General features: G+C 34.9%; 10 protein-coding genes and 1 long non-coding RNA gene across 37 annotated transcripts; 4 read left to right on the top strand and 7 right to left on the bottom strand.

The window, feature by feature from the left end:
* Positions 1 to 7,472: 7,472 nt before the first annotated feature.
* On the top strand, positions 7,473 to 105,973 carry LOC119079969 (potassium voltage-gated channel subfamily H member 8). The gene is made up of 19 exons (XM_037188108.1): positions 7,473 to 7,757; positions 7,828 to 7,938; positions 56,715 to 56,825; positions 66,174 to 66,293; positions 70,831 to 70,968; positions 74,595 to 74,779; positions 74,854 to 75,082; positions 77,131 to 77,285; positions 77,355 to 77,559; positions 88,014 to 88,196; positions 89,358 to 89,476; positions 89,760 to 89,840; positions 91,381 to 91,476; positions 91,566 to 91,719; positions 103,582 to 103,712; positions 103,774 to 103,917; positions 104,150 to 104,310; positions 104,379 to 104,580; positions 104,697 to 105,973. The coding sequence occupies exons 1-19, from the start codon at positions 7,634 to 7,636 to the stop codon at positions 105,780 to 105,782; spliced, it is 3,735 nt and encodes a 1,244-aa protein (XP_037044003.1). The 5' UTR covers positions 7,473 to 7,633; the 3' UTR covers positions 105,783 to 105,973.
* LOC119079971 lies at positions 7,522 to 16,032 on the bottom strand. Its single transcript, XR_005088261.1, has 3 exons — positions 15,698 to 16,032; positions 12,049 to 12,057; positions 7,522 to 7,533 (listed from the first exon to the last, which is right to left on the bottom strand). It is a non-coding gene; the product is annotated as an uncharacterized LOC119079971 (long non-coding RNA).
* On the bottom strand, positions 36,559 to 49,040 carry LOC119079967 (nascent polypeptide-associated complex subunit alpha, muscle-specific form-like). Of its 25 annotated transcripts, none has more exons than XM_037188081.1 (23): positions 48,943 to 49,040; positions 48,150 to 48,879; positions 47,993 to 48,061; positions 47,837 to 47,860; positions 46,619 to 46,930; positions 46,241 to 46,552; positions 45,695 to 45,877; positions 45,497 to 45,625; positions 44,417 to 44,611; positions 44,231 to 44,347; positions 44,003 to 44,158; positions 43,529 to 43,756; positions 42,698 to 43,432; positions 42,179 to 42,571; positions 41,912 to 42,082; positions 41,468 to 41,686; positions 41,114 to 41,305; positions 40,859 to 40,975; positions 39,251 to 39,313; positions 38,534 to 38,878; positions 37,880 to 38,059; positions 37,451 to 37,561; positions 36,559 to 37,264 (listed from the first exon to the last, which is right to left on the bottom strand). In XM_037188081.1, the coding sequence occupies exons 1-23, from the start codon at positions 48,982 to 48,984 to the stop codon at positions 36,621 to 36,623; spliced, it is 5,667 nt and encodes a 1,888-aa protein (XP_037043976.1). In that variant the 5' UTR covers positions 48,985 to 49,040; the 3' UTR covers positions 36,559 to 36,620. The 25 variants fall into 25 exon arrangements, with proteins under 25 accessions (XP_037043976.1, XP_037043978.1, XP_037043981.1 ...); XM_037188083.1 differs by having other exon boundaries at positions 41,138 to 41,305; XM_037188086.1 differs by having other exon boundaries at positions 41,114 to 41,209.
* Positions 61,071 to 63,362, bottom strand: LOC119079970 (putative transporter SVOPL). Its single transcript, XM_037188109.1, has 5 exons — positions 63,204 to 63,362; positions 62,970 to 63,134; positions 62,408 to 62,570; positions 62,066 to 62,351; positions 61,071 to 61,921 (listed from the first exon to the last, which is right to left on the bottom strand). Exons 1-5 carry the CDS (start codon positions 63,295 to 63,297, stop codon positions 61,085 to 61,087), a joined length of 1,545 nt encoding a protein of 514 aa, XP_037044004.1. The 5' UTR covers positions 63,298 to 63,362; the 3' UTR covers positions 61,071 to 61,084.
* A 7,687-nt stretch (positions 105,974 to 113,660) lies between the features above and the next one.
* Positions 113,661 to 121,488, top strand: LOC119081078. Its single transcript, XM_037189821.1, has 8 exons — positions 113,661 to 113,774; positions 113,835 to 113,930; positions 113,988 to 114,158; positions 114,222 to 114,379; positions 117,687 to 118,034; positions 120,227 to 120,462; positions 120,522 to 120,868; positions 120,935 to 121,488. Exons 1-8 carry the CDS (start codon positions 113,662 to 113,664, stop codon positions 121,356 to 121,358), a joined length of 1,893 nt encoding a protein of 630 aa, XP_037045716.1. The 5' UTR covers position 113,661; the 3' UTR covers positions 121,359 to 121,488.
* A 13,267-nt stretch (positions 121,489 to 134,755) lies between these two features.
* LOC119079965 lies at positions 134,756 to 151,130 on the bottom strand. 2 transcript variants are annotated; one of them, XM_037188080.1, is made up of 4 exons: positions 150,858 to 151,130; positions 137,859 to 137,955; positions 136,081 to 136,254; positions 134,756 to 135,961 (listed from the first exon to the last, which is right to left on the bottom strand). In XM_037188080.1, exons 1-4 carry the CDS (start codon positions 150,867 to 150,869, stop codon positions 134,919 to 134,921), a joined length of 1,326 nt encoding a protein of 441 aa, XP_037043975.1. In that variant the 5' UTR covers positions 150,870 to 151,130; the 3' UTR covers positions 134,756 to 134,918. The 2 variants fall into 2 exon arrangements, with proteins under 2 accessions (XP_037043975.1, XP_037043974.1); XM_037188079.1 differs by lacking the exon at positions 150,858 to 151,130 and adding an exon at positions 138,444 to 138,728.
* A 4,458-nt stretch (positions 151,131 to 155,588) lies between these two features.
* On the bottom strand, positions 155,589 to 169,227 carry LOC119079963. Its single transcript, XM_037188077.1, has 4 exons — positions 168,422 to 169,227; positions 157,646 to 157,939; positions 157,200 to 157,575; positions 155,589 to 156,057 (listed from the first exon to the last, which is right to left on the bottom strand). Exons 1-4 carry the CDS (start codon positions 168,563 to 168,565, stop codon positions 155,813 to 155,815), a joined length of 1,059 nt encoding a protein of 352 aa, XP_037043972.1. The 5' UTR covers positions 168,566 to 169,227; the 3' UTR covers positions 155,589 to 155,812.
* Positions 169,228 to 170,678: 1,451 nt separating this feature from the next.
* On the top strand, positions 170,679 to 172,061 carry LOC119079964 (GDP-D-glucose phosphorylase 1). Its single transcript, XM_037188078.1, has 4 exons — positions 170,679 to 170,913; positions 170,975 to 171,364; positions 171,427 to 171,721; positions 171,792 to 172,061. Exons 1-4 carry the CDS (start codon positions 170,746 to 170,748, stop codon positions 171,926 to 171,928), a joined length of 990 nt encoding a protein of 329 aa, XP_037043973.1. The 5' UTR covers positions 170,679 to 170,745; the 3' UTR covers positions 171,929 to 172,061.
* A 3,077-nt stretch (positions 172,062 to 175,138) lies between these two features.
* Positions 175,139 to 223,837, bottom strand: LOC119079962 (inactive serine protease scarface-like). 2 transcript variants are annotated; one of them, XM_037188075.1, is made up of 7 exons: positions 223,330 to 223,837; positions 202,488 to 203,013; positions 195,639 to 195,830; positions 176,222 to 177,403; positions 176,008 to 176,162; positions 175,662 to 175,930; positions 175,139 to 175,593 (listed from the first exon to the last, which is right to left on the bottom strand). In XM_037188075.1, the coding sequence occupies exons 1-7, from the start codon at positions 223,341 to 223,343 to the stop codon at positions 175,172 to 175,174; spliced, it is 2,760 nt and encodes a 919-aa protein (XP_037043970.1). In that variant the 5' UTR covers positions 223,344 to 223,837; the 3' UTR covers positions 175,139 to 175,171. The 2 variants fall into 2 exon arrangements, with proteins under 2 accessions (XP_037043970.1, XP_037043971.1); XM_037188076.1 differs by lacking the exon at positions 223,330 to 223,837 and adding an exon at positions 219,744 to 219,995.
* LOC119079961 (sodium leak channel non-selective protein) lies at positions 204,847 to 211,785 on the top strand. Its single transcript, XM_037188074.1, has 20 exons — positions 204,847 to 205,244; positions 205,394 to 205,579; positions 205,653 to 205,888; positions 205,950 to 206,078; positions 206,139 to 206,396; positions 206,453 to 206,763; positions 206,831 to 207,579; positions 207,632 to 207,840; positions 207,901 to 208,026; positions 208,083 to 208,448; positions 208,509 to 208,997; positions 209,052 to 209,192; positions 209,261 to 209,381; positions 209,442 to 209,575; positions 209,633 to 209,798; positions 209,877 to 209,951; positions 210,037 to 210,598; positions 210,671 to 210,944; positions 211,011 to 211,173; positions 211,249 to 211,785. The coding sequence occupies exons 1-20, from the start codon at positions 205,143 to 205,145 to the stop codon at positions 211,732 to 211,734; spliced, it is 5,283 nt and encodes a 1,760-aa protein (XP_037043969.1). The 5' UTR covers positions 204,847 to 205,142; the 3' UTR covers positions 211,735 to 211,785.
* Positions 223,838 to 231,499: 7,662 nt separating the features above from the next.
* LOC119080653 (integumentary mucin C.1-like) lies at positions 231,500 to 232,337 on the bottom strand. Its single transcript, XM_037189066.1, has 2 exons — positions 232,246 to 232,337; positions 231,500 to 232,172 (listed from the first exon to the last, which is right to left on the bottom strand). Exons 1-2 carry the CDS (start codon positions 232,301 to 232,303, stop codon positions 231,541 to 231,543), a joined length of 690 nt encoding a protein of 229 aa, XP_037044961.1. The 5' UTR covers positions 232,304 to 232,337; the 3' UTR covers positions 231,500 to 231,540.
* Positions 232,338 to 243,793: the final 11,456 nt, after the last annotated feature.

Here is a 243,793-nt window from a genome sequence, read left to right as displayed (position 1 = left end):
TTTCCATGCATCCATTTAATGTCGTTTTGAAGGTATTTATTTCACTGTACACAGTGCGATATCAACGAAGGCTAAATTTTTATAAATAAAAATCTTGCATTGACCAGAAATCGAACCCCCGACACCAAAAGGTTTTTGACCACAAAGCAGCGACTATAGCCATTCGGCTATAGAGTCACAGAATTATGCCGAACGTATTGTTGAAGCGTATATACTAAGCATTGACTACTCGATTTCATTCAACGCGTCTCTTTACATCACATTGCAATGTGTATTATAATGCAGCCTTCTTGATCATTCAAATGAATTTCTGTATACACAAGAATTTTGGAACAAAATGTAGGACATGTTTTGCATTGGAAAGGTGATTATGGCCCGAAATTGCGAAAAACGTTGTATCTACCACGGTAGGTATGCCGGTATTTTTTCGCACACGACGTCTTGTCGACCTCGGCTTCGCCTCGGGTCGACAATCGACATCTAGTGCGAAAAAATACCTTCATAAATAACTATTTCATCAAACGACCATTTAAACAAAAGAAGTAACAGATTTGTCAATTTTGTAATGTCCACCATCGGGTCATAATTCCTCTAGGTAGTCTACCACTATGCGTCCCTCTTACCAAGGTAGAAGGGTGGTAAAGATTGGGAAATATTGTTGAAATTTTCTTAATTTTTCATCTAGGTTGTTAAGTTTCAGAAGGACCTTTTGGTATTTCGATTCAATTTAATGGTTTAATACAAGTAATGAGAAGAAACATCTCTGACTCAAAAAAAAAAAATCCGGAAAAAGAATAGGGAAATGGAGCTTTCATCGAACAAACGACCAGAAAGTGTGTGAATCGAAAAATCGGTTTTTCATTTTTCTCACGGGAAATGAAAATGATTTCGATGTCCGCATAAGTTTGTACTGTTCTACAAATCGAACACATAATATCGTAATTGATGATTTTTGTATATTTTGGTACTCATTTAAAGCAAAAAAAGCAACGGAACGTTAAATAAATAACAATCCAAATCTCATTTATATGACTCGTTTTTCATACATCATTCATCAAAGTAACGTCATTTCACATGTATCAGCCAAATGATTCGATAAACATTTACATATTTTTTGACATGTTTAGCAATTTTCTTGATAATTTTATTTTCACCAGCTGTGAGTTAAATTGGAAAAAAAGAGAACCGATTTTTTATCGTTCCTGCCATTATTATGTACGAAGCGTTATTTTAAGAGTCAATTTTTGTTTACACACTAAATAGCGACGTATACATGTGTTGTGTCTATACGTTTGTACTTAGCGTACATATGTAATAGATGTAATGTGGAAAATTCGATTCAAGAATTTTCCGATCGATAATAGGATTTACGAGGGACTTTTGAGATTTTGGTTTTTTTTTGTGTATTTTTATTTTGTTTCGTGAACACTTCGAGTATCACTTACGCACATAACACGTTAGTTTTTCTGTTTGCGTGAAATGAGTTAGTTTATGTTGTGCTGGCCGGTTTTTGTGTGTGTCCACATTTTTTTCCACAAATTGGCAACGAGTAACGTGCACATTTATTATCACCTAATTATACGAAATTTATTTAAAGCGAAAATGTTCGAAATCAGTGAAATTAGTAAGTTTCTAATTAATGAAAATAAAAGTTTTTTTTTACATTTTGAATGCACAAATCAGTGGAAAATGATAAAGTTTCCATAAAACTTTTGTCGGTGAATATTTTCTACAATAAAAGTTAGTCAGACACAGAATGAAAATGAAAACCAAAAGTTTGTCTCTGTTATTTTTGAAATTTGTTTCAGACTCAATCAACATTTTCCATGATTCATTTCATTTTCTTTTCAAGGAACTTGATTTACCGTTGTTGCTGTGAAAACCAGCAGAGATTTATGTTGTGAATATACCTCCCAATTCCATGTTCTATCGCACGTTTTTTTTCATCTCATCAACTCAATATCCCACTGCTTTCATGGTCTTTTTATGGTTAAAATAAATTATTTTAAATGAGTCCATGATCTGAATATGTACGTAGAAGGTGTGACGGTATTTTGAGCATATATTTTTGCGACTTTAGAGATTCCGTTGACTGTGATGTCTTGTGTTTCAGGAGTGGTTAAAGAGTCATAAAAGCAAGTACTATTTACGTCTGAGGTTGTTTTTGAAGATTATTTTGGTGAACAAACCTGAAAATCGTGTTTTCTCATGGTAACATAATGCTTTGCTGAATTATTTTCCTGAAATTCTATATGCTAAATACTGGAAGGAAAGGGGTTTAAGTCTTACAAAAATGTTCACATAAATTTAAAAAAAACATCATGGCCTTGAAATACTTACCTTGACCCATTCTTGAATTGAGAATCTTTCTAATTAATTATCGCCAGGTATTTACATATTTTGTGATAACTCAACGCACTTCGAAGTGTGTTGAATAACTTGATGCGGATCGTCATCATATTAGGTATTTTATAGCCGTTGTTACAAATCTAATTTAATATTGAATAGAACAAGTACGTAAACGTACAAAGGAAGATACATAAAATTCAGTTTTGTTGTGTAAACAACCAGAAGTGAAATTATTTGCTGCATATCGAACATTTTCCATTTGTTTATGCTTAGCCCAGTTCTTATTTTAAAACAATTTTTTTTTTCTTGAACGGTTGTTTATTTGACTCAGGTATTTGCACTTAATTTGAGAAAAATATTATACTCGATTGGTTATAAGAACAATTTGTATTGATATCCATCATTAGTTGGCCTTTGTGTAAAGATGGAAATAAAACTGTAAACCTGACATCGTTGCTGCCCTATGGCTCAATGCTTTAAAATTACCGACCATATAAACGAAGGCATAAGTTTACCATTTTAGATTCTAGCTCTACTAAACAAGGTCTTAAGTATTTCGCTTGTTAAATAAAAATTTGTTTCACGCTACCTCTTGCTTCAACGATTCTTGCACCGTGATGATCCTTCTCTGAAAGAACTTCGTTCGTAACTCATGATGAAACAGGAGTTTTTTTTAAATTTTTTAGGACAAGTTTTGGTGAAACTATTGTGGTAAACGATCTGTTAGAAAAAAAGTTAGGTCAATTGAAGTAACAGAATCAATATTTGTACTGGTGAAGCTCTTGCTGTGAAAGCTAACTAAGCTTCGAATAATTTTCGATTAATTTTCGTTAGCTAAAATATATTTTGGAAAACCAACATTGTCTTAGCAATTCACGGTGGGGCTGAACCAAATTTAAATAAAAAGGTCGGATAACCTCAACTTTTTTTTTCATGAAATGTTAGCATGGGTTGAGTGTAGATAATATACATAGAAAATAAAAAAAATCACCGAGCCGTTTTTCAGAAAGTACTTTTCAACTGTTTGTAGACTGGCTCATGCATGTGTGGGACGTTTTTTTGATATGCTAAGCTAACGTAAGTATAGCCAGTGCTCTCAGCTTTCGATTGATACCATACTTGCCATATAAGTTTGGAAAAATTAGCAGCTACTGTCCCTTCTGTGTGGTAGAAAAAATGAAGAGTGAGAGACATTTTTATTTTGTACAATTGAAGAAAAACCTTGTTTTGGTTATTCTTTCATCTTATTTCTGTTAAATAATAAAAAAAAACAAAAAAAAAAGCTAAAAAAAAGTTTTGCTCCAAAAATCACTCATTTTTTATACCACACAGTAGGGACAGCAGCTGCTAATCTTTCCAAACTTATATGGTAAGTATGGTATCAATCGAAAGCTGAGAGCACTGGCTAGTGGCTATACTTACGTTAACTTAGCATATCAAAAAAACGTCCCACACATGCATAAGACAGTCTACAAACAGTTGAAAAGTACTTTCTGAACAACGGCTCGGTGAATTTTTTTTATTTTTTATGTATATTATCTACACTCAACCCATGCTAACATTTCATGAAAAAAAAGTTGAGGTTATCCGACCTTTTTATTTAAATTTGGTTCAGCCCCACCGTGAATTGGAACAATCAACAATTAACTCCGTATTTTTGTACCAACACCATCGCTCCATTCTTACATTAAACTTGTATTATTAAATTAAATGTTGACATGCTGATGAAGTTTCACAATTACATCATCGAAAGTGTATAAGAAAAGATATTTCTGACGTGAAGTTACCTATTCGCTTGTCTTCGTCTTACTGAATTCATCATCAATTGGTGATTCAATTGTGTCGTTAACTATCAAAACATAGACAGAAAGCATATGAGCAGTTTTACTTTCGGATTTACAGATCTATTACGTCATTCCACTAAATATTTTCATTTTTCTAGAAGCTGATTTCAAATCTTTTACTTCATTTGTTTGAACATGTTTTTTTTTCTATACCACCAGATTATTCAGAGCTTGTCGCTTATTACTGAAGTCATCATTCCATCGTTGATAAAACAGATGATAGCCGTGCGTAGCAGGTCTTAATTCGTCTTATATCAAGTCCAGCGAGTAATGGCTGAATCACTATGGTCACATAGCCAATTTGTGTGCTATCAAGTGTCGATGCAAATCTCAACTTCAGTAAACTGTACACAAGAATTGGCATTCAGCAGAGGAAGAAATTAAATACTCGTTCAGTATAATTTAGTTTGATGAAGAAAATCATTCTCTCGATACTATCTCAAACATAGTTTGGACTTGAGTTCAACCGAAAGGTGTCACTGTTCTTTAGGGTTCCCATTTGTCCTCTTTTTAGAGGACAAGTCCTCTTTTTTCATCTCGTTCTTCTTTTTTACAAAAATTCTAAGAACATCACTTTTTTGAAGAAGACGTCGTCTTTGTGCTCTTTTTTCAGCTCTTCATCTTATTTAAGTAAATTTGATGCAGCTCATACCTAAAGAACGAAAGATTTTCGCTGCTCGAATTTAACTAATAATCTTCTCTGTCAGAGAATCTCTGAACGGTAATACAACGAAATCTTCATCACAAAAAAAAAAATCGCTCGCTCCGCTCGCATTCTTTACCACCTCATTTTTTCATACATTAAAATAAAAGTTAGTTTACAAGAACAGCGTCGTGTTGTGTGAGATACGACAGATCACGCAAGGATAAGGTAAAACGAAGTCTGTATTCAGGTAATATGGAGTGGATGTTATCACTGATAAGAATCCAAAAGAATATCAGGAAGATTTCCATGCATATTGTACACAGAATTTTTTGTTTTTAGCATGAACTGGTGTAAATTACACAATAGTTGCACAAAGAGCATGTACAGTTGCTGTAATTCCGTGTCAGAAATTCACTTTTCGTCCTCTTTTTTGAATGTCAAGGCGTCCTCTTTAGTCCTCTTTTTTTATGCCGAAATGTCCTCTTTTTCAAAATTGAAAAATGGGAACCCTACTGTTCTTAACATTTAGTAGTGGCAGAGAGCAGAGTTGAGAAAATTTTCTGTTATTTTCCAACAGTAAAATATATCGATACCGCCATACGAGCATACCAACACGCACACATACAAAAAATGACAAACACTTTTTCCTCAAAGTTTAATTGATTAATCATACAGATGCCAAAAAAGTATTACTGTGTATTTGCTTAGGCATTTCCAGAGATCCATCACCACATAACATTTTGTTTGTATATTGTATCAATAAGTGAGATGGAAACAAATTTTAAAGATAAAAAATTATACACAGCAGTAAGCCTGTAAATAGTAAGGTGCAGCGGAACATGTTTCTTTATAAATTCATTTTTCTGTTTGTAACACAGTGTCAGGCCTGCTCTGACTTCGGGGAATGTGGGATATTAGGCTAATGAGATGTTTTTCTGGTCCGGAAGGCTTAAATATTGAACCCAAATCTGTTTTCAGAATTTTAATAGTTTAGGGGAGCGAAGCATTTGTACACATGCGTTGGTTAGAAGAGAGGTGAATAATCTACTAATATCTTCTCTGCTCTAACCAACGTTTTCGTACGTTTGTACAAATGTTTAGCTCCCATTCCTGAACTATTTTTTAAAATTCTAACAACCGATACGGGTTCAATATTCAAGCCTTCCGGACCAGAAAAACATCTCATTAGCCGAATATCCCCCATTCCCCGGAGTCAGACCAGGCCTAAGCACACACACACAATGTTCCTAAAAAAAAAATTCTCTGTCCCGATTTTCTGCACCCAAAAATACGAATTTTCAGCTAAATTTCGATAGTCGTTCAATATATGTGTAATATACATTGCATATCGGAAATTAGCTACTTATATCGTAAATAGTAAGCAAACTGCCAGATGTGTTCCTTAAAAGTTTTCGCTTCATATAATAGTTTCGATGAACGATGTCATTTCAAAATAGTATATTGAGAGAAATTCATGGATAAGACGTCTAGTTTTCGAAAAGAAAAGTTCAATGACAGGTTCATTTCCGTTCGATGCAACTAACAATGGGTATACGAAGTCTGGAATTTATATTTTCGTTCTGCAATTTGTCTACTTCCGATTGATGATAAAATTGAATTTTGTGGCACATTGGTAGCGTCTGTGTTGTCTTGGAAAACAATCATTTAGAAACAGTAATACCACGCATATCTCAATGATATTGAATTGTATGTTATTCTCAAACTCAATCGTAGCAAGGATACATAGTTTTACAGTAACAGAACCACTGAAGGAACAAATACATTTAACGATTAAAAAATTACTTCGAACATTTTCGGGATGAATGACCCCACCTACTGGAGGTGCTGTGTTTGGTTTATCACGCTAGAGATGAAAAGTAAATTAACTTTAAGCTCAAAAGCATGTCAAATTCCATACATAACTTAGGATAAAAATTAAAAGGCTCGTTTTCGTTTGTTTATTGACCTCGGCTTCGCCTTGGATGCAATAATACAAAAGAAAACTCGACTTTTCATGTTTTCATCCCTTGTTAGAAGGACTAGATTAAGATTGGGATCTTAGGCTATGTGGTTATTACGCAGGTGGTAGCACAGAGTTTCAGAGAACTTTGAAATTTAGTTGTCCATAATGCAACGACAAATATTTGTTCAAAGCTTTTTGGTGCAATCACAGTCAATCCGTTCAGTTCTCCATTTACTTTACGACAATAGGAAGTGGGAGAAGTTTTTATTGTTTGATAGTTGCGTGATTGTAGGACGTAATGCAGGCTGTTTAATTCTATCCCATCAAAAGTTTAAACGGCCCGACGGCGGCCTGAAAAAGTCGACTTACATTTCTTATCAAATAAATCAAATTTTCCGTTAACATAGTTTCGTCGTACGGGTATATACTACGTAAAAATGACAATGTTACCAAATCGGACAGGTAATATATCGGAGAACACATATACGGACGTAAATATAAATAAAATCGTTTGAAAATTATAATGATTATTTATCTTTAACTCAAATATTTGTGCAATTTTTTTTTTACTTCGTGTAAATTTCCGATAACAAAACATAATTTTTACTTACACATTCTAGACATGGGATATTCTTTTTTTTAAATTGTTAATTCATGACAAATCAGTCTTCGAAATATATTCGGCGGAAAAACGCGGTTAACGAGTTTGATGAATAAAAGTGTTTGTATGGCTAAAATATTATCAGTTAATGTTAAAGTTACATTAGAAAATTGCATCTTTGAATTGAACTAAAATCAAAATATGATTCGCATATTTTAATATTCATTACTATGAATATTTGGCAATTTATCATTATTTACGTGCTCTCAGTAATTATAGTTGTGTTTTGGATAAGAGTGTTAACGTCTGTCTTCGAAATGGTTACAGCTAACAAAAGAAAACACATACGATCGAGTAATATAACTGAAAATCAAAACCAACCTTTTGGCACACATGGTTATAACGATTACAAATCTCTTTACAGGTTCGAAATTACGGCGCAATTCTCAACGATTGCAAATGCCGGCACGAAAGGGGCTCCTAGCGCCCCAAAATACATTTTTGGATACCATCGCCACCCGTTTCGATGGAACGCGTAAGTTTTATGATTCAATTTTACAATTTTTTAAGTTTATTAATGACGAGACGGAACCGTAAAACTCTTTCCTTATCTTAAAATACCACATTGAACAGACTTGTATTAAACTGGTGACGTTTTCGGTGTTTTATCAATGGATATACCGTCCCAGTTTCACTTTACACAATTATTTATATGACTAATAAAGACACATACGCATTGTGTGTTGAATGTACGTGATAATGTAAGGTTTTAACCGTGAAATATTGACTATTGAGTGTAGTTGTTGAAATTATAAATATTTGACGGAATATTCTGCGATGTAATAATGACATTGAAGTCAACATTTGTACAATGTGTACACATAGTGACAAAGCACCATTGGATGCGATCGATAAGAACTAAGATTTAATTTCGTTTACCTGAATATGAAGATGTTCAGTTCAGGTGCAAAAGCTTTATCGTCCGTGGAGTGGTAGAGTGGATTTAATTCAAATTTACTAGTCCACAACTTTTCAGTTACTACTAACTTGTGTGTCATTCAGTCAGAATTCTCAGTAAATAAATGATCGAAGTAAATTTTGTCATTTCATCGTCATTACTCATGTTTTAGACGTTCAAAGTTGAAAACGTTGAATGTTGAAATGAATTTTTGTTTTATTTGAAACACATATGGCTGCTCTTACTTAAAAAGAAGTCGCAAAACCATTATCCTAAATATGGAATGCACAAAAAATAAAAGAATTGAGGTTGACTGTACGAGATTCATATAAACTCATGCCAATTGTTTGAGCAAAAATTGTAAATGCAAAAGTTTCTGTGATTTTTTGTTTGTTTTGTTTATTACTATAATAGAACTTCACGTTGAAAGAGAAATTTCTCTTAAAGTATGCAAGCTATGCGTTTTTTGTCGTTTCACGTTTATAAATTATTATTTAAAAAAAAGAATTTTACTTAGAATGATTGTGTTGGGTACCTAAATGATGAATAAAAACGGATAAAAATCATTTCAACAATTCTTTCTCAGCATTTATATAGTTTCTTGTTCAATATAAACCTGAGCACATATACCTGAGCATACACTTTTTCATCTTTCTTTTTTTCAAAGGACCATGCAACGTGTTACTTACGACTAAAATGCATTTCATGAATTACATAGGAAAGTACTCGAATGCTAAATTTGAGGTGGCGTAACTAAAAGTCCGAATTACCTACTTCTGTGATACAGTTTCCATAAACAAAAGGTGTACGAATGAATAGCTAAATTACTGAATAAAGCTCTATTGCACTATTTGTCTAAAGCGAGCCTCGTCTGTTATGTCGTCTGTTGAACGCAGCGATTATAAAAGTTAACTATGTGCTATGACTGAATCAGGTCTGGAAACAAATGAAGTAAAAGATTTTGTTTCAATATGTTAACAATATTAGTTCAAAAGAAGAAACGGACTGTATATTGGCGATTTAGAAGCTCTTCACTGAATATACACACCATGTATGGCCTATTCTTCAAAATCGGTCGACTTATGCTGAACTCAGTCATTATTCATGTAAAAATCGTATGAAAATGAGTTCGTTTGAATACCTTTTTAAGATCTCGTTATGTCCTCCGCTGTGAAATTAGACCTTACCTGGTCACCTGGTTGTTTATATTCATTGATTATCTCAGCTTATTCTATAGCCTCACAAATTTCATGTTAAATACGAAAGTTCTAACTGAATTTTTGGATTGTCAAACGAGCTGTTAACATTTTTGTAACGACTGGGGTCCTCTCACATAAGTTCTTGGAAAATGTAACTTAAAAGCAACAGATACAATGGTCAATGACTCTTTATAACAAAACCAAAATCACGGACTCTACTACTTCATTTTGACTCACATTCTAGAACTTCAAATCTAATCAAATATTTTTTAACATATTGTCTCTGTGTTACGTCTTAAACTGCATATGTAGCACGTACAAACTTTTCAGCATTCTCAAAATAGGATGTTCGCAGAAAGTATATCGTTACGCATTACCATTGAATGAATTCATACTCGACAGCGAACTTTAAGCGCCCATAAAAATTATTATTGCATCACAAATAAGTTGTAACTCTTGTAGAATGAGCATTATCATCACCGTGCAATGTGTAAAATGGCAAAAGAAGATTAGACATAATACTACGACGATTATTGTTTATGCTTCGAGTTTGTGAAATTTTCCATGGTTGAAACACTTCAACTTTAAGCCGTAAGTCATCTTCAAAAGATACACATCTACGAACATCTTAATTCAACTGAAAACAGTAAAATATGTGGTAAAACACCTAACGATTTTACGCTAGAACCAGCTCTAAGTATCAGTTCAATTTTCCAATTTTCCCATTTCTGTAGTCAACTTTTATTCGGAGCTCGTAATATAAACTCCAACTCTTAGCACCACCGTAACGTTATAGGCGATGGATATATAATAATGTCTATATACGTCTGGCCGTTGAAGTACGATGAGAACTGATCAATTATTTCCATACATATAGCAAAATCAACAAAACGTAATGTTGTCTAATGGTGGTTTAAGCAAACAATCAATGGTATGAATTTATCAAGATTGTGAGTGATATCGGTTGACTGAATTTCATCGAAAACATTCTAAAGGGTAGATAGTATTTTGTTTGTGTGCTTAACCGATAAGTACTGTTTTAATGAATTGATATTTTTGGTTACATCAAAGACACGAAGTAATAATTGTGACGACACGTGACACAAATTTCCAACGATAATATCGTTTAAGCGAAAGAAAATTTGTGTAAATGGTTCATATTGGTAAAGAAACAATATTTCAATCATGATGGGCAGAAAACCTTTCATAACCCTTTGCCCGAATATTTAAATTTGTTAAAAAATATCGTAAATTGAATATCCGGAAAACCCAAAAAACATGGCATGTCCATGACTACTAAAATGACTAGAAATGCAACAGTCGAATTGGAACGGAAGTTTGTCGAAATTCTAGGAAAATATTGAATGTCCCTTTAGTACACATTTAGTCAAAATTTAAATTCCCAATCAACATACATCGCTACAAGTAATTTTTGATGTCGTTTCGAGTGGTCTGATCTCGTTTTTCCATGCATAAGTACATACATTCAATAAATCACGGTGAGCTTGAATTTTTTTAGGTGAAAGTACATGTACCCAAAATGTTATTGCTGTTTGTGGCAGAGGACTTTCAACTAAAAAAAATTCAAGCTCACCGTGAAATCAGGGTATCTGGTTTTAGAATCAAAAATTTTATGTTTGTTGTTGCGATACTACGTTATAGTTGATCGTTCTTTTGTGTGGGTTTTGTATTCTATCATTTCATTGGAACCTAGAAAATATTCCCAGTCTGAAGAAGTAATGATTTTCCAATAGGAAATCTGCTGGCCTTTTAAAAACAGCAAATGTATTGTAGTATTCATCATTAAATCTACTACTTCCTATGTTTAAAGTATCAATTTAAGTTTGATACAAAATAGTTAATCATTCATACTCGTAATAGTAAAGGCCACTAAACAGTCAGAGTTCGTTACTAGTTATTTATGACATCCAGTGCAAAGTACTTTATTAGGCTCTAGATGTGTATCACACATCGTGAGCTTAATAAAGTACTTTGCACCGTGATTCATACAACGTTTTATGTCACAGAGGCATCTAAAGTTTGCAAATGTTTTTATTGTCATTGTCGATAACATTATGTAACGTCGTTACGTTGAAAACAAACTACTGTGAGCTACAGTTTCCTTATCAGTCTGTTATAATTAACGGTAGTTTCATTTCCACTGTGATTTGGGAACTATTAATCCAAAATACTGACTATCCGACTGACTATTTCATCGAACGTAGGTGAACAATCCAGATGGTTTTTGTAGATAAAATTGTTTCACTTAGCACTCTTAAATTTTAGACGATTATCGTATAAATATTTGTGATAAATTAGTATTTAAGTACCGTACGAACGACATGCTAAAAAATTTTTGTTCTCTCTCTAAAATCCTTAATCTAAAAATAAAAGAAAATATTTTCAACATATGCATCATCGTCTCATATTTGTAATGCAATAATTTCGTTTATGCCACTCAGCATCATAATATGCAAAATTTGCAAACTTTAGATGCCTCTGTGGCACAAAATGTGGTATGAATCTTGGTGCGAAGTATTTAATTAGGCTCACGAAGTGTATTATGACACACGGCCTGCGGCCTCGTGTCATAATTACACATCTAGAACCTAATAAAGTACTTCGCGCTCGATGTCATAAATAACTATAATGATCATGTTATATTCTGCTGCACTGTATAATATACCGTGTTGTATGTACACACCGAAAATTATATTTAGCAAAGTTTTTTGATCGAACGCTCAAAAGCCATCCAGATGACAAAATACAATAAACAAAAGTCATTTAATCAGATCATCTTCACACTATGTACACAAGTGAAGGCAGGGAATGTTGCCAAGTAGTAAGCTGACGGTATCACTACATCATAATAATAAACATATTACTTAATGTTTATTATATTACCGTAGCCATAAAAAATGTAAAATTACTTTAACGGTCTTTAAAATAAAAGAAAAAGAAATGAAAGTAAGGTTATCTCGAATGAATGTCGGGTGTATGGTGCAAAGTCGTTTTAGTTTTAATTACGATTATCACAAAATATTCTCTCGATGTATTTTAAGAGCGCCGAAAATAACTCTAGTTTAAAAACAGCATCAAATAAATATCCGAGAATAGTCTGAAAATTATTTATAAAGCAAAGTTATATCCGTGCATAAAACTTATAATTATTTAGTTCATTATTCCAGTTTTGCGTTGCTCGTTTTGTTGTTCTCGTGTAAACCGCTACTGGCATAATTATATGCTTTTGCCAAAAATTCTTCAGATAAATTCATCAAAGCCAACGCGTTAACACACTCTCGGAGCTTGTGTTTGCGAACAATATTAACAAACACAAAGGGACGCACTTACAATTTTCATAAATTTTAAACTATATAGGTTGTGGCATAATGTATGTTGTTGTGGTATAGTTTATACTGAACTGTCCCGCAGCGTCACACTTGTTTCATAGGTGAAAATGATGGGATCATAAAGTTTTTTTTTTATTTAACCAAAGCCATGTATACAACGTAAAAAAAATGCTGACACGGAGGAAAATGTGGCTTCGGCTGGGGCTTCAAACTTCCCACTGACAAAAAAAAAATTGGAAGCAGGTAGGTAATGTACTTTATGTCGTGAATACGAAAACTATTTTCTCTACTCAGTGACGAAAAGAACTGCCATAATTGTGAGAAATGAAAGAAGCTTTTTTCCTAATATTGCGATAAAAATGTCTTCATCTTTTCACATTCTATGAATTACTTTCGAATAGGGAAATTACTTTTAATAAAAAATGAGCAAACTTCGAGAATTTACAGCATAATAAATTATAGAAAAGTTAAAAACGCTTTCCATATAGCAACTATAGCAGCATTTATAGCTGTTTTAGGTCATATAGCAATGTTATTAAAACAAGCACGGAGTTTTTCAATATATTCGCACAATGCTGGTAGACTAGATACTTTTCATGAAATGTGTTCGCGTAATATTAAGTACATAGTTTGTAAGCTGTGACTTATTTCCTACAGAAAGATAATATAATTTTTGCTAAATGTTTGAGCTATTCACAAAGAGCGGACACGAAACGTTAGTCAGGAATTTCCAATGGAGACGATGTATGAAGCGTATGCTTTCGACAAACCACTGTTCTCCGCAAAATATGTCTTGTGAACATTAAGATTTTGCTTTACTTCAACTAATGAGAAAGTTTTTTATTTCTTAAATTCTTTTCCCGACAATTTTATTGAAACATGAAAATTGAAAATATTCTTTTCGCAACAAGTGACGAAAAGTAGGACTTTCCATTGCCTTTATTGCGAAAAACGTTGTATACAACTCGTTGATAAATGCTTTTTTAGGCACCCGATCTACACATCTAGAAAAGCATTTATCACTCGGTTGTATAATAGTATGTTGTGTTACAAGTATTGTAATGTTGATTTTGAGCGAGTAAGGAAAATTGGGTCGTGTGCTGAAAAAATCAACATTCCAATACTTGTAACACATCATGCTTTGTGCCAGTCGAGAATTGAAATAGACAAGAGCACAAACAATCATAATTTTCATTGTAAACAATCACTCTTCAAATTTGATCGATCACATTGCTTTGCATTTTCTCAAACGAATGCTGTAACAACTCATACAAATTCCATATCAACACTGCTTTGAGTGTTGTAATATCACATCAAACGGGTGCTGAAGTAAGTCACTTTACAACACTAAAATGAGTGCTGAAAAGAGTCGTATTTCAATTCTCGGTGGCACAAATAACTATAACAAAATGATTCAGGTTGCTAAATGCATTTTGGGTAATTCACGTAAAAGAATGCATGGCAGTGCATTCTACGGTTGCATTTTAGTATCTACGATTTTTTTGACATTCTACTTGTGAAGTCAGTAGTGCAACGAAAGTCTCAAAACTTCGGCAATACTCTTGAAGACCGAGGACTTTTCTCAAAAAGGAATTTCAAGAAAGTTCCATAAAATCACGAAAATTTACTGTTCCTGTGTAGAGCGTAAACGTTATATGTATCAATAATTGAATTAAAATTTCTGGAAGTGAAAGTTGATGTAATTTTGAATTTCCGTCATTATAATTATTCCAGTATGCTTGTCATGATCACAACATAATTTTTTATATTATAAGCCTCATCCTGACGTAACAACCCACATAAAATCATTTTAAATCAACACCCCTAATATCAATGAATCAGACTAAATAAATCAAGAAAATATTATTTCGACTTTTTCCTCGATCCTTTTTCATCCAATTCAGACATCCAATACGGAAGTAAAATGTAATACGTTGTCACAATCAATCGAATTATTTTTCAATGTCCCGTCATATAACATTTGATTTTTTTTTTTTTTGTATGAAAGCTTTGCCATGTATCCCATATTTCTTTACGAAATTCATTGTATTTTCTATCAAAACACTCAATTTCGATTTTATTAGATTACAGAACGTAAATGTTAAGCAGATACGCTTTGTTGTGTATGTTACATTAAATAAAGCATAAAAAGATGTTGTTTAGCTTTTAAAAGGCGTCGATATAAACCTAGAGCCATTTTTACAATACTCTTATACGGCAAGAAAGTTTGTCTTCGTTGCATAAATATTACGAATGTTTATTTACTGGTTTTATGTTCTTTAAACGTTGAATTTCTAAAAATATACATTTTAAGTCAGTTGATTTATTCGCCCAGGTACATTCAATTTTAGAGGTAGAACAATAGTAGATTACATAACTGTGGGGTATAACGAACGTTACACTTCTGTACATAACACGAACGAGCGATAGCGAGTGTGTGTGTTATGTACAGAAGTGTAACGTGAGTGTATTCCCCACAGTTATGTATACTGCTTTGTCACATGAGCGAAATCATGACAATATTTACAATGTTTTGCAAGAACTGGGTAGCCGAATCGGTTAGAGCGCCTGTGACCAAATTTTTTTTTTCAAGAAATTTGGGTTCGCTTCTCAACAAAAACTTTTTTTTTTTTTAATTTACTGTTTGCAAATAAAATGCGGGGGTCCAGGGGGCGGCAGCCCCCTGGTATAAAAAAATATTCAAACTGAAAAACCGTAATTCATAATTTCTTCTAGAAATAAAATTTCACAAAATCACGCCATGCCATGCGTTCAACACACAAACACATGAATGTTATTGTACATAGTCACGATGCGACTTGGTCGCATGTGTTATATACTCGTTAAAATCAATCACATTGGCTACGTAATTCTCTTACGTTAGAAGATTGTGTGGTGCAGTGGCTATGAACGTTGCTTTCCACACGGAGATTCCGTGTTCGATTCTCATTCGGGCCAGGTTTTTTTCTTTAAAAAAAAATGGTCCAAAATTTGGCTAGAGTAAAAAAATTTACCCTAGAGGTTTAAGAAAATTAAAACCCTAGACGGGACAGATTAATGTATGAGTTAAACCTTATATAAAGGTATGTGTAACGTATGGTATAAACACGCGGATGTGATAAAAAAAAAAACTCAATTCATTTTTGTATCGTACGAGTGTTTTTATGTACATTCTCCACCTTCTACCAAACAGTCGACGTACACCGGTATTCTCATAATATGACGATGTATAATATATGATTGAATGTTAGAGTCATATACATAATTTTCTGGAAAAAGCTTTAGCCTGAACGCACAAGTTGTTTTTTGCTATAAAAACTTTTTAATGCTGATGACACATAACAATGGATTTAAAGCCATATATACTCTCTTAAGCTTTGTTTGAAAATACTACGTGGTAAGAGAAAGCTTATACGTGTGTCTATGTCTACGTATACACACCATATTTAAATTGTTTCGATACACTTTGGTTTCGAGTGGCATACATCTCAACAGAATGAAGGTATGATTTGACATCGTTGAAATTTATTCCAGGAAAAAAAAGTTTTCACATAAAACATTATTAAATTTGTATTGGAAGCACACAGGTTGGGTATGGATCAATTCTGATCCATATCATCCCGACAACCTTTGCATATTCATAAATTGTGTGGATTATATTCGTCGAAGAGTGTTCCTGTTGATCAATTCGAAATTGTTTGTTTGTTCAAAAGTAATCCAACCCACGATGTATACTTTAAACGTGGAAACTTTACCGCTCAATCAAACTTACATTTTTTTAGCGAATCCGGCAATGCCACTTGGAAAATTCAAGCAATATTAGCAAGTCCCTTTAGAATTTGGAGCGACTTAGAGCTGGGATATGAACACTTTATACCATTTTTTGCACAAACCGTTTTCATGAAAACATTTTTCTTGAATTTTCCCACATTTTCCCAAAAATATTTCTGGGAAAATTTGTAAAAATTTAGAATATTTGTTGGAAAATGTTTTTATAAAAATAGTCTACAATTTTTTGTCTCCATATGTTTGCATGTGTAAAGTCTGGTAAAACTTACAATTGGGCACGCATCTAGATGCAACATACTTGATGTTTTGTTATAAAACGTAATCTTGGTGGAAGGCAATCAATGCTACCTCAAACATCTTACAGTTCTAAGACGTCGTGTCTTTCATGGCCATGGTCTCGTAATAGACAATTTCAACCAAACATTCTGGTGAAATGTTGCAAATGATCGACTTTTTTCATACGAAGCTTTTTCGTCCGCAGTTATTTTGTCCGAATGCCACATTAACCATTCCAGAACGGGAAGCATATTAGAACATTATTTTAACTAACAAGGTTAAAGATTCAATTTGTGATGACAGCACTGAAAAAGCATTACGTAATTGATGAATGATCCATCACTTATTTTGATTTAAATATCGTGTTGTGTCTTATTTTATAAGAGAATCTAAACTAGAGAAGATCATTCATTACTGACGTCGCGTCGTTGTCAGATCTCGTTTCTGACAACGTTTGCAACGACAAAACGCCTCAGCTCTCCAAAGCTTTTCAGAGTCGGAACTCGGAACAGTGTCGTCAACACAACCAATTAACAGATTCATTATTATTTACGTAGTAGTACATCAATTGCTTATGTCGTAATACATAAGAATAACATCGGTACTCATCCAGGATCATCGGTAACTCATATTAATATTATTTAAAAAATCGAGTCATTAAATACGGGAAAATTTACCACATTTTTCTTATAACAACTTGACTAAAAATAAATTCATGGCGAAATCGATATCTCATATATGCAAGATCAACAATTATCCATTGTTCAATATTTCATTTTTTTTCTGCTTCAATATAACGTAGGTCGTTGCTCTCCCGAAATGAATGTAACAAGCGACATTTTGCAACCGATATTTTCGCTTTAACAAACTTTGAATTCTCATTTTTTTCCCCAACTCAATCTCTATGTAAAACAATCAATATTAGACTTTCGGATTACTTTCAAATTTTTATATCTAGCAATGTTGTTGGAATAGGATGTTCAAACACATACAGACACACATTCAATTTTTTTAAATATAAAAGTTTCTGCCAAACTGTTGTTGGTAGAAGACTATCCACATCATCCACCTCAAATAAAATATCGAATCGAATCTGTTAATGGTTTCGATATATTTGAACATTCGACGCGAAACCATTCAGTCGATAAAAAATGGAATAATTTTTCGCAGAACAAGGTGCTAATGTTCAACAAAAATAAAATCATTTAAATTAAAAAAGGAAATTGATGAAAAAAAAACGCTGAACGAATGATTTCATTTTTCTAACAAATAATTCTCATTGAAACCGTTTGAATACAGTACTTGTGTAATGTGTAAGCATTCGTTTTCGAATTCTTTTTCATTTTTATGCTTCTCCATTTGTAGACGTATAATTATGCTAATAAAGAAAACTTTAATTTCCGAATCATTAACTAGATCTTTTATGGCATAGTACAAAAAGTTTCAGATTAAAATCTAGAAAAAAGGTATAGCCATAAAACATTTCTGATGCCAGCGAAACCTGGGAAATTATCATATTAAATTTTATCTTCCGGCATTTAAATTCAGCTTAACCAACCCCCACCCAGTTACATTTTTTGATAAGAAAATTGCATGTACGTACATACTGCTCTATATAGATTATAGAGAATTACTTCGTTCGTAGCTATGTGAAATAATACTCCACTTCTATTTGGTATTTGGTATATTGTTACTACTGTGTTATTTAAGTTGTATACACAAATACACTTTGTTACATAGCTTTAGCTGAATATTAATGGGGTATGGTGAAAGTGGAGAACACTGTAGTGTGTGTGTATACTGTTGTTATCGTCGTTTTAAGAAAGACACTTGAATGAAAGCATGCTTGTAATATCAAGTATTATATGCACTTGCCTTTGAGACGTTTGAGGTGATGTATCTGCATAGTGTATGTCCATTTTGATTGGATAAGATCGTGTGCAGACACTTTTTTCCAAATAGAATTGAAACGTAATTTGATTTTCATGTACGAGTTTAGCTTTGAAAGACCTAATATTTAAGAAATAAATAAATGAACATTTACTTTAAAGGATGAAGTTATTCCGCCTGAAGCGACTAGACTTCCACCTAAGGGTTCTGAAGAAATCAAAAAATCACTTTTATAAATTTCCAAAATGAATAAAGAATTCGTTGAAGTTCCGATTGAGCTTATGATAATGTTAAGGCTAAGGTGGACTCACACCTCTACAGTTCGATCAGTAGGAATCAGTTGGGATAATCGATAAATATTGCCTTCGCCTGACAGGGAAGTAAGCATCAGTTGGGATAATCGATATATATCGACTGATAGTCAAATTATCCAGTCGATATTTATCGAATAATCAGTATAGTATTGCCGATTATCAGGGGATATTTATCGATTATCGACAAAACATTCGATTGATGATTTTTCAAATCTGAGGAAATAATCGGTGTTTGATCAATCGAATGAATTATCGAAAATCTGAATTTAGGAAATAAAATTCCCAATAATAAGCCCTATCAGGTTCGGGATTCGGATCATGTTAAATCACAGTTTTTCTCAGGAATATAACCTTATAAACACTTTCGGTATTGTAACCTCTATATTTTAGTATATTTAGCATATAGTCTATTAAGGCTACACTGTATGAGCGCGAGGGATTCTTTTGAAAAACAGCCTGCTGATCCCGGACGCATATTCCAGTGGACTTTTTTATATGTACCTAGATAGATAATGGTCTCAAGACCAATACCACGTTCAAAAACTTTCTTCGAAACTTTTGTGGCTGGTGAAAGGTGATAGAAAACCGAAAACTTTCACTTTTCTTACAAAAATTTCTCCAGTTACACGAGCCGTACAGGATCATAGAAAGGTAATCACATGTACTATTGAGCCGAATAGGGACTTATTGGTTTTAAAATTCATCCACATTGAAAAATGTGCAGTTACAGTTTTCAACTGAAGACTTACACTGTCCTCACAGAAATTTCTCGAGGCACACAAAACGTACATGGTCGTGTTGGGTATAATTTGAAGTACGTTTATGTGATTTTGGGCCAAATAAGGTCTTATGTGCTGTGGATGCATCTTCAATGAAATAGACGTTGAAATGTTTAAGTGCCCATACTTAATTGCATATGCATATAGACCCCATAAGACCCTATTTGGCACATAAAATTACCTTTCAAATGATACCCAACATGACCATGTTCGTTTTGTGTACCTCGAAAAATTTCTGTAGGAACACTGTAAGTCTTCGGTTGAAAACTGTAGCTGCACAGCACACGTTTCAGTTTTAAAACCAAGAAGTCCCTATTCGGCTCAATAGTACATGTGATTACCTTTCTAATTACACTCCACACGACCCTGTACGGCTCGTGTAACTGGAGATTTCGGTAGGCTGTTTTTCGAAAGAATCTCTCCGAATATTACATTCCCTAGTTGCATTTCTTCTTCGTCATACCAAAAAGTTGAGGATCCGGTTTAATCATGTTTGTGCTGAGGTTTGTAGTCCTATCGAATGGATTTACGTTCTCCGCAATGATTGATATTAAATATTTGTGGGACAATAAATTGTCAGAAAGAAGTCATACATATCAAGATTTACTTAATAAACGTCAGAAAAAGACTGTCGCTTCGCGGATAAGACGCATATCAACACGAAATGCTACTTTTCACACTAATTTGCAGTGCACATGACCTCTTTTTCAGATAACTTTCAGACAGCCGTTGTCATTGTATAGATATAACTTTCCGTCAATAGACTTGTCAATTTGCGTTCTGCGGATTATGTCGCTCTGGGTCTTAGCATTTTAATAACTGAAATATTATACTACTGCGACGTAAAAAGATATTTTATTTAAATTATCTCTCATCGCGCTTATAAATTAATATCTCGTGTGTGCTTTTTATTATACATATCGTGTGTGGCTGCAAATTATGTAGCTTTAACTTGTGTGTAATGTAATATGCTTTTCGTGTGTTTTAATTTAGCCGGCGGGTCGTAGTAACGAGTGCTTTAATGTGAGAGTTTAAGGAAAATAAATGATTTTGTAAATTTTACGCTATCATCGTTTTTATCGAGCAACATGTCTGAGGCTTCACTCAGACTCGTAACTTTAATTAAATTTTTGGAAGATTGTCACCGAAATGTATTAACATCAATTTATAGCGAGTGTCTCGTATATGTCTCGCGTATAATTGAACTGTCAAATCATAATTAACTATTCTTTAAGTTAAGTTTAATGCCTTATAGTGAGCTTGAACTTACACGTTCTCCATTGAATTCAAGATCAGTTATTCGTTACTACACTAGAGTCTATGAATGGAAAATGAAAATTGATTCTAATCAGCACACTCCAAGAACAGGCAAAAGAACAGAATTTGGATAAGAGGTTTCCACGATGTACATTTGTGTACAGTCGTCGACTTTGAAATAACTGACGTATTTCGTTTCAGCTGATCCACTCATACAAACAAATATGGCTTTACGTCATTAAACGATTTTACCGTTACCACGCGCAAGCGTGTACGTACATTGTTCACCCGTGTAAACAAGTAATAACACATTTGTTTGTATTAGTGGATCAGCTGAAACAAAATGCGTTACTCATTTGAAAGTCACCGACTGTAACTAGACTGACTGTATAAGGTTTAAAAATTAGCGTTAAAGTGTAAGCACACTTGTATTCAACCAATTGAAATTAAATTTCACAGTAAACTAGCTTTTAGCTACAATAATAACAACTTCCAACAATTGCAGTGAAAATAAACGTCAAGAAAATAGCACTCGAATTCCATCCCTATGCATGAAGTTTTGAGTTTCAATGTTTTGAAAGTTATTGGGAAGTAAGCTTAGCAAAAGGTTTGTTTATGACGCGGAAACCAACTTTCCACTTCTTAACCATAGTTGCATAAACAACTTTTTTTTGCCGTTCATGGTCAGGTCTTACTTGAAATTTGTATGAAAACACAAATTATCAATCGAGTTGCAGTTCTCTTTGCTCTCTAGCCACAAGCAACGTTCTTGCTTGAAGTGTTTTCTATTTCAGTTCCCTTGTTAGGGTTATCAAGTAATTTTTAAAATTAGAAAACAGCCCTAGCTACCATGTCAGCTCTCTATTTTGAGATTTTTAAAATGAAAAATTTCGTTACATGAACGAATACACTTGTTTTTCGTTTGAAATGATAAAATATGAATTCAAGTAGCTCTCCAAAACATTACCATCACAGCAGAATACAACTTCCTTTGTGTAAACATAAATGCAAGTTTCGTTTATGATCTAAAAATTGTATTTTTCCTGACGTCAAATAAGTCCATTATTACCATAAATTTTTTAGCAAGATGATTGACTGAAGGTACAGTACCAGGGGCTATTTAGTTGAATTTTCAGCAAATTTTGGCGAATTTGGAGAATTTGACGAATTTTGGCGAATTTTGACGAATTTTGGCGAATTTTGACGAATTTTGGCGAATTTTGACGAATTTTGGCGATTTTTTGTGAATTTATACATGATTTTAAGAAATTTCAAAGAATCTTAGAACTTAGTTACATATTTTTGGCCAAGACATTCCAGAAATCTATTTTTAACCGGGAAGCCATGATGGTTTTTTTTTGGAAAAACGATGAAAAATGTTCTAATTTTGTGAATTTTACATATATTTGTGAATTTGGTAGATTCTTGCATATTTTTGTTATGCTATATCACAAAACTAGCAAAATATTTCAAAAAACATAAATTTGGAAGAAAATTTTCAAATTTGAATTTTTTAATTTGGGAGAATTTCGGCGAATTTCGACGAATTTTGGCGAATTTTGGCGAATTTCGGCAAATTAATTCAACTAAATAGCCCCTGTACAGTACATTTACGATAAGGGTATTAACATACATAACATTATACATTAGTATTAATGGTGGCTCAGCGCATATAAATGAAAACGTGGCGTTGTTGTAAATAAACAAAATATATGCCAATTCCCCCAATGCGAATACGGTCTCGGAACGAGGTTCGAGAACCCCCGTTCATATACATATAAATGAAATGACAAATTCTACGTAAGCCCGTATACCTGGTAATGCTATTTTTCATCTAACATTAGAATGGCAGGAATATGTTAAGAAATCAATTTGGAATATCTTTTTTTGCGGATGAAAATAAACTCTTGTTTGCCGCAGAGATTTTGCATATATATTGGCAGTAAACGTAAACGGTTGCAGAATGTACGTATATATACACGCAGGTCATGTATACTTACTGATTGGATTGTTAACCGTCCGATTGTGAAAGAAGGAAACTACGGAAGCCGATGAAATCGCAAAATTTCAACAATAAACTAAATTCCAGAAATTTGAGATGGTATTGCCATATTGCGTGAAATATATGGGGTTTCGTTAAAGATTTCCTGGCTCTACCTTTGATGGAATATAACCATCAGTTTATTTAAATTTAAATGAAATGAACTCCAGTATATTTCATTGAATGGAAAACATGTCGGTGTATTATATGGTGCAAGTATATCGCTTTTTTCCATCTCGATTCTATATGTCTTTCGCAACGGTTATATCGTAAAAACCAACAACCAACACGAACGTCATTTCACACTAATAACTGCTATTCCGTGAACTTTAAATTGAGTTAATACGATGATGTGAAGTGCTTGCGGTTGTGTGTAGCTGGAGTATTTTCTAATATTAAAAATTCAATCCCAAATCAAACCGTCTCTCCTGTTTGTGTATGTATTCAAAACTATATTAAAGTGACATTAAAGTTCGTCAGTTACAACAGAAATATATGTTTGAAGAAAACTTTTATTTACAGAAGTTACTCTTTAAGTCGTAAAACGTTGATAGGAATTTAAGTGTGTTTTGAATAATTGAAAAATAAATAAAATTTTACGAAGCGAGGATGCTTGAGATGTGAAACGAATTTTATATGGTTCAACAAATGTGGTGACTTTTTCATATTTTTTATCTTGTTTTTTCGTACATTAAATAGCTATTTTAGGTGGTCTGAGAGTGTAGTATACGTAATAATAGCTTATTGAACCACTGAGAAGGTGAAGGGGTTTCTTTGTACGTTTCATTTCTTGAGTGTGACTCATAGTGACCAAACATGACACGATATTAGATAGTTATTCGAGTTGAGTTACTATCTTTTAACTTGTAGGTGGTCGGTATGGTGACATTACAGAACAAGATAAAACGACACTGAATGTATCATTAAATACTTATAAATATAAATGTTGGTATAAATATAAAAGAAGGTTTCACCGACAAGTTAAAGCCTGATATTGCACTGGTCTACTAAATGCGTTAACAACTCATGACTCTATGTATACGCGAATACAATGCAAACAAAAAATTATAAATCCTCGGCTTACTCTCGGAATATAATTTTTGTTTGTATTGTATTCGCCTATACATAAAAATACATTCGTTTAATAACGCATTTAGTAGGCCAGTTCATTGATTGAGTTCAATAATTTACTATTTATAATTCAGTGACGTTCGTTGCCTATTTTGAGCTCGGTGATAAATGGTTTTTTAGGCTCACTACGTGTATTGTAATACATCTAGTACCAAAAAAATCAGTACCAAAAGTGACATAAATAACTATTTTGCAACAAGTTGCGAAATTAGGTTGATTTTGTCCCTAGATACTAGGTGTTTCGTTCGTTTGGTAAACTCATCGTGTAACTCAACGTGTTATACAATAATTTATAAAATGTGAAATAGTTAAAGAATTTTGTAGATCTCTCGATTTCATTAGACTGTTCTGATAATTTTCTAACAGTTCCTCGTTGTGTCCATTGAATGTCACTAAATCATTAAAACCACACGAATCGTATAAAATGTGAAAAGAAATCATAGAAAACCTCAAAACATTCTTTAAAGATGTCCCAAATAATCTTAATAATAATTGAACCCTCAATTTACACTAAATTAGACTATTCATCAATTTAAATATAAATCTAATTAAACAAATTTAGGTCAATTCAACATCTTAAATCATCTGTACCCACGCTCCAAAACTCAGGAACACACATCATTGTAACACATGCCGACCATATGTTTCCAATATATATAATTCTATCCATCCTAATCGACAATGCTGAATTTTATTCATTTCAATTTTCTTAATACTTTTTCTGATTTAATCGGAAACGAATGTTTCATCTGAAGGACTTTAACGACCATATCCAAATCCGTTGAATCTGATTACATCAAAAGATATTTTCTTATCGAATTATCGTGCACTACAAACGAAACAAAGAAAATGGAAAAAAGAAATAAATAATTCTGACTACACACAAAAGCGTTTTATTCTCCTAAATTTTTGATACATTTTTGTTTTATTTCGGTACGAAAATTTAATCTACAAAAAGAGAGAAAAAAAACTCCGGCTGAATTCTCGGTTGAAACATTAAACGCATTTACATAAATCATATTTATTATTATCTACAAATCAATAAATACTCTACGCCGTCGTCGAGATTATGGCATTGAATATTGACAGAGTAATTTAATGTGTTTCGTCATTGGAGGAAAAATATTATAAAATCGATTAATGGTTGAGGTAAAATCTGAAGGGGTGAAAAAATCACGAAAAATAGTCGAGATAATGAAAGTAACGAAAAGGCAGAGCACAGTAGGGCTGAAATAGTACATTTCGTACCTAGGACTAAAAGTCTTTTTTAGCGTGTGAGTAATTTCCAGACACAGCCGAAGGCGAGGTCTGGAATCGAATACGCTAAAAAAGGCTTTTAGTCCGTGGTACGAATAGTATTTTTCATATTGGATTTTTCATATCTCAATTTTAGTTTTCATTTCCATACTAAATCGCAAAATAGAAAAACTGACACATCGTGACAAAGGAGAAAAAAGCTCTCTCTGACGTATAAATTTATACGACTAATGGGGTGGATCGGACGGAGAAAAAGTACGACGAAGTCGCACCTTTCGGGTCCTAGGCAAGGTAAATATAGTGAGGAGGTAATGCCATATATAACCGAATCAGATGTGCGGTGGCACGAAAATTCGATACAAACGCCATCTCATCCATTCGTTGAAAGCAAAAAATGGAATAGAAAGTCGGGCCATCTGTTGTGTGATAGCGAAAATATTTTTGTGAAATACAAGTAAATCGTAGTCAACCATTTTAAAAAAAAGATGTCATCGAACTTATGTGCTAGGCCGCGCGTCTGAATGGCATTACCTCCTCACTATATTTACCTTGGTCCTAGGTATGAAAAACTGTATTTTGTGCAGTTTGCGAACATGGGATTTCTAAATGGAAAATCGCTTTTAGGGCCACAAGGAAACTTTTATTTCTGGATCAAAATCTTTTTTGGTTGATCTGTTCGAGAAAAGTGATAAAAACGTCGCGACGCCACAGACAAAATAATAATTATTTGTTATCGAATAACCGATAGCTCACAATTAACTTAACATTGCAATTCGAAAATATGGTAGTTGGTAGCTAATTACCAAACGTAATTTTCGGCTGAGATGTTTACTGTTCGAGAGCTGCGCACCGACTGACTAAATTATTCTGTCTGCTTGCCTATTTAAAGCTTGAATTTTTGGTAGCTGACTACCATGCTGATAGAGAGGGGTTAGAGATGTTTACTGTTTGAGAGCTGCACAACAACTGATGAAATTATTAAGGCTGCTTGCCTATCTATAATTCGATAATTTGGTAGTTGAATACCAAATTAGTAGTCCCCTAAGAAACTGATAGAAAGTTGGTGCAGATGTTTACTGTTCAACAGCTGGATATCGACTGATGAAACTATTCTCCCTGCTTGCCTATTTATAATTGACGTATTTGGTATTAGTAGCAAGTAGCTCCAGCAAAAAATTGAGAAAAAGAAAAAAGATCTCACTAGGCTCTAGCCGGTTCATTCTTGTTTTTTATATCGCTCCTTCAGTCTTCATTTTTGGGACGATTCGATACTTCAAGCATACAAAAAAAACTACAACACTTATAGGCTTACCGAAGATCTTTTTTTTTGCATAGAATGGTGATGCAACACCTTTTTTCCATTGAGAAATCCCATGATCACGAACTTTGCAAAATAAAGTTGTTCAGCCCCACCTCATGAAAGGTCTCTTTATAAAAACCAAAATTTCCAATCAATAATTTTTCACCTTGGTGTCCTAGCAAAATGGTTCTGTTATGTAGGGAACATGGAATTTTCCTACACAATCCCATTAAACTTATTGTCATATTTTTTCTACTAAGTATGTGAATACTTCTTTTGTCGGTATATTAGCATTTGTTGTTTGACGACAACTGGTACGCTTAAATGGGATTTTTGGTCTACAAACGGAGACTTTTAGAGATATGAACTGTTGATGGTGACAATTTATTCAAAATTTACACAAAGTCTTTGTGTTTAAACTTTTAGACAAACAAGTCGAACAAGCGAATTATCTGTTAAAGAGCTGAGATAAAATCTTATCAACGAATTTTGCTTCATTTTTTATTTATGACGTGCTGCTGTATTTAGATAAACAACATTAAAGTTTCATCAGCCAACATTTATTGAACTTTATAAAAAATAATCGTGAAATCGTTTCTAGCAATATTCAATAATTAACGAAAATATTTATCTGGTTTGGTCACAAGGAAGCACGCTCATTTTAAAATGGAATTCAATTCATAAAAATTCATAGAAAAGTCAAATACGAATATTCGCGAAATACTGAATTTTATTTCACAAGCAGTTCCCATCTTTTCCCACGTGATGAAATGAGATCCCCCTCATCGACCGGATTTTTTTTAAAATCCCAAATATTGAAATCTTCTTAAAGTGAAAATAATAATCTGAAATTTTTCTTCTCAAATTCTGCTGACAACCATATAGCCTTTTTCGTCTGGTGTAGATTGCTCGGTATTTAATGATGTAATTAAAGGTATTATTATACACAAAGTCTAATACTATGAAGCGGATCAGATTCTATTCATTTAAAAAAGTTAACAAACCATTTTAAGGATGTCAATTAACAAAGTGTGCCTTAATGATTAATTATGCCGCAACAGCGCCAAATTCAAAACCGTTTCTTATATCAAACAATTTAATTAAGCCAAGCAAGTACAGCGAGTAGATGTTTTGTTCTATGTATAGTATATAGTATTCTATAAGTATTATAAATTGAGCTAGATGTTTAATGAAGACTGGCAAAATAAAAATGAAGTTGGCCCATAAAAATATTGTTGAGAAACAACTGAAATATAAACTCGAAACCATGTCTTAAATTACATTTATAAATGATCCTCATGTTTAATTAATTACATTTCTTTAGATTGTCGTTAATAGAGTAGCTGAAAATTAGCGTAACATAATTCCATTTTATGATTAATAAAAAAATCTTTCCATTAATTTTATTTCTTTTTGCACGCTTTATGTATAATACCATATTACGATGTATAATATTTGGAACTATCACTGTGCTTCATTGGTTGTGACTTTAGTCAGAATCTAATTATTTGTTTACGAATAAATTCATAACTAGTCTCTTTGCCTTAACCACATCTACAATTTTTGTATTTATTGACAATATATTATCACATTATAAACGTAACATCTGTTGCTTTATTTTTATATATTCGGCTGATATAAAGTGGAACTATCAGCACTCAATGGCGTAATGGTTAACCCGTCTGCTTACCACTACAAAATTGAGTTACTAGATCGAGGTTTTGAAACTCAACCGCAGACAGGTTTTAACCGATTGTCAAAGCAACGAAAAGCTGGTTGAATCGGTTCAAGACAATTTAAGTCGAGCTTGCAGCTATTGGAAGCCAAAAGTATTGTCAGGAGAACCGGTACAGATAGCTCTGCTACAGTATATATTTTTGTGTTATGATTGCGTTTCAAAGTGTAGAACCATTAGCAGCGAAACTAGTATAGTAATGATCCAAACCTTTCGTGGGTCGTTAATATAGAGTAATGTATTATCATCAGAACCGTTTTACGTAGGAAACATTAACCGAATCACAGCACTGCTACTAGCACGAACATAGAAAATATTTGGAGGCTGATGAAATCACAGTAGGTACTGCGTTTCTGTTATACAGATAGATGACTTACATACAATACAAACAATCCTAAACGGTATCACTAAAGCCAAATTTGGCACTTGTCAATTCAGTGTTCATGCTAGTAGCAGTGCTTTGACCGAATGCATTTATTTAGAAAAGAGCCTGATAGCAGAATGTAAGCTCAAAACGAACGATCTAGTCTTTTAACCACAATCCAAAGTCTTGTACCGGTGGACCGTCTATTGTTAAAATCTTATTTCGGATTAGCTCATATCGACCATTTATTGATCGATTTTATTAGTGAATTTAGTGAATTCGACGCTTTTCCTAGCTTCCAAAAGATTTTTTTTTTCGATAGATGCAAGGGATTATTTTTACATTCATTCGCCACCCATTCGCTTTATTTGACTTTTCGTAAACTAATAACCTTTTCTCATTTCATCATTGAATCTTGAATCCACCGAATGATGCGTCAATAAAAGTTGATTAACGGTGTTCGAAATTTGATCAAATGATGTTGAACGTTTTATCATAGCAATATAACTAAATATGAAACCATATTGTGAAAAGCGAAACAGCACAACAATAGTGGCATAATGTTTGATACCTACGAAACGCTTATCAAACGAGTTTACACCTATATCTCCGTATTGTGTGTGTGAGTGTGTGTTTGTATGCACATATCACCTATATAATACTATATAACAATCGCGGTTGTGTTTAGGTAAATCAAATAAAAGACGTGCGCTTTCTTGTGAGCTTTTATGTATGGATATGAAACAACGAAGAAATGTGCTGTATACATAAAAATCTAATATCTCAGGAGTGTGGCAAGGTAATTAGTTTTATCACATACGCGCAGTGTTCGGATGTCAAAATTACTTACTAGAAGAATAATAGATCAAGTCCGAGTAACTGTAAATCCGAACACTGACAGCTGCACCGTCATCCATAGAGAACCCTAACCTCAACTCGGTGAAAAAATTGAAATTATTGAGATGCCGTGTAATTTTATTTTTTCCGGATCTACAAAAACGTTTAATTTAATCGATTTCCAATCAAAACCATGAAAACCGTGAGGTTAGGGTTCTCTGTGGATGATTTTTGACATTTCGAATAACCTTGGACTTGATCTATTCAAAAATTACACTTCAGGTCCCTCTTGTTGTCTCGTGATAAAATAGAGTACACACTTGCCACTATCAGTTTCGGCAAGCCTCGACTTCTTCGTGACACGTGTGTAATATATTTTTCAATAGGACCAATAGATTTGTTCCAAGGTCATATGAAATGTCAAATTTCATCCACAGAACCATAACCTCAATAATATTTCTGTGTAAATCGCGTAGGCGACGTTGATCGATTTGTATGAAATATCACGTAAGCGACGTTGCTGTGGATGAAATTGTCGTTGTTCGGGTTGTCAAAGTTCGTGTTTACAGTTACTTGGAACAAACCTATATCGGCTGAGCGATAAGACTTTGGAAAATGTTTGTTTTTGTATGTGATATATACCGCCATATTAACCTATATTTACCTATAAATAAACAATTTACTGATAAATAAGCTAGTATATAGCTCAAAATAACTCTCTATACCGTTATATAGTTCAATATAGCTTTATATATTTGTATATAGATATCCATATTTGGGATACTTGAAACATCCTACACACATTACCAATCACTTCAATCTGATCAGTAACTTTGCAAGTATAATTTCACAGATTTATATAGTTTTTACAAAAATCCAAAATTCCTTTACAATCACGTCTTACGCCGGTAAAATGCCTGTTATCAAAACAGTCAAAAAAGTGTATTTCTATGATTTTCGTGTTTATCGATTTCAGCTGTTTTAACAATACATATTACAATGGCAAAACAGCTGAAATCGATGAAACACGTATAGAATAAAAATGCACTTTTTTGGGACAGTCAAAAAAGTTAGAAAATTTAAGAAAAAAGTTAAATTTTTGCAGGCAATAAAGATGAATTATCTCAACCAATTTCTGAAGATTTGTTTAAATACATGAAATTCTATCAAAGAGAATATTATAAAAAAAAAATACGTGTATGAAGTTTGCAGCCAGAGCGAATTGAGGGCCGTAATTTACAGGAGTCGTGATATTTTATTCACGATTGTGAATGGGAAATTATATTCGAGGGATTACCAATAAATTTCTCCTTTTACAAATATTTTAAATCCATTTACCACTATAGAGTCGAAACTGGTACCAATTTACCGAAAATATTGGTAAACTGAGTTATTTTTAACGATTAACCAAAAGCTAATACAATTGCTGAAAGTTTCTTATATGCAGAATGAGCACCAGCTGAATATCACCAGCTGGTGTACAAACAAAAACACTTTGTATGGTATACAATTCAAAGACAACCTACACACAGTGCATTTCTACGTTAACGTCATCTACGCGCACATAACACGTATGAAGGAAGTAAACACATTGTTAAGAATATGTTTTGATTGTTTATCACAATAAGTGTGTGTTAGTAGATCCAGCTGGTGATACGAGGGGCACCCTATAAGTTTCGGGAATCGGGTATTTCCGACGCATAAAAGTATTTAATTTGAACAAATTCGTAAATTTCAACATTTTTTAAGGTAAATAGCCAACTCTGTTCGAAAAAAGGGTGTACTCAGACATTAGGGCTTATCATTAAAAATTGAACTAAAATTTCACGACTTTGGCAAGTTTAGACCAGGGTTTCTGTTGTTTGGGTCACAGTATCGATGTAATACCATCATAGTTCGATAAAAGAATCCTAAAAATATGTATCTAAGAAATCCTAACAGATTTCATCAGAAATTTCCGGAAAAATCGAAAGAATTAGATTCACATGCAATTTCACTGCGAGAGCGGCCCTGCAAAATGGATCAGTTTATTTCTAAAATTTGAGATGCAACATGGACTGTTTCCTAGTGAAACAATAGCTTATGTTTCAGTTATGAAAGTCCATCCCTTTCCAGGCAGAACGTTTTTCCGCTTCTGAGGTATTGAGGCCGAGAAATTTAAATCACGAAAAAGCCTGATACTGAAGTCTCACTTTGAGATCACATTTTGCGTGCCTTAAGGCCTATATCGTGGCTGTTTCTTGGTTTATTTGCTTTGAGTAAAAGTGAGGAATTTATAATCGAAAAAAATACAGTAAAAATATAAGTTCTCGGAAAGTCTTTAGCGAAATTGTTCTAGGACTACACAATTTGCCAAGGGACACTGACTAAAATCAAACTGGTTTTATCTGCGTATATCAAATTATTTCACATGATTTATGACTTTTCTGATAGCTGAGAGTCCAATGCAAAAGCAAAGTACTTTCAGTTATCAAAACCTGTTTTTGAGGCAGATCTGTGGAGCTCTGAATCCGTCTGCATTTGGTGTTTTCAATTTATCGCATTACTACGAAGAGTCAACATTTGAAGGCCGCGTATATGAGTTATTACCATTTAGATGGACCATACTTTACATGAGAACATAAAAATACTTTAATAAAAAAAATTATTTAAGAAAAAAGAAAAAGAGGAAACTATTGTTAGAAAAATGGTTAAAAAATGTACTGAAAGAATTTACATGGAAGAAAGCCGAATCATCTGCCACTTGTGACGCAAATTACTTTTTGTAAAACTTTCTGTCACAAATTTTTTGAGTCAATTATTTGTAGATACAAAAAATCAGACAATGATGGTGACTATGTGAGAGATATCGATTACAGTAACGATGACGATCACAAAAATGCAAATGCTGGCAAGGACTTGGAGCACAATCAGAACAAGGCATAGAGAAAGAAAGTGAGAATAAGTGTCCTATGTGTGAAAAATCATTTGAAACTAAACGCAGCTTAAAGCGTCATTTCATGTCAAACATGCAAAAGTAAGATATTACTGTCCATTTACAGCACACGACTGCGATATAAGCTACACGCGCTCGACTGGACTGAGATATCACATTGCCTCTACGTATAATGATATCATGAACTTTCCCCGAAGAAGTATTGCGCGTTGGTGCAAAGCCGAAAATTGTGCTGAAAAATTTGCCCGTGGCTAGACCGTCGACAATTCCTACGACAATTTGCATCAAAATCTCATCGGCCCTTTGTTTGAGCTTCCCGACTCTGCCAAAACAGTTGTCTCACAATTTTTATACAATCTGTCCTAAACTCTCATTTACTCGTGTGCACCAGTGAAAGTTGAAACAAATGATACGTTTTATGAAACAGTGGTAAGATCGGAGTTGGATGCGAAAGATAAATCAAACAATAAAGCAGTTGTTAACGCTAAGCCAAGTAGCAAGTCTCAGAAAGCAGCTGTTAACGCTAAGCCAAGTACCAAGTCGAAGAAATCAGCTGTTAACGCTAAGCCAAGTACAGCGTCGAAAAAAGCAGCTGAAGACGTTAAGCCAAATACCTTGTCGAAGAAAGCAGTTGTTAACGCTAAGCGTTACCGGGTCGAATAAAGCAGCTGAAGATGTTAAGCCAAATACCGGGTCGCAGAAACAGCTGCCACACCTCAGCGATATGGGATTAAGCCATTCTCAAACCGCCGAACAATTGTCTGACGGTACGGACCCAAGTCGATGCAAAACAATACAAAGCTAACTTCCAATAATGTTGATTCAGTCATCGCCAGCGAATCTACCAACTTAAAACGCAAAGCTACCGATCCATTAGCGGACCAGTCAACAGTTGCTAAAAAGAGAAGTCCGACCCCACCACTAAACACCAGCAAATTGAATACTTATCCATGCAAAGAATGCCCAAACAGTTTTCCTACGCGAACGGAACAACTAACTCATATGATATTGCACCATCCTGACTCAAATATAGCGAATATTTATTTGCCAAGAATGCGATAAAAAATGCAAAACGCCGACAGAAAAAAAAACACATGAAGCAATGTGCTCAGCAACCGTAACTAATTGTGTACAGTGCAACTTTCACTTCGACACCATGGATGTATGCATAATGTACATGGAGCAATGCAATAACGCTAAATAATTTTAAAGCAGACATTATCTGCCAGAATTTTGAGATCATCATTGAACCGTAATCATAATTTTGAAGCAGACAATATCTGCCATAATTTTGAGATCATCATTGAACCCTAATCATAATTTTCAAGCAGACATTATCTGTCATAATTTTGAGATCATCATTGAACCCTAAACATCATTTAGACATCATTCGCACCGAATGCATCGAATGTAGAATGCAGTTTTTGTTGGTTTCTTTGTTGCATTTTTTTCGTTCAAATATTAAAATTATTTTCAACATCTAAATCATCTTAAATTTAACAATAAAATATAACAAAATATTTGTTCTTCGTTTGTATCTCAACTTTTGTACAACAGCTAAAATATTATACTTATCCATGCAAAGAATGCCCAAACAGTTTTCCTACGCGAACGGAAAATTTCCCCATTAATTACAATTAATAAAAAAAAATATATACTGAGTGACGCGCCATGTCTGCGTGTATGTTCCGTCCATTCCGGAAAAAAAATTTCGCAAGCCCAAAAAAAAACGAAGCGTTCACCGGAACGCCAACTTAGCGTATTCGTCTGTTTCAATTGGCGATCTCTCCAGTCTAGCCATGTTTTGTTATTTGAATGGCCCGCCGTTGCTGAAAAGGGCTGGCCATTTGACAATTTTGAATAATTTATTTCGAAATTGGTTTCATCATGGGTGGCCGGCCGTTTCAATGAAAATGGCCGGCCGTTCAATCAGTGAGCTGCTTTTGCATGGATATGACAACATTTTGGGCTAGAATCATTTAATTTATTGGTAATACGGCAGCACTGCCACAATTACCACATACCAGCAGAACGATTTTTCGTCCAAACACATTTCTACTTCCTTTCGGTGAAGTTGTTGCTTTGCGATAAAAAATTTTCGGCTTTCTGTCATTAATCATTTCGGACAATTCGGTGTTGTTATACCGGCAAAATCATAAACGTTTGTGTATTCAACATATTTCGATTTATCATATCGGACAATTCGGTGATGTATTCGCTGTAAAACCTTCAAAATCATAAACGTGATCAGTGACCATTAATCATTTCGGACAATTCTTTATTAATAATGCTAATGTCGCAACAGTCATTCTTTTGGTACCTCGCAGTGTTACCATTAGCAACACCAATGTATTACAAAATAGTTCCAGAGACATAAAAATATTTTCATAAAACTAAATCATTGTCCCTTTAATCGAACCGATGCCTTCATTGATGTCCGATGTTCGAATTGTGATGATTTGCAGGCACGAAACAAAAGTGTTATCGACCACCAAGCAAAGATTTCCGATCGGAGCATGGTATCGGAATATGATGGAAACAACTGAAGATTAGCAGTTCTGTACTGTTCTGTGACCACCATCACATTCGGAGGTCGAAACAGCGTCTTTTGCTTCAGGTTTTTTCACTAAACATGAACCATGGGAAAGGGAAAAGCGAAAAGCTTTGTTTGTTCTCAAAGTTTTTTTCTTTTGTTTAGCTTTTTTATAGGCATTTCAGCTGGGAGGTAATTTTAGGGATTCCAAACGTCCTGGATAAGGACGCAACGGTTGATCTACACAGGATCTTCAACCAACAATAAACACCAAAGCAATTTCGTTTTAATGTCTCAGTTGTTGCCCTAATTAAAATGTGAAAAGGAGATTTTGATTATTTACTCGTAGTTGTCCTCGTCCCTGAGCGTTATTTATGTATGCTCAGCCCGTTGCCAAGTTGTAACGTAAAAAAAACAATTGGATTTGTTTCAGTTTCACTATACGCATGGTATCGGGGAATATGGCACACGGTGCAGAAAGAATGCACTTTTAAACTACGTAAAAGGTGAACTCGCAAACGCAAGTTTATTGCTGCAAATGCTTTTTAGCCATGTCATGGACTTAAAGACACCTTTTACAAAATTTTGGTATCGAAAATTTGTGTGCCAGTTCACCATTTACGTTGTTGAAAAATGCGTTGTTTCAGCACCGTGTGCCAAATTACCCCCACGCCATCGACGAGGACGATTGCTGATGGTAATTTCGTTAATGAAAAGTATAGGAGTAATAATGTAGGAGTTATGGCGTAATATTACAAAATCATTTTTTGGAGTGTTTTCATTGTAGCTGTTTGTATAAAAAAATTGAACTAGTGTGATCTCGCTTTGCTCTGGCCGTAAACCACACTTTTTTGAAACCGTGTTTGTATTGATGATTCACGATTTCTTTTTAGCTTTTACAGCAAACTTACGATTGTTTGAAAATGAGACACAGTTCGTTTTGTTTATTCTGACAATTTGTTTTGAATAAAAGCAAAAAGAATGCGCAAATTGTAAGAAAACAAGTCGGGTGCACAACTACAGATTCTCGTATTTCAATAACTTTAAGAATTCTTAACTTGACAGTTCTTATAGGATTTTATACACACTGTGTGACAAATATTTGGAGTTTTGAACGCATGAGAATCGAAGCCATGTTCTATCATATTTTTGGAACAATCGCAAAAATTGAATGAGAAATTCTAGTCCTAGTTTCTTAAAAAACAACAGATTTTCATATAAATGTCAAACATTTATTACAAACTTTCACAAGTTAACCGCTACTTCATGTCATCAGTTGCATTCCTGCGCAGGTACGCAATTGCAACTGCAATCTAATTTCGGATCACCAACATGTGGAATTCCAGAAGATACAAATATAGGTCTGGCTGCAAGCGTGGCAATAACTGCACTGCTTAGTTCATCAAATGCTTTACAAGAGCAGGTGCAAATGAGTTCTTTGCCATGACCGAATTGTTTGACTGGTAATGTTGGCACTTGCGATTCTCGGCATTCATCCTCAGTAATTGGTGCATCAACTGGAGCGTCAACTGGAGCATCTACTGGAGCATCAACTGGAGCGTCAACTGGTGCATCAACTGGTGCATCAACTGGTGCATCAACTGGTGCATCAACTGGAGCATCTACTGGTGCATCTGGAGCATCTACTGGAGCATCAACTGGTGCATCAACTGGTGCATCAACTGGAGCATCTACTGGTGCATCTGGAGCATCTACTGGAGCATCAACTGGTGCATCAACTGGTGCATCAACTGGAGCGTCAACTGGTGTATCTACTGGAGCATCGACTGGTGCATCGACTGGAGCATCAACTGGTGTATCTACTGGAGCATCAACTGGAGCATCAACTGGTGTATCAACTGGTGCATCTACTGGAGCATCTACTGGAGCATCAACTGGAGCATCTACTGGTGCATCTACTGGTGCATCTGGAGCATCTACTGGAGCATCTACTGGAGCATCAACTGGTGTATCTACTGGAGCATCAACTGGAGCATCAACTGGTGTATCTACTGGAGCATCAACTGGAGCATCTACTGGTGTATCTGGAGCATCTACTGGAGCATCTACTGGTGCATCTACTGGCGCATCTACTGGTGTATCAACTGGAGCATCAACTGGAGCATCTACTGGAGCATCAACTGGTGCATCAACTGGTGCATCAACTGGAGCATCAACTGGTGCATCAACTGGAGCATCAACTGGTGCATCAACTGGTGTATCAACTGGAGCATCTACTGGAGCATCTACTGGAGCATCTACTGGAGTATCTACTGGTGCATCTACTGGCGCATCAACTGGTGTATGAACTGGAGCATCAACTGGAGCATCTACTGGAGCATCTGGACCATCACATGGTGCATCAACTGGAGCATCAACTGGTGTATCTACTGGTGTATCTACTGGTGTATCTACTGGTGTATCTACTGGTGTATCTACTGGTGTATCTACTGGTGTATCTACTGGTGCATCAATTGGTAAATCTATTGGAAGATCTATTGGAGGAACTGGTCCATCTACTGGTGCATCAACTGGAGCATCAACTGGTGCATCAACTGGAGTATCCACTGGAGCATCAACTGGAGCATCAACTGGAACGTCAACTGGAGCATCAACTGGAGCATCAACTGGAGCATCAACTGGTGCATCAACTGGAGCATCAACTGGAGCATCAACTGGAGCATCTACTGGTGCATCAACTGGAGTATCTACTGGAGCATCAACTGGTGCATCAACTGGAGTATCTACTGGTGTATCAACTGGAGCATCAACTGGAGCGTCAACTGGTGCATCAACTGGAGCATCAACTGGAGAATCTACGGGAGCGTCAACTGGAGCATCAACTGGAGCATCTACTGGTGCATCTGGAGCATCTACTGGTGCATCTGGAGCATCTACTGGTGCATCAACTGGAGTATCTACTGGAGTATCAACTGGAGCATCAACTGGAGCGTCAACTGGTGCATCAACTGGAGCATCAACTGGAGCATCTACGGGAGCGTCAACTGGAGCATCAACTGGAGCATCAACTGGAGCATCAACTGGAGCATCTACTGGTGCATCTGGAGCATCTACTGGTGCATCTGGAGCATCTACTGGAGCATCTACTGGTGCGTCAACTGGAGTATCTACTGGAGTATCTACTGGAGCATCAACTGGTGCATCAACTGGAGCGTCGACTGGACCATCACATGGTGTTTCGTTGGAGTCTCCACTTTCATTTGATCCGGAATTATGTGGTTTGTGTGGTCGTTCTCCACTTTCATTTGATCCGGAATTATGTGGTCGTTCTCCACTTTCATTTGATCCGGAATTATGTGGTCGTTCTCCACTTTCATTTGATCCGGAATTATGTGGTTTGTGTGGTCGTTCTCCATGTTCATTTGATCCGGAATGATGAGGTCTGTGTGGTCGTTCTCCACTTTCGCGTGATTCAGAGTTATTAAGATCAATTGGAAGATCAATTGGTAGATCTATTGGTAGATCAATTGGAGATATTGGTGCATCGACTGGAGCATCAACTGGAGTATCTACTGGAGTATCTACTGGAGCATCTACTGGAGCATCAACTGGAGCGTCAACTGGTGTATCAACTGGTGCATCAACTGGAGCATCAACTGGAGCATCTACGGGAGCGTCAACTGGTCCATCTACTGGTGCATCAACTGGAGTATCTACTGGAGCATCAACTGGTGCATCAACTGGAGCATCAACTGGAGCATCTACGGGAGCGTCAATTGGTGCGTCAACTGGTGTATCAACTGGAGCATCAACTGGAGCATCAACTGGAGCATCAACTGGAGCATCGACTGGTGCGTCAACTGGAGCATCAACTGGAGCATCAACTGGAGCATCAACTGGAGCATCTACTGGCGCATCTACTGGTGTATCTACTGGCGCATCAACTGGAGCATCGACTGGTGCGTCAACTGGTGTATCAACTGGAGCATCTACTGGAGCATCTACTGGAGCATCAACTGGAGCATCTACTGGTGCATCTGGACCATCACATGGTGCATCAACTGGAGCATCTACTGGTCCATTAACTGGAGCATCAACTGGAGCATCAACTGGAGCATCAACTGGTGCATCAACTGGAGCATCAACTGGTGCATCAACTGGAGTATCTACTGGAGTATCAACTGGAGCATCAACTGGAGCATCTACGGGAGCGTCAACTGGTGTATCTGGAGCATCTACTGGCGCATCTACTGGTGTATCAACTGGAGCATCTACTGGCGCATCTACTGGCGCATCTACTGGTGTATCAACTGGAGCATCTACTGGCGCATCTACTGGTGTATCTACTGGCGCATCTACTGGTGTATCAACTGGAGCATCTACTGGCGCATCTGGACCATCACATGGTGCATCAACTGGAGCATCTACTGGTCCATTAACTGGTGCATCTACTGGAGCATCAACTGGAGCATCAACTGGTGTATCTACTGGTGCATCAATTGGTAAATCTATTGGAAGATCTATTGGAGGAACTGGTCCATCTACTGGTGCATCAACTGGAGCATCAACTGGAGCATCAACTGGAGCATCAACTGGAGTATCTACTGGAGCATCAACTGGAGCATCAACTGGAGCGTCAACTGGTGCATCAACTGGAGCATCTACTGGTACATCAACTGGAGCATCAACTGGTGTATCTACTGGAGTATCAACTGGAGCATCAACTGGAGCGTCAACTGGAGCATCAACTGGAGCATCTACTGGTGCATCTGGAGCATCTACTGGTGCATCTGGAGCATCAACTGGTGCATCTACTGGAGTATCTACTGGAGCATCTACTGGTACATCAACTGGAGCGTCAACTGGTGCATCAACTGGTGTATCAACTGGAGCATCAACTGGAGCATCAACTGGTGCATCAACTGGAGCATCAACTGGTGCATCAACTGGAGTATCTACTGGAGTATCAACTGGAGCATCAACTGGAGCATCTACGGGAGCGTCAACTGGTGTATCTGGAGCATCTACTGGCGCATCTACTGGTGTATCAACTGGAGCATCTACTGGCGCATCTACTGGCGCATCTACTGGCGCATCTACTGGCGCATCTACTGGTGTATCAACTGGAGCATCTACTGGCGCATCTACTGGTGTATCTACTGGCGCATCTACTGGTGTATCAACTGGAGCATCTACTGGAGCATCTACTGGAGCATCTACTGGAGCATCTACTGGAGCATCTACTGGAGCATCTACTGGAGCATCAACTGGAGCATCAACTGGAGCATCTACTGGTGCATCTGGACCATCACATGGTGCATCAACTGGAGCATCTACTGGTCCATTAACTGGTGCGTCAACTGGAGCATCAACTGGTGTATCTACTGGTCCATTAACTGGAACATCAACTGGTGCATCTACTGGTGCATCAACTGGTGCATCAACTGGAGCATCAACTGGAGCATCAACTGGTGTATCTACTGGTGCATCAATTGGTAAATCTATTGGAAGATCTATTGGAGGAACTGGTCCATCTACTGGTGCATCAACTGGTGCATCAACTGGTGCATCAACTGGAGTATCTACTGGAGCATCAACTGGAGCATCAACTGGAGCATCAACTGGAGCGTCAACTGGTGCATCAACTGGAGCATCAACTGGAGTATCTACTGGACCATCAACTGGAGCATCAACTGGTGTATCTACTGGAGTATCTACTGGAGTATCAACTGGAGCATCTACTGGAGCATCAACTGGAGCATCTACTGGTGCATCTGGAGCATCTACTGGTGCATCTGGAGCATCAACTGGTGCATCAACTGGAGCATCAACTGGAGCGTCAACTGGTGCATCTACTGGAGCATCGACTGGTGCATCGACTGGAGCATCAACTGGTGTATCTACTGGAGCATCTACTGGAGCATCTACTGGAGCATCTACTGGAGCATCAACTGGAGCATCAACTGGAGCATCAACTGGAGCATCTACTGGTGCATCTGGACCATCACATGGCGCATCAACTGGAGCATCTACTGGAGCATCAACTGGTGCATCAACTGGTGCATCAACTGGAGCATCAACTGGTGTATCTACTGGTGCATCAATTGGTAAATCTATTGGAAGATCTATTGGAGGAACTGGTCCATCTACTGGTGCATCAACTGGAGCATCAACTGGTGCATCAACTGGAGCATCAACTGGAGCATCAACTGGAGCGTCAACTGGTGCATCAACTGGAGCATCAACTGGAGTATCTACTGGAGCATCGACTGGAGCATCAACAGGAGCATCAACTGGAGCATCAACTGGAGCATCAACTGGTGCATCAACTGAAGCATCAACTGGTGCATCAACTGGTGCATCAACTGGAGTATCTACTGGAGCATCTACTGGCGCATCTACTGGCGCATCTACTGGTGTATCAACTGGAGTATCTACTGGAGTATCAACTGGAGCATCAACTGGAGCATCTACTGGTGTATCTGGAGCATCTACTGGAGCATCTACTGGTGCATCTACTGGTGTATCAACTGGAGCATCAACTGGAGCATCTACTGGTGTATCAACTGGAGCATCAACTGGAGCATCTACTGGATCATCACATGGTGTTTCGTTGGAGTCTCCACTTTCATTTGATCCGGAATTATGTGGTTTGTGCGGTCGTTCTTCACTTTCATTTGATCCGGAATTATGTGGTTTGTGTGGTCGTTCTCCACTTTCCTTTGATCCGGAATTATGTGGTCGTTCTCCACTTTCATTTGATTCGGAATTATGTGGTTTGTGCGGTCGTTCTCCATGTTCATTTGATCCGGAATGATGAGGTCTGTGTGGTCGTTCTCCACTTTCGCGTGATTCAGAGTTATTAAGATCAATTGGAAGGTCAATTGGTAGATCTATTGGTAGATCAATTGGAGGGATTGATGCATCGACTGGAGCATCAACTGGAGCATCAACTGGAGCATCAACTGGAGCATCTACTGGAGTATCTACTGGAGCATCTACTGGTACATCAACTGGAGCGTCAACTGGTGCATCAACTGGTGTATCAACTGGAGCATCAACTGGAGCATCAACTGGTGCATCAACTGGAGCATCAACTGGTGCATCAACTGGAGTATCTACTGGAGCATCAACTGGTGCATCAACTGGAGTATCTACTGGAGTATCAACTGGAGCATCAACTGGAGCATCAACTGGAGCATCAACTGGAGCATCTACGGGAGCGTCAACTGGAGCATCAACTGGAGCATCTACTGGTGCATCTACTGGTGCATCTGGAGCATCTACTGGAGCATCTACTGGAGCATCAACTGGTGTATCAACTGGTGTATCAACTGGTGCATCTGTACCATCACATGGTGCATCTACTGGAGCATCTACTGTAGCATCAACTGGTGCATCAACTGGAGCATCAACTGGAGCATCAACTGGAGCGTCAACTGGAGCGTCAACTGGTGTATCTACTGGAGCATCGACTGGTGCATCGACTGGAGCATCAACTGGTGTATCTACTGGAGCATCTACTGGAGCATCTACTGGAGCATCAACTGGAGCATCAATTGGATCATCAACTGGAGCATCAACTGGAACGTCAACTGGTGCATCAACTGGAGCATCAACTGGAGTATCTACTGGAGCATCAACTGGTGCATCAACTGGAGTATCTACTGGAGTATCAACTGGAGCATCAACTGGAGCATCTACTGGTGTATCTGGAGCATCTACTGGTGCATCTACTGGCGCATCTACTGGTGTATCAACTGGAGCATCAACTGGAGCATCAACTGGAGCATCTACTGGTGTATCAACTGGAGCATCAACTGGAGCATCAACTGGAGCATCTACTGGTGTATCAACTGGAGCATCAACTGGAGCATCAACTGGAGCATCTACTGGTGTATCAACTGGTGCATCAACTGGTGCATCAACTGGAGCGTCGACTGGACCATCACATGGTGTTTCGTTGGAGTCTCCACTTTCATTTGATCCGGAATTATGTGGTTTGTGTGGTCGTTCTTCACTTTCATTTGATCTGGAATTATGTGGTTTGTGTGGTCGTTCTCCACTTTCATTTGATCCGGAATTATGTGGTCGTTCTCCACTTTCATTTGATTCGGAATTATGTGGTTTGTGTGGTCGTTTTCCATGTTCATTTGATCCGGAATGATGAGGTCTGTGTGGTCGTTCTCCACTTTCGCGTGATTCAGAGTTATTAAGATCAATTGGAAGGTCAATTGGTAGATCTATTGGTAGATCAATTGGAGGGATTGGTGCATCGACTGGAGCATCAACTGGAGCATCAACTGGAGCATCAACTGGAGCATCTACTGGAGTATCTACTGGAGCATCTACTGGTACATCAACTGGAGCGTCAACTGGTGCATCAACTGGTGTATCAACTGGAGCATCAACTGGTGCATCAACTGGAGCATCAACTGGAGCATCAACTGGTGCATCAACTGGAGTATCTACTGGAGCATCAACTGGTGCATCAACTGGAGTATCTACTGGAGTATCAACTGGAGCATCAACTGGAGCATCAACTGGAGCATCTACGGGAGCGTCAACTGGAGCATCAACTGGAGCATCTACTGGTGCATCTACTGGTGCATCTGGAGCATCTACTGGAGCATCTACTGGAGCATCAACTGGTGTATCAACTGGTGTATCAACTGGTGCATCTGGACCATCACATGGTGCATCTACTGGAGCATCTACTGGAGCATCAACTGGTGCATCAACTGGAGCATCAACTGGAGCATCAACTGGAGCGTCAACTGGAGCGTCAACTGATGTATCTACTGGAGCATCGACTGGTGCATCGACTGGAGCATCAACTGGTGTATCTACTGGAGCATCTACTGGAGCATCTACTGGAGCATCAACTGGAGCATCAATTGGATCATCAACTGGAGCAACAACTGGAGCGTCAACTGGTGCATCAACTGGAGCATCAACTGGAGTATCTACTGGAGCATCAACTGGTGCATCAACTGGAGTATCTACTGGAGTATCAACTGGAGCATCAACTGGAGCATCTACTGGTGTATCTGGAGCATCTACTGGAGCATCTACTGGTGCATCTACTGGCGCATCTACTGGTGTATCAACTGGAGCATCAACTGGAGCATCAACTGGAGCATCTACTGGTGTATCAACTGGAGCATCAACTGGAGCATCAACTGGAGCATCTACTGGTGTATCAACTGGAGCATCAACTGGAGCATCAACTGGAGCATCTACTGGTGTATCAACTGGTGCATCAACTGGTGCATCAACTGGTGCATCAACTGGAGCGTCGACTGGACCATCACATGGTGTTTCGTTGGAGTCTCCACTTTCATTTGATCCGGAATTATGTGGTTTGTGTGGTCGTTCTTCACTTTCATTTGATCTGGAATTATGTGGTTTGTGTGGTCGTTCTCCACTTTCATTTGATCCGGAATTATGTGGTCGTTCTCCACTTTCATTTGATTCGGAATTATGTGGTTTGTGTGGTCGTTTTCCATGTTCATTTGATCCGGAATGATGAGGTCTGTGTGGTCGTTCTCCACTTTCGCGTGATTCAGAGTTATTAAGATCAATTGGAAGGTCAATTGGTAGATCTATTGGTAGATCAATTGGAGGGATTGGTGCATCGACTGGAGCATCAACTGGAGCATCAACTGGAGCATCAACTGGTGTATCAACTGGAGCATCAACTGGAGCATCAACTGGTGCATCAACTGGAGCATCAACTGGAGCATCAACTGGTGCATCAACTGGAGTATCTACTGGAGCATCAACTGGTGCATCAACTGGAGTATCTACTGGAGTATCAACTGGAGCATCAACTGGAGCATCAACTGGAGCATCTACGGGAGCGTCAACTGGAGCATCAACTGGAGCATCTACTGGTGCATCTACTGGTGCATCTGGAGCATCTACTGGAGCATCAACTGGTGTATCAACTGGTGTATCAACTGGTGCATCTGGACCATCACATGGTGCATCTACTGGAGCATCTACTGGAGCATCAACTGGTGCATCAACTGGAGCATCAACTGGAGCATCAACTGGAGCGTCAACTGGAGCGTCAACTGGTGTATCTACTGGAGCATCGACTGGTGCATCGACTGGAGCATCAACTGGTGTATCTACTGGAGCATCTACTGGAGCATCTACTGGAGCATCAATTGGATCATCAACTGGAGCATCAACTGGAGCGTCAACTGGTGCATCAACTGGAGCATCAACTGGAGTATCTACTGGAGCATCAACTGGTGCATCAACTGGAGTATCTACTGGAGTATCAACTGGAGCATCAACTGGAGCATCTACTGGTGTATCTGGAGCATCTACTGGAGCATCTACTGGTGCATCTACTGGCGCATCTACTGGTGTATCAACTGGAGCATCAACTGGAGCATCAACTGGAGCATCTACTGGTGTATCAACTGGAGCATCAACTGGAGCATCAACTGGAGCATCTACTGGTGTATCAACTGGAGCATCAACTGGAGCATCAACTGGAGCATCTACTGGTGTATCAACTGGTGCATCAACTGGTGCATCAACTGGAGCGTCGACTGGACCATCACATGGTGTTTCGTTGGAGTCTCCACTTTCATTTGATCCGGAATTATGTGGTTTGTGTGGTCGTTCTTCACTTTCATTTGATCTGGAATTATGTGGTTTGTGTGGTCGTTCTCCACTTTCATTTGATCCGGAATTATGTGGTCGTTCTCCACTTTCATTTGATTCGGAATTATGTGGTTTGTGTGGTCGTTTTCCATGTTCATTTGATCCGGAATGATGAGGTCTGTGTGGTCGTTCTCCACTTTCGCGTGATTCAGAGTTATTAAGATCAATTGGAAGGTCAATTGGTAGATCTATTGGTAGATCTATTGGTAGATCAATTGGAGGGATTGGTGCATCGACTGGAGCATCAACTGGAGCATCAACTGGAGCATCAACTGGAGCATCTACTGGAGTATCTACTGGAGCATCTACTGGTACATCAACTGGAGCGTCAACTGGTGCATCAACTGGTGTATCAACTGGAGCATCAACTGGAGCATCAACTGGTGCATCAACTGGAGCATCAACTGGAGCATCAACTGGTGCATCAACTGGAGTATCTACTGGAGCATCAACTGGTGCATCAACTGGAGTATCTACTGGAGTATCAACTGGAGCATCAACTGGAGCATCTACGGGAGCGTCAACTGGAGCATCAACTGGAGCATCTACTGGTGCATCTACTGGTGCATCTGGAGCATCTACTGGAGCATCAACTGGTGTATCAACTGGTGCATCTGGACCATCACATGGTGCATCTACTGGAGCATCTACTGGAGCATCAACTGGTGCATCAACTGGAGCATCAACTGGAGCATCAACTGGAGCATCAACTGGAGCGTCAACTGGAGCGTCAACTGGTGTATCTACTGGAGCATCGACTGGTGCATCGACTGGTGCATCGACTGGAGCATCAACTAGTGTATCTACTGGAGCATCTACTGGAGCATCTACTGGAGCATCAACTGGAGCATCAATTGGATCATCAACTGGTGTATCTACTGGAGCATCGACTGGTGCATCGACTGGTGCATCGACTGGAGCATCAACTGGAGCATCAACTGGATCATCAACTGGTGTATCAACTGGAGCATCGATAGGTGCATCGACTGGTGCATCGACTGGAGCATCAACTGGTGCATCAACTGGAGCATCTACTGGAGCATCGACTGGAGCATCAACTGGAGCAACTACTGGAGCATCGACTGGTGAATCCACTGGTACATCAACTGGAGCATCTGGAGCATCGACTGGAGCATCAACTGGAGCATCGACTGGACCATCTACTGGTACATCAACTGGAGCATCGACTGGACTATCACATGGTGTTTCGTTGGAGTTTCCACTTTCATTTGATCCGGAATTATGTGGTTTGTGTGGTCGTTCTTCACTTTCATTTGATCCGGAATTATGTGGTTTGTGTGGTCGTTCTCCACTTTCATTTGATCCGGAATTATGAGGTTTGTGTGGTCGATCTCCACTTTCATTTGACCCGGAATGATGAGGTTTGTGCGGTCGTTCTCCACTTTCATTTGAGCCGGAGTGATGAGGTTTGTGAGGTCGTTCTCCACTTTCGCGTGATTCAGAGTTACCAAGATCAATTGGAAGATCAATTGGTAGGTTTATTGGTAGATCTATTGGAGGAACTGGTGCATCAACTGGAGCATCAACTGGAGCATCTACTGGTGCATCTACTGGTGCATCAACTGGAGCATCTACTGGAGCATCGACTGGAGCATCAACTGGAGCATCTACTGGAGCATCGACTGGTGAATCCACTGGTACATCAACTGGAGCATCTGGAGCATCGACTGGAGCATCGACTGGGGCATCAACTGGAGCATCAACTGGTGCATCTACTGGTGCATCGACTGGAGCATCGACTGGAGCATCAACTGGTGTATCTACTGGAGCATCTACTGGAGCATCTACTGGAGCATCTACTGGAGCATCAACTGGAGCATCAACTGGTGTATCGCATGGAGCATCAACTGGTGTATCTACTGGAGTATCTACTGGTGCATCAACTGGAGGTTCCACGGGAGCATCTACTGGAGCATCGACTGGAGCATCTACTGGAGCATCAACAGGAGCATCGACTGGCGTATCTACTGGAGCATCAACTGGAGCATCGACTGGTGCATCAACTGGGGCATCGACTGGAGCATCGACTGGAACATCAACTGGCTTATCTATTATAGCGTAGAGGTGAATTTTTTTTAAATAAAAATAAAGGTAATTTGTATGTAATCCAAATTGTTGTATTTCAGTCTTTTTTACCGTGGTCATGATGTCCGTGGTGACCGTGATGGCCGTGATGACCATGATGTGGTTTGGGATGAACTACATGTCCATCTTCAAGTTGACACAACGGAATTTCCTCACTTGTGCTGGTCTCGCTGTCGTGATGGTGATTCTTGTGATGACGATGATCATGGTTGCGTTTGTCATCAGAGCCTTTTGCAGATTCGTTTGATTCAGCAACGGAGTCGTCGCTTGGTTTACGTCTTCTGGAATTGTCCGAACTTGTTTTTGGATTTATTTTTGATTTTGGTGCGTTTCGAATTGGTGCTACGGTATTTTTGACAAGACCGTTGACTGCGCCTAAAAGTTTGCCTATAGAACCGACTTTAGGTTCGGATGATCGAGAGGCGGAGTTTTGTCTTCCTCTGGATTTTGAACCAAATATGTTTTTCGGCTTAGCCTTAGAGTTGGCTTTGGTAGTTTTAAACGGATTTCTAGCTACTGCATCTTTAATAGAACCCACATTTGGCTCGTGTGATCCTGAACCGGAACGAGAATTTGAGTGTTTGCTTCCTCTGGATTTTGAATTTCCTTTTTTGGATTTTTCTGGTGTATCCTTTGGTGGTTTAGTCGCCTTCAAATTAGTATATAATTCATCAAAATCGGTAGAGTCGTAAGACTCGTTCGATTTTTCAGCTAGTGATTTCTTAAGATCTCGCCCTTTTGAAATTTCATCCACCTTTCGGTTTGGGGCTGCAAACAAACCCTAAAATTGAAATTAAACTTTAGCAGTCACAAGCTTTACCAATAAAATATCTGACTTTCTCACTTGGGTGAAGACTATCACAAGAGCACAAAATAGTAACTTCATGTTTGTAACAATCAATTGATTGATACAGGTTGTTTTTCAGCAGCACCTTTTATACTAATTTTTTAACACGTCAATCGGATCAGCAAACATCGATATGTTTAATTAGTCTGCAGGTAGTTTTTAATGTTATTTATTTTTGTTTTAATTTTAAATTTTATTGATCCACATATATTAAAGAACCTTTTTTCGATTTTCAGACTAAATTGGTGAAATGAGCTTACGTTATAGTCTTTTATTTGTTTTTTGAACAGAAGAAAAATTTGCATTTGAAGTCACGATAATTTTCGATATGGAGAAGAGATCAGCACTTTTTTTTCATCGATCAAAACAGTAATCAATTCAATTTTCTGAATATTTTTGATTTATAGTACATCACTTTGCAATGGCAACAAAAGTTCAAGAAACTTAGAAAGAATACTATTGACCATTGTTGAATTAACTTGTACAAATTGTGTAACTTGTTGGATATTAAAAAAACAATTGCATTGGCTATTTCTTGATAGATTTCCACAGTGTTCAATCAACGTGGAATCTAAATGTTTTTGTGTTTGTTTTGTTATCGGGTAGACCTTAATTGCAAAAATAGCGTAACGTAAAAATCGCTACCTGTATCTTGAATATTTCAAAATTTACAAAACGGACATGGCTCCAATTCATTTTTCTTAATAACTTTCATTTATCTTAAAATACTCACAAAGAACAGTAATTAACCAAATTCCTTGCTAATTAGGCTCAAGTGCATCTGTGAATGATGTGGTCTACGCTTACTATTGTGCCGGGAAGCCCAACAACACTTCCATTGAGAAAAACTCTATATTTTATTATGCGGCCCATTTAACGTATGTCCAATTTTATTCTCAACTTTCGTCAATTGAAATCCGTTTCAATTCCACTGACATCTGCATGTCATCGTTGACGGAGTGTTGAGCAAATACAAATATTTAGGCCTGGTCATCGATAAAGATCTATCATTCCGTGATCACGTCGAGATATGTTCCGGTTGATAAGAGAACGTACTTCGCATACGTCCAAAGCAAACTTACCTATATGATACCAATTTAAGGAGAATGCCCAAAGTATAAGCTTGCTGATACTTGCAATAAGTGAGTCAAAACCGATGCATTAAAGCACCTGGACAGATATATGCATACATCTTCACATCTTACTTGTACAGCACTGGTCTTCTTCCTGTGACACTTCTTGCTATATCGGAAACAATAACATTTGTACGCAAGCTAATCTGCAATCTCACGAAAAGCAATTTCAACTTCATTACGAACGGCGAAGTTTACAACCGCACTACTAGACGAAATTGAGAGTTCATGTCTACAATCATAATTCCGCCAAATCAACGGCTCTTAATTCGACAAAGGCAGCTTTTGCCACAGCAATTTCTGAATACAACGATATTGACAGTGCGACAAGACATTTAAACAGCTACAGGACTTTCAAGTTCAAGCTGAAACTGAAATTTCTGCATAACAGTGACGTTTTCCATGTTGTATCTCCTTACTGTTTTATAAATTAAATAGAGTGAACTAAATCGAGTGAAGCTTGCTAGTCATTTTTATGTAATTTGTTTGTAATTTATATTTTGACGACGTCATCATGACTGTGATTTATCTTAATAGTTTTATTTTTGCCCCAGCCATTTATTAATTTAAATTTTATTTTATTTTTATTTGTAAATTTTGCTCTAAATGTGTTATATGTTATACATTGTACTGCACGGAATGATGAATGATTAAATTTATTTAAAAGAAAGAGTTATACTCGAGAGGTGACATGGTGGCGCTGTCGATCAATGGAAGCCAAAAAAAAATATATGGAAAACCAGACATGTTGAACATGCGCTACCTTGACACCTCTCGTGTAACTCCACGAAATGTTGTGTCGATATATATAGTTATTTGTGCGACGATGGAAGAAGAGTCGGTCATTGCATTTTGATGGTGTTCTTTGTAGCCAGAGCGAAGCGATTTCCAACCTTTTTCCCGATGGAAACACATTCTTTTTCATAACGAAGGCTTCCAAAAAGATTATAAAAACAGTATTTGTGTGAATTCTCTCAATCTAAGACGAGGCCGAGTCAATAGTCATACGAAACGAGACGTTTCATCTTTATCCCGAATTATGTAATGGATTTTCTGCCACTGAGAATTGAAATACGACGGATTTCCATGCCAATTACTAGATTGAAATATCCAAAATTTCCACACCAGTTACTTAGGATATTTCAACACTCAAAGCAGTCTTGAGATGGTATTTGTATGAGTTATTACAGCATTCGTTTTATAAAATGCAAAGCAATGTGATCGATCAAATTTGAAGAGTGATTGTTTACAATATTACAATGAAAATTATGATTTTTTGTGCTTTTGCAACGCACTGTCTAGCACCGAAGCTGACCTTGACGTCACTCAAATAGAGGACTGAAACAATCAAGGTTGTTCTAGGTTGACACAAAGCATGATGTGTTATAAGTATTGTAATGTTTATTTTTTCAGCACACGACCCAATTTTCTTATTTACTTACAATACTTGTAACACAACGTACTATTACATGCTGAGGGCGTCAAAAGAAGTGCAAGAGACATCAATGAAAAGTACCGTTTTAGACGCATCTAACATGTAATAGTATTTAAATGACAAGGGATAAAAAGATGAAAAGTAGAATTTTCGTGTGAATTTTGTTGATCCGAGGCGAAGCCGAGGTCAATAAACACAAAAAGGGGCTTTTCATTTTTATACAGAGTTACGTAATGGATTTTACATGCTGAGAGCGTCGAAACTAGTGCTTGAAACATGGAAAGTACGGTTTTCGACGCATGTAGCATGTAAATGAAATTTTCAGTTGCCAGTTTGTAAAACGTATGCGGAAATATTTTTTATATTACTATGTGTGGTAAAACTAACATTGTGCAGCAGCTCGGAGAGGAAGTTTGGTTTTATCTATGCATCAGCACATAAAAAATGATATGCCCAAATGTTTATTTTTGCGATTTGAATATGATACGCGCCTTCGGCTTAGGATCACAATAACTAACTCGTCAAAATAAACATTTGGACACAGGTGCATAATAGTTATTCTCATCGACCTGCGGAGCTTCGATATGACAGTTAGTTTGTTCACCAACAGAAGTAAAGTGCATAAATAGCTACTTTCTTCCTTCCTCCGAAAGTAACCATTTAACTTTCCAAAACAGAGTTACAGATCATCACAGTCATACTAATTCGTGGAACGGTTCGAACGTGACTTAAAATCAAATGAAAGTGTTTCAAAACTAAAAACCTAAAATCTCCAAACATTAGCAGTTCATACGGGCTAAAAATTATTCAAATGAGACTTAATTCAAAAAATATTTAAGCAACAAACAAAATGTTCTATTTTCTCCAAAAACAAATTCAATGTTTTTTTTTTTGAAAATCCAATAGCAATAAATGTGGTTATTGTTTGCTTAAATTTGAGCGTCATTTGTCTCATCAAAATTCAAATCTTTTATTCGAAATATAAATTTTGTGTATGTTTTGCTGTATTCGAATTTATTTTAAAGAGTAGTTGAGTAGTCATGTGGCGACGAATAAATAAATTGTAGGTATCATCTGGTATAAAATTTAATTCAAATCGTTTTTATGATAAAATATGTTGAATCAATGATATTGTTATTTGCTTTCTTAGGTTTTTTAGGAAGCTTGACGTTAAAAATGCACCAATTTATTCTGATACATTCTGTCTTATATTACATTTGAATTTTAAAACAATTAGCTTGCGGGACATTATATTCCGATTATATTCGTTGTATTCGGCCGAAACTACTGGTAAAAAATAATAGATCACCAATAAACATGATACCGATAAAAAATTATGAGGAAATTCTCCATTCTTTCGTTATACTCTCTGATTTTTGCACGGAATTTTGAAAGTCGACACATTTTCTGTTTGTCGTTCTGGTGTTTTTGTGAATTTTGCATGTATTTTTATATGAATAAATCAAAAACTCAAGTAAAACACAGAAAAAACAGAAAATTGTTTTTCAGAATTCCAGGTGTGTATGTCAAAAACTCAACTCGTTGTTGATGTCCCATTATCCCAATCTCAGTATGAGATTCACCATCTATCTTCTTTATTTTGTTTCAAGCTTTCGATCTCTCTGAGATCGGCAATTATGCTGCGTTTTCCATTGTAATTCGATATTCACCACAGGCTAAACGCTAAACAATGGAAAACGCATCATTATAGTCGATCTCATCAACGCAAAATTGCTCGTGTGCTTTCGGCTTAAGGTGATAACAGCAATTGCCATCTGAGGATATGAATTGTGTACGACAAGTTCTACTATGAACTATCCAATTTGACCAAAGATTTTCCATACATTCTTAATAATATATTGCCAGTGAGGTTCTAGAACACTAAGTTCTTTTTGTGGTCATGTGGTTTTCTCTAGTTACAGAACAACAGGTTAAGAAAAGGGGAAATCAGACAAAAAAGACCCTTCGAACGTCACCCAAATGATACATAAATAAGTCCACTTTTCGCAGCATCGTTGCAGAAATACCGATTATGCCAACGAGTGATAATGCTTTTTTAGACACTAGATGAGAAGAAATTTTTGGTGATATAATTTCAAATTTTCCTATTTTTAAATTTTCTGAATATATTTGCACATCTAATTTATACTTTTTGCAAACGACGAATTTATTTGAGTATCTGGTAATATTGCTGAATTAACGAAAAAAATGCAAAGTAGTTTTTCACCATTAAATTGCGTTGTTCTCATCACTGACGATAATAATGTGCCAAGGTTGTTATATAGTCAATATTATAGACTAGGATGGTTCCATAAAACAGCTCACTTAGCCACACGGCGTATGTGTGGAGCTTGTCGTTGTGCCAATGTATTTTGCCTAGTCTAACCTTATTTTATCCATGTTTGTTCTATGATTGACTATACGAAATAATTGATCCAGGAGCCAAATAATTTTGTGTCGAATATTTTTAATGATTCCTACCCAAAAACAAGTCCAAAACCGGAGGAGTGTATGTACGCTTGCATTTAATACGTTGTTTATGAGTGAATATTGGATGATACACTAGAGTAATTTATATGTTACCAATTTATAATGTGAACTTTTAGACTTTTGGAAACATATTTTTTTTTTTCAAATCATCATCACCACCATACGTTATTATGGATTAATTTGGATGGATATTGATACACCAGTTTATTCAAAGTATGCCTTAGTATGCTTGCATTTTTTCGAATTGTTTTTAGTTTAGAATTAAGAAGTTAAAAATTGTTGGAGAATTTCTGAAGTTTTGCTGGATTTGTTTTTTAATTTGTTGGAGCATCTGATGTAGTATTTATTGATGTAATCTATTTTCACAGTATTTCGTAATTTTCACTATTTATTTACATTTCTAATGAATTTCGTGTACTAAATATCGTAAAAACAAAAAATAAATGTTCCGAAGATTCGGTATGTGCGGTTATGTTTTTTGTTTATCCCCACAGCAAGTGAGTGCATTTAGCGAAGTAGCCTCTTGACACTTACTCAAGTCTGCTGACCCTGCTAACCGTCTGCTTCAAATTCAACGTTTTATAAACTGTATGGCTGCTGGCTGCCATTACTTCGTACGGGTCTGAAAACATACGCTTTAGTTACGAATTTTTATGTATCAAACAACGAGGAAATGTGCTACACAAAAGCTAGTATCGATACAATAGCGCGCTTAATATGTCAAACCCATATCATAAGTTTTCATTTTATTTCAGCAAATTGATATTGGGAAACATGGAATTGGATTCGTGGGTGGGATTTTCATGGGAACTATTTCTCTTCCGAGTTTTCCTTTTTGAATGTTTTTTTTTTTTAATTGACATTTTTGGACTGTGGGAAGCTTATTATTACAATTAGTATTATATACGGAACGGTTAAACCATCCGTCAGGGTCCTGCGAGCTTTGTATATCGAAAAGAAAATTGTGTACATGTAATGCATACTTCAAAGATAAATCGTTCTGTACTGGAAGAAAGATGAGGCAATTTATGGACAATTTTTTTTTGGATCAGAATTTAACTTAGTTCCGAAAGCCTCTCGAGACATCATATGTTTTGATGGTATTTGTACAATTTTTTTTTAAGTAATAAGATCGCTGAGGCTTACTTTGTATAATAATGTAAACGAAAATAATGAGGTTTTTAGCTTTTACCAGCATTGCTACTTCAATTCAATAAATGAAAAATAATGTTTCATACAAAAAAATTTTGTAGACATTTTACTTTTAACCAGAAAAACATAAAAGTTGCTACAAATTTTATGTTGGACAGACCTGTCATTAATTTATTGACAATTTATACTCGTGCACCTACGCAAAGCACCTAGCAGGGTAATAGAGGTTTTAACACGTCAAATGGAGTAGTATTTTGATACCAATAATACCATTAGCACTGCTAGGTGCTTTGACCTACGCAAATTTTGCTAAATTATAAAAAAACCGATGGATCGAAGGCATGCCAGTGCAAAATAAAAGAGTCTAGCATTGCAATTCCGCGTCGAACTGTACTATTAATCGAAGATAGCGTAATTTGTAACTTGAGTTGCTGGTCCTTTGTGTAAGTCGGTTCTTGTGCAGGAAGCGTGATTAAGGTTAAAACTCTAAGCAGTTCAACTTCAGGTTCCACCGGACTTCTTGACCTGATTAAAGATTATATATATATAGTTACTATCGAAGATGCTCAAAGCAACTGCATCAACAACATGCCTGCATTCTACAAATTAATTGCTATTTTTTTACATATTTCATCAACTCTGATTATTGCCTTCGCTATCAGTTTTTAATATCCTACGAAAAACAGTTTATTTTTCCTGCATATTATACTCACGAGATTCGACTGAACTTCGACGAGAATCGTACTGCGCTTTAAAATCCAATTTACAATGTTCATAACTCTGAATAATTGGAATATATTTGAAAAGATTGTTGATTGTATATATACATATGCACGCAACATCAGTATAATGTTTAATTGAAGCGAGGGTAATTATTATACTTTCGTTTAATTTATTTAGTCAGACTAAATAAAACAATTTAAAGAATATTCGGTCCTGTTGTATTCAAAACACACTCATTCGGATTTAACTGCTTAGTAGACGAAAAGATCTAAAAGTGAGAGACATTAAAATCATATTTATTTTAATCAAATTTTATAAGTTGATTTATGGTGCGTAGACATCTTCATGAATTTTCATTACCCAATTCTGGGATACATCTCTTTATGCAAATAAATAATAACTTTAACAAGATTTTCTCTGTTTTCAGTTTATATAAATTAAGATTTTCGTACGATAATTTCGAAATTGTTTGCTTGATATATTGAAATTTCGGTGACGAATCAAGTTCGCAATGGAACATCCTTAATTAAATGGGAAATTAAATTATTTTAATGGATTGTCAGTTCACTGTCGAATAGCATTAGAGTCTTTAAGAATGAAAAAAGGATTCAATTTTTATTGAACAGATCTTATACGCGAAAGCATCGATTTACAAGCAATGTAAACATTTTCATCGCCGATAGCAAATTAATTTTAATATACTTTTCCGCTATCTTTGCATCGAACACATACCAACCCTTCAAAAAAAAAAATCGCCTGCCCACGCAATATTTTTATTGTATTTTTTAAATTATATCAAATTCACTCTAAAATAACAATATCTTTTCTCTACACAGATTCAAATTTCGTGCTTGGAAATGCTCAAGTACCTGGATACCCGATTGTTTACTGTTCTGATGGATTCGTTGAGTTGTCAGGATTTTCCAGAGCACAGATAATGCAAAAAGGTCAGTATTAGTGTTATTGATAAAATGTTTTACGTTTCATGGCAAAAGGCCTTTTCAACAACAATGATGACAAAAATAAGCGATAAGCTCTAGCTTGTGTTCGCTTTATAAATGTTTGTTACGTATAACCAAAGAACTAACAACTTGTGCCGGTCAAAAATGCTTATCGTCAATAACAGACTTATGCAACCTTTTACTACGTGGCAAACTGAATCCAGAAACTTGTCCGTTTTTCTACGGAGCGAACCTTTGTGCATTTTCAAAAAAAGATGGTGGAATTCGATCAATTGCCGTCGGTTGCACTTTTAGGCGTTTGTCAGGAAAACTTGGCTGTTTTGCATTGAAAGAAAAGTTGTCTGCATACCTTCTTCCGCATCAAGTGGGTTGTGGAGTCAAATTTGGCTGTGAGGCAGCAGTACACGCTCTAAGAACCGTAGTTAAGAAGTCTAGAAATTCAACCAGAATCGTTTAAAAAATAAACTTTAAAAACGCATTCAACAGTATAAATCGTGATGAGATGTTGAAGAATATCAAAGAGCTTGCACCAGAATTGTATAACTTCCTCTGGCAGAGTTATTCTTCGCCGAGTCATCTCTTCTATGGGGAGAGATTAATCGATTCTTCTGTGGGAGTCCAGCAAGGTGATCCGACTGGGCCACTGTCATTTTGCCTAACAATACAACCAATTATTACATCCTTGAATTCGGAGTTCAACGTTTGGTATCTTGACGACGGAACTCTCTGTGATCAACCAAACATCGTGTTGCACGACTTCAAACAATTGATAGAAAAAGCTCGAAAAATTGGTTTAGAAGTAAACCCTTCGAAATGTGAGATATTCTTCTGCAGCGGAGTAGTTGACGAAGAAGTAGTATCAAATTTTCAAGAAATAGCACCCGGTATACGAATTATTGATGCCAACGATCTAGAACTGTTGGGATCTCCGATTTTAGAAGAGGGATTTGAAAGATTCATTGTCAAGAAACTGGAAAAAATCACATTGCTAGTTAGCCGTTTAAATGATCTACAATCACACTACGCACTATTTCTGTTGAAGACTTGTTTTACCGTTCCAAAATTGATTTATTTCTTGAGAACTACACCAGCATGGCGTATTGAAAACATAATTGACTCCATTGACATCGAGTTAAAGAACGCCCTAATCTCAATTATGAACATTCAGTTGGACGAAAAACAATGGACACAAGCTACTCTACCCGTTCGATTCGGTGGACTCGGTGTAAGAAGTTTAAAGGATATTTCGCTTCCAGCTTTCCTGTCGTCTGCAAGCAGTGTCAAAGAATTGTTGTTTACTTTAACCGATATTCAGGACTTCAATTCAGAGATGCCGTATTTGGACGAAGGTCTGCTTCTGTGGAATGGCCTGAATGACTCACTGCCGACTGATCCAAATAAACAGAAAAACTGGGATGAAATCAACATTCGGAGAGTTTCTAAAGAGTTTGATTCAAAAATTGAGACATTCCGTTTCGAATCACTGCAAAATAAATTCTCTGGTGCATGGTTGACTGCAACACCGAATCCAAATCTAGGAACACTTCTCAACAATGATACTTTAAGAACGTGCGTTGGTCTCAGACTCGGTGCAGAAATTTGCCGTCCACATGATTGCTATTTATGTGGCGAGCCAGTCGATTCAAAGGGGCGTCATGGTTTAAGTTGCAAGAAAAACAAGGGAAAATATTCGCGTCATTTGGTGATGAACAGAACCTTACATCAAGGCCTCTCATCCATCAACACGAGTTCACGGTTGGAACCGCCTGGTATGTTTCGGAAAGATGGAAAACGTGTAGATGGCGTTACGAATATTCCATGGTACAAAGGTCGTGCTCTTGTCTGGGACGTCACATGCGTCGACACATTGGCAAAAAGTTATCTTCGTGTAAACAATAAACCCGGACAAGCATCAGAAAATGCAGCAAGGAAAAAACATAAACTATACGAAGAAATTAAACACAACTACCATTTCGTTGCTTTCGCTGTAGAAACAATCGGTCCATGGGCATCGGAAACAATAAAACTCATCCAAAAAATTGGTCGCAAATTGATCGAAACTTCAGGTGACAACAGATCAAGACATTTTTTCATACAAAGATTATCTCTTGATATTCAAAAAGGAAATTACGAATGTATTTTAGGCACCCTTCCAAAATCAGACAGTTTAAATGAAATTTTTTATATTTAAATATGTGACAAACGATTGTAACTTATAAAATTTAAATGTTAAAATAAACCCTATGAAGTGGGAAAAAAAACTAGGGAAGTACCAGATTTATGGATGAGATAGCGAAAGGTTCGATGTATGTAAAGAGTGAATTTGTCGTATATTTGTCTCTTTGTGTTACATGTAATTGTTCTTTCGTAATGTCAGCCAGCAGTTAGGCGAAAATTGACGGTGTGTTTTGTCTTTTTTTTAATGTAAAAACGATAACGACAAAACTGTCCCACACCACACCATGCATCGATTCATAAATTGTCTTTATGCACTAGTGCGCAAAAGTGACGTTTGGAAAAATGAAGATCTCCCTCCTGTGTCTTGTACATAAAATCTTGTTGCTAACTTGTGCCTAAGCTGGAATTTCGCGCATACGATGTGTTGTCAACCTCGGCCTCGCCTCGGGTTGACAATCTCCACATCTATTGCTCAAAATTTCCATTTATGCACATGTTAGCATTTTTGAGATTTCCATACAGTACATCAGAGACCCTCTTTTGTACTACTAGTATAAAATTCATTAAATCTATCGAATAATTTTACATTCTCCGGAGATCCTGCAGTTTTTTTATTGTTAAGATCGAGCACATTTGCATAGTACAATTCGTGGAACTGCACAAAAATTAACATCACCAGGCGGGTACAGCTTATGTTTCCGTCTATTTGATATGTGGTATGTACGAGCTATTGACCGGCGTAATCCAGGTGGATTTAATGATAAAGTTATCACCTTTGTGATTCTTGTTTGAAAGCAAAACGTGTGTGTCATGATAAAATTCAAAACAGTTCTCGTTCCCTTGTTACACTGCTTGGTATTATAGGCCTCAGTGTGCAGCCTATCTAAATGGTCGTACAATAGTTATTTATGTAACAAGAATCGTATGAAGCCAAGCAGGGTTCCTTAACGTTAAAACTTTATCATAAAAGTTTCACTTCGTACCGTTTTGAAATAGAACTTTTGCTTTTTCGGTACAGTTCATAACGAAATTGGTGTAACGAAAAATTATTTCGGTATCGTTTAACGTTATAAAGAGAAACGAAATTTTTTCCGGTATAGCATAACGTTACAAAGAGAAACGAAATATTTTCCGGTGTGGCTTAACGTTACGAAGTAACACGAAATTTTTTCCGGTATGCCTTAACGTTACGAAGTGAAACGAATTTATTTCCGGTATGGCTTAACGTTACATAGAGAAACGAAACTGTTTTTGGAAAGATTGTAACGTTACAGAAATAACAAAGAATTGATGACAAAAAAGTTGCGGTTTCCGGAGCTGTAAATAATAAAAATACAAAAATTTCATGATAAATGCTCCGTTTTATAATTAAACTACTTCAAAATTCAATAAAAAAACATTTATGATAGAAAATATTCGTATAAACCTCCATTTAGACCATGCTATTACTGTAATTTTCAAGATACTATATTGGTACAGTTAATTGTCTAACGTTATTTCATTTCTCGAAAAATATTCCGTTTCATGGTAACGTTACGGAATGTAACGGAAAGAATTTCGTTTTCTTTTAACGTTACGAGATGTACCGGAAAAATTTACGTTTTCTTGTAACGTTACGAGATGTACCGGAAAAATTTTCGTTTTCTTGTAACGTTACGAGATGTACCGAAAACCATTTCGTTAGCAAAAACCGTTTAAGATTGTGTAACTGTAACAAATGTACCATTAAATTTTTTGTTATGATAATAACGTTACATTTGAATCGTTTTTGTAACGTTACGTCCACGTAACAAAAAATAACGTTAAAAATAACGTTATGCCGGAACCCTGAAGCCAAGACGTCGACCAGTATACGATTCGTGTTGCATACAACGTTTTATGCAATGAAGAAAATCGAATAAATATCGAAGACATTCGTAGTCTGACGTCAGCAACACGTGGCTTTTTTCTCACTAGTGCGATAAATTCACTTGTAAATCCTTTAAACAACATTGCACACATGCTGCGAAAGTTGCAGATATCATCACTGAATTGCATAAAACACATTTAACGTCGATTCATGAAATTTATTTTTTCTGCCTAATGTTCGGTATTAGAAAAATCAAAACGCCTGTGAATATTAAAATGCCTCCACTGAACATGTAGAGTGCAGAACAATGCTTCTCCAGCAATAGTCCGGCCACGTTTCCACCCATAAGTGCACCTAACCGACCAAACATTACCGACACACTCAAGGCTAAAGCTCTCAGATTCGTCGGAAACAAATCGTACGTCACGGTGTTGAGTAAAACAATGGTGACACCGCATGCCAGTAGCCACACATAAAGGTAAATAGCAATTGTAGTGTTCGATACCCACACGATTAGGAATCCACAAATGCCCGTTGAAAATGAAACGAATGTGAAAATTGACAGGCGACCCACGTAATTAACCAACAAACTTAAGAGAAAAAATCCGCCGGTGTAACAACCTTCCAAAATTAGTGCGTAGTAATAGGCAGTAACATCCAATTCTTGCACACACTCTCTGACATTGTCTGCGGACACCGCGGAATTATTGTTTTTCGCATCGATTGCGTGCTCAATTATTTTGCACAGTGCTTGGTCACTTGAAGATGTTTGCATATATAATGCCGCTTGGTTGACAATGTCCGGGAAGAATAGAAGCATTCCGTTGCATACAAAATACATGCCGAATTGAATCGTCGACACTAAAAATATGGACCACGGATAGACGCGGAATAGTGTCACGGACTGATTCAACATCATTTTGAGTGCATGCTTTCGCTCACGGTTTTGTCCGAATTCGTCATTCGGTTGGATTTTTTTGATTTTGAAGTCCCTATTGCCGGTATTTACATAGTATACTCTTCGAAATATGTCGATTGTTTTAGTTTCGTCCCCCTAAAAGATATTTCAATTAATAAATTGATGCGTAGGTACATCAGCTGAAATGACGCTACTCGATTTTCCGGATTGTTTCTCCAACAACACACTGCAACAGAGCGATAAGCGTCATTCCATGAATTTAATCTTCATCACAATTACCTGAGAAAATGTAAATTTTGGACTCTCAGGAAAGAGAAGCAAAGACAATCCGGAAATCAAACTCGGAAAACCGCATACGAAAATGAACAATCTCCACGGCTTATAGGTCACTTGAATCATTGGAATAACGAAACTCCACTTCTGATTGATAACTAACATCGCCATGATCGGCAAAAAGAGCGACAATCCTCCAAAAATGACGGACGAAATCATGGTAGAGCGTGATCTTGTCTTGGCGTCGAGGAATTCCCCGAGATAGGCAAAAATCGTACTGGTGCCTGAAAGACTAATTTACCGACATTTAAATGATTGTAAATTTAGCAATTCGAAAATAGTCCTCACCAAAATCCATTGATGAATCGGAATAATGCCAGTTGCCATAAATTTACTGCCAAGCTGGACAGTGCTGAGCCCAACGCAGCCGTTAATGTGGCAATTATTAAAACATTTCTTCTTCCGTATGTGTCACTTACAAATCCCCATAGATTTGAAGCGAGAATGTAACCTGTATCGTGAAATTGTCGATGTTCAAATCTCAAGTAGTCGTTAAGTCCTTCTGAATAATTCTTAAATCTAAAGATTCTGTTACTCGTGAAGGCTTATAACGCTCGAGTTGGTATTCTGGAAGACTCAAAGTCATCGAGGATATACAACTATCCAGAAATCGTCTTTACGGAAATTGTTGGTATGGAAAATATGCTAATGGGAAGTCAAGTGTACAGAAAGTAAGACACCCGTTCCCATAATATACTTTCCGCTACTTCATAATTAGCCTAATTTATGCAGGTACGAAAAATACGTCTCTGAATTAGAGCATTAACACTTATTTTTTATCGGTGCGAGGAATTTTATGTGCAGACACAGTGAGGATAAAAGGCCTCCTCAAAGGTGTTTTAATACATACCCGCAAACCACACACCGCTCACAATCCCATATTGTTGCTTCGATGTGATGTACAAATCGCACTCAGCAACCGGCAGCACATAACTAATGCCCATTATCTCATAAAATACACACGCCATAAAAATGCCAGATACGAATATGAGACAGTAATGAAATTTCCCAAATCCTTGACGATCATTTTAGTGTTTTATCTGACCGCAGTGTGCATTATTTACAAAGTACAATTTCAACTAACTTGATTCGTTCAGAGCTTCTTCGAACGATACACCATCCGCACCGCTCGTTTCTCTGCGCGATTTTTCAACAATTTCATCAATTGAAAATACCATTTTGATTGTTCTCTGATTACTAACTAAGAAACTGATTTTAACCCGTTTCAGTTATTAAACGAATTTTGATTGTTGATGATACTACATTAAATTAATCAAAAGTCCGTAAACATTTAAATTATCTTTGTAATACGGAGGCACGTAAGATGAATTGTGTTTTTTGATGACGCGTTTGATAGTTGCTTTGTTGCAGTCAAACGAGTATTTCGTTTCACACTGGCAAGGGAGGAACACCTATCGAGAATGTGGTGATAGCTCTGGTTACAGATTGATGAATAAGAAGCTATCGTGTACAATGTTTCACCCATTTTACAAGTAATTCCCCTATTGTCCTTAGTCTAAATACAAAAGTATCACTGTTTTTCTCAGATATAAAATCTTGTACTTCATTTGTTTCATTACATTTTCCTTATAATAAGAGCTAATCTTTCATTTTATTTGTCGTTGTTGACGACAACAGTGGATACAATGTGAAATTTAAATCACCTAATCACCTCAATAATAATACGTTCTTATGGTCTAAGGAGATTTCAGAAATTTCGTGTAGAATGAAACTAAAAATGTAATATAGTCACTAATCTCGACACTTTGTCTGCGAGTTAGATCAGAACAAAAAACAGATTTTCTTCCTTCATGACAATATTCTAGAAAAAAATTATTTAAAAAAAATTACCACTAAAGCATTCAACCAATTCGTTTAATAACTGCCATAATCAATGGAATCTGAATCTGAGAGAAGTGAACATTTAACATTTTTCTAAAATAACGACGTGAAAGATATGAAAAGAATCTGGTGTAAATATTTAGATCAAATGATCATTATAGATTAGTGACACTGCTAATACGCTTGCCAGCTGCGAACGACCATTAATTCGTAAAACTGGCTCGGTTCTAGAAGTTAATGGTTCAAGGAACTATAAGAAGAAGTAACATTTTATTGCACTTGCTGCGTCTCATACCAATGTACAAGCCTAAAAATGATGTCATAACTTTTATCATTTCTTATGTTTACATAAATGAGATGAACAATGAAATGGAAAATCATTCGTTTACATTATCATAGTTTACCTTCAGTTACAGAGTTTCCGTGATCTAAAAGGCGCCAGATTTGACAAATTCATTACTTCAATTTTAGATTTGGAATGTGAAAAAGTGGACTAACTTTGTCTAGAGTATTTCTGAGAAATGAAGAATTCTTACCAAATTATAGAGACGTCTATAATAAATGGTATGGCGTCCTCACTTTTTGTCACACAGAGGCTGAATTCATTATTTTCAGTTGTACGGAAACGTTGTCGTTAATTTACTTAAAACGGTGAGGTAAAGTTAACATTACTTCACGGCGCTGAAACTTTAACTCAAGTCGTTGAGAATACTACAGACTACATTACGTCTGTGGTTCAAAATTTTTATTTTGACAGGTTTTCCGATTTGTCAAAATATAAATTTTGAACCACGTACATACTGTGCTTTGCGTGATTAGGCAATGTAAATTCATATTTCATAAGAGCGAAGCTCCATTTACGTTGCCGTAACACGTAAAATACATTACTCGGCTTCCCCTTGTATAGGTAAACTTAATACAAGAAGTACCATTTCCATCATATGTCCCATTGGTCTAAGTAATGTACTATTGTTGTCTTGTCTCCGCTAATGCTAGGTGGAAACTTCTTTCCCTCCCCTTGATCCATACGTAATCTACTATTACATAGCATATTCAGTATTTCTACATTCGGTTGATTAAACCTAAAATTTAGTTCTGTTATTATTTCAACGAACATCATTTATACATACAGCTTACGTTCTGAATAATGTTTAAATTTACCAGTGAAAATGCATTTTAACCCCTTTCGAAGATGTGCTTTTTCATGCAGTTGTCTTACAGCTATGTTAACGTTAAAATGGAAGAACTTATGGTGTAAGATTTATGCAAACGAAGAAATGCACCCATCGCTTGGTTTACATTTTACTGCACACAGTTAAACTAAATCACTGATTTATTCATAGCATTCTTAGTGGTGCATTCAAAATGTTAAGGGAGATGGATTCTTATTATTTCGATTTGAATTTAAATTCTGGCAATTTTTCCATTGAAATCAGAGAAAATTCATTGAATCACAAAAGATGACTTTACCATTTACCTTGTCTGTGGTGAATAAGTAAGTAGCTGGGCCAGTGATTTAAATGAAAAACTTAAAAAGTGTTCAATTAGGTCATTTAACCGTTGTTTTCAAATATTGCATGCAAAGGAAAATTCTAAACGAAAACTCCGCTCGTTAATGTGCTTCAGGTGCTTATTTACTTTGAAGCAACTCTCATTTATTCCACCAAAGATAAAATAATGCCTCGATGCCTTATAGACAAGTAAAATGCTGACGGAAGTATATTCATCAATTATAGCATTCTAAGTTATAACTTAGTTATAATTATATCCATTACGGACCGCAATAAGGTAGTTTACATGACAATAAAAGAGTACTAATACAGCAAAAAAAAGGTCAACGTTTCATTGAGAATTTTCTTGGTAAAAATTTTCCGTGAACAAGTAGTTCATCATCCATGATACTCCTTTCTCTATACATAGTAATGTTTCTGGACGTTACCACAACCAATTTTTGCGTGTGGGAGAAGATTTAATACTATGTCAACTGAACAAAGAAAATTTATTCTATTTCAACTACATAACGCACTAAAACTACGTTCACATTTTACTAAGATAAACATTCTTCTCAACTATCTATATGTTAATCAAATGAAAATATTCATCGAATTTAATGTCATACAAGAAATTCATGAAAAAAGTCATACAAAAATATCTCTATGCAAATTTGAAGTTAAATCTAAAAAAAACAAAATTTTCTCATCCATGTATATAGGTTGTGCATGTCGATTTCTATATGGACCGGAGACGAAAGACGACAACAAAGCACAAATCGAGAAGAGTTTGGACGGAAAAAACGAGCTTAAATTGGAAGTAATATTTTACAAGAAAAATGGTAGGTTCAAATATTTGAGCGATTTTCAGTCAGACAATAAAATGTGCATGTTTACCAATTTTCTCTGGTATACGGATATTTGTTTGCTTTTTTATGTATATGTAAATGCAATATGTATAACAGGGGCAGTTAAATGCACAGTCGAACACATGTATATGCTATTTGGATAAATGATTTTGGAAATTGAGAAAAAAAAAGATTTCGAAATAATTGTGCAAAAAATTACGTCTAGACATTAAAAACGTTTTGGATATTGACAGTCGTGTCTATTGCGCTACAATTTATATAGAATTAGATAAACTGTTAACCTTCACAGTTCACGCGCTTAGGACATCGAGGACATAATTCGAAAAGTTAAAACAAAATTGACCATCCAATAAGGCTTACTATTCTGATTTTTAATTCTTAATTTTTTTAAAATCTTTTTAATTTTATTTTAATAATTTATTTAAAAAGAAATTATTCTAATTAGTTTATAAACTTATAAAAAAATCAAATATGTTTGAAACGGTATTAGCATCGTCATTTTCAAACGTCGTCAAAATTGATGCACAATTTTCTCTGTAATTTTTATTGAATATTGTTGTATCAAGAAATTTGTCGAGCGCTTATCTCCAGTTTTTTGTGAATGAAATATTTAGTGTCCTCTGCCTTTGGATCGAACGTTTCGAAAGTGATTATATGTAATGCCATGTAGTGATTATTTTTAATAGTATTTTATATACTACATGCACTATTCATGTTTCAAACACTCTCAGCTCTCTACGCTCTCAGCAACGAAAAACCATTACATAACTCTGGATAAAAATGAAAAGTCTTGTTTTCGTGTGTTCATTGCCTTCGGCTACGCCTCGAATCAACAAAATTCACACGAAAACTCTTCTTTTCATCTTTTTCGTCATGTAAAAAAATTTTCATTCGACGATGTCGCACTTTTCGGGTCCTAGGTATGAAATAGTATTTTACATGACTAGGCTGACTAGGCATAAAAAGATGAAAAGTAGAGTTTTCGTGTGAATTTTGTTAAACACAGAAAAACAAGACTTTTCATTTTTATCCCGAGTTATGTAATGGATTTTATCACATACGCGCGGTGTTTGGATGTCAAAATTACTTACCTAGAAGAATAATTCAAAAATTACACTTCAGGTCTATGTTGTTGTCTCATTATCGCTTATGTGATAAAATAGAGTACACACTTGTCACTATCAGTCTCGGCAAGCCTCCACTTCTTCGTGACAAGTGTGTAATATATATTACATGCTACATGCGTCGAAAACCGTACTTTTCATGTTTCAAGCAATACTTTCGACGTTCTCAGCATGTAATAGTACTAGTAATAGTGTTTGTTTCGTGGACAAAACCGGTAATTCACTCCACGCACGGATGAAATAGTTGTTTGTTCGACTAGGGAGGAAAAGTTGGGAATTGCATTTTGAGGGTGACTCACCCGAGAAAATGTCATTTCCAACTTGTCTTCTCCAGGCAATAAACACTGCGTTTTACAACGAAGGCTTCCGAAGTTTCAGTGGGGAAGACTAATTTCTCGCCTACGTTGTGAAAAGTATGTATTTACCTCTATGAGAAATTAAAAATTCCAACTCGAGCGGATTGCGGCGAGAGCGACTTATGCTCTTGTTGGAATTTACTATTTTCTTTCCTTGGTAAACAAATAGCCTTAGGGTACCATAAATAATGTGAGTTGTTTTAGAACTATGCACAGGAAATAGGTACACATTTATCTTTGTTAGTTTTTTTGACTAATGGATGTGCTTGAAGTCAAGCACATGCAGAAATAAAAACGAGCGTACAAAGACTCCTGAATTAAAAATTATTGAAACCAATGGTTTCTTACGTACTTTGACAACATAAAATGCACGATTGTTCATGATAATTCTCAAAGATATACAATGAAGATCTTCCATTCTAGTCAAATATAAAAATTCGAGAGAAGCTTATTGAAATTTTATTGTTCATTCTCATAAAACGTATTTGACGATTTTATAGCGACCTTATAAATGTTACATTGTGACCTATGTCAAACTTACCTGCTGTTGTCCTTTCCTATATGTACAATGTTCGGGAGCATTTTGATCTCTGTTTTTATGTTATCAAAGTAGTAAACGGTTTAATGTATTAACATTAATTAAATGGAACTCATATAAATTTAAAGTCGTATGAGGAGAACACAATAAACTTTCCGCATTGTGATAATAATGAATGTAAATAATCTCATTTACTTAACGATTTCCTTCAATAATTTATGGTTTGATGTACACATAAAAGTTGAAATGATTCGATTCGTTGGGTGATAAATTTTATTTGAGACGAGATTATGACTAGCTATTTGGAAAACGGAAGCTCTAGCAACTCTAGGTTGTTGAATTATTATGCCAACTTTTTATGTTGCAATAACTTTTTTGCGGAATTTTTAGTCTTTGATGTGAAAGTGGTACCTTATTTAAGGTAGTTTTCTTCATTGTTACTTAAATTTCGTCTGACCTCATAACGTTGTAAAAATAAAGTGAAAAAAACGTCTATTTCCATAGTGACTTAATTATACATTTCAAAACCATCTTCGCCACAACAAAGTTAAAATTAAGTTTGCGAAAGGACATCTGCTACCCTTATAACATTTGCACGTTCTGCTAATTAAAAGCGAGGCAGTTAAAATAATTATTTTCCTGCAGTTAGTCCTTCGTTTTCCAAAAAGAACGGAAAGAAATGCAAAGTAATTACCATCTTAATTTAAAAAAAAGTCTCGACGCTACAAGACCTCACATGTATGTCACGCGTATTTCAATTTCAAACTTTGAATTGGAAAAACAGATAAGTGTTATCGCAATGTACCTTTTAAGTGGCACACTTGAGGGGTTCAAGATTGTACAAAGTTGTGATTTTTGGATTATGTATTAAGCTGTTAGGCTGATGAAGAAAGCTTTGATTTACAGTGATTTTCCTTGTGCTTTGTTTTTAAGTTTTCTTGAGTAGTTCATATAACCAATTAAAAATCCCAAACAGTGACTATTATGGTAAAATTTCAAGGCAACATTTCAATGACTCACAAGAAGTAAATTGTTTAAATCGTATAAGATCAAAGATTCTGAGAAAAAGACTGAACTCAACGCATAATATAAATATATTAATGTAACACACAGTCTGTTTGTACCTGATGTTGTATTGACGGTAACATGCTGTTAAAGCTCTCGGTAATTTGACATTGCTATTTTCATTTATTATCGATTATTTTATAGGCCCATTCAGCCATCAATCATAGATAATTTTCATCATCACATTAAATGTGTATATAAAATAAACCAATCGAATTGAATCGTTTGACGGTACCAAATTTGTAACGTGATTGTTTGTTTGTTTTCGATACATGAAACAGTTCTCGTTGTGTTCATTTCTTGCCGGAAATGGCCAATAAACGTTTTCATTTATACAGTTATATATACAAAAATAATGTTTGAAAATTCGCTTTTCGTACGATTACACACACATTTTCGTGTCTATGTTGAAACTTTAATGGTTCTGAAATAACATTTATTTTGCATATTTTTGAGCATTGGAAATTGATTTTTAGTTAAAACAAACCTTTTTTCATCGAAATTCAAATTATACTTGAATTGTTAATCACTGTTGCATTCGATGGTGCATAGCTGTTAAGCATAAATCGACACTTGTTGTTTGAATATAGACTTCATTAAACTCATCGTATTTTCGTGTAGTGGATAGAAAATTTAAATGGATTTTGGCTGGTGGTTCTAGACCGAGAGATTGTGTGCATATTAGACTCACATAAAGACACGATTTGAAACCTATGGCACTGCAATACCTGATTGGAAAAACGCTTGTTCAACGACTTTTTGATTGTGTGTGCTGGAGAGGGAGATAAAATGTTTAATTTATAGGTTTTCGTGGTAACCTGTCACATACGGCTACTTATCTGTTATCGGTAACGACAACAGAAATAATGACAAACTTAAAAAATTTGAAGTACAAGATTTGAAATCAGTAGATTAAGAGTGATATCGCCAAAACATCGAACAAAATCAGACATTTTGGGACAAGGGGTCACGGATATTATTGAGTTATATCTCATTCGATTCGTTGCGAGTAAAACGTAGTACTACGTTTGGTGAAATTTGGAAATCGAGGTCATGAAGTAAGGGTCTGCCAAAAGAGCCTTGAAATCATTTTTTTGCGATTAATCGAGGGAAACAATTTTTGAGAAAAAACTTGATCAAAAACATCAAAATCAATACAAGATTTGTACAGACAAATTACAGTACAAGTAGCAGGGATTATATCCCAATACCAGATTCCTAGTTTTAGAACTTTTGAGTAAAATCTGATTTCTATCGCTCAAAGCTGAAAGACATAGAATAATAATATTCTTCGAATCTGGTAGTGTAACAATATGATATGGATTTCAAATCGCGGCCTTATGACGACTGATAATGTTTACAAGCTGGTCGGTGGAACTGAATGATTATTTTGAATTTGAAATTTACTAATTTAACCAATGTTACAGGCACTCCATTTTGGTGTTTACTGGATATTGTTCCGATTAAAAATGAGAAACGTGATGTGGTACTATTTCTCGCGTCTCACAAGGACATCACCAACACTAAAATGGCAGAAATGTCATTATCTGATGAATGCGACAGCGGTAAGTACATTCTTTCCATTTACACACTTCCCCGTTATACAATCGAATAATGTTATTAAACCAGCTATAAATAAAAGCACTCGATGAGATAATATCCCGAATATTAAGAACTGAATAATGGTTCGTTCATCAATTAATTAGTCTGGTCCTCCGCTGGGTGATTTATTGAAGCGAAATTAGTTGTGCATGGATATATCAATATATAATCGTAGAAAATGCCCGCCGTGGTCTGAGTGATATAAAGTCGTAGCCTATCGATTTTCTTTTTATTACAGTTTCTGCTTCACGTTGGATAAATTTCCTAATTAACACGATTCTTACAAATTTTTTTGGTTCGCAAAAAGGTTTTCCCGGCATTTATTTGCGGTAATCCCAGTTAGTCGAGTACGTTTTTTTTTATGTAAATGGCTCCGATCGGGATTCATGTATTCGTTTTTGAGCTGAGCTAAGAATATTATTTTTAGAAAATTATATTCGACCGATAAAAAATAATAAACAGCCGATAAAATCCAATACCGAAAAGTCCACTACAGATACAAAATAATAAACACCGGTAGCGAGGCTCTTCAGTACCGATAAAATACCGATACGGTTTCTACCGATAAAAGAGTAATAATTTACCGATTCTTCAAGTTTTTACGATTTCATCCAACATTTACAAATTTCGGTAAATAATTCTTTTTCAGTAGATTATCGTAATAGTTTCTATCGATAAATTATTATTATTTATTGGTCGTGGTTGTGCAACAGCTTCGTTTTACATTAAAACCAGATCTTTCTGGAAATGGCAGAATGATATCTTTTAAGAATTATTAGAAGTTTATCTCGTGCGATAACGCTACGACACTGACTAGTTAGTTGTGCTTAATTCCGAATCGGTATTGAATCAGAATTGAATCAGAATTCAACGCTATACATAACCAACAGTTTTTGTTAGACCATCCACGCCATTAGTCGTATAAATTTATACGTCAGAGAGAGCTTTTTTCTCCTTTGTTACGATCTGTCAGTTTTTCTATTTTGCGATTTAGTATGGAAATGAAAACTAAAATTGAGATATCTTTGCTGTTTTAAGTGGTTTTTCATATTTTTTTGGTGTGTTTGGAATCGATTGACATTAACAAAATAATACAGTGAACGACATCTCAAATGTCTCACAGTCATTTTTTTCAGAGAATGTCATTGTGAATTTGCAATGACACAATTTAATTCTCAGAAAAATTTGACAGTGAGACATTTGAGATGTCGTTCACTGTAAAATAGAAAAAAATATTTTAACACAATCTGTTAATGCCAATCGATTCCAAACACATTTTAAAACATTTTGGTCCAAAAAAATATGAAAAACCACTCAAAACAGCAAAGATATCTCAATTTTAGTTTTCATTTCCATACTAAATCGCAAAATTGAAAAACTGACAGATCGTAACAAAGGAGAAAAAAGCTCTCTCTGACGTATAAATTTATACGACTAATGGCGTGGATTCAAATGCACTTTCGGTGTTACATTTCACACAACCATTTCACGCCATGCATTACCTGAAACCGCGGTAAATTTTGCTTTATAGTATCTTTACAGCCGCTAGCCACGTGTATAATTTTCCGAGTTTTTCCTCAATATTCAATAACAATTCAGATCATTTAATGTCATTCACGTGACGATTTTTGATTATATATCATCTACAATGTGCTTCGCTCTTTTCGTTATTATTCAGAAGGGTACATGGCACAATGCTAACTTCTCCATCCAAAATAAAAATAATTTTATTTATTTTATACATGAAGCCTAAAGAGCCGAAAATACAAGGAGAAAAAAAAATATTCACATTTGTATAAACATGAACATTATTATTATCAGTCAGTGTTGTGGTGTATACATTTTATATACCACATATAGCCATGGCGTATACAGGTTTTATGGTTCATTGAATTTATGACATGTTTTCGGCATTTTGACAATTTATCTGCTGAATGGAATTATGTAGAAGATGGAAAATCGTGTATATAATAATCGAGTTATATGTAAGAATTCACAAAGCACGTTTGAATAAATGAAGCTATATAGAACATATTCGTTGAATAACAAAGAGGAGATTCTATCGCGGCGTTATGATTTCTTGTCCTTCATTGGATCCTTATGACGAGCTGTTCCGCAAATTTAATTAAAAATTGATTTTCTAATTAATTTCGTGCTTAGTTGCTTGGCATTTTCGTTTAGCTTATTTCTATTGGCATTCAAACCAGCATCGTGAACCGTTCGCTCTGGATCGTGTTCATAGATCAATCGGAAAATTTATTTCCTAGAAAATTATATTCTGTTTAAAGGCTTTGTGTCACTAGAACTCAGACCCGGAAGCGGATTTATCTCAGGTCGGTTTCTGAAAGAATTTTGTCAGGTAAAATTGAGGTTCACTTTAAAGACAATGAGAGAAGAGGATTGAAAATTTACTCAAAAACATTGAAAATGAAGTGTTTTGGGCGCTAGAAACGTGTTGTATGACTGCTGTGCTGAACGTTTTAAACTTACAACCACAGAAAAACTTCGTTTCGAAATGATATCCAACATAACTGACAAGTGTCAACCAAATTTGGGTCTAAGTTGGCTTCAGCTGTTTTTCCAGCTTGTCCACACAACGCACTGTCTTTCCGGACTTATACACTACCACAAGCGTGCGTGTGGTCTTGAGACCAGTATGGAGACATATAAACCGTATTTTTGTGTGAGTAGACCAGCTGGTAAAATAACTGAAGTAAACTTCGACATAAATCCATTGACATTGATTGACATTAATTGTATATTTTTATGAAGCTTATTATTACCTAAGCCACTACATTCACCTGTAACCTTATAAGGCCCTTGCGGTGCTGATCTCTTTAGCTTTTCGAAGAAATATCAAATGTATTTCAACAAAATCTTGTACTTCATTTACGAAAAGGCATCTCCTAGTATTTGATACTGAGTCGACCACTTCAATATTGTTTTCTTACATTTTGCAATATAAAGACCACAAGCCAGAGCTCATTGCTTATTCTTGTCGTCGTTGTCGATAGGAAATGACTATCTGTAAGTCGAGTTATTTTTTTAAATTAGATCGGCAGTGGTCGCAGAAAACCAAAAATGATTAAAATTTAAAATCGAAATAAAGACAAATAATTTTGTATTATATAATACTCCATCGTCTAAAGTTAATTCAAGTGGCCCATCTCCTTCAATGTAACTTAGTTTCATAATCATTTAAACGAATTTAATTGAATGACAACCAGAGAGTGTAAAAAAAACTCTAAGAATTAGCCAAATCCTATCGAAGTTTGGAAAGTTGGTTTGTTAGCAAAAGTTTCCACGAATTGGCAAAGAAAATGAGCTTTAAAATCGTAACACACTTTCCAAGAATCAGCTCTCGCGAATCTGGTTGTATCAAAGTTTTGCTCTACTAAATTAATATTGATTCAATTTTTGTCTGAATATTTCATGAAGAAATGCTGCCATAAGATTGTTTAACTTTGATGTGGAATATTCCAATCAACAAACATTAAATTCTGTATAATATTCCATATCGCAAGAACCACCAAGAATTCTGATAACTTTTCGAACGGTTTCACCGCAATATTTTCATTTCTTATTATAGCAGCATTGCTGGGAGCCAGATTTCGTTCAAGTGAATCGGCATTTCTGGGCGACGATGGATCCAATGGTGATTTTGAAGTACCACCTGGTGTTAATATGGGACGAAGACGATCTCGGGCCGTACTCTATCAATTATCGGGCCACTATAAGCCCGAAAAAATCAAGACAAAACTTAAGCTAAACAATGTAAGACTTTCATAATGGCCATACGCCACATACTTGCAAAACGTTATAGTTCACTACCCTCCTTTTATTACCAGAATTTACTCCATTCTACCGATGCACCATTGCCTGAATATAAAACTCAAGCTCTAAAAAAATCCCGTTTCATTTTATCGCATTATGGTATGTTCAAAGGTTGTTGGGACTGGTTAATATTGGTTGCTACATTTTATGTGGCGGTTGCCGTTCCATATAATGCTGCATTTGCCAAAGCTGTTCGATTGACGATGGCTTCTGACGTAATTGTTGAAGGATTATTTATTGTTGGTAAGTAGTTGGTTAATATTTTAATTGAGTTTTTTTAGTACCAAGCGCTGTGTTTATGAACAACACAGAGAAATAGCCAGAGAGTAATTACATCTTTCGTTCCATTTACGAAGGCGCCGTTATAAAATGTAAATGGAATTAATGCATTTGATTCGCGAAGGTACTTTGTAATAAAATGTTTTCATTTTCAACCTTATAACAGTTATAAATGTGGAAATGTGGCTAGCGAATCGGAAAAGCGGTGCGTAGATAAGACGACGATGACATTAAGCGATCTCTCTGCTTCAGCAGAAAGTGTTAATATTTTCCGAATTTTGGGCGGAATGTGATTCTTATACCGATTCAATGATTCTTTAATCTTTATTTTCAATTAGCAACAAAATGTTGCGTTCCTTTGAAGTACATTGAAAGCTGAAACATTTTAATTTGTCTGTACAGAATAAACATCATACAATTTTGTCATTTTTGGTAAACTTTTATATGTGCCACATAGCAGAAAAACATTAACTCAATATTATGATGGCAAAATTGGTTTGCCATGCTCGACATCAAAATATATTAAGTTTGATACATTCTTTAGTCGATCCCAACTATTATGTTTTTCTACTTTTATGTACATACGTAAAGCCTTAGATCCTGCAACAGTATATATATTAGTTAATATAGAACATGATATCATGACAACAAGAGCGAATGGTAAGGATTTACGAAGTAGGAAGATTATTTGTATAGAAATTTGCACACGCAAGCTCTTAATAAATGATGATAGAGTATTGGAATAGGACACATAAATACACATTATCGAATTGACTATTCCCAATAGAATGAATTAGGTAATGGAATAAGCTGCCACGGTACATCGTATTGAGTTGCGAATCCATCAATATTGCTTTTTTTTCGTGTATAACATTGGGAAATTCTCAAGGAAGTTCATCAAATTCTTAGTCGTTGCGAATTTTCGATTTATTTATTTTTCGAGTAATTGTTTCTCTCTACGATGGAAATTGTTCCTCTAAGTGAATGTGCCATTGTCTTTATTAAATTCTTTTTAATTTAGGATCTCCGCGTTAATTTGCTTGAGAGAATTTGAGAGAACTGACGAAGAATTTTCTTCTAAATAGAAAAATATTCTGAACTTCAGTGGAAGCGTACGAAAATTCGTTTAAAAGCATAGCACACTTTCCGATGTACCTTACGGTAATTTGCAACATCTCTGTGGCTTCATGTACCGTTTTTGGAGTTGAAGAAAAACTCGAATTTTTAACAATGATATAAAGCCATCCAAATTCCAAATATTTTTGAAGCAAGTGAGGAATCAATACTCAAGGGTATTGGAGGAACTAATTTTGTGCACAGCAAATATTTCTGCAAATTTCTCTGAAATAATTTGAAAAATGCTTCGAAGCTAAGTACCATGATTTTTGATCGGCACATGAGTCGGTACAATTCATTTTGCAGTTACTGTAGCTGCTGTAGCTAACCAGATATTAGTTTGATCGAAGTATCGTACCACATTACTTCCTTTTCGTTCGATGAACTTTATTTATGATAAAATTTGATTTCTGGTGGCTCATAACTTTGATCCAAGCTTTACCAAGCTTATGAAGGCACCTAACACTTGTTCATAGAGCGAACAGGGAGTTTTTACAAGCAACTCTGACCGGCAAAAATATTTTGGCTGTGACTTTTAAGATCGCCTGATCGGCTGTAAAGTAGCCAGTTCGGTTCAGCGTAGAATTTCAAGGGTTACAAACGACATATTAACTATCTTTTACTTCATTTCGTTTAGACCACATTTCGCTATATAAGTTCATATTAGTCAGACCTTACCTTTTGTAGTTTATTTTTGTTGTTACTATCGATGTCATAGCATATGGATATCCAAAAATGTGTTATATCTACAGGCGTACTTGGTGAAGGAAGAAGGACGTTAACTTCCAAAAATTTACTTTCTTTCTTCATTTTGTTTTAATATAAAGTGAAATTTCAGTTCACCCATGAGTCCCGAGAAAATTTCACAATTTTACTCCTTTTTTCGTTACATTCAGACATAATGCTGAACTTTCGCACGACCTACGTGTCTCGGAAAGGTGAAGTTGTGTCCGACTCAAAAAGTATAGCGTTAAACTATTTACGTGGCTGGTTCGTCGTTGATTTGCTGGCAGCACTACCTTTTGACCATTTGTATCTGTACCATGGAGAGGTCAGTATTTTACGAACCAAGTATTGATGTGCAATATTAATAATGAAAATATGTTGGTAAACTGTACAGGAATCTCATATTCATCTGGTTAAATTAACACGATTACTACGCCTAGCACGTTTACTGCAAAAAATGGACCGCTATTCACAGTACACGGCAATGATACTAACATTACTGATGCTATGCTTTTCACTTGTTGCACACTGGCTGGCCTGTGTTTGGTTTGTGATTGCCGACAAAGAACAAATTGCCAACGATATCGATTGGGATATAGGTAAGCATGGAAGATGTATTTGTTATTGACTTTGTGATGTTTTTATCATGTTGAACCCATCAATTTCGTAAATTTTATCGGATTGTAAATACGTTGAAGAAGGTGGAAAGATGAGCATGCTGGAATCCAACGAAATAATCCAATATACATATAATAGTATATGTATATGGTACGTCGCTCTTTGGAGGGTTGTTTATACTTATGTACATTCATCGATATATTTGGATGGAGCGATTTTAATATTTTATGGGATTTGGATAAAAAAGAATTTTCGCATTATGTACATCTCTTTGATTGATTTTGCTGCGATGTTGATTGAAAGGAATGAAATTTTGTGGATAGATAAAGGTTTCACGTTGAATAAATTTTACCGAAAAGCGTTACGTTATTTTATGTGTACAGAAGGTACACAGACTTGTTTATTATTTGAAAAGTTTTGACTTGAGATCGCGTGAAACTGATACGCATTTCTAACTTGATGATGGTTTTGGTATTGCCAGGTTGTATTATTTATTAGCCGCAATCGATGATAATGTGAGAATAATGAAGCGCCTAAAATTTTCATAATATGAACTTCGTTGAAGTGCTTTAGCCCATTGTTATTATTTCAGCATGTCTGGGGAAGTCTTTGAAAAGAAGGGATTTTACAAAATTGATTTTTGATTCATTTTCCCTTATTGTACACCCATACCTATAACAATACCAAACCAACACAAGTCTTTGTTTTGTGGGCTTATTATGGCCACTGCATTGAGCACTACATATTTCGGCTCACAGGTGATGAAGAAGTATGTTTTTCATTGTTTCGAATACAAAGTTTCGGGTGTGTTTGTAACGAAAATCCTTTACAAAAAAAAAACGAATTCCTCATTTGTTGAGTAAAATAGGGGCAGGCCCAGACTGGCACCACGGCGACGCCCTAGGGACTGTATGAATCAAATTTCGCCATTCGTCAAATATACATCATTTTCATGACCTTGTAAACGTCAGACACGATCCCAGCTGTCAGACATGTCGAAAATATCGAATGAATTGAACGAACGATTTTCATGTAAAAACCAGTAAGTTGAACGCAGTTAATGTCAATTAATTGAGGTTAAGGACTACGTGACGAAAAATTAAGTAAGGTTGCGTTGACGAGTACTGTATAATGAAAATAATCTATAGCTGTTGGAAAATTCTTTAAGACTCACGACAACAGTGTTTGTTAATAGTCGAAGTTAGTGACATTGTCTGTCACGTTAAAAATAATAATTTAAACAATCGGTAATGGTACAATACAATTGGAGCAAGAAAATTTCTACTTAAACGAATAGTATGTTGCATATAAATCAAGCGATTTTTCCTAAGGTTTACATTCCTCATAGGCTATGAGTCATAGCCAACATAGTTAAAAATATGGGATTAGAATTTTTATTTCTGATGGGATAGATTTTTAATCTTCATTAAAAATTGTGAAAATATAATTCCTTCATGGATTAAAAATAGAATAAAACATTAATATTGGGGATACAACGATGATGCATATAATGTCTCGAAATCTGACGTTTGTATTAATTTAGTTCGAACAAGATATTGTTTTGTGAGAAAAATTAATAGGAACGCACATTAATTTGGTCATACAATTTTTCAATCGGACTACCGATGCTCTACTCTGCCTTGCGATACCAGGCAACGCATAAAAACTTCAATTCGGTTTGTAAAGAAACTCCCAGTTCCAAGAAATCATTAAACGAATTTAGACATTACAAAGATAGTATAGCTATGTAGGCAATAAGGAATGTGACCCACCTCCTCTAATTAATGGTGTTATGATAAACCTCCTCAAAAGTGGTTACTTTCGCACTAAGTTATTTCACCGGAAACGAACACACATTTCAATTAATGTGTTTCTGCCAAAACGGAATTGTTGAAGATTACCGTTGACATTTTTAATTACTGGGAACCTCTTTTGTAACTCCCATCACAAAAACGACAATATTGTTGTTTCTTTACATGATTGGTCATCAATATTTTTTTAGAATTTCTGTGATTTCGACGAATATTTTATGTCAACTGCTAAATGAAGAATTGAGCATGCGTTAGTTTTTACGTTGTGCTTTTGATCACGTAAGGGCATATTTGTTAAAATTGGAACTTTAGAGTCTCTGCCTGTCTCCGATATCGACCTTTTTTAACGGGTAGAAACGGATTTGTTCCACAGTTTTTCCGGTTTTGGGTGCCCTCCAACAACTGTTCGCGTCGGTTCGCTCAAGGTAAATTTTCAAAATCCGTAATATCATCTATCAGCGGACGCCTGAGTTTCTGTGCTGTGACACGTACGTTTGTGTAATATACAGAAGAGTATTAATTCTCGGTATATTCACCGGTATCTTAATGGACTATTACTTCTTTTGTTTAATATCACTTAATGTTTGGTATAAGAATTATTGTACTATGTTTGTCCTGGCAAATATGTAGCTATAAAGCAGAACACTTTTTACGTATTGACTATTCGCAGGCGCCTGCCAATAGCCAAATTATTACTAAATTACTAAACTATTACGCCTGCCAGTAGCATTTTCTCTTTTACACAGGCTATTGGCAGGCGCCTGCCAATAGCATTTTTCCTTTTACAAAGACTATTTGCAGGTAAAATGCCCTGCCAATAGCATCTACGTTTTTTTTATTATTAAATACAGCCGTTCTATCTAGTAGAACCAGTTATACTCGCACGGGGAACATTAGATAGAGGTCTTTTTATATATTGACGTCGTTGTCGTTGAGCCATAGAAATTCCTAGAGATGAAATCCTGTTCGGAAATTGCTATTTCATGAAAGCTGAATTTATTATTTTTGAAACTTTTATCAATAAAGTCATCAATATCTAGAATGATTGATTTAAACTTGTTTAGGTATAAATATGTGGATAAATAAAGATACCGAAGACTTGGAACATATCTGATTCTAAACTGACCTGACATGAATTTATCTGTAATCAGAAAATCAATAAATTCATCAGGTTCAGTTAAAAGAACTGTGTCTGTATATGTGTGAGGACTCTGCCATCAAGTCTCATAAGCATCGCACAAAGAAAATCAAGTCAACTCGAGAATGATAATACTATCCCTATACATAAATGATAATGTTTATCCAGTTTGCGAAACAAATGATATTTTTGTGATTTTCTTTCCATCATTGAACCACAGATCTCGATTTAATGGAAAACATTTATCCAAAACAATAAAATGAAAATTGTATTTCACAGAAAATTAATTTTAACTAACACTTTGAATGGGAAAATGTTGAACTGGTAAAATGGTTTTTCAGAAAGAAACAAAACTACAGACACGATCAGAATGCCAATGAACGGAGCGTTTCAATTTAACTATAACAGCACACGAGTTCAGATAAAAATATAAATAAAATTTTGTTTTTATTGCCAATAATTTGCCAATTAATTTGCCATCGAAACAGATACGGCCGTAATAAGGAAGAGCTTAATGCGAAGAAAAATCACATAAAATCTTCTTTATTCCCACGGTGTAAATTGTGGTACGAAATTGTGTTGCGAGAAATTCGTTAACTGAAAAATTGTAAAACCATCCGGCGGTAATCTTCAATAAGAACATTATTATTTAACGTTAAATAGATTTTCCAATATTATAATTGTGTAAACTTCCCTCAATGTATGGATATGGGCTGTGTAAACATTGAGGTAATTTACCACTCAATTTTATACGTTAACGTTGGTGTAATTTTAGCTATTTTAGCTATTTTATGTCTGTCTAGTGATAGCATATTTACAATGTATACGAACCGGAGGATCATTACATTATTTTCTGTATTTACTAGTAAGTAGTAAAATCGTAACGACAACAAAATTTACATGTGATATGGCGTATCATCGTCTTATATTTTAGCGTATTACATTATATATGCGCTTGTAACATAATATTTCATCGGTAAATAATTAAATTGATCTATGGTATGAAATTTCAGTTAATTTTTGGTTGTATCTATGGCATGCTTCCAATAATTTCCACATGCTTAGGCAAAGATTAGGAATTCGTAAATTGAAAATCTAATTAAATTTGATGACGGAAATGATGGAAGATTAGTTTCAAGAATGACATTCCGCTGTGTGATGTAACATTGAGATTCGTTAGATAATTTCTTGGAATGTGTCTGACGATTTCTTTGTAATGGCCTTTAAAGATTGTAAGCTACAATAGACAGGTAGACTCGACTAATTAACCTAAGTCAAAATCGGAAACATTCTAAAACAATTTGTAGTTTAGAAGACTTTCGTCTTCTGTCCTTGTTGGCTGCAGTGCTTTAGGTGCTTCTGGTCGGTAAATGCGAAAATGTACTAAAAAAATTGCACTTACCGACCAGAAGCACGTAGAAGGTTTTGAATAAAACTGTTTGAAATACTTTGATCAAAACAAGGAATCTTACTATAGGTCGAGGTGATAAACTCACCGTCTGTGAATGGTTAACGTTACACTTCCTGATTTTATTCTATGGAAACCAGAACTAAAATACTCGTCATCGTAAAATGACTCAACAGATTAGATAGAGAAATTGGCAAACGAACAGAAGGAAGTTTAGAAACAAAGGCAACATTTAAAAAAAAGTCGTCATCATGGTAAAATTTACATAAAAACTCTGTATCGATTACACAAGTGAAAATATATCACACTTCAACAGCACGACAATATTTTCATAGCATTTTTATCCGAATTTCCAGTTTGAATCGAATCCTAAATTTAATGATAATGATTACAGTCAATACCATGTTTTCGTTATATATCATCGTTCGCAAACAATTTTTTTTTTCGGTAATGCTTTCAATAATGCAAAATAAAGCTATAAGGAAATTGTGTAAATATAAAATTGAAAATAGAAAAAAAAAATGGTTTTGTACGCCATGCAGACGAATTGACATAAAATTGGAAGAAACAAAAAAAATGAAAATAAAATTAAATTTAAAGCTTGAAAGATTTGATTCCATTCTGGGAATAATGCGAATCGAGTAGTATAGATGCGAAATAAAATGCGAACAGATTCTTGTACTTCCCGGGCCTGTAGTCATCATAATGATGACGACGATTCATTCAATTCATAATTCGCAGCAAGACGAAAGCCAACAATGGCCCTGATTTTTTCTTTTTAGTCAACCGACACAGCTCATAATTTTTGTAAATGCCTATACTATACCGTGCCTACCCAAAGAATTTACTCATTAATTTTCCTGCAAGTTAATTAATTTAAAATGACTGTATTGAATTCCACAATTAAACAAAGTAAAAGTCTCGAACCGACAAGGTTAAAATTAAATCATTTTGCTCTACTATAGAACAATAGACCTTTTGCCGAATTATATTTTGTGTAAGCGGTTTTACTCAATTTATTTCCCATCATTTTGCTCGATAAAATGGTTGTGTTGTTTTTACTCTATAATTATTTTGTTTTATATCATACGTGAGAGTTATATGTAGTGCCTGTATCAAAATTCCCGAAAATTAAACCAATATGCCGAGCTCAATACACTACACATAACTTTAACGTTCAAAACTTGCACAAAAAATTAACTGAATTTCAATTCAATAGATATTTTATTTTATTTGCGCTTTCCAATTTCATACCGCACATATTTACATCTGGGATAATTGGATTACATTTCTCTAGTAAAAATTTAATATTAAAAAAATTCAAATTAAAAAATATTTTATTTTATGACTGTCACAGTTGAGTTAAACACTAACTAGGACATATTTACTGCATCATTTCATTGTGACACGAACACTAGCGGACTAATAACCTTTCACCAGCGGCAAGCATATTGGCAGTGTAATCATCGGATCCGGATCTATTAATTCCTTTGATCAAACGATGAACCGTTCATTGAACAGCCACCATAAACAGAATATTGTGACTTCACGCATATTTTTTCTCTGAAAAAGGCGCTACCCGAACCGGGCAGCCGGATTATTTACTTATATCTGATACATGGCATGTACAGACGGTATTCGTTTACCTTTACTTGCTATTCACAACCTAATTTGATTGGCCACTGGCCATCCTTTTGGGCAAATCAATTTCTAATTCCTTTCAATTCCGTTTCAATTAATTACCTCAATTACCAGAGCAACTCATCTAATTGCCGGATTCGCTCTAGTTCCTTTCAATTCCGTTCAATTTTCGTCAATTCCGTTTATAAAATTCTTGTCAATTCCATTTAATTCCCTCAATTACCGGATCAATTCATCTTCGTTCTACTTCCTTTCAATTTAGGCCGATGCTATTCGGCACCGGTGTCAAATAGCATGCACTGTGTTGTTCGCGCGCGCGAAATTTATTTCTGGCTCCCAAAGGTGGGTGTCGAATAGCATCAGCTGTGTTGTCTGGCTAATCTAGACTATATATTTTGTTTTCTAAAAAAATCACAGGTTAACTAGAAACGAAAACTTTATTTGTTTAATAAGTGCTTTTCCCTAGCTGTAGATAAAGTATTTGAGTTTTTTTAACACTTCGCAAAGTTCATCAAACCACCATTTTTGATTTCTCTCACTTTTTCAGATGCATATCTTCGCATTGCATTTTTGAAATTGTGATAAAAAGATATCTAAATCACATTGGCGTCAAATTTTAACATTTCTAGCGTAACTTTATAGGAGAGACCTAATCATTAAGAACAGATACAGTATAGCTTCTAATTTTAACAGACTTTACTCATTAAATTATTTTTAATATAAGATCAGAAACACAAGCATATGGGATCCTAGTTTTAGACCACATACTTTTAAGGAATAAAAATTTAAACCTGACAAGAATTTATGTGATTTTGGGTCATGAACGATCAAGAAGGCTGCATTATAATACACATTGCAATGTGATGTAACGCGTTGAATGAAATCGAGTAGTCAATGCTTAGTATATACGCTTCAACAATACGTTCGGTATAATTGTGTGACTCTATACAAGGCTGTATACTTTGGGGAGGTCACGCAGACCGCCATTTTATTAGATATGCGGGAACACACCTTTTCCATACAAACAAATTCACCAAAATTAAATTTGTATGGCGTAGTGAATTTTTTGTATAAAACGTGGTGTGTAACCCGCGTATCTGCATCTGCGTGACCTCCCCAAAGTATACAGCCTTGACTCTATAGCCGTTTATAAAAATTTAGCCTTCGTTGAAGGTAATAGATTCTTTAGCGTGCGAAAAAAAGTTGGTATCGCACTGCGTGCGAAAAAAAAGTTCATATTGCACTGTGTCCGGGAATACAGTGAAATAAGTACCTTCAAAACGACATTAAATGGATGCATGGAAAGGTGATGATTATGGACCGGAATTGCGAAAAAAATTTTAAATTCTTAGAATTCGTTATTTTGTTGGAACTGTAAGACTGATATGCATGGAAAATAATAAATGTTGGGAATTACGGGTTGAGCCTGGCATTGAAGATGTTTTGGTATGTTTCATTATTTCACTGATGATTTGGATCTGGTTGTGAATTTATAATTTCGGAAATCGTAAACCGTATTGGAATGAAATTAAATTTGAAAAGAAAAATTTGGTTCACGGGTGGGGACCGAACCCACAACCTTCAACTTGCCGGGCTGATGCTCTATCCATTGGGCCACCGTGGACATCTTCTTTTCAACTCTAATTTTGAACCGTTCTTTCAAATGCTACGTCACAGCTCATATCGTGTGTTGCACACAAGCTGATCAATTGTCGAACTTTTCTACAACACACACATACTCAACATGTAACGCTGTCGCTTTCCGTACATACGAACATTTACTGTCTCCCGGCAAGTTGAAGGTTGTGGGTTCGGTCCCCACCCGTGAACCAAATTTTTCTTTTCAAATTTAATTTCATTCCAATACGGTTTACGATTTCTGATAATTATTGTACCAGTTCTAGTTACTTTAACTAACCATTAGTCAAAATTATAATTTCGCTATATTTCGATCCAGGTTTAGAACAATCATCAGACGGGGAACCAATATGATTTCGCTATTTCTTGAGTGCAAAATTGTTTTATTCTTTGATTTTTAATTTTCAGTTTTCTCTATACACTGAGAATATTTTTTACAATTGTCGGAAACTCCAATTAGAAATTCAGAATGTAATTATTTGAAAAGAGAACAACAACAACGGATCTCCAACGTTCAGAGCACCAACAATTTTTAGCTAATATGTCAATTTATCATCGTTACTAATATCGACCCCTCTTGACCTTCTTACACGAAATACCAACATTGCGGAAACCACAACCTATTGACATCAATATTTGAATTTCACATTTAATAGTAATTTTAACCATTGCGTATATTTAAAACCAAACAAATGAGTGCGTCTGGTGTCAATTAGCATGTACTGTGTTGTTGGGCTATTCGACACCGGTGTCAAATAGCATACACTGTGTTGTGTGGCTATTCGACACCGGTGTCAAATAGCATGCCCTGTGTTGTATGGCTATTCGACACCGGTGTCAAATAGCATGCACTGTGTTGTGTGGCTATTCGACACTGGTGTCGAATAGTCACTCCGTTCAATTTATTTGAATTTCGTTCAATTTCTTTCAATTCCCTTTCCATTCCCTTTCAATTTCTATGGGTACTTCCTGTCAATTTCTTTCAATTCCGTTTAATTACCGGATTCTCCGTCAATTCCGAGCAGGGTGTGTAATCAATTACTCGAGTGGTATCAAATGAAACATGTCTCGCTGTTTCCTTGTTATTAGTATCAAAACATCAGATGATAAACTGTTCTCACAGATTTAAATAAAATCAGATCAAAATTAATCGAAACTACTTAACACCATGCGAACTTTACGTCAACCCTTTTATTACCCTTTTTATAATTTGAATTTTATCACATTCAACAGTAAAATTAGTCAACATCAATGGTAACGATAATAAGATAATAAATGTGTTCAAATGACTGTTAAATTTAACTGTTTAACTGTATACTGTTGGGCAGTATCACATGTATGTTGGCTTGTATAGGGCCCACAGTGTTATGTTATGTATTTAGCTTCTGGAGGTAGTTTTTTGAAGCTTTTAAACGTAACAGGAACGTTACAGAGCTTTGGCTTCCGCGGTAACATTTAGTATTTTTTTATAGTTTTCTGTTTCACTGGGTTTAAGAGAACTAAAATTGGTCGTTTATCGATTGATGAATTCTACGTTGAAATGTACTTTTCCTAACGCATACGAAAACGTAATTTAGGCAACAAGTTGCGAAATGGGGTTGTTTTGGTCACGAGAGGTATGTTATCACTATCAAACTAGCGAAGCGCTTTCTAAAAACACTATTCCATTCAAATGCGTTCTCAATGTGACTCTAGAAACTGTTGAATAAATGTACATGCACACGCGAAATAGAGAAGATGAAAAGGTCAAATTTTGATGGCAGCCCAATGGTCATAATAAAATTAATGAATTTATTTTAGGATTTCAGTCAACAGGAGAATTTAAATAAAATCAATTTGTTTCCACCACCAACAACAACAAACAATTCATTTTACAATTAAAACAACATGATATACCAATATGCTAGAGCTAGACCCTCTTTTACTTTCGTAATTTATCAATTTATGGCTTTTTGATTGTTATATTAAATCCAGAAATAATTAAATTTGAATTCGTATCTCGGCGATATCATTTTTACCTACATTCAATGCCTCACAAGCATACCCACAGCCTGTCTGTATACATTAACATCCATTCGAATATAACTTTGAAAGTAACATAAGTCTGGAGTTACTTAAAAAGTTAATGATTCAATTCATTAACCTAATTGGAAAACTTAATAATATTTGAAAATTTCATTATGATATGGTACTTTATGTGTTTCACCTTTCTCTGCGAACAAAATGAGTGCTTGTTCGAATTAGCAGTCGTAAAAAAAGTTTTTGTTTCTTCTTTTCTACCCTTTTTTATTGCTGTTCAAAAATAAAAAACCCCCAAAATAACAATTCAAAACAAAATAACTTCTTCTCGTTGCAAAAGTATATCTTTTATAAACCAATCCGTCAATCAAGACTGGAATACGATATTTATATTTTCAACATTTTCAAACAGAAAAACTTTTTTTTCGTTTCTGCTCCAATTAAATACGAAATGTTCGCTTCACATTTTAAACAAGGCAATCAAACCTACAAGTCAAAAAGAAATCCATCGGTTTTCTCAACATTTATACGAAGGCATTTCGAATATATAACTTGAATGAAATTACCATTGTTAGGCAAAGGACTTTTTCACGTCTTTTCCTTTTTCATTTTTTTCTTCTTTTTCATCGTTTGTTACCTACAACAACTGTGGGAGAACATTGCGATGATATCGACATTTTTCGCTCTATTTACGGCACATTTTTCATTTTTAGTGAAATAACTCTTACGTTACCAGTGTAAAAACGCATATATGCCAATTCTCCTTTTTGTTTATTTTAGGTTGGATGCATACGTTGGCTGAACGCTTGAAGTACAACAATATTTCGGAAATTTCAAATGTTGAAGCTTACGTGACGGCACTGTATTACACATTCACCAGCTTAACGTCGGTCGGTTTTGGAAATGTTTCAGCGAACACTTCTGCTGAAAAAGTTTTTACAATCGTAATGATGTTGATTGGGGGTAAGTTTTGTAGACAAATGATGTTACGGTTGACTTTTACTTCTCAAATCATGAATTGTTTTTCGTTTCTATCAGATTTATGAAAGTCAGTCATTGAACTTGTTTCCATTTTCTTAACAATTTCATTCTTATTTGAAAAAATACATTTAGAGAGCTCAATGTAGAGATACACGGTCTGAAATAAATATGTTAGAAGATGCAATTGATGCACGGGCAGAACAGCTCTCTCATGCATCAATTAAAGCTGCTGAACAATTGAATTGTTAATTTCTTAATCTTTTTCAAACCTGTAAACGAACAGCGATCAAGTCTTTTACATCCGATGTTCAAAGTTTCGCCTAGTGTTTGATACGAGATCTTGTACTTCATTCAATTTAACATACATAATTGTTTGAGTTGTTTGAGACAGTTTTTAAATGGTAGAAACTTGGTTATTACAAAATGGTGTCCCATAAACAAATGAAGTAAAAGATTTGAAGATCTATTGAAAATACTTTGATCAAATGAAGTTCTGATCTGATTGTAAAACTGCTGATGCATGCCGTCTGTGAAATGTTAAAATGTTTTAACAAAATATTGTCTGTCAGTCATGATAGATAGATGTTCCTTCAATCAAAGACTCTGTATCTGATGATTTAATTTAAAAAATTTGATTGATCTACCTCAATTGTTAAGCATACCATACAATATATGGCATACATTCATAAATGTATTGATATAGAGGTGATACGTAAAATGTTTTTCAATCCTGTCAGACTCATGTTACGTTATTTATAATGCAAATATCACAGTCTAGCCAAAGTCTATGAATTGTTCAAATTGACGATCCAATAAATATGCAAACTTTTCCAACAATACAAAAATTTCTTCGCTATTCCATGAACTGAGCAGTATGAGCACTTTATAGTTCAGCAGCCGCATCTCATCCATGCAGTTGAATGAATGAAATGAATGAATATCAATCGCAATTACTCATTCAATATATTCCAACAACAATAGTAAAAGCTCTGTTTGTTTTCCATCAATCAAACAAACAAGTCCTAGACAGAACAAACAGTTTTACGTTTTACAAGTACAATATACATCGATTCAATTTCGTTCATCGACAGTTCAAACGTATTGTATGTCGGTAACATAAAAATGTCTGATTTTATTTCGCAGCTCTGATGCATGCCGTTGTGTTTGGTAATGTGACAGCAATCATCCAAAGAATGTATTCGCGAAGAAGTCTCTATCAAAGCAAATGGCGTGATCTAAAGGATTTTATTATATTACACCAGGTACACAACTTGTTGAATTACTTGACGTCGCGAAACTATACACCAGATTCTGATGCTATGTGTATAATGTGCTCTGTGTTCAAACTTATTGAAGTGGTGTATACGCGTTTAAAGTTTAAAGCCACGAAACTTCAATCAAATAAATGATCTCAGTTCAGTCATAGTGTTTGGTGGAATAATGGTTCACACACATAAAATATTGTTCAACTGTGCGCAGAGTGCATATAACGTCGCATCAAAATTAAAGGTGACGCTGAATATAAATTTTCTGTTTTTCATTTAGATGCCGAAGGAACTGAAGCAGAGAATGCAAGACTATTTCCAAACAATGTGGTCGTTAAATCATGGCATTGATATATATGAGGTAATTTTTTTTGTCTGCATCGCATACCCACAGAGAAATATGGGAAAATATAAAAATATATTTGCGATAAAAAGTTTTTACTGTTGTATACACAACACACAGACCAGCTGCTTTATATGGCGGGGTGAAAAGCTTCACCGTTGTTCTATAAAATACCCATATTCTTACCTTATGTAAATTACGACAGCGAGATTTCACTTTTTATGCTTTTTTTGGATACAGTCATGGTAAAACCAGATTTAGCTTGTTTTGAGGCCCGTACAAAGTATCAGGACTGAATGTGTGTTCAACTAGGTATTTCTTGAGATCAGTTTAAAGGGTTTTTGGTGATCTCTTATTTTGACATTCACTTTTGTGATATTGACTTTGATTCGTTTCATTAAGTCGGCAACGTAGTTCACCCTGTTCAGACAGCGTTGTCATTTGTTATCGACAGCGACGACAAAATTAACAAAATTATAAGATAATCTAAGGCTAGCATGATCTTATATAGAATAATTTGAGGTAAAATAATTGAAATAGAAGATTTTCGCGTAGCTGTTAAAACCCTTAGATCGAACCGTCTGCGAGACAAAATGAATTCAACCTAAATTGAGAATAGATCCAAAGTGCAAGTCCAAAGTCTTGAGTTAGACATTTCTCGATTCATTATAGGCACTGAGTTTCTACGTACTTACGGGTCGCCTGCAAAGCATGTGTTTTTCATTCAGTAAACTACATATGTTTTCTAAGGTTTGATTACATAAAATGGACATTTTCCTAATCGTGTAATAAATTTATGGAACGCAGGACATTTTCAAGCAAAAAGTACGGTGGTTTGGGGATGGGGATAAGTTTTTCTGTCCTCTTTTTCACACGAATAAGTGTAGAAGAGGGAATCTCTGAATTACGGGATGGTCATTTATTATCAACATTGGGGACAAAAATAAAGGATGGCTCGTATTGTCTTAGCAAAATGATTTTGAAGTAAAATATTCTGTGTCAAACACTAGGCGATACTCTAAACTATTGAAGGAATAGATTTAATCGTTACATGGATTTCGTTGCAAAAAGAGAAAAAGTATTTTTAAAACACGAACTCAATGTAATTAAACAGCTCGTAACACGCCAGACTTTGGTGTTGTGTTAGCAAACTTGAATATGAGATGAGCTTAAGAGCTGAATTCTAGATCAGTTCTCTTAATCAGATTACAAGTTTCAGGCTTCAGGTCGGGTACAATCAGAGGCAATGAAATTTCAAAATGAATTTGCTTCAGCTGTTTTTCAGCCATTTACAATGAAAACTGTTTATACGGTTAAAGCTGCTACACTTACGCGCGTGGTAGTGGTAAAACTGTATAAAGACATATAAAGAGTTTTGATTGTATGGGTGTACGAAAAACAGCTGAACCAATTTCATGCTGAAATTTCACTGTTTCTGACTGTAACTTTAACCAACAGAAAAAAACTACAAAAAAATTCACTCTTCTGTCACTGTTGCGGAATTTAATTCTGTAAACATTTCAGCAAATAATTTATAAATTTCCGATTTTAAATTTAGATACTAAAAGAATTCCCCGAAGAGCTGCGAGGTGATGTATCAATGCATCTACATCGAGAGATTTTACAGCTTCCCATATTCGAATCAGCATCGCAGGTAAAAAAAACACATTTTTTACATTGCAAAATTGCATTTTTATCGGCACGAAAATTAAATTATCAACTCATTCGTTCGCATGGCTGTAGGGATGCCTAAAATTACTTTCGCTTCACATAAAGGCCAATTTTTGTGCACCAGGCGAGTATCTCATACATAAAGGTGACGCGCTGCATTACATTTATTACATTTTCAATGGTTCAATGGAAGTTATGCAAAACGAAATGGTTGTGGCTATCCTGGGTATGTATGACGCATTTTCTTTAATTTGTTTTTACACTTATTCGATCATTACAACTCGGATGGTATATATAAGACTTGTGAACCGCCAAATTATTTTCGTATATCGACATCAAGTCTGCTATACATCACAATCGTTGTTTCTTATCAAAGCTTCGGCTGTGACGTGAAATGCTCACCAAGTCTTCTGTAATAGAAATATTATACAGCCTCATGATACCGCTCGTGAGCCAGGCTACTCATAAATGTGTTGTCATAAATCAGTAATGGTAATGAGGTTGTCCTACTTTTCAGCTTCGATAAATCGATACATTTCCATTCTATTGCTCTGATCAAATTATCTCTGGCTGACGGTTTTTTCCTAAAAATTTTATCAAGGACTCAAGCAGGTATTCCATTTCCATTCGTTGAAGTTGTATAACGAAGTGAAGAGGAGATTGAACCAATTTGCTACGCTATAATGCATGTAAAAAGTTTCCAGCGAAGTTCTTTATCCGAAATTATTAACCGCGCGAATATTCCTTATGCATACACCAAGATTAAACGGATTACATGACTTGTTTGCTTTAAAGCATACAAATTGATGCTTATACCATATCCAACCATTCTTATTCATAATGCTCCTGTCTTGATCCATTTAAGATTGTTTTCAAGTGGAAAATGTCTAAAATTTCTATTTGGCATGTGTTTACATGGGAAAGATTTCTAAATCATCGAATGAGTTCCATAAAATACTCCATCATTATTACACATTGGTAGACGATATATTAATCATTGGTGGAATCAGTAAAATTCGTTGGGAAACAAAACGTCCGGTTCAACGAATGTTTCGGTAAAATTAATTTATCAAACCCATTCCACTCAACCGGTATACAGTTTTGATCTGACATCAGAAATTTTATTAAGCTATCACGCTTGGATTGGCACAAATGTGATGCTGGTAATGTGAACATCATTACTCAATATGTCCAAACGTTAGAAATTTTTTTCAATTTTCTTAGTAGTATAGTTTTGAGGTTGGATGGTGCATTAGAGATACCGCATGAACCTTCTTATTGTCATCTGAGTATATTAAACTCACTCTATTGTCGCCTTACATAGCAAAATGTATGCCAAAACGAATGAAGTAACAGATTTTACAAAAATCTCTTAAAAACACTTAGGTCAAAAGAGGAAACAGATGTAATTGATTCAATCATCAATAATATGCTTACCGCCTGCGAAAGGTCAATTGAAGAATTGATTTGATTTTTATATTCGGTGTAAGCTTTTGTAAGAAGCTTTTCCGGGATCCTCAATTGATATGTCAACAGTTTGCGATAGAAACATGACAAGAATTAAGTATGGAAGATGTTGGTATTGTTACATCTTTCTTTGTTGTGATTTGCTCTAGTAATACGAATGTTTGAGACCATTTCGCGTATAATAGTTATTTCCGTGATGAGAATGAAAGAGAGAAGGTGTTCTTCGGTCACATTCATCAATAATTTTTATTTCAAAACCTTTCTCTTTCTGGCTAATTACATAGTTTCACGTGTGACAGGAACGAATTATGCGTTTTAGTATATTATAGAGGACGAAACATGCAATTTTTCAGCCCAGTAACATGCAAACATTTTTAGTTGTATCCACCCCCAAATATAAAAGAAGCAAAACAATTTTTTCATTAAATAAATCCTCTATGTTTTTTGAAATTCAGTCAAGCTCTATTAAGCATTCGTCGAAGCGATTTAAAATTCCCAACGACATTCTGTGGCAGATAAAAGAGAAACTATGGAAACCTTTTTTTTGGCTTTCAATTCGGTCAGATTTTTTATTTATAAATATGCGTGTAATATGTAATGTATGGTTCGCATCATATCGGGTCTCGTAAAAGGGAATGGTTTTGTGAGTGAAATTCTATTACGCTACGAACTTTAATTGAAGTTTTTACTAGCTTGATGATGTTGATGTTTAAGTATAATTTGAGTTTGCGAATTTCTGAATTCAAATGTACTTACCGACATTTACTGTTCACTTATACGTCAATAATGGTTTTTTAATGTCAATGATATTAACGAAGATATGGGTCATGTAACAGCATGATGTCAATGCTGTGTCGACAGCGATGTGCTGAATGAGTGGTGGGAAAGACAGACAAAAAAAACAGTTTTTATTTAACTATCTTCGGATTTACAGAAATATTCGCACATTTTTTCTTGTACCAAAAATAATCTATCAAATTTTTTTTTTTAATTCTCCCGGGTAATACTTTCACAAGCTCTTGTGAAACAAATATATAGAAAAACTCAACAAATAGAATCGCTTTTGTTTAGATCGGTAATTTGAATTAGAAAACGTTTATTAAAAACAAGATCACTTCAAGTAAATTAATGATATCCGTTGAATATGCTACTTCTTTTGACATAAGTATTTTCAACAGATTGAAACGAAATCTTTTACTTCATTAGTTTCATCATGTTCATGTCAGACGATTGTAAGTCAGAGTTCATAGTTACTTACATAACAAGCGATAAAAGTTGGAAAAGAGAGTTTTCGTGTGAATGTTGTTGATCCGAGGCGAAGACGAGATCACATACTAAAACGAGACTTTTTATCTCGAGAATGGATTATTCATGTGTCGGGACCGAAAATGAGGGAGCTTTGAGATTTGTCTCTGGTTTTCGACCCTTTACATGAAATTTTTCTTGAGTATCTGTTTTGGACGATTGATTTTAAGCACTTTTGCATGTACAACTCGCGAAATTACATAAAAACAATCGTCCAAAAGAGATACACAAATAACTATTCCATGCTTTTGAAACCTAGACCAATTTTCTTGGTGAGTAATAATCCACTTTCGTCTTTAGTGACAACAAAAGCATGTAAATGTTTATTTTTGTCGGCGCTAGATTTTGCCTTGCTGACTTTGTTAATATCAAAAGCAAAACAAAATTTCCAATAAAATTCCAATATGCCAGCAATACAAGAAATAAACCTCCAATTAATTCCAATCTTTGGTTTACCTGATCGGCTTAAAATATCTTAGGCTTGAATCTGACTTATAGTGTGATTATTGACCTTACCTTCGGCGTTCGGCTCGTATCAACCGACTCACTTCACCCAAAATGGGTCGCTTTCATCATTGATATGTAATTTATACTAATTTGACGGAGTAGATAACGAAACTCATACATCAAAAATTTCTAAAGAGAAGTTCACAATAGACGAAATACAAATCTATTTTGCAATATTGATTTCGATTTATGCAGAACGTGGTTAATACTCCCTCCCAGCTAGGCATTCAATAAAATTGGTCGTATATTGAAATGCAAAATTTTATTCATTAGCGGAAATATGAGAAAGGTGCCATTCGCAACACGGGACGAATAGTCAGTACAGTACTATTGTTATTTCCGTAGTAAAATGATTGGATATCGTTGCCTATACCCGTTGCTATGATCTAAAACTACTCGACTTCGCCTCTTGTTCACAATTTGCGATTCTCTTATGCCCAACATCCTAAGTTATGAAAAAAGTAAATTTGTACTACAAAACGTAACGTGTCATTTGGTCCAATAATCTACACCTGGCTTTAGATGATTTACCATGACATTATGCATGCATCAGTATCGTGTTTTGCAACTTGATGCGGTGTGATAATGAGCTCCACAAAATAGCTATAGTGAATAGTCTGACGTAGGGTCTGTCTTCAATTGATAAATTACGTTCTGGTACTTTGATTGAAAATGTTACTGTTTTGTCGTCTTCTGTCTGTATGATGAAATATTTTGTTTAGATAACTCCATTCACCAGACGGGGTGAATAGCATCTACGAGAAAATGTATAGTCACTTCGATGATATATCATTCTGACAAATCGCAGCAAAACGAATGCATGACAGGAATGGAAATGATAGAGCAATAGAAATACTTTCGGTACTTGACATAAATAATTTTCCAAATAAAAAACTATTTATGCAGCTCACGCAAATAATTATAGTTCCGTTCAGCGTTTTAGCTCGTTTCCAATAAAGGACAATTCCGAAATTAAATTCCTCTGCTCCAGCAGTACTTAATCGTTCTTCGTATTGTCCATTAATGTTTTGTGGATCGATGGAATATTTGCAGCAATAAACCTTCGTTAGCACAGATAACTGTTGCATTATTTAATTTAATTTAATTTAATTTATTTAAGCCAACGGCTGACACCTACTGGCTGTAATTTACAACATAAGAATTTACAAATAGAATAAGGTAAATTCATTAAGCAAAACCGGAGGTGAAATTCGGCCCAGTCGACCCGTCGGAGCCTCGTTTCGCCTTTTGCTTCGTCACTTGATTGAAACTGATCTATCGCGTTCTATTTCGGAAATTCGCGGTCCAGCAGCGCACAACAGTCCACGTTCCATACACTGAATGATCGGGTAACCGGTCCATGTAAACAACTCGCATGATCCTCCATTCGTGTGATCGGTCCACGCAGTCAATATGGAAAAAAAAAGAGCAATTCTTAGAAAGTACAGTCAAGAAGACGTATGACAAGAACTATGAATAACGGCCGAAAAAGAAACTGATCAGGTGGCAGAAAGAATAAATCCATGCCTTCTTAACGTCTGACTCGTCAGATCCATAGATTTAACCGACGATCGAAAAGCGAACCGAGTAGTGGACGGGGTGAAAAGGTGTGCGAACACATTGAAGACTCTTGACAAGTAATTGATTGGCTCATATAGCCCGTAATTTACGCGGTGACTTTCAATGACCAGGTACCCAGTGTTGCGTAAAGGCCTGACTGGCTGATTAACACTCAACTTTGAGCGCAAACTGGGAGAGTCTACGCGGTCGCTGAGGACATCAAAGACAAACATTGCTGACAAATTGAGTCGTCTTCGTGCCAGTGATTCGATCTGGATCGACTCACACCTGCTCTCATACGAAGGAAGTTTGAAATTCCCATCCCTCTTAACGGTCCTCCTCAACGCGTATATAAGGAAGTTCTTCTGCACGGACTCGATTTTGTCACTATAGTTCTGGTAGTACGGAGACCAAACGACCGAGGCGTACTCAAGATGAGACCTGACATGAGCGAAGTAAACACTCTTAAGGGCTGCCACACTATGAAAATCTTTACAGATTCGCTTCACAAATCCAAGCATCGAGTACGCTTTAGCTACAATGATATCCATGTGCCTGTTAAACGACAACTCCTCAGTGAGTGTTACTCCTAGATCGCGAACCTCCACAGCCCGTTTCAAGACAGAGCCGGCCACCCCATAAGCAAATCGCAACGGTTTCCGTTTTCGAAAAAAGGACATAGTGACGCATTTACTAACGTTGAGTTCCAGCGCATTCGCTTCAAACCATCGATTCAGAGCAAGCAAGTCTCTCTGAAGAGCGATGCAGTCTCTCAGCGTTTTTATCTCTCGGTATAATTTGAGGTCATCAGCGAACAACGAGCACTTTGAGAACCTGACTGTTTCCATGACATCGTTTATAAAGATCAAAAACAAGAGCGGACCTAAGTGGCTCCCTTGAGGAATACCAGAAGTCACTAAAAACGACTGTGACTTCCACCCCATCAACTTGACATATTGTTTACGATCAGACAGATACGATCGCAACCACCCCAACAGTGAAGAGTGCACTCCAAGTTCTCTAAGCTTACAAAGGAGAGAATCGTGTTGAACCCTGTCGAACGCTTTGCGCACATCCGTGTAAACAACATCCATTTGATTACCTCTTTCCACCACCCGAATTGCTTCGTGTACGAAATCAATCAAATTCGTCGACGTCGATCGACCCTTCATAAAGCCGTGCTGCGTTACCGAGATGATGGGTCTAAGCTTCTCTGTCAGAAGATTGCACACAATGGATTCAAACAGCTTGCCAAACGTAGGAAGAATTGCTACACCTCTATAACATTCTACATCTGACCGTGAGCCACTTTTGAAAATCGGAACTACGTACGATTCTTTCCAACGAGTTGGAAACGTCGATGACAAAGATAGATTAAAGATGAAATGCAGTGGCGTGGTTAGTGCAGTCGAACAATTCTTCAACAAAAGCGGTGAAATATTGTCGGGTCCGTCTCCCTTCGATACGTCCACACTTTTTAGAGCTGTCACGATCTGTTCTTTGCTCAGTGATAACGTTCCAATGTCGATACATTTCCTCAGTCCGAACTCTCTAGTCTCGTCTCGAGAGCCTTCAACAAAAACGTCTTTGAAAAACTCGGTAAATAAGTCGCATTTACCTTGCATTGTCATAGCCCGATCCTCGCCACGATGCATTAAGCTCGGGTAGCCAACTGTCTTCCTCATGACATTTACGTACGACCAAAATTTGGATGGGTCCGAAGTTAGACTCTCCTCCGTCTTCTTAATGTATGAGTCATAAGCGCGTGACTGTGCAGCAGTGAACTGGTTCCTTAATGCGCAATAATTTAAGTAACACCCTGTGCATCCAGGGTGTTTCATTGAATTAACACAGTCCCTGTACTTCTTATGCGCCTTAGACTTCCTGTTCTTTAGCGTCAGCAGGGCCTTGCTGTACCATGGCGGATGGCTGTTCGAACCTTTCTTCTTGAATGGTACAAAGCGGTTGAAACCATCGGTCAGTAACTCATAAAAACGGTCAGTGACACTGTCAACGTTCAAAATTCCAGACAATTCGTCCTCCCAGTCTACTGAAGACAAGTAATCGTTGAGTTTATCAAAGTCCGCTTTCCTAAAATTGAATTCATGTTCGTCATAATTGAACTCAACAACATCATCAGAATCAAGAGAGAATTCAATCTCTAACGGCTCGTGGTAACCATCAACTCTTGACATTGGCGAGTATGAATTTCTAACTACAACATCGCCAGGGTCACTACAGAAGACCAAATCCAACACGTTGCCTTGGTAGTTAAGATTAGCGTTTATCTGATTCAACCCGGCACCAAGCAGACTGTAAAGTAACTCGGCGTTAGCGCTCGTATCAATATTATGCGGCAACAAGGAACTCGGCTCGAAATCCGAGTGAGACAAAAATTCATAAGCGAACTCAGCGCCGTCAGTGGACGACATCCAACGAACCTCAGGCATGTTGAAGTCCCCCAAAATAAACAGTCTATCACCAACGCTTAAATCAACATGACTAATCACTCTCTCCAGCGCAGCTGCGTATCGGTAGTAAACAGCGATTGGAGAATTCGAGGGAATGTACAGATTACAGACATAAACGCACTTGTCTTTCAAACGTAATTTAACGACCACTAATTCAACATCATCGGTCTGTGGAACAATGACTCTCTCGCTAGGAATGCCATTCCTCACAGCGATCAATACACCGCCAAATCGCTGGTGAACGCTGTTGGCCTTAGATCTATCACATCTGTAAATGCAAAATTTATTACCGTCAAACAACTCACCATCGTATATTGCTGGATGAAGACCAGTTTCTGTCAGTGCAATTATGTCGAACTCGCAACCATAGGAGGAAAGTTTGAAGTCTTCAGTTTTGGTACGCAGGCCCCTAACGTTTTGATAGTACATGACGGCTCGATTATTTATGCGGACATTCGACTGTGATTGTGGTGAGGGCAAGCTGGTCAATTGTGCTTCATATGTTGCCGGATGAAGACCAGTTTCTGTCCATGTAATTATGTCGAGATCGTAACCATATGGGAAAAGTATGAAGTCTCCAGTTTTGGTACGCAGGTATTTAACGTTTTGGCAATCCATATCGGTTCGGTTATTCATGGGCAATCTGGTCGATTGTGCTGATATGGGTGACGGATGTGATCCTTGTGGTTTTGAAGATTGTGGCAGTAGCAAGGCCGATGTATGATGAATTTTGTCCAAAAATAATGAATCTGCAGGTGTTATGTGATGCTCGGTGAGATCATTCGTGGTGTGATCTCTTCGATTGTCCATAGTTGGTAATGTAGTCGCCGATGAGGAATACATTTCGTCATAAAATAATAAATCAGCAGATGCTGTGCAATGCTCGGTAAGATCGCTCGTATTGCAATCTCTTCGATTGTCCAAATTCGTTATCGCAGCATCATTGTCTAAACGGTTCGTTGCATGTGTTAAGTTGTCATCATTACGGTTGCAGATTTCGGTCAATGAAGTGTCGTTGAATCTTCGGTTCCAGTTGCTTCTACCAGTTGCCTCTTCGTTGCTTCCAATGTAGGTGACATTATTGTTGCGCTTTCGATTGCAGGCGACGTCATCGTTACTTCCTCTAATACCGTTTCCGGTATCAATTGCGAACCGATGGCATGAATCGTCGTTGGTTGTGTCGGTGTATGGGACGCTCGCTTCGATAAAAAATGCTCCTTAGAGACGGACGCTGAAGCGCTTCCTCCACGGCGGTTAAATATGTAATCACGAACACGAACTCCTGCTGGCCAAGTACTTGGTGCTATAGCTCTGCTGTAGACATTCTCTGGAATCGATATTCTAAACTGTCGGAATCTCATGGTTTGCTCTGTAGTCCCTGGAGGCTTCAGCAGCGTTGTCATTATAGTTGACTCGTCTATGTGTAGTTCGTTTGACAGATAATTATTCAAGTACTCCGGAGAGATGCCATTTTCGATGTTGGAGATGACAATGCTCTTTCGTCTGTTGGATTCGGGTACTGTGGCAGTGAATCTTTGCCTCCTAGATGTCTTAGTGTCGTGCTCGCATGTGGTGGTGAATGTGGTGAATGTATTATTACCATCATTGAAGCATAGTTTCCTTCCATCAAAGCACTTCAGCATAGCTTGTGGTAAAACTCAAATTATAATCTTATCGTTTCCTTATGACTAAACATTATTCGCATGGTTGACGATATTGTTATAACAACCCACAACTCCTACCAACAGGAATGTTGTAGAACACATAACACAAACAATATAATTATACCGAATATTACCTCGTAGTTTCGAGCTAAGAGTATTCTTAGCATTCCGGTTAATTTTTCAGAATGAAAGTAAACAGTAAACACAGTTCATCGGTTAATTACTTTGATTAATGTAGGTCATAACACAGTACAAATGTTAAACAAGGAAGTCTGGCGCCTGTCCAATAAATAATTGTTCGGAATGGAATTTTTTCGTTATGCAATGCGAAAACGCTTTTTTCTTCACCCTCGTAAACAATATGGAAGATTTACAGTCGAGCTTTTAAGCTTGGCACCCACTGGCACCTTTTTTCTTGTTAATTTAAAAAGAAAAACATTTTTCTTCATAATTTGTTGTACTGAGTTTTTCCTGTTGAACTTACATCGTTCATCTCTCAACTTTATGTTTGTGCTTTTGTGCAAGTGTCAAATATAGCTATGCGCTATGTGTGGATTTAGCGAACCAGCCTACCCCAAGCCCTAACATATCATTGACTCGATTATCCATTTATTCAAATGTTCAATACCGCAAACTTCAGTAAAGATGTTTTAATAAACATGAATGAACACAAACGCTCACCACCGTATTCAACGCTATCCAGTCCACCATGTTTATTTAAATCCTTCATATTTGTGAGATTTTATCTCATATTTTCATTAAATTTTCATACAAAGTGGTTGCACGTACACACAATAATGAAATAAGTTATTGTTGATGGCAACCTGGTTAATGTGTATAAATATTCCCATAACCTTTCCACAAATTGTCACGTTCAATAATGTGTGCATGTACGTATGTCTATACACACTATGGAAGCGGTTGGTCCTTACAGTTTATATGAGAGATTATTCGGTTTGATGGAGGTGCACAAATGAAGTTAAGGTTGTCTTCATTTTGAATGAGATCCTTTTACGGCGTAGAAAAAAATATTAAATTTTATTTGAATATTTTAAAGGGTTTAAATAGTTACAAAAGGTTTAATCGTTTCCGAAATTAGAAAAGCTAAGTTATGGTTGTCTATATCTAAAATGGCACATAATTCATAGAATGACGAACCGTGATTTAGTCGAAAAATTTATTTTTTAATCGTCATTACAATGGTAATATGATCGAAAAGGATGGCGAATAGTTCATGGAAAATTACTGGTTATGCTTAAACTAATGCAGTTCTACACAAGTTTTTTAAAATTAAGCATTAGTTCAATTTTATCATTCCAGTTAATTTTTCAATCATTTTCAGCTTGTGCAAACGACGTCCATTTTACAAACTTTTTTATGGAAAATATCCCGACCACATTGTTAGATTGTATTACAATGAAACGCTGCTAGTGGTTTTGTTGGAATATTTTCCATCGACAATTTAATTTGTTAAAAATGATATTTTCATTAAATTTTCCTGTCGCATCAAATAATGAAACAACTGAAACTGTTGGAGTTACATGACATAATTAATTACAGCGTATTAACTGTTATTAACTATTGTAACGCGACTAATGTCGATAATTGGGAGTAGGATTGTGCGGGTCGACTTTTTTTTTTAAATACTAGTCCAGCTCGGTCTGTTTTGATTTTTTTTTTTTTCAAAACCCATCGCAGGCTATATCATTAGCCGAAACCCGACCCAATCGAAAGGAAAATGTATCAAAAATATAAATATTGGCTTTTGTTGACCTTTTTGATGGACTAAGAACTAAGAGCCTTTTGTTGTAGTGTTTTTAACGAAAATCTATTAACATTTCCACCTGCTATCGGTAACGACAACAAAAAAATGATAAGCTTTGGGATCATTGTTTCTCTAATGTAACATGCCAACCAAAGGCGTTCGAATAAAAACCTGAATTTTAATCGGACAGTGTTTTTTAGTGTGACCTTCACAATGGTTTGGTAGCTCAATATATAACTGAAAAGGTAAATTTATTAAAAAGAGAGTAGATTTCTGACTTCATTCGATTTATACGTCTCTCCGAAAATCTATCGAATAATCCACGATGTATGTCATTCAGCATGTTCAAAGTTTCTTTTTGGCTTTAAAATGTAATTTTGACAAAAATTGAAGAGAAAGAGAAAAATCGTCTTAGGTGTATGCAAAAACGAATGAAGTAACAGATTTTACACAAATCTCTTAAAAACTCTTAGTTCAAAAGAGGTAACAGATGTAGTTAATTCAATCATCAATAATATGCTTTCCGCCTCGTGAAAGGTCAATTGTATCGAAGAAATGTAAGCTTTTGTAAGAAGCTTTTCCGGGATATCCTTAATTGATATGTCAACCAATTGCGATAGAAACATGACAAGAATTAAGTATGGAAGTGAAGTTGTTGGTATTGTTACATCTTTCTTTGTTGTGATTTACTCTAGCAATACGAGTGTTTGAGACCATTTCGCGTATAATAGTTATTTCCATGATGAGAGTGAAAGCGGCAACATTCATCAATAATTTTCATTTCAAAACATTTCTCTTTCTGGCTAATTACAAAGTTGGCGTTTTATAACTTTAAAAGGGAGAGGAAACAAACACTTGAACCAAGTAACATTAAGGACATTTTTCTCAATCAATCACTTTAATGATGACTCGAGTAAAATTCATGATTATATGTTATTCAGCTTGTACAAAGAGACGATAGTTTCAAAGAGGGAAAAAAATTGGAAATTGCATTTCAAGTGTTGTCACAAGTCACCCGAGAAAATGCAATTTCCAACTTTTTCACGAGGGAAACACCAAGGCTGTTAAGACAACATTTTTCCTAACAAAGGCTTCCGAAATCCCTGTGGAAGGGAGAGAATGACATTTTTTTTCGCCTGCATTGTGAAAAGATTCTTTTTGGCTTTAAAATTTAATTTTACCTGCGGGAAAAGCAAATCTAAAATTTTATTTTGTTATTATGAAGATGAACGCTACTTTTTCCTTAAATCAATTTCAAATTCATCAATTTATATTACGTAAACTTCGCATCACTAAATCATTTTCCATTCCGTAGAATTACTCGTTTTTTTATTGAATATTTTTAACAGGCAAAGGAGATTTAGTTGGTTGCGACATATCAATGCATTTGCTTGCAAACTCTAATGGCCAGGGTGGAAACTCGCAGCACAATAGCGGTGGGTCACAGGATGTTGTTGTAAAGAGCAGCAGTGATGTTAAGGTATTTTTTCAATTATTTATTTTTCTATAGAAACGAATTTTTCAAATTGAATTTTTAATAGGCACTCACGTATTGCGACTTAAAATGCATTCATCTGGGAGGTTTGGTGGACGTTCTTCGTCTGTATCCCGAATATCAAACAGAGTTTGCGAATGACATTCAACATGATTTAACCTTTAATATGCGTGAAGGCTACGAGGCTGAAGTAATTGCATTTTTTATCAAATGAATTTGACCCAGTTCGTAGGAAAAATGTTTTCACTATTCTGTTTGTGATTTTTTTTAATTTACTTATGGAAACGGTAGAGTTACTTTGTCGAAACGATTCTGGTGCTTTGAGTTTATTTAAAAAAAATAATTCCGTGTTACCGTTAATTACGATAAACAATGATGCTGCAACAAACGATTTTCTTTAACAATTCATCGTTTATTAACAGGCCGAGTCGGATATTGGTCCATCACTAGCCCTCCCATCAATCAGTGAGGATGATGAAAATCTAGCTGAAGAAAATGTTAACGTTACTATGTCGCCACTCCTATCAAATATAAACCGTTCGCCACTCCATTCCAGTCCTAGACATTCTAAATTTTTGAACAGGTATAATTCAAGCGGTAGTCAGGTAGAAACGCAGCTCGTGTAAATGTATATTCTTTTCGTATTTACAGAGGAAAATCGTTAGCTGCCCTTCGGGAACGGGTCGAACGCCAACGATCAATTAATGCCAATATATTGGGTGGATCGGAATCCAATTCCTTGGAAGGATTAAATTTGGAGAGAGGCGAATCTCAATCGAGTAAAAAATCTGTGGATAAACTGGACACCCAAGTATCTACTTTACATCAAGACGTGGCTGCACTGAGTGTGGAGGTAACATTTCGAACCGCTCAGCTTATCTTCTATCGCACTTTCTTCTCCTTGTTTCATATTTTGCCCTTCGAAAAGTTCTTTTTACTAATCTTAGTATCCAATAATTCCACAATCAGGTCCGTAATGCCATTCAAGCTCTTCAGGAGATGACATATTCGACATTAGCATCTCAATCTAATTTGAACGGTCGTCTACCACCAGCGAGATCGATTCCGAATTTTCCAAATGAGGAAGTAACATCACGGGGTCCAACAACGGACTCATATCAAATGAACCGTTGTTCGTCACATCCAGCTGAAATGTGGGGACGAGATGTTCTCGAAGAAAATCAGCGATCGTCTCACAATCCATCGCCGGGCATAATAGACAAGATAACGTCAACGACGCAAACCGACAGCAAAATTGATATGCAATTTATCGAAACGTTTATATTAGCGAATCCGCGCTTGGTATTGAATCTGTTGGGCATTGAACCAGCTTATCACATAGATTGCGATAAAATTGCTGCACCGCCGCCACAATCTTCTCTCATCCCAATTCCGGAAGCGACCAGTTCACCAGATATAAGTAGTCCCAATGCAAATGAATTTATCTACGGCGGTAGTTCGAGCGTTTGGAGTCCAAAGAATAGTAACAATAAAAATGCAGAAAACTGTCGATCGACCGATGCACTGTTGAGCACGAGTTTGGAAGACTGTCTTAAATCGGACGAAAATTTATCAATTATGAACAAGAACGAGACTGTTAATTTTAGTGTTATTAAAGAGGGCAGCGTAAAGTCGCTACGGAAACGATCTTCGGACGCTGGCCGTTCAGATAAATCAAGTAGCACAAATAGTATATCATCCGTGACGACAACAACACCAAAAATATGTGATGCAGAAGTAGGACCTAATCGGCAAGGATATAATGGGGCAAGTAATTCCAATTCGAGGCGATCGTCGTGGAAGGAAAGCAATATCGTTTATCGCAAAGAAATCGATATGGACGGTCCGAGTGATATGGAAATGTTAGGTGAAAGTTGCGCTATGTTATGCAATGACGTTCGAAGAAATAGTCGATCATCAACCACCGAGATTCACAAACGGAATCATCTAGCGCCAAGAACTCCAGTCAATTATCGATTTTCGGCTGGAGATGCGGATAAATTGGAAAAGGGTATTAAGACAGTAGCATCAACTCGTTCGTTGAAAGATAGTTGAATTATTTTACATGTGAACGTAGAGTATAGTCGTAGTATTTATGCATTCCTTAATGTGACTAGTTCTAGGTATAGACGTACACTCAGCATTTAACTATTTCTAACGGAAGAGATGTGAAACGAATCGAGGCAAGACATTCTCCGCCAATCAATAAGTCTTACAAGTTTCTCAAATTTAAAAGATTTTTGTTTAAAGAAAAAAAAATGAAAAAAGTGGGCGAATTGGTCCATACGTTCATTCAACTAGGAATGAAGTCAAGGATTTGCGAACTTAATTTTATATGTGACTGTACCAATGTAGAATTCACGTTTTGCTATGCCTAAGTCCAGCTTCAGCCTGAAGGTTCAATTTTTTAATTGAATTACGAAACATTTACCTCGAAATGGAAAGGTAAGTTTAAACATTTGCATCTTCCATTTTTCTCTCCATCACTGCATTACTTACAGCAAGTCAAATTCAGTCCTGATTTCTTTATTTTCCATTTTAAAATTTTGTAAAGTTTAAAAAAAATTGCATGACCTTCGACCTGTAATACTCCGTTAAACATTCCGTAACCGCTATTAGTCAAATTTTCCAATGCTTTTAATCGAATAACCATAAATTTGAGTGACAGCACGGCAGAGTAAAATAAACCAGGCAGGAGCGGTTCATTTTCGAAACGTCAAATAAGGGACCTACTACACTGGATGAACAGTGGCATAAATTGAAAAATTTTATTCGCAAAAAATATAGGGCTACTAGACTATTCAGGTTCCTAGTCAAATCAGCGCTCCTGCCTGGTTAACTTTAGTCTGTCGTGGTGACAGACAGTTCTTAAGAAACAAACCATCAGGTGATTTTCATGGAATGTCAAAGGATTTTCTTTGCCGAGCTTAGGATTTTCTTCAGCTTTTGAAAGTTTTCTGATTGTTTCTAAGATTTTAAGGAAATTTTAGTAAATTTGGGTATTTTCTTCAGAGGATTTCCCGTATTTCAATGATTATGTATGCTAGTGGTAAGAAATCGCCACCTCTTGCACAACTGTGACGTTTAATAGTTGTTTCTGCCACAGATCAACTCAATCCGAGAACAGGCAAAGCAACAGATTTTTTCATTGATATTTGGCCTCTTATTCTCTATGGAACGTCCGTAACGCTGTGGCTTATACCAACATAAAAACTGAACTTATATGAGAATTTTGGAATACTACGTTCTGTAGCACGGCAGAGTAAAAGTAACCCAGGCAGGAGCGCTTGTTTGACTAGGGACCTGAATAATCTAGTAGCCGCATGTTTTTTGCGAATTAAATTTTTCAACTTATGTCAGTGTTCATTTGAGTTCATTTTCATACAGTGTATTAGGTCCCTCATTTGACGTTTCAATAATGAACCGCTCCTGCCAGGGTTACACTCTGCCGCGTGTCTGTAGGCATTTTATTTAAATTATGTTCTTTTGTCTCTACTTGGAGTGATAAATGCTTTTGTAGGCACCGGATGTGAACATTCTACTACTGCGCTATGATCCATATTTTATTGAATTCAGTTTATTGTGTCGTGGTCTGTCACGGCAGCTGCCTTGGGTCCCTCATTTTTGCGTACATATCTGTTAATGTGTTCTAGTGTCACCCTGTCACGCACCATTCATCTCTTTAGAATTTAAAAACGTTTTCACCGGTTTCCTTGCTTGCTGAGTGTTCCAATAAAACGTACAACCCAATATAGATGACTTCTTGCTTCCATTGGCGGATGAATAGAATTCCTAATCATCTCCCAGACAACAACAAAAAATCAATGTGAACCTTGTGTAAGCCGTAGTATAAAATTAAAAATTGAAAAATTCTTCAATATTAAAAATGTGTAAGTGACAAGCGTAATTTTAGGTGAAAAAATTGTTAGAACAAAAGGAAAAACAAAATGTTTGAATGTAACAAAAAATGGTTATCGAATTGAGGATCGGAAGGTAAAGGAAATTGATATCACCGTGATAAAGTAATTAAGTAAATCAAATATTAATTTTAAAATCCATTCACTTGATGTTGATGTAATTTAGGTGATGTAATTTAGGGAAAAGTGTTTTTCTGAAATCTTAATAATAAAATAAGTTGTTCAAAGTGCAGTACGGTCAGATTTAAGCTGAATTCAGTTTATGAAATTTTGACAATCATTTTTAAGTCTGTCGCATTATGTTTTACTGGGGAATGAATGTTCATTCAAATTTTGTACCTAAAACTCTCTGTTATCCCTTTAACCGTTTCCCTGTAATCGATAAGTAAATGACTTCTAAGGCCAGTGAGGCACAATTTCAATAACCCAATGAACCCTTTTTGTGATATCTCACATAATTGCTAAGACACTCTGAAAGAATGTTCTTAAGAAAGATTGAGAAATTTAATAACGTCATTCCAATGAGGGACATCTAACAGTATATCTGTTCTTGTGCATGTTATTGAAATACGTTGGTCCTTTCCATAATAAATTTAGTACAATGATAACAATCTGTGTGCTCGAAGAAAAAGTGTTTTTTTTTGGATTTTCTCTGAAGAGTGAAATTCTCCGGACTGAAATTCTCCGGAGTGAAATTCTCGGAAGTGAAATTCTCGGGAGTGAAATACTTTTATTGATGGCTGTAAGTAATACAATAGTTACTGGCACTGCATGACTCGATAAATAACATAACACCCTGTCGTATGTCACATGCATTTGCGTCTAAAAACCAAAACGGTAAATATCGCTCAAAGCAAATTCAAAAAATAGAGGATGCCAGCTTTTTTGGACAAAAACGATAATGCCCCACAATAACAGTAATTCCCAACAATAATGCCCCGTCAAAAATGGCGACCATTGTGAATGCATTCACATGGACAAGTCAATTTTCTATTTATTTTTGATTTTTATTCTAAAAGTTCGTCCGGATCTATATTTTATCACAGCAATCCGTAGATCTAATTTGTAGCGAGCTAGCGACAATGAGCTGGAAAAAAACTATTCACTTTACAACGCGCTGTTCGACGACAAACATCATCCACTACACAACAAACACGTGCTTAACCTGCAAGCGGAACACATGATGTTTGTTGTCGTACAGCGCGTTGTAAAGTGAATAGATTTTTTCCAGCTCAAAGTCGCTAGCTCGCTACAGATTAGATCTACGGATTGCTGTGATAAAATATAGATCCGGACGAACTTTTAGCATAAAAATCAAAAATAAATAGAAAATTGACTTGTCCATGTGAATGCATTCACAATGGTCGCCATTTTTGACGGGGCATTATTGTTGGGAATTACTGTTATTGTGGGGCATTATCGTTTTCGTCGAAAAATGCTGGCGTCCTCCAATCTTAACAAATTTCAGTTGATTGTGAAGGATCGATCGCGTTAGTTTTTTCGACACGATTTTTGTCTGATACGAAACTTGGTAATTTTTGGTCAAGAAACCGTGGTAAAAAAATACCAAGTGAATTTTTAACGAATTCTGAGCGTCTGTTAGCAAACTCCCCCATTATGTTAGTTTCTTTTGGTTGCAGTGCTTGAACAGTAAGTTTAATTTATTTATTTTTTACTGGAATAACATACAAAAAATTTTAACAACAAACTTGCCTCGCACGCCTCTTTAAATTACATGTGATGCACTTGAAAATTTGTGAAAAATTTTGAGAAAAACAATTGTTTTAATGTCTAAGAAATGGTTGCAAATTAATTTAATTTTGTACAATTATTTGTAAGTGTAAAATTAATAGGAAGTAGACTTATACTGTAGTATCGTTATTGAGTCATTCCATAACACAAATCTTTATTATGCGGTAATGTCTTATAAGGACCAGGGCCTAATTAATAATTTGATTATTAGTAACTAAGCACAGTGAAGCTAAATTTGGAACATATGTTATAACATATAACATGTAAAACCGCACATGACGTCATTAATGTTGTTCAAACATAAATTGAGATTTTCTTTCAGAAATTTTTTTTTTCTTGAAATTTAGTTTTGTATGTACAATTTTATGGTATAATGTATAACTCTAAGCTCTAAATGTAAATAATTTGAAAGATTTGTCAATAAATTTCGGTGCTAAAATGATAACAACTAATATTTCATTGCGCGTTTCGACAAGTATATTGATAACGAGTGAACTTTACGCGAAGTCGGTTTATCGAATAGCATAGATTACTACATTAACTGAATCATAGTATTCATAATGATCTATGTACTAAGTTTATTTTTACGGCATTTGTGACACAATCATCGTAAATGCAGTTGACAACTGCAATATAGCTACTTTCGCTCGTGTGCATAAAACACCATTTCGAACAAACAAATCTCTTACTTCTTTTGCTCAAAGTATCGTCTGGTGTCTGATACAAAATATTTTCCATCCATTTTTTGTAAGATATATTTCACCTCGGCAGAGTAAAACCAGGAAGAAGCTGTTCAGTTTTTAAATGTCAAATAAGGGACCACTGTATGACAATGAACTCAAATAAACAATGATAAATATAAGTTGGAATCATTGTATTCGCAAAATATAAAGGCTACCAGATAATTCAGGTCAAATCAAGTGTCTGGTTTTACTCTGCCGCGATTTCAACTAAAGAAAACTGCCATAATTAATTTTTGTCCGCAATGTCGATAAGAATGCGTAAGTTATGTAATCGATAGGTCAATCTGTTGAAAATACATAGATCAGTACAAGTGACAGAGTCGATGGTTGTACTGAAGATACTATATTGCCAACACCAGTCGATTTCCATTTAAGTTAAAGCGACTGCAAGAGCAACAAAGAAAAGCCATGATCGTCGAGTAATGAAAAATTATTAATTGAATGTCTGCTTTTCATAATTTAAAGAAAATCGCCCGAAACACTAACTTCACTGATTTTGATTTCGTCAGAAATTATCATTATTAAGTAAATATTGCTCAAATGTTCTATAAGGCTGGTACCACTGCATGGCGTATCTCTTGGTATATTACTCAAGCCGAAATATTTAAAAAAAATTATTGCTCAACTCAGTCTAAAAGTTGTCGTGCTACAAACCAGTCACTTTGCCGTAATAATCAGAAGTGAGAGAATGAAATACTAATACATCGTTTGAATTAGAATTGTTTAGAAGATTTCCTTTACCCGCGCTATTAGCTTAAAATCGCTAAGAGGGATTCTTTTGAATTTCGACTGACCGAAATCGGCGCTATTTTTTCCGGGACTTTTTCATACATGCCTAGTTTAACCTTGGTGCCTAGGCCCCAAAACCAGTCTCAGATATTTCTGATCTTCCATACCTGGCTGGTTGTAAGTGGTTAAAAGTCGAAAAATGGGGTTTCGTAGTCCGTATTTCATTTCCTTAAAGTGGCGAGGACACGGGCGTGTCAACCTTGGTGAATTTTGGTGAGTGTTGTGACCTCGCTAAAGCAATTATTTGATTAAATTATTACTTATTATGAATGTGGAGGACCTAAGTTTTACAGCGATACGTCTATTTAGTAGTTTCCCGGAGTTAAACACACAGTTTTTATCTGTTCGTAGTCACGTGCCAAACTACTAAATATGAGCATCGGTGTAAAGCTGAGGTTCTCCACATTCATAATAAGTACTAATTTAATCAAATAATTGCATTAGTCAGGTCACAGCTCTCATCAAAGTTCACCGAAGTTCCCTAGATTTTGAGAAATTTTCCGGAGGTCATATTTTCGGCCGTTTATCACCAAATTTTTAGAAGGTAATATTTGCCCCGGTAGTACTCGACATCAGCTTTCCAACGAACCCATACACGCCCGCGTCCTCGCCACCTTACGGAAATGAAATACGGACTACGAAACCCCATTTTTCGACTTTTGGCCACTTACAACCAGCCAGGTATGGAAGATCAAAAATATCTGAGACTGGTTTTGGGGCCTAGACACCAAGGCCAAACTAGGCATATGTAAAAAAGTCCCGGAAAAAATAGCGCCGATTTCGGTCAGTCGAAATTCAAAAGAATCCCTCTAAATGATCTCGGTAGTTACCTAAATACCATTAAACCAACTTGCACCATATTTTAGAGAGATTGGAGGTGATTCTTTCAGTTATTTCGTTTACCCAATCACTTTTTTTGAGTTAGACGTATTCCGACGATAGCACTGATAAATAACATTCACCAAACCTTTTGATTGGACTTGGGTGGATATTTGTTGGTTTACACAAAATAATGAAATCATTAACGAGCGTAGGACCATCAACAAACAATTGTATTAAATTTTGTCTGAGTGGCCTGAGTTCAGTAAGTTATCAAAAGTTATCATATTAGCCTATGTTAACGATTTTTATAGTCACTTATCACCATAAACAATTTAATAGTTTGTGTGTGCCTGGGTGCAATTCTTTGTGTTTTATTTTCAAAAAATTCGAAGGACAAAGTCTTGTTTCATAACAACACCGATAAACGGAAATGAGATAATCACACTGTAGCATTGCGATATTTGTGAAATTATGGTGTTATGTTCTTTAAGAGTTGTTATCCAGATAGTGCTGCATTTGGATAAATAGAAAATGATGAAAAATTAACATATCAAAAGGCAGGCCCAAACTTGTCATATGGTAAATCGGGCAAGCCTATTTCACATAATTCTTATCTAGGGCTACGATTTTGCGCTTTTAGACTAAGATTTTGCGTCCATAGATTGTTGAATACTTCATATTCGGTTTGGTTAATACAATCCCTCAATTAATGTCCTCCAATTTCTCCAAAATACTTTGTACCGGCTCTGTCTGGTAATATTAAACTAGCATTTAGGTGGATTGAATTAGCAATAAAATTTAGCCATTTTCCTTAGAGCGAATAAAAAAGTTCCCGAAAATCAAATTCGGTAAATTTTCGGTAATTTTCAGTAAATTTCGATAAATTTTAGTAAATTCGATAGGTGCAATAATCTACCAATAATAGGTCCTGCCCTTCCGACAAACGACTTTATTTGACAAATGTTCTGAAGCCGATAAACTTTTCTTTGATAATTTCAAGAAACAAGCGAAATATACTCGAAGCCAACAACAATACGATGATGATCCAAGACATGTATCCCAATTGCTTGACGATAGATGATCTCATTTTGGCTGAAGAAGGCTTACCGCTGAAGCGATACGATGTCTTCTTGTTATTTGCACCCGCGGACAATGGATTTGCAACCCGAATGATTAAAAAAATCGAAAGTTTCGGATTCAAAGTAAAAATAGGAGGAAAATGTTTGGTTGGTCTTCTATTTATGAAAAATTATTCTTTATAGTTGTGCGTCAAAGAACGTGACTTTTTGGGTGGTCTGAGTTTTGACCACGAGACTATTCGAAATCTACTGACCAAAAGGTGTGATCGTTTGGTGGTGATTCTGTCCCCAGATTTTCTGTCTAATTCGCTCAATAAGTTTACATCCAATTTGGCGCAATCTTTGGGCATTTCTCAAGGTAGAAGGAAACTTATTCCATGCATATACAAACCATGCAAATTGCCCGAAATGTTCCAAGGCATCCATGTGCTCGATTATGAGAAATCGAAAATGTTTAACAATTTTTGGGAGAAATTGAGAATATCACTGGAAACAACATCTGAAGAGCAGATAGCATGTCCACTGTAAGCAATGACAAAACTCTTGGTACTTAGTTCAACGATGTACTAATCTTCTCGGCCTTTTTAGAAATTCAGTAACATACTTGGATCAATATTCGATGCGAAGTTCGTCGCAACTAACTACCTCATCGGATTCACTAGGTTCGATTGGCTTATCTGTCCGGTCACTTGGAACATTTACCTCATCGGAGGAGTGGTTGGCAAATCAATGTCCACCGTAAGCAATGACTCAAATTCCTGACGTATTGATGCTATCCACAACTTTTAGAAATTCGGTAATCAGCACAGATCAGTTGTCGATCTCGGAGGATATGCCACGTTCAATAAGTTCATCATTTAATCGAAGTACATCGCAACAGCTCGCTTCTTCATTAGATTCGTTGTTAGCATCATCTGAGGAACAGTTCGCATATCAATGTCCACCGTAAGCAATGATCACTCAATTTCTTCTTTCGACGTAAGTCATTGTTTCCATCTTCCTTAGAAATTCAGTTGCAGAGGAAGACAGCGGACTAAGTTCGTCAGACCCATCGTTAAAGTCATGCGACTCATTCAGACGAAGGTCATATCAGTGTCCAACGTAAGCTCAAAAGCCACTTGTTTTACCTACACACATTAATGTTATTAACCACTACAGATATTATAGAAATTCAATGACTAGTTCGGATCAGATGTCACTTAAGGAAGATACACCTAGTTCGACAGACACATCGATCCCGTTGCAACAGCTCAATTCTATATCATATTCACTAGGTTCCACAGAATCATCTCTAAGGTCATTCGGAGGAAGTGAATATGAATGTCCATCGTAAGCAATGATCACTTAACCAACATATTTCCGACGTATTAGATTCTTATCCATGTTCTTTAGAAATTCAGTAACGGGCTCGGATCAGATGAACATTCCGGAAGACGTGCAGAGTTCGACTAACTCATCTATTCGGTCACACAGGAAACCATCATCTCGTCATTACAGGTTTTCTCAAAGTAAAATCGTGGGGATAATTAGATTGCTACTTAGTAAGCATTACTAACGATGTTTAAATATGTAGAATGAGGTCAATATTATCTACCTATCAGAGAGTCTCTTTAGCACCGAAACTAAGAGAGAGCATAGAAGAGATCTTTTCTTAGCCTTTGGTCTAGTTTATCCAATTGTCAGTTCTTCTACTTTCGAATCCGGTTATACGTAGCGTGACTAAACTAATTTTACCTCTGAATACATTCTTGGCTTATGTTTCTCCTCTGGTTGAATAGTCAACACAAAATCACGATCCACATCCCTTGTTTGTCCTGACAATTCCACAATAGCCTTGTGGTATAGTTAGCATTTTCAGAAACTGGTTTTGACGTCTCCACGGTCACGTTATGCGCTGGACTCTCTATGGCTTTTATGTCACCTTGTATGGAAACTTCGGTAGCTAGCCTTTCAAACGAAAATGTTTACACAAAAAAATCTTTATTTCCCAGCATATTTACATGACAAATTTCTTTATCAAAAACTAGCGTCAACAGCCGGGCCAAGCCCGGCATAAAATTGACTTAAAGGGAATGGTATTATTATTCGTCCAACATTTGAGTGAAAAATGGCTGAAAAGGACATTCTGAATTCATGAAGTCATGAATTCAATAATGGGGTAGGGTAATCTCGCACACCACACAAATTCATGGTGGGCGAGATTCACCTCTAAGTGGTGAATCTCGCACAGTCATGACTTTTCGTTACATGTCGTAAAAGGACGCATACTATGATCGCGTGTGCGAGATTCCCCGACACCTCAATAATTCCCTTGACTGAAAGTCATGGGTCTTACGAATGATAAACACTCTAAAATGTTTGTCACACAATGTGTTCATTACTATGCTTGAAAATACATGGAATGTATGACCAAAAATCTTAAATACAGAAAATGTTTGTCACACATTATTCATTCCTTGTTACCACGATAACTTCAGTAATTCTAAACGGATTTCCAAAAACTTTTTTAATCGACGAGGAATTAAATTCCTCAGATCAAGTTCGAAGATGGGCTATGAAGGACCGATGATCTTAAAGATATTCCCAAAAGAATTTGTACCTCGTCGCTTGATGCCACGGATTTCCAAAAACTTTTTTTTAATTTTTGTCGCGTCGCTTGATAGCACGATAGCTTGAGTAATCCTCAATAGATTTAAAAAATATATTATTCGACTAAGAATGAAATTCGTGAGGGTAACCAGATCATCATCTGTCTATATAGTATGATATAGTATGATAGTATGATAGTATGATAGTATAGTATGATAAGTATACGGAGTAATTTTCGACAGCTTTCCAAAAACGTTTGTACTGAATATACATGGGTTAAGTTAGTTAATGGAAAATACTGGAGTAATAATCTGCGATTTATTCCGAAAAAACTTGCTGTCTATGCTAGAAAAAAAAATTAACGAGTGTGAACTTTGCGGCCAGAGTGAAGCGTCGCTACTCACTTCCATTTCTGCCATTATAACTACTCTTACTCACTAAGGATAACCAAATGTGACGATTGTTCATTGTTAACAATGTAATACAGAACAATTAGAATGTTAAGTTTAATTGTCGGAAGTAATAGAATGAAAGATAAAAAACATTAAATCGATAGTATAATTTGTTGCGTTCTGTTGTTTACTTTATTTTTTCTTTGCAAGATAGCAACAAAAACCGAAACTATGAATCGAAATGGATTTTTTGTGTGGAAATTATGAACTTTTATGTGAAAACTGTGGAACAAGTGTGCCAATTTCGCACATTTTTTTCAAAAAGCTTCTCTTAGTTTCTTTTTATCATTGCACGTCTTCAAATTACTTATTTGGAGAGAATTCAACGAAAAAAAAATCTTTTTAAAAGTCTCAAAACTAAGTAAGGCGCAAAAGTAATCGGACATCAAAAACTAATGATGCAGATCGATTCGTCTCTTCAAGCCACACACCCTACTGGTTGTGGATTTTAAAATTGGGAAAATCGACCCACCCTAACAGATAGTGTGAGAAATCAACTTAAAGAAAATATTTTTCTCGAAAATTCAGAATTTTGTTTTTGTTAAGTTCCATTCTACATATGAACTTCGCAGCCGTTGACGCAACTGTGTGTCACCGCATTCGTGATGAACTCAAATTTGTCTTAACCTGTTCTTACAGAACCTTGATTTTCATGACCTTGTAAACGTGACCTTGTAAACGTCAGACACGATCCCAGCTGTTAGACATGTCGAAAAATATCGAATGAATTGAACAAACGATTTTCATGTACAAACCAGTAATTTGAACGCAGTTAACGTCAATTAATTGAGATTAAGGACTACGTGACGAAAAATTAAGTAAGGTTACGTTGACGAGTACTGTATAATGAAAATAATCTATATAGCACATCGCGGAACTGTAAAGTTGATTTACACTAAAATCCAACTTGACGAAAATTATGACTCAAGTTAAATTTTTCTTGGAAAAATCAATGAAAGTACATACAAACCAGGTATGGTCTGTCCATACAAACAGGAGGAAATTGCGATTTCATAAAAAAAACTCAACTTTCAATGATTTTCATTGGGAGGTGAGTTTGTTTATATGAAATCTCTATTTCCTCCGCTCCATACAAATTTTGACATAAGACCATACCTATAGAGTTTACTTTCATTGGGAAAAATACCAAGCGTGCCAGAAGTTGACAGCTCGCGAAGTGCAATACAAGAGCTTCCAGACAGTTCAGATAAAACTGGCTATCCGAGCTATTATTCTAAATACTTAATTAGTTTGACTCATGTCGTTTCAATTTGCACCCCTTAATTAAGCTTATGTTGGAGAGTCAACAGCAAAACGTCTCAATTGTAAACGCAATTTACCTACAATCTACAACATCGAGTTGTTAAAATTTAACAGCTGCATGTAAATATCAAGATCATTTCCTTGTAAAGGCTATTTTCTGTGGTGTCGAAACCCAGACTTCACTACTTTTTGTTTTCTAATTGACATATTTTGTGATGCAGAAGATAGATGTAGTAATGGAGTAAGCAATCAAAAGAGAAGCATTCATGGGCGTTATTCCTATCTTTATAAGTTATCATGGGTGTCTTTAAAAATTAAAATCACAACGACGCTAATTGATAACAAAAGAAAAAAACAACGCTCGCAATATCCATGACCAGCAGATTCAACAAATCTTTGAATCACGCGCCACTAAAAGCCAAGGTTACGTTTTTCGGTTGGCTACACTGTTGTGTGAAAACCAATTTTCGTCTGAACAATCGCTGCCAACTTCAGTTTATTTGGCTCTTGTCATCATAACCACAGTGACGGCTGTGACGTGAACATTGATAATATAAATACATCAACAAGTGTGCGAGAATGGTCGACACAACCATTGATTTACAAACAATTCCTCTATCCGCGTTAAGATTAAAATCGCGAAATTATCTTGCTACTTACCTTGATGCTATTAATATACTGCCATCGTCCGATGGATGTTCGAGAGATTGGAGAGGAATCTTTCAACGATCCGGTCTGGGCAATCAATACATGTCATTTCTTTCGGACAAACCAAATCCAACGATAGAATTGATAAAAATTTTGGAAGGCGAACTGAAAGGCATAACATTTGGTGATTTTCGTTTTATGTTGGGCGTCATCGACAGATGGGATGTTGTCGATGATACATACGAATTGTTTGGTAAGTCCATGAATTTGACTTGAATATTATTTAAGTTTAATCAGCCGATATGGAACCGTCACACATAGCTTGTTGTTTGTGTATGTTAATACGATAACAGGTTCGACATTCTGACTTTAGCAGCAGTCGTCGCGGAAATTATGAAATAATCGCATAGTTATCTTGTGAGCTTATGTTGATTTATATAGTGAACGCTTATCGGCATAAGAATTAGGCAAACCTAATTAAGATGATCCTGTTTTTCTTTAAATTGACTTGTGACAATGATGTATTGGCGGTGTCAATTTGGCACAGTTGTCACACCTAAATCGGTTGGGATTCTGAGAATGGAATTGAGATAATAAATCATAGTTGAACGTAGTCACGAACCAATTTACTATATTAAACATCACTCACAACCGCAGAACCACTAACAATATATTGTCAGTTTTGCTAGTTGTTCCATTCGATGACTTTTTTTTAATCATTTTAGCATGGAAGTACAGCGATATCGGTATACCTAAGTTCAGTAAAATAGAAATTACTCGGTCCTAAGATCATGCTATGATGTTATAAGATCATGTGGTTAGTAGCGACAATAACAAAAAATAAATTGAAGGAATGAGAAGAATGAACATTCCTACAAATATCGACTCTCCGGTTCAGTCAGACTGTAACTGGTTTTGATTGGATGCAAGAAAACAAAAATTTCAAATGCTTCCATCTGCTGCATCAGTTGAATAAATTATCTTAGTCTAACTCTCATACGAATAAGATCTTAGTATTGATGTGTGATTGATTTCACTTAAAAGGCAGGATCAAACGATAACTGCTTTTCAAGACTTCCTAGACAAGTTCTAAATTCTGCTAATTCAATACACTTTGCGAAACGTATATGCTGCACAGAATAATGGCATTGACATACCCACTTATTATAAATTAATCATTCAAACACGCTGATTATAAACATTGTTGTCGTGTATATATATGTAATGTGCCCGCTCGACTTCATAAAATTTTCATTTTAAAATACACAGAACGATTTTGATAAATTTGTTTACACTTTGAATTTATTAGCTCGTTTCGATACAATTTTTCTTCGTATGAATACGAAAACATGTGTGACTGTGTTTGTTCCATACAGCATGCACGCAATTAACATTTTTTGTTTGCACAGTTTTCGGTTTGATTAAAATGATCTAAATGTTTAAATTAACAGACAAATTGCAAAGAATGTTTTGTTGTTGTTGTTGCAAAAACATGACTTGACATTTGAGAGAGTGTGTCCCCTTCACGTTTTGGCAATACGAAAATTTGTGTTTCGAAAATTATTCAATTCGAATTAATTATGAACTTGGAAGGCACGGATTGATTTCTACATGTAACTGAAGCTACACATAACCACGCGAAAGAGACCTAATTCAACTCTCAAACTTGACAGAAGAACTGAAGAAAAATTTGAATTAGGTCTCTTTCGCGTCGCTATGTGTATCTAGAGTAACACTCGCTACGAAACGCTTAAGCGACTCCTTCAAAGAAGTCGAAAATGCAGAAAAAGCTTTCAGCCATATCTAGAATGACTTCGTCGAAAGTTAACTTCCAATCTTGATCAGCCTTTTAGTCACTTTTTCCTTAATTTTCCCAAAAAAAACATTTGTTGGAAAATTTGGAAAAATGTAGAAAAATTGAGGAAAATATGGAAAAATGTTTTCGCAAAAATAATCCCTGGTGGAGTGGCAATAAGACTGACTCCTCGTCGAACATAAATGAATTTGATCAGACTCGTCAAAATATTTCTACTAGAAATGAATGTTTTCGTAACATATGAGTAGAAGTAGTAGTAGTAGTATGTGGTCCGTGTGTACTCCGCGCAATGTGCGGACCTAAATACTGATCCACTGAAGTGAATGTCAAACTACATGTTGAAAAGCTCACAAAATCCAATCAAAGCTCTAAGAATGGTTCTGCGACTCAATTGATTTTCCTCATCTTCAAGCTTGGTTCGAAAATTTAGATTTTCTTTTTTTGAAAGATCTTATCGAATCGGAGCAGATTTACTATAATTTTGTCAAGCTCGTACTGCACATCTACACTAAAAGTCTCATAGCCCACTGAATTCTTTCATAAAATCCATCACTCTTATAGTAGATTCTATACTCTTTGACTGTGTTTGTTAGTTATTTAATCATAACCAAATTCCGCTCTTTTTCCAGTTGACGATGCATTGGAGTATCTCAAGAAACAAGAAAAATTTAACCGAAGCCAACAACAATACGTAGATACGTCAATGGTCAAAGAAGTTAATCCCAATTGTCTGACGATAGATGATGTCATTTTGGCGGAAAAAGGTTTACCGCTTCAACAGTACGACGCGTTCATTTTATTTGCAGACAAGGACATTGACTTCGCGACCGAAATGATCGAAAAATGCGAAGCATTCGGGCTGAAGGTAAAAATAATCGGCGTATCAAACACACCCGCCACTAATCGTAAACTTGTCTCTTACAGTTGTGCGTCAAAGAGCGCGATTTTTTGGCTGGCCTGACCTTTGAGCATGACGCAATTCGACATCTGTTGACCGAAAGATGTGATCGATTGGTTGTGATACTGTCGCCCGATTTTGTGTGCAGCCCTCTCAATGAATACATAGCCAATTTGGCACAATCGTTAGGCATAGCTCAAAGGAAACGGAAAATCATTCCATGTTTGTACAAACAGTGCGAACTGCCCGAGATATTCCGACACATCCATCTTCTCAATTACCAGAGATCGAAACCGTTTTACAATTTCTGGGACAAATTGAAAATGTCACTGCAAACCACGCCTGAAGAACGGATAGCAAATCAGTGTCCGCAGTAAGCATTGATCAGTCTAATTCATTTTGCTTTTACCGACTGACACATCCTGTTCTTCCATTTCAGAATTACAATAACTGATGCCGATCAAAAACCGGTTACAAAAGATGTACAAGATACGATAGCCTTACCTGTCCGGCCATACAAACGAAATACATCACAGCAACAGCTGTCTAAGGAATTCGAATCACTACCAACGCCCATTTCTGCACCACCCATAACATCAGATTCAAATAAAAAGTTCTGGCCACCATCACCGAAACTCAGATCAGCCACATCTATGGTCAACCTTACCGATCTGGACATGACCGAAATGAATAACAACGAACAACGATCGAAGAAACCCAAATGGTACAATAAATTATCGCACACACTGAAGCTGACACCGCAGACTCTGAAATTGTCGGGCAGCGAGTCGAATTTGAGTAAAGAAAAGACGAAAACAAAAAAGAATATTTGGCGTCGAATCAAAATGGCTAGTCACAGCTGATGATGTTTAATGAACGCAAATTGTGTGAAATGTTTAAGTTCGACGTTGCGGTTAGATGTCGATTGTATTTTTTATGGCGAACTGTAAATTTATCTTTTCATTTTTATCAAATAAATTTTTGAGAAAGAAATTGAGTTGACTGTGCACTAACTACGAGAATGTGGCGTGGCATATAAATGCGATATACCCGAAACAATCTAGTTTGAACACAACATAAATCCGAATAAACGACAGATTCCTTTAAAAAACAACCTACCTAAATCGGACGCATTTTCCAACCCTAGATGTCAAAACTACTTTTAAAAAAACTGACGAAAGCTTGTCCGGCTAGTGGGTGATGATGGGGAATCAGACAATCTTTGTGATTTTTTGCAGATTTTTAATTACAGTACTCCATTTACTCCCCTCCAGAGTCGTTTTAAATGGTGATATGCAAACAAGACCCTTTATTTGCATTATAATGCTTGATATAACTATTCAGTTGGAGACATTTTTCATTTCTGATGAGGATATACGTTTAACTTATGGAAAATGCACCCCTACCAAAACTCAAAAATTCCTCCAATAAAACTTTTAAAATTAAAATTAAAATTAATTAATTAAAAGCCAGGAACTGGTTTTTCCGGTACACTTTTCAGCGAACACAGGATAACTCAGTGAACTCTAAATTTTCCAAAAAAAAAGTTGTTCTAGTGATTTTAGGTATAAAGCCAACCTTTCAGATTCTGGTCCAACCATAAAAAATATTCAGTTTTGACCGAGATACAATACCTTTTAAGTTTTACACTAAAACCGGTTTTTACCGGTTCAAAACACCCAAAAAAAAATTAGTTAGGAAAGTCTGGGCCCCCAATCAATTCAATTCAATTCAGTTTATCAACCCCTCTTATTACACAAGCACCGTTTTTAGCTTTTGCCCTGTAAAAGGCGTTTGCGTGGCTCTAAAAATCTGAAACTTCACAGGATGACTCTAAATAGGCGTTAGAATCGATTTTTGATAGTAGGGCCCTACCTTAGGTCCGGCCCTTCGACACGGACCTAACGATTTTTTCGTTGATTTTAGTAGTATTCAATGCGCTGAACACGATGGTGGTGAAGAAAAAAAATTTTTATGTCGTTTTGCCTGTCAAAATGGCCGCCGAAGTGCAAAATTTTGCACTTTTCAATTGCGTATTACGGGCTGTGGTTAATCGATTTCTGCGCGGTTTGTGCCTACTAAGGGGTAATCGAGGGTGTAGATTCCGAAAATCAAGTTTTTACGGCACCTCACGGTGGAAGAAGTGCCGCAAAATGCGAAAAAACCTGTTTTTTTGGGTACAAAAAATCGTTTTTTTCGTATCCCATTCAACATTTTCCACTTTATTGAAAACGGCTATTATTAATGAAAAGTACTCTAAAAGACCTTTCAAGTGAGCCCCATATCAAGAAAATCCTTGGTGCCGTTTCCGAGCAATTGAGGTTTAAATGTCGAAACAGAGGCCCAACTTTGATCTCAGTACGTCCACAAGATGGCGTCTAAGGCTATAGGTTACTTCGGCAAATGTTTTCTAAATATAAAGTTGAGACAGTTCACAGAACAAACGGATTCAAATCGAAGTCACTGGACCGAGATATGAAAAGATTTGTAAACGAAAATTTTGTGACATTCTTCAGTATATGGCGCACTGCTTCTTAAATGAAAAAATTTTCGTTGTACAAATTTAGATATTGCAACGAAAGAAGTTCCAGCACTTTAGGGCGCACTAATAATTAGAGTGTGAGCGCCACAGCAGTGATTGGGGCAAAACATCCAATATCCGAAGCCTCTGCCTGGAGCGATTATGTGGTCTTAGGGTCATATTTTGCTAAAAGATTTCCACAATAAATTATTTGTTTTACATCTTTTAATGAATTGAATTACCTGAAATCTGATAAAGCCTATCGATTGCACAACATTTTGCCATAAATCATAACACTGTTTGTTGCATTCATTCATTTTTCATTCCAAAGCGACATTTTATTATTATTTTTGCAAACAACAACAAAATGTTTTTCGTTTTAAGACGTCAAACGACAGTGCTAAAGGTACTAGATCAAACTGTGTCAACGTTTCTACGCTTTTGTAGGCGCGAAAATTTAAACAAAAACCAATGCTCGATATAAATGTACTAAGTGCATTGCGCTTCAATTTTGAGCGTATTTTTGTTAGCGCGAAAATATATTCGAAAAGCGATAATAATAACATATTATCGCGTGTGATCGTTCTAAATTTAGTAATGTGCGTTACAGTCTGTCTTTGCAAATTAAATGTATTAGCAGTCGGCAGTTTAAAACTAAACATTAAATCATTTTTTATTCGGTTGCAAAAGATTTAAGTGTGTTGCGGGTGGGTCTAAATAAGTTTTGTATTATGTTGATTCCACGAACTCGAGCAAAATTATAATTGTTTTGACTTACACATAGAAACAAGTCTGACATTATTGAATATAAAATAGCGCCAGTTAGCAAATGTACAGGTGAACTTATTGCATTGGGTGGAGTCGGGTTGCAAACGAAAGATTTGTCCTTTCAAAAAATTTAGCAGAAGCACTAATAGAACAAACTCACCGGATTTGTCGTTTTACAAATCGCGAAGGCGTTTATAGATCGATCTTACCGTATTTTTCCTTCTACAAAATGTAATGGAGACTCTAAACTCTAATAGATCGATCTCACCAGATTTGGCTTTTAGCGAAATCTCTAATAGAACGACCTCACGGGACTTTTCCTTTTACAAAATGTAGCGATAACGCTAACAGATCAAGGTCACAGGATTTGTAGTGAAGACTCCAATAGATCGACCTCACAGGATTTTTCTTTTTACGAAGTGAGGCAAAATCGCTAAAATAGATCGACCTCGCCGGATTTGCTTTTTTACAAAATGTAGTAAAGACGCTAATATATCAACCTCATAGATTTTGTCCTTTTACGAAATGTAGCGAAGGCTCCAATAGACCGACCTTACCGGATTTGTCCTTTTACATAATGTAGCGAGAACGCTAAAATAGCCCGACCTCAACGGATTTGCCCTTTTACAAAATGTAGCGAAGGCTCTAATAGACAGACTTCACCGGATTTTCCCTTTTACAAAATGTAGCGGGAACGGTAATAGCTGCAGCTCATTGGATTTGTCCTTTAACAAAAAGTAGCGGGAACTCTAAAATAGCTCAACCTCACCGGATTTTCCCTTTTACGAAATGTATGCTCAATCTCTATAGAGGAGGAGGAATTTAACAAAAGCGTATGCTTCATACATTTTGCCGTACACCGTGGGAGAGGGTCTGATAATCATACTTTTTTGCGCAAAATTTAACAAAAATGTAACAAACGCAATTCCTAAATGAAACCTAGAGTGATGGTTAAGGCAGCTATGCTGCCTTCTCGCATTCAGTTGTAGGCATTGGGTGCAGCTAAAATATACTAGTTCAGTAATTTGGAACAAAAAGGAAGATCCTTATACTAATGTTCTGCGCGAAAATCAAAATAAAGCAAATTTGCAAATTAACTAAACAGACGACATAAAAAAATCGAACTATAGAGATGGAAAGTAAGACGTTAACGTTAGAGTTTGGTTACAGTAGGAAAAAGTTTGGTTACAGTAGGAAAAATCATATCCAATCGTCAAAAATCAAAAAAAATTCTCGAGCAGAACGTTTTTTTTCGACGTAAGAAACCAGCCTAAACGTCTTTATCACCTTAATAAATGTAGTTTGTTTGCTGGAGAGAGTATTGACGTGAGGGGGGCTCACTTCGTAATTAATAAATTAGTTATAAATCACAGTAAATTACAACAAATATTTTTTAATGGTTCTGTATCTCACCTATTTCTAAGCGTACGATTGACTTGCATTGATACATATTTCATTAAAACCCCATTTTTGACTTTGTTGATTTACCGTGATTTCCTAGAGAGTTACTGGAGTGAGTCGCCCTTCGATTGACGTCACTTATGGAAATGTCTTATCATCTGTTATTGATAAAAGTGATCGACGACCTAATCGTAATACGGTTATTTATAGCAAAACAAATGGTTAAACAGATGAAGTAAAAAAATTTCATTCTAAAGCATAGCAATAGCAAAGACGATTAAGCTGAAACTCATGAGCGCAGTCCGGGAAACACAAAATCCAAAACTAGCGCGAAGTCGAACATAATCACTGGTTTAGACTGTAGACCGTTCGAAACGCACCACATCGATGCTCATACTTCATTTAATTTACTTTTAAAAGTGTAAAATTTTCTATGGCAGCATACACCGTTTTACCACCCTAATTTTCCTAGTTTGTTTGCTAGAGATAGTATTATTGTCGAAGTTAATCGGACTGTACGCCGATTGAGGGTCAGATTCTTGTGTGATTGTTCTTTTAATCTAGGTTGCATAGCGATTGAAGTACATCGCTCGCGGGGTAGAGTGCATTCGGAGTCGGAGTAAAGTATGAGAATTTCCTGAGACGCAATTTTTTTAGGGGTGGCTGAAAAATGTCTTACACATGTTGGGACGACATTAACGTAATGAGTGGAAATCATAGCACGTATATAATAAATAGAATACTGAAACACGTCAATTTTAATTTTTGTTTTTATTTTCAAAATTCAAAATTTGTAATAATAATCAGTAATAAATCGATAATAATAATAATAATAATTATAATTCAAAAACAGAACAATCAATATAATTTAATTTAATAAAATTTTCTGAAAAAACAAATGATATAACTCTGTCTAAATTTAAACTTTTCTTAAGCGATTATTTCCATTTTTCTTCTTTTTTATTAATTAATTTTTTTCTTTCAAATATTTTTTTTTCTTTATTCCATTTCATGTTTTTTTTATTCACTTTTATACATAGTTCAACAGAAATATTCTATACAAAAACATCAGTTTTACTTATGTAATTTGCATATAACTTATTTATTTGGTTTATTTTTGTCATTTTTTTTTCTTCTCATTTTTTTCATATAATTAATATAATAATATACCTATTCTCTTTCACTTTTTTTTATTTCAATTTAAACTTTCTTCTCTTTTTTCTTTAAATATTTTTTATGGTTTTTCTTTCATCTTTTGTGTTATACAATTTATGCGAAATTAATTTCATGTAATATGTATATAATGTGTAATGTTTTTCCTTCTCCCATTTCTTTCATTAATATTTCTTTAAGTTTCTTGATTACCCGTTAGTAATTTCCTTTTAATTATAACTATACATGTATTTATATTGCAAATACATATATAATTTCAATAGTACAGTGTGTATTACTATATCATTTATTATATATATTTATATAGTCCTATAGCTTTATAGATTTTATAAAATGAAAATTTTATTTTCTTCTTCTTTCGATTTACATTTCTTTTTCTTGTATTAAATTAAAAAATCGATTTTACGTATTCATCGATTTTAATTGGTTTATCGGTATCTGGTTATGGAATTATATTTTTCTTCAGAGTTTGTTTTCAGTATCTTTTTCATCGTTTTTTGTTTCTTCAATTTTATTTGCTTTTTATTATGGTTTTGCCTATTTTGCTTACTCATTTTTCTCTAAATACAGTAACACAGTGACTTGTTCTATAGGTTTGTTCCAAATAACTGAAAACATTAATTTTCACTGGCCGAACGAACACGATTTCATCCGCAGAGATCGGTTTTCATATTTAAATATTGATGAGGTTATGTCTCTATGGATGAAATTTGACAGTAATTTGACAATTCGCATGGCCTTGGAACTGACCTACACTCGATCAGCAGTTGTTGTAGGAGTTCTTTGAATTTGAGGATAGATTCGCTAAGACTCGCAAAATTTTTTCGAATGTTACACAGAGATTCTTGAAATTAGCCGATTTAAGAATTCACTAATGATAATACCGATGCTTGATGTCTTAACGTGAGTTGAATAAAGGAATAAGGAAAGTAGTGTCCGTATCCTAGTTCTGTTTGATAAATAAACTACATCGGACGCTATCAAGTAATTCATCACATTAAGGACTAATTTTGAGGTATGAGCCGAACTCATCTGTGTGTATTTCACCAACAAGCTTTCGAAACAGTTATTTTGACTGTTATAGTTGCATTCCTCTGCGATCAGCAAACTATACACTTCTCAAAATAATAGTTTCTAGAACTTATTGTTTAAATACACGATGAATTTGGCTAACATCACAAAATTGATCCTTCATGTCCTAAATTATTTTATCTGCTTCAAAAAGAACATTTTGCAAATATACGTGGTCGTTCCTGAAGGTTTTATTTTTTACGCTTTCCTCTTGACTTTTGGAGTAATTTCTGAGAAACAAAATTGACAATTTTATATTTCCACTTGAACTAATTGTTTGTATTTTTAACGATAACAATAATAACAAATCAACGCTTGTAGGAAATATACTTTTGTACATGCTGAAACAAACGAAGTAAAAGAATTGATTCCAAATATTTGTCAATTTTTCAAAACAAAAGAAGTACCAGATTTAATGATTGCATCGAGATCCGTCTACCGTTAACAAAAGGTAAAGAGTAATGTTATTTTAATTGTAATGATCTCAAACTCGATAAATCGATTCGTTTAAGAGCACTCCTACGACTGCATTATAATAGTCATATTTAGTCCCTGATCATATGTATTTTACTTCTGGATTTAATTTTTCTTTATTGGTGGCAGTGATGGATTTTTCTCTCTTTTTTCATTTGTAATTTTTTTTAATTGTTAATTTAGGTACTAAATACATTTATTTAAATTAAAGCTATGGTTTAACATGGAAACCAATATTATTTGGAGTTGATTGAAATTAACGGTTGTCTTGTTAAGTCTGATTTCCATAAAATTTTGTGAATTTTTTTATTTCTTTCATTATATTTTTGTTTTGTTTTTTTTCATGTTAAAAAAGGTTTTTTTTAGACTAAAGTTTTTTTATTTTCTCAAAATACTTTACGGTTTTTATGATTGCAGTAAAAAAACATTAATTAACCACACAGACACTGATTAGATCGAATTTTCTTTGTCTACTTTTCCATATTTTTTCTATTTTCAACGGATAAAACTCGTGAAAAAATCATTCTCAATAGATAAACAAATCCGTCATCATTTTATGTCATCAATAGATAAACGTTTAAAACAAAGAAAAATAAAACATTTTAATAATTGAGCGAAAAATAGTCTGACGAACCTTTAAAATTTTAAAATAGACGTAACAATTTCATCAAAAACAATCAATTTGGCACTATGTCTTTCACTAGGTGGAAGATCGAAATTATATTTCTCTAAGAATAGGCTAGTCATATCTATAATATGGTTGAATTCAAATACGTGTGGTGCAATTTCGATGATTTTTTCAATCAATTTTGCCTGTTGATTTTTTGAAAAAAAAAATTTTGTTGGCAGAAATGTTTGGCATAATGTATTTATCGGATGAAATTGGATTAACAACTAATTTGATTGGCACACATTTACTATTTCTGTTGCATTTCATTTTTCTATTTTGACACATATCGGTTCAGTGAATCGTTTCATTCATTTTTGTGCTTACATTCCTATAATTATCTATGTCAACGGCACTAGTGCTATAAATTTCGAAACGCACTAGTGTAATTAATGAAGGGTCAATGTTGAGTTGATTAAATGATTGCGCACGATGATAATTTGTAAGTCAAGACTTATATAAACTAGAAATTGCATGTTATCTTGTCTGAAGAGACGACATAAAACTCACAATTTATAAGTTAACGTGTTTTAGCTAGAATGCATTTTGTACAATTCCATCAATGACTGAATATTTTTGCTCGTTGAACAATTACTAAAAATCTTGTTCGATACAAGTAACTGGAATAAGAGTATATTTTTGGTACTGGATCTTCAGTCGAACAGTAATACCAAGAAAACCGATGTTTGGGTCATGTCGTGAAGTCATTTTTGCCTTCTATTGGCGGGGTTTACGTATTTTCATAGCTGAATTGACGATTCAACGTACAACTGGTTCTGTTTCTCTAGTGGCGCCACCCATACTCATAGCTGAATCAACATAAAACTAACGGCATGTGCCCCAATAATGTGAGATTTAAAATCTAGGAGCAATACTATGTTTTACTGCGTAAGCAAAAACCATTGAGTTGTACTTGAGAGCTGACGTGGTGGCGCTGACGCTAATCGGCACCCAAAAATTACGTGGGCAACCAGGCTGTTTAATTTACATTTAAAAATCCTAAGATAATAATAATAACGTCACGGACTTCGCCAAAACAATAGCAACGGTGACAGGAATAATGTCCGATTTAACAATCTGAAACGCATTTTATGTACGTTTTTTATGATTTGGTTTTCGATCATGAAATCATATCAAGTGCGTAAAATAACACCATCTCGTTACTTGTATTGAACATAACGATGATTAAGTCATTCTAGTTGAGATTAATTTAACAATAAAAGTCAAACTATACGTTTTGTGTGACGAACAAAGAAAGTTTAGATAAAATGTCAATTTAAAGAAACACTCATCCAACGCACAATAGGTTTATTCTACGTAACTGTAAACACGAATTTTCACTGGCCGAACAAACACTATTCCACAGAGATCGGTTTTCATATAAATATTGATGAGGTTACGTCTTTATGGATGAATTTCGACAGTAATTTCACAATTCGCATGACCTTGAAACAGGGCCTACTTTTTGGAAACTAATTTCTTGAATTTCTTGAAATTTCTTGAATTTTCTCGAATTTCTTAAAATTTCTCGAATTCGAGAAATTCGATAAACTTCAAGAAACTCGAGAAATTAGTTTCTTGACATTTCTTGAATTTCTCGAAGTTTCTCGAATTTCTTGGATTTTCGGGAATTTCTTGAAATTTCTCGAACTCGAGAAATTCAAGAAATATTTCTCGAAATTTCTTGAATTTCTCGAAGTTTCTTGAATTTCTCGATTTTCTCTAAAAGTTTCTAAAAAGTAGGCCCTGCCTTGAAACATTCCTCTATTGGGTAATTGAAATGAAAAATCAAAAAGTCATGTTTCTAGTGCTTATTAGCTTCACCTTGGACCATTCATACGAAGCATGGACTAGGACTAGTTGTGTAAATGAGTGTTTCATAAAGATAAAATGAGGATATTTGTGGCTACATACACCATATAAGATGTAACGACCGTTTAGTCATCTGTTATTGCTAACGACGAGAAAAGTAAACGAAACGCTCAAGCTAGCGTTCCCTTATACATAGCAAAATGTATATTTAAACTAAAACAGTAAAAGATTTGGTTTGTAAAATATTTAAAATTAAAGCAAAGGAAGTCACAGAATTAGTCATTATTTTTGCCGATACTTTTGTCGTTTATAATAGCTGTACGTTTAGGAAGTATAAATCCTCCGAGTGTAATCGTACTTGTATGTAAAAGCATGGTCAGAGCTGATGGAAAGACCGAAGCATATTTACGAAAACAGTCATATGATCCTTATGAAAATATGAGTAGCAGGATCATTTGTGATTGATTTTTCAACGGGCAACACGCATAATATAGCACAATAATTTTGGTTGAAGCTGACAATGATTAGTTAAAATTATAGGCAATCCATCGAGTCTAGCTTCCTTTCAGTGTACGCAGGACGTGGTTTCATTTTCAAAGCGACTTAAAACTGATATTTTAAATTTTTATACAAAGCCAAAAACGACAGAGTCAGTTGAGTAGGTATCAAAATATCAAAGTGGTTCCATTGTTAGTAGGTGGAAAGAGAGTATTAAGTTTTATATGCTGCCTACTACGGCACGAAAGAAAAAATGTAAACCCACGGGCCGAAAGTAACAGATATGTAAGCTCACGCGGCGAAAGCTTTGCTTTCGCCCCTTTGGCTTACAGTTTTCTGTCACTTTCGGCAGCATATAAAGCTTAATACGTAACTCTTTCGGCCTCCACAATCGATACGTAAATAACTATTTGCGCCTCAATTTCCCAGTGGCTAAAATATCCACTGAACCATTAAAATTTCTTTGTGAGCCTAGACAAAAATCGGATACTTTCTACCTCCGTAAATGAGCGTCCTTTCGCAATCATTCCTTGATTACAAGAATTATGCAAAAGTTATTATCTTAAATTGACATTTTACCGATTTTCTATTAGTTCAAAAACCTTGGTATGAGCCGATTTTCCATGAGCTACAATTTTAGGATTGTTATTACTGTTGAGCACTGAACTCAAATTTTAAATTGCACTTAAAAACTGAGAGGACGAAAAACGTAACCGATTTCATTTTGTTTTTGGTTTCTTAACATTTTTTGTTTGTTTGTTTTGTTTCTCGATAATCATTTCTATTCAACTAAGACCACATTGTTTTGCATGCAATTTTTAAATTTTTTTTTATATTTTTTTTATTTTTTCAAACGTCATCAATAATAACTCGATAAAACCGATTTTCATTATTATTAGATTTACTATTCATTTTGTTTTTTTTTTTGTTTAGATGTCTTGGGTTAATATCTTCTAATATTAGAAAGTTAGAAATTTTTCCGCTTAAAAACATTTAAATTTTACATTTAATATTTATTTCGATTTTTATTAATTTTTTTTCTCTTTTCTCATTTAAATTTTTCTTAATTATTTTTTTGCTTTTTGCTTTTTTTTCAATTTGTAATTTTTTTCCCTTCATTTTAACTAAATAATTTTTTGTGTTGAATTTTATTCTGGCAGTTATTGTTGATTTTCGTAGAGCCACCCTATTATACGTTTTAATATAATATTAATAAATATATATATATGGTATGTCGTCGTCATGTATAATAATAATTTATCCTTTCTTTTTTGTCATTATAATTGAAATAATACTATTCGGTTCATTTTCTTGTTGCTTTAGAGGTATATTTATTGTAACAATTTTTCTTCATCAAATATCAGGGAAATGAGAATATGATTTACTAATTTGCAATCAATGAAAATACGCAATTCGCATGTGTGTGTGTATGAGAGAGAATGTTTACGTGAATTATCCTTATAGCAATCTATCTCACATGATAATGAATATTCAATAAGGGGTAATCTATTAAACGCTCCAAATTAGCGGTAGAAGGATATCATTCTAGTTCATTTGCTAAATAATGTGTTTAGACCGAGTGAGATTTGTGCGACGTTAATTCTGATTGTTGAACTTCTATCTGTCAACACTGAGAAAAAAGTTGGCGGTTGCGTCCCCAGGAAATGTAATTTTTCATACAAAAATCACATTATCACAACAGGTAATGCTGTATGAGAAATTACATTACCTGGGGAAAGACTATCTGTCACAGGTAATAATCTGAAAACTTTTTTGTCAGTGAACTTTTTGGACACCTGGTATTTTCAAAAGAAAAATCTATCTTGACAAATCCTAAAATTTCCGTCAAGTTAGATTTTCGTGTACACTCGCGGAATTTTGAAAACCGACACATTTTCTGTTTTGTGGTTTATTGATTTTTGGTGAATTTTATATGTGTTTTTATATGGAGAAATCAGAAACTCGAGTAAAACACACGAATAAAAATGTGTCGGTTTTCAAAATTCCTTGCTTGTAAAGAAACTAGTGTCCCAAAAAATTGACAGTTCCACGAAGTGCCCCATACTCAATTTACTATACTTTGACTTCATAAATATTTCTTAGAGAATATCGTATGCCAGACATCAAAAAGTCTCCAAATTTTGGTAGCTAATGGTAATGCTAGAAGCAGTACAAAACAAAGTTCACAGTTTTCTGCCTTGCTTGCAAGGAAAAGTGGTCATAAAAATGCGCCTACCGTATTGCTTGTTATTGTAATGTATACTGTTTTAAATCATTTTTTTGTGTGTGTAGAATACCCGAAATCAGCAGACGGAAAGCATGTCATCAATATAGTTATTGAATCGTTGACTTCTGTTGATCAACGGATTGATTCAAAATCTCTTACTTCATTAGTGTTAACCTGCGCATGCATATAAATAAGAGGAATTTGCTGTTTAATTTTGTCGTCGCTGATGAGCTCCAGAAATGGCAAGACGCTCTGATCTCTATATTCTGCAGTGCATATTTCCATTGAAACATTTTCACAAAGAGGCTATTTCCGCTAGTCGTGAGTAGTATAATGAGAGTACGATCCCCAGATATTTTATGCAGATTGATGATTCTCACGCGGTATCTGTTATCGATAACAAGCTTTGACTAAAACGATCATATAAACTGAAACAATGTTTACAAAAATGAAGTAAAAGATTCGAAGTCAATCTACTGAAAGACATAGATCAAATGAAGTAATAGATCCGACAGTATAACTGCTGATATGTTTCCGCCGTCTGTGAAAGCTAAACGATTTCTCAGCTGTAATTTTTTTCATTTACCAGCCCCTAACAAATTGTGGCGATTTGTAACTAAAATTTCCTTTAAGTTTCAATTGAACAAGAAAAGCAAAACAGATGAACTGTAGCGGAGATGTACGTAAATCACAGATAACCTATTGTTTTGAAAATTCGAAGAACCGACGACGACAATTCGAACTAAGGCTAATCAAATTTCGTTCCGAGCTCAATTCACAGTAGATCAATCAGCAATTCGATTATGATGGAAAATTTCACTGTGTGGTGTGCGACGATGCATACGAATTGATGAGCATTATGTAAAATAATGGCCATACCGGATGAATAAACCAGATGAATGTGTGTGCCCGACTAATTGGAGCGTTCATTCAGAGGGAGAATGTCTACTATTATAATTATTTAGTGGAATCTAACTAACACGTTTAGAGCAATTGTTGGGGGATTTGATTCTTTCAACAAAACATATTTCATCTTTCATCGTAACAATTAGCCAGAGCGATAACTTTCACATTTCCATAACGTTAAAAGTCATCATTTAGAGCGGGTTTTACATTAAAAATAAAAAATTATTACAGCAGTCACCAGCCGTTGAGTTCTGGCCCGCAAATCATAAGCAACCGTCATGTGATTAGCATCTTAGATCTTCCTAAAATCTGGTGAGAGAAAAAAGAATGGAATGTGGTAAGTAACATGGTTTGTTTTAATAGGATGTTCACTTTAGTGGTAATACCTCTCTATCTCTATTTGTGTTAGAAACAAAGATCGCACACGTTCGATATTATTCGGTTTGTCATCGTTTTAGTTAGTTTATAGGCTTATGTTATTATATCCAATTGATAGATCCGCCGAATGATTGGAAACGGAGATTATATTCACTGAACGTAAAAAATTATGATAATTTGTTTAAGGAAAAACGGAAACGGATTTTATGTTTGTTTGTTTGGTTTTAACAATTCTGCAATTTAAGTTTTGTGCAATTATATAAACTCTTCACCTTAACCCAATTAATCACAACATTTGTGCTATAATATTTTATATTTTTTTCATAATTTTTTTTTAGATTTTTTCGTTTTTCATTTTTTTTACTTTTTTTTGTTTAATTCACTAGGTATATTAGAAATCACTAATTTGTGTTTAATACTTTTTGTTTTCTCTCTGGTTCCATTCTCTGCATCATCATCATTTCTTTTAAAACAATTTTTATTCATTATTTTCTCTCCGTTTAATTTGTTTTGTTTTGCTTCATTTTTTATAGTCTATCTTCGTCCTCTTCCTCACATTCATCACCATTTTCTTCATCATCATCATTTTCTTCTTTATAGCCCGGATGCTCGGATATTGCATAATAGTTTCCATTATAAATGACACCTAATTCCCGTAACGCATCGCCGCGTATAGTCGCTTTCATCGTCCAATTGTAACAATCGTCCGATTCGCTTTCACGGTCCAATCGTTCGACGTCTAAAATTTTCGAGCTCAATCGCTCCAATATAATGCCAATGTCCTTAATATTTAGATGCTTTTTCTGATCGACCGACAGTTGATCGATCAGTAATAGGAATTTTTCGGAAGTTATGACATCGTCTTCCATTACCGTATTTTCCGTTTCGCTTTCGGAACTGTCGCGCTCGGGACCGATGTCCAAAAATCGAACGTGACCTTTGCTTGTCGATGGTCGTCGTTGCATTGTACTAGGATCAGATAAGTTACTAGGATTCGGTTGAGGACTGCAGCTACCATCTTGTATCGGTGATGTAGCCACACTTTTGTGCACAGCAATTTTACGGCCTTCTTCGTGCAGTGCACAACAGTGAAAATCACATTCGGCCGCACTGGGCGAACCAGCTCGGCTTGGCGTGTGTGCGTGGTGAGCACATTCCGGTGTGTGCACGTGTACAGCACCGACGGCACTGTCAAATGAGCCGCTTTGTCTCGATAGGCGACGACCTTGATGAAATAAAGCTGATTGCTGATCGTCATGATTTATGACGGTTATTTGCGGACTAGGAAATCGTTGTTGAGATGATGATGATTTGTCCAAAGAATTCTGTGCCGATAATCCCATTTTGGATGGTGAATATTTGTCGGACTGCAGACCATTAATGTTGATCGAACTGCTGCTACTCGCTCCAATGCCGCCTCCACTGTTACTGCTACCACCTTGCCGTTGGTCCCAATGCAGGACAACGGTGACGCGACCTTTATTATCCATGATCTTCCACGATGGCGTCTCATCATGCAATTCTAACGCATGTATCGTCTCGCAGACGATTTTAGGTATAGCTGATATCGCTGAAAAATGCAACCACAATTTAATTAAAAGTGAACCATGGTGTTGGCACTTCGTTCGTCTCGAGTGCAATTGAATTAAATCAACTCAAAAATCAGATTACTCAACCATTACCACTTACCAGCTTTAATGACATCGACCCCAGTTGGATACCATCGCTCTCCTTGTCTCAGGAGTAATAGCACCGTATTATTTGCCAATGTTCTAAAATATTCACCATCTTCCACCTGTGTTCCGTCACACTCTAAAACAAGCCTCACTGATTCCGAGGCTGAAACGCCAAGTTTGTCTTTGCCTAAAAATTACATTATTCAAATTAGACACGAATTAATGTGTTATGGGTGTACTTATCGATAAGCTTGCATAACTTAATGAAATCCTCTATTGCTAAAGTCAATTTAATTTTCTCCGACACCCACATAAGTACACATTGCATGTTACACGAAAGGAAACGGACGTGGGTGTATTACTTTTTCATTGTATTCGGTTGAGCGTTTAACAAAACAAAAACAAACAAAAAAACCTGGAACACAGCCCTGCTTCTAGCATGAACATAGAAAATATTCGGAGTCTGATGAAATCACAGTAGGCACTGCGTTTCTGTTGTACAGATAGATGACTTGCTTTCGTTGTATGAGTTAAAACATACAATACAACCAATCCTAAGCGGTAGCTCGTATCAATAAAGCCTCCAAATTTGACACTTGTCAATTCAGTGTTCATGCTAGTAGCAGTGCTGTGCCTGGAACCATTTCAAAACATCATCGGTATCGCTTTTGTCGTTTAAAACCAAACAGAACTTGGGAGATATTGTGCAGTTGCAAATAACAACCCAACCAACATCCTCTATAAGACATCATATGTACGACGAGAACCGATCGTAGGTATTGAATATAAAACGATAGGTAGAAATGATGTCTCTTGGGACAATTTTCTAAGAACATAAACCAACCGGTTATTCCAAATGTCATACGTTTTAATCTGAAATATGAACATTATGGTAGTGTGAGCAGTGTGAGGGCGTCTGATGTCTGCACTCGTATCCATTTAGGTGATGATGCTGTTATATTATGTATCAACTGGTACCTAATTTATTGAATAAATGCGGACGACCTTTCACAGTGCTGGTAAGTTACGTTATTGTTTGAATCGATGTTAATGTACAACCAGTCCGTTAAAAAAAGGTTTAAATAAAAGTGAAAATGCGCTTTCGATATTTTACGAAGGATCTCATGCTTTGAAGTGGCCACACATATTAGACGTGAGTATTATTGATTTCTCCGTCTACGCTTTAACTGTGATTCAGAAGCAGAATGGAGGATAGAAATTTTCACAGGCTATTTTTAATCGACCTGAATCATTATTCTAAGCAAAAAATTGTTGCTTAAATGATCCGACTTTTTTTACAAACTTACAGTCGTCGACTTTGAAATAAGAGACACATTTTGTTCCAGCTGATCCACTCATACAAACAAAAGTGTTTTACATGTTTATACGGGTGAAATTGTAACGCACACATGTAATTTCAAAGACAACCGCCAAAATAGATATATCTGCAGTATATCACGAATCAACTAACTTTAACGGGCGTCAGCGATTATCGATAGTGACGACAGAAATAAGTAATAGCTTTCGCTATTGTAGTAGAATTTATGCTGAAACTAAAGAAGTAAAAGATTTTGATTTAATCTGTCGCCAAAACTTCGAAAAAAGAAGTAACAGATTCGACACTGTGACATGATTGCCTTCTGTGGAAGATTGTTGAAACCCGTTGAAGGTTTAGTTCTTCTTTTAAAAATAGACTTGGTTCTTTAAGCCGAAAATTAATAGATTTTCTTCAATGTAAAGCACATTTCATAGCACTGCTGCGTATACATGTGGTAATTAAAATTTTCTTACCTCTAACCAATAATTCTTCAAAACTGCCAACAACGAGTCCTTTTCGGATGGTCCTATAACTATCCCAAATCTTCAGGGGCCTCTTCCCACGAGACTCCTGAAATAGAAAAAGATAAACACGAAATTTAGAAAATTCTTAATCTTGATAGATTGATTTGCAAATATCTAGACAATTTCAAGCTTATCGTTTGGGTTCAATGGAGATGAGATTGTTGCCGTGGAGAATCTATTACACATCAATTTTTCTTTGACAATTTTTTTTATCAAAATACTTTTTTTTGTCTGACAAAGTTTTACAGATTGTAAAATTGAATAGATTTCTCAGTCTGTTGACATGATTATAATCATACATTCATATATTTAAGGTTTTTTTTTCATAGATACGAGTAGTAAGAAAAACATATTTGTTTGATCTTGTTTCTTCGTTCCGACGATACAATAAAACACCCAATCGACTAAGCTTATTCCGTCATTATTCGGATTAAGAAATCTTTTATTTATTTATTTGTGATCTTGTTTCATCGCTCTCTGACTATAACACAATGAAACTCAATCGGTTAAGCTTATTTTGGTCGTTTTATTTACCGCTGCCAATCCTTGACGAAAATTCAAACACGTACATCCCCAAATAGGCTTAGTAACACCAAGTGTACACAATGCTGCCGACCACATAGTTCTGTTTACAATTTTTTTTTTGTCAAACCGAGCGCGTGTGTACCGATAAAACAAAATTTAATCGAAAAATATTTAGCTGCAACTGAAAGGCTCCGGTTATTTTCTTTTTAATTATCACATCGAATATTTTGAGTTTTGTATACGCAGACTGTACGTTGTTAGACATTTAAAACATTTAACAATTTTCCGTATTCTATCACATTTAACGTGAATTTTATTCCCTTAAATATCTAAATCACACTTATTTATGAATAAATATATATTGATTCGGTTGCGGAAAAGTCTAAATGATCCGACAACATTTTCTATTTTGTTAAGCTCGAAATTTTGTTTACTAAGTCCAATTTAATTAGAAACCGTAATTTTTTTAGTTTGAACTTTTAATACATCAAATGTTTCATTTTAAGACTACAGAAATTTTTGTGTATATTTTACGAAAGAAAAATAAAACAAATGGGAAGAGGAATTCGAGTCGCATTTATTCGCAATATTTCACCCATATATTGTCAACTTTGTCAGTTTCATCAAGGGAAACTGGAGCACTGACCCACTTATTCTTCGTATCATTACATAAAGTAATCGTACGCTTTTCTCGTATAAAAATCACACACAAATTATCACTCTCTCTACCCGCATTTGTATCGGTATAAATCATAGTTTCTCACTCAAAAATGTTTTCTGTTTTTTCCATTAAAAATTGTGGTCTGGAAAATGTGTATACATTGCCACATATGCACACCCGAATTTAAATTTAAATTAACAAAAAAAATCCAAAAATGTTTTTTTTTGGTTACTATACGTTCCACCGTTAGGGATACAAAATCAGTGTTCGTCCTATAAGTTCAAATGAAAATCACAAAGTGCAGTGCCCTCCTGACCGATTGAGACAGTCGACTAAGTTCGGCATTGCAATCGTTTGACCTCGTTTCGCTTCAGCGCATCAAATGCAATCCATGTTTGCATTTCTTTAGTCATATATTCGGTATACTATAATCGGCAATATTATCAGTTCCTACATGGAGGGACGTTGATATGTTGAGAAAATGAAAATTCTGATCGAAACGAATTTGGTTTAATAATATAAACACAAAATAGTGTACCTGTGTACAAGTATGTATTATAAGTCGCTGAACGATTCTATCAAATTAAAATTTGTTATTGATATACGATATACACATGCTGATTCTGTTTTCTGTACTTTATGGCTCAAGTTGATTATATTCAGTACATATCAGCATATATACTGCCGAAGAGAGTCATACTCGCATATCAAAATGAAGTCGATCACAATTATACTGTTTTGTGCATATTTTCGCTAGAGGATTTGTTGGATTGTTTTTGGAACAAAATTGTACGGCCCACTGACTAGAATTGTTTAAAAATCTTTTTCCGTATTTTAATAAATACTATATTCTCCTATAAATACTATACTCAACACACGACAGTACATGTACTTTCTTATAGGGAACGAAATTATTTTAAACCTCCCACGGAAATAAAAATCAGACTGCCGTGTCATCATAACAGCTGCGACAAAAATAATGAATTATGGTTTTTTAACGGTGTTCTGTGGCTAATTAATCTTAATTTTCACTTAAAGTCAATTTGTGTCCAAGTTTGCTTCAGATGTTCTACCAGCTGGTCGACTGATACAAACATACTGCTTCCACGGATGCGGGGTGCTATAGTCACAAACACGCGTAGTGGTGGTAAAACCAGGTAAGCGGTGTGAGTATATGAGTGAAACAGCTGGTAAAGAATCTGAAGCAAGCTTAGAAACAAAATTGGTTGTCTTTAACTGTGTGGTAAAAATAACGAAATAAAAGATTTTTTTTGAAATTCTCATAAATCTAAAGAGGTAATATGACGAAGTTTACTCAAAGAAGGGGAACGCCAGCTCGCTGTGATTCACTTCAGGTTATACTCTTCACTGAGTATATAGAAGTAAAGGACGGGTAAGGCTTAGTCCAACCACTGAAAAATCACTAACGGAATGCATGTACCCTCGCACGAGGATGGATCGTACATTAATACGACTGCTGAATCACGGCTAGCAGCTGGTCTCGGAATGGACTCGGTTTGTTTCCAAACGTTGTATGGAAAAAGAGAAGTTGCAGTTCGTTTTCGTGGTTGGACTTGAATTTTGATCAGAAATAGAGAATCGTGGACATAGAATGGACGGCGAATCATAAGGGAAAGAATCTGAATGCAGCAGTCGAAGGAAAGAAGAAGAAAAGTCGGAATACGTATACGACGGGATTCGGTAAAGTTTGAGTAGTGGGGATCGGGGTTTGTTTTGGGGCTCTCTTTTGGGATGTCGATCTTTGTGAATTGAATGTTAGTGAGTCATTCTTCGCAAATTGAGTTACGACGGATTTTTCATGTTGATGATGTGGTGTTTCACTTGCCGATCTCACGAATTGAGTCATAATGCACTCTTCATTGCCACGAATTGAGTAATGATGCACTCTTCGTTACCACGAATTGAGCCATGATTCACTCTTTGTTGCAACGAATTGAGTCATGATGCACTCTTCGTTCCCACGAGTTGGATTGGTGTGTTTTACATCACGAGTTGGATTGGTGTGTTTTACATCACGAGTTGACGTCTTTCTCTAGAGTGTGTGCTGAAAGGAGTTGATCTTTGCGAATTGAGTGTTGGCAGGTCATTCTTCGCAAATAGATTTTCAACGATACGTTTTGCTATGAAGTTTCCTTGTTTTCACTCACTGCTTTCTATTTTGTTTTCAACCAATGCTTTTTGCTGCGTAGAAGGCTGGAAACATTTTGTTTAGTTCGTTCTGCCTAGGAGGCTGGAAGGCCACCTTTCTGGCTTTCACTTTTTCTTTTTCGGATGTAACGAACGGAGCTTGACAGAGTTTTTCAACGAGATTGAGTCTGAGTTTGTGCGGTGGTATGTGTTTTGTTTTTGTTGTTTGAGTGGTGTTATTGTGTGAATTGTTACTCTCGATTTTTGCATTTTTACTCTTATTTTGGTGCTACGTTTTTTGGGATTGTTTCAGAGTAGCTTTCTTTGACGCCCGATTTTCCATCAGCAGATGGCAATTACTTATGTAAACTTTCTAACGCTACAGTTCAATTGAAAGATTTACTGCTGTCTTGTGTAAGAGGCTAGCGGAAACAACTGAAGATAGTCAGTCCACTCTGGCTTTTGGACCGCCGCTAGTTCTCGAGGTCGAAACAGCCTTCTTTTTCTCAATTCATTCACTTAACGTGAGTCCAGGGTAAGGGAAGAGTGTTTAAACTCTGTTTGTTTCTAATTTATTTTATTTTATTTTGTTTTTAGCTTCATTTAGATAGGCCGATCTCACGAATTGAGTCATAATGCACTCTTCATTGCCACGAATTGAGTAATGATGCACTCTTCGTTACCACGAATTGAGCCATGATTCACTCTTTGTTGCAACGAATTGAGTCATGATGCACTCTTCGTTCCCACGAGTTGGATTGGTGTGTTTTACATCACGAGTTGGATTGGTGTGTTTTACATCACGAGTTGACGTCTTTCTCTAGAGTGTGTGCTGAAAGGAGTTGATCTTTGCGAATTGAGTGTTGGCAGGTCATTCTTCGCAAATAGATTTTCAACGATACGTTTTGCTATGAAGTTTCCTTGTTTTCACTCACTGCTTTCTGGAAGCTGGAAGGCCACCTTTCTGGCTTTCACTTTTTCTTTTTCGGATGTAACTGTGTGATGAAGAAGGGGAACGTCAGCTCGCTGTGATTCACTTCAGGTTATACTCTTCACTGAGTATATAGAAGTAAAGGACGGGTAAGGCTTAGTCCAACCACTGAAAAATCACTAACGGATTGTAAGTAATAAGACCGTCGGCCTGTATGCATATATATGAATGGCTAAATACATAAAAGGGACATCTTTAATTAGCGAATTATAAGAAAAATGAAATTTAAATATTTTTGCTTAAAGCTTAGAGTAAGTTAATTATTTAAAACGAAAAAACGATGTCCTTGATACAAATTTTAGTTTTGACTTCGTTTTGACATCAATTTTCATTTCTTACACTGCCTGTCGATCTGACGAGAAATTTAGACTAAGACCAGGCATACAATTGTTGGGGCGCTTTCGTATCGGGTACTGGAAGATTGTAGTAGAGTGTTCAATTGGAGCCACATGAAATACTTATGTTAATAGTTATAAGTCCAGAAGGGAGACGTCACATTGGAGAATTACAAGAAAAATAAAATCTCGAGTCATAAGATTTACAGAACTTAGTGACATATTTTTGGCTGTGACATTCTTTACATCGATTTTTTGCCATGTTGGGCAAATGGAAAAAAAATTAGTAGACCACATAATCTACATTTTTCTTCATTTGGCCAAAAATGAGCCATCACTGCCAATGTGACGTATCCCTTCTGGACGTATACTGTTAACAAAAGTATTTCGTGTGGCTCCAATTGAAAATTCTACTCCAATCTTTCCGTACCCGATACGAAGGGCCCTATCAATTGTATGCCTGGACCTGGTACATATCTCTCGTCAGATCGACAGACAGTGTAAGAAATGAAAACTGATGTTAAAACGAAGTCATTTGTTCCAAATTTAAAACTAAAATTTGTATTAAAAACTATCATGCCAGAAAAGTTCGAAACGTTATACACAAATCGCATTCTTCATTGAAACAAGCATGTGAAAAACATCTAGCCAAAGAAAACAAAAAGTAGAGTGAGCGATAAGTGGTCGAACTATGCAATAAATAAATTACAACTTTTATAGCAATAAACATCATAATACTGCAACGGCTGCATCGTATACTTCCAGCTCGTAGAAATCTCATGAGTTCATAAATTCCATCAGTTTTATATCGCAGTTAATGAATCACATAAAAGGATAAGATATTACTGCGTCAGAAAACGACGCATTCTACTGCTGAAACAAATTGCTCATCCACTATCTTATTAGAGATAGTGACCTAAACCCAACCCTGTAAAATATTTTCAGAAAGCGAACTAGAAAATATTTTCTAAAATTTTATTTGCATAATTTCTGTATAGGCAAATGCAGGTCGGAACTGAACTTTGACAAAATCTCATTCCATTGTCCAACTATTATGGTTCATTTTGGGTTAGAGTTTTATATATTCTTCAAATTCATCGAGTATTGTTATATTATGTGAACAGTTATCGTATGTACTGCACAGATGCTGCTCATATGTAATTAGATCTCAGCGTAGAAGTAGACGAAAGTAGGTTTCGTCCTTCGTACCATAAAAATACTGCGTATAGCTTTCTTATTCCATAAAATGCCCATTGTTATACATATGAAAAACCGCATTTTCCATGTTAAACATATTGTACAACGTACAATGTACATATACCAATAACATAACTATGCACTTTTCGTAACTTTTATAGAACATGGCACATAGTTGTAAATGCATTTATTTATATGACGGTTGGTGCTCTACATTCAGAAACGGGGTCAACGAAGAACTATACTGCTCAGAGACCGGGACCCTGGGATCGTGATTCCAATAGTGGCAGGCGATATATTTTGTGCAATGTGTGTTGTAGTAAAATATTATGTGGCGTACACATTACAAATATATAACGAAATTTAAAATCTTGTTATAGAGAGATGAAAGAGAAACAGAGAGGGATACTTGAGATGAGGGTTATGTAAAGCCATGTAAAACGGAAGCAAGGTTTTGTAGCACTGCAACCGAATGGAACTGTAACATACATGGCTGATATACTGAATTTATTTAACATTTGTTATCTGCCACTATATTTCTTATACTGAAGAGCTACAGCAGCAGTGTGTATGCACAAAATAACTTGTTCGTTGTGCCATTTTTTTTTCCTCCCTGTGTACTTGTGTTCTGTTTACTTTCTATACAAAGGCATACAGCCAGCGTAGCAGTGAGTTTTTATATACACACAAAAAGTGCAGTATTTGTTCATTTTCATGCTTACATTATGTGAAGCGATGTCTAAGAAAATCCTAGAAAAGCGGAACAGACCGCTCCCTAAATGGTACAATAAACTCGAAACTCGAACAGAATATCATCTCGATAAAATGCTCTGCACATAATGGTAGAGTATATAAATTGAATGTTATCTGCGAAATTAGTTGGTGCGGTTGAATTAATTTCGCTGGCACGGAAAAAGCGAATTTGTTGAACCATATAACATTATATATGTGTATACGTCATTGCATGTACGTTTGGTTAGTACATTCTTTAGTGAATAATTTCGCAAATATTCGGCAGGTCTGTTACTGCACAAAATATCGCATCGCCTATTACCACTTGATACTTGCCAAAATAACTAGTTCATCAAGTTAACAAACATTTGTCTTGTAATTTTCTACTTCTCGGTTTGTTTTATTGTGAATTCAGAAGTACGTATACCAACAATGCACTGATTCTGGTATCGAATTTAATAGACCCGTGAATGCCAGGGCCTATTTTTGTAAATTTTTTTGGATTTTTTTCCCCAAAATTTCCAAAAATTTGTCAAAAATTTCCAAAAACTGCGAACGTTCAAAAACCGAATTCCTCCATAATTTCGAACTGTTTTGGCAACTCCGGAGCTCAGCCTTATGTTTTAGCCGGCTCTCAATGATTAATGTTTGATTATTGACGCTCTCATCTTTCAACGTAATCATGCTCGTCTTCATTTGAAACCTAATAGTGTCAAGAAATAATCGAGAGTCAGTTAAAACGCAAGGCTGATTCAGCAGTTGCCAAAACCGTTCGAAATGGTGGAAAAACTTGGTTTTTGGACGTTCGCAGTTTTTGGAAATTTTTGGCAATTTTTTGGGAATTTTGGAAAAAATTTCCAAAAACATTTCCAAAAATAGGTCCTGGTGAATGCTGGGGAAATATGCTGTTTATGAAGATTAAATAAGTCAATTTGAATTAAAAAAATATTGTTTAAGAATAGTGTGGGCGCCCCAGTCTTTGGCATTGATACATTGTCAGATACCTATTGTTCTTTCATTCATAATAAAAAGTATATTAATGAAAAAAACAATAGGTGTACGACTATCAGTACATATCCTGAGACTGGTGCGTCTAACCTAAATATTTTTTTTTCATTATTTTGGAACTTTGATACAAAACCATAATTCACCTGTTGTTCCCTTTCATGTCGAAATATTTAATAAACATATTGAAGTGATAGATTTCGTATTAAACATTAAAAGACGAGTAAATGAAGTAACAGTTACAAATACAAACTATGACTCGCGTCGCTCTGCGGAAATGAAAATGGCCGTAAATGTTATTAGGTAACGATTCATTTCCGTTGGATGCTGTAAATAAATTTAACCATTACCGTACACGGTACTGTTCGGTAATGAATGACATACATTGCTAAAATCAGGTCTTTCCATTTAACTATAAGGTGCGCCCATGTGGTGGTTAAATAGGACATTATGATTTAGCGTTCAAGAGTAATTTGTAGCCGAGGTAAAAGCTCCGATTGTAATGATGTTCTATTTTGTTTCTTTTTACACTAAGCTACCACATTAAGCGAAAGATACGGCATTATATTGCTGAAGAATCTGTTTACTACAACTTGTGTTAATTTTATTGAATAAAAACGTTAGGTACTTTCCTGAAAATATAGCGGAATTGGTGACCTACTTTTTCCATCCCAAATACATAAACTGTGAGGGTATGTACGTATATGTGTATTTGTGTACGTATAGTATACAAACATATCCGTCGCATACATTTGAGATGGAAAGAAAAGACTCAAAATAATCAGTAAAACAAAACTGGAAAATGATTTTGATTTTTACACTGCAGTTATGTGTTTGTATCCTTGTTATATTTTCTATCTGTCTAAGTTTCACTCATTCGAACGAAGATAAAAAAAATGCAAACAAAGTAAATACGGATTGTAGTATTCAGCATATCTATATATTTAGTGGAAATATGAAAATAATTCATTTACTCACAAGCCATTTGAGAATCTAAGAGCCAACCAATAAATATTTTCCTCGAAATATTCTCATTTTCTCAATGTCGAGAGAATATCCGCCAGTAAAGCAGAATCGAAAACTCAGCGCGCAGAGAAATTCAGTGCTTGCCATTTTATTTCACGTATACGCAGATATAACGTTATATGGAACACTACGAGAGGATATACGAAATTCTATTATCCTTTGCGGTACATTGACTCTTCGATAAACTTCGAGTAAAATTATCGTTCTTGAAATTCATGAGATTTAAACCATCGTTTCATCCCATTTTATATTAAGGATAAGGTTTGTGTGTCAAAATGTGGTATATACGGATGCAAGTCGAACTATGTATTAACCATTTATGCACCCAAAGAATTCAGATTTCACAACAACATTTCTCATTTATATCTATGTTTTGCTACACGCTATAACGTTGCATGGTATGAGCGTTACGGCAAATATGTTAGCATAAACTGTGTTAGCTGCGGAGTTGATATGGTGTAGAAACTATGAAAATTAATTTATTACAGGAAATAGTTTATGGTGCGGTTCAGTCTAAAATTCTTTCGTTTCCTCAGGCGTAGATGGAGAAATTAGTCGAGCAAAAAAAATAACGGGTGTGTAGATTAACATGCAATACCACGTAGAACTCAATACTACGTATACGGCTATACATCTGTTATCAGTAACAACGACAAAAATAAACGACAAGCTTTCACTTATGTAACATTATATAGGAAAGTGCATGTTACAAGAAATGAAGTAAAAGATTTCGCATAAATTTTTTGAAACTTGTTAGATCAAAAGAAGTGATTGATCCGATAGCACTATCATGCTGGCGGTAAATTGTGGATTTTACTCTAAAAATGACATTGAGCCAACAGCGCACCCAACCGATCTGTGGAGAAATGTTTCGATTGGTAGATCATTGATATCTTTAGCGACTCCGAAAAGAGAGTATCATTTACATTATTAAGGAAGACTAAACGACAATGATCTTATCGAGAAGAATTCAGAAAAAGTTCGTTAGTGACTTTCTACAATCTATCTTGCCCTCTTGGTACGTACACAGAACTGAAGTCTCAGATTATCGATATTCACTATAGCCAAAACATCAGTCTCTGGGATTCATGCATTTATGACGTGAAAACACATTCCGCTACCTGAGTTTGTTGGAAATAGTGAAGATATGAAATTTCCTCCGTGATTCGTATGATTGTCATTGGTTGCAATTTATTACCAAGGCAAATTCGCAGTTACTCTCGTAATACTTGCAAATAATGAGTGGTTGTTATTCCTAATGGGATTACTAATTGTATGCATTTCACAGACGGTAAGCATATCATCACAGAATGGTCATAGACTCCCTTACCTCTTTTGATCAAAGAATTTTCAGCAGAACAAAATCTTTTATTTCATTTTTTCTACCTATGCCAAGTTCAAAAAGATAGTTGTTCCGAGCCACAGAAATAATTAACACAACGCCTTTACTCAATTTCCCAATACCACATCAGAGTTACACGTGCCAACGGTTAGGCAGCATTTTTTCTTTGTATATGGCAAACGAATTAAGAAAATATCGTGAAAAAGAGCACACAATTTGTTGTACAACAATTATTATCTGAATGGTGAAAAACAATATTATAATACAAAGTAAAAGATTTGATGTCGCCCCTCTGATCTTTGAAATAAATATTCAAAACAGAAGCATACAACACATAGAATTACACATTATTAAACTCATGACCTTTTCCGATAAGGATAACGCTCCCACAACATGAAAACATAAACAAAATGTTATTCAAGTTGTCTATTTCTTTTGCGTGGGCCCACACAACACACAATCATATAATAGGTATATTTATGTATGTATATCAACAGCAACACCCATCACTTTAAAACATTTAGGCGAAAAGTTTTCGTATATATAATACACGGAGAACATCATTTCTTAGATGAACCTGAATACAGATTGACTTTGGATGGGTATTAGGTAGGTAAGATTTATAATTTATCAAAATATAATTGTGAATAGAAGTGGGCGACAAGAATTTGAATAAATTTTGAATGTTTTAAATGTTAAAATAACAATAATTAAATATGGTTTGTAACAAGTCCTGGAAATGGCTACCAACATGATGACAAAACTTTTTTATTGCATTAAATTTAAAAAAAAACAGAAATTTCTTTGCGTTCTTTCCGGTAGATTCTAATTCAATAATTTGCTCTCAATCCATGACCATGAAATGAGCAATTTCGACCGGACCTGAATTGACCTGAATCCTGAAAATGGTAATCAGATCAAACCTGATAAGTTACATAAAATATTTGAAAAAGTATGTTTAGGTGGTCAGGTCAGGTTCTTTTTCTCTCAGTTCAAACTAGATCGTTTCTGGGCTTTTGTCCCAATAATGAAAATCACATAGAGTCAGCGAGAGCTAAAAATAACGCTGGTCATTTGCTATCAGCAACAAATACAAAAAATAAATAACTGAGCTCTATCTAGCGTTCTTTTATATAAGAAAGCTTATGTTAAGTGTTTTGAAGTAAAAGATTGTGTGTCAAATGGTAAGCGATACTTTAAATGAAAGAACAGATTTACTGATGATAGCTCACTTATAACAACTTAAGAAGATGCATGCAAAATTATCTCTGGGGTAAATATTCGTAGGCGCTGTTACGCCCATTTTTAATTAGAAATCTTGTACTTCGCTATGTTTTTCACATAATACAGTATAACTGATTAAATCGTACTGTTTACATTATTGCTGCAAGCGTATAACTGCTCGAAGGTCCAATTCTAAGAAATTCCAAAACATTTTAAAAGAATTTTAAATTTTGAACAACATCATGACTCGATAATACCATCCCGTTCTACAACAACGGAAACGTAGCAATTTCATGGTTTAAATAGTAAATAAAATTTGTTGACATGCTTACAGTTAATGGCATTCGTTTATACTGTTTTGCCTTCAGCTGACATTCGTATTCGTATAAAACTGCATAAACTGTAAAAGTAGTGTGATAACATTCCTCACCTCACCCTTATCGAAAGAAAAATATCAAGCAGACTAATCGCGTACTATATTAAGTTAATCATTCCGCAGAGAGTCCCACAATATTGCCTCCTATTTGCTTCTAACATAGTAGGAAATATGACTGAGTAGATCAAAACCCATAAGATTGGAAATATGTAATCCCAGCGTAAACACATCGCAATGCCAGTTTACCAGTAGGAACGAGTATGATAATATTTACTTGCACCAGCCCGAAAGTCGGAAAATTCATTGCGCCACCGAAAATTCATTCCAATTTCGAGAAACATTTTATTATTTACGAACGGAGAATTTAATGCCCTGGGAAAACTCTATTCATTATCTATGTCAAATCCTTAAAAGTCAACAAAACTTCTGCACAACCACACCTTCTCTTCAGCCTAGTTTATAAACAACTCTTTTTCCAACTGTTATGTATACCGTATTCGAATCAAAACAGTTTTTTCTTCCTTTCAATTTTTTTTTTTACTCAATCCGTTGAGCAATTAATGTTGTTAATGAGAGACTCATATATTGTAATGCACAAAATCATTTACTACAATTTTGCATTGTTGCATTTACTACCCGTTTCATAACAATAGATTTAATTGACTGTCTGAATGAAATGCTTCAAGTTCTGCTGTACAAAACAGTTCATACAAAAAAAAGCTTGTGAGAGTGAAAACGTTATTTATGACAATGTTAGCATAAACAGCGTACTTATATTACGTATAGTAAATGCCACGAATTACATTTTACACTATTCATCATCACAATATCAACAACTCTCTGCCTACGAAAAAAAAAAACACACAAACGAAATTTTCAGATCATCAAAATTACGTGAACTACCACTGTATACATTCATAACCATCACAGTTTATAGTATAACCCCACTCGGAAAATGCAATGTTCATATTTCACATTAGACACTTTTTATAATCCATTTTAATTGAGTTTTCTTTTCGCTTCATCAGTATTTCGAGGGAAAAAAATTATTCCGAAAAAAAAATTGAGGAAAAAAATTCCCTTGGCCCAATAAATTGGGGTAGATAACTTACATACATTCCTGCCAATTCATCGAATCGATTTTTATTGATTCACAAGTATGGGTCAGAAAAACAACACAAATAAAATCAGGGAAAAACACATTTTTACAGCAAAACGAAAAACGAAGTCCCAAACAAGAAATTGCTCAATTGTCGTTAATTATCGAAAATTAATAAATTGCCAAATTTTACCGTGAAAAAATCAACTGGAAAAAATATGTTTTTCCTCTGCATAAAAAAAGCAATGAAAAAAAAGAAGAAAATTTCGATTTTGGTCACCACCTACCTCTCTTGCCATTACGGCATGCCTCAACAGAACCAATTTGGGGGCTCGTTATTGTGCCCCCTGCCTTCATTAACAAAGTCCAACAAATAAGACATATACACACACGGCACAAATTAATCGAATCCGTAATTGTATTCCGCACAAATTTCACCGTGTCACCATGAAATTTTCATACTGCTAACACCCTCCATAGTCGCGAATGAAGATGGAATTTTTCTTTCGATTTGCAAACACCTACGTTAGTGTGCCATGTCGATCCTGTCGCCATCTGACTAAATCACGAGGGCTGTCCCGATCGATGAATTTACCTCGTTTATTTGACGATTTTCCCGTTCGAAAAACATCGGCTTTTCAGTTAGTTCGAATCAATCATGCGCAATGTTTATTGCATCGGAAATTGGATTGCCACATTGGGTGTTGTTTCGAATGTGGAAAATTAGGGTGGAAATTCAAACTTTGTTTCGGTTGCGATTCTGGAAGTTCGCTGTCTTTATCAATCACTAAACATTTTACGCAAGAAAAGTTTTAATGTTTTGAAGTAGTTTTCTCATTGTAGTAGGTGGGATGATGACGCTAAAATCTTCAGAAATAAACCACAAACTGTGACTGCTTCGGGCTTATATAGCAAAAAGTGTGTTCGAAAAAATGAAGTGAAAGATTTGAAATCAATCTCTTGAAAATAAGTGCATACCAAATGTAGTAATAGATCCGATAGTTAAAGTGTTGATATGCCCGCACACAAAATTATTTAAATTTTGGTCGATACTATTACGATTACTGGAGCTACCGGTACGATTGCCCGTAGTAATAATCTCCATGCAAGATTTTGACAATTCGGAAGATTATGTCTGAAGTTACTAGCTGCTTTCATTTAAAGCAGATCCATTATTTTGATATGAAGCCTTTATGTTGTGCTAGTAGGTTCAACATACCACCGAAAATGGTAAGCAAATCAAGCAGGTTTTATATCTTTGTTGCGATAACCTTGCATAGGCGTACAAGAGTATCAACAGATCTATTACTTCATTAATTCTTGGTATTGTCATGAGATTGGTTTCAAATCTTTAACTTTTTGAACATCCTATATAAGACCGCATTAGTCAAACTTAGTCGTTTATTTTAAATTGTGGTCAATTTAATAGCATGTTGGCGAAGTATTGTGTAAACCGCGTAAAGACGTTAAAAAAAGGTATTATGTAACTACCTTTACGTTTTGGCTGTACCTCCCAAAAGATAAGATGTACTTCGTATGATCGTTCGTGTTTCTCTATGCTCTAGGATGTACACATACAGTTTTCGGAAAGATTTTACGGCACTAGGTTTTGCCATTGTTTAGCGTACTACACTATGCGTCACGTGGAGGGAGATAGATATAACGAATTATGTGTATCATACTAAGTTTACGCACGTACTACGTATAAGGGCTAGGATCTTGACTGGTTTTACTTACCTTTCGCTCACTTTTCGTAAACAACATCGGAAATCTTGGAATTGATTTCGGGATCTGTAAGTAAAATGCGAGGGTTGTTAATTTCTTATGTTTTATTAATCTGAAGATAGTTCCAAAAAACGTTGATCGAATTGTCTGACATTTTATGTAGTTTAAACAAGCCAAAGTTAACCTAAATTCAGCTCTAAAAAATTGGCTACAAAGTTGGTATTTAGCGCGATAGCTTGACTAGACAAATTTTACTTTTTTTTAAGTTTTTGAACATTAATTTGTCGTTACGTTTCCTTATCAATTTTATGCGTCGCATTTTTAATTACAAAATTTCACTTATTATGAATATAAAGCCAGTTATGCAACACTAAGTGAAAGGAAATTTTGACTGTTCGGATGTGGTCGTTCTATTACTTTCTTTGGCTAACTGTGGCATATCACGTGACATAACCCTCACTCATGTATTTACTGACAAAATTTTATCTCACTTAGTGTTGGCTACGGGATTTTATCACAAAACTAAGAAGGTGTGAAGGTAGAAAAGTACTGTAAGCGTCGGACATAATTCAATTCGGCTAAGGTTTCAATTTTTTTGAGTTTCATTTTTGTTTTATTTTCGCTACAATTGACTTAAATTAACTAATTAAATGGAATTTTAGATTTTCAAACAATATTTTCGATTAAAACCATAGTTTCCTGGTTATACAGCCATCGTGGATCTTGAACAAGTATTAATGCTTGGAACAGGACTGGTGGGACCAGTTTTAGTTCAGGTTAACCTGAACTTCATTTTCAACTGAACCAAATCGAGTTTTTTTATATTTCAGGCTTTAGATGTAAACTGGCACGTTCCGAGTCCTGAACGAATTCGATAACACCAAAGAAATAATACGATTTCCATTCTCTGAGGTATCACTTCTATCAGTACACCTTTGCGTAAGCTAATCTATTGAATACATACGTTCTAATCTCACGTTTACATTCAATATTTATGTCGCATGCAGCTAATATATTGTTATTCACAAGAACCCACTTGAATTTAATTTTTTCGATTGTTAATTAGACTTCATAGATCCTTCAAAAAAATCGTTTATGAATCACAATTATCTTTTGGACTTTGTGAAGACTACACTTGATAGAAACCTCTGTCTGTTATCGTCTGTTCCATTTTCGAAGTGAATATGTTTGTTCCAGAGACATAGATAGACTACTTTTACGTAACGTTGTCATACAACGTGTATAGTACACAATGTCAACGACACACTCGAGTCAATGTATGGTGTACTGGTGTACTATCCCATAACTTAAGCAACTGACATTTCGCATTTTACTGCACTTTCTACATTTTGGTTGCAATTTCGTAAGAAATCGTCTTTGGTACGCCCAGTATGGATCGGTAAGTCAGTTTTAAGTTTTCGGTTACCGTGAAATTTTTACTTGGTTACCGGGAAGAAATAGTACATTACTGTACCAGGGAGATAATGTAATTTGTTAGCCGGAGGTAAGTTTACTCATCGTGACACGAAATATCAAATTATTTTCCGAGTGTAGTGTAACGTTTTACTTCATGAGCGATAGTACATTACTTAAGAATGTGGCAAATGATGGAAATAGTACTTCTTGTGTGAGGCATAGCCAAGCTCGGCAAACACAGTTATTGTGTGAAATCTGCCGATCAAGGCGTAGCCGAGGTCGGTAAACACACAAGAAGTACCATTTCCATCATTTACCCCATTGCCCAGAAAGGTATTTTATTCAAAAACTTGAGGTACAGTTTTAAATCCATGTTAACTTTACCTCACGTTTTTGAATAAGGAACATTTTCCTGTGGAAGGAAAGGCCACTTTACATCCCTAGTAAATTAAACATCATTCCCATGTCTTTGGTTTGTAGATGTAAACTCATAGTGGACAGACTTCACTAAGTAAAGTATTGATTTTCCTTTCCCTTGCGAAAATGGGTTTAATTATTGATTGAATCCGAGCCTGTAATGAATTGGTAAGTCGAAGAATGAAGCTTAAATCAGTCTAATATGTGAGACATTAGCGAATTATTACAGTTTTGTTGATTTTTTATTGTAAATGAAACTCAGAGCAGAGTTTACAGAGTCCTTGGGCTATTAACTGCAAAGGACTATATCACATTGAAGTTATAATTTCTGGAATGCTGCCCTCACATAAATAAATAGTGACTGCCGTAACATCGAAGTATTGCAGTAGCAACATTTCAATGTCTGTAGTTTTTGTATCAATCACAGAAAAAACTTAAAATTTCATTATCCCTTATAATTTGCAGAGCCCACTTCGATTCTTTGGTAAACGTTCTTCTCTTACCACCACTGTTATTACATCAGTAAGAATTCATCTCAAACGATATTCGAAATATTTATTTTTTTCGTAACGAGAACCTACTGAGATTCGTTGATAAACAGAAAAAACCGCAAGAAATAGTTTCGCTGTGAGATGAATACATTTTGGGCTCTTGTAAATTACATTTTATGAACGGCCATCAGAATGAATCAATCAGTTACGGTGAAGCTCGTTGAGATTTTACTCCTGCTAGCAACGCCAAATTGAGTATGGATATTAGAGATTACGAGTCACAGTGACACAATTGATTATTAAATATTTTGATCATTTTGTTTATTCGAACTGTCTAGGAAAGTATGGTTTCAAATCTCAATTTTTTTTTCCTTAAAAATAATTTTTATTTTTAATTTTGTCTACGTCTCGATCATTATCAAAATTCATTTTAATTCAACAACATGAATGTCTCTCAATAGATTTTCTTCTTCAATTACGCTTTGGTCAATTTTTTTTATTATTTTATCAATTAATTTTATCAACAAATTGTCAATGAATTAAATTTTCAATGCAAATTTCAATTAAGTTTTTGTTCTTTTGTGTACGAAATAGAACAGGTTGAAGCCTTAAAAATTATTCTTTCATAAATTAGAAATTATAAAAAAAAATGAAAATAAAAAATAATTTTTATTCCAATAACAAGTCTACAGCGAATAAAGATGCCCTGAATACGAAGTAAAAAAATTTCTTTTTACCTTTAGCTTACAAAATGTGAGTTCCCTTTTTTTAAATTCCATCATTCTCATCGTTTCATTATTTTTTCCGTAGTTAAAAAATCTTAAACTTTACTTTTGTGTAGTTTTATTACGTGTTACGTGTGTCTATGTATGGGGAAAAAGATTCATCAGAAAATTTTACTTTTTCTTTTAAATATTTCACTGTTTTTACAAAAATATTTTGCAAAAATCGTTTGATATAAATATTTTGTTTATTTAAGTTGGTTCCAATGTTGTAAGTAACTTTTTTTTACAGCTCGGAGTGTGGGTGTAAATGAAAAATTAAAAAAATGTGAAAAAGAACTTAAATTTAAAACCGAAAAAAAAACTTACAAAAAAGCGCGCCGTTGAAATTCCATAATTTCTAATCTAAATTTCAATTATATTTATGAAAAATTAACTGCTAAATTAGCAAATTTATATTTACCTAAAAACCTAATCATCCGTAAACGACTCCGATGTATCACTTATATTCTTACGTTTATTTTCTAAATTTCTAGTTGCTTCTTCAAGCGTTTCCTGATAAAAGAGATTTGAATCGAAATGCGTCGAATATTTTGTTTCATCAAAATTCCACGTTAAGCCAAGCACGATATTGAAGGCTGATGCGTCGTATGCATGACAGCCGGAGTATCGGTACAATGGTTTTTTATCATAACGACATCCGATTGATTGAGCACCTGAAAATTAGAAAAGAAAAGAAGAAAATGAAATTAGCAAACTTTTTAGGATGTCCGTTGGTAGAGATGTTCATGTAAAAGCTGTCGCCTGAAGCAACTACGTAGGAGTGGGATTCAAATATGGAACAAAAGAAGGGATAATGAGTCGGAACAGGATGGCTGGGTGGATTTGATTCCCATGTCAGGCAAATTACACATGGAATTTTTGTAGTGATTATATCGCATTGATAATGTCCTAAAGTTCACTCAACCTTTTCAATAAGGTAGCTGCAGCATGTGTTTGAAATCTGCACCGATGTGCACCACATTTAATTTTTCCCATACAAAACTTATTTTTGTGTTTCTTTTTTGTTCTAGCACCCCCCCTAGCGCCACTCCTGACTTTAGAGTCTATTACGGCACTGCAATGACGTGTGGAGATAATAATTAAACAAGCACGCAACTTTCCTCAGAGTGTGTTAGCATACCTCGAGGCGTGATTCAGAAGTCACGTGAAGCCGGTGGTCCAGCCTGAGTTTAGATACCTATATCTTTAAACAAATCGTCAAAGTTCGTTTCTATTTTCTATTTTCCTCTAGGAACTCTCTAACAAGTGAAAGGCTTATGTCATCAAAGCTGTTACGCATTGTAGAACAACCAAATATGTGTAATAAAACCATTTGAATAAAACTTGGAGATAAAAATTTTATTATTTTGGCTAGACGAGTCGAATTATGGAATTTTAAACTTGTATGGTATAAGAGTCTCGACAACCATTTCAATGAAAAAGTTTACTTCTAAATTAAATGCCGTTCGTCATTTGAGACAAACTCCTTCATTTTAACACCAATTTGGATTATTCCTTCAATTTGTGACATGACTTAAATAGTAGATCTACCGTAGGATGTCATAGAAGACATCTGTTTTTAATATCGAGGTGTGTACAATTTGAAGAAATATGACATAGTGAACGAACGACAGAAAGGTCATACTGTCGTTCATAAAATACATCCGTTCTTTTTAGTTTCTATGGTTGCTTATCCCTTATTTCTTGCACATAATAATCTGACTTCACTATAACAAGTTCACGTCTTCTACGAACCTGTCTAAAGTAAAATCTTTGGATGCTCAACTAAAAAATTATTTTACAAAAACTAACTCACCAATCGGATGAATACATTCATTCGTTAATGTACATTTGATCCACGGCAGCAATATATTTTGATTAACGGTGTCGGTGTCCAAAAATACCACAACATCCAACGATACCATCGGCACGAACAAGAAACTCTCCGGATCAGTTTGAAACCATTCAAACATCTTTGGATGTGTTCGACTCGATACGGCCTGTCTAGTCGTCCAACCGAGTACACCGCTTTCACTCACACTCTTCAGATAAACACTTAAATCTCTACTGCTACCCTTGAAACGGATACTGTTCTCCATCCACAATATTGTCTTCGAACGAGTCAGCGCATCTTTAATTATCAACGGTCGGAACGCATGCAACGTTCGATCATCGTTTACATACGATGGAAACTGTAAAGTGAAAATTTTTATGAATTATGAATGGTGAAAAAGAAAGCGATTCGAATATAATTAACATTACCTCCGTCAATTTATCGTAAGTTATCACAGAACACTTAGAATTATTGCAATAGGCGCTTAAAGCTCGTGTATCGTCCTCGGATAAGCCGAGATTGTAGATAAGTAATACTTCATTGGGAAGTTTCAGTGCAATATTTTGGCTTAGCAAAATGGCCGACGCAGCCTGACCACTTTGTATGTAAGTAACTATCGTGAAATTGTAACGTGTGCCATTGTAGATGGGCTGTGTGAATCCTAACAATTCTAAATATTTAACATCAATGTCCAGCTTCTTTCGGACAGCAACAAGATTTTCCTGAAAAGAAAAAGAGAAATCACGTTTTAAATTTCGAATTGGTTCAAATTGTCAGTAGCCTAGACGCGGTATCAACTTTTCTATAAATCACTGATGTGCAATGTGCATCTAGTACTTCAAAAAGAGTAGGTGGTACCTCGTCTGAGGAGTTTTATAGTTTTACTTCTATCAATTCTTCAAGTCCACGCGCTCGTTTCATTTTCATTTTTATTACAAAATAACTTAAAACTCGCACGTCAGGGTGTTTTCGCGGAATACGGCACAATTGCTTAACATTAAATAACAGAAAACATATGAGACGTTAACGAGTCAAAAATAAAAAACGCTTTTTTTATTTTAAATTGTGACCAAAAAGTATATTTGCCGACTATAGTTTCGTACACTACGTGTACATTATCAAAGGCTTCTTTCTCTCGACTTCTATCAATGTGGAATGCATTCTTCGTTAGTTTGTAGTTTACTTTGACTTGGATCGAGGGCGTCTTGCCGAGTGTGTAAATTTTTTTCGAAGTCTAGATTTTCCTGCTGTAAAGCCTTGACAGACTGATTCTCAGAAATTTGTAATTTGTAAGACATTTCAAACTCATATGAGAGGTAATAAATGAAATGAAAAGTAGTGCGGGTATTTTCATTGAACAGAATCAAATCAGTATATGGATCAACAAATATCCTCACTAATAGATGAATAGCTAAGTATCGCCAACAATATTTCTATGAACAGGAGCAGACAAAAAATATATTTCATTGAACTGAAGTACTCGTTTTAATTCACTCCGATCGAATGTTTGCAAAATTTTTCCATTAAACAAAATGTGTTTGATTGAACATGTACATTTACACTCAATTCTCAATTAAACATACCACAAGTATCCCATTGAAAGCAAATCGGTGTGATTGAAAGCAATTGAAATAAAAATCGTAACATCAAGTGGCGCGTAGAATGAAAATCGTAATTGGTTCGAAAGATTGATTTTAACGGGTGAAAATTTATCCTTTGACTTGTACCGCGTACCTAACTGAATTAGTCTTTGTCTGTTTTGTATGACCACTGAACTATTATGTAAATTAAACGTGTTGCAGATGAGATACGTAGAATACCAAAAAACATTTAACAAAAGCAAACAGGCAGCAGGACCATAGTATCCTACACCTACATATTCCTCATTATAAGAACCATTAGCTCAATTTAGGAAAGCCAAAGAGAAAAACCAGATTTGTTAGCCTGAAATTATTGTAAATGAATTTTGCATGAGCTGACTGAATCACATTCACTCTATATAGCAGTCACTTAACATTTTATTATCTTTATCATTATCATCGGCAGAAGGTCATAAAAAAAAACCGTTATAAGGAAAGAATAAAATCTTTATCGTCACAAGCACGTTGAGAGAAAAATGTATTATAAAGTTGCATCACATCAAATGTTTACCTATTTATGATTCATACACCGTAGGTCTATATATTTCCATTGATGAGCTTTTGGTACATGGCGAAATGGTTAATGAATTCATACGTAGCGCAGATTCGATTTTAAGAATGTTTCTCTTCTGCGTAGCATTTTTTCCCTCTAATATCTTCCTACATCCGATCGGGTATGGCATCAGAGTCGATATCACAATCATAAAATCTAATAAATTTTCCTCCGTTTATTTATAGCCCAACAGTTAAAACTCCGGTCATTATGTCGTGTGCCGTAGATGTTTGGACAGATTACAAAGTGGAAACACTTTTCCTACAGTCGAAGAAATTTAGTTTTCGGGTTTTCCAAAGGTATTAATCTTATTTAACCCACACTTTATCCCACAACAATGGAATCCACAAATTTAAATTTAGTTAACTCAGCGGTCACAATGACGGCGCTGCAGTCACGATTTCAAAATGTGATATAGGGTGGCTAATTAAATTTTGGTTTTAGCTACATTTTCTCTTGGTTTTTAATTATTACACCAGGCTTCTAAATTAAGAGTAAATTTATGCAATATAAACCGTTTGAGTTTGAAAAAAGATGTTTTGTATCAGTGAACGATATAGGAAAGCGTTCAGTACGTCTCAACATACAAAAGAACGTAAAATATAATTGTACATTTAGCCACCCTACGTCCGTCATCGCTTCTATTGTCTTCAAAAACATATTGTGTGCTTGTCATGATATGTATCAGACGTTTGTTTATTTATGTGTCTCATCTAAAATGCTGGCCAGCAAAATTTTGATCATTAAATTCAACGGCAAAATTGATCTAAATGTTAAAATAATTGTGAATAATAGTGAAGTTAATGTGGTTTTGTTTTCTCTTCATAAAGGAATTTGCATCAGTTCGATGTAAAGTGCGGAGCACCATTAGAAAAAAAACTTGTCGCTGAAGAATGATCAAAAAGTTGCTGGACGCAATAGCTTCAACTAATGCTTTGCAGGATATAGAATCAAAATTAGAGAAACACCAAGAGCCGTCAATTTGAAATCTTCACAATCATCATTTCAACTAAAGGCTTTTTTTTAAACGAAACGCAGATTCGGAACATTCTTTTTCGCCAAATTACAATTTGGCATAGGAAATAAATTCAACTCTTTGTATAAGTGAAGCTCATGATTGAGCTCAATCATGAAAACAGAATCTGGTCAGGAATAAGATAAGAATATGAATATATGACGAACTTCAAAGTTCCTGATTTATAATCCTGCTCATGCAATTATGCGAGTTACGATTTCCAAAGAATTTTAATATCAACTTTTAGACAAAATAACAATTTCCAAGTCTGTTTTCTATTTGATTTATTTGATGTATTTCCGACCTCGTTCTAGGGAAATAAAATTTTCTGTGGATTATTTGTAACTTCATGAAAATATTAAGATGGAAAACCTCAGAAACATTCACATAAAAATTATGCTTTCCTAACTAATGTTGAAATAGCTTTTTGCACTCATTAGGAACTTAGGAAAATAACTACTGGGCAGTCGAGACGGTTTACTTGTAGTCCGAAATTATATTTTGGCTTCGTAGAACACAGATAAACACAAGAGAGAGGAATTATATGATATGCAGTACATACTGTCCCGTACAATCTTTTTCTAAATAAAAGTTATAGTCAAATCGACAATATTGTATTATTTGGCGATTTGTCATATTTTGGAGTTTCTTCACACTTTGGCGATTTTTCTTGACAATTCATCATATTTAGTTGATTTGTTAAATCATCAAGAAAAGTCTCAGAAGTGTGAAGAAACGCCATAAAGACAAATTTTCAATTCTCTATGATCCTTGGAGTTTCTTTACTCTTTGGCGATATTTCTTGGTTTTTCTTCACATTATGGTGATTTTTCTTGTTGATTTAACAAATCAACCATAATGATGAATTGCCAAGAAAAATCGATAGAGTGTGAAGAGAAGAAGAGAAAAATCGCCAGAGTGTGAGGAAACGCCAAAGTGTAAAAATACGTTTTTGAAATGTCTCTACATTATCTTTCGTAAAATGATAGTGTCCTCGGGATCTTTCGTTAAAGTATGAATTCCCTAGGATCGAACAAGATGCCGTTACCTGACGTAAAATAAGAGTTTCCTTAGGATCGAACCAGGCAGCATTTCGTAACTTTTATAAAAGGATAGATTCACTAGCTTCGAACAAATAACGTCTTTTAGATAAATTTCGTAAAAGGATAAATTTCAAAGGATTTGTTTAATCACCACGAAGAATCGCCAAAGTGTGAAGAAACGCAACAAAGACAAATTTATCATTCTTTGTTTTTGCCGGCGTTTCTTCATCCCTTGCCAATTTTTTATTTTTGGCGATTCTTCATGGGAATCATGATTAATGACGGCTACGAGCTTTAGCGAAAACGAATGAGATGTTCCGATCCGAATCTGCGAGCGAACTTCCGTTTCGTTAAAAAAAACCTTTAGTTTGAAATGATGATGATGAAGATTTCAAATGGACGGCTCTTGGTGTTTCTCTAATTTTGATTCTATATCCTGCAAAGCATTAGTTGAAGCTATTGCGTCCAGCAACTTTTTGATCATTCTTCAGCGACAAGTTTTTTTTCTAATGGTGCTCCGCACTTTACATCGAACTGATGCAAATTCCTTTATGAAGAGAAAACAAAACCACATTAACTTCACTATTATTCACAATTATTTTAACATTTAGATCAATTTTGCCGTTGAATTTAATGATCAAAATTTTGCTGGCCAGCATTTTAGATGAGACACATAAATAAACAAACGTCTGATACATATCATGACAAGCACACAATATGTTTTTGAAGACAATAGAAGCGATGACGGACGTAGGGTGGCTAAATGTACAATTATATTTTACGTTCTTTTGTATGTTGAGACGTACTGAACGCTTTCCTATATCGTTCACTGATACAAAACATCTTTTTTCAAACTCAAACGGTTTATATTGCATAAATTTACTCTTAATTTAGAAGCCTGGTGTAATAATTAAAAACCAAGAGAAAATGTAGCTAAAACCAAAATTTAATTAGCCACCCTATATCACATTTTGAAATCGTGACTGCAGCGCCGTCATTGTGACCGCTGAGTTAACTAAATTTAAATTTGTGGATTCCATTGTTGTGGGATAAAGTGTGGGTTAAATAAGATTAATACCTTTGGAAAACCCGAAAACTAAATTTCCTCGACTGTATTAACTAATTATAAACAAAACCGTGAAATTAACCTAACAGTTGTTTACCGCACCGACCACATCTAATTGACCTTTTAATGATATCCGAATTAATTGATTTCCATTTCATTCATGGCACAACTTAGTTGTTGGACATTATTACGGTGTAACAGATGCAGTAAAATGGTAGTAATTTCATCTATATACATAAAACTGTACACGCACCCGTGCGATGTATATATAAGTACCTAATGTAATGATAATTAATCGATACAAATGTCTGATGTATTAGCAGCGTAAACAAATATGACAGACATGATTTATGTTTAAGGATTTGTTCAAACAACAATTGGTAATTTCTTTTACAAATATTTGGTTAACCGGTGACCAATTTCTTAGTTGGTTTAATGATCTCACAGCCCTACGCCACCTAATTTCTTAGGACCAATATGGAGACGGAGTCACTGGTCTTGATACTTTATTATTGTATTTACACACACGGAATTTTGAAAACCGACACATTTTCTGTTTCTATGTTTTACTTGAGTTTTTGATTTCTCCGTTTAAAAATACATGCAAAATTCACGAAAAACCAGTAAACCACGAAACAGAAAATGTGTCGGTTTACAAAATTCTGTGAGTGAAGGTAAATTTCTTGTGAGAAATCCAACATTATATATCGAAATAATTCGTGACGGAATACTTTTGGTGATCAGTACATAATCAAAATAACATACTAGAAATGTCCTGTATTTTGCATATTAACTTCGTTGAATGCATTCAGCTTGAACGAACTTGAAGTGAGAATGAATAATAAGTGTGTGATAAACACGTTATAGTTCCAATAAACAATTGGTTTAAAGTTTGGTAAAATGGAAAAAAGCCTGAAATGCTAGTGACAGATTTTACTTTACCTTTCAGACACGGCTTGTCATCTGTTAAAGACGGCAATGACAAAAATAAACGAAATGCTCAGTAGAGTGGGTCGTATTTTCATTTTGTTTTTAAAGGCCTGGCCCAGGCTGTACTTAGAATTGACCAAGGAATCCGAAACAGAAAAAAAAAGTTCAAAAATTGATTCTTCACCTTTATTTTTTCACTCTAACAAATTGAATTGGCAATTTTGGGCTTCGAAAACAGTGCTCCTGGGAGTATTTTTTAGCTCGGTATAAAAAAAAATCTGATCTGGGTTCTCCATGTGATTACTTGCTCAGACGACCTTTTATGCCATGATTTGTCGATTTTATCTGTGAAGACGAAGATCATCAACGTTCGTTAGATATTTTATAGCTGGGCTTCTCAGCTATGAACAACAGTTAGCAGTAAGGCCTTCTGTTCCCAAATGACCCAAATATCAGTCAACAATGGAAGGGAAAAATTAAGTTTTGATTTTTTTTTGCTGTTTGGGATTTCTTAACCAATTATAAGTACGGCGTGGGGACAGGCCTTTTAAATTAAAAACAAAATGAAAGTACGACCCACCCTAATGCTCAGTAAGTCGTTCATCTACATAGAAAAAAAGACGTGAACAATAAAAGTAATATTAGAAGAGTTGAGGATTTGGCCATACCAGCATATTTGTCTTCTATGTATTCATCGTTGAGTTTGTCTAACCTTTTATTTTCAAATTATTGATGATGAAATTTTACAATTGGTTGCTGAAATACCACATGATTTTGTTCCAGAAAATGAAACATTAAAAAGAGAACAGAGAATTTGGGACATTCCGAAAATCAAGTATCAGTTTAATCAAATGTTTGAATCTGGTGACCTTAAGACACGTGCCAGACTACTTGCGTCATCAACTAAAGAATCTTCAAAGTGGGCGGAAGAGTTGTTAGTTTCGTTGTTGTTTTCTTCGAAATATCCGAAGTACTAAATTTAGTATTTTTTCTGAAACAGGGATTCTTATCAATGGTTTACTCGAAGTTGTTACTGATATCACTACTAGCATGACTAGTGGTGTTGCAGGAATAACTGGCTATGTGAGAGGTTTAACTGGCCGACATAGCTGAAGATGAAATAAGCTCATAAAAATAAACTGAACAAATCATTTTTTCTCGAAGTTTTTTGACAATTTTCTTTGGCCTAATAACCATACATTGTAAACAAAATTTAAAAAAGAAAGATTCTACCCATACGTATCAACACAATGTAATAACTGATTTTGAAATAAATTGTGTTCAGCGAATACAACATTATTGTCTTACTCCACTAATTCACTTAGTACCTCCTAATAAGAAATAATTCTATTTATGCACAGACTAAAATGTCGGATTCAATGCTTTAGTTCAAAAGATTATTTATTGTTACAAATATTTTCGAAGATTGGTAATAAACACGAAAATATTTAGTTGACAAGAGGCATTCGGTTTCGTTCTGGGCGTGGGCACGGATGTTGTGGCGAACAACTGCACAGGTGGAATTTTAGGGATTCTCCAAACTGTGATTGCAGCGTTGATATAAGTCCAGTCAATGAACCACATTTTGAACGACTGCCCGCTACGAAAGTTCGATAAAGGCATACAAGCACTTAACGCAGCAAGTCCTGAAGCAATTGATTGGTTACGTCACTTGGACATCAGCATATGAAATGTATTTCGATAGTAAATTGCATTTAACTGATTTGTATGGTAAGTCTTATGGGCTTACAACGAAAGTTTGTTAATTTTGAAATAACGGTTTCTGCCATACGATTTAAAAAAAACATTGGTATTTTGCGTGACGATACTATTTTGGACAAAGTGTTGATTGGGTGTTTTTAGTCATGAAATAAGATTTAAAAAAACACATATTTATTGTTATCCACAATAACCCAAAACTCTAAAACCCCTGAAACACACAAAAAGAAACTGAGACTTTGTCGAAGAAACCACTATCTATTTGTTATTCTCATTTCATGCGAAATATGCAGAATCGCAGAATTCTGAATATTCAGTATTTTGTCGATTCTTACAGTCAAAGGCAGTCAATTTTCAGCATAAATTTGCTTCAGCTGTTTTTCAGCTGATCCATGCAAACAATCACTACCGTTTATACGTCTTTATACGGTTTTACCACTATCATGCGCGTGCGTGTAGCAGCTTCAACCGTATGAACAAGGAAAACCAGTTTTGATTGTATGTGTGGATCACCTTTTTAAAAATCTTACCCTATTCGCTGTCTAGCTTATATTCTTTACGACGTCAAATATGTCGGTAAGTCCACCTACTCGAAAGATTTCTTCGACAATTTTCTATATCTAATTTTAACCGAAATAAAATTGTACAAATTATGTCAAGTGAGGTGTTTGTGGACTCATTTAATGATGTTTTTATGCAAGGTGTTAAGAAATTTTTATTGAACTTCTTTTGGAATCATGAGGGTAAAGAAAAATAAAATTTTTCTTTAGGTTGATTTAAGATAATTATCAGAATTTCGGCGTCTTTGATAGTGAATAAACGCTTCGTAAATATTTAACAATTATTATAATGTACACACAACAACCAACAGAAGTACGTTGTATGTTGCATTGTTGAAGAGAGTTGAAAAATTATTTCTTTCAAGTAATCCTATAATTATCAAGAAGTATCCAAGAGTATCAAGAAGATCAATATAAGGCTTTAAAATTAATTCATGCATAGGAACAGCTGACTTTTCTTCAGCTGATCAATATTGTAACGTTTGCTAGATTTTTATCTATCTATCGAGTACGAACTGTTCTTCTTATGAGTTTGTGTGTAACGAGTAACTGAGTACCAGCCTAACAGTACTAACAGCACAATAGAGCTTAAATTATTTCAAGACTCCATACAAGATAATATGAAAATTTTCAATAATTCCACAGACCTACTATTACCTACAACTTGCAATTGGAAAATTCTACAATAATAAATAATTGACAATAGGTATAAAGTCAACAAGAATCCCAATAATTCCTGCAATTTTTTGCTACATTGACGCGATGGTAAAGAACGATAGGTATTTATGTAGTTCATGTTTTAGATTTGAGCTTTATTGAAAATTAATTGACGCAATTCCACTGCATGAAAACTAAATATATTAATTTTTTGAATGTTGTATTGTAAAGGAAACAGCAGATGATACTCAGGCCGACACTGTGGCTGATATAGAAATGTCGGAAGTTGGAATACGGGAAAGTAATAGAATGGTATGCGGCCTGTGTAGTAAGGAGAGAAAAGCGGAATTCAACAATCAAAATTCCGAAAATAAAATCTAGATTTTCATTTGTTCTACGAAGTTCGCTACCAAAACTCAAGTTTTCAACTTTATAGCTACAACGTTTCGTTTTTGCTCTGTTTAGGCAAAATCCGAGTAGTTGGACTTTACTACAATTTGAACGTTGAAAAACAGATATTTCTCAAACCCTTTATTCTGAGTTTAGTATCATTGGCGTACTTTAAGATACAGTTGATTTTCGAGCATAACATTCCAATTCGTCAAACATTTAAAGCGAAAATGTTTCGGATGGGTGGTGAAATTTTACGATTTTTTTTACATTTTGAGTAGCATCTGGTTTGACATTACTACTTTTGATTGAAGTTCACCTGAAATTCATCTACAGTTAGTTTTTGAGTACATTACAGTCAAACTTCTTTTTTTGGTTCAGGAGGCTCATGGACAGCCTCGAAATGAAATTTCCTTCTTTTCTTTCCTTCGTTAACAAATAACCATTCCAAATCTATGCGTGCTAGGCAAAGTTTGTCTACTATTTTGTCTGAATTTTGATTTGGTAGAAATACTAAGAGTAGGTACCAACACCTACCGACGTATAAGTGTGTATCAAATTTCATTTGGTCTTGTTGCGTGTGAATAGATCCAGTAAGAAGTCACGATAATAGCCGTTGTACTTCTTATTGTACTGCTTGGTGACCTTTTACAAAATTTTATTGTGACCTCTCAACATTTCAACTAATTAATTAAATTGAATAATTTAAAATATCACACACACGGTATTCAACACCGTGAGAATGTCGAATAAGAAGAGGTGGGATTTCAATATAAACTTTGTATTGATTTCTGAAGTGTAAAGTGTTGTTTCCAGTTGATTGTACAGTAAGAACAACAGAAAATCGACGACAAATTTCCAAAAGAATGTGAAACTGAGGATTAATACATTTTCCATTGTATGACCGTGCTGAAGAGGTCGTTCACTAAGTAGTCCTCATCAAAACGAGCAAATAGAAATACGTCCAATAAATAGTCTCGACTCATAAACAATTAAACCGATTTAATCAACTTATGATTTGGTTACCGTAGAAGAGGAGAGTATATCAGAAATCCTGGAACAATGGACAATGAAAGTGAATCGAAAATATTGGAGAAAGTGGGACTCAGAATTTCTGAACAATCCCTCATTTACTACCGAAAAACCATTTGTTCGCTCGATATACACACAAAAGTAATGATGTAATACCATGCGTGCCATAACCTTGTTAAGTAGAAACTTAAAATTTTATGAATTTCCGATTTATATCCGAATTGACGGCATTGTAAATGTAAATCTTTAATAGCTCATTACCGAATAATAAGAGACTTAGTGAAAAATTGATTACCATTTCGACTCCATGATATGGTATATAATCTCGCAACAAAAACCGTAATCAGCAATCGGCAATGGTTAAGTTTGCTTAAAGCAATCACGATACATACAATAAATAATGGTATACGAATAATATCGGTGTACTGATAAGGTAAAATTTTTTTATGGCAGGTGTTTTTCGGTGTATTCGATGTGACACACGTCGCTTCGAACATAAAATAAAATCCCACACGATATGCGATATAATTGAATATAGATGCCATAGATAATGGGTCTTATCGAAAACCAAAAATGTTGAACGAACAACGACAACATACCTGAAATTCTCTGATCTGTTGATGCGTCTGTGAAACGATATTTTTCAAATTCTCATTCTGTTGTCCAGCTGAACTGAATAATATCAGGAGAGCACTTGTTATCACTACACAGCACAGACCGATCAAAAAACTTTTTGCTCTCATGACTCTTCCTCAATGATGTAAATTTTTGGTTGCGGATTTTTGTTCTGTTTTTTCTACTTCTATTTTCACACTGTGCCCATTCTTTTCGTATTGAACACGTTGAACTATTGTTGATTGCAATCTACCACTGTAATCGTTCGTTATTAACAGCTACAATTGGGTGTGTACTTTGATGTTGTTTACCATATCACTTAAGGATGGTAATATGGGCTTTGAAGCGAAATTTTTTCCACTTTTATTTTCACTGTTGTCCCAGCATTGTTGATTGCACTATAGATATTAATTCATTATCAGTTCCGGTTTTAAGTCACATTTAACATGAATCAGTCACAACATTCCATCCCAAACATCCGAACATCTTTGTTACACAGTCACACATAATCAACCATCTATCGTTACAATCGATGTAATGATTTATCAAATGAGTAACGATAGCTTCTGGTTGGATTTTTCTCATATCTCTATGGAGGTTTCATGATTACGTTATTGCGCGAATTCAAGCTATGCTTCGATTGCACACATTTCGCATTGTCTTCCGACCATATAATTATCACTTTAAATGCCACTTTATATTAACAAAATGTATAAAAATACGAAAAAGTTTCTCTTATTCAATTACAAAAAAAAATATATTTGACGCTTAAATGTCACTGGATCAATGTGACGTTGGTCACGTTTATTTTGAGCAAAACTCGAGAGAGAGAAATTTTCTGGAAAAGGCGGCAACGTTTGAGTTATGCGCGTACATATTGTTGTACAACTATACAGTGTATGTCGTGTCAGTTGAATATAAATATCAAAAACTGAAAGTAAATAGACCAGTGATTGCTTCTCATTTTAACGTTATCAATCGATATTAGTACAACTGTCGTACTACAACATCAAATAAACCAGAACAATATTTCTCCGCTTCAAACTGGCTGACGATGTCAATAGAAGTTTTGTTGATAGTTTCAGCGCATTTCAAGCAATAGTGCTTCGAGTGACAGGTGACAGAGGTGACATTTCTTTGATACGCTGCTTACTTTCATTACTCTATTTAGAGTACCAAACATGCTTGAAGTATGTTGATGGTTTGCAACAAGAAACATCGTTCTAAAGGAGCCAAATGAATTAAATTAAATTTTTCTTAAAATTCACTAAAGCGACCTTTCCTGTTTCTGCATTTATATTTCCTAATGAGGCATTTAAGGAACCTTTCACGGACGGCTGTTGCTGGTAGTGACTTCAGGATGCTTTGAGGATCTTTGCAAAAAGATTATTTAAACAAATGAAGTAGCAGATTTTATACTAATCTATCAGATTGATGCTAATATGACGACAGGGTCGTTTCGACAGATAGAAGTAATATGTCGAATGATTTTGAAATTGGTTGAGAGAAAATGTATTGAATTCTCTATCAAACACCCAACTGTCATTCGACAGTTTCCCTCTTTCCGTCCAAACGACCCAGTTGTCATATTAGCATCACTCTGTAATCTATTGAAAATACTTAGATCAAACGAAGTAATAGATCCTGAATAGCAAAACTGATGCCATTCTTTCTGTATTTGAATGGCTAAAAGAATTAAAAATTGAAATGAGCAAGCTTCGTAGATCCTTTTTGTTTCTAGGTGGACGTTACTAATTTCCAAAATTGATTTAAAAATGGTGCAAAATCTATTACTTCATCAATTTTAACATTACCTTAACTCAATCGGACCGCTCTGAAGCTCATGACTTATTTTTGTCGTCGCTGCCGATAACATACGTCATCAACAGATTTTATAATCGATGATTGGAAATACAATTTTCAAGCCTTACATATCCCTGATAAGGCCCGGAATCAGGTCTGGTTGTTTTAAACCTGAAGGCATGTTAACTGAATGTCAAGTTTGGAAGATCGGATCACGTCAGGTCAAGTTTAATGAAAAACCTGGGCAAGACCTAAATCTTATCAGGTCAACTGTTTCAGGTTCAGGTTAGGTCAAAATCGACCTAGTCCGAGTATCACCCTCTCGATTTTTTTTATTGTAGAGCTTACTCGAGACACAAACCAAATAACATTCATATTTAACAGTGTGTGAATGAATGATTGTCGGCTGGCACTTGAATAGATTTGACAGTTGCTCATTTTATGAATGGTTTTTGTCTGTTTCATCAGTCAAAACAGAAATCATTGATAAAAAACAAAGTTTGAAATGAGCGTCAGGAAAATCGAGATAGCAAATCAGTGTGAACTCCATAAATTAAAACCTATCATCAAAGATGAGTGGTTGCGATTGCAGGATACACCAAACGTCTTTCGATTCAAATTAAATGTCCAAAAGACAAAAATTTTACCGGGTAAATTCAATTTCATTGTTGAGGTAAATGATACAGGCGAGCTTGTAACTCCCAGCTTTAAAAAAATAATTTCCCTTCTACCAGCTAAATTCCGAGCGAGCAACTCTTCGACGAGCACCACAATCGGTTTCTTCGGTCACACCGGCATTCAAGGAAACTGCATTTAACTTCAATAAAGTGAACCCACAGGAAATTTTATTTGAATACAAGCATCCATGCATTGAATCACTCGTGACGTGTATAGTGAATGCCAGTCCATTGACTAAATTTCACACTTTAATATGTCCGGATCTAAAAGACAATAAGCCTCAGATACTGACAGCGGAAGCGATTACAATCGCACTAGATCTACTAGGTGACTTTGATGATGAAAATTTCTGGATTGGATTTAATAGTCCCGGTGCTTTGGCTTCTGTTAATCACTTACATCTACATTTGTTCTACAAAGAAGGTGACTTAATGGCAGATAAAATAGTAAGAGTTCAGTCGGTTTGATCAATCGCAATGATTTTTAATGAATTTATTGTACGATTTAGAACGTCCAACATTTAGTCCATAACGTTTTCGTCAGCAACGAACCATCGAAACGATATTATGTGAATGTGCACGATTGGCATCTTAAACATGAGAGTGTGGAGTCCATTCGAAAAATTGTTGCATACTTTTGCGAACAAAACATTCCGCATAATGTTGTCTTTACTTATAAGGCAATGGGTTCGCGTACAGTTGTGTTCACCTACATTTATCCACGCAGTCAAGTCAACACGGTAAAAGACTATACCAACATTAATATTGCGTGCTGTGAACTGGCTGGATTCGTCAATGCTGGTTGTAAGTTGAAGCACATTATGGATGTTAATGGAAGTTAAAGAGTGAATGACTAAAAGTGAATTGATTTCAGGTGAAGAAACATACGACGAGGTAACGGAAGAAATCCTCTTAGAAAATACCAAAAATCAAATGGGCGAGATACTCGACTTAGATGAGAAAATAGTTGACCTATTTTGTGATTTAGAAGCATCTCCCTCCTTCACATGACCTTATAACGTTCAGCCGGATCCCACAATGAAATTATAAATTCAGAAGATTCTCATCTATTGTAATTTACGATTCTAATAGAATGTTATTGTCGTTATTTTTGTATGGTTTGTTCGATTATTAAAAAGTTTATGGAAGCTAAGTGAGTTTTCATATCAGCGGGACGAAACACTGTTTCTAGGTAGTGAAAACTTGAATGGACTTGACGTTGTTGTACTTTACAGAGGATTAGGCCGTACATGGACAGCACGAATATTTTATTAATTGCACGAACGGGAGTTTCAAGCATTTGCACTTAACTTTCGACCAGTTGATTCCCAAGACCGATGTCAATCTGCAATATGAGTTCACACGTATACTCTTAAAATGGTAACCATTAATTTGTAATGTGAAAAAAATTAAAAAAAATTGACCTCGTCCACGAAGCTCAGCTGTGCCGCTCTTGCACCAAAAATCATCTACAACTCAATTCTCTTACTTAGAAGAATCCAGTTGAAATGAAAATTGAAATGACACTTCTTAGGAGGTCTCTTTAAAGGATTCAAAGTCAAGGGGCTGTAGATGTAAGCTACAAATTTTGTAGTACACAAAGATTACAAGTAGATATCTATATCACAGCTTCTACATAAAATGTAGATCCTTTCAATTTTGATGGTAAAAGGAATGCGTTTCCAAAGATAATCTAGGCTGAATCAGCCTGGTTGATTTGCAGATAGATCTAGTGAATCTAGAACTCCCGAAATATAGCTTTAAAGGTAAAGCTCTAAATCTTTGTTTGTTGAGTAAGGTTGTTTTTGTGAAAACGACAAAGAAAATATGTTTTGTGTGGAACTGCCGATACCTGGAGATAATAAATTACCACTCCATTTTTACACACATTGACATTGCATAACCAAACATTTGAAGCTTGATAACATTTACCGAAAATACCTATTGGATTCCTTAAAGTTCCTGAATTCTAGTTTCTCTAAAGTACCATCCGAACGAAATCGATTTAGCTCAAAAACTAAAATAAAAGGCGCTCCTGTGAAATGTAGGAGAAGGCGCTTAAAGTGAAGAAAAGACCCTATTTAAAGCTCTATTAAAAAACGACAATATAAGATTTTCAAAAAATTACTAAAGGAACATTTGTGATTGTCCAATATGGCCAGTACGGGCGTGAATACCATAAAAACAATGAAAGTGCACTCCGATCTATTCTTAGTTTAGAGAAACAGATAATATGAAGGAAAAATTATGGAAATTTCTTCACCTAAAATAGGCCCTTTCCACAATCATATTAAATTGGAAAAATTAGCAGCTACTGTCCCTATTGTGTGGTATGAAAAAGAGTGATTTTAGGAGCAAAGATATTTTGTAAGCCTTTTTTATTAGGAAAGGCTCGCTGCACAATGTGCAAATAGTCTACTTATAATACAAATTCTATTTGCAGTGTGCAAATATACAAAGTATTATAAAGGGATATTTGCACACTGAGAGAAACTTCACACAATGTATGCAAAAGGTTAGAATTGCGCGACTTGCGTAGATTTGGGCGCCGTGTACCGAAAAAGAGGGGTGATGACACAAAAAAATGCGAAAATTGTCATTCGAATGTTACCTTATGAACAATAAAATTTTGTTTAGGTACGTTTTTGCTGAATTATTTGGTGTTTTAGTTGCTTTCATTTTGAGTTGCTAAAAAGTTTATGCCGCCGTCAACCAAATGTAACAATATAGGAGGGATCCATCCTTCTACAAAATGCTTCGAAAAACGAGTTATATTTCCTTTTACCAGTGCCGCCTTTTCCATATGGGCCAAATGGGCAAATGCCCGTGGCGCCCGAAGTGGAGCAGAAAAAAATGGCACCCGAGGTCCTTAAAAAAAATATTTGTCTTACAAGAAAGTTGAACTTTTATGTGAGACAAAATATTACGTTGCTTGATCCTGTCTTCTTTTGCTATGCATAAAAAATGCATGAGAATCGACGACATATTTTTGTGGTCGGCAATTTTGTCAATTTTTATCTATATTTTTGCATGACAGAATTAGGTTTTTTTTCACCGATGTTATTATAAAGATGAACATATTTGTATAAAATGATAACCGAATGTTCGTTTTCAAATGCATTTGCGGCATTCGATATAGTTTCTTTTTTTGCTGGGATTGGGTTTTTGCTACTGGGAGAGAAAACGTACTAAAACGTAAAAAGCTGTCAAAAGATGTGACAGAAGGATTAGCTAAATATACTGAAATCAAACATTTTAGAGATTTACTCACTGTAGCTGCTAATTTTTACAAACTCATATGGCAAGTATGGTATCAATCGAAAGCTGAGAGCATTGGCTATAAAAATAGGATTGAGATACTTGCGTTAGTTTAGCATATCAAAAATACCGTCTACAAACAGTTGAAAAGTACTTTCTGTAAAATGGCTCGGTGATTTTTTTTATTTTATATGTAGTTTATCTACACTCAACCCATGCTAACATTTCATAAAAAAAAGTTCAGGCTATCCAACCTTTTTATTTAAATCTGGTTCAGCCCCACCGTGTGATTCGAATGTTAAAAAGCACGGCACAATTTTACTTAAAAAATTTTTATTTGTAAAAAAATACAAAACGTTGTCTTTCTTTGTAATTACAAATATCGCAAGTATTTTTGTTGTTTTTTTTGTTTATTTAATTAAATTAATAAAATGTAAAATTAAATAATACAATGGAATTTTCGCTTAAAATCTACATTGATGTGTTGCTTCTGGATGTTCGTTTTATTTATAAGTTTAAATGTTTTACATTTCGCATTTTTATTTAGATTCTTTTAGGAATTCTATCTCCACATCTCTCTCGCTCTCTGTCTGTCTGTCTCTCGCAATCTCTCAACAATTAAATTTTTTTTTTTTTTGCTTTTTGCGTTATTTTTAAATAGGCTTTTTTCATCAGAGTATTTTACATTTTTGATATTTTTAATTAATTGTCTTTCGTCGATGTAATATTTTTTTTTAAGTTTTCATATTTTTTAATATTATTATCTCAGTTCGTTTTTCCATTTTCTATTAATTTTCGTTTTTCTTTTCTTTTAAGAATTTTCCATTATTTTAGAGTCTCAAGAAGAAAAAAACAACTAAAATATTCCCACGTCAATAAAATAATTAAATTAAATAATCGATTCACTATCTAAAATTACATTAAAATATGATAACACACATGGGGGGAGGGGCGGATGATGAGTTTTTTTTCTTTATTTTTTTTTTTTAAAGAAATTTATTGCCTCGGTGGCAAATACGATGGTGCTTGTGTCGAATATGCTAATTGTGATGTGCTGGGCTGTTGTGATTGATATGTCGGCCGATAATTCGGTTGTGCAACTGTTTGTCGCTGCTGTTGTGGTTGGGCCGATGGTGAACTCATTGTATTTTTGATCCATGGAACGTCCATTTTAGCGAAAGTCACTACCGTTGACGGACTAGCGCATTCCGTTTCCGCTGAATAGATACCCTTCAGAGTGTATTTGCCATTACCACTGTCACAGGCCAATGCACTTCCTGGATCCAATTGGCAGGCATCGGCTTGTGGTCGTCCACAACATGCTGTGCTGGGATTGTGTCCATCAACCGATGCTTGGCATTCGGATTGAGCGAGTGGATTGATTGGAATGGAATGCATCAGAGCACCGGCAGCATGGTCTGTTAGCGATGGAAACAAGACAAAAATCAAAAATATTGTTCGACCAAGTGGACAAGAAAATTCTTACATTTAAGAGCCTCTTTTCCCCATCCAGTGCACACACAATTGTCGTTCGGTGTTGGTTCACGGTCGTCAAGACAGATTGCGCCAATGTGCTTATCGAATTTCAACGGTCGCTCTAAATGCAATAGGGCAATGTCACGGCCGTACTTGTTCGATTGATATTCGGGATGAACTGAGATCGATTTAACGCGAATCGATTGGAAAGATTTTGGCTCTTCATCGCTACCCAATTTCCATTCTCCACCCTTGATCAATAAGTCGAATGCTTGAACACTGTGTGGAGAGAGAATCAAAAAAAATTGTTAGTGTCATTGTCCGAGTAGCGCCTGCAACAGATTTGTAAGACATACCCTTCAACACAATGAGCAGCTGTTAATACAGTATCAGCTTCAACGATAGCACCGCCACACAATAAAGTTTTTGTGGATTCCTTCAAGATCATCGCTTGCCATGGGAACTCGCCGAATGCAGCATCAAATGGACCGTTACCTTTGGGAACGGCGTTCTGGAAGTTAAAACACAAAATTCAGACTTTCATCTAGGTGATTCTCTCAATGAACATACCACATCACGAACGGCACAGACGTTCGATCCACTTGCAATGGGTTCAATGGAATTCTGTGGACTCTTGTCACGGCCGAAAATTTGATTTGGCTGATTGGTTTGTGGGAAAGGAGTGCGAGTATATGAATTTTGTGTCTGCGATGTTTGAGGAATTGGTAAGCTAAGTTGAGCCTGTCCACGAATAGCAACTAGTCCTTGATTCGATCCAGATGGAATGTTAATATCATTTGGTCGCGACGGGGCACGATTTCCGTTTCGTCTTTCTTGTTTACCATTACCGCTTGCACCGGGTTTGTACGAACCATCATCGAATCCCAAAATTGATGCGTTATATTGTCCCAAAATACCTACTGGCCATGGATCGACGTAATCTGGATCGCGGCAACACTTTCCAATGAAACCTTTCTCGACATTGCGACAATCAGAGAGTGGTACACGATAGATTTCTTGGTCCTTGGTGAGCGAAACAATCGATTTCGAAATGCTTCCTTCAGCTGTGCAGTATTGAATTTCGGTACAATTTGTAGCAGCTGGACATTGCGTTGGTGGTTCGACTGGAGCAGCATCCTGTGGCCGTTCAGTTGGACGATTTGGTCTGATTATGTTTTGGTTGACGTTGGATGGATTTTCAATTGGTTCCGATTTTTCGTCTTCGCCTCGTTCAGGTTTGTTGGGTGGAAGATAGTTTGTGTAGGGATTATCGTTGCTGGGCTCACCGATATGGTTGTCCTTTGGTGGAATATATTCCTCGCCCTTGAATGGTGCTGGTGTGGTTCGTGGTGGCACATATGGACGCTGAGTTTGGGGTGGAGCGTATGGACGTTGAGTTTGGGGTGGAACGTATGGACGTTGAGTTTGGGGTGGAACGTATGGACGTTGAGTTGTTTGTGGTGGAACATATGGCCGTTGAGTTTGTGGTGGTACATATTCACGTTGAGTTGTCGGTGGAACATATGGTCGTTGAGTTTGTGGTGGCACATATGGTCGTTGTGTGGTTGGTGGTGGTGGAGGGAATTTCGTTTTTGGTACTGTGATTACATAACCCTCGCTGGTGAGTACTTCGCCGGGAGTAACTGATGGTGTTGGACGAGGTGTTGGTCGAACGTCATTGGTAACTTGATTTTGACTTGGGAAATTGTCTTCGTAACGGCAACACACTTCAGGTGCGAAACATTTTTGGCTCTGCAAAAGAAAAAGGAAATTGATGAACCGACCTTAAATCTTCAGTGCAATAAAATCATTAAATTTCCGTCAAATTTTAACGTTCAGTTCATTTCTATTGTGCGTAACTGTTGATGTAGAAAACCATAAATCAATTTATATCGAGCTTGTAACTCGGTTGGCATTTACAATATGGAAATATTTTGAGAATTCCAACTGGAAATTGCTTTATTGTATCGAGAGTGCAATAAATTCTGTTCAAACTTCCTACCGCGAATCGAGACAATAAAAATAAATCTAAATAAAAACAGCAAGAGCTTAATGGAATGGCAAACGAAGATCCGTTTTACGCTCAACATTATGGATGTTTTGACTTTTTCTTTTGAGGTCGTGCCTATTTAAAAAAAAATATCAAAAAAATCAAAATTGGTGTACACTTCAGTGACCCTGAAGATGTTTAACTCGATTATACACATCGTGATGCTTTGAGAGCAAATAAAATATATCTCGCGCCAATATTTCGAAGGCCTCCCCGAAGATCGGTTCATAGCAGATACGTAAATATTGCATTTTGCAGACAAATCGGAATTTACAACATTCTTCCTATACGAGCAAAAAAACGTTCAGTTCAAAGAGAGTGACAAAGATCAACAACTTTTTCACCTACTTAAAATTTTATTGCTCTGAATAACTAATTAATTTACCGATTGCAACCAATTCTGGCGATAATTTATTCGATTTCGGGTCATTATTACCATCTAAATTAAGCTGAAATTTTTTATTGAAGCTGTGAAGTAGTTTGGTCGACTTTTGTCGCTTTGAAACATCTAATTCTGTTGAAAAGTCTGGTCTAATGGATAACTTAGCACCGAAAAATGTTTATGGAAATGCAATGGGAGTCATCATAAATAATAATAATCGTAAAAATATTGCATCAACAACATCCAACTACTTATGTTTTAAGTGTTCGAACATATCGTAGTGGTTTTAGCGAAGCATTTAAAGAGGTCAATTCGTTTGCTCTTTAAGGTTTTACATTATTTTGAACAATGTTCTAATGGAGGTGTAAGACGCTGTTAAATTTTACGGACATATTGCTGTTTACATTAAAGTCATACAAGGTACATGCACGATAAATTTGTTGGGAAACCTATAGTAATTTAAAAGTAAATTAAACGAGTAAATTCACCCAGCAAATAGTCGTAACTGTCTGATTGTTTAAGGCATAAATATATCGTAATAGTATTCCCTTCAAAAGCTTTTTGTATTCTAATAAAAATTCTAATTAAAATTCAACATAAGTAAAAGCTAGCTCAAAAACCACTCATTTTGAACTCAATTTGTCAGTGAAACCACGCCCATGTCACCTAATTTTGATGCTTTTCAATGTGTCATTGTTAATAGACGTTCTAATTCAAAGTTGTAAGATGCGCTAACAACAATGTTTCAATAACGAATATCACAAAGATGATGGCAGACTAATTCAGTGATTGTTTTCAATTAAAAATGTTTCGTCTGCAACCTTGTGATGTCGTTGTAGATGGTACAACTTAACACCTTTTCAACGTAAATATTGAACTTCCTTTAAGTCTTATAAAAGACAGTCAGACAACTGAAGCGTTAATCAATTAAAATCAAAGTCAAAACATCAATTCATTTTGTTTATAAAGAGGAGTTGCTATCAATTTTTATCGGAAAGTGAATGTAATCAATCAAGAGATAATCAACGAAAATGAAAAATGTAATCGATCGATTACGTGTTAACAGACTCATTTTTTTTGTATCTGTTGCTGGTCTCGTTATACCTTTAAGAATTTACTCCACCACCAAGCATATTTTATCCTTCAACCCAGAACGACCTAAATTTATGTGAAAAACGAAACTATAACACGACTGCCTGTTACTGATGCATAATACCATCAATCACCGAAGCATTTTTAAATACATAATACGTCGGTACCACTGTTCACGTAGACCGATTAACTTCGTTAAACTGTAATTTGCAAGAAAATCAATTACACTTAATAATATGTTAATAACATGATCATATGGATGAAAATGTATGAACGAAGTGGCCGACTATTAGCGAACGTTTCAAGATATTTGCAGATGCATATAAGGATCTGATTGTAGACAAGAGTGTTTGAAAATTTGAACAGTCCTAAGAGTAATAAAAAGTCTACAAAAGTTTACCTGCAACTATCTCTACAAACAAGGCCGGGAACAACTGCTAGACCTTATTTGTGAATCTATTTTTTTTTTCAATGGTACAAAAGTGAAATAGAAATCTAGATCCCAGCTAACCGAATCGTATGGTCTATGGTAAATATACTTAGAACTAGGGAAAATTTTATTTGTAAGACGAACAAACATCTCTGAGAAAAAACGTGATCTTCATCAGAAGCGAAATCAATATATTCATTTCCATTTATTTATTGATGTGCTTTTAATGCTCAAACAAAAAGTCATATTCGTAGAACATAGCTCACGAGAAGTAATCATTATTTTTGAATCTATTTGACGGGTAGGTATACAACTTTCTGTATCGTATTCACATGGTAATCTCCGTTAATACAGCGGCGACCTTCAAGTTCAATTAAAATTGCAAATATTCAATTAGATAATGTTGAGTTACTGGTACATTGTAGCAGAAAATTTCTACATAATGATTCATTAGTCACAAATCTTGATTTGAAGTTCATCTTGTTGAATATTATGTGTGTATGTGACCGACTAATTGACTAGACTCTGCTGCATAGTGGTTGTAAAATTCGTGATATTTTGAATCTCATTAATTTCACATTAATACAATGGTTGCGACACACTGGCTAAAGTCTACTGTGCAGAGGTAGGTTTTCGATTTTTGATATGTGAGAAAAAAAATCCGTCAAATAATTGTGGCAATAAATATCAATTATTACAAATTGATAATTCGGAATAAAAACATTTTTATTTACCAACAATTATAATCCGCGTAAATAACGGTTTTTTTCTCCTATTAATTTTCGTAGCTCAATTACAGACAACATAATTATACAAAAGACAATTTCACAATGAGACAACAAACAACTTTTTTTTTATCATCTCTCTTGCCAAGCGATTAGTCATTTTTGACATTATAAACAAACATAATGAAATTTATTAACAGAAAAAAAATGCTACGCGTAATGCACACGTATCAATTCAACAATGGGTTCATTAAAAAAACTCCTTCTACTTCTTCGTCTTCTTTTTTTTTCTCTCTCAAATTCATTGAATGCTTTTAATAGAAGATTTAATTCTGACATTGTCTGTAAACCATCGGTAAATAAGCGCCTTTATGATCACCATAATAACCGTATGGCCTGGCCAGCAATGAGAGATTGTGTATTGCAAGCAATATGTTAAATAGCAATACAGTGTTCGCGGCTGGCTAATAAATCTTCTTCTAAAACGCATATCGAAAAATGTTGGATAATTTTGCATATAATTTCAATATAAATTGCGTTAGCAATGGAACATTATATGTGTCAATGAGCATGGAAATTAAGAAAAATTAATTGTTTGTACATTTTTCGGATGTTCGAGACGTGTGGAAGGTTGCCAATGGATTGGTACCTTTAGGGAATTGATTTTTTTTTTTAAAGAAAAACGGAAATTAAGGATTCTTGATTGAATAACTTGACTGACGGTCATCATCTGTTATCTGTAACGACTCCAAGAATAAGCGACAACATCTGACTAATGAAGTCTCTTATAACAAAATCATGTTCAAAACAATTGAAGTAGAAGATTTGACATCAATATTTTCAATATATTATATTTAGATCAAATGAAGTAATAGATCCGATAATAAAACTGTGGATATGCTTGTCATCTGTGAAAGGTTAATACGTCAGTCGATTTTATCTACCGACTAAATTAATAAGGTCAATGCTATTAACAACCAATTTTTTTCTTGTTGGTACTTTTTTTACATTGCGTATTAATGCTACCGGCTGGACAAGTAGCAAGTTTTTACAAGTGGTAAGCAAACGAGAGAAGAAAAAAAAACTCCTATGCTAAGCCACATGTAATTTCTTTGGATGTTGACGATAAAATTTACTGCTATGATTTTTCGCCAGCTTCAAGCGACACTTTCCGTTCATTAAAAAATTTCTTGAGCGCAAAATTAAATCGGCCAAAATGATCGTTAGTCATAGCCAACGCGAAAAACATGTCGATGGAAAAAAAATTATATCATTGCTTTCATCATCACCATCACCCGATCGATCAAGGTTACATTATTATATAGAGATTATTCCTCAGACATTACCATTTTGTATCTCTCTAGATACACCGTAATTCCATTTCGACAAGGAAATTGGCTAAAATACACATAAAATACATTTGAAATTAAACGTATAATGCTATTTCGCTTTATAACATCCTCGAGCGACGTCTTATTACACAATATACAATTGTTAGAATGGCTGTTTCTGCCAAACGTCTTTGTATGTATACATATCTCGTATACTGGTTGTGTTATGTGATTGACAACAATCAATGCTCTAAATATAATTAGATAATTACATTTGAAAACATAATAGCTTTTTGCAAAAGGAACATAACATGAAAATGTGCAATCTGAAACACTTGTGCCAATGTAGTTAGATTTTACCGACTGTCTACACCTCGATATAGGTATATGTCAGATGTATGTGAAGCAAAGGAGAAATTAAATTTAGTTTCTTCCGAATGGTGCACATAAGGTGGATTGGTGCCATTTCGACTAGATGAAAAGTCCAAAACCAATTTGAAAAGATTTTGTGTATGTAAACGACACAAACCGGCTCTCAACATAAAAATTTTAATAATTTTTTTTTACTGAATGTCATAAACTCGTGTAAACTAACTAGTTTCTTGGCGAAATATAATCTTTTAAATGATCCATATCTCTACTCCCTTGTGTGATGTCGAATCAACCGAGGAGAAAAAAACCGATCAAAACATTTTTATTACATTCACGTCCACTGTTACAAACTGTTATCCGAATGAATCAGAAAATTGTTCATGAGCGCAGAGTTAAAAAAAGACATGCTCTACATTAAGCACCGTCTTTTCCATCAGTTATTAAACTTGAGTTATATAATCACATTCATCAAAAGCTATTAGCATAATTATAAATACATGAGCTGAAAGCATCGCAGAAAATTCTGTTATAAATTCATATGCAGAGCGGAGACGAGTTAAATAAAAAAGAATTCACACAAACACGGATCTTGTCTATAAAAGTTCAGATGTGTAATAAAGCACAAGAAAAAAATGAGATTTTTTTTTCTCCTAAAATAATTATAATAATTATTTAAGATCACAGCAAGGTCATTCGAGTTAGTTTTGTTTGTTATGTTTTTTTAACGTATGAAATTCTTGGGACGGACAGTATGCTTCGAAGTTTTATTTTTAAAGATGATTTATTGGAAATTTAAATCACCATCTCAATGGACAATGAACGTACACCGAAGACGATTTTTTCGGTTATGTTTCGTATAACATTTTACCGATTTGTTTACTTTTTTCTTACAATTATTGGATGTAAATTTGGAGAAATTAGTATACCAGCTACGGAATTGTATTGTGTAAAAGCGACTGATGTTTGCAATGTAAATATTATGCTTGTCTCGATAATATCAACAAAAATAATCTCGACAAACAAAATTTATTTACATAATTTAAAGGAATATAATAGATGGAGGAGAGAGTAATAACAACATGTGAAATACGAGACGCACTTTATCTCCAATTCATAATAATAACAAGTCGATTGGAGAGAACTGTAAACCATTCAAAAATTCAACGAAACTTAACAGAAAATTGTGCAAATCACAAAGGTTAAGTTCATAAATTTCCCACCCGTATGACCTAATTGCAGATTACATTTTCCACATCATCGACATTATATTATACAAACCATTCGGTTGGTTGGGTTTCACAAATGCCTAACGAAATTTCTCATTCAAACAAATTATCAATAAATTAAAATAATAGCAACGTAAAATAGCAAACGAAAAACGGTTACAGCACTTATAAAATACCAATAATACCACATACGCACAGTCATGACACTATACACTCTCGTGAATGCAAAATAAATAGAAAAAAAAAACAACCAACGAAACAAACAACCTAAACCGAACAAATTTATAATATTTCTTTCACTATATGACCAACAAACAAAAAATAATGTATCTGCACCATCGAACACAAAATCCAATAAACAATAACATTTTCTGCAATATTAACCATGTTGCATAATCGATGCATTTAACAAGAACCTCATCGTTCAAACTGAGAGAAGCGGTTGCAATATAACGCATCAACAATGACAAGCATAACGTTGTGGTGTGGTTTGCTTCTTTTTTTTGCTTGGCTCTTTTTTTATTCGGTTTTTAAAATATCTTGTCGAATTTCATTTTAATAATGTTGCATATTTTATTGCAATAAAACTCGAAATGATGTAGTAAGAGTAAATTACTTAAAAGCGAAAAAAAAAACGGCTAGTTCGGTTACATTTATACGAGTACAATAAATCGATGGATGATGATAATGATTTGCAGATTTTTTTTCGTTTAAAACGAAGATGCGATGATCAAATATATTGTTAGTTTTGTAAAGAAAAGTAAAGAAGAAAAAAAGAGGAACATAACTATTGAATGCGGTGTGGTTTGAAACATCATCGATTAAACCAATTAGCTTTTGTTTTCTAAACCGAACCAAGTGCTTTAAGTGTGATGCAAGATTTTTTCTTCTCTCTTTTCCAATATTTTTTTTCATTAATAATTTTTTTATAACAAGATCTAGGTCGAAAAATTAAATTTATTTTTGCCATTGACATAATTTTCATTATTTTTTTTTCTTTATGGAGCTCCACCAAATATTTTTTTTATTAATTTTTGCATTATTTGCTATTAATGGTTTAAATATATTAGACGACTTTTTGTATTGTATTGTGTGTCCCACCCACCCACGAACAAGGTCTGTTATGCATAATATTGTATTACAAACAACAACATTTTTATTCTGATTTTGTAAATCAAAAGCAATGTGATCTTCAAAAACTTTTTATTTTATTTTTATAATCGAAATCAATATCGCCGCACAGAAGATTTATTCGTTGATTCCATTAAGGAATTTAGGAATTTCTAAATAAGGAATTCCGAATGGCAATGTCAGCATTTTGAATGGTATTGTTGTTTTGTTGAAAGACGTTCAATAGAAAACATTTGGTGGCTAAACAACATTCAATTCGACTATTTGTGCGGTTTATAGTTTCACCCATTTAAAATAATTTGTTCGATCAATAAATTGAAGTCCGAACATTTTTAGCAGTAGCACATTCATTCATCATATACACGGCACAGAAATGTCATTTTCTATTGAAAAGTTGCTGAAAAGATAATCTTTGCATAAAAGGAAAAATTGTAATTTAAGTATTTGCATTGGCGATGTTGTGTCGCGTCTCTTATTTAGGAATTCTTCGATCAGATGACATTTACAAAAATTTAAAAACATTTTGCATGCAAACAACATTTCCTTCTGAAAAAACATATTTCTCATAACCTCGTTAATTAAATCAATCAAGGTAGTATTACGCACAATATCTATATATTCGCGTTCAATTATTTGATTTCCCTGAGCAACAGAAAAAAATACCGCGCGACTGTGCGACTATTAGTTAAATTTTGCGCATGAACATGTGAGATTATGCGAATTCAGAAATCAACATTTGCCTTAAATAAAATGGATATTTGTCAGAATTTGTAAACAGTAGTTTATTTGCACGTTCAATTATGGAAATTAGTTTGCGCAGAATTTCCAGTATAAATTTAAAAAAATTGAATTTATACCGAACGATCAGGTTTCATTTTGACATAATCGAGCTAAATTTGATGTTTATCAAATATGACGAAGTTCAGGTTTAAACAATCAATCATTGACGGAATAATGCAAACAGTTTGAGTGGATGACCTAATTCAGAATTGTAAAACGGCATTTCACATGATACGTCTACCGTTTGTAGGACAAAAAAACACTGTTTTGGATAACAGTTGATCGAAGCGACAAGCGTATCACAACATAATAAATCTGTCACTTCTTTTGTTTAACGTGTCGCTTATTGATTGGTACAAAATCTTTTACTTCGTTTGTTATAACACACTTTTTGTACGTATATAAAAGGACTACAGTCAGAGTTCATTACTGATTTTGACCATCGATGCCGAAAACAGGTGACCAGTCGTTCTCAAAGGCTAATTTGCGTTTGGTTCTTTAAAAAGAGGGTGAAAGAGGAAGGTTTGACAGTGCAAAAAACAAGAAATCCAGTAATGTCTAGCTAAGAAGAGTACCAACTTCTGGGACCATTCGGTATTTTGTAAAATTGTTTCCGTCAAATTTTCTTGGTAAAAATATCAACTGTCCTAAAGTTGGCATGTAAGCGAAGTGCTCTAATCTAATCGCTAATCGAAATCGGTTATCCTAAAATCAAATTTAAAAAAAATTGAGTACAAAATTTGCGAAGTCATGAAAGTCCTCTAACAGTTTCTATTCTCGACTTCAACTAATTCAGCTAACATGAAAAACTTGGTTACTCTGCAAAAATTCGTTTTTTCCTCGATTCTTTACTAAGCACAAATAAAAATTTTTAATCGATAATAAATTGTTTGATGACCGCAACAACAGAACACCAAAAAGTTCAATGCAGACAAAAGTGTTATTTACGATCCCACTCGATGTCAAAAATGAAGATGTGCTCAGCATTTTTCGAAAACACCACTTAATCATTTTGTTTGCGCTATTGATCAACAAGAATTTTACTGAACCGAAGAAAATCACACCAACGGAAAAAAAATAGTGAGCAGCTCAAATTAACCAACATTTCGAGAATTTTTTTTTATTTAATCACAACGATCCCGGATTTCGCATTTTATCCGAGATATCCAAAAATAAAAATGCAAAATAGAATTAATCTTAGCAAAGAACGGTATATTTGTGTGTACAAATATATCAATGACGCATTTCTCATAATATTCTGCGCGGTCGATGGTATCATACTCACAACCATCTTTGGTGTATTATTATAGTGTGTACGGCCGCTGTTCTGTTCATAATGTTAAAATAAACAACAAAAAATTGTTGAGATGATATCGCAAGTTCACGATGTTGTTTATAGATAAGAAGCACACAGAAAAAAAGTCAAAGTGCGGTATTTTGATTGTCTAGCCATTTGAAAGGTGTGAACTAAACGTGTGTACCTATAACGTATTCCGTGTAATTGAATGAGGCAATATTATGTTGTAAAGAATAAAATGCAATGAATGGTATAATGAAACGTTGAAGAAAGGGAACGAAAATTATTAATTTAATGAACAATAGATTACTGTTAGATATACGTACGAAACTGTCTTAATTCAATGAATTTTATGAGACTTAATTGTTTCAGGCTTTTGATTGTAGCAGATCTTTGATTGAAAGCTTTTGCAGATTTTTTCTCAGCAGAGTACAAGACGAGTGCAAAAACAAATGAAGTACAAGATCTTCATTTACTCAATCAGTCATAAAAATTATTGGAAACCGTAAACCGGGAAATTTTTCGGAAGATTGATTTCTGGAAAATACATCCTTCGCCGAACCGGGAATGTATTATTGGAATTGGATATCAATTTTCCAATCTTTGATTTTCGGGAAATTTGTACTGGTTTCCGGGTAGGAATAGTTATTTTTGTAACGGATTCTGAAAGGCTTTTTTAGCGAATGAGAGGTTTCCAGCACGAGTCGGAAGCGAAGTTAGCATAAGTTAGAAACAACGATTTTCCCAAACCACGAAGGAAATGCTAATTCAACATTAGTTAGGAAAACCTTATTTCCATGTCCAATCCCAATAGTATATGTAAGGTGTTTGGTTCTAACATTAAATACATCGAGGCAAGCATCGAGGTGTCTTTGCCATGGACTGATGAGATGGAGGTATTTTTGAATGGCATTGAAAAAAGTAGAAAGTTGCATCTAATCATTTCACAGATCGAAACAGTAGCAAAAAACAGTCAATAGAGATCTTCTCCTCCGAAATGGAAATGTACTAGTGAGACCGTTTTACATTGACGTAAAACTTAAATTTAGCGTTTCCAATTCTTTACAGAAATCAGGTTTCTTTGACGACTAAGCTTCTTTTAATAGAGTTGTTGTGGGCCCTGTATTGATTCGATTATTTAATTAAAATTATTGTTATTACATCAACAAATCAAATTTCGAAGCTTTTATGTATAGGCAGGTATTCACAGTTGAAAAGCGGATTTTCTTATTGTTTCTGCGAAACACATGTTAATTGGACGGATGGATGAATAAATTTACAACTTAATTTTACCTATCTTGATTGAAATCGCATTTTAAGTAAACAATAAAAAACAAAATACAAAGATTAAAATCTGATGAAAAAAATTAAGCCAAAAGCATCACTCATCTTATTTTACTTTTAATATTATGAAAATGTACTGACGTGTGAATGAATTTTGATAAAAATTAATATTTAAATATCATTACAATAATTGCTTTATGGCAGAAAAATGTAAATTAAATTAATGTTTTTGTGATGGTCAGTCTTTTAGTTGTTGTGTTTTTTGTCGATTCTTTTTTTTTACCCCGACTGTCGTTCTTTTTTGGTTAGAAATATTCTCACGGAAATGAGTTGGTTGATTTTTCGTTGTAATAATAATGATAATGAAAATTATGATTTGTTACAAGGAGCAACTTCTTCACGGAACAAGTTTTTTTTAATGTAAAGAGCCGAAAATGAATCGAAAGAATGGCAACAATTTCGATAGTAGAAAACAACTACGAACCACTATGACCAGAAGTCTCAATCAATCAGTAAAAATGAAGAAAAAAGAAATTCGACGATCATAGCGAATTTGTTAGCTCTTATTATCTAGCTCATTCAGTTAGGTCAAACAAGGATTACGTAAAATTTATCAATTTAATTGTTTTGAAATACAGCCGCGCTCATTTATTTTTAAGATATAAATTAAAGAAAGAAAAAAAAAACTTTTTTCTGATGAATTATTTTCGTATATACAATTCATCATCACTTTGCCAACGAAAACATCAAATAAATTCAATCACCTCTATTAGCCTATTATGTATTATAATGTTTGTCTATTATGTGCCGAGCTCTGGCTCTATTATTCAATACATAATTTGAATATTTTGCGATATATTAATTTGATCGCTTAATCATAACGCTTTACGCGAATCCAATCAATTATGCTAATATTTAATATGTATGTGGTGTGTGCCGAAAATTAATGTCAGTTTATTTCGTTTTATTGTATTTATTGAGTGTAAAAGCATCGTAAAATTGGTATTTAAAGTTAACAAAATTAATACTTGTAAGCAATTTGTTTATTGTACTTTTCGATTAATATTTTTTTACGGATCCGTGTTGCGGATTATGAGCCATTGACGCGATGGATGATGGTTTCGATTGAAATTAAGAGCATTAAACGTTTTTATGTAGAAACTTTGATGGAAAAGATTTAATTTTAATTGGATTAAAAAAGTAGCACCCGAGCCAAATCTCTACACGATTACAAACAAGAGACTATTGATGTCATTTAGTGTACAAGAAAATCATTAGTTACTGATGGTGGTGCTTCACAAATGTTTAACTTTGGACCTTTAAAATTTACTCGGATTGAGGAAAGTTTAATCAGAAGTAAAGACAAAGAATTTTTGTTATTTCAACATTCTACGGAATTCCGTAATTTCTAACGGAAAATTCTAAGACCCAGCAACTGCTGGTGCTTTTTAAAATTTTTTGAAAATCGGTTTAAAATTCAGAAGCAGTTGCTGAGTTTGAAGGATTTTCCATCAGACCTCCGAAAGTTACATCTGAAAATCAAGATACAAGTATTTCAGCGACTGCCACAATGTGAAATCATAGCATGTGGACCACGTAAGTTTGTATATCGAATCATAATCTTTACAGTCCAATGACTTCTAAACTACATTGCTACCAAATGGAGCTTCGCAAAGACAACATAGATAAAACATGGGAAGTCCTCAGTATGCTAAGCCAATTTTCGCACGAGCAGCAGATTACTATGTTAATAGTCCAATATTATCTAGGACATCAATAAATGTTAAACTTCTTTAGTGTTGACGCATTTCTTCAATAAAATCTGTTTTAAATTAAAAAAAACGTTTTCTTGTCTAAAATTTTAAGGTGTAGCCCGCGTACAGCTTTACATAACATTAAATTAATATAAATCAAAAGATTTTCGCTTTTCAAAAAAACAGCGCGATGATACATAATTACACGTGTGCTGCGTTTAACATACGTTGTCCATTTATTGTTTATCGAAAACTACTTTAAGTTCAAAGTTATTTTATTTAATCGATTGTTAAATAATTTATTGATCAATATTCCGTACGAGCCACTATGGTGACCTTGATGGTGTGGTTATTATGGAATTTATGATAATAAATGGGTATTCTAAATAATAATAATAATAAAAAAAATCAATCTACAAACATTGATCGTATACGAAAAAATGTTGATGATGCCTGTGCTGTCTGTGGAAGCGCGTTATAATGGTAAATAACCGATCCTTACCAAACACATAAGTGCGACCAAACAAAACTTTTATATAAAAGCAAATATAAAGTTTTTTTTTCTTCTCATTTTCAATATAATGTCTACTGTCGTGTAATTTCATTAAATTCGGGGATTATGTAAATTAATTAAATAATTGTATAACTTAATTTAAATATTTGTTGTAAAAATATTTAAAGAAAAAAAAAATAATTCAAATGAATCAAATATTATTTCTGTGAAATTGATGAATGTTAACATTACAATCGCATGTTATTTTCCACTAATGAGACAACCGTGGATGTTAGAAACTAGAAACACATTATTATCTCATCGTTTCGAAGCGTTTTTGATACAGACATTTCGTAAGAAGTGCTTCTTTTCGGTCTATTCTGTTCTAGGTTCAGTCTTCGCGAATGATTTATGACACAAATTTTCAAAAGTTTGTCGTATTATCCATCTGTTTCTAATTACGAGACACGAAATCTATGCAAAGGAATTATCACTGAACTCTAGCACAATTGGTATTGAGGAGGATCGCCGAATATACTATTTTGTATGACTAGGAACAAAAAGACGAAAAGTAGAGCTTCGTTTGAATTTATTTGAACCGATGCGAAGCCGTGGCCAATAAAAACAGTAAAACGAGACCTTCCATTTTTATCCAATTACAAATATAGTTCGCTTCGCTTGTATCGGCAATCTCACATTTAGTGAGTAAAACGAATTCAATTCATAATTGAACATGAACATCTAGGCAGTTTTTCCCCATATAGAAACAGATATTGATGGAAACGGGTATCGTGGCGGTACGGGTAACATAATTTTTTGAATGTTTTGATCGAAACTCATGTCGCATGCGCCAAAAATCAAAACAAATCAATCGCATTACAATTACATTTACTATCGACAACTACATCAAGAATATGTGATCAACTCTGGATAGTGTTGTCTTATATAGAGGAATGAAGTAACACAAATGAAGTAACAGATTTAATTGTGATGTGTGAAAGGTTAAACTGTATGTACATTAATATTGGCTGTAACTCACATGATAATACGTAAACTGGACATGATTACTAAAATGAAATTCCAACCGTTGGCACGGCTTAAACGTTTACTTAAAAAAAGAGGTTTCATCTACTCGAATTTTAAATAAATTATTTTTACTTTCTAGTCGCCTAGTTATTATATTCTGGTTTGAAAACATGTTTCGGTCATCATTTATGTATGTCTTAACGTTTTTTTTTTCTTCAATGAAGAAGGCGAAAATAGCGAGATAACTCTGATGCAATCGAGACGAAAACCAATTTAACTTGTCTGTCTGAAGAGATCATTTCATACTATTTAGAAGTTGCCAAATATTTTTCGCGGGAATATAATTGCTTTAGTGTGACTCGAAATAATAATGAAAAAAATAATAAAATTTACAAAACCAATCGTATCCGCATATAATGATGGGAAAATTCATTTAATGTTAAATATTTGCTTGCTGAATTAATAAATTTTGTTTCCCAAAAGCTTGACTGTTACATCATTTAGAAACAAAACAGTGAAGAAAAAAAAAACACGAGTAGTAACCAGCATGGACGTAAAAATCTTTAAAAACATCAAACATGTCGAACAATTACAATTTTTTCAACGAAAACATAAATATTGTTGAAGGCAATGTTATAACGTTTTTCGGTGTCAGGCAAAGAGTTATATATCCATCGAAAAATATTAAAATTGAACCAAAAAATATATAATCAAAATAATCGTACGTCGTACATACCGCGTTGGTTATATACCCGAGTTAATAATTTTATCCAACTTATGTAATCCGATGAGTTATGTTTGTTTAATCGATTTTTTATGAAAAATAAAATAAAAAAAAATTAAAATTTAACTTTTCTTAATGTATTGGCAAGGATGTTCGTTAACCTTTTGAATAAATATCTTTTTTTTTTTTAAACAAACCAACCAAAATCCATTTTCATTTTTGTTATATTCATACCGACTCGTACGAGTTTGGTTATGAGTTTCAAGAATATTTCAAACGAAATTTCAAGCCAATATATATTCGGTATAATGTACCCAGAAACTTTGTATCAATAACGGGTCGATTTACCGATTTTTTTTTCTCTCTATCTTTTCACATCAATCGATCATGATCGACATTATTTTGATATGACCTATGATCCGACCGTGTTATTGCCAACATATATTTCCATTAAATTGAATCATTTGATGTGCATATACACACACATAAAATACTCAGAAATATAAATCCATTTATGACATTTGACACATAAAAATATTTATTACGAAAATTGCAAATATAATATTCAACGAGAGGTACAACAAACAAATAAACCAAAAAAAAAATCAGACAAATTTACATCGTGTAATAGAGAGAGAGGCGTGTGATTCGATATCAAAAATTGAACAGCGCTGATAGATCCATTAATTGTGCTACATTTGCGTATTAGTTGTAACGCTTATGATCAACTTGTGATCAACACACCGCCATCCAATTAGACAATTTTGCAATATAACATGACAAATCTGTTTATTTTATGACCATCATTACCCATTCTATCTATCAAATGGCATTTATGCGAAGATTTTCTTTTGAATAAAAAATTTTATTCAAAAAATTATTACAAGTATTGTTGATTACGATTATATACGAAGTGTCGCAATGGAAATATCACTAACTGATTTGCTTAAGAAAAGACAAACTTTTTGTTTGTGTTGTTGTTGTTGTTGTGTGTAACTTCAGTATAATATGCTAAAAACATGAAATTTCAATAGAGTTGCATTTATTTTTGCTGAATGTTACAAAAAAACAACAATTTAATTTTGCTGTTCAGTCGGAGGTGTTATACGTAAAAAACATGTAAATAATTAATATAAAAAGAAAACCGTGAACCTTTTCCATGTGTATCCTCACCTATGTCATCTATTGTATCTATCGTTTATATTATTGTACTGCCTGACTGAATTTAAATCTATAAGTTTAAAGGTTCGTTGTCTATGTCTTTTGTCTGGCACTACGTTTTTTCTCTCTCCTTTCAACGAAATTCAATAACTCATTAGCGAATTGAAATTATTCTTTTGATTTATTATCATCAAATATTTATGGTCATGCCACTGGATGCTACGCATGTCGAATCTTCTAATTCACAATTTAGCAAAATTTTTGTTTATTTAGAGAGAGAGGTAGAGGTTAGCTTGTTTTGTTAGCTTATTTAGAGACATTGGGGCTAACAATTCAGCAAAGAATCCAATAGTATATATGCAAGACAACTAATTGACTAAACTCGTCGTCCATTCATTAAAAAAAAACTTTGGCGAAAAAGTTAATATTTCTATGGATTAATGCATTCCAACGATGTAACTCTTTAAACGATGCGCACACTCGTGAGAATTTCATAAGACCTACGCTATACACGGCAAATGCGTCTAGTCTGGTCTATACTAATGGTTATTAACGAATTAATTATTTAATTAATCACTGCTATTAAAGTTATTAATGATGATAATGAAATTTTCGACTAATTAAAACTTGCCGCCAATTACGTTTCATTGACTTGTACCTTTTTACCTTTTTAGTTTGTAATTGAGTAATGGAAACAAAGTAAATCTGAACCTTTCAGGAACTCCTAATCATCTGTAATCGTCAGCAATGAGAAAAATAAGCGATGACATGTGGGTAATGTGGCCTTATATAGTAAAATGAATGGTTAAATATGTGAAGTAAAAGATTTTGTATCAACCGCTATACAGTTCTTTGAACAGATTTGATGCTTACTGCTTGTATTTAAGATGTTAATGTTTCAACAATGCGACAGTTGTTTTACCGCTTTTCTTAGGCAAGTATTGACTTTCTTATGACACTTATCTGATCAAAATGTTCGTTGAAAATTCTTTCAAAGAATCTTGAAATTCTTAGAATTTGAGTCCCCTTATGGCAAAAACCTATTTTGGGACAGGCAATTTAAAATTAATTTTTTAATTAATTGGATACGTGGTTTAGGTTTATAAATTGATTTCCAAGCTTTCAGCTACCAACAGTAGTCTTCATCAGGGAATCCGACAATTTAAGAACGCAGAGCTGACGGTCACATCAGTTAGTACTCTTTATCAATGCTACGAACGCGAAATAGTTAATTTAACGAAATAAAGTGTCAGAATTCGACCAAAAAATATTGCAGTCAACGACACGTTTCAACTTAATTGAATATTACAAAAACGCTACAAGAAGGCTACTCATCAACCAAAAAGTATTCTTTCTCAAAATTCCAATCTCGACCGCGACACGGATATTGCGTAAAAAAAATCGTTTTCTTGTTCTCTTGATCTGTCAAATTTTATTACAACAGAAAAAGATCCCAAAATTTGTGACACAATCACGCATCACATCGGTCTCGAGATTTATCCGACTCAAGGCAATTTATTTTGACGCCATAAAGACACATAAATTTTTATATGTTTAATTGAAAGTGAATTTTATTTTGGCGATTATTTTTTTTCTTCTCATTTCATACTGATACGGAATACGGCGGTGTATATGACACACTGGATTTAGATTACAAGAATGGATTAAACTGCGTTCGTTGATATAATTGACGAGGTGTTCAAATATGCAAAACATTGAGGTGTTCAGATACATACACAGATCGAGCAATGAAATGACTTTACAGATTTACAGATTTGGTTCCATTTAATGGAAAAAAAAATCAATTCAAAATTATGAATTGCAAAATTATGTTTTCATATGTGGATAGTTGCACGGTAATGTATGCTTGGTACAGATAAAGAAAAGTCGAGTCATTAAACCCGTTGTTCATATTACAACAATACACAGAGAAAGACAAAAATGTTTTCTTGTGGTTCCACAAAAATATATCTCCCAGGTGTACGAATTTCTCGGTTATGTAAGCAACGTTTTATTAAACGCTGACACACTCTACATAAGCTCAGTTTTTTGATAAAAATAAAAATCTTTTCTTATTGACATGACATCATTTTATATTAATCGACGAGCAAAAAATTGCCATAATAAAAATGCTAATGTGAGAGAGGAAAATTTCAACGCTCTACGATATATATGTATATAAATGGTGTACGTTATTTATATATATATGTGTGTATCGATAGGCCGGGCGACCGGTCGACGACGCATCAATATATATGTAATACTAAAGCATATGGCCCATATTTGAGGTAAAAAAAATATATTCATGACCTAGGCCTTGAATTGAAACAGCATATTTGAAACGCTTAAATGTCAACCACAATATATAATTATGATGATGATGATATCTCTTTTCTTTTCTCGTGTCTTTTGGGATAAAGTTTTTTTTTTGTCGAAAAAAAAGACTTCGGTGTGAATCAAAAGATGTTTCGTAGAGATAGACGAAACATTATATTTCGTTTATATTGTTTTGTCGGTTGATAATTATGTTTTTTGGTCGCGAATGAAGAGGAATTAATTTCGAATTCTTCCGGCGATCAAAGATTTCTTCTATCGATATGGTAAACGACAGGGTAATAAAATGAATTTTAATGTACTTCATTATTGTGTTGTGTTAGAGAAACACGTTAAAATTTGCGGATTTTTTTTTTAAATGTTTAAATTTCTGGTATTTAAAAGTTTAAACTTACCGAAGGTCTGTTGGGTGTTCGTGCAACAACGCCATTGATACACTGGTCAGGTGACACACAACCGTAATTTTGATCCACGCATGGTGTTGATTGGGGCTGTGGTTGGTATGGTGTTGTTGGTCTTGGAGGCTGGGTTGGTGGTTGGGTTGGTACTAAAATTGTGCAGCACACTTCGTTTTGAGAGTTACAATTCTGTAAAGGAAGAAAAATTAGTAAACGGTCAACGAACTGCTTTTTTTTATAAATTTAACTGTTGTCAGTTCTCACAAAACCTATAAATCCTTAAAAAGAACGACATCGCTAGTGAATAATAAGGAATAGTATATTACGTTCTTCTTTGGCCAAAAGTAACGGCCATAATCCTACAGTATGATTCCTACTACTCAATATAACATAAAGAAAGAATAACAAAAACTCGCGAACCTCCTCGGAAATGTAAATTACCACAAATGACATAATGTAATTAAATCATTGCCATAGCGAGTTTTACTCTTCATATTAACTTCCATACATGCTTCCATTAATGCCAGAAAAATTGAAAGTTGTGGTTCTTACTTTCATTGGAGCTTTACTACCAACAATTTAAAACAAAATTATCGAACTTTCAAGCTTCAACAGCCTGGTAAGAGTCATCGAATCAATTTTTTTTAATGGGTGCGATGGCATTATGTGTTAAAGTAATTCTCTTGCATTTATTAGCCAGCATCATCAGCACCTATTTATCATTCATAAATTGTACATCATTTTATTGTCCACATTGACGCCGTCAGCTTAACATCATTAATATTAAGTCAACGTGAAATTGTATAATAAAAACGAAGAAGCTTGTTAACACATCAACCAACCACCAAGACGGAAAAAAAAGTCTTGAACAAAAATACATGAAGACCCATTAAAATGTCATCTATTATTGGAAACTTTAAAGAAGAGTGAATATAAAACATCATCATCTCTTGTAATAGCCGAATAATGTAACACAAACATGAACAGTGAAAGCGATTGCGTGCCATATATGATTATCCCAATCGGTTGATTATTATCTAATCCAAAATTGAAAAATAATTTCAGTAAAAAAATAAGTTTGTACCTTCAATTGCAGCTTAATTCATGATATTACCGGACAATTGTCCTGTCGCTTTTGATGATTGAATAATGCGAAATATTTTAGTAATAAACGTATTGAGCATATCTTTTACATATAACGATTCACTAATCAAAAAGTCTTGTATTATATTGTGGGAGCCTCTTTAGAAATCATGCAACTGAATGTATGCATTTAGGGAAACATTGTTCGATATTCAATACGGCTGCCAAAAGTTGACTTTCTTTAATAAACGGTCGATATCGATGAAAGACCTTTACGATGCAACAAACAAAATAGTGAAAAAATGGAAATTGCTATGGTCAAAAGTAGATATTTAGAGAATTTCGTTACAAAGTGAAGTTTTACTCTTTTATAATTTGGGATTATTTGTAATTGATTCCACAAAACTTGTTGAACAAATGAAAATCTAGACTTTTATTTTCTGAATTTTGGTTAGGCACGCACTCTCCACAAAAATGAAATACTAAAATAAAAAATCTAGAGTTCCATTTGTTAAGCAATTTGTGTAATTTACAAACAAACAATCAACTGCAAAACAGAAAACATGTTGAATTTCCATTTTCTCACACTGTATGATACGATTTCAAAATATCTCCCTTATACAAACGGCTAGTCATTGACACTATCGACAATAACGACAAAAATGAACAACGTGCTCTTTGTAACATTTTTTATATAGTGCAATGTATGATAAAAATATTGAAGTAAGAGATTTTATATCAGACACTGTGAGATAAATTAAGACAATAAAGTAGCACATTTAATGATTTTGTTGGGTTCCAAAAGATTAAAAAAGTTCGGTAAAACGGCGTTATAAAATAGTGTCCTACGCAGAATGACATCCACCCATTGGCTACCAAAAGGCTCTCCTGTGAAGCTCTATTGAAAGGCGACGTCATAACAAAATTCAATAAAATTACTAAAGGCGCACTTGCAATTTTCCAAGCCGTATCATATGGCCAGTCAATGCCTACCACTAGCTGTGGGGATATCAAATCATCCAATGAATGTAAAGAAACAAGGATATGCCAAAACATATATTATTCCATTTCTTCGCTCTCTTTAGTCTTTAAATTGATGAATGGTTTGTTGTTCCCACATCTATAGGGCAAAGCTCTCTAACAGAAATCTGCCATCAGAGTACCACAATCTAAAAGCAAGTTTAGCCATGTGCACTCAAATGTATGTCTTGAGTGACTCTATATCGTTTTGGAATGCGGTAAAGTTACGTTGACGCACTTGTGTGATAAAGGAATCTGGTAAGCTATTGAAATAGGGAGAGAGAAGTATTCTATTCGACACTACAGATGGAAAACCAGTTTTAGGTAAAAGGCGGAGTGTTAACGTAAAGGAAAAGAAATGCGAACAAAAAAAACGGAAGAAAAAGAAACGAAACAAACAAAATGCCGAAATCAATGAACAGACACATAGTCTCTTTTGTTCGACTGAGTATTTTTTTCTAAAAAATAAACCTTTGACTGAAGTCGTAAGATACCCATCGATATAACCAATTAAAATAGCTTTTTTCAACAGAAAAGCTTATAGAAAAATTGTTTTGACTGCTAGAGTCAGATTTTCAAACAATAGCTTCTGATGTTATGTAAAAATGACCCAGTCACCTCCTCATAACAAGATGACTTACAGCTCAAAATAATTGTATTCCATTGATCATAATAAATGATACATTGTGTTACACTGTGGCTCACATTGTAATAAATATATTCTTCATGTGTGTACACATATCTATCCATTTATGAGGCTCACACAGTCGCTAACAACACCGAACATTTTGTAAACGTTAAATTTTATATTATGCGCGGCAAATTCTTTATTCATCACCACAAAAAGTAGTTAAAGGCAGTGATTATTTTAATTCGCGTGTTAAATTTTAGCTACTTGATTTAATAGTTTTGCAGGTTAATTGGAATGATTAATACGAAGAAGAAAAAAAAATTGTCTAAAATTGATATATACGCGAACGTCGTCGAACCGCAGCCAGAATCGTTGCATGTTCAACTTTAATAAATCTTTTGACGATGAAATTAAACACACAAATTATTTTCAAAAAATTTCGCAAAAATGTCTTCATGAGAATTAATTGTTGAGGCTGTCTTTCTTCTACTCAAGTTTAAGTTTGGGTTTTTTTTTCATTCGTTCGTTCAAAATATTTTACTATTCTCAAATGAGTTTTGGTGGATAGATTACTTTTTGAAATTCATTTTTGAGGTCAAGCAAATTTTTTAACTAACGCTGCCTAGGCGAAATGTATTAAAACTAATTAACCAGAATTTATATTTCACCTTTCATGTGTGTATTCGCGGCTGTATTTTTCTATTTTAATGTTTGTAATATCAAAGTGGTAATACAAATTGCGTTTTTTGTTGTTGTTCATTGTTGAAATTTTTAAAATAACTCCATTAGATCCATAATTCGAGATAAGCATGTGCACTGCCACACTTAACAACACACATGTGCTATTTTAGAGTTCAATAAAATTCATACGTTTGTCGGTTGTGTACGAAGAGCCTTTGTGTGTGAGATTTTTCTTTTTTTTAAATTTATTTACTTATGCGAATAAGAATAATAAAATTAAGAAAATGTGTTATTTCCAATGGTTCCAAATGACTGCCTTGTACATTGGTTAACAGAGGAAAGAAACACTTTACATTTTGATTTTATTGTTGGGTTACGCATGCGGTTTTTTTTTATTGTTCAAAAGTGTTTATATTTGGTACGCAACTTCTTGTTAATGATATGGAAAAGATAATTCTGATTGTTGTTTTTATGTCCGTTTAATGTTAATAGCTGGAATGTAGTATTGTCTGCTGTACACCAGCTTGGTGTTACCTTTAAACAAAATAATTATATTGCGTTGAGCTCTTAACGTTGCGTTTGATATGACGCAATTTCGAACTACTTAAAGACGGTCCGAAACAGAAAAACGCCAACAGACCATTACCTTAACATGTTACTAATGGTTAGGTCAAACATTAAAATAATGTGAGATCTATATTGCAATGATCGCGAAAAATTACTGTACAAAAGTTTAAGGAAACAGGAGATGCTAGGAGATGCTTTAAACAAAAGATGTTACAGATTTGATGAGATGATTGTATGACTGTATTGATTGCAAAACAAAAGTTTGCATCAATTCTACTGCCCTTTACAGTACCCACTATTTTCATTTGATCATTTTGGGCACCTAGCAATAGAAATGAGAAGTGCATCAGAGAGAGAGTTACTCTCCGACCTAAAATTGAATAAACTATATGATCAGTGGACTGGAATCAAACAGATGATTCCCTGTCACTATGAAAATTAGGACCTAGTTTGCATTTTTCTGCAAAATATTCAAGAAAGGAAGCTAAAGGACAGACAGTTTCACTGCCAATTTTAATGTGCTGCAGACGCTCCAAACATGACGACGAAAGACAGCACAATATTAATAGCTTGGTCGATTTTTTTTTTGTTTTCCTTTCGCTTAACATGCAAATAAATTACGATGTCTGCCTTGCGTAATAATGATAAACACTAAATTCCACTCAATTTGCACCCGAAAACTAATTCGATTATTTCTAATTAATTTGCATTTAGCTCGATGGATTGTTAGTTCAAATATTTGACTGACAATTCCGGCAAATTTTAAATGTGTCGACAAACAAATTAGATCGCATTTTAAAGTCGAAAGTTTCCGAAACCATTTTTTTTATTACGAAATACCCATTCGATAGATTATTGGTTAACACCTTCAATATATTATGTGATGTCTTCCCAAAACAGTTTTTTTTTAATTACAATAATTTAGAAATTCCAATTTATTGACCATTTCAATTTGATATTCACGTTCAAACGATAAACGCCACAAATATCTGTCTAATAAAATAGCTGATGCATTGGAAGCTGAAGTCAAGATCGAGGTTTTATATGAAAAACAGATTCAACAAAATGATAATTTATGCTAAAATATAGGTTCATTAACACTTTTATGTATTATTCGATCCAGAATTGGGTTAATGATAGACAACAAAGTCATTGTAATTAATAATTAACATAAGACTCTTCTGGTTATCAAAATTAATGGTAACCATAAAGTATATACTGCCTGGTTAAACGGTTCGGATTTTAGACGTGAAATTTATACGAATTGAGTAGTCCTTGTCACAAACTAATCGGAAGCATGACATTGTTTCCATAATTAATTAGTCTATTTGGAGCAGAACTGAAGGATTCCCTATAACGAATCGGTCAACATTTCAAACAAAAACATCATCTGCAAATGCATCGATCAAATGTTTGCAGAAGTGAAAAAAATAAAGTCACTCTGTCGGTGTCACCAACGAGTATATTTCAAGGTCAAATAGTCATTTTGCCCACATAAAAACGATGTATGAATTCGAACCACCAATGCATCTCCGAGTTTGCTTAACCTTTTTCATTATAAATCGGTAACCTTTAAGATTAATAAAATTAATTTTTCGGTTGAGAAGAAACATGTGTAAACACGTCAATTTGAATATTATTTTTCTTATTATACATTGTTTAAGACCTGAGTTGTTTATTTATGAATTTCATGTGTATTGTTCACCGTCGCAAAATAAATGGAGAGTTTCTTTTATAACACTCGAACAATCCTCCCGTATAGTTAACAAAACAGAAGATGGAGAAGACCAAAAAAAATCCACATAAAAAATGCTGAAAATTATTAAAAATAGTAGCACGCGAATACCAATCCAAATAAATGAGCCAGAGATGACCTTTCGATCGTCAATTTGGTGACGATGTCTTGAAATTTTATTGTAAATACTATCCATATATGTTACATTCATATAAAAGCCCCATTGAATTTTCAGCCGAATATAAAGTTTTAACCGAAAAAAAAGAAGAATTCAAGAAGTTGATCGCTTATGATGTTTACAGGCTGTCGTTCAAGGTCAACCTCATCAGATCTGATGCGAAAAAAAAGCTTATTGTATTGATTATTATATAAGAATCATAACGGCATTTTTAACGAGTGGATTTGATGTGAACAACTTTAAGTTGAGACGAAAGTCAAGCGAACGCTACCACAGCGGTTAGGTATTGTTTTATTGGCGGCATGACATTGCCATTTGTTATCGACAGCAACGATAAAAATTAACGATGAGCTATTGTCAATCTAGTCATACAAATGCATACTGGGACTAATGAAGAATTTTTTTTGCATTAATCCGTTGAGATGAGGTAACAGACTCTATAGTTCCAGTGGTGAACCATTTTTCCTTCTGTTAGGGGTTATAACTGGACCGTAATAATGAAAAGTGTCAATGCCAACAATGCATATAACTTTAGTGTCTGATGTTCGAAGCTAAAGGACTCTAGACCGTACACACCGGGATTTTTTTTTTTAAATTTGAAATTACATGCAGGAATTGTATGTAGGGAAAATTAGTCCATCCTACTATGAACACAATATTTAGAAATTAATTACAGGAGACGTCAGAGAAATCAAGACATGAATTTGCTTCAGCTGTTTTTCAGCACACAAGGCTACACTTGCCTATACGAACGTATAAGGACGTTTATTTGTAAGAGTGGACCATCTGAAGCAGATTCATGTCTAAATTTCACTGACGTTGACTGTACCCAACAGATTACAAAAAATTAAGGAAATTTAGAGAATTTGGAAATGTTTCCTTGGAGAACTGACAGCACATTTTCATAGACTGTATATAGTCAGCAAGAAAAGTTAAGACAAAAGTACTTACTTGACTTGATCCTTGCACTTTAGACGCTTCAACGAATCCATTATTACACAAATATTTGGTAACACAAGCTTTTCCCTGTCCACTACACGGAATGGTTTCGATATTCTCTTGTGGCGGCAAATATCCCGGTGCCATATAAGTGTACGGTCCCGAGCCCGATGACGCATCCACTTGCGACGCAAACGGTTTGCCACTGTTCACAAACGGATTGCTCGAATACGATGCATCGCTTGAGATTGAGTTTCCGCTCAAGAACGGATTGTTCGAATAATCGTTAGCTGTCACTTGTAAAGTGCCCGATGTTGATTGACATTCGGGACCGCATCCGCTGGACGATGGCTGGAAGCTGCGTTTGAATGGTGATCCTCTGTTCATCCACCAGTATGGTGTTTCACCGTATATGTCGGGTATATCACCTTGATTATACAATCGACTGTTCAAGTATGCGGCTTCGAAGGTGTCTTGTGCTATAGCAATGCCTATTAAAAATAGGCCTATGAAGGCCGTTCGATACGGGTGCATATTTCTGTTGATGGAAAGAAAATAGAAATTAGTAAATTGGTCAATGAGAATTTGTTGGGAGTTGTTGTATGATAAATGTCTAAGGTCGTTGTGAGTAGACAGAATTGATTCCATGCTTATCGATTCAAATTGAATCATTTATCTTTTCTGACTTTGGTTGATTTATTGTGCCAGTCGTTGACTAAAGTCGAAACGGTAGAAAAAAATTTATCTTTTTCATTTATGAGTTTTTTGTGAGACTTTTTTTAGCTCGAAATTTTTTTATTTATTTTTATGGAAAAAATTTTTAATTTCGAAGATCAGAAAATAAACTTGTTTCGAATAGATGACAAAGTCATTTCTGAGTCCACTTTCGTTTCATTAGAAGCGAGACCCTACCCACTTGGAAATAGTAGATTTTCGAATAGGAAAGATCGTATCCGAATCAAGTTTGTTTATAAATAAAAATGACTAAGCTAAAATTCAACGGTTTTTTTTTCTTCGCTTGAAACGTTTAACGAAGAAACCTGAAGGAGTTTCTTCTGTTTTTTTTTTAATCGATATGAACTTATGCAAAACATATTCAAACAGTTTTGAATACAAGAGACGAACGAGTGAAGACGAAAAAAAAAACACATTTTCGATTCATAAAATTTTAAGCTACAAACATTATTAACGAATAAATCAATGTTTCGTAAGTTTTTCCATAGAACTTCGCCATCATAACATTATCTATCGAATGTATGAAACAACTTGAAAAGATTATATTATAGCTGCAAACAAGCCATCAGTAAATAAATCAAATTTCCATTGGCAATAAATTCTCTAATGGATGCCGTTTGTTTGTGGCATATTCCATAAATAATTGTAGCCTCATGGCAAATTATCATAAATTGATTTTTCGCACATTTGTTTTATTGAAATGCAATAAATTTTGGATGAAATAAAAATTTTCATTGAACAGTCAAACGAGCAACCAATGTGTTGTCTTAACAAAATGTTTTAATTAAGCAAAAATGGTGAGAGAAAAAAACCAAAAACATTTTTTGCTAATCATTTCTGAGTTGTAAGCCCATCCGAAATCGGTTATAAACATTTTCAAGGAATGCAAGAACATGCTTCAATTAACGACATTGCAAAAAACAAATCCGCACAAAACAAATCCATCAACCCACCAGCATCATAACATCCATTGGTGCTATTAAATCTCAATGAAGTAACCTCATTCATATAATTAACATCATCACACCTTTTATCGACAGGTATCATTAAAACGAAACCGACTTTCCGAAATAAATTTACCGATCCCGTGATTCATTATACTTTGTTTCAAGCCGATCGAACGGAAACGATTGCAAAAGCTTTAACTGACCGTGTCTTTGCAAAAAAAAAGAAGAACAATCACACAATGAACATGAATGAGACACCGGCGAAACACAATTCCATCGGCATTCCAGAAAGGAAACACAAATACCAATGTCAATATTATTTACAAATCGGTTGAAAAGATAACAAACAGCACATGGCTAAGCACGTTTTCGTCGCGAATAAACATCAACAAATAACAATGGAACTGCGCATGTCGCCCACGCGGTTCTTTGTTTTGATGAATTGTACCCTCCGGTTCCATTGCCAATTTTGGGAAAACGCGAAATTTGGTGAACTTTTTGCCTTTATACTACCATTGGATAACACTTGCATGCACAAAGTTAGCATATCCAACCCCTATACGGAAAAATGGACGTTTTCTCTCTAAATTTCGGCAAAAATTCTCTCATTTAGAGGAAAAATCGGGTAAAATGAGAAAAACCAGATGAAAATTGACTAGATTCGCTTAGCGCATGTTATCTTTTTGGTTTCATAATAGAAAATCAAATGGTGTGGCATCGATGAAAAAATATTTTGTGAAAATGTAAAACGAAATTTTCCTATTTAAACAAAACCAATGAAGATAAAAGACTTCAATAACTTTACTACAACCAGTGCCAAATAGAATAAAAGTAAAATGAAGAGTGAATAGTAAAGGGTGAAGGGTAAATTGATATGTTAAGTGGTCCAGTGAACATATTTAATGGTGGCCAAGGAAGAAATTGATAAAACTCCAAAAAATTTTTGATTTTTTTTACAAATTAATGCCAAAAACGATAAGTTAACATGCTAGGTAGAAAGCAAAGCCTTAAGGGCGAGCCTATACTGGCTGATTATGGTCCGGAGGAGAGTTTGAATGAAAGTGCTGATATTGAATGGGTGAACAAGGTGAGAAATGAAAATGTCGCTAAAAATTGCGTTGTACCTAATATATACATAGCCAACACAATACGAGCTTTCTCCGATACGTCTGTTATCTAATCACTTGACTATTCGTTAAGAACAACAAATTTATGCGAAAAAAATTCCGTTTTCAGTTATGGGTTCGAAGATTAATGCGTCTCTGTGCATTAATATCGCTTGCCTCAGTATCGTGCAATACACCGAAAACCTTCGAACGGTATCCATTCTTTCAATATCTCACTTTTATATCTGACACTACGGTAACGTTACTGTTCTCCGCTGAAATGGTTGCGAAAATGCACATACGCGGAATATTAAAGGTAAAGTGTTGGTAGTTCGGTCGATTGAATTTGAAATATTTAAAAAAAAAAATATTTTTTGTGTTTTGAACAGAAATCGCTACAGGGTGAAGTGCCCTATTTCAAAGATCACTGGTGTCAATTCGATGCGTCAATGGTAGTGTTTCTGTGGCTGTCCATAACATTGCAAATATTTGAAATGTTGGGAATTGTGCAGAGATTCTCATCGCTGTCGATAATTCGAGCACCACGACCGCTGATTATGATACGGTTTTTGAGAGTTTTCCTGAAATTTTCGATGCCCAAGAAGCGAATCAATCAAATTTTCAAGTAATGGAAACTTGATTTTGGTTTTAAAATGTTGTCAGACTCATTTCTTCCACCATTTTAGACGTTCGAGTCAACAGATTTACAACGTTACGCTGTTCTTCTTGTTCTTTATGTCTCTCTACGGACTTCTAGGGGTGCAGTTCTTTGGTGAATTGAAGAACCATTGCGTTTTGAATACAACCGAAAATGAGTAAGTCCGCCCATAATGCTAGCCCGAATTACCCGAAGACTAACCACAAAATCGCTTTAGATTCCTCACGATTAATTCTTTGGCCATACCAGACACATTCTGTTCAACCGATCCTGATTCAGGCTATCAGTGCCCCAGTGGAATGAAATGTTTGAAAATGGATTTTTTGAGCAATTATGTGATGGGATTCAATGGATTCGAGGATTTGTACACAAGTATATTCACAGTGTATCAGGCGGCATCGCAGGAAGGCTGGGTTTTCATAATGTACAGAGCTATTGATTCGCTACCAGCGTGGAGAGCAGCCTTTTACTTTAGGTACTGTGCTAACGTTTGCCCGACATTTCTACCACTAATGGTTTTCGTCTCCATAGTACAATGATCTTCTTCTTGGCATGGTTGGTCAAAAACGTTTTCATAGCCGTAATCACCGAGACATTCAACGAGATTCGAGTACAGTTTCAATTTCGAGCCCGCGGACAAATACAGAATAGTGCAGCGTCACAGATGTTAACTGGTGACGATGCGTGCTGGAAACTGATAACTATTGACGACAGTAAACACGGTGGCATTGCACCGGATATATGTCATGCAATTTTACGGTCGCCGTACTTTCGAATGATTGTGATGACGGTAATATTAGCCAATGGCATAGTCACGGCGAGTATGAACTTCAAACATGACGGTAAGGGAGACATTTCATCGACTGTTGCATATATTCATTTCTAAAACGCCAACGTCTTTCCCTGAAGGTCGCCCGAGACAAGTATTCTATGAGCATTACTACTACATCGAGTTGGCGTTTACATTTTTCCTTGACTTGGAAACGCTGTTCAAGATTTACTGTTTGGGATGGAGGAGCTATCACAAACATTCAATACACAAATTCGAACTCCTTCTGGCTATCGGGACAACTTTGCACGTTCTACCTGGATTGTATCTGTCCGGGCTGACGTACTTCCAAGTTCTACGTGTTGTTCGACTGATCAAGGCATCACCGATGCTGGAAGGATTCGTTTATAAAATCTTTGGCCCAGGAAAGAAACTCGGTTCACTCATCATATTCACCATGTGTCTGTTGGTGGTCAGTTCCAGCATTTCGATGCAATTGTTTTGCTTTTTGTGTGACTTTACAAAGTTCGAAACATTTCCGGAAGCTTTTATGTCTATGTTTCAAATATTGACTCAAGAGGCGTGGGTGGAAGTTATGGATGAGACAATGATACGAACGAGTAAAACACTTACGCCACTGGTGGCTATGTATTTCATCTTGTATCATCTGTTTGTCACATTGATTGTGTTGAGTTTGTTCGTTGCGGTTATCTTGGATAATTTGGAGTTGGATGAGGATATCAAGAAATTGAAACAGTTGAAATTTCGGGAACAAAGTGCCGAAATCAAAGAGACTCTACCGTTTCGTTTGCGTGTTTTTGAGAAGTTTCCCGATTCACCCCAGATGACCATTCTGCATAAGATACCCAGCGATTTTACATTACCAAAGGTGAGAGGAAATCAATGACGATCCACTATCGGTTTAACACAATGTTTCGCAGGTACGAGAATCATTCATGAAACAGTTTGTGATTGAGTTGGAAAGTGACGATCCCATGGCTATGGAATCTACCAAGCGACCGATTTCGGAATGCTGGGAATCGAATGTAGTGTTTCGGAAGCAAAAGCCGGTGCGCATCATGAACAAAACCTCGAAGGTCCGGTCGGTTGGATGCAGTTTGCGTAAATCGGCTATAACGCACATAATAAAGTGAGCTTACGATCTAACGATCAGTAGGACAAGTTTAGAGAAAACATTTTCTAATTGCAGCGATTCAAACAATCAACGTTTAATGCTTGGAGACTCAGCAATGCTTCCCGTTGCTGGAGGAAAGTCAGGGCTTAAACCGCAGGGTACAATAACTCATCAGAAGCAGTGGCGAGCTGACCAGAAAAAGTAAGACTTTCAATTGAAGCGTAGCTAACGTTTCATTGATTGAAAATCTCCCTTAGATTCGGCTCTCGATCGATACGTCGAAGTGTACGAAGCGGTTCCATTAAACTCAAGCAAACGTACGAACATTTAATGGAAAATGGTGACATTGGAGCTGCATCTCGTGTCACATCGTCACGAGCACGGCCCCACGAATTGGATATAAAACTATTGCAGGCCAAACGCCAACAGGCTGAAATGCGTCGAAATCAACGCGAAGAAGACTTGCGAGAAAATCATCCGTTTTTCGATACGCCACTCTTTGTCGTTCCTCGCGAAAGTCGCTTCCGGAAAATTTGCCAAATAATCGTTCATGGTCGGTACGATGCCAGATTAAAGGATCCGCTGACCGGAAAGGAGCGCAAGGTTCAATACAAAAGCTTGCAGTGAGTACAAGTAACAGATTGAAAGTCGAAAAATTTTCTAGCTTCTCGATCTACTTTCAGCAATTTTCTGGGACTGGTCACGTACTTGGATTGGGTTATGATTTTCATCACCACAATCTCTTGTATATCAATGATGTTCGAGACGCCACAGTTCCGAGTTATGGAGAATGTGGTACTTCAAGTGGCCGAATATGCTTTCGTCATTTTCATGAGTCTTGAATTGACACTGAAAATTCTGGCTGATGGACTGTTCTTCACACCCAAAGCATACATGAAAGACGTTGCATCTGCCTTAGATGTGTTCATTTACATAGTGTCGACAACATTTTTGATTTGGATGCCCAAATCGGTTCCAAGCAATTCGTCTGCTCAACTCTTAATGATTCTGCGATGCGTCCGACCACTTCGAATATTCACTTTAGTTCCACATATGAGGAAAGTGGTGTACGAATTGTGCCGAGGCTTTAAGGAGATCTTGCTCGTATCGACACTTTTGATTCTTCTGATGTTTGTGTTTGCCAGTTATGGAGTTCAATTATACGGTGGAAGGTAATTGAAATGTTTTGGAAAGCATTGAAGGAGGAATCTAATTTTTGCTTCCAGACTAGCGCGGTGCAACGATCCAACAATCATAAAACGTGCTGACTGTGTTGGTGTATTTATGCGTCGCGTCTTCGTGACTAAGATGAAACTTCAACCCGGTTTCAATGAGTCCTATCCGTCGATGTTAGTACCGAGAGTCTGGTAAGTGAAACTGACCATACCGAAATGAGATTTGATTTGAATTGCTTTCCGTTAATTTTCATCGACAGGGCCAATCCACGTCGATTCAACTTTGATAACATTGGAGATGCTATGCTCGCATTGTTCGAAGTTTTATCGTTCAAGGGATGGCTGGACGTTCGCGATGTTTTGATCAAAGCAGTGGGACCGGTACTGACACTTGCACAGTTTCAATGGATTTCATTTTCTTAACGACATTTTATGTTTCAGGTCCATGCCATCTACATTCACATCTACATCTTCTTGGGCTGTATGATCGGATTGACGCTATTTGTTGGTGTTGTTATTGCCAATTATTCGGAGAATAAGGGCACTGCTCTGTTAACCGTCGATCAGAGAAGATGGTAAGCATCATTCTGAGTTTGATAGAATTTTTGGTAAAAGTAAAGTGAAATTCGCAGGTGTGATCTTAAAAAGCGACTAAAGATCGCTCAACCTCTTCACCTTCCACCAAGACCCGATGGGCGAAAGTTTCGCGCATTCGTTTACGATATAACACAGAACATCATTTTCAAACGATGCATTGCTGTCGTTGTATTGGTGAACAGTATGCTCCTGTCTATAACGGTAATGTTTGTGGCAAAATTTGTTTTTTGTTTCGATCAGAAAACGATCAATGAATTTGCATTTCCTCGAAACTTTTAGTGGATCAAAGACGAAATTCACACCGAACGTTTGGTCATCATTAGCACGTTATTAACGTTTGTGTTTGTCATTGAGGTAAATGTTTTACGTTTTTTTTTTTGATGAACTTGACGGCCTTGATACATTGATTGACCTGTGTTCCGTTTCGATCCTCTTTTAGGTGGTCATGAAAAATATCGCCTTTACCCCACGAGGATACTGGCAATCGCGTCGAAATCGATACGACCTACTTGTTACCGTAGCTGGTGTTGTTTGGATATTCTTACAAACAACACTACGCAGTCATCTGTCCTACTTCATTGGTTTCATGGTGGTGATACTGCGGTTCTTTACCATAACCGGCAAACATACGACACTGAAAATGCTAATGTTAACAGTCGGCGTATCTGTGTGCAAATCTTTCTTCATCATTTTCGGCATGTTTTTGCTGGTGTTCTTCTACGCTCTTGCCGGTACAATTTTATTCGGTACCGTCAAGTATGGTGAAGGCATTGGTCGTCGAGCTAATTTTGGTTCGCCGATAACTGGCGTTGCAATGTTATTCCGGATTGTAACGGGTGAAGATTGGAATAAGATCATGCACGACTGTATGGTACAGCCGCCGTATTGTACGATTTCAGCAAACTATTGGGAAACTGATTGTGGAAATTTCACCGCAAGTTTGGTTTACTTTTGCACATTCTATGTGATAATCACATACATTGTGTTGAATCTGTTGGTGGGTAAGTTACGTCGGACCGTTATTAATCAATGCGGAATATTTAAGTTTTCCAACTATTCTACCATCCGGTCAGCTATCATCATGGAGAACTTTTCATTGTTCTATTCCAACGAAGAAGACGCCCTGCTTTCCTATGCTGACATTCGGAATTTCCAGAACACTTGGAATATAGTCGACATTCATCAGCGTGGGGTGATACCTGTTCGAAGGGTGAAATTCATTTTATGTTTGCTGAAAGGACGGCTCGAGTGCAATCCACAAAAGGATAGATTGCTGTTCAAGTACATGTGCTACGAGTTGGATAAATTGCATAACGGTGAAGATGTCACCTTTCATGACGTTATCAAGTAAGCTGTCGTGGTTATAAGATTACTTCTGGCAGTGTTTGCTTAAAATTATTTACTTTCTCTTAGTATGCTGTCGTATCGGTCAGTTGATATACGGAAAGCTCTCCAATTGGAGGAATTATTGGCGAGGGAAGAGTTTGAATACATAATCGAAGAAGAAGTCGCTAAACAGACTATTCGAACATGGTTGGAAGGATGTTTGAAAAAAATACGAACTCAAAATGCTAGCGTGAGTTAACTTCCTAACCCCCACAACCCTCTAAAATGTATCGAAACTATATGACGAAATCAATCTCCCAAACAGAAACAGCAAAACTCTCTTCTCGCGGGTTTGCGCGCTACCAACGAAGCTTTGCAGAAACAGGAACTTGACGACGAGAAGAAAGAAGGTTCCATTGAATCGGAGCCCGATTTGAAAGAGGCCGATACACAGCGCATTTCAAAAAAATCCCAAAACATTCTCAATCGATCCGATTCCACCGGCAGCACCAATGGCAGAAAGTTTTTAGCGCCCACACTGTCCGATCCTCAAGCCCGTAATCCGAAAGATACATTTACATCGAACAAAAAGAAGGGGCCAGTACGTCCAGCCAGTACGGCTAAGCCAAGTCTAACACATTTCAATGAACTGACACATCATCATGCCGGCCATACACATGGCCATGGTCATGAACAAGCACAAGCCACAAAAATGTCAGCTGTAGCTAATCAGGTGACGATGGTGTATGAGGTACATGATTGGTGGTCGGAGCAAGTGATTTGTACGCAAAGTAGTGACGAAGAAATGTAGTTGTTAGTGTTGTGTGTTATTGGGAAAATAAAGTTTTCATTATTTAGAAGATTTATTGGATTTTTTGGTGGAGATTTAAGAGCGGAACGTAACGTATTTTGATCTATCGACTCATTTTGAATGGATCAGTCGCCTGTCTTACATATTTCTCAAAAGAGCTCAAGCATTTCTGTTAAAATATTGTACAACCCACGACTCCAATGTATGGAAAAAATCGTTTTTTTCGCAGTCGACTATGGGGAAGGATCTAGTTGAAGACTAAGTGAATTGCTTTTGATATCTATTTAGGTCCCAGAACACAGATCTGAAGTCATTTTGTGGGTACATTTTCAAAAAACTTTATCTTCGTTGAGGACAGCCGTGAACCACGATCGAAGCCATATCTTTCAGAAACGGATAATCATCTGTTATCTACAGTAATGACAAAAATAAACGATCGTCTCCGGTTTATTTGGTCTTACATATAGTGAAAATACTGTTCAAACTAATGAAGTAAAAGATTTTGCATAATAAATTGGACGATACTTAGAACAAAAGAAGTAATAGATTCAATGATTCACTGGTTTCATGATAATATGATGTTAAATCGATGAACTTTTGTAACTATTGAAACAATGGTGAAACTTGAAACACGCCGCCTTTCTTATAAATGTTCAAGTGGATCTTTTAATCGCTTAAGTGTCCATTAAGTGCATGTTGAGTGCTACTTAATTTCTGGTAATGACTTGCCACTTAATGAAATTTATTATTATTATTATTTCAATTAATTGCATAAAAATTATAACATTTCGAGGAGCCGTGGCTCAAGAAACTTTTAATTTTAATAAATAAACAAGAAAAGTTCTCGTTCAAAAGTATTATTAAACACAAAAATCGTGCCGGTAACGGTGATTATAATGAAGTCAAATATCAATAATTCTTCTCGAAACGAGATGCGAGTTTTTATTTCAATTTCATTTATTCAAGCAATAATGTACAAGCGCTATGATTGATGGCTTCAATAAATCCTCACCATAGAGGACGTAATTTTGCAACTACTTTCAATGGAATGTAACTGACAAAAATAATGTTCAAGCATTAGAAGGTAAATCCATTAAATCAAACATTAACAAAGCGGCACCGTCCCGATTTTATAATTGTTACATTCGAAATACGTTTGGTTGAGATCACAGTCTCACTACAATCCGTTCGAAAATAACATCGAAAAACGGAAGAGTACAATTTATTGATCGTTTTTTCTTTTCATGGGCTTAGTGCTCGTTTTTTAAACGTACATCTGCTCTAAAACCAATCGTATCGTTGGTATACGTTCACGAGAAGAAAAAAAAAGTTTATTCATTTGCGATAAGATGGTTTTGTGCTGGATTTTGGTACAATTTATCGGCAATAAATTGATAATTTGCAATTGGTTTATGGTAAATGTTGTAATTTTTGTTTTATTTAGCGTCTTTGGAATGCTTCATCAGATAATTATGCAGAAAACATTGTAAATTGCTGTACACCATACAGTTTGGTTGTGCAATAAATTCACGTTTGCAACACTTTCATTTGCACCGGACAATTCGAATTGAACTCTGTGTGAAATGCTACCACTATATAACGAACAGCATCGTACCAGTAAACATTTTATTTTTACAGTTTGGCTTTTTTTTGTTGAAATAGGAAAGTATACAACTGGCATTTATGCATGGTATGTATCGGTCAAATTCCATTCATCAATTTCTAATTAAGATACTGGCAAGAGTACACAAACAACCACAAAATCAATATTTTTGTGCTTCGGTTCATATATGGGATGACAACCGATCTTTATCAGACATAAATACCGATCATAAAGAAACAATCAACACAATAATGATCAATTGATCATCCCAAGAAATAAAAAAAAAACTTTTTAAATCGAAAATCGAACACACTTCAGCAACCCACACTCAGAGTTGCCGTTACAAGTGACCAATGAAATTTTCTTAACATCATACACGAAGCGACGAAACTTTTACTTAAGACAAAAAAAAACTAATTGAGAAAAAAAAATTATTTGGCATTACTTTGACACACATTTATCGACTCATTATATGAGCTTTGAAGTATATTCAAACATTTTCAAAAGTGGTTACCAGACGAAATATATTCGCGCATCTACTTTTGCAATATAATACCCAAAAAAAGGGTATGACAACGTCGATCAGATATTTTACGAGTAAAGAGAAAAAAAAACCATGGAAAAAAAATGTAAAAACAAATTTCATGTACACAACACACTGACGAAAAAATATGTTCGATTACATAAAATCAATAAATTGATTAATTGGTCAGGTTATACGGACTCGTTGCTTGGCTGAGATAATTCGCCATACCATTGGTTTTTACGATGAAGATGAATGACAGGTTAATTCGGTTTGTTATTGCTGGCCGTATCATGTAAACAGAACCTAAACACAACAACCGATCCAACAAAAAAAAACTCTTAAAACTTATTGACAAAGTACATAACGAGCAAGTTTTTGACAATATCACTTGGTTAAGCGATAGAGAGATGACACACTTGCGACCATGTATGTGCATTTTGGAGTCAGGTGGTGGAAAGTACACAAAACCAGTTTTTTTGGTTTCCTTTTTTTATTGTAATTGAAGTGGAACCAAAGATGTTTGGCATACCCATCATGGGATCGTACACAATTTTGTACAGTTACGAATGAATCAATTGTTGTTTTTCAAAAAATTCACGATTGTCGTTAGTAGTCCTTAGATTTCCATTAACACCCATTCTATTTTATCATCAAAAGGTATATCGATCGTCGTAACCACTTAATGCCGACAAAAAAAATATTTTCGAATGGAACCCATTTATTATGCGATGATAGATTTCCAATAATTTAAGCTTTTTAACTGTATAGATTACAATTCAAATTCATCCATAAACCTTTTGTGTAATATATGTGTGTACATAGCCGTGGTACGTATACCTTTTTAAATTACAGTCATCGAACGACAATTGAAAGCAGTATAGTTCATCAAATAAATTGAACAAAGCAAAAATTGTAATAGAATATTCCGAACAAAATCAATTTCACGTTTGTTCAATTGAAACAAGCCCATCAATCAAACGTGATAATTTAAAGATAATTGATCATTAATGTGTTGAAGTCAATATTCTCTGTTTTTTTTTTTCATTTCGTTTTTTTTTATCGCTTAAATGCGATAATAATATGCATGACTATAAAACATAAATTCAATATTGAACTGGGAACAACACACAACCGAGAGCTTTTTTTTTGTTGTTGAATAAACGAGATATACAAAATGAAAATTGTTCATATGCACATATCGTCGGGTGGAAAAAAATATATCGAAATAATTCCCAGCTCTTGTGCAAAAAAGATCGATTTTCATATATGTTTCGTATATAACCACCAATAAAATCTTCAGTTATACACTATTTTAACGCGTTAATCGTCTATACAACACATATAAGTATATTAATGATTGTTGCACTCCTCTGGGATATGGGCTTGAATAAAATTAATAGCCATAGCCTGACCGACTATATAATTATTTTTTGTCGCAATTTGACTTTTAGTCTTTTAGTTTTATTAATAAAATATTATATGAAGAAGAAATTACTTTCTTTTGGGTTAAATAAATTATGAAACATGTTTTTTTCTTCTCTTCTCTCGATTAGATAACAACCGAGCTCATTGGTTTTTCGGTTATTGGTTTGCCATTGGTCATATGTATGAATATATATATATAGCTCTCCGAATGTATACAATATGAATATGTGCTACGCAAAGGTGTTTTTAACCGCAAGAAATTTTATATTCATCGTTGATGCGGTGGTAAAATGGTAATGCATACCATGTTGATTTGTTATTTTTATTTTCTCGCCAGGCCGTGTTACGAAATTGTTAATGAATGTAGGTTTATTTTGGAAATTAAATTGATGGAAGCTTTAATCGATATTTTGTTTTGTTTATTTTTATTTATTTATTTATTTTTGTTTATTACACATTATTACACTATGCCGCGTCATTTTTTAGCAGTCGTTTTTGTGTCTATATGTCTTCAGTGTCTGGTCGTTTGATTTTGAGAAAATAATGTTATTTATACTGGAAAAAAGATTCCAATAAATTAATATATTAAAATAATCAACGACAACAACAACAACAACAGCCATATAATATATTCGATTATGTAGGATTATGCAATTTGAAACAAAGGAAGGTCGAATGCCAAATACAAATACTAGTAGAGAGCTGCTGCTTACCAGCGAGATTTTGTGTTTTTCATTTAAATGAAACGCTAAGCTAATTTTATTCATTTATCTGTTCAATAAATTAAAGAAAAGAATGGAAAATACCCGAATGTAGATTCATGTGTTGATTTATACATACTGTACGTTATGAGTGTGTACCTGTACTCTTATGAAAATTCTCCCGTTCATAGCGCATAGGATCGTTAATTCTGTTGGTTTTTTTAGTAATGGCTTTGTGTCTAGGTCTTCTTTCCTCTAATCTTAGAACAGAAATTTTATCGTTTTCAAGAGAGTTACGGGAAAACACGAGTCCGTGAAAATTTAATTTTGTAATTTAGAAATCTTACTAACATCCACTAGAGTGTTCAATATGCTTCTCTTATGCACATTTGACAAGTTAATTGCTTTGGAGAAGACAATCATACATGAGCATGAACATGTTATGTGCGTCATCATGACATTGTTCATTATCGTAAATCAATCGTCAGTTGAAGCATTTATTATGCTTCGGGTTATTATATGAGCAAAAAGTGCACCTATAATCACATGCTGAAAAAAAACCGATTAAAATGAAAAACGAACAGGACAGTGACAATGAAATTTAAATTGAATATTTAACAGTTACCGTCACATTTCGTCATACAGAAAATTTTTCTTTACAAAAATTATTTCAGTAAATTGTTTTGAGTGAAATGTTAATAATTTGAGAATTTGAATGACAAAAAAAAAATTGGTAAACCTCAAAATTGTGAAGGTTATTTCGCAGTGTAGTCATTGATTAAGAGGTAAAATCGTTTTCCTATTCAATGTTAACAAAATTGATTCATAAAAATTGTAAATTTTGCAACCCTCTCCGACCGCGAAATCGTAACCACTAACAGATCATTCTTACGAAATATTAAAAATATGCAAATGTGGGTGACGATTTCATCGAATAATTTGATACGCGGATTTTGCACACAAGAAACTGTCAAAAATTAAATCGGAAGACCTAGAGAAATTTTGGGTGACGAAGTTCATTGATAATTTTTTCATACCAATGCTATGCTGTCTAAATAAGGCCGCTGAATAAAGACATATATAATAGAAGTTGATTCATTGATAGATGCAGACAGCTATCTTCCTGATAGCAATCAATAGTTGTTTTTTATGTGTGTGTCATTCTTTGACTGGAAATTAATCAGTTTCTATTCGATTTCGAAGACAACTGAATTTCATCGAAAAAAGAACTGAGTTGTTGTGAAGATATAATTGTCTTATCACCTCTTAACCTTCTGACCTAGGTATTTTTTCAGCCCATCAATCACACTGCATAAATTGTACATTTATATTAATATTCGTTTAATCGTATATATCCGAATGATTAATAACAAATAACCATATCGTCATAATGGAACCCACATTGGTAATAATTTTTGCCAAGGTAAAACCACTGCAGTGTGTAGTCTGACTTTGGGTGAACAAACTTAATGCGTCATCGTTTAATTAATAGTAAAAAATTTTCTGATTAATTTCATTCATTGGGCAAAAAAAATGAATCAGTACGGTTCTGAAGCGCAGCCTACATTATTTATGTAAATGTGAGTTTTAGAAAAATTTACAATCATCAGCCGAGAGTTAAAAACACTCTGAGTTAATTAATTTCTTTTTTTATTTTCGTTTTGTTTTTGTCGCGATATCAACGTGAAATGCTTGTTATATGGATCATGGTATCGTGGAAGCTATATGTAAAAACCATTTCAAGTGGGTTGATTTTCGATTAATGTTTTTTTTTTGGTGCTTTGGTAAATCAACAACAAATTGAGGTAGCGGATTTTTTTATTCAGTTCTCTTTTAAATTATTGATTCGGTTACCAATTTCGCATAAACTTATCACTGCTACAACTGTTATACATTTCGGTACTGAAATCAATAACAGGTTGTGTGTATTTTTATGATGCAATTTTCGTTTGTACTTTTTTTTCCTCTGTCTCCCTGGCATGCTTTTAATTTATAATCGAGTTTTTAAGATTTCTCATTGTACCATACGCAGTTATTAAGCACATTTTTCTGTGAGTATGAATTTGGTCCGATGGAAGAAATTGTGGAAATTGTTTTTTTGAATTATAATTTAATGGGTTAAGAGAAAAATATTGTTTTAAAGTTAAGTGCATCATCAGAAAATACTTTTTTTTTAAGATGCGATAAGATTAAGTTTATAAAAAAAATAATTTTACGAAATAATCTCTCGGCTGAGACTAATTTTAATTTCAAAAAATTATCATTTTAGGAACTTAAAATAATTTTCCGTATTTTTAACTGTACAACGAAAAATATACGTAACACTGAAATGGATTTTTAATTGTTCGCTCGCACATATAATCACACAGCATCTTATTTTTTATTAAAAGAATATGTTATAATACCGACAACAGCCCGTACACATTTTGCATACATACATTAAAAGTCGTTAATTTTAATTGCATTTTATTGGTCGAGTAATTCAATTCAGAAAATAATATTCAGTAAAAGATTTGATGGTAGAATTGATGGTTTGTGCTTTTCCTTATTATAATATTGAACCGGTGTGTTTTGAAAAAATGTTAAATGCGAACGAAAGATGAAAGTGTAATATTTAAATAGATAAATAGATAAATCCAATCATCTATGTAAATAAATCTATAAACTTTTAGTTATTCATCGAATTCATTGCATCACAGGTCATCAGTTATTTTGAAAGTAAAACTTTTGAGAAATATTGGGTAGAGTTGATTAACCAAGCAATATGTGAAGTGAAATTTTGTAGAAATAAAATTCTTTGCGAAATCTCAATTTCCAATCTCTATAAAACAGGAACTATTTTTGGGATCCAATTTTTCTCAACATTTCAATATTTTTCCAAAACACTTTTCGGGAAAATAAGGAATATTTTGAGGAAAATGTAGGAAAAGTTGAAAAAAATTGGGAAAACAATTTTCCAACAGGCCAAAAGGATATTTTTGGAAACAACGTTCGATTCAAAGTTTTGACTTCCAAATTACTTACTTGAAAGCCCTCTAATCAAATGCATTTTCTTAATTATAAATTTTAGAAAATGTCTCTGAGTTTGTCAATCTTCTATGCATCATCGTTCAACTTAAAAACAATTCATTAAAACAAAAGACCGAAATGTTGAAAAGGAATTTTGAGTAGGATTCATTCCATCTAGCCAATAGGCATTACACAATCGGCGAACATTTCGTAACAGTTACAGATACATTCTTTTGCGAAATAGTCCAATTAGTAAGTGGGTATCATATTCACAAATTTAGGAATTACACCTCAGAATTGCTTCATAGATGAACTCATAATGGAAATATATTTTTTTTGTGTCAACTAAAACAAACGAAGAAAGCATTAAATTGAAAAGCTAAATGAATGAAGTTTGTCCAAACAATTTTTTTTAAACAAAAATTGAGCGATGATTGCATATAGACGCACGTTACATTAACTGAATTTGGATTTTTGTTGTAAATTGAGTTGGCGGTAGAATAATGACTGTGTCATTATTTGAATTTATCATCACTAAGTATTGCACCTTCGCACCAACATTTTTTTTTGTAAAAAAAATAATATTTTTTCTTCTTAACAAAAAGAATTGTTACTTAAGATGTAACTCATTTTCGAGTCGTATGAATGGCACATAATTTTGTTTCAACAATAAATAATTTGAATCACTGGAATCCTTTCGTCTGATCTCTCACATTGCTTAAATTTTAGATTAAAAAAATCTTACTTTTTGTTGGGAATATCCAAAAATTCAATAGGTTCAATAAAAAAAATCCAAAAGCTCGTTGCTTTTCACTTAAAGTCCTCTTTTATAATTTCAAATTTGTCGATTACAAAACGCACGAGTCACTCCGACACACAAAATTTTTTTCACTAATTTGCAAAAAAAGGATTCGCGCACTCAAAGTACTACAACAAAATGTTCAGAAAAAAATTCTTAAAGAAACGTTTGCTTCGAATGATCGTCTAACTATGAGAGCGGCTCATAAACACAACCTTTTATATAGGCGATCAGTGGAATAGCATCGCTCTGTAAATTCACGTACGAAAATTGTTGTATATTTGTGCAATGTTTGGGTGTATATAGCGGTGATCAGTGCGATTCAATGATGTATGTATAACAAAATTTGCAGAATTTCCAACTGGTAAATATTTTTTTTTTGTTGGATTCTGCGGTCTTTACAAGGTATTTCGATGGTAAACATACATCACAGACTCTTGGATCATACGCGGTTACCAATTCATTTTTTGTTTCGTCCGTCTCTTTCTCAATTGCGAATCATAGAATTATTACGCGTGCCTTACGTGTTTTTCGTTGGTAGATAGGAAAAAAAGAGTTCTTTACCGATCGATTAGTTTTATTCGCAGTATATACACGATACGTTCACAGATGATATAATAATGACGGTTTTATGAATATAGAAAACAAATATTGGAAAATCACGTTCTTTAGACATTCCGGATGTAGAATATTTTATGATTTATTCCAAATTAATCGATATATTCAGAAAAAATATTTTTGTTTTTCTCATTTTTATTAAATTTAATGATCGTGTTTTTTCTTCTACTCTCATCCGTTCATATGGACTGGAAAATTCTCGTTGATTCTCTTAAAATGTGTAATCAAATTAATTAAATATTATTTTATTGAAATTTAAGTTGTTTTTGTTGGACTGTAAACTTTTGCGTTATTGATGAGTTGTAACTTCAAGCCTGACGATGATGGTTTGTAAGTAAACCAATAAACTTTTAAATAAGAAACAGTTTAATTGGCCTTGTTCAGCACTAAACACATGAGGCTAATTGAAAAGTAATAATGAGGAAGAACATGAGGAGGTATATTGACTATTATTGATGATATAATTTTGATTTCACTCATATGATGAGTAGTCAAAAAAATTGTAGTTCCTAGGGATGAGTCAATAAAGTGATTATTTCCGAAGCTTGTCTCTATTTAGATCCATCATTAAGATCTTTTATATTTTTATTTCGTAGACTGTACTCTATGTTATCACTAAAATGATCATGAATCTGACATAAAAATGTCAATCGATTTTACATTGTTGTCTTTAAAATATCTAACTATTTTCATTAATAGTAATAGTATTAGTAATTTTCCTAGAGGCGAGTTCTGGAATCGAATTCGCTAAAAAAAGCCTTTTGCATAAGTTATAAATCAAGTTTTTCCTAAACGATGCGACGTCGGAAATAAACGACAAAGTCAATTACTCAAAAACGTGATGTAGAGTGAACTTTATCTCACGGAGGTATAACTTTGCCTTATATCTTTGATTAAAATACCTTACTTGGCAATTGGAAAAATGATGAAAACAGTACCTCTTGTATAAAAATTTACGCCGCCGAGCTTCTTGCGTGCTTACCTCAAGCCGGCGAAGCTTTACCTCACGCTCTTGAGTAAAATACCTTACTTGTCAATAGGACAAAGGAATGAAATAGTATTTCTTGTGTAAAATTTACCGATCCGAGGCGACGTCAATCTTCTTGTGTGTTTACCGACCTCGACTCCGCCTCGGTATGTTTGTACTTTCCATCATTCATACCAAAAGTGCCGAAGAACCAGATGCCTGAATGAATAGTCTTTTATGAAACATTAAAAATCAGTTCAATAGATTTGTTGCTGATGCCCGAAGAGTGGTCATAGTAAAACGAGTTTAGTGCGGTTTTATTTGTTATACCGAAAAGCGTTATGCAAATAACTTGTCGAATCACAAAATTTCTTATTCTTCAAAAATACCAAAAATATCACGTTTTCAATATAAAATTCAAATTTTCTGATTCGATAAGTTATTTACACATGGATTTGTGAGAACGATGAATGCTAAACTTTAGCGAGGCTCAAAGAAAAATCTACTTAAAGAGTGTAAATTTCATGCGGCCCAGTACGATCTAAATATGCATCAAATATAGTCTGGTCTGACCATTAGGTAATTATTCTGTGAGTAAAAATTAAATGCAAAGCAAACAATTGAAATCGATCTAGGCATATCTAACCGGACAAAGTATCTACTGCTGGTCTTTTTTTTTCTGTGAAGACACTCAATAATATCCGTCATTTACACGCGCTACGAAACGATTTATCTTTCTGAAGAACAACAACATGTTGAAATGTTACAGGCGTTTCTTATTGTTAATTCACCTGTTTCGATCTAAACAATTGCTGTTGAAATGCTGTTTAAAATGTCATTATCAAATTGCTAGTAATCCATCAAACAATTTTAGCGAACCACCCAAATCAATAACGATAAATCCTAGTAAATAAATAATCAAATGACTTTAATTAGTGAATCAAAATTATTGGCACGAAAAAAATCCTAAACAAATTGTGCTAGCATTGTATTCTATTTTTTAGAGTCATTCAAATGATTAGCATCATTGAAGAATTCACATCTTTGAAATTAACTTGGAGAAGAGAAAAAAAATAATTTTGCGTCATTCAGCTTGATCAACAGTACAATCCTATATATAGTCGCTTTCAAATGCCATCGATACACAGCATTTTAATCCAAATTGAAAACAATAAAGATCTATCGCAAGACAATGCAATAGTACGTACAAAAACGAAGTTTTTATGATGTATTGTGTTCGGTTTTTCATTATCGATTTTGTACTCATCACAAGAGACGAATGCAATCGTTTGTCTACACGCATTTTCCCAATTGTTTCCATTTCAATTCAATTATTTATTTTATTTATCAACAAAAATGCATTTGTCTCTTATGCCTTTTAATTCCCATACAGTTTGTAACCTTTTGGAAATGGCAAGCGTATCGACCTGTAACCAATCATTGTTACTTCTTTTGTAACTCTGTTTTGTAAGTGTATGTCCGATACACTTAAATGATAATGATGATGATAAAGCTCTTACTTTACTGGCTTTAGCAGACATTTTGCTAAATATACCAATACAATCCAGGTTCAATTGCTTAGGTTTGACGTCGTTGTCGATAACAAATTACAAGCCGTTTCGTGGATGTAAATGATGTAAATTATCGACCAAAGACTTTAGATGACTCGGACTGCTCAGGCTATAGTGAAATAATCGCATTTTCAAAGGGCGCGAAGGTATATCTAAAAGGTTAGGTTGTTGGGTGGTATCAGTGGTTCCGGGTTTTAATGTCAGGCTGATCGTGAAGTGCTTTAAATTTTAGCTTCACAGATTACTAACGGATCGAATTTCTTATGAAATGGTATTGCATTACAAAGGTAAGTGGTAAGTCTATTCAAGCCGGTAGCGGTAAGCTACTTAAAATAGCAAAGTATTATAAAATATTGTCTTTACGGTCTTTACGTACCCTTCTTTTGACATGAACGTGGTCCCGCAGATTCCATGTTTAGATTGGTGATGTTTTCGATCTTTTTAAAATTGTTTTCCGACCTCTGTCCACAGATAATTAACCTCTCATCTTGTCTGTTTAACTTGTCAAGTGTCTTGTTTTCAACAAGGTTTTTAATGTCATATTATGTTATTATGTTATGTTATTTTATAAGCCATTTTTTAAATCACATTTCTTTTCACATGAACTAAGCACTGGGGTAACACTCACTAATCACCATAGAGGTAGACTACTCACAAGTAAATAGCTAATCACAAGAAGAAGATGCACTGGATGTTATTCACATTTATCATCGAGTTTGATTGGGTAAATTCAAATTAATTATGACCGGATTGTCATTGGATGCAATAAGTTTACTTTTGTCTGCCTTCTCCAAGACTTTTTCCACGATTTCAACTCCGATTTTGATTTTCTACTGTTCGCATCACAACATGTCAATACAAAAAAAATTTAACTGAAAGGTGCCAAAGAGGATAAAGATGAGAGCGTAGTTTCTAAGGCTTTGTGAGATGTGAGCCGTTGGGCGCTAAACTAAATGTTTTGAATTGGGTTTTCAAAGTTGCGAAAAATGTACAACATGAACACGAAAGATTTGATGTTTTTAGTTTCCATCAAATACAAAAAATGACTTTTTATCTTTCAGCATTGTCTGATCTATGTTAACGACAGGTTACAACGTGCTTTCATAATAATATGTTAAAACGAGCTAAGTCAGACACAATATAAGCGTGGATTGTGTACATGTATGTACCAACACAAGGCATGTGAAATTTTATTTATACGGACCTACTTGACGGCACCGCTGGACTAAAGCGTACAAAAACGCGGCCTAGTATTGAACAAATCTAACAATCTATAAGCGGTACGGTGGTGTGCTGAACAGAAGTATTGGATTCAATTAATATAAAAAGCGATATGATCGTCGCGTCGTCTTATGCTGTGTAGTGTATGGTACCTTTACTTTACAGCTGCAAAATAGAGTACTCTTTTTCATTCTGGTCAACGCACTTTAAACATGAGGGGTTCCCTAAATAGGGTACTGAAACTTAACAGTGATCCACATATCTTTAAAACACTGTAAAAAAAACTATTTCATATAAAATAGTACTCTCGTACTCGACAGCTGCCAAGTAGGGAATGCATTACCGGTATTAATGCCGGTACTTATACCGGAAATATCCAATACCGAATACCGGTTTTGACCAAAAAATACCGGTATTAATACCTGAAAATTCATCATAGTTTTTAAAGAGAAAATGTACACAAATTTTTTAATAAATTAAAGGAATTCATACTCAAAATTACTCTTGTATGTTGTATATTCTAAGTACATCGCGTTTTATTCAGTTTACTGTTTAGTTTACGGTACTTAAAACTTAAAAATCTAATGTTTTAGCATTTTAACTTAAACTGTTGTTAGAGAATTTGGAATCACACGTGACACGACTACAATCGCTAAACCGAACTGGTGTGCATACGTTATTTTGCACCAGCTGGTCCCATTTGGAATTGTATGTGACCAGCTGGTGCAAAATAACGTATGCACACCAGATCGGTTTAGCGATTGTATGTTGGAAAAATTTTCACGTGTTTCAAATTTTCGTGTTAGGGAGATACGCCAGACGTATTTCCTTAGCAGAGCTTTACCTTATCTTGCCTAGACAGACAGTCACAATGTCCAAAAAATAAATGATTTCTAAAGTGAAACAGTGATGTTTCATCCTTAGATTAACTAACGCAGCGAGAAATATTTCCCTTTCGCGATATTTTCATACAAAAGTGATTGATATATTCCAAACAAGTTAATAGCGCACGGAAAATCCTGATATGCGTGTGAGAGCTATAAGTGGACTTAGCACCCCCATTTTCTGGCATATAGCTGTGTAATGTATATTGCGAAGACTACAGTTAAAATAGCTGTGTAATTTATATTATAGCTGGGAGCCACATTTCAAATCTATCACGAGAAATAAAAATTTTTCCCAAACTTTCATGAATTTTGCGGTCACCCATCTAAGTACTAACCGCGCCGATTGATGCTTAACCTGAGAATCCGACTATCACATATGCTGCTGATGTGCTAATTTTGCTTGTGCTTTTACATGTTCTTATGTCGAAGCGTTGCTACGGCAATATAAATCCTGCAGCTATATTATGTGGCCCACGGCCTCATTCAAGTCTGTAGTTTTTATATTTTACTTTTGTGAGTTGCACTGCAAGGATTGTTCTAGGTTCTGAAAGAAAGTGCATTGAAACGAGTTTGATTTTTACTATTTGGCTAATTAATTAATTCGTTTACTAATGCAGTGAAATTTCGGATATTCTAATTCGTCTGTGTTTCTACGGAATCTGACAATATTGAAAAGGTGTTACTATAACCTGATCATCAAGCTTCATTACAATCAGCCAAGATATTTTAGAACAGTTTTTGTTTGTATATTAACATTGAGTCCGACCAGCACGAATCATGACTTGAATACAAGGTCCCATACATTTTCTGATATGCAGCACACAGCTTTATTTTTCATACGTCAAATATGCGTTACACAGCTATGATATAGAATACACAGCCACAATATGCAGATCCTAGCTATAAAATGTGTCCACGTTGCATAATGTAGGTCTGTAATCCATAATATAGTTGTGTAACTCATATTGCATGTAAATAACCAACAATAACAGAATATGCGTTTAGTAGCTGTATTTTTATAAGTCTTGCAGCTATATTATAAAAACTACAGCTATATTATAAGTTACACAGCCTTTATCGAAATTCGCGGATTTTCCGTGCGGGATTTATTCTTTGTACACTCAACCAATCGAATCATAGTAATGTAATAGTTTTCCAGCCATAAATGTGGAGCGTAAGGGAAGAACAAAACAAATCTCTGCTCAAATCTGTTCATTGTTTTTTTTTTCGAATATTTTATCTGTTTTGAGCTCGAATTTATAATGTATTTCAGATTCATGCGAACACAAAAATGAGTTTGAATTTACGGAAAATAGGACTGAAACCAAAAGGATGGCGTTCAAACCTTATATTTTCCTTACCAAAATATTGAGTGAATTGAGCTTCATTTTAGGGATGCTATTCTTTGCATGACATCAATGACTTTTGTTTGCTGCTTAATCCATTGATTTGTCAATCTGTCTCTGCGAAACGGGGGTTGCACAGATACCTTCTCTAAGAGGGCAGCACACTTTGTTTTTTTGAATAAAGATTTTTCTTCCTCTAATTCTGATTTCACTCCAGTCTAATTTCTTGAAAACACTCTCCAGAGTTGCTGTGAATAACTTCGGTGAGATGGTGTAACCTTGTCTTACACCTCGTCTGAGCTTGAATTTGGCAGTGTTCTCGTGTAGTTTTATGCAGGACGTAGCGTGTTCGTATATATATCGAATTGAAGTAGAGTACCTTGAGTCCACTCTACATTCGTCTAATGAGTCCAATATTGACCATGTTTCCACTGAATCGACAGCTTTCTCAAAGTCTATGAACATTAAGACTATGCCAATCTTGTATTCGTTGCATTGTTGGTTGTTTCATGTACATTCAATTAACCTTTACTATATACACGGATAAGCCTAATTATTCACTTCAATTAAGTTTTAGTGATACGTGCCCATAGACGTAATTAATATTTGTCTGCTGGTAGGAATATTTTGTTAATCCGTTTTATCGTTCTACAAATCTTCAATGAAAGTAAATAGATAGGTATGGCCAAACGTTCAAATTTGTTCTAGCCGGAGCACATACGGATTTGCATGGTGCCACCTCAAACGAACTCATTTCTAGTGCAAATTTCCACTAGAAATGAGTTCGTTTGAGGTGGCGCCATGCAAATCCGTATGTGCTCCGACTTGTATGCACTGACCATACCTACTTATCTACTTTCATTGCAAATCTTGACTTTAACACCACTTTAAAATACCGAAAATACCGGTATAGGAGCTCAAAATACCAAATACCGGTATTGAACAAAACGGTCCGGTATTGCATTCTCTACTGCCAAGACTATGATTACTTTTGCTTGAAGTTCATTGTTCTGGTTCATGCTATTCGCTACACTTTTTACAGTGTATGTTTCGTCAATGAAAAATTACACTGTAACTTTCTAGAGTGGAAATAATTTTTGAGTGACGTTATCCTACTAAAAATAAAAACGCGAACATTCGGTTCGTTATGCGGTTTGTATCTCATAATGAGAAATTTTGATGAAGAATGTCCATTGTCCATGGCCATAGAAAGAATTTCATTTCAGTTTCAATTTTAAAGATTCGATCCGGTCAATTTTATGAATTTTAAAATGGACTCGAACAGAAATACATTGGGATCATTCTGTTTCCTCAATCGATTGTTGACTTTTAAGACATCGCGACAACAGTCTATAAAAAATATTGGCTCGATGAAGTCGTCAAATTTATTTCTGTGCGGACATTCCGTTTTATTATTTTTATTTTCTATTAGCTCACAACAAAGTCACCCACAAAAGTACATAGATCCAGCGGCGATAGAAAGTTTCAGACCATTGTCATGCTATAAGAATACCAAACAATTCAAAACATTAGCACCTCAGCAAAAGGTTGATAATTTTGATCAACGAGCCATTTTCGTTAAGAGAGTTTAAACACACAATCAAATACGACACGAGATCCTATAAATGCAAATTTCACTTGCCTTATGTAACACAAATATTAAATTAAATAATTGTTACAGATTAAATTTTTACTCTTACAAGCAATCATCGGTCACACCGCATCGGTGGGTAATGCTTTTAACCCGTACGGGCATATAATACATATACGAAAGTTTCGACGATAAGATAATTTGCAAAGTCATTCTTATTATTGATTACTTTTTAAACGTTTCGTTCGCATTTTGATCATTTTAATAAGCTTGCGTACAAAGTTTAAGTTCAAATTTGGGTTAATTGTATAATTTCTTTGATAATTTTTAATTTTCATTATAAATGTTGATTTATATGAGTAAGCACTAAACACACACACACACCGATTATAGGAATCAAATCGGATTGACGTTAATAAAAAAAAGGTTAAATTATCGCTTCGCTATGTGGCGCTGCTTTGTTTACGAAATTCTAAGACATTTACGATCTATACGAAAAACAGTTCATTGTTCGCCCCGAGGAAGGTATAGATATTTATGTCCATTTAATGCTGACCAATACAATTTGATTCAGTTCGTCGAAATAAGCTTTCTGTGTTGCAAATCAATTAATTGATAAAACTTTGTTTATAATATTCCATTGCGTAATTCCTAATAAATAATGCCGATCGTTTGTATCATTTCAATTTAAAAACAAAACGCTGTTGATATAACCAAACACGCAACACGTCTTCCATCTACGCACCTATAATATAGGATGACCAATTACTAATAAACTTGAACTTTTAAAATGGCAATGGCAAATTATAAATTAATGATTCGGGGGATGAAATAACATATTGTTGTACAAGGTTGTGTATGTGCTGCAGCTATTAATACGGAAATAATTCGAATTTACGAATTTGCGAAGCAAATATTAACTTTAAAAAAATTGTCTGTCTGTAACGATCACATGTAAGAGTTAAGAATCTTCTTTCAATAATTGTTTTTCTCGATCGTAGTGCTTTTAGATATTGTAGCCATTTATTGTCGACAACGACGATGAAATAAGAGAGAAACTCTTATGCTCTTCTTACCTCGAACTGTTTGCCTTTCTTTTGGAGATCTATTTTAAAACAACATTGATAGTACCACTTCTTCGGTTCACATTTTATTGAGTGCTGACATTTTTTTAAAGTTAGGATGCAGAACGTTTGGCTTTTTATTGATCCCATTTCTGTTTCAATGAATGAATCACAAGTTGACACAAATTATAAATTAGACGCAGAACCCACATTAATATAATTAACATTACCTTCCTCAAAAGATATCATACATCTATGTAAGTTTCTAAATTTAGTTTGAGCCAAAGTACTTAATTCTACCTTACAGTTAGCCATCTGTTATCGACAACGGTGACAAAGAAAACGAAGTTCTTTGTATACTATCCGATTATATAGCAAAATTGATATGAAAACAAATGAACTAAATGCATTAAGTAATACTTCAACAAACGAAGTAGTAGATGTCACGATACAATAGATCATTGTCAATGTTGTTTGAGATGTCAAATGTGCTGTCATTTTCACAAAGCTAACCACAATGTTACAAAAGTCAGCTGTCATTGTTTGAGGTTAGCTTTGTGAAATTGATAACTCATTTGACACTATTTTGAGAGAAGAGACCGTTATTTGACACTGATCTATTGCTGTCTCTAAATATTTGTTCGACATAACCCTCAACAGAAAGACAAAGTGCTACTACAGCAATGCCTCTATGCCCTTGCCTTACATTACGTTGGCTGAAACAACAACAATAATCCAATTGATTGCTTAATCCTGAGGAATTTTACTGATGACATAATGGATCGAAATCGATGCTCTTTATATCATTATAATATCGGACAAAAACGTATTATTGCTTAATTTACATCCGTGTCCATCATAAAACATAAAAAAGATGGACATCAAGTACAGGCCGAACGAAACCGCACATTACGATTATACAATGTCGTCAGCAATCAAAAATCATTTAATTTGAATCAGCACATAATAATTTAATGATTTTTAAATACAAAAATTCGTTAAAGCTAAAAAAACCGAGAATCATTTCATTGTAAATAACATATACGTATGTGCTGTGGCTGGCTCGTACAATAGGCATAAACATAATTCCCACAATTCAATAACAAAGCCATGTCTCATCGGCGTCATCATTAACATTATAAAGCTGAACACACCACACTGTGCAAATCTTTGGCGAATTATATTATTAATAATCAATTTTACTAAAATGTATCTTTCGATTTTCAAGGATTTAATAATTATTGCAAGAATGTTTTTTAATGTCTTCCATTTTGGCATACGAACATTTTTAATGCACACACAGTCATATACATATATTGGTAGACTTTATGTGTACTTAAGGTATTATATCAACGAAAAACGACGAAATTATTTTATGATTTTTACCAAAAAGTGACCTTCTTATATGCTATGAATGATGCTATCAAAAATTCGCGTTTGTTTGTTTGTCGTCTATATAGACAGGTTTAATGAACTTTAATATAGGTCTTCTGATCTATCATTGGGGATTTTTTTCTGCTTTGGTTTGGTGATTGATTCAAGACTCAATCAAACTTATTTATTGATCAATTCTATTTACGGATGCATCATAATTTGTCATAGTCGGAAGAGATTCTATTCGCATTACTCAAAAATTGTGTTTTTTTTATTTGAAGCAGTGTTCTTATTACAACTAGCCAATTTATTCATAAATTTGATGACTTAAAATATGATGGCTGAACGAATTTTCTTTGAATTAATTTATGTTTAAACAATTAATTATTGTTTTTATGAAATGGTCATCAATTTCAATGGAGCTTCGCTTATTCGTTTATTTGATGAATTGATCATTTTTAGCAATTTTTAAGTATATTTATGATGAACAGATGTCGTTCGACGATGTCCTTGATCAATTATTTACGTTAAAGGATGTTGTGAATGCGAATTGATTTTGAAAGAATGAATCATTTCAGAATTGCATTTGTGAGATTGGCCTCATAATATGTAATCCCTATAATTATAAGTTCACGTCAATTTTATGATTTATATGAAGAAGTTACTAATTGTTTTACGTCATCTCAATCCTAACCTTTCTCAGACAATTATAGGTATAGTACGCAGGCGACAAAAAAAATGTTAAAACTGATGAAGTACAAGATTTCTTATTCTACTCTTACTGTCCAAAATGCTGAGATCTAAAGAATTAACACATTCGATAAAAATATAAGTGAGTTGTTTACCAACTGTGAACTGTTAACAAGGACTCAATGATATTGTCTCAACGTGGAGCCAATTCCAGTTCTCACTTTGATTCATTATTAATATCCACAGCTGAACATATGTATTTTCAGCAGCGATCCAATTGATTCCGACTAGTCTTGTAAATAATTTTTTCTTTATGATTAATAAGTGATAAATAAGGAAGTCACATTTCACAAAATAAGTGAGAACACAATGCATACATCCAATTGACAATTTATTTCTGAAGATACAGTCAAATCATAAAACATGGCAAGATCGAGCGCTGTTCGGTATAAAACAAAAATTTACGTTAAGAATGGTGTCATCAAAACAGTTTCCCGAAGATTCACACTGATTTTTACTTATTCCTGGCCAGCCTCCATCAACACGTGATTGAGGATTGCCAAAATTGCACTTGCGATCCTGTGTCCTACCGGTATTGTATTTGAAACACCACTTAGTGTTCGGGGTTGAGTCATCGAAGCAATTCCCGTTGGCTACACATTCTTTTTTAGATATTCCAGGAAAGCCACCATCAACGCGTGTCTGTGGATTCTGGAAATTGCAGTGACTGTTAGGTAGCTTTTGGTTTGATTTAATGCACCACTTAACGTTGGGAATGGTGTCGTCAAAGCAATATCCCAGAGATTCGCATTGTACTTTACCTATTTGAGGCCAGCCGCCGTCAACCCTTTGTGTCGGATTCGCAAAATTACAATTGGGATTCCGTGATTTCCCTGCATTTTCTCTGAAACACCAGTTAACGTTTGGTATTGTGTCGTCAAAGCAATTGCCAAGTGCTTCGCATTGTTGTTGTGTGATTTGAGGATAGCCACCCTCAGTACGTTGCGTTGGGTTCGAGAAGTTGCAATTCGGATTCGTTGACCTGGCTGTTAAAAGTGGAAATTTCAGTACAATTCGTGTGTTAAGGTGTTTATGTAGTTAGTAGGTCTTTGTACACACCTGATTCACAGTTCGAAACAAGAAGATGAATCGATACGAAAATTAAATAAATTTTCATGGCGATATTGTTAATTAATTTACAGTAACTGATAGATAGATCGGAAATAGCCAGCTATTTATATGCGCGTCTCTCAAAAAAATGTACTGGATTAAAATCAATTGTTCAATAAGTATTGAACTATATTCCATTTTCTCCTTTCAGACTCTGCAATTGTTTGTTCAGAATAAACAAAGATGTGTAACCATTTCAACAAGGCACAGTATTTTTACTGATATATATTTACTCTTTCATTATTAATTGAGGTAAGCAGACTGTTCGTTTTACATTTTTAATAACTAGGTCCCACCTTTTGGGTGGGTCAGATCCCTTGACTGTCTTAACTTCTCAATAGATTTTGTATTGGTAATGATTTATTGTTTGATTGAGAAGAACTATTAGAACGGTCTAAATCTCGTAAAATGTTATAAAACCATACTTAATTTTTGCTCCACAACTTCATTTTAGACTCATATTAGACTGCTATTGTCTGTTAAAAAATGGTGTATGTCTTCAATAAAAATTAAACTCGTGTGAATTGCGGCAAGAGCAAAGCGTTAATTTTTTTTTTGTTTATCCGCTTTTGTTAAGAAGACAATGTAAAATAATAGGAAAAAACTATTGAAATAAATCCAAAAATTCGTTTAGCAACAGCAGCCAGATCGTTAGACCAACATAATCTATCTTGGAACAAAGAACAGAAAAGGCTTCTTTCGAGAACAGCTACCAGATGGTTGAACTTATACCACCCATGTTCGGACTTGATCTGAGGATTTCAATACTTCGTCGATTAAAAAAAGTTTTTGAAAATTGGTTCCATACATTTTTTGTAAAACCCATGACTTACAGTCAAGGGAATTATGACACTGAGTTGCACAAATTATTTTACCTGCTACATATGTCGAAAGCCGTAATTTTCATGTCCGAAGCACTACTTTCGACGCTCTCACCATGTAATAGTATATTACATGACTAGGGATAAAAAGATGAAAAGTAGAGTTTTCGTGTGAATTTTGTTGATCCGAGGCGAAGCACGAAAACGAGACTTTTCATTTTTATCCCGAGTTATGTAATGGATTTTACATGCTGAGGGCGTTGAAAGAAGTGCTTAAAACATGAAAAGTACGGTTTTCGACGCATGTAGCATGTAAAATCCATTATTTAACTCGGGATAAAACTCGGCTACGCCTCGGATCAATAAAACCCACACGAAAACTCTACTTTTAATCTTTTTATCTCTATTTTTGTATGACTCGAAATCCGTAACTTTTCATAAATCATGTACTTCTTCCGACCGCTTAGCATCCTCTATATATAAAATCCTCTATATAACTCGGAATAACAATTAAAAGTCACATTTTCGTTTATTTATTTACCACGGATTCACGGCGGAACAACAAAGAATTTTCGTCAATTTTTAAATATATTTTGAAGCTACTGTTAACGTAGAAGACGTTATACTGTGGTTCCACAATTTTTTATCATAACCTTGAGCAGTTCAATTTTTCGAATCATCATCTAATCACTAATCACTCATCGAGGATAAAGAACCCGACTCGAAAATGTCGAAATTTTAACTTTCGGTGGTCTCTGTTCAGTGACCAGACATTCAAAGAAAATAGTTTATTTCATATTTTTATTACAATGGGTGCAGTGCCGATCCCAAATAAAATGTGAGCTCTGGCTTTACTGACTCAGGAGTTCTTTCTTTTCCATGTGTGTACTAGTACTTCCTTGTCTGTCACTCAGTAACATAAAAGAAATATTGATAGTTGACCAGAGTGATACAATTGCCGCAGGCCCGTAACTAGCCGGACAACTCAGGGAAATAATAATTTTCTTTTTGTATGGCGAAATAAAAAAAAACGTTTTTTTGAAATTTTTAGGGGTGGCAATGCCGCTAGTTACGGGCCTGAATTGCCGATTATAACCATAACATCTATATGGCGACGTTATAATGTAATGTCGTTTTTTTGCCCAAAATTCGATTATGAACCGCTAATAAAAACTTTCAGGATATACCATGCATGCATTGAATGAATTTCACACCCTCCTACGACTATGTATGGACATGGACAATCTCTTATGCGGAAATCTATCATTTATGGATAGCAATTAAGCTACTAAACATCTCGTTAATTTACATTGATGTTAAACGTTACATCATTTTATTGTTGCCTATTTACACTGTGTACCTGTTATCATAAAATCTCTTCCTATTGTGGATGTGAACCAATAAACACTTTGAGTCGTCGAAGCGTCCACATTGGAATCACTTAATTGCTGAAAAAAGTAATAAAAAAAGAGTCATAACAACACTACACACATTAAGACTAAAGACGGTCTTAATTAAAATTTACGGCTGGTAAAAAATTGATTTCGGAATATAAAAAAGAACCGTATGTGTTCCGCTAAGTCTTGATAGATTTAATAAAACAAACAAATATAGTCGCCAATATATCAAGTATAAAATCGTCAATAAATTCTTTTGGTTCCTCTAACGTTTAAAACTTCTTTTTTTTTTTATAAAAATGCCAAGTTTTTAGCCATTCGTCATAATCAACAAATAAATTCCTAATGAAAATTGAAATAACCGCGACAAATTTTCAAATCGAAATTGTATGTTTACCTCTTTTTTTGTGTGTTAATACCACACACTGCAGACTGTACAAATGTTAACAGAGTTCGTTTGGCATCTTGTGTGTATTTAATCATAAAGTAAAAAATTTGCATACATCAATTTTTTGTTTTGTGGTAGCATCCATCCATCTACACAATGACATTATACCGGAGAGTCGTAGAATAAAAACTCCGAGATTATTTACAGTTTTTCTGATCGCTTGTCTAAACCATTTCGTTATAGATAAAGCATTAAAAACCGACCTCAACCTTTGGCTAGTAAAACCATTACAATTTTAAACAAACAACAACTCACAAACTTGTGTGTATGTAGCAACAGCGTTGCTGTTCGTAAAAATTTAATTTTCAGAATCTTTTTGAATGAGCTTGCGTTAGAGACAATATAATACCGGTCGTAAAAAGATTTAAGATTTTCTAATGTAAAATAGGAAACGAAAATTTATTTATGCATTTGAATACCGTCACTATAAAGGTGTAATCGTCCGTACAACATACAATGCTGCTGGTTGTGTATAGTGTGTCAAGTCATTAATTATAAATCAAATTATAATTGAAATATTAAATCACTGATTATTCACTTTAAGGTATTTTTTAACGTAAAATTTGATTTATTTGGATTATGCAACGGTTATACACACATAGTATACATATATAAATAATGCAATGTATTAATTTATCGACGCCAATTCAAGTTGAACAAGATAATGTACTAATAAGCGTGCGCTGGGAGAAGATGTAACATAAATTTATTTGTTTGTTTTCGATTAAAAAAAGAATTTTTGATTGAAGGTAAGTATTCTACTGAATAATCGAACATCATTAGCTGAACTGAACCTTCAGGGCCGCCAAAATTCTTGGTTTGTTAAGAAATCATTTTGTTATTTGCCAAGGATGAAAGTTATGGGTTTACTCTGTGAGCCTAATGTCCGTTCGAAATAATTTTGGGTAATACTATTTACAAATTAATGAAATGATTTCATACATCTTGAGTTTTCACAATATTTAATGCGTTTATGGGAAAATTTTGTTTTTCTGGTATATTGGGGCTGCAGCTATGGAACCTTTTTTATCGAGATCTTGATCGAGTCAGAATACATTATTCATCGACGTCGATCTACTCTGCTATATGTTGGAGATCGATCGAAGTAACATGATCAAACGAATAAGAATACGTAGATCCTAGTATCATAGCGCACAATGTTACTTCAGTAATAAAGATATCGTTTATTGAATCGGTTGTATATATAAATCACACCTTGTAACAGGTTATGGGCCGAGTAACGTTTATTTGGTGTGGAAATTGTTGATGAAACATAATTTGGAATAGCAGAGCATAGCATTGCATTGTGGCATAGCGACACAGCAGCATAGCAAGGCGTAGCAGCATAGCAACGTATCAAGGCATAGCAGCATATCCAAATATTGTTTTTATAATTACGAGGAGTCCAGAACAAACTGATGGCATTAGTTCGTTAAATATTGAAGATTTATGAAGCGTAGCTTCGGTATGGCATTGCATAGCACTGACATGGCAATTTGCATAGCTGAGCATAGCAATTGGTGGAGCGTAGCAATTCGCATAGCTGATCATAACAATTGACGTAGCTGAGCATGGCAATATGCATAGTCATGCATGTCGTAGCGTAACCAAGCATTGCATGAATCGACATTAAACGAAAAACTGATTGAATGCATAAATACAACATTCGCCGAAAATTATCAGTTGAGGAGGAGACTGATTCTTCCTTAAATGGTTAAATATTGACCATTATTACTTTGAGGAGGAGTGTTGGAGATCGATCAAAGTAACATGATCAAACGAATAAGAATAAGTAGATCCTAGCTAGCGCACAATGTTACTTCAGTAATACAGATATCGTTTATTGAATCGGTCGTATATACAAATCACACCTTGTAACACTATATAATGTCATAGAAATTGTCCTTATTTATATTGTAAGTTTTTGCTTCGCTTCAACATTTCAAATTCTAGATTAATCCGACAGAAAAAGATTAGTATGCAAATACTAAAATAACCAGGTTGTAATATTGAAGACTAAACATTGTGTTAAATGCAGGTGTAGCTTTATGAGTTATTCGAATTTTTTGTAAATATCACCTAAGTAATAGAAGTTGGTAGAAGTAATAGATTTTTAGAAATTGTGCTGAAGACGTTCATTATTAATCTTCAGTGACAAGACTCTGTCACCATTCTGCCATCTTTTAAGTTTGATAGCGATATTAAATCAGCAAGATCGAATACAAAACAGTTTTTAGATGCAAATGTTCAAGCGATTGACTCTACACGTATTTTACTTCCGATTAACGACAATGATATCCGAAAAATTTTAATTTTGTGTAAACATTTGTGGATTGATGAGCAAGAGAAACAGAATTCAGGCATCCTGATCCTTCATAGTCCACCGAAGTTGTACGTTGAAAATACACGGGATGCAAGGTTGGCAAGATTCGACACTAGGAGTCTTATCGGTTAGTTTTTCATAACTTTAAGACGGAAAACTTTGAAAATGTAATTTGCAAATAAGCAAAGAAGGGATTGCTATCATGTAACGAATATATAAACTTTTCGCAAGACAGCTTGTTAAATTTAGTTTGGATTAGTCGATGTTATTCAACAACGTTTATCGAATCAACGAGAAATAACCAAAATGAAATGTTGATTCGAATTATAATTTTCAAGTATGTCAAAAAATTTTGGGTCTTTGACTAATGCAATTAAAATTTGTCATCTCTTACACAATAACTAAACCAATTATAGGTTTACGTCGACAGTATCTTCTGCGTTAAAAGTTAATGTGAGTAATGTGTAACCTCGAATACAAATTGTACTCATGGAGCAATATTTCTGACTTTTTATGGTGACAATGAGATAAACGGAAAATTGAGTCATCTGCGGAAAGCGCTGAGAACTGTTAACAACTGGAAATTATGTCCCTACTAGGGATTTCTACTTTTTGCAACACTTCTCTATAAATTTGAAAAATTAAAAAAATAATTTCTAGAGGGGCTAACAACTAAACAAAATCGTGTCACAGAGATTCTCGTTTTCTCCAGAAGGGAGATTCTCCCATTTCCTTTCATATAATTGAGAATCTATCGAAATGGACTAATAATGACTGTTAACGACAGCCACCTCAAAAATAAGGACAACATACGGTTGATGAAGTGAAAGATTTTGTATCAATCAATACTTTGAACAACAAAAGTAACAGATTCGATGATTTTATAGCGATACCGTTTCTAAAATGTTTCCTCATTTTCTTCTCATCAGACAATACTGATATTGAAGTAACCCTGGCCACGACCACTCTTATTTGCACAGTCCCTTCCTTTTATTCGATTTAAATCTGCAAAATATTATCAATTCTCCATACAGCTGATGGCGAGTCTTACATTTGATTCATTATCCAAATTTTTATGATGCAAATGATGAAATAAAAGATATTTTAACATTTAATTAAATGTTTCTCATAAAACCATAGTCGCATGGGTTCAATGTTGCTATTTTACTCGAACTAAATTTAATTGAAACATTTATCGAAACACTGTCCATTCCCACAACCATCGAAATCTTCAACGAAATTAAGAAATAAATCAACGAATCAAACGAAAATAGAGTGTGTTGTGTTGCCATTCATTCAATTCATTTGTACAAATATTATACCATGCTCAACATCATTCCACCTATTTTTTGTACAACAATAACATACCGATATATGAAACGTTATTGTTTAGCATTATTTTGCAAATTATATGATAAAATCCGTCCATAATATAACCCATACTACATACATCAACGAAATTTAAATTTAAATTTTCGTATGGCACAAAGTACACCGGATATGGGATACCTCAGAGATGGATATCAAGTTTGTTACAGTTTTTTTCTTCTTTGCTCTTACCATTTACTTTACTTGCTACCACCGATCAGCAGACTGAATGCAATGAAAAAAAAACACTTTCACAAATTGTACCAGGTCAGAAATTAAATAATTTTGTGTTTTAGTAGGTTAGGCAATGTAGTTAACATGGGTCTAAAGAGATGGATTATCGTGATCTATATGGTGGTTTTTGTAATGTGATGGTTTTTTGAGTAGTTTTTTTTCCTTCTTCTTCTTCACGTTAATGTTATGTCAACATATAATTAGTTTGGAACGATTTAAATTTTGTAAATATTTTAGTTTTAGATTAGTTAAGCAGAAAAGAAATTATTTTCGTTGTTCCAGCAGTAATGATTACAAAGTATATAAATAAATTAAAATAATTTCGGTAAGCATGTGAAGATGTTGCTGTTAAATCATACCCATAAATTTAATTATTGCAACAATTGCTGAACAAAATGTTGTCGGAAATTTGGATGTTAAATAATGTAAGACGGGAGAGCACGTTACTTTCAGTTAAAATAATTTAGACTTTCTGCTTTTATGCGTTTTGCATTGCTGGAGGATAGCTAAAAGCATTTAGCCTTTATATAATAATGATACTTAAAATAACGGTCGAAAGTAATACAAAACCTACCGTCATCTTCTCGGCTATAACTTCCAACTTTGGATGATAATGTAGAATTACAAATAGCGAAGAGCATCATACATCAAGCTCTACTAAGAGTTTTTTTTGTCTTAGTTTATTTGGTGTGTACTTGGTGGCCTTGACTTTATAACCAAATGTTTTACAAAAATGTCTACAACTGCAGTTGATGGACATGGTCGACCATGGTATCATTGGAGAGCTGAGTTCATGCTGTTACGGGGCAAAGTGGATTTTATTGGGTTTCGGTTTTAAAGTTTAACTACATAATCTTTGAAAAAATGGAATGGAAACATTAGTCAACATCCGTGAAATTCTAAAGGTTCCTCTGGCACCACTAATCAACTGAAAAATGGAAACCCTGTCTCCTATCGTTACTCCGTGTATCAGCTTTCCAATGATACCAATTATGTATGACTAGTGAGATGGTGAAGGTACTTCGCAATTGAAAATGTGACACTAACTCACGCGATAAATCTGGTAAGGAAGGCAAATTTGATCAAAAAATTCTATATTTTGAAGCAATAACAGTTGCTGATTTTTTTTCCCAATCAGCGTGCCAAAATTCACTAACTGTGTAGTCTAGAATATCTTCTGAATCTAATCCAGTGAGAAAACGGTCGGTTAGAGACGGAGAGGAGATTAATAGCAGAGATAATATTTTCAATATTAGAGAACTCTGCGCCTTAATATGCGGAAAACAACAATGCCTAATGCATATGTACACAATGAAATATATTTTTTGATTATCAACTCGAAAGAAAATGTGATCAAGCATTGAAAACGATTCACTGTTGAGTGTCACAATTTCTTGTGAATAAATAAATATGTGAACGTCCTTGCCTTCGGCGATTTTAAAAGTGTGAAACAAGAAAAACAGAATCATCTGGGTGTTTTGATTAGTCATACACATATGAACCACATACATTATACATATGCATACAATGTCTGTGCAAAAGTATTTTAAAGCTCTCTGTTACATTTTAATTAGAGTTTATATTTGATCATTCACTCATTAAATTGTGGTTATTGTTTTTACTCAAATTAAGTCGCGCGGTGCATTGTTTCGGTTTTGTCGAGGTATGAATTGCGCCGACACTAAATCCGCTTTACTGTCGTAAATGTTAAATTTATTAAAAGGGAAATCTTTTGTTTTTAGTTAAGCTTTATTATTGTCGGAATAGCATTGACATACATCTGGAATAATTTTTTTTGGTTGACAAATGTGCATACATTACTGCATTCGTTCATCCTTTTGTGGTGCAAATTCACTGAACATTAACAACAATTATGCAATAATGATGACAATTTGTAACAGTCAAAATAAGTCGCTATTATATGTACGGCTACACCTCAATCGGTTAATGAAGGGGAATTTATCAGAATTGATCATCAGAAGTCTTGGTAAATTTTAACAAATTAGTTTTACGTACTAACCGTAACGTACACATCATTTATCTCGCGTTGATTCCGCTGTCATTGCAAAGGTTGATGGAAAGAATTCCTGATTTTTTTTTCACTCGAACAAAAACTCGGGCATCAAACTTTTCGTCGAACTGCGATTTGCGAGTTAATGTTGCGAATTAAACATCCTCAGAATAATTATAATTATTGAAGATTCAGAGTTAATGTAGAGATGTCAATTTTGATTTATATTCCTTTGGCAGCGGAATACTAGCCAAATATCAGCAACCTAGCTGGACTGATGGTATTCTGAATATAGGATTAAGATAATGTCTGCCGTTTTATACTAACACATACTCACAAAGCTGTATCCACATCGTTTTACAACAACCAAAATTGGATATTAATGCCCATTCAGGTAATATAGTTATTCAATAGCATGTAGTAACTAGACAGGGTTTCCATTTTTCAGTTGCTTCGTGGTATCAGAGGAGCCCCTAAAATTTCACGGATGTAGACTTATTTAAATTTTTCCAATGCTTCATATTTGAGCTCATATCTCAATGTAGTTAAAACCCAGCTATCCAATGATACCATGGTTGGCATCAAGCCCCATACGTCCGATTTTGGTAGGCTGTTTTTCAAAAGAATCCCTCTAAACCATACAATTGACGCTTGATATACGATGCTATTCGCTCTTTTTAATTCTACATGATCAACCGCAGTTGGAAGCTATAGCCGAGATGATGACTGTAGCCTGTAGGTGTTGTATTAGTTAGAGCAACCAGTCCACCACCTATAAAGTGGTGGTTACTTCAATAACTGTTATTGTAATCATCTGTTATCGACGACAACTCAAAAAATAAGAGATGACCTACGGTTCATGTCCTTTTATATAGTTAAACATTTTGTTGATGTAAGTGAAGTAAAAGAATTTGCATCGAACATGATACGATACAACGAACAAATGAAGTAACAGATTTAATCGGTATTATTTATGGCGGTAAGTATAATAGTTTCGGGAAATTTTGTCAACAGGAAAATTTCCATAATTTTTAACATTGTTAACTCTCTCTCATTCTCTCATTTTTCCGTCACGTTTTATCTGTTTTTCTAAAATAACAAGTGCCTCCGTTGTTTTAATGGCCATTGTAGTTGTTTTCTTGGTGTTTGAAAAAAAATCTGAAGACTGGTGCCCAAAATCACAAGAACGGAAATTTATTTATTTTTCAAGGTGCCCAAAAGGTAAAAATTGGCACTGAAATTGTTTAAATTCGGATGGTGTTTAAGAGAAGTTCTATGCAGGAAATTTTTCTCGAGTTAGTTCGGTCCGTCAGTGGTTCCAGATTCCTCTGTTCTCTGGTTCCTCTGTTGTTAGTTAACACTCGAGCTCCATCGGCCGTAATATGTCTCTAAGCGATGAAGACCTGTTTCGGGCAGTAATCCGTGGATGATGCAGCGGTTGAAGAAATTTATTTTTCTTCGAGCGCAAATGTATCGAACCAAAATTGATTTTGAAAAGAAGTTTCTTTTCACATTTAATTTTTCCTTTAAATGTCTCTAAGAAAAGCCGCAAATTGTGAACACGGATCTTATACGTCAAATACATAAAAAAATCAGTATCGTGATTCTAAAATAAAAAGTACTAGCGATACATATGTTCTTATAGATCAATCATACGATTTACAATTCGCAATTGTAAGATCTATCTAAAATGTGGGTATGTATTGCCGGCTTAGGTGCTTGGAAAGCTCTTGCTCATCTTATCCTATACCATCCTAAGTTCAGTCAGATTGTTTAATTGTTGAACTTTTTTTAAAGTTTGAGTGTGTGTGTGTAATCATTATTGCCGAAACCAGCAACAACATAACAATGTTAATTAAATAATTTTAATGAATTCCGATAATAATATCGAAATACTCTCGCTCGTTGATTTATAAGTACAGCCATTCTTTATTTTTATTAATATAAATAACCAAAAATTCAATAACATAAAATGATTGGCAGCATAATGGCTAAATGGGCCACTCATAATAAATATTTCACAGAGATGAGTGTGCTCATAAATGAAAAGATTTGATTTGTGAAAACCGATTTTTAGCCGACGCAAGACGATATTAATTCTCCTAAGAAAAATGGCTAATTTGGATATAATTGAACGATTCAATTAATAAAAATCTCTTATAAATGATTATATGAACGCACTTGCATCACACACAAACACACCGCATCATTTATGTTTATTGTAAATGGTCAAAAGGTGCGCCATATCATGATGAGCTGTGTGTATGGTTGTTAAAGCATTTTACATTGGATGTTACAAAATTTTAATTTCCGCGGTTTTTGTCTTATTATATTGGAATCAATGTCTTCATTAGATTGTTTTTGAATCTATGAATGGGCTGCTTATCTGGAAGCTTATGGAGAGAAAAACAAAACGAAAATTTGGATGATCTAAGCTGAGGATCTAAATAAAAATTCACCGAGTCGTTGGGTTTATTATTATGCTGGTTGCATCATTGATGGAAACAATTAAAATTAATTAAATGGAACGATCTCTATTAAACAGACATAATCGGCAAATAATTCATTAATTCATAGCATTTTGCTGTGATGGATAATGTCATTAAGAGCCATTAAAACGATGATATAATTTACAGCCACAAACTAATTTCTTATCACACGCTGTGTGACACTTTTTATCATCAAAATCTCTCAATCCATCACAGCCAAAGAAGACAATCCAAGACGTTCATTTTTCCATAATATTTTATATTTCCAAACGATCAATTAAATTGTTTTTTTAACCAAGGCACATTTAATGCCGACAGTCGTAAAACAGCAAATTTATCGAAAATCTTACAGAAGAAGAAATAACGAGAAAAAAATACACCAAAATTATGTAAAAATGGCATTCTT

This window comes from Bradysia coprophila, unplaced genomic scaffold, assembly GCF_014529535.1.
Source record: "Bradysia coprophila strain Holo2 unplaced genomic scaffold, BU_Bcop_v1 contig_350, whole genome shotgun sequence".
In the NCBI taxonomy this organism is placed as follows: domain Eukaryota; kingdom Metazoa; phylum Arthropoda; class Insecta; order Diptera; family Sciaridae; genus Bradysia; species Bradysia coprophila.
The sequence above is the reverse complement of the archived record's forward strand: the minus strand, read 5'-3'. Positions and strand labels throughout refer to the sequence as shown.

Coding starts and splice junctions, on each gene's coding strand:
- LOC119079969 (XM_037188108.1), top strand. CDS start 7,634: ATGAATATTTGGCAATTTATCATTATTTACGTGCTCTCAGTAATTATA. Junction 7,939..56,714: donor CACCCGTTTCGATGGAACGC/GTAAGTTTTATG, acceptor TTCTCTACACAG/ATTCAAATTTCGTGCTTGGA. Junction 66,294..70,830: donor AATATTTTACAAGAAAAATG/GTAGGTTCAAAT, acceptor CCAATGTTACAG/GCACTCCATTTTGGTGTTTA.
- LOC119079967 (XM_037188081.1), bottom strand. CDS start 48,984: ATGAAGTTACTATTTTGTGCTCTTGTGATAGTCTTCACCCAA. Junction 47,861..47,992: donor TGCACCAGTCGATGCTCCAG/TTGATGCTCCAG, acceptor TAGATACACCAG/TTGATGCTCCATGCGATACA. Junction 44,348..44,416: donor TCCAGTTGATGCTCCAGTTG/ATACACCAGTAG, acceptor ATACACCAGTAG/ATGCTCCAGTTGATGCTCCA.
- LOC119079970 (XM_037188109.1), bottom strand. CDS start 63,297: ATGGTATTTTCAATTGATGAAATTGTTGAAAAATCGCGCAGAGAAACG. Junction 62,352..62,407: donor CGATTCATCAATGGATTTTG/GTGAGGACTATT, acceptor TCGGTAAATTAG/TCTTTCAGGCACCAGTACGA. Junction 61,922..62,065: donor CAAAATTTACATTTTCTCAG/GTAATTGTGATG, acceptor AATATCTTTTAG/GGGGACGAAACTAAAACAAT.
- LOC119081078 (XM_037189821.1), top strand. CDS start 113,662: ATGCCACGTTCAATAAGTTCATCATTTAATCGAAGTACATCGCAACAG. Junction 113,931..113,987: donor AGGTCATATCAGTGTCCAAC/GTAAGCTCAAAA, acceptor TAACCACTACAG/ATATTATAGAAATTCAATGA. Junction 114,159..114,221: donor AGTGAATATGAATGTCCATC/GTAAGCAATGAT, acceptor CATGTTCTTTAG/AAATTCAGTAACGGGCTCGG.
- LOC119079965 (XM_037188079.1), bottom strand. CDS start 138,530: ATGTGGTCGGCAGCATTGTGTACACTTGGTGTTACTAAGCCTATTTGG. Junction 137,956..138,443: donor TTCGTCAAGGATTGGCAGCG/GTAAATAAAACG, acceptor TTTCTATTTCAG/GAGTCTCGTGGGAAGAGGCC. Junction 135,962..136,080: donor GGTCGATGTCATTAAAGCTG/GTAAGTGGTAAT, acceptor TGCATTTTTCAG/CGATATCAGCTATACCTAAA.
- LOC119079963 (XM_037188077.1), bottom strand. CDS start 168,565: ATGAGAGCAAAAAGTTTTTTGATCGGTCTGTGCTGTGTAGTGATAACA. Junction 157,940..168,421: donor AACAGATCAGAGAATTTCAG/GTATGTTGTCGT, acceptor TTTTCTTTTCAG/GAAAATCTTGTTGCTGTCCG. Junction 156,058..157,199: donor TGAATGTATTCATCCGATTG/GTGAGTTAGTTT, acceptor TCTAATTTTCAG/GTGCTCAATCAATCGGATGT.
- LOC119079964 (XM_037188078.1), top strand. CDS start 170,746: ATGAGCGTCAGGAAAATCGAGATAGCAAATCAGTGTGAACTCCATAAA. Junction 170,914..170,974: donor AATTCAATTTCATTGTTGAG/GTAAATGATACA, acceptor CCCTTCTACCAG/CTAAATTCCGAGCGAGCAAC. Junction 171,365..171,426: donor ACTTAATGGCAGATAAAATA/GTAAGAGTTCAG, acceptor TGTACGATTTAG/AACGTCCAACATTTAGTCCA.
- LOC119079961 (XM_037188074.1), top strand. CDS start 205,143: ATGCTAGGTAGAAAGCAAAGCCTTAAGGGCGAGCCTATACTGGCTGAT. Junction 206,764..206,830: donor TATGAACTTCAAACATGACG/GTAAGGGAGACA, acceptor CTTTCCCTGAAG/GTCGCCCGAGACAAGTATTC. Junction 210,945..211,010: donor ACCTTTCATGACGTTATCAA/GTAAGCTGTCGT, acceptor ACTTTCTCTTAG/TATGCTGTCGTATCGGTCAG.
- LOC119079962 (XM_037188075.1), bottom strand. Junction 195,831..202,487: donor AAGTGCAAGGATCAAGTCAA/GTAAGTACTTTT, acceptor CTTCCTTTACAG/AATTGTAACTCTCAAAACGA. Junction 176,163..176,221: donor TCTGTGCCGTTCGTGATGTG/GTATGTTCATTG, acceptor TTTAACTTCCAG/AACGCCGTTCCCAAAGGTAA.
- LOC119080653 (XM_037189066.1), bottom strand. CDS start 232,303: ATGAAAATTTATTTAATTTTCGTATCGATTCATCTTCTTGTTTCGAAC. Junction 232,173..232,245: donor TGTTTCGAACTGTGAATCAG/GTGTGTACAAAG, acceptor CACTTTTAACAG/CCAGGTCAACGAATCCGAAT.